This window comes from Mastacembelus armatus, chromosome 5, assembly GCF_900324485.2.
Source record: "Mastacembelus armatus chromosome 5, fMasArm1.2, whole genome shotgun sequence".
NCBI classification, from domain to species: Eukaryota; Metazoa; Chordata; class Actinopteri; order Synbranchiformes; family Mastacembelidae; genus Mastacembelus; species Mastacembelus armatus.
The window spans coordinates 18,966,290-19,249,323 of record NC_046637.1 but is presented as its reverse complement, the minus strand read 5'-3'; the positions used below and the strand labels follow the sequence as shown (position 1 = coordinate 19,249,323).

Here is a 283,034-nt window from a genome sequence, read left to right as displayed (position 1 = left end):
AAATAGGATTATTTGTCACAAAAAAAGCTTCATCATGCTAAACACAGATATTTCAAGAAACTTTGTGGCTGACTTTCGTTCTCATGGTATAACCTGGTACATGACTTTTATTAAAGTACATACAGAGTACATACACTAATAAAAATGATATCAGTTGCAAAGATCCTGGTTAAGCCAATTAAATGTATGATGGATTAGAGCGCTTATCCCCTAGTCATTAGTCCTGGAAGATAAAATCTGCAGTAATATGAGTTTCCATAGAGCTTATTGAAAGCTTTTCTATCTCAGCTCTTGATCTCTGTGTCATAAAGAAATTAATTTACTGTCAAATATTGCCATTTTGACTTATTTTTCAACTACAACTAAACATTCTCAGTTAAAAAAATTAACGATACATTCTGGACTGTGCAACCAAAGTGAATTTGAGTCAGCTCTGACGTGTTGCTCAAAGAGGAGAAATTGTCCTGCTAAGGCATTTGTCTAAAGAAGTTCACCAACTTACATCACTATACTCCTCCAAGACTTATTCCCACAAAGCTGCTGTACATTCTTCTTTGACTTTAAGCCGTCTGTTCTGCTGGTGCAAAATTTGGCCTTAAATATGTAAAGCAACTGGAAGAAGCAGAGCTTGACTCACAGCTTGTAGCTAATCCTTTATTCATGGAAATCTCCTGAGAATGGCAGGGCTTGAGGAGTGGTTTCTTTACCTTTGGTGAGCTGCGCGTGTCGCGTTGCTCTGAATCCACCTTTACTCATTACTATCAACATGTGACACCTCGTGTTGGACAATCCCGGGAAACTGCTTGGGTCACCTGATAAGCACAGGGTGATCTGCCATGAGCTAAAGCAAGAGTTCTTATTTTCTTCTAGATATGGCTTCATCCCCATCACACACACACACACACACACACTGCTAAGAAAAGTCAAATATGGAATGGATTGGTGTGGTGAGGTAGGCAAGATACTCTGTTTCTACATCCAGTTTGAGAATATAATTTGTTGTTCATATTGAAAGTAAGTCGGGGGTGTGGAGGAACTTGACAATATTTTCTGGTATTGCCGAGGTGTAGGCTGTGAGATATGTCAGAAAAGTGACAGTGTGTGGACCTGAGCTGAGCTCTAGAGTAGGGATAAAGTGCTGTGATGGACAGAAGATTGGCTGAGAATTAAAAACACCATGAGCCCTCTCCAAGCACCATGGGACAGCTGACAGGCAGCCTGTAGAGCTCTCCTCCCAAGTTCACAAGGAAAAGACTATATGTGAAAGACCACTGCCAAGGGCTTGGACTTGACAAACACTGCACTCATCATTTTCATTCTTCACTATGGTCTGTGGAGGCCACCATTTCTTTACACAACTTTTTTACTTCAAATTAATCCTAAATCCTAAGGCTGGGGACACACTAGACGATTTTATGCTCAGTTTCCCGCCTATGGTGATCATGGGGATATGGCCCAAGTCAAGACTTGTTGCAACCAAGCATCTGTCTAAAGAATCCTCAAGTGTGTTGTGTCATCATGATTATTTTACTGCTCCCGATTGAGTCAGAGCCTAGATCGTACATATCAAACATATTTGATGTTGATTCCTGGTTAGGGTAGGCTCCAACGGACAACCCACAATAGCAAGCAGCCCAAAAAGTGTCACCAACATGATGTTGTGTACTTTCACACTTTAAAACATGGTAGCAAATCAAAACAAAACCAATGTCAAAAGGACCACTGATAAAGAAGACATGCCTGATGAATTATACCAGTAACATGGGATAATTCACAACATAACATCATCACAATAGACAATTAAAAGACATGCATCATGAAGTTGCATTTGTAACAAAATCTAGGTGAAACTATAAAAGATTTCCCTGTGATAGGATCAGGTACCTATATGTGCCAGTGGTGAAATACAATACTTTTAACAGATTGAGAAATACAGTAGGGCTGTATGTTGGAACAAAAGTGAGGCATCATTTGTGCCTCTTGTCAGGTTTGACAGACAAGAGTTCATAACGATCAGTGGATTTCACCTTATCAAAAATTTCATCCAACAAAGGTTTTTTTCTAGCCTTGTGCCTCAAAACTTTCACACAGCACTTTACCAAAAAGGAATAATCTGTTTCACATATTTGCTTCCAACATAAAAGCTGATTATATGGCAAACTACATTTTAAGAATGATTGCACTGTTGCTTCACAGCAAGATGAGTTTTCTCCTCGTATTATGGTTTCCTCCCACAGTCCAAAAACATGTCTGTCAGGTTGATTGGTGACTCTAAATTGCCCATAGGAGTGAGTGTGAGTATCTGAGGTTGTTTGTCTCTATGTGGCCCTGTGATGGACTGGTGACCTGTCCAGGGTGTACCCCTGCCTTTCACCCAAAAAGAGCTGGGATAGGCTCCAGCAGATCCCTGTGACCCTAAATAGGAATAAGTGGGTATAGATAATGGATCAGTGGAGTTCTCCTATACTGTATGAACATATTGTATTGTTTTTAGTAGGCACATTGAAAAAAGGGAGTCAGCCTGAATCATTCATGTCATGGTGAAATAAATTATATATTTTTATTGGAGTGCTGTGCTGTATTTGATTTTAGATATTTTACTGGAGTGGTGAGAAATGGTGTTGGTGTGAGAAGAAACTTTAATGGATCGTCTATATGATTCCTCCTCTGTGCACCATGAATGTCTGCACCCAATGTTATTACAATCAATCAAATAATTATACAGATATTTCAGTCTCCACAATGCTAGCACCTAGCATGACTAAAAGAATTGAGTTTATTTGTAGAACATTTCGCTTTTGAAATATAAAGTATGTGTTAAAATCACTGGTTTTTATCAAAGAATATCGTTTTTACTTTGGTACTATGGCAGCTTGGTTCAGCAAGAATTCTCTTTTATGACACACAATGTGAAAACAACAATGGACAGAAAGTGGAATTGATGGCTTCACTGATTCTGGGGGAGAAGCCTCAATTCAAGTCAAAAATAAAGAGCAGACAAAAACCAGAATGTGTTCAAAACAAGCTACAATAATGTGACATCTTTTGGTAGTGTCATTCTTCACACAGGTCTTTTCAGCATAGCTGTCATATTGGTGTCAAGATATTGGTTCCATCCTAGAACAAATATGAAGAATACATCCAAAAAATCCAATACAGGCAACAATTCAGAGCTGAGTTTTAAGGTCTTTCTTGTCAATGTGTGTCTATTTTATGCATCTGAGTGCTGCTACTGAAGACACATTGCTACATGCTTTACTTTTGGATGTGTCTTTCTATGTCTAATCTGCTGCCATATAGTACAGCATGTCTTCACTGCACTGTATATGAAATTACAGGACATTCACCACTAAGTGTGTCAGTCTGCAATTATTGATTACTGTAAGGTTGAAACAGCAAGCAATCGTCTCATTAGTTCAACATAAAAATGCCCTTTTTAGCTAAAGCTAATTAAAGTTCTGCACTTGTAAGAGATTTCTCTGTTTATCTGACCTCTGTCACCCCAGTGGAGCAGAGCCACAATGCTTCCTCTGTCATTCAGTATAAAACAATAATGTATGCTTATCTGTTATACCCTGTCAAGCAGCTGCTAGCATTTCAGCCCATCAAGGCATGTATGCCATTAACCTTGGAAATCACCAGGGATCATGACATGGCTGTGCTGATTATTGCTTGGTAAATTATTGATCAGTGAAACATGAGTTGAAACCCATTGCATATTGCCTATATGCGAGTTTAGTTGTACTGAAGCATATATACCATGATGAGAATCAGCACCCTGGCACCATTTGGAAGAAACTTGCACATTGGACAAATTTATATATTATTAACTCAGTATTGGCTGCCAACTAGAAGTGATTCTGTCCAACTGTGTCCTCACTATTCTAGCAAAACACACAGTACAATAGATGCATATGTACAGTTCTAATCTTATGTTAGAAATGTGTAAATAGCATGATGCTATCTTCTGGGGAATCTTGGCTGACACAGATAAACATACAGCACATTTAATCTACTCTGTAAATAGGATCAAGATGTTGCTATGAAGATGCCATTGCCCTGCAATGTGACATGGCCAAAACAGGACTGGATGCACTATATATCGACAGCAGTACTAATGCTTGTGTGTAAAAGCAGACATTTCCTGCATGATTAATCAAATTGATAATTTATCAAGATTGATAGAAATGTATAGTAACATACTCTACAAGTCATTTACACAGCAGTTGACGAAAGCTACTTGGAGTCGCAAAAGGACACTAGGGCTGTGGAAAAAAATAAATCAATATTTAGATATTATTTTTTAAAACAATAAAATATCAATATTCCAGCCTCTAATATCAATACTCCCCCCAGCCATAAGTGCTTGCTCTAGCTACCCCAGCCAATGTGAAAGATGGAGGTAATCCTGGTACAATGCACGTCTTTGTCTTTTCACACCAGAAGTGAATAAGTGAAATGTTGAAGATTTTAGCAGCACCTTTGTCTTTAAAAGAAGATCTTCGGCAATACGTTGACTTTAAAGATGACATGGGCAAAAACAAATATCACTTGCCATGTTGCAATATAGCATATAGGCAACATGACTAACTTGGTGGGTTAGGCTGCGATTTTAAGCCCGATTTCATGCCCGATTTAACATTAACATAACATTACTACAATAGAGCCAACAATGAAAAGGCATGCGTCATGATGTCAGGTTTGATCCCACAAGTGTTTGTGAAACTTCGTGTCTGTAGAATGACCAGCTACAATCGGCAAGAGACTCCCGGTCTGGTTGAATCCTCTAGTGTGTTCAAAGATTATAATATTAAAAATTAGCGGAAACTGTCCTTATGTCTTCGGTCTCCCACCAAAGACACCATGCTGATAAGTTAGCAGTGCTGCCGCTACAGAACCTCTGGAGATGAGACAAATGCCACCTACAAACTTACATGTATCCCAGCTCCTGCACAGAAGATTACGGATTCTGTGGTGCATTTTTTATCTTTCCAAGATCTGAGCCCTTATGCTGTTGTTGAAAACGTAGGCTTTAGGCTAATGGTGAACACGATGGAAATGCGTTGTGTTATCCCAATGCACAGATAGAGATGAATAAGTACATGAACTTTATCCTTTGCAGAGAGCGTGTCAAGCAAAGCCTCTGCAGCCCACCTCTATCCACTCAGAGTGAGTCTTCCAGCCCCCCTCCAGACACTTCTCCACCAGCTCCTGGTACTTTGTGTGTTTTCTTTTGTTTTCTTTTTCCATTCGCTCCCACCTAGGCACTGGGAGTCCCAACATAATTAGTTGCATCAGAGGTGATGATTATGTTTGGTCGAGGTGATGTTCTGGCAATATGCTGAGGGAACTTCAGCTGCTTCCCCAGATTGGCATGCAGCTGCCAGTTGGAAGATGTGTGAAGTAGACCTGACTTTCTGCCGATGTTTGCCCAGGTGATCTTCTGCTGGGGGATACTCTGCCAATTTGTCTATGTCCCCTGCTGCCTGAGACCCACTGTCCTGTTCACACACTCTTCCTCCATGCATGCTCGGACCTCTTCCTGGATTAGCTGGTGTCTCTCCGTTCGCTGGGCCTTGCCCACTTGGGTCTTTAGGAAGTACCCCAAGCCTGCTCTCCCGGTTGCCAAAGTACCGACCATCTGCTTCCTCCACCTCCATTGCCTTTTCTTCCCTACACTTCCTTCCTAACGTAACCCAGGGCAAAGTCCACATTTAGTCAAGTATCCCTGTTCTCTCCCAGTCCTGAAATGCACTGTGGTAGTCTCGCGAGACTTGCTATGCAGTCACGTGATCATGTTTAACCAATCACGTGCTGTGCTGTGCATTTAGAAACTAGTCATGGCTGTTCCACATTTAGAAATGTGGAGAGTCTGTTTTTTGGAAATACTGCTACAGCTCTGTATCTCCAAAAAAACAGACACTTATGTTCGCACGTTATTGCACTAATATGCACTCTGGACTAAGTATATCATTATAAAACCTCAGATTCTACCTACCAGTACATATGGAGCTGTGTTGTGCCTCTGTAAGATGATATATTAATAGAATTATTGAGTCTGAATGCAAACCTTGATTGTTAGCATGCTAATGCTAGTGGCCCCACGGCAGGATTAGCATTTGGGTTGTTTTTCTAAGCTTCATCTAAGTTTATGTATTGGGTTGTTACGGCCCCTGAGGTGCCGTTTGACAATCTTCTGGTAAACCCTTGAAAGTTGGCTAGTGACGTACGACGTACGTCAGCTGAGACGCGCCATTCAATCACTGCACCCGGTATATAAAGACCGGAAAAGCTTTACTCAGGCGGTGAACTGGGATTTTATGTGAACAGTTCTCCCACTTCGAAACTCTCTGACTGTTTGTATAGCTTTACGCTTAGTTTTGTACTTACGTGTGTGTGCAAACGCCATTTGCACGTTTTGAGTACTTGTGTTAGTAATCGCTGTTTATTGTAAATAATGTCTTTTGTGTTTTGTTCTGTACTTCACTTATGGTAACGTGTTTTGAGGTGATACTTTCATTGTTTGTTTGCGAAATGGTGTTGTCAGTGTTTTCTCACTATTATTGATAGAATAAATGTCACAACAGAAAATTCATTACGTGAGCCGTACCATCTACCTTCATTCTTCCACCTTCCCTTATCCTTTAACTTTATGTGAAGTCTCATTCGGGCTGGGACGTAACATAAATGGGGGCTCGTCCGGGATAATTTAATTTTTCAAAAGACAATATATGGTCCCGACCGTAATTCATGCCCGATAGAAGGTATGTCCATACTCACATAATTTCTGTTGGTAACATTTCTTCTTTAGAATTAAGGTAAAAACAAAATGGAGACTACAGGCATTGTGAAGTGTTTTATCTCTGCACCCTCACTGAAAGTACTGGAGCAATGTAGGAAAGTTGATCTGGTCGAAATTGCCCGGCATTTTTGCATTCCCTTTCCAACACAATCCCGAAAACAAGAAATCAAGCAAATTGTAATTCAACAATTAAGCACACAGGGAATACTCTTAGGTGAGGTTAGTACACATAACATCACTGTTCATACAGAGGTGAGTAAATCAGCACCCGAAGGGGAGTTCCAGGCTGATGCAGTGATGGAAACTGGAGAAAAGGAAGAAGATGGCGCAGATCTGGTGAAGGGATTAAAAACCCCTGTCACGCTGCCTCGGTTTAAACCTCATACTTCCACTTCCTCTGATTCTGGTAGTTCACTGGAGAATGCCCGACTCAAGGTGCGTATAGCTCAACTCAAACTGGAGACGCAGAGACGGGAGAAAGAACACCAGGCTGAGCTAGACTTCCGACTGGAGGTCAAGAGGTTGGAAATAGAGGCTGAAACGGCTGTTCGAATCAGACAGCTCGAACTGGCATCACAACAGGACCCCCGGGGTAAGTCTGAAGCTGAAGTTTCACCCAGTGACATTCCCATTTCTCACAAATTTGACTTTGGCACGGCATTGAAATTAGTACCCATATTTTCAGAGAAGGATGTAGATTCTTATTTCATTGCGTTCGAACGCATTGCTACTACACTTAGTTGGCCGCTCGATACATGGCCGCTCCTACTCCAGTGCAGATTGCAGGGAAAGGCACAAGCAGCTCTTTCTTCACTCTCATTTTCGGACAGTCTGAAGTATAAAGCAGTTAAAAATGCTGTTCTTAAAGTGTACGAGTTAGTTCCAGAAGCGTATCGCCAAAAATTTAGAGGATTAAAAAGATCGAGTGCACAAACATATGTGGAGTTTGCTCGAGAGAAAAGCATTTCTTTCGATAAATGGTGTGCTGCTGTTCAAGCTAATGATGATATTTCTCTTCGAGAAATTGTATTGTTGGAAGAGTTTAAACGATGCTTGCCTGACTCGGTTGTCTCATATTTAAATGAGAAACAGACCTTGTCTTTGATGGCCGCTGCAACATTGGCTGATGAATATGAGTTAACACATAAATCAAAACCTATGTCTTATTCCTCAGGAAGTAGCCGTCCTCTTCCGGTTCCTAGGTCATCACTCACTGAACGTAATCGCCCCCCTAGAGACAATTCAAGTTGTTTCTATTGTCACAAGTCTGGACATCTCATCGCGCAGTGTCCGAGTCTTCAGAAAAAAGCACAAATGCAAAAATCTTCCCAGGTAACCGGAGCAGGTGTAGCGTGTGCTCATTTATCCTCAACCTCAGGTAAATTTTCGGTTTTCCCTTTACAAGTTCCTGAACCTGATAGCTCTTTCAAACCATTCATTTACGAGGCGACTGTGTCCCTCTCTGATGAAAATACTGATCGTGTTTCAGTTAAGATGCTTCGAGACACTGGTTGTTCCACATCTATGATTCTTGCTAACTCTTTACCATTTTCAGAAAATTCGTCTTGTGGATACTATAGTGTACTGCAAGGTATTGAGATGCAGTATTCGTCCAGACCCATGCACTACGTATATCTAAACTCCTCCTTGGCCACTGGAAGGTTTCCATTTGCAATATGCCCCGCACTTCCTGTAGAGGGTGTTGCTGTACTGTTAGGAAATGATATCGCTGGAGGTAAGGTAACTCCTACCTTAGAAATACTGGACACTCCTATTCTTTCGTCTACCCCGCCTTCTCCTACATTTCCTGTCTGTGCGTTGACTCGAGCTCAAGCTCTTGAGCAGGAAACAAAGGAGGTAGACTTGGCAGACACTGTCCTGCACCCAATTATGCAAAATGATGTTTTACCTGCCGATTGTGTCAATATTCACTCGAAGAAATTAGATAAATCTGTGCCAAGACAAATAGATACTCCAACTATTTTGTCGAAATTTAAATTTCCCATGACTCGTGAAGAGTTTATCAGTGCCCAAACAGCGGATACCACTCTTCAAGTATACTTTGATGCAGTTGTTACAGACGTAAGTAAGGTAACCGAACGTGTTTGTTATTACCTCGATCGTGGTCTATTAGTGCGTAGGTGGTCTTCTCCAGCTTCTTCCGGTAAAGGAGATGCTGAAGGTGTGCAGATAGTAGTGCCGACCAAATGCAGAATGCAGGTGTTAAAATTAGCACATGATGATAAATGGTCCGGACACCTAGGGATACGCAAGACATATCAGTTTATACTTAAGTATTTTTACTGGCCTCGTCTCAAAACTGACGTTGTAAATTACTGTAAAACCTGTCATGTTTGTCAGATAGCTGGTAAGCCAAATCAGGTGATTCCACCAGTACCTCTGAGTCCAATTTCCGTCGCCTGCGAACCGTTTGAACGCATAGTGATTGACTGTGTGGGACCACTACCAAAATCCAAAGGCGGATATCAGTATTTGTTAACGATAATTTGTGTTGCCACACGTTATCCCGAAGCTATCCCTCTGCGTCAGATAACAGCTCCCATTATTGTGAGAGCTCTCACTCACTTCTTTACCACATTTGGGTTACCAAACATCATACAAACAGATCAGGGGACGAATTTCACGTCCAAATTATTCAACCAGGTACTTCGTCTATTGGATGTTACACACTCCACCTCGAGTGCCTATCATCCAGAGTCACAGGGCGTATTAGAAAGATGGCATCAGACACTAAAAGGTATGCTGACAAAATATTGTTTACAAAACCAAGGTAACTGGCATGAGGGTTTACCTTTCGTTGTTTTCGCTGCTCGTGACGCTGTCCAAGAGTCCTTAGGATTTAGCCCCAATGAGCTTGTGTTTGGACACACGGTACGCAGTCCTTTAAGAGTCTTACAGGAGAGCTTACTCACTTCTCAAAAACCTCACGAAAGCTTGTTAGACTATGTCAACCGTTTTCAGCACCGACTTCGAGAAGCTCGCACTCTGGCGCAAAAGGAATTGGTTGCTGCTCAGGTAAAAATGAAACACAGATACGATAAGAAAGCACAGCCACGGCAATTCGCCGCAGGAGATCAGATATTGGCATTACTTCCGGTTTCGGGTAGTTCCTTGTCAGCACGTTTTTCAGGGCCCTATACCATTCTAAAACGGATTAACGACACTAATTACCTCATTGAAACCCCTAAACAGCGACGCAAAAGTCGAATTTGCCATATCAACCTCCTTAAACCTTACTACTCTAGTTCTGATTTGTGTTCACATCCCGTAGCCATCTGTGTTGCTCCTCAGCCTAACCTGTTAGCATCTCTCTCTTCCCAAATTCAGGTAGAAAGTCCTCAGCCCAGAGATATCCCATTCAGACCGCGTTTACCCAACTCTGAAGCCAAGCTTCAACTCCCTTCTAAACTCGCTCATCTAGGATTTGAACAAGCTACAGATATATTACAGCTTGTTGATAGGTTTCCTACCTTATTTGGTGATCATCCAACCCAGACCCATGTGATTAAACATGATATTCTGTTAAAAAACCCAACTCCGATTAAGCAACATCCGTACAGGTTAAATCCCACGAAACGGCTAATCATGAAAAAGGAAACTGATTACCTGTTAGAATTAGGTTTGGCTAAACCTAGTCAAAGTCCCTGGAGTTCTCCCTGTCTGGTTGAACTTAAACCAGACAAGTCACCTCGGTTCATTACTGACTTTCGTAAAGTTAACTCAATGACCATACCTGACTCGTATCCACTGCCACGTATGGAAGATTGTGTTGACAGTGTGGGACAGTCTAAATTTGTCACCAAATTAGATTTATTGAGAGGTTATTGGCAAGTACCTCTTACGGACCGCGCAGCTGAAATCTGTGCTTTTGTAACCCCTGACTATTTCTTACAGTATACTGTCATGCCATTCGGGTTATGCAACGCCCCCGCTACTTTTCAGCGTTTGATAGATACAGTCCTTAGAGATGTAGACCATTGCAAAGCTTATCTTGATGATCTCATTATCTATTCCAATTCATGGACACAGCACGTTCAAACTCTCACTACTGTATTTGGTAGGTTAGCTCAAGCCTCTCTTACTTTAAACTTAGCAAAATGTCAGTTTGGAGAAGGGACGGTTACTTACCTAGGTAAAACAGTAGGTCAAGGTCAAGTCAAACCAGTAGACTCAAAAATTCAGGTCATCCAGAAATTTCCTATTCCGTGCACTAGGCGTGCATTGAGACAATTCCTGGGTCTAGCAGGCTACTACAGATGCTTTTGTAAAAATTTCTCGTCTGTAGTAAAACCTTTGACGAGTTTACTTAGCCCCAAGACTGTATTTAAATGGTCGAATGAATGCAACGTTGCTTTTGAACGTGTCAAGTTTTTGTTGTGTCATGCTCCAGTCCTTTCAGCTCCAGATTACCAGAAACCATTTCAGCTGAGACGCGCCATTCACAGCGCTGTTGGCATTGGAGCCGTGTTATTACAGAAGGATGACCAAGGCCTCTGCCGTCCTATCTCCTTCTATTCGAAGAAGTTTACACAGGCACAATACAACTACTCAACGATTGAAAAAGAGACGCTCGCTCTTGTCCTCGCACTACAACATTTTGAAGTTTACCTCGGATCAAGCTCTGTTCCCATCGAAGTGTACACTGACCACAACCCATTGACTTTTCTTTCCCGTATGTACAATCACAACCAGCGATTAATGCGCTGGGCGTTGATAATCCAGGAATTCACGTTGAACATTCATCACAAGAAAGGAGCGGACAACATCATTGCTGATGCGTTGTCTCGGTCACCTATACCTTGACTTTCACTACTATTCAACCAGTGAATGAGTATGGATTTCCCCTGTTTATTTTATTTTTACAGGCGAAATTTTATGGGGGAGGGTGTTACGGCCCCTGAGGTGCCGTTTGACAATCTTCTGGTAAACCCTTGAAAGTTGGCTAGTGACGTACGACGTACGTCAGCTGAGACACGCCATTCAATCACTGCACCCGGTATATAAAGACCGGAAAAGCTTTACTCAGGCGGTGAACTGGGATTTTATGTGAACAGTTCTCCCACTTCGAAACTCTCTGACTGTTTGTGTAGCTTTACGCTTAGTTTTGTACTTACGTGTGTGTGCAAACGCCATTTGCACGTTTTGAGTACTTGTGTTAGTAATCGCTGTTTATTGTAAATAATGTCTTTTGTGTTTTGTTCTGTACTTCACTTATGGTAACGTGTTTTGAGGTGATACTTTCATTGTTTGTTTGCGAAATGGTGTTGTCAGTGTTTTCTCACTATTATTGATAGAATAAATGTCACAACAGAAAATTCATTACGTGAGCCGTACCATCTACCTTCATTCTTCCACCTTCCCTTATCCTTTAACTTTATGTGAAGTCTCATTCGGGCTGGGACGTAACATGGGTTTTTAAGCAGTGCAGTTGTCTAGCACTTATGTACTTTATGTACTTTTACACACTGTGCTGTACTAGTGCAATACTTTAAGCTGGATGTATACAGCTTCTATTGGTTAAATGAACTGTTTAATGTTGACATTGAATGAAATGATAATTGCTAATAGCTATAGCTAATTTTTGTACCATGTATGTACTATATGGTAACAACTATTTAGTTGTTTATTTTAAATATTTTGGTACACAGAGATTGAGCTAAGGCTAAATTAAGTTAGCTATCATTACAATGAAATCTTAGTAGTCCTGTTCATCTAAGATTCAAAGCATTTGTCATATGCACAGTAAGGAAAGCATGTTTCCCTGTACAATGAAATTCTTTCTTTGCTGTCCACTGTGAATGGCAAGTAAAAGTACAAGGTAAAAACTAGATAAATGCTAAGTATAGGCACTGTGAACAGAGTAGGCTATGTACAATTGTAGTGCAAGGTAAGTTTGCAATATTTGCTTATGTGCAAAATGACAGCAGTAACAATCTGAGGAGAACCATATGGTAACAATAAATTAACAACAGTAACAGATGTGCAAATTGAACCATAATGATAATCATAGCAGCAGTAACATTATTAAATGTGCATTGTTGAATCAATTCAGCCAGTCTGTCCACTGGCTAACTGTTTATAAGTCTGATGGCTAAGGGGAAGAAAGAGTACCCTAACCTGGAAGTCTTGCATTTCACACTCCTGTACCTGCAGCCTGAGGGTAGGAGTGTAAACAGTCATCACCCACATGGGATGGGTGGGGTCATTACAGCTGTAGAAGTTGCTGAGGATCTTGGATGACATGCCAAACTTCTTCAGCCTCTTCAGAAAGTACAGACGCTGCTGTGCCAGGTGAGGTCCTCACTGATATGTACCCCCCAGGTATTTGAAGCTGCTCACGCTCTCCACTTCAAGCTCTGCTCCCAGACAAACAGTGGCTGATGAGAGGATAACTCATGTAATACAGTTTTTTTTTTGTTTTTTTTTTGGACTTAAACTGATAAGAGACTGAACCAACGGCCAAGAGCCTGGAGATCCTTTGTAACTGTGAACAACCTAATCCTGCTAGTCTGGTAGGAGCCTTTTATTACCCCCACACCATCTCACCATGGAACTATGGATGTTCCCACCCCAATATATGGACTAAAACGGACTCTTCCCTGATGTGGATGGAAAACCATTGTGTCTGTAGTGATTCCAAATGGTACCATTGTTGAGTTGGGGAAATTTGTATTGACTTCCTGTTGTGACAAGGTTGTTTTGTTGCTAAACCAAAGAATTTTTAGTCATATGTGCACTTTAATCCAACTACTATGAGCAACTAACTATTACAGTTTCTGTGGTCCCCACCTCGAGTAGCTGAACCTAGCTTCTGCGATAAACCTAGCCATACTAGGCATAGTTATTAATAGCACATTAATAACAGCAGTTATGACTTATATTCTACACTGTTCTCACCTTGATGCCAAATAATGAAACACCTTCTAGTCCTGGCAGACCCTGTACTGAAGGGCCTCTCTTGTGCATGCCACCTTTTAACTCTAGCCAATGACTTTCCTTTCCAGGGCCTCCACTGTTGACATTTGGATTGAGTAAACCAGCAGGGGCCACAGAGCTTCCCTAGATTTTTTATTGGCTACTCTGTGATGGAGGGGATGACCATCCTAGATAAGGAGAAACAGAATATGTCAACCATATTCCCTCCTTTTCGGAACCATGGATCTCAGGCTTGGTGAGCTTAAAACTCGCCCTTGCCTGTGTGACAAGCTTCTTGAGGCCTTATATCCACCTCTCCCGTGGGACCAATGTTGTGGTGACAGTGATATCATCCATGGAAGCTCTTATCAGGGGCTGCCGCATATGAGATTTGGTTAGAGGGCCTCTATACACCTCTGCCATATCACGTTCAAGACCGTCCAGAGGTGTTGACGGAGCTGGGCACAGAGCTTGTTCACAATTTTGGGTATTCCACTGGTGCCTGGAGCAGAGGCTGATTGTGCCACTCTAACCTTCATGGTATAATTCGGCATGTGGGCTCTGTGGATGACTCCTGGCCAGGCTCCTCCTGCATCTCACTAGGCTCTGGGCCTGTGCGCTTAGTTGGGTTTCTCTCTCTCACAAAATCTGCAATGCTGACCCGTCCTGCCCCGGGTGCTGTCTTTATGTACTGTCAACTGTCTTTCAAGTAGTCACCAAATTCTTGGTTGTCACCTAGTGCTTTCGTAGGCATCACTGGCTAAGCCAGACTTCAATGTGCAAGATACAACATCTAGATGCACTAGGAAGCATCATCAGTGATGTTTATTTTATTTAATTTGCCAAAGCTGTAAGTATGAGCACTCACATAATATTCTGAGTTTAGCCACAACACTAAGGTAACTCTAAGACCACAAACTGATCTGGGATTGAAGCAGAACTAATTACAGCGTCAGAGAGAAGGGCAGTAATTTAGCGATACACATGAAAGTGGGAGGAAGGTGCAAATTTACTGACTCGAGTCATAAAAGCATGAAACATTCCGGTGGGAATATCCAGTCTAGCCTTCTTGAATATTTCAAGAAGAAAATATAAAATTATTATACAAAAAATATTAAAATTTTAAACTCTGAAAAGAGGGAAGCTACTCAGGCAAAGTACAGTATGTTATCTTCATATTTACATTAGTTATTTATGTAATCATATGAAGACAATTTCTGAGGTGAAATGCAAGAAATTTACAAGGTAAACAAACCTGTTTTAGATAACAATTAGCCTTTTGAGTGGGTGTGTCTGTGTAAAAGTTTTTTAATATTATATAAGTAGGTCAAACGTCCCCAGCCAGCTGCTGCCTATCTCCCTTCAAAGAAAACATAAGCCCAGTGCAATCATGACTTAGCTGTTGATGATTTTATCACCTGAGTGTGATTCCAGTATGGGATACTGGACACCCTTTTTGTTGTTTTTTGGAAAACAAACTACATTTTAGTTCAGTAACCAAAGACTTGAATAAAACTGACTGTAATCTTCTCTGCATGAGCTGAGGCTTAAATCACTTTGTTAGTGAATTTGAGTATACGAACACTGACATACACTTTATTTTCAAGATAGTGTAAGAATTATGCACTGAATTGCTAAAATTGGATAATCAAAATAGTTTGTCAGCTCAGTTACCAATATAATGTGATGTGCCTGTGTGCTATTAGATTATGTCAGTGGTACACAGCAAGTTGTATTTTCAGCACTATTTTTAAATTTTGAGTAATGGATGTTGAGTATTGCAATGGATGGAATTATGTATCGTTATTTCAGTATCAAATTGCATTATATCGAAGTGCATATCCTATCATGAGCCATGGTGTTCATCGTATTGTGATGTCCCTAACGATACCCAGCACTAACATACATAGAGTGATTAAAAAATATCATAAGCCTGATTTGAAGAAACAAAGTGGCCAATGTGGTGTGCTTCCAAACATGTCTAACAGACTCAGTAGTATCAGTTACACGGTGATGTGTAAAGTTTGTTAGCGCTAGCTAAAATTAGTGAACATAAGCTGGTCACATCAGACCAAGTCAGACTGTCAGCAAATCCTGTGTATTAAATTGAACTAATTATGGTGCCTAATTATGAATTCCCCTTTTTATTTCTAAAAAGAATGTTCTGTTCTTTTTTTCAAAAGCTACATTGTCCAGCATCAATAAATGCCTTTACAGGCAAAAAGAAACGGTCCCTGTTTTTTTTTTTTTTTTTCATAATTTGTGCTGTTTCCCATAGCAACAGTTAAAAAAGACACAGTGGAGATAAATTGCATCAATTTAAGGTTTTTTTTTTCCCCTGTATGTTTGCTGAAGCGTTTTATGGAAAAAAGTTGAAGAATGGGTCGATACCAGCACCACTGCATCTGGATTAAATCGCTGCTTTACGGTGTTAGTATGTCACTGTCTTAATTCAGGATTTGTATCCTCCCTAAAATAAAGCCAACAGTGCGTCTTTACACATTTAAATGGCCCATTCAGTTGGTCAGAAGATATTTTAGCTATATTGTATACAAAACCTGGTATACAGGTAAAGTAAAGTAGTACACATTTAAAGTTGCACTAGTCAATATAAACTGTATGTAATGTGAAAGGAGTCATGCATATTGATTAACCTACAGATATTTATTACCTATTTCTAATTAGCTCTATAGAATGATTAGAAATCTTCCTCTATGTTTTGTTTTTATGACTCAACTTTACAGTTCATTTTTACTAATTTCACCTCAGTGCTCTCATCAGTGTGGTTTCTGGCAGCTGTCACATGAAAAAGGAGCAGTGTTGCACTTAGCAGCTAAAGGTCCAGATACAATGACAGGAGTTAATGACCAAAACAAAACTAAAAGACTGAATATTTAAACACAGTTCCAAATGAATACTAATGTTATTTTCTATCTGCTGGATGTGCAAATGAGCAAATGTTTGCACGCTAGCCTTATCAACTTTATTAAAGCTATAATAATTCAAACATGTTCAGCTGAATTTGCTGTATGTGGATGTATGAAATGTTCAGTTCTCGCTGTGACAGGGCTACACTGATACCTACTCTGCACTCTTAGCAATCCGACTTTCATTCCATCATCTGTCAATAGAGAGTTTACCCTGCCTTAATCTTCCTATCCCAGCTTTAGCTGTATGTCTTTAATTACCAATCTGAGGATTGGCATTTGCACTCTCTGTGAAGCAGTTATCTTCAAAGATGCAATTACAGAGACAGCCGGGTGCTTTCTGTTTCAGAAACAACTAAGCTTGTTAGCTTTATCAGCAGACTATTTGTTAATGATGAAGAAAAAATAAACTATGAAATTTGTTCTTTTAGCCTACGTGAATGCAAGCTTTTCACATACCAAAACTTTTATATATAAATGAGATAAATGCAGTGCCTGTCTTTCTTAGTTTGAGTATTGTGTAGACATCTGGATGCTGTCAATGCTATCCAGTGCTAACTGGAAATACAAGGCCAACAACACTCTGTATGTTGCTTTCTCGCATGACTGGCTGTAAATCATCATTGACAACTATTGTGTACTCTGCATTTTTTGTTTGTTTGTTTTTTATCTGAGTTTAGAAACACAACTGTGGACAGCAAATTAACTGGGGAGGAAAAAAAAAATCCTGAGACAATGCAAAAATATTCAACAAGACTTGAAAGTACTAAAATCCACTATAGTTTACCACAGCTACAGAATATATTTGTAATGTTCACTATATTGCTCATGTCTAGGTGTGATCAAATGCTGCTTCTGTCCGTTTTTGCTAAACCATGTTTTGGTTTAGCTAATCATGCTAATCATGTTTTGAAATTAGGACTGGACTGGATGTTTGCAAGCAAAACACTTTATTCACCCAACGCAATTAAGCAAAACTCAGCTCAGGTATTTACACAGCAGGGAATTCAGAAACATGGGAGTAGGACTAAGGAACACATGAACCAGGAGATGAGCTGAGACTCGGGTTAATGTAACAAGAGACTCAGGATATGAACCAGGAAGAGCAGAACACAGGAACCAGAAAGAGACATAAGGAGACTCAGGAGAATGTGGTAACTTATGGAGAAACAGGAACCAGGAGATTCAGAACCGGGAGAGGTGAGTTGAATAATCAACCACTGTTGTAGTAGTAAGGTTGCAGTTATTGTCACAGGTAGGAGTGTCGAAGCAGTAAGCTAGCCGTATGATCCAGTAACTTGGTGAAGTGGAGAGCTGGTTTACACACCTCATCCACCTGATGCCTAATCAGCATCAGGTGCAGCTCATTAGCTAGTTGCCCCAGGAGAACACATACTTGGGAAGAGAGGGACCAAGGGGAGAGGAGAAACCAGGGAACTAGCAAACACCGGTGAAAGCCATCAGGGTAATGAACGTAAAGCTACATAGAACTAAAACACAGAAAATAACCAAAAAACCATGAGTCCCAAAAAGGAAGCCAGGACATGCATCCTGACAAAACCCTCTTTTCCCATCACTATCACCTTCTGGTGTTTGTAATGTCTAGGTTTATGATTTGTTAAAGGGGTGACCCTAACTGTGGTGGTGTTTGATATCTTGTTCTGCTTGTGATGTTAGAGATCATCTGCTCAATTAAGGCTAGTACGAACAGGTGTGCCTCATTAGGTGCTTCACGCAGAGAGTGACTAGGTGCTGTCAAGCTGTGGGAGGAAGGGTCATTTATTTTGCAGTAAATTACATTTTGTTAAATTTGATAATCTTTGGGGTTTATTTGCCCACTTGTTTGTAAGAGCAACTCAGAAATCAGAATAAATGCTTTTATTGTCATTGTGTATACTTTGCATGCTTCTAGGCTTTTGTTTCATTCATATTTTTACATTAAAAGTTCATTTTTTCCCACCCTGTAGTGTTTCCCCTATCCTACAAGACTATTCATGTACTTTGTAAAATCTGTTAAAAAAAAACAAAACATTATTTTTACCTGAGGTGTTTTGTTTCAATCAGAGAATAGTGACGGTGTCCTCAAATTGACCTTAAAATAGCAAAATGAAACAGGGCATTTGTGTGCAGGAAGCTTGTTTTGAAGGTAACCCCATTCCAAGCTCCCAAATGAAAAGTTGCACCAACCATATGGTGACCATAAACAAGTGACATATCTTCCTAATTCATCAGGGAGCATGTAGTGCTTATGAGCTGTGTTCATTAGCCCCAACTGAACTTTGAAGGTGAGAGGGAACAGTGTTGAAGACAGTGTAGCTGTGTACAAGGGGTGATTTGTGTGTTACAGTGTTGCAACCATGATTACCATGGAATTAAATAATTGTTTTTCTAATTATAGATGTTGTGAAACCACAGTTAAGGCCACAGTCTGTTACTGGCTCCTTTGAGAAAATTGAGTAATTGAGTGTAGTACACAATAGATTAATGATATGGTGTTTGCAACTTGGCAACTAGTACTTATTATTATTGGCAAAGGAGAATTGCTGCATATTGTGGGTAAGCACCAACATGATTTGATGAAATGATCCCAGTTTTCCCACTTTACTGCTAACTCTCTGAAGAAAAATGGGCCCATTTATGGCTGTTTCTCTGCTCACACTGTGGGTAAATTATCCAAAGAAAATTACATTGAGAGGAGATGATGTCCCAGAAGTGTGACCCCAATTAACATTGTCATCTCCCATGTCTGAATAGTGCTCAGCATTTGGTCACTGAAAATACCTCAAAAATTTGTTGTCTGCCCTGTCCTTCCTCCACTGGACTGTCTTGCTCTGTGGTTTTCTCTGTGACAGTCTTTGTGTCAGCACTTCATCAGCTGCTTGTTGCATTGATAATTCAAGGACCCAGTCCTTCTAGGTCAGCAGCGCTGGCATGCTTTAATTTTCTCTTTTAACTAGACTGTTTAAACAAGAGGTCTTTGTATTTAGATGGCTCGTGTACTGCTGAATAGGTTTCACAGGCGCTCGAAAATAACTGCTGCTCTTTCACCTCTATTGTCCCGAAGAAGTCTTATTTTGCATTCATCTCTGGCCTATTACTGCCTGTGAAAATCTGTTGAATACAGATTGATAAAACATATTTTTAAATTAGTACCTCACTAACCTTCATCAAACACATGCATAAACTTACTGTACACAGGTGCCAACAGCTAAAAGATATAATGTTTACACTCCTGGCTTTAAGACTTTCTTCTCCAAGAGCCTCTTTTTGGATTTGAGCTGCACATTTTAAAAAGCTGGCACAAGAATCATATCAGTGACTGGCATGTGAAATCTTCACATGCATAACCAAAATGCTAAAGAGAGACTGACTCGAAGCACAAAAAAGTGTGTGCACAGCTTGTGACTGCGTATCAGAGTGAATGGATTTCCACATATGCGTACCTGTGCAAGTATCAGGACTTTTACTAGATTCTAGCATAAAAGATTCATGAGTTTCTTTGTGGTTGATTGAGGATGGAAATGCAGCAAATCTTCCATAAGGCTTTGATTGACAGATGTTCCTCTGAGGCATCTGTCTCCTGAGAGTGACTGCTCAGTGGTCAGGAGAGCCCAGTAGCTCAACTTGATGATGATAGATGATGCCAATGCTACCAGCCTACCTTGTGGATCAAATGTAAAGAAATGTGACATTGAAAAATAGCTTGACAGAAAAGTTTCATTTGATCAAGCGTTCCTGAATTAGTCTCATCATCACTCTCCTGGGGAAAAGCACTAGAGTTGCTACATGACTGAGCTTCCTGACTTCACTGAAAATAGCAAATGGAGAAGTGAGATGCAAAATGCTGAAAATAACTGTTCATGACTTATTAACCAGAGGAGAGCATCCACAGGCTGTTAAAGAGAAACTCACATGCATTTACTCGTTCTTTCTAAAATTTTTCAAGAGTTCAGAGTCCTCTCGTTCATATTTTCCAGGCTTGGCGAAATAAATACTCTTCTCACTGAGATATTTGTAACACTAACACAGCTGAAGCCAACTTATTGGGTTACAGTTAAAAGCAGCTCAGACTTGACTATGTTTCTCCAGGCTATAGGAGAGCAGCCATCTGTGAGGGTAGTAAATGCTATTGAAGCATCACTGAGCAAATACATCCAAGTCAGGGTTATTTTATTCAAGGATACACAGTCCATGCTTCACTGACAATCCAACAGTATATGTGGAGGATCTGGGAAAAGCATAAAAAATAACAATGAAGTGGCCTGTATCCTAGCGGTTATGGTTGCTTGCTCAGAAATTATAGCGACTTGTATTTCTGTAGTATCCTAGTCTGCTACATTTCGGTTTCTATGTGATCTCTAAATGATGCCTGAAAAGTTTTTTTTTTAGTAAAACATACAAGGAATCAAAGTGCTCGATTCCAGTGTATTCCATTGATTAATAAAATGGCCCTCCGTTGTCTTGCGGCCCGTCTTGACCAAACTCAGAAGGCAATTGGCTGACTATTACTCACAGGTTGACTTTTTAGGTCAGCAGATCTTGCTCACCTGGGCTCCCAGGCTAGAAAAAACAGCCCATGCTTGGTTATTTCTTTCATCCTGCAGCTGGCATGCACACTGCATTGTCTTGTGTTTTTATTGTACACTGTACAACACTGTGATGGTAGCAAAAATCCATACATTACTTTTGGGTTTAACTTTTCTGATTTCTATACCCCATGGTGTATATGTCTTACCTTAGATTTAAATGTACTTTAGATGTGTGCGAAACAGACATTGATGGAACATGAATGTGAATGCAAATTGTTTTCAAGTGAAAATTGTCTTGTAGAATTTGTAGTCTGAGTGTGTATGTATGTCACTGTGTGCCTCCAGCAGTCAATGACTGTCATGACTCTGTCACTAAAAACAAGGGGCTTCAACACCAACACCCATACACACACACACATGCCCTTTTAGACTTTTTGTAACAAATCGTGAGGCAATGCATCTTCTTCAGTGTCATGTTCACCCACTGTTCATGTTGGTCAATCACCAACTTTAGTATGTATAAAAAAAAAACAATCTCTATGACAAATTGAAGCTGTAAAATTGAGAAACATTTCTTCCCTGCTAATTGAAGCCCTGTAGATTAATCACATTTCCCTAAATTTAATTCTGCTATGTGGCACTAACAAGAAAGGCTCTCACCAAAGAGTGACACATAAGTGTTTCTTCACATCCACCATTAGCAATGTATACGATGAAGTTTAGATCTGATCAGGATGAAGTTTACTTTTGATTTTTTTTTGTTTGTTTACTGGGCCACCTGAACTCCACTGTAAGCTCCTCATGCTGTTTTAATACGTATTTAGCTGATGACACACAGGTGAACAGCTCTCATGAGGTCATTCCACAGCATCATTATAGGTTTAATGTCTGAACTCTGACAAGGCCACTCCAAAAGGTGCATTTTTTTTTCCCTGAAACATTCTGTGGTGGATTTTCTTTGATGCTTAGGGTCATTGTCCTGCTGCATCACCCAACTTCTACTAAGCCTTTGTATCAGGCCCTGAGGCAGCGAAGCAAGCCTACATAATGCTGAGAATACTTCCCAAACATTTCATCTTTTGTTTCCTCTGTCCACAAAACATAGCTTCCTCCAAGTTTCAAGTTTCCTCCAGTGTGTTCTGCTATGGACATCCTGCCTGTTATCTAGAGATACATCTGATGGATGGTTTGGGATGCATCTCTCAGTTCTTGCCCACTCTTGCCCAGAAAGATGTAAACTCTAAGGAGAGAGAGGCCAGCAAAGCCCCCACAACCTACCTTGGTGGAGTGGCAGAGTGCTCACCATCCCGCTTTCCTTCAAAAGTCCCTGGTTCTTGACAAGCTTCCCTTCAGAAGCATTGTCCATGTGGCCTTCCTATAGCACAGTTAACTTTATCAGGGAAAGTTGTCTCAATGCCTCTGACAGGATAATAATATCTGGTCGAAATGATGTTACTGTGTACTGGAAACGTGATCTGCTTGCCCAGTCATTAGCTGCCAGTCTTGTGCAGTGGGGAATAGTCCTACGCTGTTAGTTAAGATGCTCTCCTGCCCTAATGCATGTTACCTACTTCCTAGTAGGGTGAAAGGCCCTGTTGTTTATGTTTGTGGAGACACTCTCGCAACTACCTTTAGTACCTAATGACACTACTGATAGTGACACTCCACTAGGACCTTCAGGCAGCTAGTTAGGATGTTCTCCAGTGTCACCCTCGCAGAACAAAGGGGGCAAAATGTTTATCAGACTTGCCCCACATCTCGAGGTTTGCCAGCTGGGTCAGATGTCATACACAGTTTAAATTGGGAATTGTATGTGCTGGGGCTCAGCTCCCCAGATGTCAATCCAAGTGAGTCTGTGTTCCATCATACTCTCCCATCTAATGCCCGCTGCTGCCTGGCATGCCTGTGCAACTTGTCAGAGACTTTACCTTTCCTCAGCACATGTGACCTGGACTTGATAGGCTTAAAGTCCATCCTCACCCAACTTATGTGCCTCTCCAGTCCTTGAGGTGTCTATCTGCTCCCTGGTACTAAGGTTGTGGTGACTGCAAGGTCATTCATGTACGTTCTGATAGGTGGGCTGTTGCATGCTGGACCTGGGCAGTGGGTCTCTGCACTCCACTTCTGCAGTTTCATGGCAAGGGCAGGGAGGATAATTGATAGTGATTCTCAATCTGAAGTTGGATGCATCCAGGATGCAATCCTCTGTCTTACTGGGTACATGTGGGTTAATGATTTATGTGCGTTAGCCAGGTCTAGCCATGTCGCAACCAAACCTCCTTTCACCTCTTGTGCCTCTATGATGAGCTTAGTGACTACTCCTGTGTGTTTGAGGCAGCCTGGCATCCCTGGAGTTCCTCCCTTTTGCACTAAGGTGTCACTGTACTTTCATCTTAGCAGGAATTCTGTTACCCAGTGGGACAAGATACTGAAGAAGATCTTACTTTCCACATTGAGCAGTGAGGTGAATCTAAATTATTCAGTGTGGAATTCCTCTCCTTGGAAATCCAAACACCTTCAGCAAACCTCCACTTCCCCCAGGACTTTCCAGAGAAGTTGGACTTACTCTGAAAAGCATTTGTAGACCTTATACAGCACTCTTCTTGGTCCAGGGGTTGAGCTGGTTCTAGTTGCATTCATCACCTCTCGTATCTCTTTCAGGCTCTGCTCCCTCATGTCAAAGTTGACCTCTGGGGCTCGTTGGTCAATAGGGGCCCTTCAGCTACTTTTACCTCAGTGGATCATGCAGAGTGCTGTGGGGAAATTGATTTACTTCCTCCTTGGCGCAAGTAAGGTGTCCAGTGCATCTGCTGCCAAGCAACTCCCTTTCTCCTCCACTTTCTTGTACTTCAATAGGGCCTGAAGCTCTTGTCTTACCTGGTGCATCTTTGCTTGTTTTCGGTTAATGATGTTAGTTAGTTAGTTAGTTAGTCATTTTATTCAGCCACGACACGCACAGTAACACAAGAAGCTAACAATACTGTATAGCAATGTCACACATACAAAAAAAATTGTGACTGAAAAGGCTCAAAAGCATAAAAATGCCTGCCTTCTTTCCTATCAATGTAAGCTACCCATTAGTATGAAAAGAGACTATATAACCAAAACATTCCCATTGTATCCCTAAAATAAAATATATAAATATATAAATATATAATAATGAATATAATAATAAATATATAAAAATGAATCACACATTTTCAACTCCACATTGGCATTATTACATTATTACAAACATCTCTGAATTCCTATTTACTTTCCTGTATTTAAAAACCTTTTGCACATTATCAGGAAGTGATTTTGCTCTAAACTATTATTTGCATGACTCTATAATATGCTAAATCTTTAAACTTCATTGCATGTGAATTTAAAATAGTGAATTAATATGATCATAATAACCTGCATAATTAAGGTGCCTTGCCAGTCTTCTGCTCCTCAAGGACAAAATCGCTCTGCTCCATAGCTCACAATGGTTGAGGACATGGCTTGCAAGTGGCTTCAGCATCCCCCTTCCATTGGTCTAATATTATTTGGGCAGCAGCATCCTCCTCAAAGTGCTGCCACCCTCTCTGCTTGCTGGCTGGGGGCCGGTTTACCCTCATCTTTTGGACTTCTCTGCCTGGCAGTACAGCTTCTGGTGCACAGAGGTGTTATATTTATTTATTTATTTATTTATTTTGGACAGCAGCAGCCTACTCTTTCTGCCAAGGACACCCTGCCTGTTAAGACTTATGTATGGGTCATGAACCGAGATGTTTGGCAGTTCCAGTTATGTCTTTAAGACTTAAGCTCATGGGTTCTTGTTTACCACACTGAGTATTCTTTGTTGTGCCTTTGGAGACATCTTGGCTGGGCACCCATTTCTAGGAGGAGTAGCCACTAAACTGTCTTCATTTGTATACAACTTGTCTAACTGTCGACTGATGGATGCCTAAACACTTTTTATCCCTTTTCAGCCTTATGCAGATCAACTACTGTTGGTTGTATGTCTACACACATCTCCTTTTTAGTGAGGCATGGTTCACATCAGCAGATACTTCTTATGAACAGCAAGTTTAAAGTATTTGAATGTCTCTTATCAAAGTTGTTCAACCCACACAGTTCCAGTGTGCAAACTGCTGAATCCAATTAGCTTTTGTTGAAGTAATTGGTATATGGGTTCACTTATTTTTTTCTCCTTTAATAGGTATGTTCAATAAAGACATAAGAAATTAGAATTCTTTGTGTGTTACCAGCTTTAAGCACATTGTGTCTATTATTGTGACTTAGATGAAGATTGGATCACATTTTATGGCAAATAAATGCAGAAATCCAAGTGATTCACAGACTTTTTCTTACCACTGTAGTTGGGGTGAATGAGGATTATCATGTCTTTATTAGATTTACTTTCAGTTTTTCATGATTAAACAACCAACACCGTTTGATATTGCCCATAGGTTTGTTTATTAGTGTGTTATTTGGATGTAAAACTTAAGTTAGGTTACCTTTACCTTCCATTATCATTTTCTTTCTGCAGTGTTAAATGCCTACACAATGAGCCTCATTTATTAAAGAATCCATAGAACAACTTTGAAATGTGTTTATAAGAACTGTCTGTGCAAACAAGATTTTTTTTTTTAATCAAAGTTTTACATGCACAACTTCACACAGTAAACAATGATAAATCGCTCTGCTTCTACATTATATCCATCTGCTGTTGTATGTGCCGACTCATTTACATACAGAAATGCTTCCAAAATGCCACAGCAACAACAGAAAGTTGTCTCAAGAGTTACTTTTTGATTAAGAAAAATAAATATAAGGAACTTCACAAGTGACAAGGTTAAAATACCTTAGCGTTTGGAAAAGTTTCTTTCAAGATTTAGATGAATAAAAACATAATAATAAAATGTTGATCTGTGGTGGGAAATTGACAGGCAGTGAGGAATCTGACAGAAACTACAATACATTGGATAAGATACCGGATATTGTCATGTTTTACGACGCGCTCCTCCGTACACAACGTAGCCTCTATCCACAAATTATTTGCCATTTGTGTGTCTTCATATGCCTTACCTGATGTGTTACACAGATTGTCATACTTCCTCACCGCCTCTGGTGGCTGTTCGTCAAAACTATGCATTGCTATGAGAACCGCCAGTTGAAAAAGCGGGAAGACATTTCCGCTTACCGCATTAACCACTCCCACTTCAAATTTCTGACCGCCCACACAATAGTTCTCGGACACCACCGGAGAAAAAAGTCCTGCCCAGACAATGTGTCAAGAACAAGCTGGAAGAACTCCCAAACCAGGGCTGCGAGAAAAAAATGTCTTTTTTTTTTCTCACAGCCCTGGGAGGGAGAACAGATTTCTCGCTTCTCGTGGAGTATGTATCAGGCTTTAGTGGCCTTAAAGTGTGAGGTTACAGTTCCATGGTGTGAATATTGTCAGACAACGTTAGCTGTCTTAGCTGTGCACTTGCCAAGTAATGAGCAAATGTAACTAACACACTTTATTATTATATTATTAGTTTAAGTGGAAATAAAATACCAAACCTTTTCGGTATTTTAAAACATTGTAAATATTATGCTACATTAACAAAATAAAAGAAAATTGTGTTTTATGTTTACATTACAGGTAGGATTTTTTTTTTAAAGGGAAAAAAAGAAAAACAGGTTCAGATGGGAAAGTGAGGTCAAAATGACACTACGTGACTGTATTACCTGTAACAACCCAGTATTCAATTAGAGTAATATAAACCTGTATTGTCCAATGTATGCTCTTTAAAGGATTATAGATTCTGTGATTGGATATTAAGTTTGATATTTGGTTGACATCACAGACAAGGGGAGAGGAGAGAGTGATGGAGCCAAGGGCAGAGAGTGGGGTTTAGTCATCAGATAGACCACTGGGCATAAGGCCCTATATAAATGCACATTCTCTTTGGGGGCTGAGCACCCCTAAAAGTCTCATCCTAGAATAGCCCCTGCATGTATGCATTTTTTTACTCGTATGTTTCTGACAGATCCTTGCCATCAGCAGAAAAAACAAGACCTTATAGAGACATTACTGGCATCATTTACTTAAAAAAAATGCTTGCCTTGTTTTCTAAATAAAAACAGAAATACAGGAACAATAAATCATAAATCTATTCGATCTATCTATTATTACATGGTTGACAGTAGAGTTGCGGTTCGTGTATCTAATTTAGGATTTGATTTCTCCATGATTATACCTGTCTACCACTGGGAATTTGCTGGTACACCTGGGCAGGAGGTGTTTTGAATATACACACATTTTCATGAAAATTAATTTATCAGACCTTTTGCAGCAACATAAATCTTTAAATCTTAAAAAAGTGTGATGACCCTCCACCTAGTTGATATTCATGTAGGGTATAGTATAATGTTTTGTAAAGGTGAGTCAGGAAGAACAAGAGAAAAAACTGGTTGCATAGATAGATCTAGGAATGGAAGTGTTGAAAACTTAAAAAAAAATTTACAATGCAAATTAGTCTTAACAAGATTCTCTGTGATGGCCACCTCTGTGCAGCATGTCCTTAGTTATGTTTCACACACTCACATGGTTAGTATTATTCATCTTACATAAAGTGAAACTGCAAATTAATAGGAAATGCATGCAACTGCCCTCATTGTGTCATTAAAACCCCACAGTCTGAGTCTTCCTCTGGCAATCTCCAGGGCATCTGTCTGTTTTATTGGAGCTTCTCTCTTTGCATTTCCACACAGGAAACTATCAGTTTGGTTTGTGAGTATCACAGCCTATTGTCAGACTTACAACCAGGGAGTCATCACGCCCCCGCACGCTCTCTGCCTGCTGCACGAGAGACGAATACTGGGCAGAGAAAGCAGGGGGTAATTTCTGAGATGTGACTCTCAGAAGAAATATACACATCAAATGCCACGGGATGTAGTGAGGCATTTTTATTCACCTTAACACCTCGCAGAAGGCTGTAGCTTGATGTTGCTGAGGCATGTGTTTCTTTGCCCAGTGATTGCATTAAGTGCTGTTGTGAGCCATGTTACCCTTTGCCTTTGAGGATGCATCTCTCATGGCAATATACGAGAGGTGGATGGAGGGGTGGTAGAACGGCTGTCTGAATGAAAGAACAGGCCAGAGAGGTTTATAAATAAAATTGACAGCAGGCACCTTACTGAACCATGACTTGAATGTTTAAAGGGTGGTGGTGTTGTGAGTGCTATGCTTTTGAATGAGAAATTTCCCTTACCAAAGTACACCATCTCCTCACTAGGTATAAATATGAAATGGGCTGGTTCCTTTGAAGGGCCACTTGGCAAAATTACGTGAATTTGTTGTAGTTTGTGTCAAAGGTGAGGGGCCCTGTGTGTATTTGCAGGCATAGTGGTTGAAAATATGCTGATTCTTATTATTAATTTCAAACCAGAACTTGACTTCAACAGAAAAGGTCTATGGAAGCTAGTGACTGCTGGGACTGATAAGAGCATGCATGGGAATCAAAGCATAATGAATCTTCCACCCTGGAGATACACCTAGTTTTCCTCAAGTGTTTTCAGCTTTCACTTTTAAGTTTGTCATGTAGTTTAGACATTTGACGTACAGTATGTAGCAGGGTCTCAGATAACTTTTTCAATCAGTACTTATTAAATCCTGTTTTCACCTTGAGACCTTGTTCTAAATGGTTGTGTGTGTTTCATTAAATGCAGAGTGAATCTGCTGCTGGGAAACATATCAACACAGGAATTAAATTTAGAATTTAGAAGACAAATCTGTCTCTTTCATCACCAACAATGCCTGAGGTCACCAGATTAGTGTAAGTAGGGACCATGTTAGAAGGAAATACAGTTTGAATTTATGGTGTTTTTTATTTTATTTTTTTTTAATTTGAACATTGGTTTTCCTGAAACAAATGAGAATGCAAGTAAATAAATGCAAAACCATTTTACCTACCCATAGTCATGAATACATACTTCAAAACGAGTTTTTGACCCAAAGGAAAAAGTTACTAATTATACATTTAATCATTAGTATGCTTACTTCAATATATACATGCATGTTTACCTGCTTACATTTACTGCCTTAAACTCATTATACCTTAAACACAAAAGTATGTTTCCTTTAATTTTGTTCCAGCATGCAGAGTGGGAAATAGCTGTAGAAAACTGGGTAGTGAAGAGATAGTAACATTTTAGTGAACCCCCGGGAGTTAATAGCGCTGCCCATTTCCCCACTGTTAAAGACACAGCAGTATTACTCATCCAGAGACCTACATGTCGCCTCTCTTCCTAGGACACAGAGGTCAAAGTAGTCCTCCTTTTTAAAATTTTCTATCCTTTTTTTTTTTCCCCGTCTTACCATCAAATGATTAGTAACATAGTGTGTCAGACTGCTTATTACACTGCCAGCCAGAGAGAGATACGCTCCAATAATTCCTCAGTAGGAAATTGTTGAATCTTGCGCATTCTAACCACCTCTGCTTTTCTTCTTAGTTTGCCTTTCTGTGTTCAAAAAAGGACACGCTAATTTGGAAATATGAGCTGAGTGCATCCACTTTGGGATTTTGCTTCAAGGCAATTGAAATGCTAAATATGGAGCTGCAACCTATGGTCATTTATTTGATTGACACAATACAGTGGCATACAAAGTGTACTCTTTCAACAAAAATGAAATTCCATCCATGTTTGTAAGTTTGAGAATATAGTTTTAGGGGATGTACGCAGCGGAAGCAAGCATTTTTGTTTAAGTCAATAACTTGCACAGCTGCAATGGCACCTTAGGGTAATATCACACCACCTGAAAAAATATAAGTGGATATTTATTGAATAGCTGTCACTAGCTCCTATTTCTATTCAAAGTATAATGGACAGAGCATTAAAACAACATCAAAATGACCCTGAAAGTACGTGACTGTCCAAAATGGACTGCTAATCAGGAGCGTGTACAAAACACTAGAGTCTTATTTACAACTTCTTGACGGATTTGATCTTAATGAACCTGAATGAAAACCTCAGTGACTGAAAACAATACAATTCTGAATGTGATTCACACAACATCATCTTCACAGAAAACTAATCTCTCTGGGGAGCTGATTAAGTGAAGAGTTGAGAGAAGAGTTGCTCACCTGGTTCTCACTTGGGGGACCACATACACTGGCCATAATGAATAGAGCTGGACGGAATATTTGAATGTCATCTCTACCTCCTGAGACATTTCCAATTTGGCAGTGTATAATAATAATGTCACGGAAGAGCCATGAACTTGGGGTGTGCTATCACAAGGAAGCCAGTGCAGCATTATTATAAATCTCTAGACCAAAAAGTAGTGAATGAGAAGATTCATTATTTTAATTTATTTTAATGCCAAGGAAGTCATATCAAATGCTGTAATTCAGGAAAATAAGCAACACTGTTTGTATTCACCTTAGTAGAGAGTCCTTTGAGCATATGAACCCTGATTTTAGAATTGTTAGAAACTCATATTTGCATTATATTCTAGGAAGAAGGCAGTGTGTGCACCTCAATGGCATCTTATTTGGGATGGTTCCTCTGGCAGGCAAGGGCTCATTGGCAGACAGGCAATTGTCAAATATATCATTATAAATCCTACTTTGAACCCTGACAAGTCCTCCATTATAGATTTCAGCTGCAGGGAAGAATGTGGCCCTGTCACCTGTGGCCAATCTGCTAGTAGCTCAGACACTCGACTTTTTAGTTCATGTCAGAGTGCCACATTGACCTGTTAATGGCTTTTCCACTTGTATACCAAATGTGTGAAGGCCCATTAACAACACGGCAACTTGCCAACTTTTTTTTTATTTTTTATTTTCCCACAATTAGATATGGCTGCATCTTGATGCCTGAAGATGTTATTGGGTTTAAAAGTGAAGTTGTAAAAACATATTATTAGGAGCTAAATGTAATTAAATGTGCTAGAGCACAGCAAACAGTGGACTTGGGGAGTGATATGGAGAAAGCTGTATGGGGATGAAGTTATCTTTTCACAGGCTAAAAAAGGTCCAGCATGTGACTGCCTGAGTCTCTTATTGCACATTTCTAGTCCAGACTGGATGGCAGGTCAAGACAGCATGATGTATAGCCTGGCTGTCTCAAAGAAAGTGCTAGGACCACAAGATTGTTATTGCACTAGTATTCTGCAAAAGTCAGAAAATAGATTTTGTGTGAATAATGTTACACATATATAACATATAATATGCATTATATTTTTCTGGTTGATTATTAAAGCTTAATTTTAAGGAAAATCACAGTGTACAGATTATGCTTTATTATTATTATTATGCTGTTTTGAAATAAATATCCCTGTAATGAAATAAGAAAGATTCAATAAGATTAAATTATTATTCATTCTTATTGAATTGGCATTAGTTATTCATTATTTCTTATGCCCAGACTGTGGATTTTCCCTTTGACTCTGCCCTTCACACCTCCCACCTGTTTTCCCTGTTGTGCAGTTCTGATTTACTTGCCCCCTTGGACATATTGTCTGCCTCGGACTATATATTGTAGACGTTTATTCCACATCACTTGCACTCGGCCTCTTGCCTCTAGTTTTTGGTTGCCTGCACTCAGTATGTTTTGTCTCTTCTTGCTCATTTAATTAACTGTTGAACAACACCTGCCTCCCTGTCTGCCTGGTGAACTTTGACATAATTTATGAAACTTGGACAAGATTTGATCTATCCACGTCTGAGATTTCTACCACTGACCCAATACAAAAGAGACAATTGGAATTTTGTTTGTGGTGCTCAAGGTGTTAAAAATCTGTCTTTGTAGAAAGTCTAACTGTTAGCCATATTCATCAAAAGAGAGAACTAGCAAGAACTAAAGCCTATTTCTGTTTTTCCTATTGTTTTTCTACTATATTTAATAAACCAGAAAGAATTACAATTTAGATGAATGAAAAGCTAAGTATTTGTTTTTTTTTTTTTTAATTTCAGAAAGTACCTGCCATTAAACTATGAGCAAGCACTTGTGTTCATTACTTTATCCTCTCATCATCACTCCATCTCTCCTCCACTCATTCAGCCCTTAGCGCCCATTAATAAACACTACATTTGTCCCTCATCCTTAAAGTATACTCAAGTAATGTACTTTATACTATTTTATCTTCACTAGATTTATGCACCAAATAATTTTAGTTCACTACTTTTAGGATTCAGATTAAGATTTTAAATAAATATATAAGCTAATATAAAATACAATGCATTATTAAAATTAAACCAGAGGTTCTCAAGCTTTTTGACTTGTGACCCCCTTAAAGCAATGTTCAGCTGGGGCCCTTTGTCACATTTCCAACACAGGAGCCATTAACAGTTCAGCATTAAACTGGCAGTAGTTGTTTATGTTTGAGTGCTTGATTTTTAGTTGTACTTCACGTCTTTTTTTTTTTTTTTAAGTGCTATTGGAACTTTCACTTAAATATAACAACTGAAGAGAAGAACAGAGCTGTCAACTGACCACCATCTGGTGGTGAGCTGGACTAGATAGCAGGGGACACTGCCGGACAAATCTGATTTGTCAGGCATATCATCAGTCATGTTGCGAGGGTGAGCTAGGAACATCTTGCTGAAGCTCTTGTTTGTGATGTCTTTAACTCCCATCGCCAAAGAATATCTAGTTTATCCTGGGTATCTGCTCCATTGTGGAAGCTGCTACTCAGATCTCTAATCAGCCGATCTTTGATTCCTGTCCTAGCAGCAAACAGAACATTTGCAGGTGAACACAAGTGGATGAAGGGGGCTGTCAGGCTGAAGAAGGTTTTCCAGGCATGATTGCCTTGGTGGTTTCCTGAAGCAGTGCATTAGTACAGGCAGGCCAGAAGGGCTGCATCTGCGGTGGTCATGTATGCAAAAAGCACAGGATTTGGAGTTTGCCTCAAAGAAGGTCCGGCAAACCATCAAATAACTCTGGAAGGAAAAGCAGTGCTTGGACTAGGCTAGGGTTAGCTCGGCAGAACTGTTGACTGACTGACCCTCTGCTCAGGCAAGGTAAGAAAAATTTTGAAGAACTCTTGGAGTTCTAAATAGAAATAAAATATCCTAAATAGGAGGATTTGAGTAAGGACTGTGAGGACAAATCAATATCATCTCTGGCAGAGATATCTGAGATAGTTCAGAAGCTCCACAGCTGCAAGGTGGCTGCTAATATACCTTCCCAGGTAAACCTTATGCCATGGTTTATGTTCATGATTTATGTTGGGAGGAGGAGGAAAACAATACTGCTTACATGATAAAATATGTGCTGAGCATAAGTTGTACTGGTGTAACTATGGCAAATACTGTGCAGGGAATTGCCAATAATACAGAGAACCACTACATTCAAGATATGCCATCCCATCGGATCCACCCCACAGACCATGCTGCTTCCTGTCAACACATTCAATATAAGATAAGAGTCTATCTCCACACAGCAGATACGCAGGTAATTTAGCATACAAATATAGAAGCAAAAGAAATTTCTTGTCTACTGGATCACTGAGGTGGAAAAATGTGGATTTGTGTCATAGATTTTAATGTGAATATATTGGGTACATTTCTTAAGATATCTTAAAAAGGAGTTCAAAGCATCCATTAGCAGGGCTTACATAGTGCAAACCCAGCACGACCTTAAGATCTCCATTCATTCAGCCCTGACTCATTGCTTTTAACATTACAATACGGAGGGAGCAATGCCATCCACAAGGCCAGTAAAACATGCCAGGCTAAATCTAACCCCTCTCTGGGTTTCACATCAACCATGCATGTTTCATTTGTACATGTACCCGTGTCCCTCAATTTAGCATCCTTCAAGTTGTTGCTCTAGCTTTCCAGCTCACAACTTTGCAGTTTTGGTTCACTCTCTTGTTTTCATATGTTTGCAGTAAAAAAAAAAAAAAGCTCTAATAAACCAACTGCACAGTACCTATCCAGCAGACAGTTTTGGTGACTAACATAAACAAGCATTACAGTAAAGAGCAAGATATTTTTCTAATGAGTCTATAGAACCCAAAAAATGACTTTACAGAAAAGAAATTTTCTGAGATTTGTCATATCACAAACCAGCTCATCTATAAGGTGGTAATAGCAAGGTATTTATTAAAGCTATCTTTAGGTGAACAGTAGGAGTTTGGATGTAATCCAGTATGGAGGTAACTAACTCACACATTACCCACAGAGACTTTGACTTCACCTTTTAATCTTCCTGTGAAGATTTGGACCTTAAAAAGTTATCAGGCAAATCAGCATAAAATCAGCACACAGCTTGAAAGTTACTATTAACAGCAACCAAGCCAAGACCTGCTGCTTACCCAGTGACAGAGACCAAATAGCACATGGCAAAGTAAGCTAAAGAACTGAAAATTATGGATTCTTATTTGTAGTTCAGTTTTAAATTTTATCTTTAAGACAGAGAATATTTGGATTTATTCAGTTAATTTGTTCAGATGTCAAAATGCTAAATCTGCAATTAAAATTGTAGTAACTTTAGACAAAAACTCTACAAAAGTCTCCCATCTATGAGACAAGTTTGGGTCAGGAAAATCCAGTCACTTGTGAGGAGCTCTCCTTCACTGAACCCTATCCAGATCCCAGTACTCTGACCCAGTCACTCATCATCTCTCAACTTCATACTGTGGCATTTCAAATGTGCAGCACAGTTCATCAGGACTTTGCTTATTTGGAACCCAATTCTACAACATATGAATAAACTTAACTTGATTCAATCATGGTATTTTTGTCAATTTAATGTTATAATTATAATTTGCAAATAAGCTGTTTTGCTATTGATTCGACTCACTGCTTCTCAGAGTAACAGTAGTTTCATTTGTTTTAAGTCTTTCATACATCACCAGAATAGATTCCAACTCTGTTACTTATTCATTTGCCACAGCCTAGTAAATGTATTCCTCTTTTTCTTTATGCCTTTGTTGTTGGTTGTAATTTTCTTTTTCGCATTTGTCACAAATGTGTGTAATCAAACTGAGCTTGTTTGTTCTTTCTTGTGCTTATATCTCAATCACTTGACCTAAAAAGATCTGCACATCAGACACAGAGATTATTAAGGAGAGTTGCTTCCATAAAATTGTAATTAAGAGTAATAACAGGCTAATCAGAATTCCAAGAGATCTGTCTTGTTTGGCCAGCAAGAAGGGTTATTCCTCTCTTGTTATACACACTCTAATGAGCTATTTCACTGGATGAATAACTCCACAAGTGAGTTATGTACTGTAATTACTCATAATTTCCCCTCAGAATCACAATACCATTTGAGCATTTACATTCTGTTTAGGATAACACAGACAAATGTTCAAACTGGTTCATGAACAATATGTAGCAAATCTCATGTTGCAATATACCCTTATTTTTTAAATCTCTTATATGATATGCGTTTAGATATTTCCACACCTTGTTCACACTGGGAAATGACAAGCACTGGTGGGGTTTGTTTTTAGACATAAAAAGGCTTGATTCTTCATCAATATTTTTTTTTTTTGTCACATAAACATGTTCTGCTTTTGTAGAGATCGAACATTAAAACATCCTATCACATTTGTATTGTCTTTTCATCTTGAATTTCTAGTACATTGCGTTTCTGTAATGAACTCTGGATTACATCCTTGTGTGTTGTTGTTGTGTGGGCCTTGTTGCCAATGCCATAAAGAATCATGTATCATTCTATCTACTGAACAAAGGTAAAACCACACAAACAAATCTTAAAAAAAAAAAAAAAAAAAACTTTTTTTTTTTTTTTTTTTAGTTGTTGTTAGCACTGGATTCATGAGTTCTGTGGATTTTGCTAAATAGTTTAGTGAGTAAGAACACAATGTGGAAATCTTTCTGTTCTTTCAGTCATTGTTACTCTGTCCCAATTTGATGCATGTGACTGTAATTGCTGAAGACTGACTTGTAGAAAACAACACATAAAAGACAACCTCTGCTGAAGATATGAGGCTGACCTGCAACCTTAGCTTCTTTTCTCATGTCTCCACCATACTTTTCACTTTTCATTGTGAATTGCCTAAAAAAAATCTGAATGTCTATAAAAATAACCTTTAAACAGGCACATTTCCTTGTCCTTGGAGCGTTCCTGGGGCAAGAAGCTCCTCTGAGAGGAAATTGTTGAAAATCTGTTTTACTTTACTTATGAGTTTTCAACAGTGACGTGTAGATGTTCATCTGTGACAGGCAAATATCTACTTTGTTGCCTAAAATGAAAATACATATCTAGTTAAGTTAAGATAATCATAAGCAGTCAGAATAGCACCTTAATGAATTCCTCCTTAAATTCTCTATATATAAAACAGGGACTTCTGTTGGAAATCTGCCCTTGGTGTACTCCACTTCTCACCCAATTCTTTTAACGTACATCTCTTCGATCTTTCACATATTGCTGCTTACTTGGATTATGGCATGCACAGAAAATGTCCCATGGTCTGGCAGAACAGATACACTCTTATTTTAAACACAAACTCGAGCATATTCTATTTTCCTTCATTTTACAAGTGTAACTACAGTCATTACATTGAAATGTAGGGGCTTCCAAAGCCTGGGCAACCTACAACTCATTACTGTGCCTGAATGCCTCCTGTGTGGACAAATGTGGAGCTCTGGAGGTGCTGCTGCTTTGCTAACACTATGGATACCACAACCTCTGTGCAGACAGTGTTCTAACTTGCAAAAAAAAAAACAAAAAAAAACTGTATTACATTGTGCTCACAGGATGTTGCTTGACATTAGCAGAGCAACTGGCCCACTCAAGTAATCATGAACCCCAGCTTGATGTCTCCTAAATTATCCTCACCTGAAAAACCACAGCATTGGTCATAGATGCTGACTTTATTATATTTCCTGGGGTGGTTGACATAGATGACCCTCTTCTCCCCAGCACAGACGGTGCGGTATGAAACATACAAGAGAACAGCACAGTTAAGAAATATAAGGCGGCAATACAGCGTTGCTATTCAGGGATACCACATTTGCTGATTCTGGTTGCAAAACACAGTTCAGATCATAATGTTACTGCCACAACAGATAAAAAAAAAAAAAACAAAAACAAAACACTACGGCACACTCTAAACTGTAATCCTAGGAAACCACTGGGAAAGCTTGTGCTACTCAATATTAATTTAAAACAAAATCACTAAAAACAGGGACTAAAGGAGGTGGCAGTGATACAAATATACAAACTATGGGTATAAATAACCTACCTCAGCCACTTTGTAGTGGTGATGGAGGTTCAATATGTTTTGGTGCTATAGATGAACTCTACCACGTACTGTTTCAAAGGTCTAGTTGTTATATGTTATACTAATTGCTACTTGGTTTTAAAGTTATTTTCCCCTACATAGAGCCATTTAGGTCAAATATTAGCTGTACACGTGGTGATGCAAAAAGTTACACAAATTCATGATACACTATTGTCAAAAGTTGTCAAAACCTACCGGGTCACAAGGAAAGTTTAATATATGATTGGACACAGCTCTAGCTAACAAGCTGTGCCCTAGTCTCTTGATATGGTCATCTCAGCCCTGGGTGTGTTGCCAAGCTACTGCGCAAAAACCTACATCACTCGCCTCTTGCTGCAGATTTGAGGTGCTGTGTGCTCAGACTGTGCCACTCTGCACTACCCATCATACAATAATTTTACAGAGAAGCCGGTTTAAAATCTGTCATCAGGCTTCATTGTGACTGGCTCAGCTGTGTCAGAGCAATGACAGCAGAAACATGACTGGCTATAACTGAATTTAATAATCACTACATTCTCTGATTTTCCACCTCAGCCAACTCTTTCACACTACTGCATTACTACTGAAGGCAGATGTGCTAGGGCCCTCAGTATAGCATCTTGGAGAAATGGAGACATTTATTCTAACATCTAGCTGTTGTGGTGGTTGGAGAATTTAGATTTCAATTTCTCTGGAATGCTTCTTATACATATACAAAAATAAATAAACAAATAAAAAATTACCCACTGACCCCTGCGGGTGGTCTTCTGCAGTATCTTACTTGTTCCTAAGACTGCATTCTTCTGGAGACAGGTCAGAGTGGGGATGTCACCCCCACACTCTGAGATTGGGTACCAAGCCCCAATAGTAACGTGCAAGCTGAACACAAGAGCAGCTGACCTGCGATCAAAGACCATGGCAAGAATGGATAACAAGAACCTCCGGTGCTGGTTACCAAGACCAATTGTAATTGCTTCCAGAAGTCTGCTAGGAGACAATCAATCCCTACAGCTACCATCACCAACAAGTTGATATAAAGTCCAGCAACAGTGATCTTTGTCAGGATCCGTGCCCTGCTCCCTGTTTTAAGACTCTAACTGTGTACCATAGACTTTGACTGTGTACCATAGTTAGTTCTCTGTAGCTTTATGTTCTCATTACCCTGATTGCTTTCACCTGTGTTGGTCCTTGTTCCCTGGTTTCTGCTCCCCTTTGTCTCTCTCCCTGTGTGTGTGTGTGTGTGTGTGTGTGTGTGTGTGTGTGTGTGTGTGTGTGTGTGTGTGTGTGTGTGTGTGTGTGTGTGTTCTCCTGGGCAACTAGATGATGAGCCCAACCTTATGCTCTTGAGGCATCAGGTGGATCAAGAATTTAAGCTGGTTCTCCAGTTCACCTAGTACTTGTACTGCTACAGTGGTGGATCAGTCATCTAGTCATCCCCATGTGTTCTTTGGGCTGCGCATGTTTCCTGATCAACGTGAGTCTCTTCTATTACCCCTCCTGGTATGTGAAATGGATGTTCCATGGGACCCACCCTGAATGGTTGATCGAAGGCAGGACAGTCCTAATCCTGAAGGATTTCCAGAAGGGAAGAGTCCCATCCAACTAAATGCCGCATACATTGATCACACAAATGGAATGCTTGAAACTGTATAACATCAACAGGACCCCAAGAGCCTTTATCAAGAACTCAGTGGGAATGTGAAAAACAACCCCAGAGGCCAGCTTCAAGCCAATCGCACAAGTCCCTATCAAGTGCGGTATCTACCAACGAGATGCACTGTATAAGCGTGAACTCCCTCAGCAAAATCATCACCAAGAGTGGTTACAAATACCAACTACGGAATGGAGCACCCAAGTGGCCAGCATAGTGTGTCATATATGGGCTGGAAATCTCAAGATAAAAGTGGGAAACGCCCCCAAAGGTGCTTAAGAACAACCAGGCAATGATCCTGTGGGACTTCCAGCCAGATACATACTGACAAACTGGTAATGGCTAACCAAGCAGACATATTAGTGGTAGACAAACAGCAGAACAAGGCCGCAGTGGTAGATGTAGCAATACCAAGGGATATATGTATGTATATTCAATTCAATTCAATTCAATTTTATTTGTATAGCGCCAAATCACAATACAAATCATCTCAAGGCACTTTACAAAAACTAAAACTAAAAACCCAACAATTCCCTTATGAGCAAGCACTTGGCGACAGTGGAGAGGAAAAAACTCCCTTTAACGGAAGAAAAAAACCTCCAGCAGAACCGGGCTCAGTTTGGGCGGCCATCTGCCTCGACCGGTTGGGGTGAGTGGATAGAGCAGAGAGAAAAGAACAGCAACAATAAACAACAAATAGACACTGCAAGGTGGTGGGGCCAGTAACTGCACATCAGCGATAAACAGCTCCAGGACCAGGGACACCTGCAGAAGGTACAGAGAGAACAGAGAGAGAGGGAGAGAGCACAAACTAGGGGAGAGAGAGTACTTATATTATAAGTACTGTATATATATATATATATATATATATATATATATATATATATACAGTATATATCCAACAAACCCCTGCACGGCATGTACCACCGACAGATACAAGAAGTGGCTGATATCGAAAAGTCCAACCAGTGGCTGGAAAAAGCTGAAAGACAGCACAGAGGCACTAATCGTAGCAGCACAAGAACAGGCCCTGAGCACAAGATCGATAGAGGCTGAGGTCTACCACACCAGGCAGGACCCCAGGTGCAGGCTGTGCAAAGATGCCCCTGAGACAATCCAGCACATAACAGCAGGTTGTAAGATGCTAGCAGGCAGAGCATACATGGAATGCCATAACCAAGTGGCCGGCATAGTGTACAGGAACATCTGTGCCGAGTATGGACTGGAGGTCCCAAGGTCAAAATGGGACACGCCTCCAAAGGTGAGGGAGAATGACCGAGCTAAGATCCTGTGGGACTTCCACATACAGACCGACAAACAGGTGATGGCTAACCAACCGGACATAGTAGTGGTGGACAAACAGCAGAAGAAGTGACAGCAACATCAGAAAGAAGGAACATGAGAAGCTGGAGAAATACCAAGGGCTTAAAGAAGAGCTAGAAAAGATGTGGAAGGTGAAGGCAACAGTGGTCCCCGTGGTAATCGGCACCCTCGGGGCTGTGACCCCCAAACTGGGAGAGTGGCTCCAACAGATCCCAGGAACAACATCAGAGATCTCAGTCCAGAAGAGTGCAGTGCTAGGAACAGCTAAGATACTGCGAAGAACCCTCAAACTCCCAGGCCTCTGGTAGAGGACCCGAGATTGAGGAAGACACACACACACCACCCATAGGGGTGAGAAGGGAAATTATCCCTTGGTATTGCTACATCTATTTCTGTGGCCTTGTAGTGCACTACAGTGCACCATATTGTCATATGTTCCTTTGCATGTTTACCTAAAACTAAAAACCATTTTGTTCTTCATTGTTTTTCATTAGTCAGTGAACAGAGAATCACATGGAGATGTTGTGTAAAGCTGTAAAAAGAGTGATGCAACATGCACCATTTGGGGGTATGTATAAAATAGGGTTAGAGTGAGGATATGTATGTGTGTGTGTGTGTATATATGGGGTAAAGCTTTGTTTAAAGTTAACCATTTCTAGATATAACACATTTTGTTTTTCACATAATGTAACTAATAATTTGCCATGTTATTTTAAAAGTAGTGCAGACCACAAATAACCACACGCAATTATTTTCCCAGCCAGGCCAGCTAGTTTTTTTCCTAATGCAAGCTGGCATCGCTTACAATTTTACACATTATATGTGGCCATAATGCTTTTGACCAGTGAAAGCCCTTGTAGAAAGCTAAGATCTCTGTTGGGATTAAGGAGTCTACATATAGAAGAACTATGGTGCTATAAATGTCTGTCAGACTGTTTAGAAACTCCCTCTTGGATCTTAAGATCATCACAGTTCACATTAAAATCCATAGTTAGACCATGTAAAGGTTAGCCAGGACAAAAAGGTCAGGTGCACATAATGTACTTGGATAATCTTTATATTAAAATTAAAGTTTCAGATTGTACTAGACTCTAATATAACATTCCCTCCTACACAAAGACAGTCTCAGTTAAAGAGCAGTGTCCTGTGTTATAGCTCTTGGCCAGAGAGGCATAAATCTTTGATTTGGAAGTTATTGAGTTGGAATTTCTTTATTATTGAGTGGTTTTGGGGCAGAATAACATTTTTCTTTCTTCTGATAGAGAAAAATTTTTGTCCTCTTAATGTTTTCTGCAGGACATTAAGTGCTGTCGACGTTTATCCCCTCACTCATTAATGACTGGAAATATAGTCTGACCATAAATATCTGCAGGTTCCACTCTCTAAACTACAGTAAGAGTGAAAAGTTTCATTGTAAACAGCGTGTCAGCAATTAACAGTAAAATATAATGGAGCACGTCAGTGGAGCACGTCTTACTTCATAGTTGCTTCAATGTGTTGATGCCAGTGAATTAAAAGTGACTGATGATAATATACAGTAGATGTACAGTAGGAACAATTTCTGTAATATGCTAATGTTGTAGTTAGTGGTTAGCTTTATATTGGTTAAGTAAGCAGAGACCACTTCAAACATTCCTAATTATGCAGCAATGTTTTTCTGGCCTTGACAATCCAAGCACTTAGGGGTGTGTTTTGTCTCCACTTCCTCTCTGTGTACATGGATTTCCATATTATGCACTTCAATGGGAAAAAAGATTGATTAGGATGTGGCAAGGGCACAAGTTAATTCCATTTGCTCTTTAGCAACAGTAATGCCTACAATAGACTACGGTAGACATTGGGTCTTGGTGTATGGATAATTTGTACTCTAAATTGTCTCTATGGAACATTCACTGGAGTGTGCTTAATGGACTATGATGATAGTCACTCATCATCCTCAGCAGACACTTGTGATATGTTTAAAATAGGGATCCAGTAATCTAGAGAGAGTCTGTGTCTCATGAGTAAGCATTTTGACACGATTAACAAAACACTGTTGCTATGTACAGTGCCGATACTGCACGGCTCATCTGGATTGTTCTACTATAATGTGCAAAAGTGAATTGTTTACACCCATCTCTTCCATCCTACAATTTTGTATTAAATCTTTATTATATAAAAACAGATGGCATAATATTCTTGTCCACAAACACTCTCTTCTTATATGATGGCAGGAACAGTAGCTTACCTTTGAAACAGAAGAAATAAATGTAGGCACCAGATGGGTGATGCACACATAAAGTGGGAAATGTATGCTGTGCTGCCATCTCTCTGTTGGCATCCTCTCTGTAGTGGTTGCATCTTTTGGACCAAATTTTAAGCCACACTGTATAATAGTTGTTTGAAACATTTCAGTTAAAATCACAAATGTCAACTTTATGGTGGTGCTAGAAGAAAGGTCGAAAGATCAATAAAATTCATCTTCTGGTAACCCTGAAGGACTGTCCAAAGTTTTGAACCAATTTGAAATGTCACTCAATAAATTAAAGAATTGACCTGCTGGTGGCGCTACAGCCAAAGTCTGATGAACTCATGAGAATCTTTCAAATGGAGATAATGACTGCCTGTTCCGATTTTGACCACAATTCATCCATCAGTTGTTGACATTTCAGTCTGGATCACAGTGGTGAACTGACCAAGCAAGTGATTGACATCGTAATAACCAGAACTATGACACTACAGTGTGGCTTTAGGCCCACTTTTGGAGGATTTTTTTTTTCTCCCCATGGTTTATGCTTTTATATTATCCCTCATTGAGTAACACTTTAAATAATTCAATGACTGGTTGTTTTTTAAAGGTTATAATGGTTTACATTTGGGGGCAATGTATTGTTGGAGGATCTCTGCAGTGTAGCTACAGTCGATATATCTGCTGTTCTTTTCATTGGCCAGTGTAAGGAGTGATGGAGCAAATAGGTGTATTGCTACTATATGCAAGAAGTAAAATATGTATATGGTGGTCAAAAACCAGCTCAAGCAGCTTCACAAAGACAGATTTATAACAGTGTTTCATGGGATTAGTCTAGTCTATAAAAATAAATATATAACAAAAAGGACAAATGTCTTAAATTATTATATTAAATTAATTAAATTAATTCTTAAATTTCTTATTTCCGTGTATACTGTCTTGGCTTTAGTTGTGAGTTTTTTTCTCATTTGATGACTGAGTATAGCACAGTTAAAAACAGATTTCTGTGCATGTAAATACACCCTGTGATTTGTTTTGGATGCTAATGCAGTGAAAAAGTATACTGTGTTGACCACTTGTTGAAGTGTCTGATTGGATGCAATCACAAACAGGCAAAACATGCACAGCTATAATATACTTGTTTTATCTCTCAAATATCTGATATACTATATTATTTCCTATGAATTAGCAAAGGTGCAAATCTAAAGTCTACATTACAAAAGTCTCTTCCTGTCTACATGTATAAATATAAAAGACCTGCACTATTTCATTAATAATAAATTTTATCTCTCTGAACAAAGCCAGGAAATGGTTCGTACATTTTTTGTAATGTGTTTCTGCACCACTCTATTCACAGTCTTGTGCAAGCTATTCGTGTTGAAAGGCTAAAGTTCTTAATGTAAAACTTTTTCTTCTAACTCATTTCCCATTAGACCCACAGAGATATAGCATGAACTTTCTCATTAACGTCTTCTTCCTAAAGGGGGTTTCTATTGCTCAGTCCTGCAGGGGTATATCTAGAACATTTTGAATGAAGGTGTGGGCAGGTATAGTGATCTACTGCCACATAAGCAATCTATTTAATAAACCTAAAAGAACCAAATGGCAGAGCAGGTATAAAGTCATACAAAACCTGGGGGTGGATGTCTCGTAATGGCCATCCATTTAGTCCATGTTTCATCAAGCTGGCTATTAGCCTGAAGCCAGTCTTGCAGGATGAGATTATAATTGTTGGCAGAACAAACCTTTCCTATTATTTTTGCTCTTCAGTGTGTTTTATGACATGTAATCACACTGTATCATACTTTCTGAATCTGACAGAACTACCTCTGACCTACTGCCTTGTACCTGCCAATATAGATAATAAACCCAGTGTTGGATGTAGTGACTGGTAGAATTTGAATATAGGATTAACAGCTCATATTTTCACACAGTCTCTCCTGCAAGTCATTCATAGTGGTTTACTCAGTTGTACACAAGATTTTCAGATGTGTTTTTCTGTAAAATATGTTTTATCTTCCACAAAGATAAACATAAAACGAAAGAAAATCCATCCATCCCTCCATTATCTATACCCACTTATTCCTAACTAGGGTCACAGGGATCTGCAGGAGCCTAAGAAAGAAAATCACTTTTCACAACTTAGTTGACTCAAAAATGCAAATACTTTTCAAAATAGATACCATTAAGTTATAAAATAAATAAAAAAAATATATACAAAAAATATTAATATAAATGTTTAAAGTAAAATCTGAATACGCTGAGTATGTACAATGTATGTCGAAAAAGATTACAATAATCAACTATAAACTATGTTGAGATGTAAAGCTTTGACCAGACAGTCACAACTCATGGTTGACATTTGATTAACCTTTGGAACTTCTACTGTTCTTGCGCCACAAAAAAAAAAATTGACATGGCTGAGAATGGTTATGGCTCTTTTTTTACCATTTGTGATTCCATTATCCATTTGACACTCTTCAGTCCAGTATACAAAGAGAACAAAAATCAATACACTTGAGGAGTTGTTGGGACGCCTTTATCTTTTGCGGTGGATGATTTGGCTGTGAATTATTCATTGGTAGAAAGCTATGGCCCGTTCTGGTGAGCACAGAGGATAGCTTTTTCTTATCACTCTTAATCTTAGAAGCTGCAGTAATGCAATTCCTAACATTTAGCACTTAATGGTGTGTCAGAGAGGGAACAAGATCTAAGACCATTAGGGCTGTTTTGTGCTGAGGTTCAAAACAGGCTTTTTTCCTCTTATCTCTAACACTGAGCTGACTAAAGAACCAGAAAGCCATGAAAAGGTGTGAGGAAAGTTATGCTTTGGGATATGATCAGTCTGTCAAATGGAGTAAATTCCTTTGTCCTTTTCCCTTTATTCTGTGAGTATGACATTGCACTCATGTCATCATGTAATTAAACTGAACTTTTTAACGTGTATGAAAGGGGGGTGGTGGCCTAGAGTCGCCTACCCACGTCCCATGAAAGCCATTGGGGGCTTGCTGGGGGAAACTGTGTCGTTCTTTACTGCTTTACTTTTTTCTTTAACTAAAATATTTAATGTACATCTTAGATACTTACATACATAAATTAGCATGTATATTGGGTCCTTATATTGGTTATTGATTACATTTGATTAGAATATTAGAATACATGTGCTGTTATATGCTGATATACTTTTGCAGTTTAATCATTTTCTTTCATCTTTACATTTTATAGTTGGTTTTGGCTGTGATATTTTATTCTGCTTATGACTGAATAGCAGAGTTTGCATATTCTCCCATGTCTGCATGCGTCTTATCCCAAATAGGAATAAGTTGGTACAGATAATGGATGAATGGATGGATGAATATAGTTGATGATAGATAAATGATTGCTAATTCCTCAAAGACTGCTGAGCATTTCCTATTGATTTGTTGCATGTAATTTATGTATTGATTCATTGTTACTATGATTAATTACTGCTCATAGATAATATGCTGTGGATGCATTTACATTTTATATTACCATTTTAAAGTTTCATGCTTATTTTTTTTATAACTAGTCAAATCTTTCCTTTAAATTGGTTGTTTTGCAAATTCATTTGTCATATCACTAATAAGTGATATGTATTTTAGTGAATGTAAGTCCATCCATCCATCCATCCCTTATCTATACCTGCTTATTCCTTAACCAGGGTCACTGGGATCTGCTGGAGCCTATCCCAGCTCTCTTTTGGGTGGAAGGCAGGGGTACACCCTGGACAGGTCACCAGTCCATCACATGGCCACATATAGACACACAAAGACAAACAACCACACACACTCACACTCACTCCTATGGGCAATTTAGAGTCACCAATCAACCTGACAAACATGTTTTTGGACTGTGGGAGGAAGCCGGAGTACCCGGAGTAAACCCACCCAAGCACAGGGAGAACATGCAAACTCCACACAGAAAGGCTAGGTTGTGAACCCAGGGCCTTCTTGCTGTGAGGCAATAGTGCTAACCACTCATCCACCATGCTGCCCCTGAATGTAAGTCTTTGTGTTTAAAACTTGTATGTCATGTTTAGGGTATGTTTCCCAATTGAACTCATGTCTGCTTTTGTTAACAGAAAAATACAGTATATTGAGAAATATTTGTTAATAGTGTTTGTTCCATATGGTGGCCCGGAGAACTAAACACACTGCAACTTCAGAAAGTACTTGCAAATAGACAAACCACAAATTAGATAACATAGATGCTATTTTTAGAAACAAGTGCTGCAAAAACAGAAAACACAACTAAATACAGAAACACACTGCAAATATGAAAGAAGACCTGAAAACATTACACACAATTATCAAAGTAGTTTTTGATGCACAAAGTTACTTGAGTCAGATCTTTGCAACAGGATTATTACTGTGTTGATGCAGTCAGTTTTCTTTTTATGAACTGTACTGCTTCTTAAATAAAATCCAAACAGTGAAAAGTAAATTCTGATTAAATTACTTTTCTTTTCAAGCTTAAAGAACTTGGCTGACTGAGCACCTTTACAAACTACTCAGCTCTGATTATTCTACCAGAAAATGTTTTCCTTCTGGAAGAACTCAACAGTTACAAGGACAATTCTGTAAGGAAACTCAGTTTATAATGTAGCAACACAAAAATACTTCCATTAGCATAAGATCTCAGAGCAGTACAGATCTGTAGCACAGCTGAGAGACCACAACTTTTAAATGTTGCAGGGGCCAGCACTTCTAAAAGTCTTCTCATTGCTCACTCCACAACACTGGTAGGAAGCCGTAAATTATGAACCATCTTTTTTTCTTTTAACTGATACTACTGGTCAGCAAGTGTCCCTGGTTTTTTTAAACATATTTTTAGATATACTATTAGGAAGGACTGTCTGCTGACTTTGTGCTGGATGAGAATATCTGTAACCACAGTAGCTGCAAACATAAAAGATGGCAACAAGACTCACTCTTCTTTAAAAACAAAAAAGGCAAACAAACACATATATGTAAATACCATTTGTATTGCATGGGAGTAAGGTCCTTTTCTCCCTTTTGCAATAACAGGCTCTGGGAGGTGAGGAGGTTCTTCCAGATGACTGGACAGCTACAGCTAAAGTGATCAGGGAGACAGGTAGGAGGGTACTTGGTGTCTCATCTGGAAAGAGGAAAGCAGATAAGGAGACTTGGTGGTGGAATGAGGAAGTTCAGGAGTGTGTTAAGAGGAAAAGGTTAGCTATTAAGAAGTGGGACACTGAGAGGACAGAAGAGAACAGACAGGAGTACAGGGAGATGCAGCATAAGGTGAAGGTAGAGGTGGCAATGGCCAAAAGAAAGGGTGTAAGGATTTGTATAATAGGTTGGACACTAAGGAGGGAGAGGTGGATTTGTACAGGTTGGCGAGGCAGAGAGACAGAGATGGGAAGGATGTGCAGCAGGTTAGGGTGATTAAGGACAGGGATGGAAATGTGTTGACTGGTGCCACAAGTGTGATGGAAAGATGGAAGGAATACTTTGAAGAGTTGATGAATGAGGAAAATGTCAGAGAGCACAGAGTAGAAGAGGTGACTGTTGTGGAGCAGGAAGTAGCAAAGATCAGTAAGGATGAAGTGAGGAATGGTGATGAAGAGGATGAAGAGTGGAAAGGCAGTTGGTCCTGACGACATACCTGTGGAGGTATGGAAGTGTTTAGGAGAGGTGGCAGTAGAGTTTTTGACTGGGCTACTTAACAAGATGTTGGAGAGTGAGAGGATGACTGAGGAATGGAGGAGAACTGTACTGGTGCCCATCTTTAAGAACAAGGGAGATGTGCAGAGTTGTGGAAACTACAGAGGAATAAAGCTGATGAGTCACACAATGAGGTTATGGGTAAAGAGTAGTAGAGGCTAGGCTGAGGTCAGAAGTGAGCATTTGTGAGCAGCAGTATGGTTTCATGCCAAGAAAGAGAACCACAGATGCAATATTTGCTTTGAGAATGCTGATGGAGAAGTACAGAGAAGGCCAGAAGGAGCTGCATTGTGTCTTTGTAGATTTGGAAAAAGCATATGACAGGGTGCTGACAGAGGAGCTGTGGTTTTGTATGAGAAAGTCTGGAGTGGCAGAGAACTATGTTCGAGTGGTGCAGGACATGTATGACAGCTGTAAGACAGTGGTGAGGTGTGCTGTAGGTGTGACAGAGGAGTTCAAGGTGGAGGTGGGACTGCACCAAGGATCGGCTTTGAGCCCCTTCTTGTTTGCTGTGGTGGCTGACAGATGAGGTTAGACAGGGATCTCCATGGACCATGATGTTTGCAGATGACATTGTCATCTGTCGTGAGAGCAGGGAGCAGGTGGAGAAAAATCTAGAGAAGTGGAGGTTTGCTCTGGAAAGGAGAGGAATGAAGGTTAGCAGCAGGAAAACAGAGTACATGTGTGTAAATGAGAGGGACTCAAGTAGAACGGTGAGGTTACAGGGAGTAGAGGTGAAGAAGGTGGAGGATTTTAAGTACCTAGGGTCAAAAAGACAAAAGAGTGTCAGCAAGAATGAAAGGAAAGGTGGACAAGACAATGGTGAGACCAGCAATGTTGTCTGGTTTAGAGACAGTGGCACTGAGAAAAAGACAGGAGGCAGAGCTGGAGGTAGCAGAGCTGAAGATGTTGAGGTTCTCTCTGGAAGTGACGAGGATGGATAGGATCAGGAATGAGTACACCAGAGGATACAGAGGATAGGGTTAAATGGAGGCAGAAAATTCGTTGTGGCAAACCCTGAAGGGAGCAGCCAAAAGGAAAAGAAGAAGATCATCATCACTCCCAAAATGAAAATATTAGCTCGCAAGCCACTGAAATTTGTTGCTTTCAGAGCTCCCTTCTTATACAAACAAAACTCTCTATACACTGGAATATTAATTCCCCCGTTACAGCCTTTCACATTTTCATCCGCCTCACAATGGAGGATAGTGCTAGAAGTGAGTGACTGGCTACAAAGACATTCCATTGTCAAAAAAAAAAAAAAAGACAGTGGGCTGTTGTTGCAGTACTCAACACAATGCTGTAACCTATTCCCTGAATTCAGCTGTTGGATTTCAGCTCTCATTAGCATAGCCTACTTGATTGCTTGATAGCTTAGCTTACTTAACCAATTGTGATGTAGTGCTGGTTGTTGTTTCACCTTTAACCAGCTACATAGAATGATTTATAATTTCTTGGGGTGAATGCATCTCTTACTTTGCAACATAACAACCCCGTCTCCTAAGACCTGTAGTTATTTACTGCTAAATATTTTTTGCCAAATGTGCCTTCTACAAAATTCAATTGCTGCAAGGATTACGTTCCCTGGCAGCATTTTTCTTCCATTTTTCTGCCACATATTTACCTCACCCTCAGGAACTGTGTGTCATTTACTGAGTTCTGTGTGCTTAGGTTAAGCAATGAACATGCTTTGGTTAAGCTGAATGCAAGATGGTTGGATTGGTTGGAGAAAGATGGTGGTTTTGGCTCAATATCATAAAAAATTAAACACATCCTATTCTGTGTCATGATTGACTTTTTTAATATTTAACGACGGCCACAATGTATCCTAACCTTAAAGCTACAGTAGGCTACTTTTTTTCCAATATCACTCTGTTCCAAAACATATCTTAACATGAGGAGGGTCTGTGAAAGGCTTCTGAACCAGACTCACTGAACAGCCTGGCAGCATTGCAGTGTAATGTACTATTTTAAAGTTTTTCAGTGAGCCTCGTGGGAGCTCACCGCTGTCAGTCAGTACGTAAACGCACTTCTGGTCTACTACTCCTTGCACATGGAGGCTTCAAGCTGGTATCAGATGTCACAGACTAGCAACCTCCTGATTCCTGTATTAACTAAGCGTGAACACAGTGAGAATGTAGGTGAAGCGATGGGTGGAGTGCAATGGATCAGGGAGGGACACGGGTGTTTTAACACAAACTTGTTTTACATATATTATCAGTAAATGTTTTGTTCACTGTAGCATCTTGTACATGAATGCAGGTTTTAGGAGACAAGATCTCAACATATTACAAAGTATTATAACATGTGTAATATCTTAAATTTTGTTTCTTGGCCCACCCCTACTTTGAAGATGATGTTGCTCCATGACTGTACCCATAGTAATTTAGGGCAACTCTGTAAACACGATTACTGCCAAGCCTTTTCGTACAGTCAACATTTTGCCAAAAGTTGTTCCCTTTTTCACAGGAGGGGTGTAATAAAAGATAACACCGTGTTTGGCAGATTATATTTCAGAATACATTAGCTATAAACCTCTGTAGTCACATCAGTTGTCACAATTCCTGTCATTTTCTCTCTCACCACCAGATGTCCACGGACTTCCTCGTGTTCCCGATTATCCGCTGTTTCCCATTCCCAAATCAGCCTCTGTCTCTTCTCTTCACTCCTCGTCAGGTTTGTCTCTCATCAGCTTTCTTAGTCACAGGTTTCCAGCATCCTGCATGTTTTTTTTTTTTTTTTTTTTTTGTGTCTGTTCTCAGTTCACTCACCAGTTGTAGATTTTCTGCCCGGCTTTGAATCTTCTGCTCAGAATATTGCACTTTTTGCCTACTCCCCTGGACTTCCATGTGTGGCTCACTTGTCTGCTCCCATGCCTATGCATGAGCCCTCCATATTTCCTGACTTTGCCTCCTGTTTTGTATCCCTCAACTCTGAATAAGCCTGTTAATATTTTTACAGGTACAAGTACAGGATCTCTGCATCTGCCAGTTTGTTCTGCATTCCACTGTCTTTGATACCAGTGTGCATATGCATGGGAATGATGAGTGATGAGAGGCATGTGACCTTGCCCGGTATTTTTTTTTTTTTCTCTTAGACATTATCAATGTCATGTTTGACTGTTCTCCTTGTGCCTGTGTGAGTTTTCTTCAGTAGCACTCTGGCTCCATACAGGTTGGGATTAGGCTAATCGGTGACTCTTCATTGCCCATAGGGCTCTGAATGTAAGTATTTATCTGTCTCTGTGTATTTGCCCTATGATGGACTGGGTGATCTAGGATTGACCAATGTCAGCTGGCATTAGCCCACGTGACCCTGGATACAGGAATAAGCAGTAGGTTATGAATTAGATTAATGGGTCAGAGCATATTCAAATAGGAAGGGCAATGTGGTGCGTTCGCAGACGCAGTGGTCAGTATCCACCAAAAGTGGTGCCAGGAATGACAACCAGTGAACCAGTGATTACTTAAGGTTTACTGATGCACATGTGGAACCTAACTGGTCCAGTCCCAAAGTATTGTTACTGTAGCACAAACTGCTGCAAAGTTTAATGCTGCTTGTGATAAACAGGTGTCAGAACACAGTTCATCATAGACTGGTCAGAGTGCCCATGCCGAAAGAACAGCAACATGAGCATCAGAACTGGACCATGGAGCAATGCAAGAAAGTGGCCTAGTCTGATAAATCACATGTGCACTGTTTACCTGGGGTAGAGATGGCAGCAGAAAGAATTATGGGAAGAACGCATGCTGGGAGGGTTAGTGTCATGCTTTGGGTCCTGGTGGTCATGTGGATATTACTTTGGCATCCTACCACCTAGCTAAACATTGTTTCAGACCAAGTACATTCCTCCATGCCAACTGTGTTCCCTGATGGCCATGGTTTCAGCAGCATAATGTGTCCTGCCACACTGCAAAAATTGGTGAACTGAGCGCTGATAACAAGCTGGCATGGAACTGGGGAACATAACAAAGTCCATGGTGTTGTCTTGGCCTCCAAAATTCCCCAGATATCAGTCCAAATGAGAGTCTGTGGGATGTGCTGGAAAAACAAGTCCAATCCCACCTCACAACTTAAGCAGCTTACGTCTTAGTTTCACATATCAAAGGACACCTGCAGAGGTCTTGTGGAGTTCAGAGCTGTTTTGGCAGCATGAGGGGGACCTACACAATATTAGGCAGCATGTTTTAATGTCGTGGCTGGCTATTATATGGTTTTAGAAGTAAAGCTGGATAAAACCCATACTTACTCTACATCTTTTTTGAACAATGCACGACTCATCCTGTGTACTACGTAGGACAGTTTCTAGGCATCATAATTTTTGGACAAGTATTAAAAATCTTATCAAATACCTATGGAAGATATCAATATAACAACTTCAAATAATGAAGCAATGAAGCTTTATCAAGCTCTTTTTCTGTGAATGAACTTGATTTCTTGACTCTTATTTGGGGTTTGTAGAGGTATGATGTAACTTCTAAATAACCCACCAGGGTCATTCTGTAAAGGACTGACAGGATTTGTAATATTCTGTTCTGATGGTATAACTTTTTCCTTTGTAATTTTTTTTTTTTTTTTTACTTTAGAGAATCTCTGCCGCTGTGTTTACAGTGAAAATAGCAGTCTGACTATAAAATAGCATTACATGGTGGTCTGCATTCATGGCTACGGGGACATCATAAAATGTCCAGCCAGTTCCTCTATTTGAAGCAGTGGAACCATTTGAGTCACACTGAGAAGATTATAGAAATATGGTCAGCTGTATTAATATGTCATGTAGTACATATTGCATATACTGTATTGGTGAAAACTTCAAGAGTGTATGAGTGAACTTACCTTGAGCTCAAGTCTAACTAGATCCCACATTATCATGTGTCCCCACTCTGCACATAGTACTCTCCACGTATCCATGTTAGCATGTCCTCTAGCAGCTCAGCGGGTCCAGATGACACCAGGGGAAGTGCTCAAAGGCTGCACCTGGAAACTGGAAAGGCGTAATGAGATGAGATGTGCTACAGTGAGCAGGGAAATGAAGAGCAGTGCCTCATTCATAGATGATGGGGTGGCACACCTTAAAACAGTACACCTTTCTCTCTGCCTCCTTACACTCTACCTCTATGATCTTTTCCTAGAAAGAAAGAAAAAGGTTTCTGTATTCTCTGGAGTGATTATAGGTGGCTCCATAGTCTTTGCTACTACTACCTTTGTCAACTATTTTTAGATTTATTCTTTATTCTGATTAGTTTTAGCCCAGATAAAGAACTAACATTTCAATCAAACTGCAGCAAACTGCTTTCAAATGAGATCTGATCCAAATGATGTTAGGCTCAAAAAAAAAAAAAAAGAAAAGAAAATAAGGCACATAGTGGCAGGTTATATAATTAATTATGCAGCTTTGCAGAGAGGGTGTCTGGGCTGATGCTATTTTACATCTATACATAAAACAGTATGAAGCAATGCAGTCTGGAACTACATTTGCAACTACATTATCAAATCCACTAGTCTACCCCTTTCAATATGAGTCACCAATTTCTATGATCTTAAATCTCTGTTTAACATAAACCATGTGTATCTAGAAAAACTGAAATCCCACAATTGCAGTTAAACCTACCCTTAAAATGTTCACTGTTGTGCAGACTATGTCAGGAAGGTTTAGGCCTTAGTGATAGTTAGTGTTAGAGTGTGTGTATAAATGAATGTGTAAAGAAAGTATTCGGTGCCTCTTTTAGCTGATCGTCTCCATAATGATTTGTGTTGTAATAACCATAGATGTCACAGACTACATTTAGTTGCATGGCCCCACGGACGTTAACAAAGACTTGACTATCAAATGTGGACGGCAATTAATTTGGCTTTACATTAGCATGGATTGCATGTTTAAAAATTAAAATTAGACATCTGAACTGGCTGGGCTACTTATATTTGTAATAGTGGTTGGCTAAATATGGATTTAAACGTCATTACTTTTAACGTCAGGTTACTTCAAGTTCTCTGTCAAGCACCTTGTCTTATATGTCTGTGAGTTTCTTATCAGCCGCAGGAGCCATAGGGCTTCTCTCCCACCAAAGCTACACACTCTAAACAGCATTGTATTGTATCTAATTAGTTGTTCATGATGTCAGTTTTGCCATGTTCTCCTCTCATCTTCGTTATGAAGGAAAAGGTTTTGTCACAGTTTTTGATGAAACTAATACTGGCATAATGTTATAATGCTGTCTTTTTTAAGCTATGTGCTCAAAGACTTTAATTTTAAAATCGTTTCCAGTTTTGCTTGAAAATAACTCAGGGAAATTACCAAGCATAAACACATCCTTTGCTAGTGTACTTTTTTTTTTTTTAAACTTCCATTTTCATTTTTATGTGACAGAGGTAATTAATCTTCTGCACTATGACCTGTGCAGCCTCTGTTTGAGTGCCTGTCTAATTGTTTGTCTGTAATATCCCTGCTTATGCTGCCACTGTTCATTAACAGTTAATCAACAATGATCTGGGGGAGCACAAGAGCTTAACAAGTAGTCATATCCACTCAGATGCGTTTTTAAACGAAGGCAGGTTATTTTTAAAGACAAAATGCTTTTTCATTTGGAAAAATACATGATGACAAGGCCAGTCATACATTGTACCATGTGATGTGTGTGGCTATTTTCTGTAGCCCGGATGACACTTGTGAAGAAGAAGCTCAGTTTAAGAGAATAAAGATAGCATATCAGTTATTTTCTTATATACAGTGCATTTTTAGTTTATGCAAAAGAATATTTCAGAAACCTTTCATGCTTGTTTTCCAACACCTTTCTGCAGTGTCTGCTTTACCCAGAGGCTTTTAGACTACTTAAAGTGCCATGTCTTCATTGACTTCATGTTTTCCTATTTTTGCAAAACAAGCTCCCTGTGTGGATCCTAAAGAGACATTCTAAAAGGGTGAATTTTTCAAGTAGTTTTCTTCTCCTGTAGCCTGCATCTATAACACTGCAGGTTAGCATCTATCTAATTAATGCACATGTATCACATGAAAATGAATACAGGAATTGTTAGATATTTTTGAATCCATGCATAGGTGAATACTTGTCAGATGTTAAAGAGGCTCATTACCACTCTCATAATTATAAGCTTGATGCTATACAGCTAGGTGACAGAATAAAGACTGGAAGTATAGGGAAAGTATTAACCCAGCTCTGTCCACAGGTTCACAAAAATCTACCTACCACTAACCTAGCTCAATTAATCAACGTCAACATAAATACAGAAAAATTAGAAGTTGTTGTTTTATGGGGAGTTACATGTTAATTTTAATTTTGATAGTGTGCAAGATGACGCCCCCCAAAATATTTTTAGACTTTGGTTTTCATATGAAAAAACATACAAGGTGAGCTTTAGAATTGTTAATATATTAATATTTTTATCTTTGGGCAATGTAGCAGCTGCAGGCTGCAGGCTGTAGCATAACATTTTGTGTACAGACATGAAAGTCTTAATCTGCAGGTTTATACTCCTTTATACTGAGTTTAAGGACATTATTTGGTTCACATCCTCATTGTTTTGCTCCCACATCACCATTTAGACCATTGTTTTCAGGGCAGCAAGCAACAGTTTTTTTTTTTTTTTTAGAGTGATTCAAACACGGGACTTTAAGTTGCTCATATGTGTTAATGTGGGTGTGAGTGTTTGTCTCTGTGTCAGCCCTGTTAGAGGGTGTACCCTGCTTTGCACTGGCCTGAGACTGTACTACGTGCACAGCTTTCCAGCCAGCAAAGGACTGCAAGATGTTGGCATTCAGCAGATTAAAAACATCAAGAAGTAACAATGGTAAGGTGTGACTGGGTCTGTTCGTTCTCATAACACACAAGCTTGGCACATTAGACTTAGCAGGTTTTTAAAAAAAATACAGGTTTTGCCAGTAGCTTTAAGATTGATAGACTACGTTATGTTAATGTCTGTCAAAAGGATCACAGAGTTCAAACTATGTTTCTAAGGGCATTTATTCACATACAATTGAAAGTATGCTCATACATCAGGGGGACAAACTGGGCTATGGCAATAACTTGAAAATAAAAACAAAAGAACACTTATTTCCTAGCTAAGCATTTATCATGATTGACGACTGAAATATATCCTCATTTCCAATGCTAATTTACCTTTATCGTTAAAGGGGGGCAATTGATAAATGTCATCACTCCAACCATCCATACTTTCACTGTCAGTGTGAGCCACTGCAGGTGGCCATTAAAAACACAACCCATAAATCAGCAGTCAGATTTGTCTGTATCCTGCTTTATATGTGCAAACGACCACATATTTGTGTTTGACCAAATATTTACAGCAAATCAAAGACCAGCACTAGACTCATTCACTGTATGGCAGTCTTCCCCTGTGTATAAGTACCTGACAGGGAAAAGCTTCTGCAGAGAAAAATGCCCAGTATTGGTCACAAGAGGGCATGTCACCCTATAAAACAAGCAAGTTGCTAATGACTTTTTCAGGAACTAATTTTCTGCTTTGTGGCTCAGCCCATAAAACAAGGTTATTCTCCTCCATCAAGGGATGAATAGAGATTTAACTGTCTTTTCTGTTTATTGTCTCACAGCAACATTTACACTTTGCTTATGCCACAAATTTAAGAGGGTCTCTGTTGTCTTTGTCACTTGTTTCCTATGTTTTTTTTCAATCTGTTAATAGCAAGGGGGAAATCACTGATCCATTATGCATGTTGCATGTTTTAACAAGAACTTATGTGTCCTAACATTTCACCTCTCTGGTCTTGCATATTCTGCAGCTTTTTTTAAATAGTCAAAACACAGGATGGCAGCAGGAGAAATCAATTTGACAGTGTGCTGAAATTAGCTTTAAAATGCTGATTATACAAGCCATCCCATGCAGTGTAATTCTCCCACCTACTGGCACTGCCATAACTCTGATCCAAACCCCAGGGGCTGGATACATGATGACTTGGATCTACCAGATGACAACATGATTTTAATATATGTGGAAGGATGAGGCTTTTGTTAAATGCACACAGCAGGGTTTCACAAATCATGCAACTGCATATGTGTAGACCACTCAATTAACACAATGTCCCCTGACAAGTCATCATAAAAAAGACAAAGAGGCTCAGATGATGTTGAATTTTTGCTAAACACTATTTAGAAAATCTCAACATAACGGCATTTTACAGATTTGAGTCGCAGTATAGCGTTACTGATGAATGACTGCAGCACTGTGACTTAATTATGACTGCACAGGAAATACTGTCCATCCCTAGTAATGACCCCGATGGCCATCGATAAAAAGGCCTGATAAAGGCAGACTTCCTGAGCATGGATGGATAAATACGGCCTGAGTAATGAGACCCGGGCTGCTGAGGATGACAGCTCTGCTCTATATCATATGCTGCTCTGTAGTTATGGGGTGGCAGTTGTTGGGGTGGGGAGGGGGATTTGAAACCTTAGTGTGAGCTCTTGTGTTCACAACAGACACAAGGGTTGTGTTCTCTAAGAGAAAAAAACTGAGATATCAAAGAAACAGTAATGAGGAATGTCATTTGCACTCATCTGTGCAACTCTGTACTGCATTCTCAAGTTAAACGCAGTTGCATCAGTCTTGCACATCCAGATTGCTAGGATGAATGTTGTGAATTTGGTGCACAGTGGCCCCAAATACACATTAAAATAACATCATCTGTGTTTAAAATTCAGTTCATCTTTCACACAGTGTGCCAATTAACACAATCCATTATGTGCTTTTTTTGTTCTTAGTCCAGGTAAAGCTAAAACGCACTCAATAAATTTGCCATTTACATTACAAAAAGAAAAAATCCATTCCTTGTGGAGAAAAAGAAATCTGTTCATTTCATGGTTCAGTGTCTTTACTGTCCTTTAACAAAAGACAGATCTTATAGAGGCTTAGCAGCGCTCTCATTAGCAGGTCAAGGATCTAAGTGGTCACAGTAGAGCCATGTTGCCATCCTTTTTGCAGCAAGAAAATGCTGTGAACTATTGTCTTACCTGCTCTTTTGCATGTCATGGCACGCATGTGAGAAAGGAGACGATATGAAGCAAATACTGAGTCAGACTCAAGTCTGCAATACTTGTGTTTTTAGCCCACTGACCAGTCAGAGTATCAGTGAATTTCATTCAGTTATTACTGACTCCAGCATTTCCACAGTTAACACTGCTGTCTTCACCACCTCTTTTTCCATTCTTTTGCAGGTCAGCTAGGAATATACTCCATACATTCTTACTAATAACCACATAGAAATTGATTTTTTAAAGGAGAGGAGCCTCATAAATCCCTCTAACAATAATTAAGGGTTATATCGGGATAATGGAAAAATGACGGATCAAAGGTTGAATTAATTGCAGACTTAAGCATGTAATTCAGGTCCTGAGAGTGAATACATTTCTTTAATTGTAGGAAACCCTGAGGTACACACAAACTGGTTGGCAGGAATATATATATATCAAAACATGAATAAATGTCATTTCAAATTCACATTTTGCGAAAGTGGCAATTTTTCACATAGTGTTATCTCTCTCAGGTATTCAGTTCATTTACAAAGTTCAAAAACACACAAAACACAGTAAGTCTCACATTTACTTATATTTACACTTGGTATGTACAATTTGTACATTGCTCATTTTCACAATCTGAGAACTTCCACTGTCAATTTTTACAATTTTAATGTTTGTAAATGACAATTATATTTTTTAAACTGATACAAATAATAATTCCTTATAACAAAACTATTAGTACATCTGTTTTCAGCTCACTATTTACTGGTGTAATGACTACAACAGATAACTTTATAAATTCTCATTCATAACAAACATATAGGCTATTGGCACTACAGTAAAAATAGTAATACCCAGAGTAATGCACATTCCAGGACAGCATTAGTGTGTCTGAGGAGACTGTTCAGTCACTAAATCAAAAACATGTATGCCTGAAACGAACAATCAATCAGTAAATAGCCTGGTCATTAGTGATGTATGTGAATATACAGTAATACTGATAAAACAGACAATAAAGAACAATTAACAATTGTAACAGCAATACATCTAAAAAGAAATGCAGAAGATACAAACATGAAAATAGCACATATTCGAAAGCATTATAGCTAAAATGTGTGAAAATGTCTTTTGAGTAAAAAACACAATTAATGGATGAACTGCTATAAAATTTGGTATGGATATCCTTGTCCCTGTCAGGAATGACGTTCAAAGTGAAATTTGGCTTGAAGTCTCCCCTCAGTTCTTTCCTCTAAAATTCTTTCCTTTAGTGTTCATTTCTTAGTCAAACCAACTTTTTACAAATCTGTTAATCATTTTGTTATCATGGACAGTGATGCCACTAATCCAGTATAGGTTTTGACCAATCCAACTTGGATGTTTAATACGAACTTTGAAAATTAGTGTTTTTTTAAGCTGTTAAAGTATAATTTCCACATTTTGGGAAACACATTTATTTACATTTTTGCATGTCTTAGCATATTATAAAGGATGGAAACAAACAGGAATGATAAGCTCTGTCTAAAGGTAACAAATGCTACCACCACCTCTTTAATTTGTTATATATCATTTGTTTAACCCATACAAAACCTTAAAAACAATTTCAATTTCTGTTTTTACAGTATATAAATACTGAAGACATAAACAATAATATTTCCAATTTAACTTCTAAGAAGGTATATGAGCAGATAAACTCCTAGGTCTTAGAAATTGAAATAGAAATTCAAAAGAATTGAATTTAAACTCTTTATCAGGGGCTCAGTCACTGCAGGAATACAGTGAACTTCCCGTGGATTTTTGTAGGACATCTGAAGATTTTTTAAATTATTCATTATAGTCTGTGGCTGACGTTGCAGTGGCCAGTCAGCCAGCAACATCACTTTTTACAACTTTAATAAATTATAAAATGCAGACGCAGTTTTTGAAAGCCTGAACTCTAAACAAAAAGCGGTGTGGCGCAAACTCAGGGAGCCATAAATATATTTATTACAAGCCTAATAAATGAATGCAGTGAAATCATTATAAATACACTTTCCTTGGGGAATAAATTATAGCAGACTGAGAAAACTTCCCCACAAAGTCACACCTCTCAAATAAGCATGGAACTGCCAAATGGGGTTTAGGTGTTGTTTATTGCTTCTTCACTGTGTGTGTGCATTTATATTGTGGTGTGTGGTCGGTTCTGTGCCACAGCTTGGGACCAGTTTTGGATTTTACTGAAAATTGGACAGTGTATCTAATTTGGGCCACAATAGCTATCTGCGTTATTTGAAACTGCAACTGCATTGACCTTCAGCTAAAATATTTTATATATCCTAATGGAGGCTATGGTTTTAAGGGCTGTGAAGTTGCTGGGGAATAGTATGCAAATCAATGAAGTGTTACCCCAAAACAAACATTGAGGAAATAAGAAATAAAAATAATTTTGTGCACAGCTGAAGTTGCATTTTGAAACACTGGATTCCTGTGGAAGTTGTGATTCAGCAAACACTGATGAAAACAACTGCTGCGCGGTGGTCAGAGTTTCAGAATGAACTCCTGTTGAGGCAGGAAGGCTGCAGCGTAAGAATGATGTATCCAATCTGCTGATTATCATCTTTTAAAGATTCTGACATATTTTAAGCTGAACGTCAGTGAGACTTTACCAACACTTATACACACTGATAAACTGAACTAGCTCTGACAACCTGTATGATTATGTAAATTGTGTGTGGTTCAGCTTTCACACACATGCACACACTTGCACCTTTAAGACAGTCTGTGTACTGTGGCCTTAAATCAGTGAATACTGGTGGATTTACAGATGTTAGTAGAATCAGTTTATTGATTAAGGTAGAGGTACAGGGAGGTTATGTGCCCGTTTGACCTCCTGCCTCTGCATCCCATGTCAATATCAGTGGCGATTATTGATCCTTTCAGGCAATCCGGCTTAACTGAAGAGAGTTAATCTTATTGAATGGTCAGAGAAAAAGATGAATGATGATGAGGTGATTTAATCCACGAGGGAGAGAAACAGGTGATTAGCCGGTGGCGGTGGTGAGAAAACCACACTTATTGCATGTACTGTATATGTTCACTAGAATTTAAAGACTGGCAGGTAAGTTTGGACAATTTTACACAGTTTTGTGTCTCAATGTAGGCCTACTCCAAAATAAAAGCAGAGAACAAATAAACAATTTGACATAAAGAGATCATAGAATCATTTTAATTAAAATGTATTCTAAATCTGTGACTCATGAAGCACATGCTCATAACTTTACCCCTGAAGTACTGCCAATTTCTATTCTAAAATCTATAAATGATTCCTGTCAGCTTCTTCCAGTTTCCTAGTGTCTTTTGATTGTGTGGGACACTGTCCTCACTGACATCTTGGCTTTCTTTGCAATTTCTCTAAAGGAAAGACTTAAACTTTTAGGGGTTATGATCGTCTGTCTGTCTTCCTTTGTTAGTTGTCTTTTTTTGCCATTGTGACAGCAATATACTACTTGCTGCAGAACAGTAATGTCCAAATACTGCTTAATGGGTGTAGTAGCACAATCTTTTCCAACACAACTTTTTTACAGACAGACGATAATCATCAAAAGGTAGGATGCCTGTAGGGATTGTTAACATCAATTTTCAAGTGTTAATTTACTTCCGTGGCTGCAGAACAGTTCTAAGTTGGTAACCTAGTTCTACTTCCCTGAAAAACACTTTTTTGTATAACTCTGAAATAATTTTTTCTGTTTTGCAAAAAACATTTTTTCACCTTTGGCAGTGTACTGCTTACCTTTGTACCATTTAAGTTTGAATAAAAACTTGGAAACATGGGGGTGTTCTAAAACTTTTGACCAGTAGTGTAAATATAGGGACTGTAACTGTAAGACTGAGGTAAAAACATTATCAGTTGACTAAATTAGGTTTCAAAATTGTGAAAAAGTAAGCAGTACTCTGTGCTCTCCAATGGGGACATGTCAGATGAAGGCGCTGAAAGCCACTCTTGCCACCAGAATTTTAAAATGAGTGTTCAAATGTCTCCTAAACCTATGAAAAACATTTAGCTGTTTTTTGTTTGTTGTTGTTTGAGGCATGGAGAGAGTGAGAAGAGAGATGGTATTTATTTTAGTAGTAATAGTAATTCATCATCCTGTATGGAATAAGTCTGTTTAATTTTTAGTCAGCCTGTTTAAGAGACAGTATCGCTGATATTAAATGTAAAGTCTGTTTCCTGTGCTGATAGTTGCATCTAATATTTGTCGGTCTGAGGGTGATATGAGTTTTGTTTTGTCACTTGGAGTCAGGGCCTTTAGTCAACATTACAACTGTGTTGCTCTGAATTGTCCATGTTATCAATGTGCTGTTTATAAAATGTGTATGGCCGATAGTCTGTAGAGAGAGAGAGGAACAGCTTTGGCTACTTAGTGTTTCAGCTTTTTTCACAAAAACACACTCGTGGGAGTATTTTTGGATCTAAACTGATTAGTTTACTGCTTATTGTGGTGTTTATTTTAAAGAGTTGGTGGCCTTAATTTAAAGTTCAACCTTATATTGTATAAATACAGTATATATTCGTTTACAGTAGCTTTTATATACGGTACATCTGTTGGACTCAAGATATCTGTCAATATGTCTGTCTGATCTGACAGTTATCTACCTGCTGTAAATGCTGATGAAATGTTTATCTGACATAATGACAGTCAGACGTGTCAGTCAGACATTCAGTCCAGTCAGACGTTCACTTATGCTAATCGGACACACTGTGTTTTTCAGATGCTACAAATACTGGAGGTCTAGTTTAAAAATATTATGTTCATAAGCTTAAAGTACTTATATAAATGATAAAATAAAGTGGATAGTAAGGCACAGCTTGCCTTGTTTAGAAACAAATGACTGATTTTGCTTTACACAAATACATTTAAAATATTTTGTTTTATGAAGTATTAGACACTATATGTATATTTTACATCCTAAAATATATTTATAATTATAGCAACGCAGTACTCTCTCAAAGGGAATCTGACGCATGCAAATAGTTCTCATCAGTCCTGTGGGTAGCCTCAATGTTTTCTCAAAAATTCAAGCATGGAAAAGTGCACTCCTGAATCCTAAGTGATGTGAGCACAGAAATTGTTCGTAAAAAATGCAGACTAGTTATGGTGTTGTAAGACAATAGATAAACCTTTTTTTTTCTTTTGTTTCTAGGACTTTTTAACTGATACACATTGGGTTAAAAGCCTGTGTCATTGATAAGATTATGTCCTACATACATCATATCTGTGAGGGTGTTTGTTGTTGGCTGTGACCTAGAAAAAGAAGTGAATAACTGCTCATTTTAGAATTGCAATAGATTGACAGAAAGTGAGAGAATACTGCAACTATACCTCTGTGGAGAACTGTTTTTAAAGCAGATTACTTTTTTTCTAAACCCCAATTTTATTTTCATGATAGCAGGACTTTGATAATAATGGGTATAATTGTGAAACTTTGTGTGTAGTGAGATGAATCCTGAAAGTGTTTTTTTTTTTTTGAAGAAACAGAAACACATGCTAATTATATAAAATACAAAACCAACCTTGGATCACCTGGAAGACAATGAACCCTTGTATTTTTGGAACACTGACTTTATTTAATAATTGTTTGTGATGCCACCAACCCCACTGCAGTATACAAAGTGCAAAATCACCTAGTTTTTGCCTTCAAATTATTTTTTCCTTGTGACCTTATTAAAACCCAATATGCATTGAATATAAATTATAAGAAGTATTGTAGTTGCAAGCCTTTTATTACTCTTATTATTATGCTTTTATTTTGCTTGCACAATTGAAGCTGACACAATATGGAAATTATCATAAAGCATTGTTGGTACAGCAAATAATGGAATGCAGAGTTTTTATATAATATGGACTATGCAGGAACATATACAGTATGTACATGTTTCTATTTGGCAAAGTATAATCTCAGACAAACAAATATGTAGGTTGCTATCATAGCTAATGACATTAAATATGCTCCTGGTTGTCATAATGAGGGAAATAAAGGAACTACTATTACTATATTCCTATAAGTGTTGGGACTGCGGTAATCTTTTGCTCATGGCCTAATGAAGGCATACAAAACAATGACGTTTCACAGTATTGTAAATTAATGTTTCAAAGTGTAATTACACCAAGTTCTGGCAACTTAGTGTGACTGGCATGACTGGCCTACCAAACAAGCTTACCATTCACAGGCCTAGAGACCCAGAAGGTCAGGGTCTTCCTGTGCCAGAGACTACATACTCTTGTGATTTTGTCTATGCGAAGCATATCAGTGTCAACAGTCACTGACTTTTTTTACTTTTCACCTTATTTTCTAAAAACTCCACAGTATCTTTAGTGTAGGTATTCCAGTGGGCAACCTGCACCCAAGCCTTATTCAAATAAACATGTTGTCATGGAAATACAACCCCTAAACCTTAGGTTTTCTTTGAAATTACCATCAGTACTTTCATTTTTATTTATTTTGAAGTTATTTTCAGTTATAGTCCTGCCATTGAAACTCTCCCTTCTGTTGTATTCTGTGATCATGTGTGCTCTTTGACACATATTGGACGTAAATGGCATAAATGTGGGTAGTGCAGTGGTTAGTTCTGTTGCCTCACAGCAAGAAGGTTCTGGTTTTTAACAGCTTTCACTTTTCTCTGTGGAGTTTGCATATTCCCCCCCTGACTGTGTGGATTTTCTCCAGATACACTGGCTTCCGCCCACAGTCTAAACACATTCACGTTAGGTCACACGGTGACTTTAGATTGTATTAAGTGTGAGTGTAAATCTTTGTCTGTTTCTGTGTGTCATACGGGCGATCTGTCCTGTGTGTACCCTGCTTCTTATTCAGTGTCAGCTGGGATTGGCACCAGCCCTCCTGCGACTCTTAATAAGATAAGCAGTATAGATGATGAATGGATGGCACAAATGTGTGTCCCCCTAGAACAAACAAAAGCAAAACAAACAAACAAAAAAAAAAACAATGCAGAAAGGCCATTTTAGTGCTATCAGCAAATCTGACAAAGAGTTGATTTAGCCCAAGTCTGATCACAAGGCGCAAAGGTACAGCCTTTATTTTCTCAAAAAAAAAAAAAAAAGACCAGGATTAGGACTGTAATCAAAGGGACGAAGAATCTGTTTTACTTTGGGTGTACTATTACTGCTACTTATTATTTTCCACACAAAAATTAATTATTTAAAAACAGAGTCACAATTTGCCTTGTTGGTCGTGATAATTCCACCTGCAGCTCCTGATGTATGACCTTCTTACATCTAGACCAGCAGAAAGTTGGTGCCAAGTTCCAACCGGTTTTCCTGGTCCAGAGCCAGTTTTGGTTCAAAATTAGACACTGCCTCCAAACCCACCGCAGAACTGCCTTGATGGAAAAGGAGCATTAGTGACCACACAGAGACAGCAACTGATCTCAGAGATGCTAAGTTATTTCAAAGAAACCCCAAATGTTCACAAAAATGCACATAACATTCACATAAAAAACATAAAAACACAAAATGTTCTTAGAGACACTAAATGATCCCAGCGAGGCCTTAAACAGAGACGCAAACAGATCCCCAAAAGGAATAAAACAATTCCACAGAGACATAAAACAGTCCCACAGCGATATAAAACAGTCCCAAAGAGACAAAACTGTCCTGGAGACAAATCAATTCCAAATACACTAAACAATATCAAAACAGAGCCAGCCGGATGCACAAGCAAACTTAGGGGTCTCCAGAGGGCCCCCGAGAGCACTTGAAATGTCCCACAAGAGTGCTTGTTCATTCACAGAACTGTAACACTTTAATTGTATTTTGATACGAGTGCAGCCTTTCAGAGTACCATTAGGATCATTAGGACAGAGGGGAAAAGGCTAGGCTAAAGGTATGTTTGCATAACTAATTAGTTTTTTGACATTAGTGAAAATACACAGAGTAGGCAGGAAAAGGTGCTGTTCAAACCTTTATAATTTTACAAATATTGGCTGTTGGTTAGCTTGGTTGCATGTTGCTAGAAAAAAAAAGTCTGTTTTATGTCCACCTGCAGCACAAAGGCTGAATCGACGCGTTAGCAGAAGTCTTAGCAGGAGCAACTGAGGTGAGTAGAGAGAAGCGTTAGAGGAAGCTCCTTAATTCACTGCCAAAACTCAAATGAACATTCTGCAAACACACTGCCACTGTAAATGCTAGGGTGATTATTTGTGTCCCAGTATTACAGATAAACTTTATCAGTATTTCATGGATGAAAGCATAACACACTGAACAACTTCTTTAAGCTCTTTGATGCCCATCATAACCACAGGACAACAGAAAATCAATCTCTCAAAAGCCCTTATTAAATTACCTAAACTAAAGTGTTGTACAAAATAAGTCTTCACAAAAATAAATCTCATCACATTATTATAAACATTCACAGGCTGGATAAATGCCTCAAACAAGCCTTCAGTTCAGTCCAGGTATGTGCAGCTTAATATATATATTAATATATACGGCCACCTCCTCAGTTGATGAAAATACAGCAGGTAAGTTTTTAACAAAGAGTAATTTCCCCAGGTCAGTATATTTATAAACAATGACTTTTATGACATTTTGTCCTGTCAACATTTAACATGATCATCTTTTTTTTTTTTTTAACCTTAGATTAAACCTTCTCTGCTGGCAGTTTCTTGAACCTGTATCCTTTTAAAAAAAAAAAAAACAGAAGCAATTAAAGTGGTTAACTTGTTTGCAGTAAATGTATTGTGTGGTGGTTGATTTTGTTACTTCAGGACACTGTACCTCATACACATCTCAACAGGAAAGCTTAGATGTGATTTATATTGATTTTCTGCCACTCCTCTTATATCTGGATGAACACTATTGAATTATTACCTGTGTTTTAGTGGATAGGTGACATGGTATGTACACAGGCATGTATGTGACATGTTGTACTGATAACCAGTTTGTGTGTGCACGTGTGCTTTTCCAAACCTACAAACCTCAGAGACACAAAATGATTTCAAAGAGTCAATACATGATCCCGAATTATCTAGAGAAACTGCCTTCATGGGCCCTGGGGGGATATTTCAGTTGCAGTAGCATGAGTGGACACTGGGAAAATTTTGCTGAAGCATTTAATGGCGACATTTAGGAACGGCAGTGTCTCACAGGTCATCTGTGGGTGTCTGGAACCCAAAACAGCACTAATGTGCGCTTTTCTGCAGCAGATTCTGTCCCGTCTCCAAACAGTTTCTTTAAGAAGTAATTCTTGTAAAATGAGGAAAAGTCACAAGGTGGCTACTGATGATAAAATGGAGAAAAATAAGGGATTTAGCTTTCTCCACTAAGATTACATAAAGTACAGGAAAGGCCAGAATACATAACTGAACGGCTAAGACTACTCCTCTAATGCACAAACCTACCTCCACCACTGACAGCCTGGTCAGGTTTGGGTTGAGTTATGGTGGAGGCTAATGAAACCTTCAACTGCTAGTCGGAAGTAGAGGGCACCTGTAGGTGGGGGCGACGGGGCGCTGGTGCAAAGGACTCTGACTAAGGAAAAGGGTGATAATTTTTGATGTTTTGCATACTAGCCTATTAATGCTAGTATTGTAGGCCTTCTAACTATTAGTTATGTAGTGATATGACAGTGTTGTTTTTGTGGTTAGGTTAGTGGTTCGAGTGTGTGTTTGTGTTCTCTAATTAGTTCAGTGGCACCCTAAGTGAGGGGGGCTGCTGTGGGAGAGACATCCCCGTGTTACCGGTGTCAGGTTCTTGGTTCTAAGTTGCTATTTTGTCGTGTGCGACATAAATAAACAAGTGCACGGGGTCGTGCGGTGTATTGGGCACGTGCGTTCATAAGGAAAACCAGGCAACAGTTAATTGTTCTCGTTCCCCGCAGCTACACTGTAGCATTCAGCGTTAGCTAGCTGTATCAGTTTACCCGGCCTGCCCGTCGTTTTTGAACTTGTCTTCACGCCCAAGCAGCCGCTTCTGTTTATGAAATCACTTCAGTCAGTTTATTAGGACTTTATGCAACCAAGAATGGATTTGCACAACTCCCCGCGTTTATAATTTATAATTGAAGCTGTTAAGGGGGGGGGGGCGGGTACCGTAATAACAGCCTACAACCACACATAGGTTCTTTTGTTTTACGGTGTTACTGAAACCTGTCACTTGTTGTTTACCACAAGCTCAATTTTATTTGAACCATCAACATCCCAGCATCAGCAGGAGGCGAGGAAGGAGTAGTTAAGAGGAGGGCGTCTGTTCCGCATGGATGGCCGGAGCGGTGAGGAGGCTGGTGGGTTTGAAGGTGAGGTGAGGTGGGGTGGGAGTGGATGGACTGAAGAAGAAGACCTCGCTCTCCCTTTTCTTCTTCCTTTCTTCTTCCCTCTGTCTCTCTATCTCGGCCGCGTATGTTTGCGTCCCGCTCAGCTCCAGCACGGCTCCGGGAGAGAGAGAGAGAGAGAGAGAGAGAGAGAGGGGTGGGGAGTGACGCATCGCAGTGAGTGAGGGCACACTGGGGCTTCACTTTCCAATATGCAACCTGCGAGACGCCTCGCCGCCAGCTACTTGTACTACTGACACTAAGAGAGAGAGAGAGAGAGAGAGAGACGGAGAGGCTGGGATGGACGTACAGTAGTGGCGCTGCCGCCGCACAGAACTGCACAGCGCCCGCTCGTGAATGAATGCGCGCTACACAAAGAAAGAGCAGCGTCTTTGCGCACAAGTCAGACGGATCTATTTGACCGGGAGCGTCGCCGCGACTCGACAGTGATGTCTGTGTGCACAATTTTGTTTAGTGACAAAATACGGATTAACCTGAGGCTGTGAATTCCTCGGAGGTATCCCCGCAGTGAGGACAGGTAAGATTTATTATTATTAATAACCTTAATAACACTCTATTATTTTTAGTTCAATAGCCTAACTTCAGCGCATTCAGTGTTGGATCTCTCTCAGTTTAGCTCAGTTGTAGCGGCAGTTCAAAAACAAATAAAGCCCTGCCTTCATCGTAACTTTTCACAGATTACATTCAAACCTGTACTAGGGGGCTGTTTGCAGCCGGGATTTGCCTTCTCAGAATTTCACCCTCTGCTGATCTCATTTGCCTGTGTCTACTTTGTTGTGGGACTATCATGGTGGAGGCAAAGTAATCTGCGAGTGTGCGAGAGCGTGTCTCTCATCAGTGCAGATGTTTAGTAATCCTCTGGCGGTGACCCTGCCTAGTATAATCCCTGTGGATTTCGCTGATTATGCAGTCGCCTCCGTCGCCGCCGCATCTGCTGCTGACCACCTACCGCGGGCCACAGCAATCCGTCTAGTCCTGGGTACCGCTGGATTAATGCAGAACAACCAGTCTTGAATGGCGGAAGATACACCCACCTGTATTTAGGATTAGAAAGTAACTCTAAAGTGATTGAAATGTAAGTTGTGTTGGTTAGTTGGTTACCCTGTGATGCTCAGAAGTGGAGCTCTCATAACGTCACTGTGTCATGGTGTTAACCGGTTCATCTGTCAGGCACTATATATAAGCTGTCCACTGGTTGCCTGTGGAGGGCCTGGAGTCTAATGGCCAGCAAATGCCATATAAGCCTACTTTAATATGTTTAATAGATATGAGCATCTGTGCAGCTTCAGCACATCGGACGTGCCAACTTTCTGCTCTAATCTGCTGTAACACTCAGACAATAACTGGATGTGATTCCTGTAGAATTTTGAACCTCTGTAAGCATAAAAGTACACCTGACATGCACAGTCATGGCAAATGTGTCATTGTGCTGAAAACAGCAGCCAGAGCAGACCATGTGCTGCAAATGAGCACCTACCTCATGGTGTACGTACACTGGTCACTCAGCGTTTCAATCTGTAGGTGAGCAACAGCTAGAACAGCAACAGTGTGTGTGTCTGTGTGTGTTGCATAGACTTGACTTGACCGTAGATGAACTTTATTCAAAAGGTTAGCTGAGGCCAAAAAAAGAGATATTTCCCCAAAAGCATGGAACAACAGAGCAGAGAGTCTTCTGGGATCTAAGCATAAATATTTAAGTTTTCTAAAAATGGCTGAATTGAAGTCTGGGGAGTTGAGAACAGACCGTGGAGCTAATTTAACCAGCAAGTGACCTAAAACCTCCAAACTAAGATAAACAATCAAGGTACAAAAAAAAAAAAAAAAGGATTAATTAACCTGTTGACTTTAGGCCATGCTACATAAATATTAATGATAATTGTTCTTTGTTTGACCAGCGTCTTAATATTGTCCGGTGCCTGTGTGATGTGCCCCGGCTGCCCAGACACGGCTTATAGGTAAACAGCCATTTTATTGGTTGGCGACATCACCTGCACACCAACAAGCCTGCCAGAAGGGCTGGAGCACTGAAGTGGCATTAAAAATACCCTTGTACAGGTGCATTTAGAGGCGAGGCATAAAAATTTCATCACATAGTTTCTGGAGGAAGTATAGAAGGAATATGTCATCAAGGGCATTTTTATTTAATGTCTTTCCAGGAAAGCTAGCTCAAACAACAGACGAGAGTGTGTTTTTCTTGTGAAGTGTGTGTGTGATATGATGGACAACATTCAATTTCCTTCTTGTCAGAGACAGTAAGAAGTGCTTGTTACACTTTTACTCCTTACATTGACTTGTTTGTCACACAATATCCTACATGTGCTGATGTTACAGGCACTTTACATTTGTCAATATAGTCTCACTGTTTAAACTGTAGAGACATGCAAGGAGTTGGGGAGAGAGGGTGAAATAAGATTAGCTGCTTCATCCACCACCTTGCTTTCACTTTTTTACACCTCTTTGCCAAGATGTTGCATCTTTACAGGTGTATTTTTACAGATGAGTATAACTGCTGTTGAAGTAACATGACTCAGTGATCTGTACAGTAGTATTTCCTAACCTTTCTGCTCGTGACCTGACTGTTTCACTCTACATCTCTGCTGTATCTACCTGTGACCTTTTGCCATAGTGCACGTATCTCAACCTGTGAAGTTTAAGTTCACTTCCTTTTATATCATACTATCTGATCCAACAGATCTCAATAGGTGAAACATACACAATAGAGATGAAATGATGTCTTTTAACTGAGTAATCAATTGAGAAAGAATATGAAGGTGGCTATTAATTTTTCACATTTTTTTAAAGCATGAAGCCAAAAACTTACTGTCTTGTCTAAAACTCAAATACATTCTGTTTCCTACATTGTATAAGGAAGAAAAGTAGCATAGTGTTATGGTTGAAAAGTTGGAACATTAAATAATTCATTTAATTTAGTTATTTAATCTGTTATTTGAATTGTCACTCATTGTTGAGGGAATTGTAATCAACATTTTTCCACTTTTTTCTGACATAAAATGGAATTGCTGGGGAGAAATAAATCTGCAGATTAAAACAATAGGAAGTACAAAAAATGATAATTTTCTGTAGCAAAATGTCCATATTCCCTACTCTTGTCATTTGTGACCCATAGTATTCATCTCATGACCAGCTCTTGGGGCCTCAATGCCAAGGTTAGAAACCACTGCTCTATCCATCATCCTTGTTTGACCTCGTATGTCTCTTGCGTGTGCTCTAATAGAAAATATAATATCAGAGGTGGATGCATTTTTGCGGCCACTTTGCTGATCAGGTTAAAATCAGTCTTTACAGGCATACACAGTAACAAGCAGCAAATAAAAATAAATGCCTACTGTCAGTTGTGTAGCACTGCTGCTTTTTTGCTTCACTCTGCTGGATCTTCAAAGTAAACAGCGCTGTGAGATTTTCCACGGCACCATAATGGATGAGGAAGCTGCATGCCCCTGATACTACTTTACCAGAGTGCGGTGAGGTTTTATGTATGCCATGCGTTATATCCGGAATATCTAATAGAGTTGTTTGACAAGCTGAGCAGCGGTGAAGGATTTTTGGCTGCCAAGCAGGATACTGGAAAATAAATTTTTTTTTGTTTTCTTTTTTACAAAAACATATGATAGCTGTGATCAAGCCATATTCCAGGAGTGTCAGCATGCCACTGAGCAGAACCAGAAAAGATGAATTTTAATTTCAATATATAAGAAGTGATTGTTGCTTATGCAGCCCTGCATGGTAGGGCAATAAAAATATTGTACAGACCACACTGCATTTACCACTTGATACAGTTTTGTACATTTTGGTTTCCTTTTCAGGAATTACATCTGATAGAAAAAAAAAAAAAAAAAACAATTATGGGAAAAAAAAAACACCTCTTCAAAAGGCACCATCTCCAAATGAGTTGCCTTCAGTTTGATGTTTGTTTGCAAAGCACAGACCAGATTTCATTGAAACAAATCTTTTATCCGCGTGGTACTGCATACAAAATCTTCCAGCCGCTACTTCACTTCTAAGAGGATGAAGAATTGTTGTCTAATTCAGTAAAGCAAGGTCATGAATAAATGCAATCTAGACGAAAACGCATCCCTTCTTCACCATCAAAAACGTCTGTGTGCACACTGCTGTGAATTGGGAGCCTACAACTGTCAGGAATAAGTACACTTGACTGTAATATAGCAGATCTCCTCGGTGTTACTGACTGCTCCCATCTCGCTGTTCATTTTTAATATTTAGATTGAAGAAAAAGATCCAAGATCACTCAATAAAACAGCTCCATTTCCTGCTCTATTTATGTAGTCTCATTGGTTCTGTAAATGCCCTATTTGTAATCCAATCATATTAGGATAATTTCCCAGCTTTAGCAGTGCTTCATGATGCTGTGTCACTTCCAGGCCTATGGTATCGAGGCAGTGTGCTCCTTTGGGGTAAGTCTTCATAGACTGCCTAAGCCCACAGCGTTTCCTAACTCAAACACTGTTGCACGATGCCTCTCCTTGGGAATGGCTTTAATTGAGTGCTTAATAAACGCAGAGCCACACAGCAACCAACTACATGGGGCTGTCTGAGTGCTGGGACTGCTGCATTATTAAATGCATTTACAGTATATAAGGTCTTTATTCCAAGCAGTGTTAGGAGGAAGCCGGGTTCAGGATTCTTTTTGATAGTACACCTCACTCGAATGTGGATTTGCTTTTAATGAGGAGCACATTTTCAGGTCTATTGTGCAGCACTGGGTGTGGCTGCAGTGCGAGAGCCATCTCCCTCATTCAGTAACATATACGCACTTGATAACGCTGTGCTTTCCACATTGATATTTTTTTGCGTGTGTGTGTGAATCAAGATTAAAGGCCTGAAAGAGGCAGCCGGATCGACTCAAATGAATCTTATAATCAGACCCTAAATACTATGTTGCTTTCTATTGATGTCTGTCGATAAAATACAAGCAGCCTCGCACTTTATGCCCAATTCTGTCATGATATGTAGGGTAGAATTGTACTGACAAATACAGGCTGGGTTATCTTTAACAGCATTCTTCTTAAACATGTTTTTCTTCACTTTCCTTAAAAATTGTGCTGAGAAAATCAAAAGAAGGTCATGAAGTTATTTGAGCTGATATACCTTGTGAAAGATTGTATGTTTATGCAGCATTATACCTTCATTAACATGCAAGCTTCCTAACAAACACACATGACTTCACATCAAAAAGAACTTTCTTCTAAAACTACAAAATAATCTTAAGGAGCGTAGAGATGCATTAAAATGGGTTTATGAACTCAGAACTGGAGCATCAGACTAAACAGAGCATCTTGAGTATCTGAAAAGCAGAAGAAGATTATTTTGAGTGGAAAGAGCAAATTGGGACGAGATGGAAGTTAAGGCAAAGTAACAATGTCAGGTTATCCTCCATAGTTCTGATAGTTTTAAGTTGTTTATGCTGGGTCATTTTACATGTTTATATACAAGAGAAAGCTGGTGACAATGACATTAGTTTCTAGTTATATTAGATAATAGTATTTTCACCGGTAGCTTCTTGTCAAAATCTATTGCAATACCATAATAATCTAAAACCAGTACACTGGCAGTAGCTACTTCTCATGATAGTTTCTAACTGCACAAAAGGTTATTCTGTGTTTTTTACTGTACGGAAGAATATAATGTTCTAATACAACAAGTAAGTAAGTTTTAATGGCCAATTACACAGTGTCTATCTGCTTCGGGTTAATTGCTATATGCAACTCTACCAACAGCAATCACATTTAGACAGAAACATTATACCACTAAGATCATGTGTTTCTTTCATAGAATAATGAGGACATTTGGCAAATGTATACATCTGGTAAGATGAAAATGACATGTCAGTTCGATATTCACCGACAGCATGTTTCATTTAACACCCACAGAAAGTTGAACTTGAAGCACAAGTTACTTTAACATTTAATCAAAATGAGCATCTTTCTCCAACCTAAGTTTTTTATTTTTTTGTTACCTAATCTTCCACCATCCACCCGTTCTCCCTCGCTGCAACTTCTGTGCAGTACATATTCGTAATTTTTACAAGACAGGGCTTGGACAAAAATGTCAAGATCACTGTACAACAGAAGGAAAGTTTGATTTTATATGATCAAAAAAAATTGTTTGGATAAAGTCATACAATGCAACAATGATAAAAATAATATATCCAAAATCACATATTAGCGTTACAAATTACATACAGGAATGTAAATTATATTTATCTCACTGAAAGTCACTAAAGCCTACCAGATTAGTTAGTTGATAGAAAAACAAAGTAAAAATATTATGTGCTTTTAATTTCAAGGCAAATTTTACTGTTTTTCTTCAATCTATGTAATAGTAAACTGTATAACAGGTATTTAACAGTTGGTACCTGCTGTTGTAGGTGTGCCAGCACAGTACATGCTTGTATGTGTTGTAGTCTATCAGATGGTAGTAACAAACAACCTTATGTTGGAGAACTGTTCCTTAGGCAAAACAGGAAATTTGAAGATGCCACAACGTGCTCTGAAAAATAGTATTAATAAATAGCATTAATAGCATAAATAGCAAAATAGCATTTTATTACAATTCTTAGTGTATTTTATTTTTTTAATGTTTGATAGACAAAACATTGCAATTGTTTGGCCTAGTTACCACAGTCTAGTCAGTCTAATTTATATACCACACAGCCGTGGAAGACCCAAAGCTTTAGACATGAACAACAAGTTTCAGTGTATCATTTGTGTCATCCAAGGTATCTCTTGCTGAAAACCCACTTTTTAAAACTAATCCAAAAATAAATGAAACCCTGAGCATGCTTACTCTACTGTTTTTCAGAAATTCCCCTTTTCAGACACACACACACACACACACGAATACAACTCAAACCTGTAAGCTGCAGTCTGGAGGGTGTTGCTCAAGGACACCTTCATAGTATCAAGAGTCTCTGGAGTATACACTGTTTATATGTATATTTTGACATTTATCTAATGTTTTTTTTTTTTAAATTAAATTAACCAGCACAAGTATAATGAGGCTCTTTCATCCACCTTCACAACGTTGCCTGTTAAATGAATTCCCTAGTGAAAAACAGATTTTGAATATGAATTTGGTAATATGTAGATTAGCTGATGGACATGTGATACAGTGGCTAGGTGGGTATTTTTTAATTGTTAAATAACATAAGAAAAAAAAAAAAGATGTGCCATCTCCAGTCATTATCATCATTTGCATTTTATTGTTGACTGAAGTTAGATTTTTGTTTTTGTACCTTGTGAAAAAAAAAAACTTCCCTAATGAGCATTTTCACATTTAGGAAAACAGTCTATTCATGTACAAGTAGTGAAATAAGTTAAATAAGAGAGAACTGCAGATGATGGATGCAAGTGCAGGTATTCAAAATCTCATCTGTTTCTCAAATGAAATAATTAGGCGTTACGGAAAGGCTTGCTTAGCAGACCATTTCAGATTTCTGTGGCTCAGATAAATGAGATTCTGTAGTCATTGTATCATACTGCAATTAGCTGGTTCATCTATTTAAACCAATGACAATAAGAAAAAAAGAACAAAGTAATGCCTATTTGAAATGCAGATCCATTCAACTCCAACATTTTTTTAATTTGTGCAAGGCAATGAAATGTTGAAAGCTGAGTCCATAGTTAGGGGTGAATCAAATCCACTGTCTCTGACCTTTATGTGATAGTTACATCATCAGCATTTGGAAATATCTTATTTACAGAAACAGAAGAGACAGGTATAACTCAAATATATGCTGGCCAGTTTCTATGAAGATAAATCATTGCCAATTAGTGTTACTGGGGTTCCACCATTTTTAGTCATATTTCTTTTTTCACCACAAATTATTATTTAGTTTAATTTCAGTTGTTGTGGAGTCAGTTTCATTTTTTTCAAAGAAAACTCATTTTATTTTTATTTTAGTTTATCAATATATTTTAGTTTTTTATTATATTTTCTCTATTCACAGCAGAAATGGCAGACTGTTCTTCAAATAATTCTATTATCTATCAAGCCCACCTCAGAAGCTTTTACCATACAGTACAAATCATAACATAAAATAGAATTTACTTCAAACACGGGGATCTATTTATTTTGAGAACTGCAATGGAGAACACAAAGAACATGTTGTGTAAGCATACAAGAGTACATATCTGATCTCAAAGCTGTGTGTCAAACAAATACAAAGAAACAGACTTTTAAAATATCCATCCTTAATAGTAACAACTAAACCAGAAAACATTTACCACTCATTTTCTTAAATGTCTCTATAAATCAATATGACTAGATACACACCTTCATATAGACAAAATGTTTTTCTTGATTTTTGAGGAACATCTGGTCTTCGAGTGATGTGGTGGCTCCTTTGTTCATGCCTGATGATTACTGCCCACACACTGGACATATTTGTTTTAATGGTTGGTAATTAGGGGCACACACTAGGTCAGTTGATAAGTTAACCAATTCTCTCTAAACAACCAGACTGATGACTCACATTTTTTTACCTCTGCCATGTATTTTCTTTTTTAGTTTCAGAGTCTGTACTTTCATCTGAGGTGTGGTCATGTCCCATGGTCATGCATGCCTCTAAACAAGATACAAGAAACTTGTAACACTGGTAAACAGTGCATCAACTACCTTGCAGTAGTTGACCTAATGCTGTAATGTACTCTGCTGACATGTGGATCACATATGACTGCTGAATACTTGAGTGGCTCTGTTCCATTTAAAGTTGCACTACGACGACTGCCGGATCCATCAAACAGGCCACTGCTTGCGTTGGATTAAACCCAGTGAACTGTTTGTTCAGCACACTGGTAAATGTGTAGCACAAAGACTTCAACATTACTTGTTACAGTTCTTTGCCTGGTCCACCAAATTGAAGGAGAGCTTCAAGGTTTAGCTGAGATGGCTCCACCACTGAGAAGGACTGTCAGTTTGTCTGGTCTGTATGAAATGTTAATGGCTCCAGCAGTTTCAACAGTAGCCCAAGCTTCACTCGGTCGCTGCTGACCAGGGTTTCTGGGCTCAGCTTCTCAAGAGTCTCATTCACTTCCCTTTTGATGTCTAGTGGCCTTTTTGTGATTTAATAGAAGCTATTCCATCATATACTGCAATCTTTGAGTGTATTATAACACTCTGTAACACGCAACTCCTTGCTTTTGGGATCGCACCTTCAACACTGTGGTACTTCGTGGTACTATGTATGGTAAGTTTGAGTAGCCTATGTAGGTCTGACATGTCATCCAATGAAATGTACACACACAGTAACCAAGAAGGCATAAGCAGAAGGGTACATTGTGATGTCATTGCTTAATAGTGCACTGTGATGCACAAATTCTATTTTGAAAGTTTTTTTTTTTTCCTCCTTGTCATTTCTATTTAGTTTTAGTTAGTTTTGAAACAAGGCATGAATGTAGCAGGGTGATACAATTTGGAAAAGTCACTCTCCAATTCTGAACTGATGTGCCACCCACATCAGCAGTGCTGCGGATACACAGCAGAAAGCTGTTTCAAAGGGCTGCCATATTCTGGCTCTGCCATCACCAAGCTGTACATAGAGCTCAACATAACAACATGAAGTGTAAAATTAAGCCTTGTTTCTGTGGCATATGTAAATTATTTCACAACAAAGGTGTTGATGTCCCTGAATGATTAGCCGTACTGCAATGAGACCTATTACAGAGTTCATCTACAGCTGGGCTCATCAACTGTAACTGTATGGAAATGACACTGAAAAGCAATTAAATCCAATCTTTGCCTAAAGGTACATCAAGAACAACTACAGATGTTATAAAAAAGTTTAGGCATTTCTTGTGATTACTAAAACATTGTCAAAAAGAAATAAAAAAAGGAAAGAAAAGGTGAAAACAGAGTGAAAAGCATTTTAATGTAGGCTTACCATGCTTTTACATGTACCCTGGTTGTCTTTTATTGATTATGTCACTGCTTTTAATGGACTGTATTAATGATGTCCACCTGCCAAGCCATGACTGATCAAAAAACTAAATAGCACCAAATGGAGAAGATCTATAAAACAAATTATTGGAAACATCCAAATACCAGTGAAACACACACACACACACACACACACACACACACACACACACACACACACACACACACACACACACTATACTTGTTTATTCCTATTTAGGGTTCACAGGGATCTGCTGCAGCCTTATTGATAATGAATTTTAAAATGTAAAATGTCACCTGTGACAGTTAGGACTACGTGAGTGTTGGTGTAATTGCACTGATGAACTGATGTAGTTACTGACTGCTGCTATGATTAGGAATCAGAGAGGACGGTGCTTGTTGCTTACGTTGTTAACTCACTGGGTTGTGACAGTTAAGCAATGCAAAATATTAGCAACCATGCAGCAGATGTTGAAATGGTTAGCCTCAGTAAATTTAGTAATTTGGTGGAATAATTGTTGAAACAGCATGAAAAGAAGGTTTGGTTTAATGACAGAAGTTATTTATGCTACTTCCTTTGGTTGATGGGCTTGCATTTGCTTTTTGATAATTAAATTTACTGTACACACACACACACACACACACACATATAAATGTACACAGTATATGTAAGTTTTAAATGCACACAAACCTAGTTTGAGGTACTCGGTTTGCAGGTCAACATTTAACAGCATGCAGGCACAGATTTGTAAGAGCAGGTATATACTTATACATATATAAGATATACTTCCATAGAAGAGTGCCTGGAGTAGAATTTTAGATTTCTTCTAGCTATTTGAGGTTAGGTGGAACCAATAAATATAATAACCAGATATTATCTTTGAACATGAAGCACTCCTTGAAAAAAAAAAAAAAAAGTATTCTGAGTTTTCTCAACACAATCAAGACACCATGGTGAAACAAAGTGCAAATCTTTTATTTCCAGCTTGCATATATCTGTTTCAACTTCTGAACATGGATATGGAAAAACAAAACATGCAACATATCCAAAAACCTTGACAATGTGTTTATGTTTTGTTATTGCTTTTTTGTCACGCTCCAAAACTACTACTCCAAACTAGGAATGCCTTTTTTGTCAGTGGGAATAGTTGGTCCACATTTGTGTACAACAGGTGTCAGTTACACAGAATTAAGTATTACGGTGCAGACAACCAGAGATGTGATGTCCACATATGTGGATGTCAGGTCGTAGGAGGTTAAAATGTCTGGGGCAGAGCTTACCACAAATGAGGAGACTGTTGGATGTGATGGATCCACAGAGAAACATTTATATGTGTATATTGAGGGGTATTCAGAGATGAACAGCTGATGACTGCAAAAGACAGAAGAGGGGTGGCAAAAGGTTTTGGTGGGGTTCCATAAGCAGGCGGTATACGTGAGTCTGTATACACAGTAAAAATACAATTCTACTTTTATGGAACAAAAGATTCATGAATATTTTTATAATATATTTGTTCTTACATTATATTTATAAACATTCCCAGACATTCCTGATCTTAGACAAAAGGAACAAAACCAGTGTGGGGGATGATCTGGGATAGGTGAGTATAAAAAAGGGTATCATGATCACATGTGAAAGTTGTACTCCATGCAGAGACCATAACAACACCAACGAACTTTGAATGTGTACTGACTCGCATTTGTACATAAAGATTTTCCTCTGAAGACAGGTCCTTATACAACTAATGTTCTGTTTCACTTAAAGATAAGATCATCTTTATCAAAAATTCTGCATTCTGCTTTTTTTTTTTTTTTTTGTACCATTGTTAGATTAACATATTTCAGTCTTCTTGACTGTTGGCCAGAGAAAACAATATGTGAGTTCAACAGCATTATTTCTGATGGTGATATGTCATTATTTATATAATGGCACAGTCTGGAAAAAATAAGTTGAATTAATAACCATACAAATAGCTGATAGTCTAGGACTGTTGTAAATTACATCTCTCTGTTAGGCTTCCATGGTTTTCTCAAATACACTAGCATTTGATAAGATATAAGATAAGATCAACTTTTTTCAGTCAGGGAACGTCAGGTAGTCTTGTAGTTAATTAGTAAGTCAGTAGTGGCAGTTGTCAGTAGTCAGTTGTCATTTGTCCTTGGCTAAGGTGTTGTAGAGCCTGATGGCAGTGGGGATGAAGGATCTCTTGTATTGTTCAGTCCAGCAGCGCAAGGAGGAGAATCATCCACTGCAACTGCTTCTCTGGTCCATAAGGATGTTAGGGAGGGGATGGTCAGTGCATTCCAGGATGGCCTCTACCTTTTTCTGTGTGCATGTCTCCACCAAAGCCTCCAGTGTGTCCAGCTTCATTCCAGTCACTGAACCAGCTTTTTGCACCGGTTTGTCCAGCTGCCTTACATCCTTCTGCTTTATGCTGCCTCCCCAGCAGACTGCAGCATAAAGCAGCACACTTGCTGCCATAGTTTGGTAAAACGTGCAGCATCTTGTGCAGCGCATGACGCTAAATAGGTATAATTCAAAATAGGGCAGAACTATTTGGGAAAATATGTAATGTTTTTTTAGACATATTGCAATTTAAGGTGAGATTTTTTTTCCACTTTCTGCATTATTCACTGAAAAAAAGCTATACTCTAAATTGCAGCAGGCAGACAAACCCAAAATCCTCACATGCACTAGTGGTTCTGAGGGTTACTGGTGTTAATATACTTTGTACTGAATTGTATTTCTTCATTTTTCACTTTTCTTTCTATAACTGGTTATTTAGCTACTAGAGAGTGTGAGATTAGAATTCAGACTGGTCAGTGCATCAGTGACTACAGAACAGGCCTATTTTATTTTCTTCTGTCATTGATAAAATTCTGTAGCTCAGTGTTCGTCACACACATTGAGTGTTCTGATGAAACGAGCAGAAAACAAAGCTATACAACATCACCCTGTTAAATAAACTCAGACTAATTTCCTTCTGACTTTGGCTTATGCTATAGGCTAAAACCTGCCTTGTGTTTATAGTACACTCACTTGGCACTGTGATCCTGAATCTCTTGTCTGTATTATTACTACTGTTACATGGACGGAACTATTTGAAACATTTACTATTTTATACTTATTTTCTCTGCTGTGCCTTTATTTTTATTTTGTTGTTCATGTGAAGTTAATCAAGAACAGTCACTGCTGCCTCAGTGTTTAACAGCGTTAATGATATGAATGATAACAGGGTGCTCTGATGTCACAGCTTTTCTAAACTGGTTTAGATTTTGTTTTAGCATCACAATATGTTCAATCATGGACCATATATTTAAGCATTAAAAATGAGAAACTGCATCCCATATTGATCCATTACGGGACCACAGTGTTTGATTTTTTGTAATGGACAATCTTGAATTATAAAGGACAATGCTGGAAGAAATTTGTGGTGTTCCCTCAGTTTTGCTACCTTATCCAGGCATGTTCAGCATCTTCCTGCTCTGCAACCTGTAGTCTTAAACCAAGAGGACCCATGTACCATATTGTTTTGCTTTGACACTAATGTTAGCGTTGTTTCTGATTCATTGGGGTTTGTTTTTGTTTTTGTTTACTTCTGTGGCTATTCCAGTGTGGCTAGCAGCACCGAAGTGAAACTTACTTGTGTATCTCTCTTATTCTATTTGCTCATTTATTCTGCCGGATCCTCATGAATCCTGTGGAGTTTTCTGTTCAGATTGTTTCCAATCTGTCAAGTTTAAAACAAGGTTTTAATGGCAGTTTAAATTGCAGCTTCTGCAATTTGAGAATTGTGTACTGTTAAAATTGCGATTTTGATTTCAAAACGATTCATTGTTCAGCTTGCTTGTTTGCTACTGTGTTATTGAGTCTGGGCCAATTTCACTTGAAGGAGCTTACGTTTTTTATTCTGTGAAGCCATGGTGTGATTGTCAGCAAACATAAAGCAGTCAATGCTTGCCACAACATGCGAGTCATAAAAGTGGCAACATCCTCTTCTGAGTGGTAGATGCTCCTCTTTTAAAGCTGAACTGTCCCTTCGATCACCTCTGGTTCTGTTTGGCTCTCTGCCCTTGTATCATTGAACAGGAGACGATGGATCTCTTAGGACCAGCGCAGTACATTAACCAAACATGTTATCTCTTCCCAAGCTAATTTAATTCAAGGTGCGATTCTGCTCGTCTTGCACAAAGACATCAGTTTCCTCTTGGAATAAGCTTTTGTAACCTATCTATCTTGGGTTACTCTGCAACACCAAATTTAAATGTGACAATGCACTAGTTTTTAGGAGAATGAAGCAGTCGTGCCCTTGTGCAGTCATTAATAAATTGTAGATAATATAGTTGATTATTTTCTTGACTTTTTGAGCTATGCTTGTCCTATTATTTGCAAGATAAATGCAAAAAAAAGTCATTATAAAAAAAATGAACTAATTTTGTTTTTCCATTTTTTTATACCAGTTAGTTGATATTGTTCTGAAGGTAGGCATATACCTTATAGCTTATCACAGCAAACCTCTACAGAATAAGCAGTATAGATGATTGATGGACATACATTACCTGTATCAGTATGTTTCTGATCAGGGTTACATCTGCAGTCATAAGAATGCATCCAACAAAATAACCTTGCAACTACTGTGTGTTTACAAAGAAAGTCCAGAGTGTATTCGATGAGTTATTGCACTCATTTTGCACATGAACATTTTAATTAAGCTGTGAACTGCATGATGGGTAAAAATCTATCAATCTTTCAATTTTATAGTAATTTGTTGCTGACTGAATGCATTGATTATCTCCTCCTCTTGTGCCTCAAAGCATCATTAGTCATTTGCCTTTAACAAAGGCAGGAGCAGTATATTACTGTATGATATCTGATGCTTGAGTGGTACTGAGCCCTATTGCAAATTAGGGAATTATGGTAGGGAATATCAGCATTACAAAAAGTGAATGGTATCTCTGAATTATAATTGCTTTTTAAATTGGAAAGAATGTATTAAAGATAACTAGTCATTTTGTGATCCTTTTTAATCACTGTATGTATTCTGTGCCATGAGAGAAGTATGAATTCAATTACTTATGGGTCAAAGTTTCACTACAATTAGTTTTTATTTATTTATTTCGTAATGTCCTTTTTGCTCTGAGTAAATAAACAAAAAGAGGAACATTTCTTCGTGTGTCATAACATTGCAAGTACTAGTATGTAAGCCTCTAAACCTAGCCAGTGTCTTTGGCACAGCTAGATATGCCCTTTGTAGCCAGAACATTTCTCAACTTCCATTTTCCTGGTATCAAGTAACTAAATAGATTAAAGCAGCAATAGGCAAGAACAAGTGAGGCGCTCAGTAGTGTGTTATCTTTAGCTGCTGGGTTGCTTTATCAGGGTGAGTTGAGAATGTTGGAGGGATCCAAAGCAAGACTCTGATACTATAAAAACAGACCTTAACAAACCGGACAAGCAGTTGTAACCAAGAGTAACTCCAGCTCTATCGGTACATACTGTGCCCTCTAACAATGAAAACACCAAGACCCTGTCACTTTTCCAACTGTGAAATAACATGACCCATAAATAAGAAAAGAACAATGTTATTGGTGCCCTTGAACTTACCAGAATAGGATCTGCAGGGTGGCAACAAGTGTTGATGTCAGGTTAGTCAGTCCTTTTCAAATCCACCTTTATGACCAAGCTTTATAACTTTAAGTAAGCAAAATAATTTAAAGTCTGTGTTTTGTTGCTGGTTTTATAACACTGATGTCAAAACCTGCATTAATCATTTGTTTGGCCAGTTGAGGGCTGCATAGCAATCTATAAAAACCTTGATATTGGTAGTGTCTTAGTAGACAGTTGCAGTTTTACATATTTTGTCAGTGGACAAAAAGACATGTCCACCAGTTCTTTCAGTTCTGTTTTAGACTCCACTTAAAAAAAAACATCTTTAAAAATATCAGGCATTTTAGTTACCAGATTCTCCACTACATTAGTATTTCTAATTTTGTCTGTCTCCTTGTTTTGTGTGGAGTGGGTAGCTTGACTGAGAACAGAAACTTCTTCCTAGTGGAAAGCAGGTTGATTCGGTGAATAAAGATAGTAAATTTGCAGGCTGTAAAACCAAAACATTGAGCTGAAATGTGCTTAAAGGCTTACAGATCATTTTTCATATTACACAGATTTGTTTCCATTGTTGATATAAAAGTATCGATTAAAGCTGCTTTAACTTGTCAATAATTAATTATGAAACAGGCCTATAGAGTCATGGCCTTTCTTCGGAACTGGAGTTATGTTATTACATTCACAACTTGCATTTTGTCTGTCTCCAGGTTTTTCTGGAAGTGTATACACTTAAAATTTTGAGATGTGCAGATCATTGTGTGGATTATTACTACACTAAAAGTTTTGTACTAATTTCATCTATCATATTACACTGAAAACAGCACAGTGTGTTTTAATAAGAAGCAGTTTAATATGCATGAAACTGCTGTCTAACAGCAAGACACTGCCTTGCACCACTGACGTACTCAAGGCAGATTCTGACAACCTATTCTATGATGTATGGAAATAAAAGGTCTCTTTTCTGTAGGTGGAGGCAGGAGACAGACCTGAAAGGTAGAAAATCCTAGATTAATGAGAATGTGGCTCACTCAAACAGTTTCAGGTTTCTCAGTGGTTTTGTCTCGCTTTAACTTGCTATGCTTTCAAAGTTTGTGTCAACCATACCATCCATCCATTATCTATACCCGCTTATTCCTATTTAGGGTCATTGGGATCTGCTGGAGCCTATCCCAGCTGTCAAACATACCTCAGCTTTAAATATATTTCACCCAGGAGACCTTAGATTAGTGCTGCTTGTTTCCTAGAGGAGTTCTACAAAAGATAGATTTCATTTCTGGTTGTATTGCCTTTGTTCTTACATCTGTACTGTTTTTTCCAGAGGCAGCTTCTGACATTTCCAGCAACTCTCAACTTCTGTATTCCTCCCACCTAGTTGCTTCCCGTCACTGCACCCTGTTTACACCCTGTTTGACTCAACAACCCCTTTAAACCAAATATATATTGAATTAGGTCCAAACTTAGAAAATTAAAATAACCCTGCATGGTGTTTGAAGAATGATTCCCCATAATGTTTATACATCATGCTCCCATATACAACTTAAGGACGTATACACCTGCTATAAGCACAAATGTACAGGATGTGTGATAAAGCACATGGGCAGCTGGCTGCAATGGGTCTTAAAAATGATAACAATTAAAAAAAAAAAAAAGCAATAGTAAAAGAAGACAGATAAGATCATAAAAGAAGTGGATGCCCACAACTTGTGGTACACAAAGACTAGTGTTTTATGAGGCAGAAACTGCACTCATCTACAGCCTTAAAACCCCTTTACTACTGTGAAAGTGGCACGTTTGACACCAAAATTACTTTTGTTTTTGTGGTAGCTTATTCCCACAGCATTCAATCTGACTTCATCAATTTGTAAAACCTCTTTCCCATTCCTTTGAAGGAGTCAGTCCAGTGACACAGTGGGGATGCCAACACAGAGAAAAAGTTAAACTTGGTTCATCAGTTTAAAAAATAATATGAATATGCTCTTCAAAACCTTTGATCTTGCCTCACAATCTGCTGATCCTTCAGTATTAAACGCAATCCACTTGACTCTAAATCTAAAATTGCAGTCCAGACGAAACTAGTAACGAGTGTATCATGAGTTTCCATGTCCTGCATACCAAATAACCGTGAAGTGTTTTTCCTGTTTACAGAAAAAAAAAAAAACGATGTAAATGCTATGTAATGTAAAAATCTAGTTGGGGGAAAAAATAATATATTAACATTTTAGTTGTATTTGTTTGTGTATCATCATGATCCTCCTGCAATGTTTACACAGATTATACAAATAGGTCATGTTGTTTACTTTCTGTGAAAGTTCCTGTATCTTTTTCAATTACGCTCTGTGATGCAAGTTTGCCACATAGTTTGCATCTAATGTCATGTCCATCATTGTTTTCAAGAATCCAAAAATTTATGAAGTGATTTGTTGAATAATGCAAAGCACAAAATCAAAACATATTCATCATAAAAGAAAATATCACAACAGTGGATGTGGGTAATTAAACTTTCCCTTCAGTTTACACAAAGTGTAATTTTTGACCTTTTTTTTTTAGATGAACACAGACACATAGTTCAATTATCTGCTCATTTCATTCATACAGACACTAGGGATGATCATAGTTTTTTGAGGTCAACTAATCCAACCAATTTTAAGTCGATGATCTGATTAGTCATAACAGTATCACAAAAATTAAGTCATTTCTTTTTGTCGCTGTGTTTAGTCTTTTTGCTGCTGAAGCTCAACATTTTTATAGTGATGTAAATAAATCCTCATCACCCAAGCAGAATTGTGCAAGGCTTCATCCCCCATAGTGAGCACTCTACCTCGTTTTAATAAGATGATTTAGTAAAATGACACCACTCTTCACTTTGTTTGATATACCGATAAAGCCAACAGATGTTATTAAATAAAGGAAACCCAATATAACCAGCAGGAGGTTTAAAATATCCAAAACTCTTCAGTTTATGGAGTTTTTGTGTAACTTAATCAGTTTTTAAAGCAGGCCACTAAAAATCCAAATGAACTTCTAGTGTCTTCTTTTGTTCTCAGGATGGTATCCACCTTATCAAGATAATGAATGTTTCAAAAACGTACTGTGGTTAACAAAAGGATGTTCACAGTGTATCTTTATGACAAAAAAAAGTTATAAAGATTTTTCACAAGTATTTGACAGACCTTTTTGTTTTTACACCTCAGCCTCATTTATGCCTTCAATTTATTCCTGTCACTGAGGTTTGAGACACGGAGAAATGCTACCTTCCTGACACGTAACAAACTTTTGAGTTTTAATTCTCACTCCAGGGAGAAATTGTCGGATTTGAAAGAAACGCGCACGACTATTGTGAAATTCTTCTAGATGTTTCAGGGGTTTTCATTTCTTGGCTTTGCACTTTTATGAGCAAAAAGCTATGAGAAGTTTGAAAGCAAAGCCACTCCTCTTAGTGACTTAAAAGCATTTTTCCCTGGAGTTTTTGGTAATATGGAAAGGAACATATATGAGAGTTTGTGTTCATGTGAACACCATCTAGCTGACACTGAAATATTCTTTTTTTCCCCTGTGGAAACAAGAATATGTTGCATTGTGCATTTGATTAGTAAAATATTTGTAAATAATTTAAATGGTGGTCGATTATCTCATAAACTCACAGGTTTAAGTTTATTTTATCGAATGCCTTACACAGTTACTGTTATCCCAGTGCTCTTTGCTGTAAACTCCTGCTGTCATTTTGTGTTCTGTATCAGAAATGAGCATGCTGAGCAGAAAAGACGGTCTGAATTTCAAAGGTGCTGCTAATGAGAACCTTGCTGCCATACTCATCTCAGTTGTTTCCTTTTCTACAGATTGGGAAACCAGACAAGTGCAAATCAGATTCCATACATTTGTGATTGGATGTGAGACTACTTTGACCCTACAAAATTGAAGATGATGTTGCTATGGAAACTGCTGGTGCTGCAGTCACTTATGGGGTGCCTTGCAGGTAAAGTATCTTATTAAGAACTTTTGACGCATGCCAAAGCTGCCTTTGTGAAGTCTAAGTCCTTATTCATATGTATTTGGGGCAGGTGACAGCATGAAAGGTGTAGTTTCAAAAGAAGCAACCTCAAGCAAACACACTTTGCCCAGTTGAATGTGGAAACCATTCGACAGGAAAGTTTAAAGTCATTGTGTGCTTCTAATCCCAGGCAATATTACAGTTTGGCTTTGCTCTAATGTTGTATCTGGCACTCAAGAAAGGTTAGTGCAATCATTCTGAATATGAATGAATGGGGGTTTACAGCATTAAAGTGGGGGTGAAAATGTTCCCGTTAACTTGGTTGTAAACAAGTGGAAAGCTATGATGTAACCTTAGTATTCAGTAAGGGCCATGTAAAGTTGTAGAATAGCAACAGAATATAGCATTTCCAATGTCTTTTATGGTAAATTTGGATAAAGGATACTTACAAAAATTTTATTGTTTATATTCCAAACTGTAAGTTTGTGTAAGATGTGTAAGATATGAAGACATGAAGCTCCTTCAGATTTGTTTCATTTAATTTTCACCAGGTATTTTGGGGTTACATGGATGCATTTCAGACTTGGTCTAGAATTTTAGTTTTAGTAATCAAGCAGTGCTTCGCTGAAAAAAAAGAAAAAAAAAAGTATTACTATAGCTCTCTGAATATTGTAGTTACAGCAATGATTTTTGAAAAAAAAAGCTGTACAAGTAACATTTTGGTTAATTTCTCAAATTGATATATAAACGAGGCAATGAGTTAATAGGAAATCCTTGCTGGGTTCTTTCAAATGTCTATCATTCATTTACTGTGCCGTAAAGTTAAGTTATTGCTTCATTATACTGTGGTGCCCATTTTCAGCTAGAGGCTCTGTGGCATTGATCACATTTTGATGGAGGACTTTAATTTGTCTCCCTTACAAATGAGAGAGGTCACCAGTGAGCATCAGCTGAATCACTCAGACTGTTTAATCAACACGTATTATTCGAATCAAGATGAAGAAAAGGCTCTATTGATGAGGTCTGTGTTCTGGTGAAACACTCCTCATTACTCATCACACATTAGGTCTGTTGTGAACCCCTCACCCTCTTTTGCACATCACATTATCAGATTTGTTCAATGGAACCTTGAGCTATATTGCATTGCCCTCACAGTTTCGTCTTTGCGTGTCACTGCTTATGTTATGTTAGGTTTGACAAGCACGATCTCACGATCTCTCAGCAGACGGGTGGTAATAATTGACAAACCTGCTAAGGTGTAGCTGAATCCTCATGGCGATGATATGTCACAGAGCTCAGTTCTGGTATAGAGAAATGCCTCAAGGATGCAAACATAACTTGAAATGAATGGACTGCCCTCGCTGTCCTGCTGTTACTGCCAACTGTTGTTCCTCTTTAAACCAGCATCAACCTCTCCAGTCACTAATGGACTCACTGCTTTTAATGTTTAATAAGCATTGATCTGTGTATTATGGGAAATATTGGTTGTAGAAGTTTGATTGTGGTTGAAACGCATTGGCCACAGTTAAGGTAGGGTTGTGGTTGTACTCCAACTATGGCCTCAGGCAAGAAAACTCAATGCACTACCATCTTATCTACCACCCTGATATGTGTGTGTGTTTATATAATATATACATAGATCTTTCTAGTTAATCAGACAGCTTTAATGCAAGAGCAAAAACAGGGTATGCAAAATTACATCACTTAAAAAGCAGGGTTAATGAGGATGCATTTCCTACATTTTTAAACTCCAGAGTGAAAGCAGTGTGCGCAGAGGGACCCACTGAGAATGTCCATGAACCACAGCCGTGAAAGGGATGCCCTTAGACTAAAACTGGTTTATCCTTGCAAAATTCGCTAGACCTCGATATCACTAATGTGTTTTCAGCTGAAGTAGAGATGAAAATCATGAAGCATTTTTTTTAGATCTTTAAGGCTGAGCACAGGATTACTGTACTAACCCTCATGCTTATCTGTTTAATTTGCTTTACAATGGATGATATATCCCTGATATGGATAAGAGAGGTGACTGAAAATTGACTATAGGAATTACACTATGCAGACCAAAAAAGCTTGGCTATGGAGTGCAGGAATGGAGAAAGAAGTAAAGGAAATCTCCTGTAGGCCTGGGGAAAGGGAACTGTACAGATGTTTATTTGGGATTTAGTTTCACTCCTAAGCCTGGGGAGTTATAAGTTGATTAGTTTTTTTTTTAAGCACAAATGAATAAAAAGCTTGATAATAACACATGTACCAGTTGAAAATAAAAATCCAATTACATTTTTAAATTAGTCACCTTCTTGTTCGCTAGCTGACTCGACTGCTGGTCTGCAATAATGGGCAACAAAGTGATGACAGGGGCATTGGTTTATTTCTGACAAATGAAACAATGCTGTATGAAGAGTTTTAATGATCCCTCTTTTTGTCGGTTCTCACATTATGCCATTTTTTTTTTTTTTGCCCATGATGACACATTACGCACTATCCTTATTGAAACCTTTCAGGGCTTTCCAAACAAATATTGTTTCTTCTAAAGAAACCTGGAATGCACGTCTCAAAATATGACAGAGCTGAGTGAAGGCCTAGATTTTAGAGACAAACAAGTTTATTGTGGTCTTTTATTGGAATTTGCTGTCAAAAAAGAAAGAGACAGATTACGACCAGCCTTAACCTTGTAAAGTTGGTGGCACTGATTGCTGACGATATGTTCCACTTTGGTTATATTAACACTCTGAGCCTGGTTTTGTTGGGTTTTAAATTAGCTGTCACTGTAGGTTTTCTAGGCTCAGTTTGTCTGGCCATAGGAACAGAGCAAGATATTTTTAAAACCTGAAATATTTGATGATAAACTTCAAAGATGCCCACCAACTGACCAAACCTTTTCTTTTCTTATCCAAACATTACTTATTAATTCCATGATGCTGATGTGCGGTATGTCTGCCAAAGCCCTCCTGAAGAGTAAAGTTGGTGGGTGGAAGGCTTTGCTGATAGGGGGGTGATTTAGTGTATGTACATGTTGTAGGTTATTTTGCTTACTTTGTTTTCCTGTGTGCTCAGTGAATCACTCCTCCCTGTTAGAGGTTGATTGCTGTAGCATCACTCTCCCTCCCACACTCCTGGTTTCCCATGCATCCAGAATCTTAATTCCCTGCTTGTTGCCCCAGCTTATTCTACCATGATGATAGTGGCAAGCACCCTTTACTTCTGTTCACGCTCTTTTGCACATTTTTCACCAAGCTGCTTTTTTTGTGTCTGATTTTTGGGTCACAACCATTTGATTTTCTTCGCCATGAGAATTGCTGTAGAGCAGATTAAAGGGGCAGTCTTTTCAGGCAGGCTCAATATTTTATACAGGCACACACACACACACACACACACACACAAATACACAAATACATATATACCCTTTCACATGTTGGACACAAACACTTGTTTGTGAGTGACAGAGGCTGGTTTCCAGACTTTTTCTTTTTTAATGAGTACACTGTCATAAAATACAAATATGTGCTTGATGCATGAAAAATGAACAGTATGTTTTCTCACCACAAAAGGATTCAGAGAAAGAAATACAACCTGGAGCAGGAAATAATTTCACAGACAAACAGCAGCGGAAAGTGGGCATTGTGTTAAGGGCTGTTTCTCTGGCTTTCTTCAAAAATACCAAGGTGTGAGTGAAAATTTGATATTTTTTCTGAAAGTTTCTCTCTTCTATTACAACTACTACAACCTTACTTGAAAGAAAGTTTGGCATGTTGGGAAATATGCCGCTTTCTTGCCAAGAGGTAGATAAGAAGACTGAGACTTTATTATGAAACTAGAGCCACTAGGTAATTACCTAAGCATGTTGATGGTATTAGTACCTGTAGTGGAATTTATTTAGAAATATCAATTAGATTTGCAGCCTTTTTAATTTCTTTGTTTCTTTTTAACTAAAGGGAGACATTAGAGAAATTCCTGATATTTCTAACACAGAGGCTATCCGAAACATTTTTTTATATATAAAGTATATTGTGAGAGTATATAAATTCCTGTTTATGTGGAAATTCAACAAAGAGGATATGTTGTAAATTTTAATAAAGTGTAGAGATGCTGCTAGGCAGATTTTTAAACTTTAGACAGTCATGCTACCTGTTCAGAGTCACCATCTGGTGCCATACTTGGCGTACAGATAAGAGAACAGTCTAGGCGGCACGTTTGGACAATTTATAAGAGTGAGTGGGTGTAGTTAGATTTGTGATCGTGATTGAGGAATGTATCCACAGACTGTGATCTGCATTTTAGGGACTGTGGCCATTTTTCTACATTTTGAGAAAGGAAAACAAAAATTCCTCAGCAGCTAACAAGACACTGTTGGAGCTGTTCATAGCTTTTCAATATTTCGGAGGTATGTGTAGACAACAACCTGTTGTAAATTGTTTCGGTTGGCTGGTGCACTAATGCACTGTCAGGGCTTTCTTTCCAGCTAAAAGCATGCATGATATGTCTAATCAGCAATACAGGACTCATGTGTTGACATTTTGTGTGCCCTTGCACTTTGACTGACCCTGTTCACCATTCGCAATAGATTTTCTCCTACTTGAAATAAAAGTTATTTCAGAAGCTGGATTTTTGGCACTTTCACATAGACCCACAAGTATATTCTGCAACTCTGGTATTCTGTCTACCGTAGGTGTAAACCGTGAAGTTTTTGTTATGAAGCATATTCACAGACCATGACCTCCAAATAGACAAATCCACCCAAAAAGTCATCCTTTCTACATGAAGTTAAAGTATGAGCTACTCTCATTTGACATTTTTATGCATTGTCTATTACATTCATTATTCACCACTATACAGCGTGTGTGATGATATACACTGAAAACAATGCAAAGTTCTACTTTCTATGACCTTTTTCAATGAAAAACAAAACATGTTGATGAAGCAATTAAGTTGTTTTTGTCTTTTTTGTGATCTGAACAGAAAAAGAAACAAAACATCATCACCTGAGGTCTCATCATTAAGTGAACAGCTACATTCTGTTTCTCTGCCTCTGTCAAAAGTCCTTCTCATGCCTGCAGTTTATACAAAATGTAGCAGCTTGAAAGACAAGATTGTATCGCCCCAATTTTTAGCTTTTGCCATTAGGGCATCAAGACTTTGAAGGAGCCGCCTGAGGAGATTAGCACTGATGATTCAGTGTTGTCTTAAATCAAGCTTCCAAACTCACATTTATATGCTGCCTTTATATAATGTGCTTTGTTTATTGTCCTTGACTTATTTTTTGTTTCTCTTTATCTTTCAGTATTTTTTCTGCCACATTTACATTTATTCTCTATTGTTTGTAACTGTTCTTTCCTTGCTGTTTTTAACTTTAAATATTCATCCATCCATCCATTTTCTATCCTGCTTATTCCTTAACCAGGGTCATGGGGATCTGCTGGAGCCTATCCCAGCTCTCTTTGGGTGAAAGGCAGGGGTACACCCTGGACAGGTCACCAGTCCATTACAGGGCCACACAAAGACAAACAACCTCACACACTCACACTCACTCCTATGGGCAATTTAGAGTCACCAATCAACCTGACATACATGTTTTTGGATTGTGGGAAGAAACTGGAGTACCCAGAGAGAACCCATGCAAACACAGGGAGAACATACAAACTCCACACAGAAAGGCCTTTGCTCGGTTATGAACCGGGGACCTTCTTGCTGTGAGGCAACAGTGCTAACCACTAAACCACCATGCTGCCCACCTTTAAATAATTCTTTTGAAATATTTTAAATACTCAGTGACATTTCCCTCAAATTGTAATTACATTGTAGAGCCAAATAAACATAACCTTGTGAGTTTGACTTGAGAGAAGCATACAACACAACTCTAACTCCTCTAAATTCAAAATTGAAGACATCACAAACTACATCTCACAGCAAAAACCTAAAAAGTTGAACTTGATAATCAGTTCGTTGAACAAGCTGCTTCACCGTTCTTTCCCTGCACTTTACACATACAAAGAAACCCATTTCTATGAACTGAATGTACAGTAATGTCAAATATGAAGACTATTATTTGCAAGATAAATCAATTTGGATGGCCAAATGTGACATTGCATTACTCTCTTCATGCAAACCTAACCTGTCCCTTTGGAACACAATGTTTTGACATTTACATTAGCTCTACTACATAGGTCACTAACAGGTGGACCGCGGTCCGGGTGCGGACCCAGAAGCCGCCCCATATGGACCCGGACCTACAGCCAAAACAGAAGATTGTGATTTAAAACCTAACAGGGCGCGTTTATTTCCACCGGCGCAGCTTTTTTAGACTTTACCGTACCAATTGCATGCGAGTTGAGCCATCCCACGTGATACCACTCAGCCAATCAAGTCTGTGCACCCCAGGCGGTAAACATTATGACTCTACAGTGTAAACAGCGCTAGAGACAAGTTACACATGAAAAGACGGTACAAAGAAAGAGAGCGATACATGTAGAAAACAAAGGGAGAGAAACTGTAAAGTGAGATGGAGAAAGAGAGAGAACTTAGTTAATGAGAGAACATTATACATATCTACAGCCATACATATATGTTCAGTTGTATGTTACATGACAATAAATATTGTCAGAAAGTTTTTGAATTGTACTGAATTCATTTGCTTTGACAGTCAGGTATTGATTACATGCAGATGTTGATAAAACTACTAGGCTACTTAAATACATATCACACAACTAGTTAGACATTATGATCTTCCGGACCTTTGCTTCAAGCAATTTTCTCCAACTGGACCTCTTTAAATTTTAGTTGAATACCCCTGCTCTACTATTTCTCAGTTTTTTAAATTTTCTCTTGTAGCTGACAATAAAGCTTCTACCATCTCTGTTCAGCTCGCTGCTTGTTTATAAATATGAGAGCACAACTCAAGCAAAATGAAATACACAATTAAAAAATGATTTTCAATAAATGCATTGCAAAATGATAAAGGATGTGCTTTGCTCCAGTTTATCTGTACTGCTTCTATCTATCAAGAGTACTGGGGGGCTGAAGCCAATCCCAGCTGACATTGGGCATGAGGTGCAGTACACCCTGGACAGATCACCAGTCTAATCCAGGGCTGACACATACAGACAGGCATTCACATCAAATCACCCTAAGCTGCATGTCTTTGGACTGCAGGAGTACTCAGAGAAAACCTACGCAGACACAGGGAAAATATGGAAACTCCACACAAAAAAAAATCCCTGTGGTTGACTGGGATTTGAACCTGGACACTTTTTTGCTGTTGCTTTCTTTGCCATTGGATATCATATATCAACAGCCAAAACTAAACACATGCACAAATACACACTCACTTCATACTGTAGTTGCAAGCACTGCACATTTCTTTAAAGGGTAAACGTTTATTTTATTTAAGAATAAAGCGAATGAGCTTGATGTTATTCAGACTAAAGAACTTAAATGGCCAGAATCAATCATGTAACAGATAATTTGCCATAGGTGTGTGCTGCTTAACAAGTCACTAACAAATAGAGCAATTAAGCAGAACATATCTACATTAGTTATAATGACTAACAATGATCATAATAATGATTCAAAATGACAGCCTCCTTAATATTGATATGTTAAGATAAATCATTCCAGCTTACTGCTGATATGATCATGGTAATATAGAAATGCTTCTTCTGCATTATTACATTATTAAATATATATGTGAATTTTAATGTATTCATTTGAATATTAATTAAAGAGCACCATATAGGAATCACAGAAAATTGTTTAGCTCTTTCTCTGAGCCTTGTTCACCTCAGCTTTGTTTGCCAAGCACATTCGCTTGTTTTTGGCACTATATGATTTCCACTTATATTCAGATTTTCTCCTGGGAACTGCCCAGTGTGTTCAAATGTGCATGTGAGCAGCTCTACTACTTTGCTCAAGTGTAGTTGCTTAGGTAAGTGTGTGTTTCTTAATGTGTGCACGGATTGAATCAGATTATAAGCATCCGCTGTAGTAAGAGTATCCGCCGAAATACACCTCTGATCTGCGATAGTCAGTGTACCACAGGCAATTTTTTATAGAGCCCACGAAGACCATTATTGCTGAGGTACCGCTAAATAAACATTAAACTGTATTATGCAAGTCCAGTCATCCACAGAGAAAAAAATATCAGATAAAAAAAAATATATAAGCTGATGACTGAGACTATATTTATTCTCAGTGGGAAATTCACATGCAGCAGCACATGAGACAGCTTGAGAATAAGGAAACAGAAAAATAGCTATGTAAAGAAAATACAGATGCAGGGAAATTAATCCAATTAGATAAATTACATTAAAAACAGAACAGTACATGTGTTACAGTACATTAGACAGGGACTATTCATAATAATATGACATTAGTGCCAATGTTTAGGCAGTAGGAGGTACAGAGATGAGAAGCAGTATTTCTTTTTCTGCCATCAAATTTAACTGTTTTAAATTTATTTAAATAGATACATAGATTGACTAAACTTTAAACATCTAAGGTCTAATGAAAAGTGAATGCTGACAAGCAGTGTGAGAAAAACATTGACTCAAACTGTTCAGAAGCATTTTACTGGTAGTTCATTATTGTACTGAACCAAAGTACTGGTAAGTCAGGGAGAATGGAAAAAAGTTGGCAATGGGTTCTTATTTATAAAAAGACTAATAATCTGAATAGAATCAACTTTTATGTGAGCATACAGATATTTTCATTTATGTTACATACAGGTTGTTTCACTTAGTATGGTGAGATATTATTAGCTTTGTGTAACTATGGGTGGTTCCTAAATTGTGTTTTAATTCATACAGATTCCTGTGGATAAACAGGACCATCATCAAGGAGTAAAACTGTGCTTAATGATTTCATAATTTTTGTCTAATAATGTTCTTTCCAAATTAAGCGCATGACAAGATATCTACAATTTTTGTTTTAAACTATTCAATTCAATTCAATTTATTTGTATAGCGCCAAATCACAATACAAATCATCTCAAGGCACTTTACAAAAACTAAAACTAAAAACCCAACAATTCCCTTATGAGCAAGCACTTGGCGACAGTGGAGAGGAAAAAACTCCCTTTAACGGAAGAAAAAAACCTCCAGCAGAACCGGGCTCAGTTTGGGCAGCCATCTGCCTCGACCGGTTGGGGTGAGTGGATAGAGCAGAGAGAAAAGAACAGCAACAATAAACAACAAATAGACACTGCAAGTTGGTGGGGCCAGTAACTGCACATCAGCGATAAACAGCTCCAGGACCAGGGACACCTGCAGAAGGTACAGAGAGAGAGAGAGAGAGAGAGAGAGGGAGGGAGAGAGCACAAACTAGGGGAGAGAGAGAGCACAAGGTTAGTAACATTCAATGGTGGAATATATATGAGGTGGGAGAGAAGGGGGGGGGGGGTTAGGGTAGGGGAGCTCAGTGCACCGATGGTCCTCGGGCAGTCTAGGCCTATAGCAGCATAACTAACTAAGGGATGGTTCAGGGTTGCCTGAAGCCAGCCCTAACTATATGCTTTGTCAAAGAGGAAGGTTTTAAGTCTAGCCTTAAAAGTACAGAGAGTGTCTGCCTCCTGAACCCAGGCTGAGAGCTGGTTCCACAGGAGAGGAGCTTGATAGCTAAAGGCTCTGCCTCCCATTCTGCTTTTGAGAACTCTGGGAACCACAAGTAGGCCTGCACTCTGAGAGCGAAGTGGTCTATTGGGATAATATGGTACTATGAGGTCTTTAAGGTATGAAGGAGCTTGATTATGAAGGGATTTGTATGTGAGAAGAAGGATTTTAAATTCTATTCTATATTTTACAGGGAGCCAATGAAGAGAAGCCAATATAGGAGAAATATGATCTCTCTTGCTAGTTCCTGTCAGGACTCTGGCTGCGGCATTCTGGATTAATTGGAGGCTTTTTATTAAGATATTAGGACATCCAGATAGTAATGAGTTACAGTAATCTAGCCTTGAGGAAACAAATGCATGGACTAGTTTTTCTGCATCATTTTGAGACAGGATGTTCCTAATTTTGGAAATGTTGCGCAGGTGAAAGAATGCAGTTCTAGAAATTTGTTTTATGTGTGAGTTAAAGGACATGTCCTGGTCAAAAATAACTCCAAGGTTTTTTACAGTAGTGCTGGAGGCCAGGGCTATGCCATCTAGAGTAGCTATAATTTTAGAAAAGTTATTTCTGAGATTTTTAGGCCCAAATATAATGACTTCTGTTTTCTCCGAGTTTAAAAGTAAAAAGTTACTGGTCATCCAAGCCTTTATGTCAGTTAGACAGGCTTGAAGTCTGGTTAACTGGTTTGTGTTAACAGGTTTAATAGATTGATATAACTGAGTGTCATCCGCATAGCAGTGGTAATTAATAGAGTGCTTCCTAATGATATATCCTAAAGGAAGCATGTACAGGGTGAACAGAATCGGTCCTAGCACGGAGCCTTGTGGAACTCCATAACTAACTTTTGTTCGTGTGGAAGGTTCATCATGGACATGAACAAACTGGATTCTGTCCGATAAATAGGATTGGAACCACTTTAACGCTGTTCCTCTGATACCAATCACATGCTCCATTCTCTGTAATAAGATGTTGTGGTCAATGGTGTCGAATGCTGCACTAAGGTCTAGGAGGACAAGTATCGAAACAAGTCCATTATCTGAGGCTAAGAAAAGATCGTTGGTAACTTTCAACAGTGCTGTTTCTGTACTATGATGTGCTCTAAATCCTGATTGGAAATCTTCAAATAGTTCATTCCTGTGTAAGTGGTCTGATAGCTGCTTAGCAACAGCTTTTTCTAGGATTTTAGAAATAAATGGCAGGTTGGATATTGGTCTATAATTAGCCAAGACTCCTGGATCAAGACTAGGCTTTTTGAGTAAAGGTTTGATTACTGCAGTCTTAAAGGCCTGTGGTACGTAGCCTGATACTAGAGATAAATTTACCAAGTCCAATAAAGATGAGTTCATTAATGGCAGGGTGCCTTTAAGCAGTCTAGTCGGGATGGGGTCCAAGAGACACGTTGATGATTTCGATGAAGCAACTACTGATGTAAATTCAGAGAGATCTATAGGAGAGAAGCAGTCTAAACATAACTGAGGTCCTACAGATGATTCAAGAGCTACTGTAGTAAAAGATTCATTTATTGCAGGTATAGGAAGCATCTGCTGAATTTTATCTCTAATAGTTGTGATTTTATTTGTAAAGAAACTCATAAATTCATCACTGCTGAGAGCTAAGGGAACACTGGGCTCAACGGAGCTGTGACTTTTTGTCAGCCTGGCTACAGTGCTGAAAAGAAACCTGGGATTGTTCTTATTTTCCTCTATTAGTAATGAATAGTATGCAGTTCTGGCTTTACGGAGAGCTTTTTTATATGTTAGTAGACTGTTTTTCCAGGCTAGAAAAATTTCCTCTAAGTTTGTGGAACGCCACTTCCTTTCCAGCCTTCGTGATGCCTGCTTTAAGGTAGGAACATGTAAATTATACCATGGGGCTAGTCTTCTCTGAATCACTAACTTCTTTTTCAGAGGGGCTACAGAATCAAGCGTTTCACGCAGTGAGGTTACAGCGCTGTCAACAACATGATCAATTTGGTAGGGAGTAGGATTAAGGCAGCTGCCCTCCACTATGTTTATACTTGGCATAGATGCAAATAAAGATGGAATCATTTTCTTAAATTTATTAACAGCGTTGTCGGATAAACATCTGCTGTAGTGGAATTTTCTTCCAGACGCTGCATGATCCATCATTTTAAATTCGAAAGTTATTAAAGAATGATCTGACAAAACAGGATTTGGGGGAAAAATTATTAGATGTTCAATTTCGATGCCATAGGTCAGAACAAGATCAAGGGTGTGATTAAAACAGTGGGTGGGTTTATTAACGTTTTGAATGAAACCAATTGAATCTAATATAGAATTAAATGCAATGCTGAGGCTGTTATTTTCAACATCTACATGAATGTTAAAATCTCCCACTATAATGACTTTATCTGATCTAAGCACTAAATCAGACAGGAAGTCAGGGAATTCAGTTAAAAACTCTGAGTAAGGAACAGGTGGACGGTACAAAATGACAAGTAGAACTGGTTTTTGTGTTTTCCAGTTTGTATGTGAGAGACTAAGTTTGAGGCTCTCAAATGAGTTATAATTGTTCTGAGGATGAAAGTTTAATAATAAGTTTGACTGGAAGATTGCAGCTACTCCTCCACCTCGACCTGTGCTTCGAGGAACATGATAATTTTTATGACTGAGGGGGGTTGATTCATTCAGACTGACATATTCATCCTGCTGTAACCAGGTTTCAGTAAGATAAAGTAGGTCAATTTGGTGATCAGTTATCAAATCATTTACTAACAGAGATTTAGAAGAAAGGGACCTAATATTTAATAATCCACATTTGACAGTTCTGTTTTTCTGTTCAATAAGAGGAGTGGTCTTAATTTCTATTAAGTTTTTATGAATAACTCCTCTTCTGTTAACTTCTGATTTGTTTGATTTATATGTTCGAGGGGCAGACACAGTCTCTATGTGGTTTGAAGGGGGCGGCGGCTCTAAGGAAACTGCAGAGAAGCGTTTTAGATTGAGTCTCTGCATCCCGGTCCCCACCCTGGATTGTCAGGCTTTAGGTCGGCTAAGAAACTCGGCCAAATTCCTTGAGATGAGAGCTGCACCATTCAAAGTGGGATGGATGCCATCTCTCGCTATCAGACCGGGTTTTCCCCAGAAAGTGGCCCAATTGTCTATGAAGCCCACATCGTTTGCTGGACACCACCTAGACAGCCAGCGACGGAACGATGACATGCGGCTAAACATGTCATCGCTGGTCAGATTGGGGAGGGGCCCAGTGAAAACTACGGAGTCCGACATTAATTTATTAATTTAGCAAAGTTACACACCGACTCAACATTAATTTTAGTGACCTCCGATTGGCGTAATCGGGTGTCATTGCTGCCGACGGGAATAACAATTTTCCCATATTTACGATTAGCCTACAGAACTACATCATTATCCTGTGTCATTCACTTTGCTTTTACAGAACCAGTGAGTTTGAAATGGACCTTTGCTGTTAAAAACATATTCCATATATCAGTGTCCTGACAACACAAAATGAATATTCCCAGCCCAGTGAACTACTTATGTGCTGTGACAGAACTATATATTCTAATAGTTAGAAGGAAGCATGAAAGATTTGTGCAGGTTTTCTTCATTCTCGTCACCTTGAACTCTTTTATGAAGTCTTTTATGTCCTTGCATGCTTGCCCAGACGTTCGACGGGCCCAGAGCAGCACGGAGAAAATACAATTTCTTCAAGGTTCATGTGTCGTGCTGTATCTGTTCCACTTGCAGAGCCTTGTGTATTATCTTGAACAATCACAGAGGACACTATCTCTAATTTACACCACATACAGGCTCAGAGAAAAAAAACATTTACACATGATATTTGATCCCCCTCTACGGAAGATGTATTTTGCTTTGCTTTTGAGGGCTGGTTGTTATATGAGTGTTGATGAAAACTGCATTTTACAAAGTGGACTCAGGTACTTCTTGTATAGTTTTTGTTATTTATGCTCAGACATGCTCTGGAAATTTATATACTGTTTCTTGCAATTGAACTAGAGATTTTGTTTTTCTTCTTTTCTTCTTTAAACTGTCACTTGACAACAGAACTGCTCCTTGACAGACCAAAGCAGCTCTGCTGTGAATATTAGCGGCAGAGTAGGAGCAGGGAGATGAGTAGAGAGCTGATATCCTCTTATTTGTAACCCTTGCCTGTCAGTTCAGACACAATTTGGATTAGTGCATATGTTTATTTTTAGATGATATTGTGACAAAGACCATGCAGTAAAACAGATCACAGTAAAACACACACATATGCTAATTAACTGAAATTAACATTGGATAGGTGGTGCAGTAGCCCACCACTCTAGACCTTGATCAGAATTCCATGGGCCCATAGCAAAATAAGTTTTCAGTTTACTACCTTTTTATAAATTAGGAATTACTCTTCGAAATAGTGTCTCTGACTGAAAACCTTTTAGAAGAGAAAATATAATCAGCATTAATCAGCATAGAAATTTCTCTCATACAATCAGCATGTAATCATCATGATCAAGATTGATATCGTTTCCCTTGTCATTAGTATACAACCACTTTCAAACATCATTTTCACCACCTTTACAAACACAATTAAGGATGGAAGTTTTCATGGAACCAAACATATAGCCTGATTTGATACAATTTTGTGAGTATTTGTAAGTTGTTGATGTTCGATGTTTTAAATCAATGTGGCTATTTATATTTGTGAGTTTATAAAAGTCTGACTGAGTGGTATGTCAACCTCAAAACAGAAATAGTATTGATAGATTGTTCTTGGTAGTCAGCTCCTGGAACCACCCCACGGAGCAACAGACCTGAGAACTACAGGTCTTTAGGGCCTTTTTTCCATTCGCATTCATAGCGCCACTAGGAACGTTGAAATAATGCAGTGATGGTTGCTACAGTGGCATTACTTCTCAACAACATTCAACAACAACGGTAGCAAGATTTTTCACATTTCTCTTTGATCCATCAAGATCTGAAATTTCTCTGTTGACTAGGCAGCCTGAACTTCAGCACTGGTCAGTTTGTGTGAGTTTTATTCCATGAGGAAAAGCTGTCGCATACGCTACTAAAATTATCTTTTCAAAATGCCAGTTGCTGGTGCTGCATTGGCTTAAGTTACTGTTTGATGTATCATCTTAAATGTGGATCACTTGTGTGTTGTACTTTAAAAGTATCTGTTCTGAAGTAGGAGCTAAAAAAGTCCCTGAAAACACAGTATTAAGAAATATTATAGTTCTCAGTTCCTGCCATTCCTACACAAATAAGGGAAAATGTTCACCAATGCTTCTAATAAAAATGAAATATTTCCTCTGGCCTGGAAGTGCCTACTGTTTCAAAATTACCTCAAAAAAATCACTGAATCGAGGTTATTTTACTAAGCTGAATATTACAGTTAACTGAATTGTGGTCTTTAAACACATCAGGCTAGTAATCACCTGATTCTTCACATTTTTCATGTCCCCTACCTGCCAACTATGTTTTAGTATTTCACAACATTTTCAGAAGTGCGGCCAATGCAAAGATTTATCTAAAATGCTCAGCGAGCAGCAGCTCTAGTCAGTGGCTGTTGGAGCAGTAATGCTGAGACAGACACATAGCTGGAGGAACTGTGCAGCCATTTAGCCATGTGTCACCCCAAGACTGGATTCACTGAGTGAGTCACAGCCTGCCCTGAGCAGGACACAGTATGCTCTTGACCACTGTGAGCTGACTGTCATCTCAAATAGGAAAATAGGACAAACTGCATGGCAAGGAAGAATGTGGATGCTGACATTCAAAAACAGGATTATAACAACATTTCTATTATCACTCTTGTATTAGATGAACAACAATTTGGTTCATGTGCTTGCGTTTCTAAACTGAAAAAAGATCAGCAGAACCTTCTTATCCTGAAAATTATTTAGAAAAATCACATCTCTTTATATTTCTGAATATATTTTCAATTCAGGAAAAAATATATTTTGGGGCAGTTTAAATTTATAATGTAAGAGGCACAACCACTCAAACAATACACTACATAGTAGAATGCCACTGTGCAGATGTAATATAATTATACAGTTTTTCACCATGAGTTTGTGCAATTATAAAACAGGCTATCCAAGACTATCCAGTACAATATGCAAGTAGTACAATTCAGTACATTTATGTTTACACAGTAGAACCATCTCTGTTCTTTCTTCACATGCATTCATACATGCATCCTTAAAGACGTAGCATTCCTCGGCCTTGCTTGGTGTGATCTTGCATGCAACCTCATATTAATAACAGGGCTATATTTAGATTGCAGACATCCTTGCAAAAGGACAAACTGCTCTAGCATGGTAAAACATTTTCACATGCACGATACATGATCTTTGTCATGATGACTAATGACTCTTACTTATTAAAGCAGAAATACATTATGACTGTGTAACAGTAATAGCAGAAACTAATAAAAATGTATAATTAATTTACATTATTCATATGAAGCAAAAAAACTTCCAGAATTCAATAACACACTTTTTTTTTTTTTTATGTACTGACATTGGGAAAAGGTTCAGGACTCTCAGGTCAAGCGAACATTTATGCATTATTCATTAACCAAACCCATTAAATCATGCAATGAGGTTTTCTAGCAGATTTCTGTTGGTACTAATGGATAGATATCTATACAGCGTGTTTTTGGAACAGACAGACAGATGACTTGCAGGCCTAATTATGACATTTCATTAAAGAGATCTCTGTGGAGGTATTACGGCAATTTTCATTCAAGCATGCAGTGACAACGGTGCTCCATTTGGCAGCAAGTAAATTATGAAGCGACAAGATAAACTCCAGGGCTGAATTGTTGCACAGCGCCACGATTCCCAATGATAACTGTTTGATGTGATATCAAACCTACAGGTTCAGCAACAGGCAGCAGCTTTCTGTTTTCACAGGTAAAGCGTTATGAGCAAGAGGGGGATCATTACCTGTACTTCAAAACAACCTTTGAAAGTAATGAAGTTAGATGGCACTACTTACTCCAGTACATTAAGTTATTGATGACAACAGATGGTACTCTTTAGCATATCAAAGAGTCCCTCCTCTGTCAGTATGCTCAGTTGTTATTTGTGTTTGTATTGGCTATGAAATTTGTGTAGAATTTACATTTTCTCAGTGCAATCAGTTAATGGCAAACCCAGCCTCAAGTAAACAAAGAGAAGAGCAGCCTTTTATCACAGTGGGCATTAATGGAGAGCACAGATATAGTCAGTGCCATTAACAAAGGTTAGGTGGTGCATGCCGGATCACTAACATGTCTTATTGTGACACTTGTCTTTTTTAGTTGCACTTGTGAAAAGACCTAAACAAACATTATTTGCTTGTTAATCAAATCCTCAATGACAAAAAAAATAATTAAAATATAAAATAAATGAATGTAACAAGTGCTGTTTAACTTTCAATGCAATGCCTTGAAATTGTACAGGATTATTTTATTGAACTGCCATTTCAGCTTTTTGAGACACACACGCAGGAATTTAATGAAAGCACTCCTGCCATTTCTCTAAACTGGCTAATAGTGAATCAGCTTTGGCACCGTGGCTTGTTTCCTCAGTCAGTGATCTAGTATTATAATCCCCTCTTAATGAAAGAGTTACTAACTGTGTTCTTGCTACCAGGACTGGCCCACGGAAAGGGATAAATACATCAGCAGCTTTGTACTGCTACAGAAGGTGTTGGCTAGTGTATTGAAATAACAGCTATGACTGACAATATAATAAACTCTATACCTTTATAGCTACTTTATGTTAAGTACACTTAATGCAATCTAAGAGCGTTCCCATAAACCTTTACAAAGCTTACAATGTTCAGCTTTGTTTCTGAGGTGATTCTAAGGTCCAATTTGCATACAGGAGTTTGGCCATAATATTACTAACTCTTTTGAGTATAATGCAATCCAGTGTAAAACCATGACAAACTGCAAAAATAAAGTTATTTTTGAATTTACACCAGTGGATCTGAACACATATTTCATAAAAGCAAAATTAATGGCAGAACAAATGTATCTGACTGCATTAGATTAATAAAGCGGCTGCTCAGTGGATGTTTTTATGAGATATTACTACACAAATAAAACACACCTACATACACCTGACATACAACAAATTAAGATTTTTACTTAACAGCAGTTAGGGAAATATGGCTCCACTGGGAATAGAGCACAGTTCCATGTTGCTGACTGACTGAGTGAAGCTGACTCATTGTTAGTCCACTGTTGGCAGGATTAGCGAAGGTATCAGCCACACAGTCATCTCAGGAAGGACAGTGAGATATAAGGGATCTTCACTACAAATCCCATATACTTTGAAGTCCTGCCAAACTCTTTACAAGGAACACTACAGCGTTTGTACATTTCTGAGTCTGTCTTTTTTAACTATTTGTTCTGTTGCTAGTTTCCTTATCTGCAGGCTTTTATATAAAAATGTAAAAAATTTAATATAGGTGATCCATCACAGTAGATATAATGTCAGCTTTTATTTATGAGATCATTGTTGTGTGGTAATGCTGTGAAGACTTCCCAAGTCATTCTGCATTTACAACTGCACCACCAGACAATCATAATTTAACCATAACACCAACAGAAGCTGACAAGATGCTCACTGTGATGGATGACATATCTCAGGCAAAGCAAGAATCCACAAATTAGGTTTAAAAATGTAGTGAGATAAATGTAGTGAAAATTACTGTGTGGAAGATGGGAGGAAAATTTTAATATGAAATACTACAGCATCTTCAAGCAAACTGAATTTAGAATTATGGATAATTGAATAATCACATTCATATACATCCTTCATAATCTAACATTCCAAAATAAACACGAGAAATAAGTGCATTTCAAATAAAATCAACTGGTAATAACCCTCTTTTAAACATTTAGTCTGACTGTGAGGAAGGTGCTCAGTGATAAATATGTTCTCTTCAATCAGTTCTGTGGTTTAATACTGTTGACTAACTAAAGGACGGAGAGCATCTGTCATAGCAGCAATGCTCCTGGATGCTGCCGCAATAACTGCCAACCAGGGTGATGCACTTCAAATGTGCCTCTATAATCATGCCCACTGCCCATGAAGGGCATTCCTTAGGTTGACGTGCATGTCATATGGCCTCGTATGTCAAGGTCTCTTCTAGTAGCGCTGCCCTGAGCTCTTCAGGCCATTTTACAGTGACAGGATGAACAGTGACCTCTGTCATTCGACTGGGTGAGAAGCCTGAGGCGGGCCTGCCCGTGCCATGCCAGCTGAACCGTGCTGCTAGGCAGACTCTGTGGCCTTTTGCCCCTGGGTATGTGTCCGTGCACACCTCCAGAGCAGCCCAGCTGTCCCCACTTCATTATGTGCTGATTAGGAGTAGATTACTCAGTGAGGTGGGTTTGATCATCTAATCTGCAACACTGCTTAAGGACGCAACTGCATTTTGTTGAAAATTGGTGACATTTTAGCAAATTTGTACCTTGTAACATGACCTTAGAACTTCACCATTTAAACTGTTTGTCTCACAGTGGTTTTTTTTGTCATTTTAAACACTGCCCTCTAGCCTATTAAAACATTAATTAGTGTTGAGATCTGCTAGATGACAGTGTTGGTCAGAGCTTAGCTGTAGCCCACAAAACTGAAGAGTATGTCTGGCTAACCTGGAGCAGGCATCTCTAGGTGCACTCACCTGCTCTTCCTCGGGAGGAGCAATTATGTCAGGATGAAGGAGGGGGGCATCCCCAGATGGCCTCTAAGCCAAGCCCTTGCTAATTGCTATTGTTAGGGATTCAGAGTAGGTTCAAGAGAAAGCTCTTTCCTCTTCTTTCTTCTCTGTCCATACATTTTGTTTTGCTTTGTTTTGCTTTGTCAACTCTTGCCTTTTGATATGCATATCAATACATGTATTATTCATGGCGTTTTGGAGTAAAATCAGTCAAGATCACCTTCCTGTTGTCTGTAGGCACACAAAATGTTTGCCATGAGCAAGTGTGAATAGGATTGCCATTTCAAAGCTAATTTTATGACACTGCCTCTCTCTCAAGCAACCAAAAGAAATGAATGATTTATGTGACTGTCACTGAGGGTGCAGAACAACTAAGGATGTACAGCCAGACTTATTCTTTCAGTTTTCTGACAGCTTGTAGGTTTTTTTTTTTTTTTAATGAGACAGTGCTGCTAAATGAACAGTGATGATGAGGCTGGGTGGAACAGGAGCTCTTACCACCCATATCCTGAAGGACACATGTCCAATACCTGTTTCACCAGCGATGAAACTCCATGTTAAACTTAGAGCTAAAGATGTGAAATTTACTTTGAATCTTCTTTCATTCAGTCAGTCATGTTAGTGCTCATTAAATCTCAGGATCAAGCTGTGGTAGAAGCTGTATCTGTGAAACCAGTGCATGTCTATTACTCTGACTATTACAGTGCATTATGCAAGCCAATTTAAAGTTTCCCTGATTGTCTGGTTATCAGATAGGCCACTAGCTGCTATCTGATTAAACACATACTTCTGCTACATGCAGGCCTTGACCACTAATGGAACTCTATAGGCAGGGTAACTCATTAAGAGGCTCTTCCTCTGGCCATAAAATGAGTATTCAGAGAAGAAGGCACACATACTATTCAGTGAACCTCATCAGTGCTTGGCAGAAAATTAAAATTTGTCTTTTGAGGTGACAAATGGGGGAAAAAAAAAATCAACAACAAACACCAGCAAAACAGCATATGTTCACATGGCTTGAATAAAACCTCTAGGATTTAAAACACTAATCTGTGATTAGCAACTGAAGAAATAGTTTGACTTATGTATGTATAGCAACAAGGTTCATACAGGGAGACAATCTGGGTGGTTGGGGGTTCAAAAACACACTGGCACGAAAATTAGAAAAGAAAATGTGAGTTTTAACAGTTTACAGGAGCATATTACATATTGTAAATAGTGGCCTCTGATCACAGAAGACATCACAATATGTCATTCTGTTGGGCAGTTACTTATGTTGAATTTTGGCATTTATTTTGGAATGCTTCTTGTGGAGTAGAGGACTCTTCTTTGTTGTTATGTGCCAGGCACTATGTAGGTGTTACATCATACAGGCTAAGGCTTGTATACTCATTTATCCCTTCACTTGGGAATTTAGTCAGCCTAGTGAGGACTGAGACTTGTCTGAGTGGAAAAACATCAGCCCAATTACACTGTTTAAATGCATCATAATTAAATGGCAATGCAATATAAGAATGGAATTTATTTCTGTCTGAACAAACCTTTTCATGAGCCATATGTTGGTGCAGAGTCTACCTGTAAGGTTGATTGGCTCACTGTTTGCTCTGCAGACTGTGCAGTAAGGCTTTGAAATGACCACATTAGAGTGCCACGCTGTTCACTAACCATGCACAATAAATTTACAGCATTCCTAATAGTGTTGGCTGAAGAGGACTGGTGGTGGGCCAAACAAACCAAAAGTCTGTTTAGAAGCAGTCACTTGTTTTGTTCCAAAGCATGGTGATTACAGCAATTATACCGGAAAATATGAGTCAGTTTCTTTATTTTTTCTTTTATATTTCATTCTCTTGCAAGAATACTAGGCATTCATTTTTTTTTTCTGTGCTAAATCCATATTTCTGAAACTAAAAAAAGTGCAAATCAAATTTTATAAATGAAATCTTGATGTTCTTTATTCTTAGTCAAACCACTGGGACCACAGCTGCCAAACCAAACAATGTTTCTATTCAAATCCACTGACCACAGTTTTTGGGACACTTATTCTGCCACAGTTATGTAACCTAACCATAGTGAACAATAAAAACATCCAGCCAGCTGTTTCACATTTCACAAGTGAACTCTAACATGAAGGTTCTGAAATGTTTTTTTCCTTCCTCAGAATACTTTGCACCTAATCTCTGTGGGTGTTCTATTGTAGCCTCAAAATGGAGAAACCTTTCCAAACAGGTCAGAGTCAGAGCATGAAAACAGGTCAGGACAGCCAAATCGGAACCACTTTCGGGATGTTAATCTTTTCCTTTATGGCCATCTTAAGAGAGAGAGACGATAGACTTTCCAAAATTATCTCTCTTCCAGCTCTTAGACGATCAGTGGTGATACCTTCTGAATAGCTGTTTGATTGTGGCATTGTTGGATGACATTAAAACCTGCCAGCCCTTAGTGGATTAGTTTCAAAGAGCCGGTACACAAGGCTAAAGCAGTGAGCGATGGAGTGGAGCTCAATAATTGTGGAGGGAGAGAGATTGGAGAGAAATAATTGTGCCACAGATTGTTTTGCAGTGGATCATGGCAATGATGCTGCATTTTAACCAGCCAACATAGTGTGAGTGTTCTTTTGTAAGAGCTTTGGAAATATCCTGAAGTCATCTCATAGACAGGTGCACAGGAAAGTTAAGTCATGGTTCTCCACACTGCCAGCAGAGTTTATTAGCAATGCAACATTTCACTGTGAAACAACACATCTTTGTACCATATTTATACCATATTTTACCATATTTTATACCATTTATTTATATATATATATATACAGTATATATATATGTACAAAATAGTGGAAACAGTTTCAGGAAATATTGATAGGAATATAGTAAGTAATAACAGATGATCAAAATACCAGTATTAAAAAAAAAACAGAACAAAAACAAACAGGCATTCGTGATCAAAATATTAAGCAAGTACAACTTTTATACAAAATATGCATAAAGATATATGCATATCCCCTTGAAAAGAGAAAAATAACATAATTGAAAATAGGGAATCGACCAATAAGACATCATAGCATCTTATTAAATAGCAATTCATCATTCAGCTCTGTAGCGGAATGTGTTTGTAAAGTCTATTATCCATTATCTATACCTGCTTTTTCCTCACATCCATGGGCTATTTAGAGTCAATAATCAACCCAATATACATGTTTTTGGACTGTGGGAGGAAACCAGAGTACCTGGAGAAAACCCACACAGGGAAAACGTGCAAACTCCACACAGAAAGGCCCTTGCTGGGTTTCAAACCAGGAACCTTTTTACTGTAAGGCAACAGAAACAAAACCACTGTGCTGCCCTAAGTGTAGATCAAATATATATAATTTTTAAACAAGTAGTTAAAAGACATCAGTTCCTCAATGACAATGCAAAATGCGGCTCTAAAGATGTTTTTATGGATTATTAATGTGGAAATTTGTTTCAGAAGTTTGAGTGTTGGTTTCCCTTTTGGTTAATTGTTACAGCCTTGGGCTTCAGTATAAATGTGTTGTTTCACATTCTCATAATGCATTTCTATATTAATTTCCTTTTAGTTCTCAAATTCAGTTTACAATATGTTCGCAGCTGATAAATACTGATGCACGCTCATCATACTCTAATTATACTATTTCATTTTAACTGTTTAGGGGTTGTGACAATTCTTTCTGCTCATAATTAAAGAGGCAGTCCACTTCAAGTGCACGCTGCACAATTGAGTTGAACCAGGTTTGACATAATCCATCAAAACACCAAAGAACTTTTAGTATTCTTAATTAAACTTTGATAACTTATGCCCTTGTCCTATTTATATAAGGCCTGACCATACATATGCATAGCAAAACTGATGTTATTTCACCTACAGGAATAATTTTAACTACAACACAGCTGGAACAAATTTCCTTTGCAGTTTTTCTTTTTTTTCTTAAATCTACCCAAATGCTGGCTGTGATATTGTATTCGTGAACAAACCGTAAAGGAGCATTTATTTCATAAGCCTTGGCTCAGGTCGAGATGAAATGGTACCTAATCTGACAGTGAAATGTTTAAGAAAATATGTCAGTAAAGAAGTAGAGTGCAAAAAAATAGCACAAAAGGCCTATGATCTGAAGATGAATAGCACCCTGTACATGTTTAAACTACCAAAATAAATGCAGAAGTTGACTATAATACATTCAAATCCTGAGTGCCATGGGGTAGAAGTGAAGACTGTAAAGATCAAAGCTATTTCTAATGTCTGTACATATTTTTCATCCAATTTAAGATTTCAAAATCTTTGAGTTTCAGCATAATGTAGGCAACAGCCAGTTTCCAGAGCACTAAGGGTATTCCCTGTGGCAGTAACATGGCACTTTGGGCGGACGTATTTCTCCCAAAGATTTCCATACAGATGAATCAGGTTGTAACAGTGAGAAGAGAAACAGCCTGCCGCAGGTGTGCGAGGTCCATGGGGAAGCATGATACAGGCACTCGGGTGCCTGTATCATGCTTAGACAAACACAGGGTTAGGATTTTCATGGTAACCTACTTGTGCTGTGCTCAGCGCAGCTCCACTGCAGGAGGACCATACTAAACGTCCTCATCTGAACTGAATGAGAGTATAATTAACACGGGCTTCTCTACTCTATGTATCACACACATACCACAATTAGGCTCTGAACAGATAATGCATTCTGAACACACACACACAAATTGCAACCAAATTTTTGCAGTGCTTTTTTGTCACTTCTCAGTCAGTCAAATTAAAACAGAGATATCCCACACTGCTACAGTCAGCTGAACTATCCGTCTTTGCATTGGTGAGCTCTGACATCCATCCAGGATAAATGTCCTTAAATCCACTGAGATATATGTAGGAAAAGGTGCTTCTTGTCTCATAATCGTCAGATTTAAACTTCTACAGTGTCACACTAATCCCCATGATTGTTGCCAGCACGTAGCGAACAGCAACAGCTCATTCAATGAGAATTCAACGAAGCATCACTTTTCATGATGCAGACCAATGCTGTCACTTCTCACAGCATATCATGTGTTTTTTAAAGTCTAGTATTAAGATCTGGTTAGGCTTAGTCACTGAACCATCATGGTTAGGTTTTGGCAAACATTGCGGTTTGAATTAAAGTAACTAATTTTTTATGGTTAGTAGCGCTTCAGTTGAGTGAGTGAAGTGTTGTAACAGTAGTAAGATCTTGGTTTACGTGAGGTTTGTGGTCGTGGTTTAAACAAAATCGGCGTCAGTGAGGAAACAGAAGTATGAACATTCATGTGTGGAAGCTTGTTGAACCAACATTCCAACCTGACCTCCACCCCACACTACCTGACATCCTCTTTTCCTTCCATTACAGTTCTTATGGTCACTTGAAGTCTTTGCCATTTGTCAGCATGAACAAATGTTGTTCTTGGACGTGTTCGTGAAACAGCTAATGTTCTTGGTAGTAAAGCCTCATAGATGGATATTGGCAAACTGTAGTTTGGAACCAGATCAGAGGAGTATTCGCAAGACTAATTTTTGTCAATAGCTTTTTATAGACAAGAACTAATTTCCTCTTTTCATCTTTACCTCATCCCATTGCACACAACTCCATTTTTCCTGGTTTTAAAAAAAAAAAAAAAAAAAGTCATGCATTACTGCTTATTTTTTTCACTCTTAAAACACTGGATTTGTTTCCATCATAACCATTAGCAGTACAGTTTTTTTTTTATTGTATTAGGTGGGGTTGGCTATAAAACATACTTTATGATTCATTTAATTTAGCTACATGGCTCCATTAGTATGTCATTTGATTTCTGTCAACTTCCAGTCTACAGTGTAAGTCACACCCATTTCCAATTTAAATCCCAGTACAGATATTCTTCAGAACTAAACAGATGCAGATAGTAGGTTTGCAATACAGTGTGTGCAGCCAGTATATCTACTACTGTTTTTTTTTTTTTTTCATGATGAATTATATGCCAAAAGAAAAAGTGTGTATAATGACTGTGCAAAGACTGGATAAAGATAAATGTGCCTCATAATCGAAAACCGCATGTGTAAAAAGATATATACTGTATTTGTTAATGTTTAGCCCATGATTTATTTGATTTGGCATATAACCACAATAAACTTGCTGTCCATTTCTGTGCAGATTATTTCAAAGATATTTTTGCAGCAGTCCGACTGAATACAGCTCTGATGATTTATGAGTAATACAGATATTAATTTTTCCTGAATCTAGAACTGATGGTCATTTTATCATATCATACAAAGCAGCATTTTTTATTCTGACATGTCAGGATTATTGGAGCCACTGTAGCCTATTGGAAGCATTTTTTTCATTATTTGCATTTATCAATTTATTTTGTACCTCAGTCCCCAATGCTACTGCTCTGTAGTGAGTGATTTTACCTAATACAGGGAAACATTATAAACAGGCCATATTCTCTGCCATTTTCCAGTTTTTGTATAAGGTTAAAATATTATTGTAGTTCCAGCTGATAGTGAATATGCAACAAGGTCATTAGTATTGTTGTCATGAAATGCATGTGTTCATTGTCTGTTGGTAAATTGCCTGTTGTCAACTTATTTAAGTCAAATAATTTATCAACTTAGAGCAGACATGCTGGACTCTTTTAGCCAAAATATTAAACATTTATTTGCCAGATAAGACTGGTTTTGTCCTTGGAAGACCGGAGTAGCCTAATTACTAATGGATAATCAGGAAACAACCAACACAAGGCACAATAATTGTTACTGTGTTATTTTAAATCTACTTTTGGAGGGATTTTAATGACTGAAAGGCATTTCAGGACAGAACTAGCAGCTTTGTCGTCTTTCCACACAGAGCAGTTTAGTCTCAATGCAACATATAAACTGAAGAGGTTTGTCTAAACTTACAAATGCAGTGTGTTTATTTGTTTTCTGCCAGTCATGCTGTATGTAATGATGAAAACTGTGACAGCCTGAATGGCTGAGTTTACATATACATAGATTTCATTCTTTAGTTTTTTTTTTTCCCAGAAACATTGTGTGATATTATCCTTTCAGATAATATCACTTTCCGCCCTGCTGCAGATTGCATGTTTGTCAGAGGTGATACATTTAAATGCTCTGTTCAGTTTTGCATAAAAATGATTATGCAATGCTGAAATTAGCATGAGGTTTGAATGCTACTTGGGGATAGGAAGCATACTCTGATGCTGTGAAAATGTGAGGTCAATAGGAGGACATTTTCTTGAATTAGATTGCCTATTGAGTAGTTCTTTGAATTATACACTGCCCTGTGCATGGCATCCTATACAGCTATGAATAAATCTATCACTACTACTCCCAACACAATGCATGAAGATTTCTGTTGTTTAAATGTTTTTGTAGGTTGAAGTCAAAATAAATAGTTGAGAAATTATTGAGGCAGCATCTCCCACTGTGACTGTGACCAATACTTTTAATGTGTAGCCTATGACATAAAAATACAAAAGGACTTTGTTTCAACAACTTCCACTGGTGATTAAGGAAGTGAATGGTCAGAACTATGTAATTTAAACGCAGTCTGTGGGTTTTAGTTCAATGTCACTATTTGAAATCCTGCAGGATTTAAGGGAAGTGCACCTTTCTTTCTTTATTTTTTTTTTACAAAACTGTGGGCCTGCTGAAACACTTGCATGCTACATAAGATGTAACTAGGCTCTGCTCTGTACATCTTGTACTCCATTTAAATGCAAGGTTCTGTAAACATTTGCCCAGTACTACCCAAACTCCTCCTCTTCTAGCTGACTTCCAGATCAAGACAGGCTTTATGAAGCCATATTCTGCACTACTTTGACAAGTGTTGGGAAGGGGGGAAAAAAAGACTTCCTGATAATATATTAATGTCTTCATCTTGCTCTGACTTTTATGCTTTCAGAACATGACTCAGCTGTACTCTGCAGCCTTTGTGAATGCTCAAGACCTCATTTCCAACAGTTTAGTATAAACAGCAGTCATCTCTGATCTTCCGCTGTAGTTTGAGACCATTTCACTGTTATTTTTGAAACATACACTGTCTTTATTGCAGTATAGAAATAGCTTTAAGGAAAGATGTTGAAGGATGGATGTACAATATGGGTTCACACCATCAATGTCTGTGGCGTAGGTTTTAGTTTGCAGTTCATGTGGTCATTTCAGCTGTTGATAGCAGCAGTGCAGCAGTAGATGGATCAGTCATACATGATCATGCCCTGCTGTATTTCCCTCACAATAGAGGAACAGTCACGTTATACTAATGAACATTATGTACAACCACTCACGTGTATTGAACCCCACATATCCAGTAAATTCAAGCATGTGTTTCTTGTTTTGGGTGGAGTTGACCATTGTTCAACTGAATGATCGGATGTGAATGGTCAGCCAATAGAAACACTGCTGCGCTATTTGGAATTTAACACTTTCACATAACTCCAGGCCGTAACATTGCTGCTCTTTTACACTGCACTTTGTGATTGTTTTGACCAGAATTTACTTTTTACCCCCATGAGAACCATGATGTCACTGCCTTTTTGAGTCTGCCTGCAGGGGCAAATTCATCAGACAGAAATGTGACGTGATGTGTTTGTAACTTCTCTGAGTTTACATTTTTTTCATTCTCTTCACAGAGAGCAATGGTGTGCTTACAATAGGCATGTATTTATGTAGCCGGTTTTACCTTCAGGTAACCCATTTCTCACCTTGCCTCATTACTAAACAATAGACAACTTATTTACAGTCTTTTATTCCCTGTGCCAAGGAGTGAGAATCATCATTAATGCAGCGGCTTTGCAGTGGTAGATATGTGCTGCTGAAAAGGAGATTACTTCTTCTACTTCCTTTATGTTGTCGTCACTTTGAACAATGTTCAACTTCATCAGAAACATGATAACAAAACAAAAGCAGCCAATCACCGTTTTTGCAATCCACATATGACTATAATGGAAACTACTGTATATAAAAGCCACCCCATCAAGATGTTTGGAGTAAAATAAAAACAAATAAAAGCTCCCTCCTGCGGAGTCTCGGGTGGTCTAGCCTTAGCTTGCTCCCCTCCCACTCGTTTTAGTGCTACTACTTTTTCATGCAGCAGTTTAGTGACAACTGACTCGACCAACAGCACTACCCGATGGTTATCTTGACGAACCAACTTCTGTTATTCACATTAATGATAGCGAATAGAAATGCACACTGATTAAAATTGTCTTTTGCTGATTTTTCTCAGGATTAAGATTGTTAAGGTTGTTAAGATTATATTACATATGTATACAAGCTCATTTTGTTGTCAGACTGTTATGCTATTTTGTCTAAATATCTGACACATCTGCATTATTGTTCTGGTCTTGTTACACTGCTCCAAGTATATATATATGTATATGTATATATATTTTTAAAAAAAAGACTTATTTTTCTGCTCTACAGTTTGATATTTTTTAACAGGAATGGGACCAAAAATTTACAGAAAAACATGCCTTGTAAAGATTTTTTTTTTTTCGCAGTTTATATTCCTTCTTCTGCTTCTGTTATCAGATACATACTTTCTTCAACTTAAAAGCATAAGAACATTTTAAGCTGTGACAAAGAAATGAGAGTGATTAAAACTGTTATTTTCCTTGTCTTCTAAGCTTCACTGATACCAGGCACAACAAACACGCCGCATTAATGGCTTCCTTAATGGAAACACTGAGACTTCTGTTGTGTCATTTACAACAAAGAGCTTGAACCACATGATACCAACTGATTACGCCTCAGCATGGACACACAATCCAACCATCCCTGGCCAAATAAATAAATAAGTGAACAAATAAAAGCAGGTTGACAGAAGTAAATGAAGGTATTTTCCAGCCAATTGTTCAAGATAAGTCAGGTTCCATATCCTATTACCACACAAATGGCTGTTGAAGACACGTCTCAAGTCAAATCATTCTTCTCCATGCCATGGTGTGGTGACAGGGGGTTCAAATTTATATGTTTTGCCTGCTTGTGGTTCTGCCCTTCGAAACACTTAAAACACTATTAGCCTGTTTCTGCCATTGGCTGATTGGCTTTTTCACAAATAGGCCTGTGTCTAAGTTTATACTCAGTGTTGTTTTTGCTTGTCTTCCTTTCAGAAAGCAGTGTCCTGCAGAGTCCTGTTTTCACTAAGCAGCCTGGCAGCATCGTGTACCCTGTGGAGACCCAGGAGAAGAACAGGGAGGTGGTGTTCAGCTGTGAAGCCCAGGGAAGCCCACCTCCCATCTACCGGTGAGTGTGTGTCTGCAGTGTTTTATCTCATACCCTCTGCTGCTTTCTTTTATACTGCTCACAGTTTTAGACAGCCTATCATTGACAAATGTCTCTATCTAGTCTTAATAATCCTTCTTTGCACGTTGACATCTCTGAGTACCAATAAGAGGGATGTGTTTAAAATTGTCAGTGCCCAGATATCCTGCAACAAAATGCACTCAACTGATGTGTTAAAAAGCACATCTCTTCTTCTCAGCCTTAACCCTGAAAAACAGCTATGCCTTGTGTCTTAACATAGGTGCCATATTGTGCACATATTGGTAAAATCAGTGCAATGTAATGGATACATCTGGTGATGGTCTGTATTTTCCTTATTGTCAACAAATTTAATAAAATATAAAAACCAACGAGTTGATCCTTCTGGTAAGTATTGTATCTGCTGCATGGAGTATCATATCCCACTGTCCATAAAGTATTGTCAACACTGAGCCACCCTGGGTGACATGCTCCTTCATTGCATGCTCTAAATGTTTATTATTCCACAGCTGAAAATAGTCCACAACAACTGCAGTATTTGCCTCTGTTTATAGTAAATAACATTTGCTAATATAGAAAATAACAGCAACCTAACAAGAACTGTTTTTAGACTTACTTGTTGGGTGGAAACAAGTGGGATTGTGGCTGAAAGTCATAATCTCATAAGTAATCCATGTGATTGTTACCAGTTCATCCATGGTTACAGAATTGGCTGTGCAGGTTGACTTTTTGTGATGCAAATTCACTAGAAAGTAAGAAAACTATAGTATAGAAAAACCATTTGGATCATGTTTAGAAAATATGACAGTCACTGACACTAAAATGCAATTATTATTATTAAATGCAATTAAGTACGCTGTTTAAAATATGGTATGAACCATCATGATCAGACTCGAGACATATTCATCACAAAGAGAAACAAACACAGACATGTTATGCCAAAAGCTATGACAAAATACATTGTCAGTTTTGACAGTAGGAATGAAATGTTCCATCATGTCATCTCTGGAGGACTGACATTGTTCTGAAAGCATTTAGTAATTGTAGCTAGAATAGCTAAAAGGCTTGTGAATAAGGTCCATGATCTTCAAGGGTGTTTAACCAGTGTGATTCAGAGCCATATGGTAAAAATCCAGAAGAATTACAAACCACAATGAAGATCTGTAAAATGGAGAGCACATATTCTCTTTTGATCTCAGTTTAACACTCTACTGTGCACCCTCAACCCAGTCTAGCTTCTAAACTTTTCTAATATGACAAAGCCTGAAGCTGCTGCACTGACAGTGAGCTACAGTAGACGATTTTTGTGGCCTCAAATGTATTTGGAGCTTTTACTTCCTAATGTCCTCAAGTTCATTGTAGTGTTATACAAAGCAGAGAAACTGTGCAATTACTATAATATTGAGTTAGGTTAATTCATTGTGAATAAAAGTGATCCATGATTTATCTTCTGATGCTGCAAAGAGAGCCTTAGCTCTGTTGTATCATAACTTAAACAAAGACTTAGTTCATTATTGCAAATCAACTGTAGTCTAGTTCTACTTTCTGCCAGGTTTATCCTGCAACCCTCTGATAGAAATGTGTCCTTCCTATTTGTAACACAGGAATGTATGTTCAGGTCATCACGCAGCTCAAACATCTTTTTTCTGCTGCAGAGTTCAAAGAGCAGCTGTTTTCCGCTCTTTTATTTCCTCCTCGGATGGTTCATTAGTCTATTGAAAGGGTGTTGTGTTTTGTTGCAGTATCTCTGGCACGTAAAAAGTTCAGATCAATTATGTTTGCTCACTGAAATTGCTGGGGTGAGATTTGGAAGGATTGGTACATTTAATAGTTGGGGTTGAGCCAGCTTAGAGGATGACCTAATCAGCTGGTTTCTGTCAAGGTCGCTGCAGGGTCCTGTCAGAGCAGCTGCCGCCTCCTAAAGACGTGTTCCAATGGGAAGACAACAGCTAAATCATGTTCAAAGTTTGTTAATTGCACTTCACACAGCAGTAAACTGTGACTGTTTGCACTGCAGTGTTTACATGAAATGCCTGGAGTGAAGATACAGTATGTGCTCTGTACTGTCTGCGTGAAACCTAAATGATGGAAATCAAGGATTTTATTTGGATGTTAAATTGGAGAAAATAGGTTTTTGCTATAAAAAAAATCAATTCAGGCACTCAAATGGTTGGCTAAAATTCCTTTAATAGAAATGGTATAGTAAAAAAAAAATACACCTATGTGCATCAGTACCATTGACTTCTTTAGAGTGACTACATTTACATTGTTACGAGTTACCTTTTGGAATCAGAAGTATGTATAGTAACTCTAATTATAATCATATATGCTAATCAATGTTAGCTCCACCTTTACTAGCTGCAACATTAAATTGACACAATAATGCATCAATAAATATGTTCCAATAATATATATATCTATCTATATATATATAGATATATATATACATATATACAGTAATGTGAGATGTGTCTGAATATTACTTTTGCTTCTTCAAGTATATTTGGCGGCTAATACTTAACTTAATACTTACTGTATTACAGTAAATGTTGAATACAGTCTTGTACTAGAGTAATAAATTCACTGTGGTATTTATTCTTTTACTTAAGTAAAGGATCTCAGTACTTCTTTCACAACAAACATAAATACCCAAAACATATCATATCACAATCACAGAACATCACATAAAGCATATTTACAAGTGTTCTGTGTTTTGTCCCATCATAATTACTTTTTTGTACTTTTGTTTTTTTGTTTTTTTTTTTTTTTTTGATAGTGCACTTTGCATACAGTAAATATCAAAATAAAACAGAAATTAATATATTAACAATACCTATTGCAAGGTGCAGTAATATCAAGTAGTGTTTTTAAAACATTAAAGCGCCAGGCTTCGAAACAGGAACAGACCGCCCACATTCACAGCCTCATAAGCCAGATGGTGTGGTAGTATGCCACTGTGTACACGGCCTGTTGTTAGATGATTGCATAAAGCATGTGCCTAACAAATGGAACTGCTGTTGTGGCCTGTTTGCCAGCATAATTCATTGCAAATATATTTATTAAATAATCAACTTTACTCGTGTTTGATGTAATCTTTTGCCATCCATACTGCTCACGGAGGGGGATATGTGCTGAAATGATCTGAGGATTCAAAGTTGCCTTCATGCTGCTTTCTATTGTTGTTCCGGCATTGGTCTCAATTTATCTTGTGTTAAAATGTGCCTGAGTTTCACAGACATTAGAATATCTGTCACTTAGTGGCTTTAAAGTTGTTATCTAATTGGTTTAAAGTACAAGAGCTGTCATAGGGCATTGAAAATCACAAAAGAATGCTGGCAGCTTTGGGTGGGCAATTATCTTTACCACACACACATGCACAATATGGGAAATTTAAGGGTTTTCAGTATCCTCATCCAACTAGGTTACTTCTTTATCCTTTTCAGCATGGGACATGATTACTCACTCAGATACATCAAAACATTTTGCAGGCTCAATTAGCTATCCAGTGTGATGTTGAGAAAGACGCAGATAAAGCAATGAATCAATGACTGTCAGAAAAAACCTTTTGGTTTTCAAGCCCTCTTCTGATTAAACCATCTCAGTACGGAGGCAATGCAGTCACTCCGATCCAATTACGACTATGAAAAGGCTACTTTCATATTTGATGGAATCGTTTTTCAGAAACCGAGGAAGCAACTATCTAAGTCTGATAATAAATTGCAGAGTGCCATTTTCAGCTCTTGCCCTCTGCTTCTTCATCCAAGTCAAAGGTGTTACATGTCTTTGAAATATTTATGTTGATTTTTGTTTGTTTCACTTCAGCTGCAAGCAAATCGCTGCTGTAGCCCTGTGAGACTGTGAGACACCCCCCCCCCCAGGCTTATCTCTGTTGTGTGTTGTAATAAGGCTCTGGAGAATGTGCAGAATGTGCAGTTACTTACAGCTGAACTAAAGAAGGGCCATGAAAGACCACTGTGCTACACATTTTGGCTGATAAAACAGAGAAAAATGTAGAGGCCTTTTCTGAGTGTTATAGTCCTGGCCCACAAATATTCAGCTGTTTGTCAGCGATGGGAAAGCAACATTTTCTGACACCTTTTTTTGTGTAATCAGCTCCTGTTATGTATTATATGATGATCATGTGGCCACACACTGAGCATAGTGGATTTTGTGCATCAAAGTAAGAAAGCGCGTCTGTTCTCTATTCTGTTCTGTTTTCTCAAAAAGCTTCTTTTGATGCTGCAATGGCACCAAATTGGCACAGCGAGGAGAGTTAAGATAGCAATGCACAGAACAGCTTTGCAAAAACTTCTCTCTACTGTTGAAAAGGACTTCATGAAAGTTCCTTTTCTCACATCAAAGCTATATTTTTTTTTTTCCAAGTGAAACAATATAGTGTTTTCCCAGCTAAACCCAAAATCATTCAGAGAAATTTTTTTTTAATTATTGCAGGAGGAAATTTTGAACTTCTGCTTAAAGAAATAATCAGCCGCTAAATCACCTTAGGCCCTAATCAAATTTGTCTATTTTCCAGCTTGTTTATCTGTGCAGAACCTTTTATTGCTTTGATGGTTATACATCATTGATTACAAATAACTGAGCTCTTTCATGCCCTGGCTGACGGTAAGTTAAGGCTTAAAAGTATTTGTCTGAAATGCCTGTTTCCTCCCACCTGTGTTTCCTAATAAGGCGCATTTGTGTTGAGAGATTGTAGTGTCTGTTTGCATTTTAAGTGAGTTATACCCTTCGTTGATCACCCCTAACACCAATAATAATCATGTGGATGTGTCTAGAATGCTCAAGTGTGAAGACAAAGTTGCAGGCTTTTGTTTTAATTATTGTACCATAATGATTAAGCTGAACTTTTATGCAGTTTGACTTGGGTCTGTAAAGATGGATAGCCTGCAATGTTATCTGTTCTCAGGGAGCCAAGTCCTTGGCACCACAGTGGTTCACTGTTGCTTAGATTAACACTAAGCTGGAGGGCATGATTTCTGGACCCTCTCCGCCTTTTATTTCTTTCCTGTTGAAGAACAATCAAATGTACAAGTCACATTCTTCTTCTTGTACTGTGGAGTGCTTTCATTGCCCCAGTCTTTACTGCACATTGTTAATTTACATGTTAATTTTTCTTCATTTATTTATTTATTTATTTATTTATTTTTTTTTTAGGTGGAAACTGAATGGCACAGAAATCAATCTCAGATCTGGAGCTCACTACAGCCTTTCTGGAGGCAATCTCCGAATCAGCCATCTGAACAAAGACCAAGATGCTGGAACGTATCAGTGCCTCGCCTCTAACTCTTTTGGGACCATTGTCAGCCGAGAGGCCAGTTTAACCTTTGCATGTGAGTATTTTTTTTTTTTTTTTCAGTCTGTCTCTCTGGGCAAACTTTTGTTGTTTCTGAGCTTCCACTGAAAAAGAGATGCAGCATAAAACGACACATGAATCACACTTTAGGATAACGTCATAAGTTCTGCTTGATAATATAACATGATCAATGTGAAAACATCTCTCTGAGGCGCTATTAGCTGTCCTGTATTTCAAATATAAACCTACACAAAACTCCAAGTGAAATAAGACACAAAGCAAAGCTTCTCTATAGTAAATAATACAACTGCTATGAGTGACGCTCTTTACTATTAAGAGAACCAGTGGTAGAAGGATATAATGAGACTCTATCAAATGATATTAAAACAAAGTGACGGCTCGAAAAGCAATGCAGTATTAATCCTACATATTAGGAATATTGATCCTTTTAAATTGTTTGTAGGAGGTCAACATAAGGTGGTACTACATTACTTTCCACCACTGCAAAGAAGAAAGGAATGCTAAACCAAAAATGGTCAAATATGCATAGTTAGCACTAAATGTTATGAGGATAATTTTTTTTTTTTTTTCATTGAATCTTGTGATTTCTGTCATGACCATACATTGTTTGACAGAACTTGAGGAGTCTGACAGACTCTGGATTACATATTCCTGAAGTAAGAGGAGGTCAATAAGTGCCTACAGTTATCGAACAAGCATAAATGATGACGTCAATAGCAAGTGAGTGATCGCCTGCTCAGATTAGATTCTGAGGTTTAGAGTTTGGGGACAACACTACCAATATGTCTCCTTTCATTTGTTTGACTCCCTGGACCAGTGGGAAGTCAAGCCACAATCTGATTCTGCTGGAGGATTTCCGCTATGATGAGAAGACAGTTTCATCAATTATTGGCTCTGACCTTACCAGCTTTCAGTTGTTGTCATGGAGTCAGGGTATGCATGTATGACTGAGTGTCATCTATCTTCTTTATTACTTGTGGTATAGCTTAATTAACTCCACAGCATGATTGAATGGTGAAGGTTCAAGCGAATAATTTAAAGGCCAAGTGGTGTTACTGAAGAGTGTCATGTAATTCTTTATAGAAATTTAAGCGAACTGAAGCAGAGGATTTCCTTCCTCTTGCAGGGAAGCAGGCAGTAGATATTCTGCTCTGGTCACACAGTCAAATGTAAGCCATGCACACTTTAGGTGTAAGTGGCCCAGTATCCAGTAAAGTTCATGAGACATAATTTTCACTGATTTTGACACAAGACAGAATTCTCACACTTCTAATAAGCCCAGTGGTAGTTGGTAAATGTCAGCACCAAAAATGTGAGTAATCTTTGGAACTAATGTGCTGTCCTGCTATACCTGAAAGGTCAAAAATCAAGTGTTTTAAAGCTGGTGTGAGCTTTGATTTGAATTTCACATTGTGAGCCTTATTAGTACATGTAATTGTTGTATTTCCTGTCAGGTCTAGTGGGACATAATGATGGGAAAGAGCATTTAAGAATGTATATAATTGAGGGATAGAAAGTGCTTGGAGAAATTAGATTTGACTGAAACAGGTATTTTAACCAACATTTTGTCTCATTGGGGTGCAGCCTCCCGGGGCTATCGCTAGGGGTCAAAATGATTGCCAGAATTACTCCACGCCCCACTGGGCCCAAACAACCCAGGGGGATAACTAAAAACTACTGCTTGAACTGAGCTAAAAACACCAGGTGGGGAAAACAAGCACACACATACTAGAGAGCCAGACATTAATAAAAGCAACCCATATCAGCGGGCCCTGTGCCTGTGCCCCAAAAGCAAGTGGCACGCAGCGCACTTAGTGCAATAGCTGAATAAAGAAAAGATCCTGTCCAAACCTCCACTTATATATGGAATTTACAGATGGTCCAGACGGGCAGAGGGGGAGGCCACATCAGGTGGACAATTTTCTCTTCAGTGCACTAGCGTGAGGACTGGGATAGGACCTATAATGACAGCACAGAGGCTGCACCCCAATAAAACAGAACTGTATACACAGTTCATATATGATCTGTATAGATTTACATCTTCAGGAATATCCAGTGAGCTTGGGACTGAGAGTCATACTCTTTTTTAATTTGCAGACAAATTAATATATTGACAATAAGAAAGCTACATATAACCAGACCAATCCCTAATCAACAGGGTAACTGTTTACTTGTAAGGTTGACTGTTCGGCAGTTTTATCCTGGCTATAATGATAGTTTCAGTGACAAAGGACTAAAAAACTTAAAAAAACACAACAATGACTTTGTGCATGAATGGGAAATCATTCCTTAATAATAGAACCAGGTACTGTGAGCTCTTTTGTTAATCTGGTACATCTTTTTCCTACCTGACCAGCTACCTGACCAAAGGGCAAATGGTTCATCTGAAGCAGAACAGACAGCCATGATCTGTAGTTGTCTGTGTTTGTGTTTTTGTTCAAACTAGCTGAGGGATTTTCTGTGTGCTTCAATACTGCACATCTAACCCCTAAGTCTACCCAGGACAAACCAAATAAAATATACAGACGGGGAGCTATAGTGAGCTATCGTATACAGATTCAGTTTTTTGGTATATTACAGCTGATGTGATGCTTTTAGGTATCCAGATAAGGAGCCTTAATCTTAGGCTGCCAGACATGCAGGTTTAAGTTGTGCAATCATAACTCTGCACGCACACGCAGAAACACAAAAAGTGATTTTAAAAGGCTTTTTGTGTCACAGCACGGCGATTAAGGAGACTATTGCTCCTACCAGTGGTGGCTCTTCTAGCTATTTTTTTTCTGCATGCTCCAGTATGATTCAAGTCAAGTATCTTAAAGATGAACCCCCATGACTCTAATGTTTAGAACTACATAACCAGCCAGCAGTATTAGAAATCAAACACAGATGCGCAGAGTTCTGTTTCTAGAGTTGGCATGAGACCAGGTCTCTTTTTAAGGGTTAGGTCATATGAGGGCAGGATTGTGGTAAATTGCTGCTGTAGTAATATTTTTCAAATAGATTCATTTACTTAAGAAAATGCAATTGAACTGAATACATAGGTATTTTCAAAATGACATGACAGCTTCAACACCCGGTAATGAAACATTATGAGAGACATTTAGATGCAGCGACAGATGAAAAGTTTTCTATGAGCTGACATCAGAGATTAAATGGCACATTGCTCATTTGCAGCACAAATCAAGGCTGATTGTCATTTAGATTAGATCGATTTTTATTTTTGTTTGTAAAAAAGAAGCACAGCTCTGTCATGTTAGCCATACTTAAAGGCACAGTAAGCAATATTTGGATACGAACAATGGATCAGATAAATACTGTATGTGTGGTGTCAGGTGTTGCTCGTGGTGACAGAACTAAGTGAAGTGATATGAATTCTGCAGTTCTTGTCATCGGATTTCTCTTTTTAACTCAATGGTTTCAGATTCAGCAGCATGTTGGCTGAGTGGTTAGCACTGTTGCCTCACAGCAAGAAGGTCATGGGTTCGCAACCGGCCTTTCTGTGTGGAGTTTGCATGTTCTCCCTGTGCTTGTGTGGGTTTACTCTGATTTCCTCCCACAGTCCAAAAACATGCATGTTAGGTTGATTGGTGACTCTAAATTGCCCAAAGGAAACAGCAAAATTTGTGACTATTTGGTGAGCACAATGAGACTGTAGCATCTAAAGAACTAGATACATTTCTCTGGTACAAAGGTGGAGACCAAGACTGAGCTAGAAGACAAGTGAATGTTTATTGTGTGTTCTTCAGGTGGCCCAAAACACAACTAGGTCTACTCATTATTTTTGCAGTGCTTCCAGTCACATTTCATTACAGAAGGAGTTTGCTTAGTACACACTGTGACACTACACTGCTGATGATGCTTAATGTTTAAGCATAAGCAGCAATATGGATAGAAATTCACAGTTAAAAAGCATGGTAGGTTTCACTTAGTGGTGTCAGAAACACCACTGTGTTTATCAGTAACCCTGTGTTTTGTGGAAGTGCTCTTTAGCAACTGAATGCCTAAATTCAAAATCAGTTGCATTGAAAAACACTTCCAAACCTCTGCCCGTTGTGTCTGTGTGAGTACAATAACTGTCCTGTTTTCCAGTGCTGATGCCAATGTGCACATTTTGTACACTTTTGCTCGGTCAATTAGGACAATGTGCCTCAGCTACTTCTCTTGTCAGTTGATAGCAAGTCTCTTTCTGTGATCTTGTACTGTAGCTGTCACAGTGGACAAATATCTGAACCGATACAGAAATAATGTGATAGAATATAAGGAGTTTTTTTTTTTTTTTTTTAGTTCTGTGGTATATTTTTCAGATAAAATCTGTCAAGTGCAAGAAGTGAAGTATTTGAACATTACTTACTGCTTGCTTGTCATAGTTCATTGTTCTGACTCTTTATGAAGGTCAACTGGTAATTCATTTTGAACTTCCACTGAAAAAGAGATGCAAAATTGAAAATGAAAACCTGATGAGTTTTTAGGTTGTTGTTCAGTCTGAACATGCTCTGCCTTCTGATTTAGTCATTTAGCGCTGAGTGTAAGGGATTTCTACCTTTTCTTTAATTAAACAGGTATCAGTTGTCTTAATCTTGCTCCTGGTGAGTAATCTTCCTTAAGCACTTTATTGGTATTGCTGTATTGTCACATCACGACAGTGGTGTTTCATGTCAGACCTGGGTCTTAACTTCAAACATATATTTTAACAAACTTTTAATAAAAAGTTCTATTTTGTTTTTTGTTTTTTGGGGGTTTTTTTTCTACAACTCTTGACTTAAATAGCAAAACCCATAGGGTAAATGTATAATGTGATTTGCTTCTTAAACTTGCATGTACCGTATTTTCCGGACTATAAGTCGCATTGAATAAAACATATATAAACTGCTTCGGTGTAATAGTTGCATTTCTAATTATACTACTTATAGTGTAAATTAGCCTACGAAGAATGTAGGCTAGGCATAACAACAAGCAGAAGTGCATTACCAAATTCCTTCATCTGTGTCAGGTAACATTAAACAAGTGCACGAATGCATTCTAACACTAGTGACAACTCCACAAAATCACTGTAAATATACACATACAAGTTGCTTTGTTATATAAGTTGCACTACACGCCAGAACAATGAAACTTCATTCTTCTGCACAGTGATGTTCTTCTGTTAACATTTCTTAGCCGACATTGCTCTTTGACACCTTCAAGGTCATTCTTGGATTTTGGCAGGAGTCCAAGTGCTTCAGCATTCTTCTCCATGTCGCTAACTTTTGATGGATTATGGTACTCCTCACAAGGGTTGTGGCTGTCTACCTCCTGAGGCAAGGATAACTGATGGGCAATGGGTGCTCCCACTCAATACTCGCTACCCTTGATTAGTATGTCTATTGATTCTATATCAGTGATTATGTAAAAGATGTGCACCCATAATTCAAACTGATGAACAGGTTGTATATTCAATATTGAAAGAGTGCCAGGGTTGTGTATTGGGTGACACAGAGGAGTGCTCTCTTTTGAAAGCAGTGACGTTTCCAAGTTTCCATGACATCAGAACATGACCAGAGATGTCAAGGAAGACCAGCTCTAAAGAAGACAATTCTCGAAAGCAGAGTTTGCCTCAAAACATATCCTGTAGGTGGGAGTTTATATTCTGTTACTTATACAGTGTCTCATCAGTGTCAGACAAGCTCATATTTTGTTAACCATATAGGGGTGAAAATTCCAGATGTCACTAGAGTAGGTTTTAAAGCCTTGAGGGGAAACATGAATACCTAATTTAAATGCAAATAAATCCTCAAGACTCCTCTCAGCTGTTGTGATAATGTGGACTGAGGATATTGACTTAGTTAATGAGGTGTAAATAGCTATTGGGTGTTCTCTGGCTTTTACTTTTTATCTGCAGTACAGAATCAAAATATCACTCTTAAGGGCCTATTATAAGGTGGTATACTTTACTATTTACCACTTTCTGAGACAGATAACCATCCACTTCAGAAATAAATGAGAACTGTGCTTTGGTGAAAATACCAATGACTTTATAAAGTCTGAGTAACATATTAACATAAACAGAACTCCTTCAGAGTCAATTGTATGATACAGATAATTATTTATACCTCTTACACTGAACATATTTAACCTTTAATTTAATAAGTTTTATTGTACTTGCCTATAAGAAGTGACTGAAAGTCCCCCAGCTGTTTAAACCAGACCATAATTGTTCTCTAACGTTTGTTTGCATCACTCCATGTTTATTAGTGTAACTACGTTGATGAGGTTCCAATGTGCCTGCAGATTTACAACATTATTACCGATTAGCATATGGAACTAGGATGACCAGTTTCTTCTGTGGCTGATGAGGCCTGAGTAAATTTCTCTGATGATTTCATTAATGTTACCTGGGCAAAAGATTGCATTTAAAAATGGTGGTAATGAAAGAAGTGTGCATTTTCTAGGCAAGAAGGGCCATGATTTAATAGTTTACTTTAAAGATAATACCACCAGGAATGCATTTTGAGAAAGAAGAAATAGTTTGGTTTTATATCAGAGGCCATAACACCTGCAAACAGCCAAGATGAAAGGAATAGTAATTCTATTCTGAGTAGCCGTAGAGTCTCAAAACCCCTTAGGATTCATTCAATGAATATGTGCATTTCTGCCTATATTTTAGTGTGCATTTTAAGCCTTCAGAGCTCCTGCATGTCTATGGTGTCACTGTAAAGACATTATTCTGGAGTTTATGTATGTGCAGTATGAAATATGTGGAATGGTTAATATGGATCATTTTAGGTCAGTCCAACAGCACAGCACACTGAGTTCTGAAGGGTTCAATAAGCTTTGGACACTGATATAAATCAATACCTTAAATGCTTGAGTTCTTTATGTTGAAAAATGAATAGATCTTATTTGTTTTGTTTTTATATATGTGGTCTCATGGTTGTCGAAATCACGTTCTTAAATTTGATGCATTGTCACTTGAAGCATATGCTCTGTAATCTGAATTTAAGCATTTATCTGTGGTACAAAATGAAACGTTCAAGAGCAGCAAGAATTACATTTAGTTGCCAGATTATCAAATACATCTAAAAAAGAGATTTCTCCTTCATAAAGGCTGTAATGTTGAATTTAGTTGAAAGAGGAAAGAAAGAGGCATTAATTCAACCTTATGGCTATTTTGGCAGCTGTTGATTGCAGTACTATGAAACTTTATTGCATTATACTGAAATGTTTTCCAATATTTTGTCCACCCAATTTCAATAAAGATGGAGAAAATTTGCAAACCAACCCTCAAACATAAACTCCAAACGACGATAAAATTGAGCACATCTCCTAAGCTGCTTCATTAAAAACATCATCTTCATGCATTAACATGTGACTCCGTTCACTAACAAACTGTTAACAGAGATGATCCACACACACACCACCCATCATCCACATGAAGCTGTTGCCGGTTGTGATGTATCATGTCACAGGTGGACAGGTTTGTTGAAGTATGATAAGTTGTGGTGGCATTTGGAGAGGTTATATATCTGGGATGTGATCATCAGCCTAATCTGGATCGTTGTTTGTAATGCCAACGCAGGTTTGCATTAATTGATGCTAATGAATGTAGATGTGACCATTAATCATTGTTAGCTGCTTCCCTTTTGAAAATCACACTGAAGCAGAAAAAGATTTACATTCACTTGTTTCTTTATGTAACAGATGCAATGGATGTGAGACTTAAGATATCAGTTGAAGGCAAATGGTTTGCTTACATGCTTTCTTTTGAATTCAAGCTAACATGAACACAGCTGTGTGCGCTCAGAAGCACATGATCTGGTCAGGCCCCCCTCCCACAGCCAAAGGTATTGGCTGCACCATATTGTAAATTATGCTTCTTGCCACTCTACTCGAGTTTCTTTCACAACAATGCTTCTTTTGCTCTTTTTTTGGCTATTGAGAGTGGGTGGATGGAGAGAGAGGAGGGGTGTGGGAGTGTTAGATTCTACCACCATTGCAGCATGCTTTCAGCACAGGCAAGGCCATGTCTGTGGTTGTGGACAGGGACAATCAGTGGCTTTAGTGAAGTAGAGATCACCACTTCACAAATCATATCAGCTTTGATCTCTCAGCCAAAAATAATGCCAAAAAGACTTTTTTGGAATAAATTCAGAAGCTTAGATGTCTCTTGCTCTCGTCCACTTTGTTCTTGTATTTTGGGGAGGCTTGGGTGCTTTTATCTAACCTTCTATCACGCATTCAGATGAAAGTAAGTGATGTGGCTTCTCAAAAAAAAGGTTCTATAGCCATTTTACAGCAGCCAGATTGCTTTGTCAAAAACTCAAAACCCTGGAGTTTGTCCATTAGTTTGTGCTATATTTGATGAAAAAATGTCTTCATATGTGTAGGTTTTTTTATTGTACGCCTTTGTAAGGACAAAGAAGCAACTCGTAGACAAAATATTTTAGAGCAGATATTTCTGTCACAAGCTTTCATCAGGGGTCTCCGATGAGCACCACCAGCCAGAGAAAAGGTCCAGTGACAACAGGGAAGTCAATTAGCCTTGCTACATTAATCACATTTGAGTGACAGTTAAGAGATTACCAGATAGCCAATGTTACTTAAAAAGCCACTGAAAAGTAGTAATTGGTAAAATACGATGAGCTATAAAAATAAACCACCTAATTTAAGCAAAGAGGCCAAACTGAATTATACTCACATCATAAACCTCAGAAGAAGCATTTTAAATTCAACTCTTCAGACATCTTTGTGCTGTTTTTTTTTTTTTTTTTTTTTTTTTTTTTTATTTAAGCACTTTTATGACTTGGTCACCACCACCCCATCATTGTTGGACAACTTTTTCAAAGCCCAGGAAATATGATTTGGGGGGACAGTGATATGCAGGGTAAAAATGAATGTAGACAGCAAATTTGACTGATCTTGTATAAGATTATCTATGGGCTCAGATGCTCAATTATTCTGGTGCGGAGATGACGTGTTGTTTTTCCAGTAAAGAACAGGAACAAACAAGTACATAAATCAAATGAGTGGATTTATATTTTATGAACAGTATTTTCCCACTTTTTTCCCACTTTGGTGTGTGAATAATTCATGCTTGAGATGCTGGACATAAGAAAATGATATTCTACAGGTTGAATCATTTACTGTAGTGAAGGTAGGGAGGACATTTTACGGGCACATAATTATCTCTTCTTCAGTTTGGAGCCTTTGAAATACAAATGGTGGATGTTTAGGAATACCCTGATAGCCCCTAGCACTGATGTTTTTTTCATAGAACACAGGGAATCATAAATGATGGTTTATTATTACCACCATTCAATAGTGAATAAATGACCCTAATGTTCTCATTGGCAGTGATGGAAAAAGTACTTTGATCCTTTATTTAAAGCAGCTACAATCAATATTTCACAGTAACAGTGTGAAACCTATGTGACAGCATAAAAGAGTTCCTCATCTGACTGAACCTAATTGAAAATAAGTGACATATCAAGTGAACTTGTTAGCAAAAAGTTGCTTATTTACACATCCAGCAAAATGACCAGTGATGTTGGTGCCGTGTTTGTGTGCACCTGATCCCCTATCAACTTTAGCTCTGTTTTTAGTCTTTACCAACTCCTGAGGAAAATATCTGTCTTGTCACAAGCTAGTCTGTAGCTCCCTGTTAGAGGTCAGAGCATGCTGAGGAGCCATCACCTTGAGGGGTGTTTTGTTAGATAACCCAAAAGGATGTTTATGCTTCTTAACAAATGGTGGGTTCAACACCTGAGGGTCTAAATTGATGGGATTTTACTGCATGACAAATGGTTAGAAGCAACAACCAAAGGATGAGATTTTATGGAAACCTATGTGCAAATGGTGTTTCTAAAACTCCTTCTTCTTAAATTAAGATGATCCACCATGCTGAGTTTTTTCCTTCGATTTTTTTAAGGCTTAGTCGTAAATCTCAGTAAATCTCACCTCAAAAATGTACCTAAAAAGCTACATACAACCACTGGTAAGTAGTGGGTGTAGGCCTGCTTGCTGTAACTATACCACAGATTTTTTTTAGTGGGTCTCAAATGGTGGACACTACCGGGGGCTGTAGAGACGTAGCAGGATAGTTGAATATACATGATGCCTGCAGGATCACTAAACCAACATGAGTGCTTTCACACTTTCAGTGCTGTCAGGTTTCAGCTTTCAGACAAAATGAAATACAAAAGATAGTGGCCATATGTTTGACAGGTAAGAAAAGAAAAACTGTTGATGCTTACAGTATCAAGCAAACACGTCAGTCAAAATTGAAATCCGGATAATATTGTGTCTTTCCTGTTCTTGGGTTTACTGTCAGTTGAAGAGAAAAGCCTTGTGTCTCTTATTTCTAAAATGTTTCTTCACTAAAATAACATGCAGGACTTCAGACTTTGTTTTTGGCTAATTTCCCTACGATTGTTAATGATTGAGAAAATTCATGTCTACCTTAACCTTTTCAGTTTATGTTAAAAAGGTTGGAGTTCTTCAATGTCACACACCTGTGCTCCTTCCACCCAAACTCAGACAGTCCTTAGCCAAACCCAATGTTGCACAGTGACTCAGATTCTACTGCAGCCGATTGGTGACTGCAGCACAAATACTACCGGTTATTATCACCTCCTGGGGGTTCACACTCCATAGGCACAGCTAGCTGCTCTGCCACCCGGCCAGGGCATAGGCAGCATGAACCTCACTCTCATTTTGTTCCACTTTCTCAACTGTGGATTCATACAAGTGTGTTTTGACAACTCACTTTTAAATGTGAAGTCTCCTCAGCTTGTATACACTTGGAAGCCGTGAGCTGAGGTGCAAACAGGACAGAGGCACAGAGAAGAAAACAAATGAAAAGTTGTGCTACAGGGTTTTCTAGGAATACAAAAAACACTGGTGCAGTAGGAAAAGTAGGTTGATATTGTCGATGTACAATTTTAAATCAATAATTATAGACTTGATCAAAGATTTTTTTGTTTTGTTTTTTTTAATTTAGGACACTATCAGATTTTTTTTTCCAAATAATATTATGGTGAGCTATGTGATTGGCTGAAATAAATATCTTTATATATTTATCTGATGAATTTTTACATCCTCGAAGTTGATGCATCCAACTAACTCTAAAGTACAAAATCAATCTTTAGAAAAATATTAGGAATTGCTTTTTAATGGGGGTTAAGAGTCTCAAATAGCTATTAGTTAAACTATGTTCAGTTGTTATGAAGAGATTTATGTTTAAAAGAAATAATTAAAGGTTGCTTCTTAATTCACTTGTCCTGCAGCCAATATGACATATATTAACCGACCTTATAGTACTCTTCATAAATCAGTGAGCCCAGTAATTTTACATTTAGATTAGTAGGAGCTGAACTAATCAGTAATCTCATCTAAAAGTGGATTGGTTGCAGTTTTGCACCGAGCAGACCACTTGTGTCTGCACCACTGCTTATACTGACTGAAGAGTATGCTGCATATTATAAAGCAAGGTTAATTAAGGTTAATTAATCCAATTTTACAACATGTATGGTTGGGTTTGAGAACCTATATCTCCTGTCTTATTATATGTATATGTATATGTATTCTTTTATCTGAAACCCATTTATAATTAAACATGCTGTGCTCAAAGCATGCAGCATCCTAAATGTACAAACTAAATGCAGCAAACAGAAAAAGTTAGATATCCATTCATTACAACTAAATAAGTGAAAGAATTTTATGTTTTGTGCTATTTAGTTTTAAAATGTCTCCATATATTTCTTTCAAATATCTGCACAGGATTTTTAAAAAATTGCTTAAGAGTTGTTCTCAGATTGAAGTAGTAACATTTATCTCTTTTCACGAGTGCAAACATGAAGCCTCCATTTGCGTGAATTGCATTTATAGGTCTCTTCCAGGATATAAAACATTAGAGCAATGAGTTGATGAGCAGTGGTTATGACCTGCTATTGTTTCCATAAGTTGTCAAATGAAAATGAATTAGGTTTAACACTACGTTTGGTGTCAAAACCAAACCAGGAATAGCTTTGTAATGTTCAGTGCTGGTGGGTGTGATAAATGAAAGTTAACCTGATTACCAATGCCACTATTAAAATCCTTCATGTGTGACCTGCCACAGCAAAATTCTCTAGCTGCATATTGCTTTTTGGCTCATATTAATGTGTGTGTGTTACTATTGATTTAAATTCTTTTATGCATTTAGCTCATGCAAGACTTTCATTCATTTGCAACATAGAATTACCAGTGCAAGGTAGCCTACAGGAAACAGTAAAAAAAAAAAAGATTCTTTTCACTTTCTTCCATGCTCATGTGTATTTGCTAAAGTATGTAATTATTTAGCAGGTTTCTGTAGTATGTCTATCCAGCACCCAGTCAATCAGCATGCTCAGCAGCATTGTATCAGTAGTGGAGACCTTCAGGTTTCTGGGATCCACACTCTCCCAGGACCTGAGGTGGACATCCAGCACCAGCACCATCATCAATAAGGCACAGTAGAAGATGTTCTTCCTGTGTCAGCTCAGGAAGTTCAACCTGCCCCAGGAGCTGATGGCACAGTTTTACAGGGGAATCACTAAGTCTGTTCCGTGCTCATCCATCACTGTGTGGTTTGGTTCAGCAACCAGTCACAACAGGACTAGACGCCAACAGACAGTTCCAGCTGCAGAAATAATCATCATTGCCAACCTGCCCTCCTTCAAAGATCTGTACACCTCACAGGTTGAGAGGAGTGCTGAGCAGATCCCCCCCTTCCTTTGTATAAAATGTAACTTTTTTTCTCAATTATATACATATTGCCTGACCTTTTTGTGACAACCTTGGAGTCAAATTCCTCGTGTGTCAAACACACTGTACTTGACAATAAATCTGATAAATATTCCCACAACAACATTCTCCTTTATTTTTTTGAATCCTATCCTAAAACCCTGAGGCTGCTGTCTTAACAAGTTTAAAAAAAAAAAAAAAAAAAAAAAAATCATCTTCACCTTTTTCATTTTCACCAAAAACCTGAAATTGAAGTGTTTTGAAATGTATTTATTTTTTCTCTGCATTTTCTTATTAAACAGACACTTTTTAATTTTTTTTTTTACATTAAAAACTGCAAAATCCTTATGGGTAACATTAAAATAACAGGCATGCTGGTCGGGACAGCCGAGCATCTTTTTTTTTTAAATTTCTTTCTGCATTTATTCACTTTTAGCAGTGCTTCTTTGTTAAGTAGTTATTGCTGTATTTTTCCAGCAAAAGTCCCCATTGAGGTGCTTTAATTCTATACTTTCTGATACATGTGTCAGCATCACAATGTCTCTTGAATCTATACATAGACTTATACAGGAGAGTGATTTGGCCTGCAGCAAAGCTAAAGGCTGTTTAACACCCCAAACATGTTGCTACAGAAGGTGCAGCCACTGTTCAGAATATATATATTTTTTTTTCACTAATGTTTGGTACACTATCACAGATACAGATAGGTTAATGGTGTTGTTGCATTTGTATATAATTTGTTTATGAGGGCAGTGCAGTGGTTCAATGGTTTGAACCTTGGCTTCTTGGAGTTTACAAGTGCTTGTGTTTGTCAGGGTTAAGTCCCAGTTTCTTCCCACAGACCAAATAAATATAGGGCAGGGACCTCCTGACAGTGAGAGTGGGTGGTGTGTTTCAGTGTTAGCTCTATAATAAAACTGGCAGCCTGTTGTGTTTCCCTGCCTGCTGCTGCACATGGAACCATTAGGCTCCACAGACTTTGAGCATGAACAGAAATAAGAAGCACAGAAGCATATATTATCTATCTATCTATCTATCTATCTATCTATCTATCTATCTATCTATCTATCTATCTATCTATCTATCTATCTATCTATCTATCTATCTATCTATCTATCTATCTATCTATCCACATATATATAATTAAAAGATTAACAAGAACATACTCATGACAAATGTGTCAGATTCTCAACTTTGGAAAAATTATACTAACTGACCTTTTTTTTTTTTCAGACTTGGAGAACTTCAAGACTCACAGGAGAAGCTCTGTATCAGTACGTGAAGGTCAAGGAGTGGTTCTTCTGTGTGGCCCTCCATCTCATTCTGGAGGTAAAACAACACATTCTCCTTTTTAATGACTGCCAAACAAACAGGTCTTAGTGTTTGGTTGGTCTATTTCTACTTAAGATCAGTTTGTTAGAATGTAAGCTTTGACTTGGTAATCAACACTTTATATCTCCTGCTATCAGGGACTGAAAGATCTCCAAGTGGTTCTTGCATTTCATTGCTTCTTTGTAATTAGTCTTGGTTAGACAATGGGAGGTGTGATAATAACAATTATTGTTATTAATAATAATCAAATTAATCAAAATGGACAATAGTGAAATGAATACAGTACAAATAGATTACCTTGTGAATAAATCAACAGTAGTATTAAATACTAATCAACAGTCATAAAAAATGTGACAGTTTTTACATAAAGTTTTATAGTACTAAAATATTATACAATAACAGAGTTTATTTATTAAATAAATAAATAGGACAGTAGTTAGTTTAGACAGATGGCTATGCTAGTATTACTTATATAAATGTAATAATAACAAGACCATTAATATTAGTAATGTACTGGCTGAATGTATTTCTACAGGTTGGTAGAGGTGTGTGGAAATGTGTGTGGCCTCCAGTCATGGTGTGTGGTTTAAATGCCAATGGCATATTCTGTAAGAATCCAGTGATTGATATGTATGATTTTTTTTTCTACAATTTTATTGAAATGACAGTGCTGAAAATGTGGTGGGAATCTACTGCATAAGATACAGTAGTAGAGAGTTTTTTGCTGCACTGCTGTCCTGAAGGAATGAACTGGTTGACAAGCCTAAGTGGCGTGGAAATAAGTATCAGTGCTACCCAATGATATGTATTATGAACAGAAGTCAGTGTGTCATTTAAGCCCATTTTAAACATTTTACTTTGTATAATGTGAATTCTGTGAATAGTTTATACTGTATAAGTTATGAATTTGTGTTGCCATTGTGTTGTCATAGACAATATACAGTATCATTGCAGATTTCAGTCCAGAAGTCAGAAGGGGTGGAGATCTAAATTATCATGATTCATTTCAATGTCAGCTGAATGAAACTCTTCCATAGCCCAGTTTATTCATCATTGTTTGTTCTTTAGCCAAGAGTAAACAACACCCTGGATAGATTATAATTAAATAATACAAAATTACAAATGATATGCTAATTAGATAGTTAGATTAGAAATAAATACTAATTTCATCTGTTCTAAATATGAGGTTTGAGCCAGGCTTAGGTTGGCTAAGCAAAAAAATATATGCCTACCACCACCAGTCAAGCTCATATGATGTTTTATTGCAAAATATGTGCATAAACTCAATTTTAAAAATGGGCAATTGTGCTTGGGCTATTTCTGCCTCCAGTCAGACTTTAGCCTTATCTAGGATAAGTATCTCCTTCCTTGAGCTTTAGAATATAGGATATAGACATGGGGAGAGGTTTGATCTGTATTACCTAAAACGTCACACTATTCTTACAAAGGTAATTTTGTGCAAACAGGGCACTTTTTTTTTTTTTTGCTACACAATCCACAGATATTCCAAGAACATGTGGCATGAATTGGATAGGCCATTTGGCTCATATTAAGCTAAATTTCTGTTTTAAATATTCATTTTCCAGCAAAGACTTTCATATTTTCTGTCTAATTGTTGCAGATGTGTCCTTTAATACAATAGTTTCTTCTCTGCTTTTACTGGAACTGCCAAATGCAGCATCTGTTTGGATTACATCCTCCCAGCTGACAGCCACCTAACAGATACCTCTGATTTATGCACTGGTCTACTGTGATAAAAATATGCTTGCACGCATGGAATTGTTTGGAGCTTGTATGCTTTTGGGGTTTTACCTGGTGAAAGCTTGGCAAGCCCAGTGGCAATCTGGAATTTCAGATTTATTTGCAAGAAGTTCAGCTGACATGTCTGTATTAGGTTGTCCTCTGTACTCTGAACAGTTCTTTTCATATCTGCCAATTTGTGCTGAAGTAATCTAATTAAGGTTTGGTTTTTAGGACCAGCAGGGAAATAATTCCAAGTTGTCAGGCATCTTCAGGAACATGAAAAGCCCCCTCAAGACACTTGTCTCCTCACTAATATACACTGCTAGTACAACCTGTCAATTAGAAGTCCATTTCAGTGAGTTACATCTCTCAGTTGAAATAGAAGCCGCTATCACCATGTCATTCAGCTGGATGCACTAACTAGTCACTTGGTACTTATTGTGTTCCTTCTTGTATTAAACAGATGCAGCAATCACAGTGTGTGTTAATGGGTAGTCAGTTTCTGGAATGCAGTTGCCATTGCCCCACAGCCCTGACATGTTAAAATAGTGCTTCTGAAATATGTTCCAGCATGTTTAACACCATGTTATAGACCAGGCCCTTTAATGAGAATCACCATAAAGCATTTACCTGTCAATACATACTGGACTATGGTATATGTCAGTACACTGTAATGTATCCAGTTACATCAGACATTATTCAGAGTAGGATATAAAACAACAGACAAATCAAGATTCAACAGGCTTTCCTGCACAGCCTGGCCAGACTGTTGGCACTAAACACACACACACAAATACGTGTTCAGCCAAGCTGCTGGTCAGAGCATCTGGCAACAATGAAAAGCAATCAGTCAGCAAGCAAAGAGGTAAGTGTTTTGCCAGTACTGGTTTTCTTTGTTGACCTGATATGCTGCTTCCTTCAATCTAAAATGCCACTTGATTCCGCCGGTAGCAAGGAATACAAGCAGTAATCTGGCAGTGTAATTTGTTTCCTCTACGTGATGCTGAGAACAGTGTGATTGCTTCAAAGAAGTAGGATAGACCAGAAACCTCTGTCATTATTTAGCAAATTGTTTGATTTTTAGATTTAATTTTGATTTTTATCAGCTTGGAAAGTAAATGAATGGCATAAATTGTAATGAATGCAAATTTGTCTGACTAAACTGAATTAGGATTGATGAGTGCGTACCCTGTGACAGTACCCAGTGATTTGGGTATTTGTTATTTGTGGATGTAGGTTACAGCTTATAACTAGAAATATGTTATTGGTTCTGGGCATTGTACATTTGGTGCTTGTTTCCATATTCTTTTGTTTGTATTATTGTATTATTTCAGTGGACAGTTTCAGAAATTTCAGGAGTATTATTCTTGTGGTCTTGTGCTAGTTTTAATTATTTATGGACTGTGCCATTAATTGCCAATTGCCAACACACACAGTGTAGTTGACTTGGACTTAACCCTAATCTACACCGTCTTGTGTGGCTCCAAATACCCAACTGAACATCTAATTTATTAATTTTGCTGCTCAATCTATTCCCTAATAAATGCACTTAATACTGATGTCTGCCTTAAGTGTGCTCTAAACCACAATCCCCCACTGGTGTACGTAATTACTGAGCATTTTTAAATTTGTACTGTAACTATGCAGGTTTGCCCTGTTTTTACATGCCTTGTCAGAACATATGGGCTTGAAGGCACAGACAGCTCTTATTTATGAGATTTGTTAAGTGTATCTGCACCCTATTCTTTAACTATTTATACAATACATTTTTAATACATTTTGGTGGCAGTTTTTTTTTTAATATGACTACTGTCTGTATGTGTATTTTTAATGCTATAAAAATTTATTTTTTATGATTTTTTTTTTTTTTTCCTTTCTCTGGCTGCTCCCATTAGGGGTCACCACAGTGGATCAATTGATCCTCATGATTGATTTGGCACAAGTTTTATGCCAGATGCCCTTCCTGATGCAACCCTCTCATTTATTCGGGCTTGGGACTGATACTAAGATCATACTGGCTTGTGCAATCTCAGTCTCACAGGACGGTATGACCACTTAAAAGTATATTTTTAAATTTTCTGCTTTATAACTGGCTTTACTTTGTTACACTAAGGTATGAAAATCAGTAAAGAGGTTCTTAAAAATTTTTTAATCGTAAATTCATTATATGGTAAAGGTCAAGTCAGCCTTAATTTTTATAACATTATCATTCAGGTGTTGACTTTTCAAATCTATCTGCACTCTAACTACTTTATATTTCCAAAATAAGACTGTTGTGATAGCGTGTGGTTGATTTTGTTAATTAATGCTTTATGTTCATGTTGTAATAAAATACAGATGAGATGCTTGGAGTAGAATAGATCACATTTCTAAAACATAGCTACAACTATACTACTATTTTTTTTTGACTATTAGTAAGTGGTTCAAACATTCTGTATAGTCCTTTAACTGTAAACACATTTAATGAATTTCACAGCTTAAAACATGAGCTTTATGATTATAAGACTAAACTGGACAGTAGTAGAAGGTTGTGGTACCTCAGTGCAAAGACTTTTTCATGCTGTACTACAGTTCTCAATCTCAGTTGTGTTGTCTGTTTGATCTGTTGGAAGATATGCAGTGGCATGTGCTTTTGCTTAAAGATGACTAATCGGGAAAAGGCCAACTATAACACCATAATATGAGAGAAAGAGCCCAGGATGTGAGGCTATAAAAAAATTTGCAGCGGGCTAAAAGGGAATGTGAAGTGATTCATATTCATCAAATGTTTTTTAATTCAGAGGGCTATTTATTCTAGAAATAGAATTATTATTAATAATAATAATATAAATATCTATCTATATATATATATATATATATATATCTATATATATATATATATAGATATATATATACAACTCTGGCTCATGAATTATAAAGTGGATATATCTATATATCCACTTTATAATTCATGAGCCAGAGATATATAAAAGGTATAAATAGGTATATATAAGGTATAAAACCTGAAATCCCCCAAGACCTGAGCAGGTGTAGGAGGGGCTGCAGAGGTTTTTCAGCAACTCTTCAACCTCTCTCTGAGGCTCAAAAAGGTACCTAAGTTATGGAAAATGTCCTGTATTGTCCCATTACCAAAAAGAGGCCGTCCCAGGAACCCTTAGTGACTTCAGACCAGTAGTGCTAACATCACTTGTCATGAAAGAGATTGGTCCTGCAACACCTGAAGTCTCAAGTGTCTGAATTTCTGGACCACTTGCAGTTTTCATATCAGGAACACATCGGAGTGGAAGATGCCATTATCTTCTTAATGCACAGAGCATACGCCCATCTGGAGAGGCAGGGCAATACTGTGAGAGTCATGTCCTTTGACTTTTCAAGTGCTTTCAACACTATTCAGCCCCACCTGCTAAGTGCAAAGATGCAGAATATGGAAGTTCCCACAGACATGGTGGAGTGGATCAAAGACTACCTCACTGGGCGGCCACAGTTTATTCGCTGAGATGGCATATCTGATGTGGTGATGAGCAGCACCGGTGCACCCCAAGGAACTGTACTGGCACCATTCCTGTTTACACTCTACACTTCAGACTTCCCCTACAACTCAGGAACCTGTCACCTCCAGAAGTTCTCTGATGACTCTTCAATCATTGGATGCATCAATAATGATAACAATAAGGAGTACAGACACTTGATAAAAAGCTTTGTTGATTGGTGTAACAACTGTCTAAAGCTCAATATCAAGAAAACTAGAGAACTGGTGGTGGACTAACAGGAGGAGCAGGAAGACCCCAATCCCTGTCTCCATCCTTGGAGAGGAAGTAGAGATTGTTGACTCCTACAAATACCCTGGAGTCCACATTAACAACAAACTGGACCGGTCAAACAATACAGATGCACTCTTCAAGAAGGACAGAGCAGACTATTCTTCCTCAGGAGACTTTGTTCCTTTGGCATGTGCAACAAGCTACTGAAGATGTTCTATCAGTCTGTAGTAGCGAGTGCACTGTTCTTTGCAGTTGTGTGCTGGGGAAGTGGCATCAAGGCTGGTGAGGCCAACAGACTAAACAAGTTAATCAGGAAGGCAAAATCTGTTGTTGGACTGGAACTCAACAGTCTGGAGGCTGTGGCAGAGAGCAGGACAATCCTGCCCACCCACTTCATGAGGAATTGTGGCGAATGAGAAGTTCATTCAGCCACAGACTAATTCCTCCTAAAGCCAAGAATGAGAGATTCAGGAAGTCTTTTGTGTCCACAGCCATAAGACTCCATAATTCCACAAAATAAACAAAGCAAACACACGCACACACCACATACACGCGCCTGCACTCACACACACACATACACACACACACAAACCCACAAAAATAATTACTTTATTACTTTTCTACATGGGTATGGGCCATTACAAAGCTTCTATTTGAGGGCCAATTTCCCTGCTTTTGAATAGAGAGGACAGTGTGATGTTGCATCAGACTGCTTTGAAGAAGTAGTAGACCATACTCTAGTAACCTTGTGGCAAATATCCTAAATACCTAACTATATATGAGAAAATTCAACATGAAAAAGGTGATGCTACATATTCAGTGCTCCATTGCATGCTTAGGGTTCGAGAAAATCTTTCATATATTTAGTTATTGCAGTTGTATTTCATAGTATTGCTTTGGCATTGGAGAGCTGAATCTCAGTGTGGTCTCAGCAGCCTGGCAACCAATAACAACGCAATGATGACTGTCAGGCCATCTAAGCCATCTTCCTTCTACCATGAGAAGCTCATTGCATTTTAATCAAATTCTGCATGTGGGTGGTACATTGAATGAAAACCTCTGCATATCCTTATTCTGTACCATATGCTTACAGACCCCCCAATAGCAGTGGGATCCCTGTTGTGTGCCCAAGACTCTGATGGGGTTCCACCTGCTTTAGGGGGACTCTCAGAGGACACAATCTGCAGGGCAGGCAGCTTTCTTGCCCCTTGTATGCAGCATGAGCTTATTCATACACAAAGACAAAAAAAGTGCATAGGTAAATGAGATGGTAATGGATGGATGGAGAATCATTTCTAGGGAATATGGAGATATGAGTGTGTGAGTGTAGAAGAAAGAGAAAAGCTATCTGCTGTACAACCAAAGACTACCAAAGACCATCATATGCTGTGTCAATATTGAGTGGACATTTATTAGGTTAGTCTATATCTGTTGCTGTGCTGTATCAACAATGTAACAATATGCATTAATAAGAGAGATATCAAAATAATTAACCAAACAAGTTGGTGCATCATTCAGACTGGTAACAAATTATAGGAAAAACTAGCAAATCACCAACACTTTTATAGAGGTGAACTGATGTGAGTGTCACTATAGTATATAAGGTACAGTAGTATACAAAAATGTCATAAATTCACTGTTGGATATCTATAAAAGTGCATATTTACCACCTATTCTACGGAGTTGTGGGATACACCCGGGATGCATCACTAGTCTATCACAGATGTGTTTCACTTTACTACAGAGTGATAACAGGAATATTATACAGGGCTGGAAAAGACAAAGCTATGCTTGTTGAGTTCTTCTAAATGCATATTACATTTTTATGGAGTCTTGCTGAATAAAATACACTCCTCTTCCCACCTTCATGAAATATATTAAATCATAATCAATACAAACTCTAATGTTTAGGCTTGCCCATTTTTATGCACATAGAATTAGAACTGGGTAATTAGGCTATCTGATGAAATTAGTTAAATGAACAAATTTCTTATATTAGGAAGTGTTTCTTGTCAGATTTCCGAGTAGCTGTAGGCAAATATATTTCCATTCAAGTATAACTAGATTTATGATTACAACCTCCTGTGCACATACCACCATTGATCTTTTTACAGTCCATACAGCTATGAAACTTGCAGCCATAGTATTGGTGTTACTCCCCTCCAGATCAGCTTCAGTGCTTCTTGCTAGAAAATTCCAAATCTATAAAGGGAGGATGAATAACATTCATTTGTTTCTTTGTTTTCCTTGCTTCCAATGTTTCAGTCTGCAATCTCAGTGGTAGATGTCACTAAATCTCACATTTGATAAATTGTACTTTTAATATTCCTCTGCCTGAATAAAAGCTGCTTTAGAAAACAAGTTTGCACATAATTATGACACAAAAATATGGTCTCTTGAATAAACTTATTGTCCTGTTAGCCATGACCTAGCTTGTAGTTAGCAACATAGTTAATTAGGAAAATAGATGTGTCCTGCCAAAGCTCCCCAGCTACAGATGTGCTAACTATTATACTGAGCTCCTCATTTAAAAAATCAGTAGAGACCATTTTATCTTTTTATTGTCATCTGCTTTTTTCTATCCCTGAACATAATGAGAAATGTGAAAACAAGAAGGGGAAAAAAAGTCAGTCAATACAATCAATAATCATTTTCAAAACAGGAACAAGGAAACATTAATTTTTTTGTGGCCAGCTGCCTACCAGCAGTATTTATATGACTGTTTCAATATCCTGGTGACTTTTAGTGTCAAATGCAAAATGAAAGTCTGACCATGAGATGAAGGTAACATAGTTTGTTTACAAGTTCTAATCTGTCCATATACCACGAGGGTGGACATATTTATCCACTGATATTTTCTGATGACACTGTACATGCCTCATATTTAGTAGGTCCTTTTTTTTTTTTCCATCAGGGATTATTTGGCTCTTAATCTGATTAGCAGATGACACATTTCACAATCTCCATGAGTAATCTCCTTTCACAATCCCACATTCAGTCAATTTCCAACCTCTTCATCTGTTTGGGGAATTCAGTTTTCTGAAATAATATCACATGTCACTGTCACACCATCCGTGCAGAGCTCACAGAGCCTTTTCTTCGAACCATTACATTTTTGACATAATAATGTAGCAGTTACCTTACAGTGAAGAGAACTGTCAGTGACAAGCAGCCAACACATGACAGCAGCATGAAATGGGATATGCTGTATTTTTTGAGAATGATACTTGCACTTGATTGGACTTTCTAATCACGTATGAAAAGGTCATGGAGGAGTCTTATGCGTAGTGTGAACACATTTCCCAGAGGATGTGTGAGTGACATGCTTCCTAAAGCTGTTTTTAAGCTTCTTAAAGTTTACAGCACACATACTGTAGTTGTTGTTATTGTTGCACTTGAAGTGTGCGTGTGTCTGTGTGTGGGGTGCGAAGGACAAGAAGAGAAGCAGAGTCAAATAATGCAGAGAATGGGTTCACATGTGTCCGTATCCGTGTACGTGTAAATAACTTCATTCAGATGTTCCTGTTACTCTGTCTTTATGGACAGTGGTGTGTAAGCGCCTGCATCCTCTCTGCTGGGCTGCAGTCCCACGTCATGTCCTCAGGCTCCCCGGTGCTGCTACATAAACACAAATCCCTCGGTGCCTGTGGGGACTTCATCCCAAAAGAAATGTGCTGTCACCTGCTGTGCAAGGGGAAAATAACAATTGTCGAAAACATGACAGCTCTTTCCGCAGCACCGAGCTTGCTTAGCAGAGCACTGGACTGCAGTTTCAGCTTGAATCCATAACCTTATAACTGGCTAGCTTTTATATTGCTCTGTCTACTGGTGCAGAGAGTTCAGCTCAATTAGTTCACTACTGACAGACTCTGTGAACTTTGCATGGAACCAAGCAAAATTCCTTAAATTATAAATGTTTAATATGTTACCCAAAAACTAAACCAATAAAGTTGTTAGTACTTTCAGGTTAAACATATAATTTAACATTTACATTGTAATAAAACAGTCATAATCCAGGGTGTGAGTGTGTTGCAAACACCTGACATCAGGTAAATCTTGCACTGAAAAAATCTTTCAGTGTATGAGTGTCCACATTTCTGAGAGACAGAGAGGCAGACAGACATTGGTATATTTTAAAGTTGCAACTAATGATTATGGGTTTAACTCTGGTCAGGTTTTGTGGGCAGTGTGGGTGCTAGGTTTTGACAATAAAGAAGAATGTGGAGAATAAATACATGGTGTATATTTTGTTTTTAAGGCTAAATTGATGGGGTTTTCTTTTAAAAGTGAATGAGACTGCAGCTCTTATGTTTATTGTATATTTATACATATATGTTTTCTCAGGATGAAAGGAGGATTGTCTTGACCTGCAGCATTAGTGTAGCTTTAACAGTGCAACCAGCTACCTCAGGGCCATTGAGTGCAGGACCATTGAGGATTGATGTTGTCCCATGCATCCCAGTGCGCTCAGTTTTACCTGTTGAAAGAATGATGCAAGCCAGAGGCTGGGCTAAAGCTGCCTTCTATAGTATGTTGCAATCTTGTTTCTCTCCTTCAGGGGACAGAACATAGTCATAACATTTTGATTTCTCAGAGGCACATGTCTCTGTTGAGTTCCTTGAGAACTATTTTAAAGTAAGTTGCAGTTGGTACCAGTCACTGAAGATTAAAAGACCAGTGATTCACTCAAAGTCATCGATTTTGACTTGTTCTGTTTGTTTGTTTGTTTGTTTGTGATGATCATAGATAGTTTTTACATACACATGCTTTTGATAATTCCGCACATAACCTAAATGTGATTACACCTATTTTTACTCTTTACTCTCTCTATATATACTCTATAGTGATTTTTTTCCCTTGTTTTTGAGAGGTTGCAGGATTTCAATATCCTCTCATATTAATTCTACCTTATTATGTTTGCTTCAAAAATGTACTCAGGAATTTTATTTTCATTTTATGTATTTCATTTTCATTAAAACCAAATGCACCCACATGACAGTACAGGCGTCATGATTTATCCTTGACTGACAACACAAACTATCACCTACCACGCATATAAGGGAGAAATATTAATGCCAGGAAGACAGAGTCCAAGAAAGTAATGAAAACAGATATGTAAGCAAGAAGCAAACCAGACCAGTCACGCTGTATAAGTCAGAAACATAGAGGATATGTGTGTCACACCGTTTTTGCTACTCACTCGCACTCGCTGATCTGTAGCACATACACACATATTTACAGGCACATATACACATACAGAGAGTCACTGATGCACCTGTGAGTGTTATCCTTTATTCATTCAATAGTGGGCAAGAAAAGCAAAGCAGTGACTTGTGCTAGAGGAAATATGGAATTTCTAAAAATCTCTCTTCCCCCTCACCAAATACACGAACACGGTTACAGTATGTTCAGAGTGAAATTATGACCTACTTCAATTCAGTGGCCATAAAATCCCTCTGATGACAAAAATCTTTCGTACAATGTAAACCTCCTACAGTAAAATGTAGAATTTCCCTTTAGGTTTTGGTATTTTTCAACAATTTAAGTTATATTTTGTAATTCCAACAGTCTATTATCATTTTATATTTTTTTTTACAGATTAAATTAAATGCCAGTAGAGAACAGATAATGGCAAACATGAGTGCAGGTTTGGTCATCAGTCCAAACATTGACTGTGGGGAAAAAAAACAAAAAAAACCCACCTTTTGTATAATCTTGAGACACAGCATTAAATGTCAAATTGGTCTTGGTGAGTGGGATGCAGCTGGCAAAATATGGTAAGAGAAAATTCAATATTGTATTGTTTACATTAATCAATAGCTTTAAATAAACAACACTCAGTCACAATATATATGCATTCAAAAACTGCAATAGGTAGGGTTTCACTCCACCAGAATAGATACTGTTTTCTGATGTCTCTTGTTGTGCCCATTGTCATAGAGACTCTACCTGCTCATACAACCAGCAGCCGAGACAGGGAGAGGAGGCTGAGCACAGAGCAGGCATGACACGCCCTGCCAGTCCAGATCGCAGCACAAAGGCAGAGCAGGGTGCTTCCTCCATGCTGCACCCACACACTCACTCTCCAGCTGACAGGCCAATGTCAGACCATGCCAGAAGTATATGATAATTACTATCTGCAGAGTCCAAGGAAGAGGGAATGGATTAACACAACCTGGTTATGACACTAGTCATATTTTTTTTTATACTAAGCCACCTCAAAAATATTTGTTTCTCCCAAATGTGCAGTCCAGTTTCCCTCCGGTCTGTCACTGTGGATCAGAGGCAGTAAGAAGAGCTGAGAGCCTGTCAGTTTCTGTCTTTCTCAAAGCCAGCCACATTAATGGGCTGCCAGTGTGACACAGCCCCACTCTCTGTACCACATGATTATTGTGTTTAGTCGTGGACCTAATGCTGCTGACCTCTATTTTCTAATGGGGAGAGACCTTTAAGGGGCACTCAAGACTAAAATCACTTGTGTGTGTCTCCTCTTAGAGTGGATTTCTTTAGTGCGTGTATGGGTGTGTGTGTGTGTGTGTGTGTGTGTGTGTGTGTGTGCAAGTCCCTGTTTGTGCTCCCACTGGAGGCTTTGAGAGCAAGGAGCATGTGCATCCTGTCCGGTCCTGTAAAGGAAACAATGGAATAGAGGAATCTTGAAGCCTGGAGCAAATATGGGAGTACTGCGCTCAGTAACACAATGTGAGATGACAGTAGTTTAAATGAGGAGGGTTTTCAGTGCTTCTATTTCTGTTTGTTTGTTTCTGTGCAAAGAGGAAGCCTTTCAAAGATGCTTTCCTAAATCAGTGAATGTGTAGATTCTAATAGGACTAAATTGTGACTTTGTTCTCTTTGTTCACCTTGAGCCTTTTCTCCTATGGGGTCTGTGGCTATGCTGTTTAGCTCATTAGCACTCCTCTCCATGACTTTGGAAGTATTTAAGAATACGTAGTTGTACCAGATCATTGTGTTTTACCCTTTTTGGCACTTCTCAGCAACCCGTCAAACAGTATTACTGACACTGTGTAATCAGAGAATTGTGCAGCCGTGGAATGGACAGGTGTGCACCATTTTGTTGTTAAATTGTGTATTTTGCAGTATGCCTCCATTCCATGCTTTCTAATTGGGTGATAAAAATGCATATTGTAGTCACAGTGTGCTTTTACATGTATTATTAACATCAAGTGAGGCATCTGATGCTGATAATTTATTGCCACGCCAGATCATCCTGATGTTACAGTAAAACTGCAGATGTACTTTTTTATTGACAGATGGCTGCTTTGCTGACAAAAATATTTTTTTGTTCTTGCTGTTTTTCCTTGTCACAAATTTTATTCAGATTCAAATGAATATGTATTGCTTTAAGCAGTGGGACAGACACCCCTTAGGGACAGAGTGAGTGGCTGGCTTTGCTTTGAGGCTGCAGCAGGAGGATGAGAAACAGGTCAGGGCCTGTGTTGTGTAGAAATTAATCACATTACAGAAAAAAAAAACATGCTGGTTTTTCAACTGCTGGCTGACGTCACTCACTCACAAGGGCTGTCCTTTGACGCAGTCGCATTCGCTTACTACCACTGCTCCACATTACGATGAGTTTGTTTACTTCTGCTGCGCTTTGTCTACCTCAAATTAAATGATGCAGTACACATGGTCTTCTTTTTCACTGACTTTGAAAACCATCCATCCATCCATCATCTACACCTGCTTATTCCTTAACCAGGGTCACTGGGATCTGCTGGAGCCTATCCCAGCTCTCTTTCGGGTGGAAGGCAGGGGTACACCCTGGACAGGATCACCAGTCCATCACAGGACCACATATAGACACACAAAGACAAACAACCACACACACACTCACACTCACACTCACACTCACACTCACACTCACTCCTATGGGCAATTTAGAGTCACCAATCAACCTGACATACATGTTCTTGGACTGTGGGAGGAAACCGGAGTACCCGGAGTAAACCCACCCAAGCACAGGGAGAACATGCAAACTCCACACAGAAAGGCCAGGTTGCGAACCCAGGGCCTTCTTGCTGTGAGGCAACAGTGCTAACCACTCAGCCACCATGCTGCCCACTTTGAAAACCATTTCAATAAATTAAGCTGAAATCTACAGACTCCACTTGAACTGATTTGAGTTATAGCATTTATCCAGCATACATTCACAAATGGATGTCTTTCATTGCCAAGGCATTGCAGTGTGCACAGGGTATATGGCAATATTGAGTTGAAGGACAAATGTACTTACTGGTAATAAAATGAAAAACTGCATACTAAATTTAAAGGTATCTAAAGGTTGAGTCATGGCAACTGGACTTTCAGTTTTTTAAGTCTAAACGTTTCACCACCCATCCAAGTGACTTCATCAGACTGATGAAGCCACTTAAAAAACTGAAAGTCCAGTTGCCATGACTCAACCCTTAGATAACTTCCCCTGGACGACTGAGAATCTTCCCAGACATATTTCAGCACATTTTGGGAGAAGAACCCTGAAGTTGGTGTGGGAATATGAAAAGACAGCCAGGTAAATTTAAAGGTGTATCCCACTAATTTGACACATAATTTATCTGCGTGTGAGGAGTACCATGCCGCCTGTGAAAACATTTGCATACAGACTGTGGCTCTGGAGGAACTTTCTAGTCAAGGAAAATAACCCAGAGGTTGTCAGCTTGGTTATTTTTATGTGTTACAAAATGTTGTGTTTTGAAAAATGGAGGTTCAGGAAGGGTCTAGCAAAAGATGCTATCTAGTTGCATTATGGCAGCTGTAGGATGCTGTATTTCTAGGAACTAAAAGTGAGGATATCACTGCCTTTCTGTTTGTCTTTTAAACCCCCATGTATGTATTTAGTGTTAATTGTTTTGTCAATTAAACAAAGTATAAAGCTGCCTGGAACCCAAAATACAAGAACATCTCTCAACATGATACATAACATCATATATATTAACAAAGTATATAAATAGTAATTAGGCTCCAGCAGATCTCCGTGACCGTAGTTAGGAATAAGCGGGTATAGATAATGGATGGCTATAATCAGTGATCAATATAAATTAATTCATTATATTTAGAGGTGAACAGACAAATATATGGTTTTAAAATAGGGATTACATGTTTAAAGTATACTCTCCAAATTTTCTACATGTTCTCACTGTAGAAAAACATTTCACCTGACAAAGGACACTGTCAGCACTGTAAACTCTGTGGGTGTGGCTCCATTCATAGGTGTCCCAAATTAGGATATCTTTTCCTTCTCGGTCTTTAATAAATGATAATAAACCTACTTTGAGATTATGGATTTTTTGTTTTGCATGCTCGATTGCTGCATTATCACAAATCAGTATGAGTGTCATCTTGGCTGTACGAGGAGATGGGCCTGCATGTCTTGTTCAGCCTTTGAATATTTAGTGAGGCCTGTCCTTTGAAGCTACTCCAGGGTTTCCTTATGTGAGTGAAGATGCTTTATTCATTGTGACTTCTGCAAAGTGATCTTTAACCTTGAGGGAAACCACAAAGAACTCACCTGGGACTTCCGCAGACCTCTCTCCAGTAGATAGCATTTTGGAAATAAGAATAATTTTTAAAGAGAAAACAGAAAGTAGCAGAAATGGGCTTTACAAATGCTTCATCATAAAGATGATTGCATATTTTCAGCTTTGACAGTACCTAATTACCTTTGCCACGTTGTTTTTTTTTTTTCCGATTTAGTCTAAAAAAACTCAAATTGTGTTCTTGAACTCGTGCAACGGCTGCTGTTACCATGGCAGTGATTGTAATGCTGTCTCGTGGGGGCACTGGATTTCTCCTACCATTTGTCTTGGAGATGTTCTGTTTTCATACCAGGGAGCATTGTGTAACCCATAAAATCTACACCCTGGATGATTTTGTGAAGACCATTTGGCCAGCTGTTTGAAACATCTCATTATATTTCTGCTCTCTGTGGTATTCCGCAGCTCATGTTGTGCCATGTGGGCATATGGGTTTTAAACATAGAGGGAGAGCAGGTGCAGCCATAGTCCAAAAGCACTGGAGAGGAAACAAATACAAACAACATGTTTCATCCTGCCTTGAAGTCTCCCTTGTCCCCATGGACCTCTGCTGTGCCATCGTTCTGTGTTCCACGCTATAGACACAACAGCCAAAGCCTAAGCTCAACCCCTGAATGCTGCTGATTGGTACAGTACCTGTTCCCTTTTAGCCTCCAGGAGTATGGGATCATGCTGTGATAAATGGCCAAGCTGCTAGGGGAAGCGAAGGGAAGGGTTCCTCTAGACTGTTTTGTTTAATTGCTAGTCCACTAACAAGTGGTAGGGTTTGATTAAGCTCAGTAGGAAAATAGCATGCCTGTTAGTTAGGCTGGCTGCAAAACTCCAGAGCTGTAGATTACATCACCACATTTAGATCTGATGATAAACGAGCCTGACCTACAGGGGACTGTTAATGATATACTGTGTCTAATTCACGTGCCTACTGAATGATACACTGAGGCATAAATTATGAAAAATTATATCTGACATACAGCATTTATCTCACTTTTCACATGTGTAGCACATACTGCTCTAGAATTTTAAAATGCAATATTCATTTCTTGTAGGCCTCCAAGTGGTAAAATGAGGTTATGTCCTTTTTAAATGCTGTAGCCATACAACTGAATTTCTAATTTTTCTGTGAAGTGCACTGAAGAGATGATATATGTGGTTGAGTTAGGGTACTAGTACTGATGAACTTGACAATGCTTTCATGAAAGAAAGGGGGACATTTGTTTCAATTTAAACTGTGTCACTTGTAATTGGATTAGCGACCAGGTTACTGGAGCCCGATAATTTTTTGATTTCATCTATTTTAACGCCAATAATTTATTATTATATAGTAATTACATAATTATTATTATTTTACTTCACTGGCATTTATTCTTGTCAAGGCCATTGATTTTTGTAAAACTATTTACTTTCTTTAAAGTGTCTCATAATGTCAAACTCAAAGCCTAATGAACCAGATAACTGCATAAAACTAGTCTTCTATCTTGATCAGTTTCTCACCAAAACTGTTAAAGTGGCTGAGCATTAAAATGTGCTCCATTAGCCTTAATTTCACACCTATCCTGAAGCCATTCATAAAGCTGAAGAGAGCAAACACCCCTGATATCAGTACATTTCGGAACTGTCCATCACCCTGCATTCCTGTCGTCATTCATGTCTAGACAACTGGATCTTAAGATCTAAACATGTTTTTGCTCATTTGGAAACATTAGAAGACAGCGATGCACTAGGGAAAGACTAGCATTCAAACTCCAATCCAATTTTAGCAGTCTTACATATACTTTCCAAAATATCACTCCATTTCCTGTTTATGATAAGTCACACCTTTGGTTGGTTTTTCTAAGACTATGAATTATTCAAATCATTACTAATGTACATTGTATAATTTTCTAATATAACCAAAATCACTAATGGAGGTCTGTACACATAGTCACACTGAAAATCAGCGTGGATGGCCCCCATGTGCATGTGCAGTCCTGACAATGTCTGGGCTGCTCCTGATACCAGCTGATGCTGTCCTGAAGGATCTCTTCACAGACCTGGATTAAGGCATCAGTGAGCTCCTGGACAGTCTAGTGTTTGTGTTACCTGGTGGTGTCAGATGAATGGAGTCATAATGTCCCATAGGTGCTCAATAGGTCAGGGGAATGTGAAGTCCTGGCACCAGGGCCCACTGCACCAACTTATGATCATGCAGTACCTCACAGCATTCAGGGCACCATTTGCTATGACACGGAGTTCTGTATGGCCCTCCAATGACATGCACTGACCCACCATCAAACCAGTCATGCTCAATGATGTAACAGCCAACATGATGTTTACCATGGCATCTCCAGACTCTTTCACACCTGTCACATGTGCTCAGTGTGAAGCTGCTCTCATTTATGAAGAGAAAAAGGTGCCAATGGCTGACCTCCCAATTCTGGTGTTCTCTGGTGGTGCATGGTGCTGGGCTGTGAACACAGTTTATATTAGAGAATGTCAGGGCCTTGTGCCACCCTCATGGTGTCTATTTTGGATAATTATGTCAGAGTCATGCACACCAGTAACATGCTGGAGGTCATTTGTAGGGCTCTCCTGGTGCTCCTCATGTTCCTCCTTGCACAATGTAGCAGACACAGTCCTACTGCTGGGTTGTTGCCCTTCTACAGCCCTGTCCAGCTAACAACAAGGACACTAGCAAAACGCAAAACTTCAGAAGCATCTATCAAGAAGGATATGGCTGTATTGTTTTTGTCTCTCCTTTGTACTTCTTGCCACTTTTGCACCAAAGCAGGTTAAACTGATTCAGAATCACTGGTGTTTCCTAAATTGACAGAATGATATACCTGAAATTTAACTGACTAGGTGTAATGCTGTGATAAGTGTTCTCTGAAGTTTTTTGAGCAGTTTGTTTTTGATCATGCCTATGATTATAACATTAGGACAAAAACAGCAGTAGTTTGCCTGGACAAACACTGGGGTTCAGTGACTGACCATGTAGCTCATTCTCACTTCTTTCTGGCTGCTAATTGGTTCCCTGAAAGTGCTGCTGAACTCCCCCTCACACTGATTGCACGTCAGTCCAGGAGCCACAGCCACATCAGGTCACATTCACTGAGGAACAGTAGTGACGCTCCTCATAGAAAAAGAATTAACATCTGCTAGTCACTTTAAAAAAATGGTCTTAAAAAGTGGTCTTAAAACTTAACTAATTAGCAAGAAAGTTGCCAAGTTAGAAACACTTTTAGAAGCTGTTTGTTATCTGTTTGTTATCAATTAGTTCTTATTTATTTTTTATTGGTTTTGGGTTTTTTTTTTTTTTTACAGTGTTAAGTACTTAGAATTTTATGTACTCTACCTTATTGTAGTGGTGTTACAGTGCTACAGGTGTGGGAGGTTTCTCTTCTGTTGACTGGTTGGCTGTCTGGGGAACTGTAATTGCCCATGACAACACAAACTCCACTGTCTTCCAAAACACTTGCTATATGCAGACCTTATCGACATAAAAAATGACGATATGAAGTAATTTCACATAATTGCATTTGTTTGTATCCACTCACAGAGCTTGCCATCAGTGCTCAGCTTAACATGATATAACATTTTCACTGGCATCAAGAGGTCTAGTACATACCATACATCAGGAAAATCTCAGTTCACTTCATGCTGTTTAATGACCACTCAAAAAAAGTATTTTGGTTTCATGTAAGAATTCTCTTTCTCTTGTTTATCCACAGACCTGACATTTTCCTGGATTTTTAATGAATATCCGACGTTTGTGAAGCAGGACACTCGTCGTTTCATCTCGCAGGAAACAGGAAACTTGTACATTGCCAAAGTGGAGCCCTCAGATGTTGGCAATTACACCTGTGTGGTGACCAACACTGTAACAAAGACCAGAGTGCAGGGCCCACCCACGCCACTAGTGCTCCGCAGTGATGGTGAGTGCTGCTTTTTAATACTGCTCTTAATTTATGACCACATCAGATGATGTAAGACCGCTAGCTAGTTATCTGTGGCCTTTGTTCAGATTTACTGAGCTGTTTTGTCATAAAATATACTAAATACTTTTGGTGTCATTGCCCTGTTACTTTATGTAATCAACATTATCAAATCCATGGAATTATGTAAATGCAAGAGAACTGTCTTTCGGATGTTGTTTTCTTCTGTTTGTCTGTATCTTTTCATTAGTAGTAAAAACATGCAGCCCCTTGATTCTGTGCTGGGATCTCTTGGGATAATTTAATACAGCAGTGCTAAAAAAAATTGTATCAGTCCTGGTCATGATAAACAAAAAGCCAAGCTTGTTTCATTGGTATCTGTTTTAAGGAATACAAATGAAATGCAAAGGTTAATTATCTTTTTCTTCACTAATTTCAGCTTGTCCTTTAACATATGAATCCTATGCTTTAGGTTGGCCTTATCAAGGCACTCTGGAGGAAAGGTCATTGTCAGCCAATAATCTAATTGTGGGTTTCGGTCCCAGAGGCTTGTTTCTTTCCATATATAGCCCAGTGAAATAAAAGAAATATAAATTTTATTAGAAAAATCTTTTCTGACATTTATGTTGGTTTTGAAATCCCATTAATTATAGTTGATCAGATACCAAAATCCTAAAAGTGGACATTGTCACAGCAGCTTTTGTTTGACCTATGAATTATTAGTAACACTATTTAAACATTCCTGCATTTATAAGACATACACTGTATAGACATAAACAATAATGTAGCTGTTTTTAGTAATTTTTTGTTAATTGCTAACAAAAAAATACTTGCATAAACTATACAAGGAAGTATTACAGGTGATTTAATACTAGCCTTTACATATTTTTTAGACTTCCTATGTTATGTAATTATTCGCAATCACATTTGCAATCACATTTCAAGTGTTATGAATATTTTTAAGTCATGAGGACATACAGTATATGATTACAGTCCTAATGAATACTGCACGTCTGAGGTGATACCAATATTAGCATTTGAAAATCTGCTAGCAGTCTATCAGCACATATGTTACTGTACGTAAGCATCGACACAGTGCACACATATCAGCACATATCAAGTGGTCAATAATAACTTGGTAGCAAATGGACTTAGAAGCAAATGTACCCATATTGGTATTAGTGTTATTGTTAATACTAGCTGTGGGAGCAATTAAGAGATGATCCAAATCAATCAGGGAATATATTAAGTTTTAATATTTATAATGTTTTAAATCTGTATCGACTGAAATAAAGCTGATGACATGCCGACCCTTCTGTACTTTTAGTCTGCTGCTGTGGTTCTCAACCTGGATGACTCTGCTTCCTTCTCTCCTGCAGAGGGATGAGTTGTTTACAGACATATAGAGCAAACTTTGAAGGGTACTTGTTAAGTAAAGCTTACTCGGTATCTGACTCAGTATTGACGTAATGTTAAAGGACCTGGATCAAAATCATGGTCCAATTAACTGTAACAGGACATCCCTAGCATTAACAATGCTTTTCCTACCCGTGTACATGATGATTCAATTGTTGGCATAGGAAGTGATAGAAAATATAATATAAACATTGTGCTTATATTTTTAAATGCAATTGTGTAGCTCTGCTGGAGTCTCAGCTTACAGCTTTAGAGATCACTGGCAGACTGAGTAATAAAATAAAAAGAATGGATAAGGCAGTTTTGAAGGGAATTAGCTGACATACTTCAAATTCTGGCCTACATTCTGACATACGTACAGAAACCACTTGACGAAATGTTCTCTATCCTTCCATCCATTATAAATCCCACTTATCCTATTGGGGTGGGAGCCTATCCCAGCTGATACTGGGTGAGAGGCAGAGGACACCCTGAACAGATTGCCAGTCTATCACAAGGCTAACACATAGAGACAGACAACCAGTCAAACACTATGGGCAGTTTAGAGTCACCAATCAACCTAACATGCATGTGGTTGGAGTCTGGGACAAAGCCAAAAAGAAAGACACTGTCTTCAGCTTGAACCTAGAACCTTCTTGCTGTGTGGCCTCAGCACTACCCACTGCCCCACCATGCTGCCCTGACTAAATATTCTATGGATACCAAATGTACTTTAAAGTAATAGTTGCCACTTGGGTTGTCCATGTGCTTTTATCATTTAATATTAATAACAGTTTAAAATTGAATTAAGAATGAAGGGCATATTTTCTGAAAAAAAAATAAAAAATTCTCAAAGAGAGAGGGTTGTAAAAAAAAGCAGCCGTATTTTCTTTAAGCTATTCCAGAGCACATTCCTTCCCTGCCTCTGCTTCCTTTCCTTTTTTCATTATACCATTATTTCACTGTGGCAGTGGGACCAACAGCAGACATCAGTCCTCTCTCTCAGTCGTGGGGGCTCAGGTAAAGAGGAGCAGGCGGGCACATTAAACAGGTGTCCCCTACAAAAGGTTATGGTATGAGACAATTACCTGTCCACTTCCACATGTCTGCTTTAACATGGGTGATAGTGCTGTGGTTACATTCCAGTATGAGGCAGTTGTGATAAGGATCTGAATTAGCTTTCACAGTCACTCAGGGAGCCATCCAGATAACACATGCCTCACCAAATCAACGAGATGAAATTGGCCTGTTTCCTCCATCTCTAGAGCTATTTGTGCAACACATCCCTGAATTACAGCAATGGGGATAAACCTATTGTTATACTTGTGGATGAGAGAGGCTTGAAATACCACATTGTGCTGAGAATCAGTGCAGCCCAAAGATATTAATGTACACCCAATAACAATTTCATTGACATAATTGACCTTAGTGTCAGTTAAGAAGAACAAAATGCATAGACACTTTTCCCAGTGAAGTTTTGACAGTCATGATTTATAAATAAATCTCTCCCAAAGCTAGGACAACAGAGAGCCCACATTCCTGTTGTCGCCTTTATCCAGAGATTTTTAGCATGCATGGCAGCAATAGTATAATCCACCAGAGCTGCTTCACCAACAGTGAATGGGATGCTTTGTAGACACAGCAGCAGTACCCAGGGGGATTTTATGGGCCCATTTTCTGATTCATAGCTGTTAGCACTACAACAACATGAAACTCATCTGGATGTAAAAGCTCAAATCATCTATTAATTCTCAGACTTGTGTTTTGCATTCAGCATCAGCGTTTTGCCTGTCCACTGGAGAACTCTAGTTTGGTTTTCTTTTTCCCCCTGTTTTTTTCTTTGGGAGCGCATTCTGTGACAGCTCTGTGAGAACAGAGCATGTTTCTGCTGTTCAGATCGCACAGCGATGGAGGTTGAAAACATTTCAGCTTATGGTAAACAGAGTACTGGACTTGAAAAGGTTTTCAGTAGTTGTGCAGCAACAGTGTTTTGTATTTAGCTTTTTGCCAAAATCAGAAATGCAACTTTTTTTTTTTTTTTGCCCTAACACTCATTTGCATTTCTCTTTCAGGTGTGATGGGTGAATATGAGCCAAAGATTGAAGTTCAGTTTCCAGAAGTTGTTCATGTTGCCAAAGGATCCACTGTAAAGCTGGAATGCTTCGCTCTGGGGAAGTAAGCCCACTCTTAGTCAGGCTCAGCATGCTCTCTAGCATGTAAAAGAAAAATATTGCTAGAAAAGTGCTAGTATATTCTTTTCATGTGTTTCACTACTTTGCTGCAGCCTTCATGTTTCCCAAGCTGGGTTGCGCAGATAAGAAATTAGATGGTACAGGTTGTGGTGTACAAACCTTCAGTTAAAATATCAGCTTATATAACCTGAACTAAATAAGTACATTGCCAACAGTTAGAATGCTAAAAAACCATATGCTATGGAGCATGGGGTAATTTTTGCAGCTTTACAGGCACCAGAGATTAAGGCCTCTTAAGTGTACGTGTTGGTACACCTTTAATTTTCAAAGTATGTTTACACATATAAGCAATTTGAATCTTGTTTCCACTGTACAATGAGTATATCCAGATAAACAACAGAGTAGTAACCCTTATGGTGTAAAACATCAAAATTTGATCAATAAGATAAATGTTTAACTTTTCAGCCTGCTCTAGCAGAAAATATTAAATATTAAATTTCAATGAAATAACAGAATGTTAGGTGAAATTTGCAACATTAAACTCAAATATTCAAAGAACTCTTTGGTGATGTTAGTTTTTATTTGTCTGCTCATCAAATGTATTTTAGCTTTCCTGCTGATTTTCATTAATTATTAGATTTGGCCTTTTTTATCATTTAAAAAAATCTACACCTCAAATTCATTTTTCCATTTTATCAACGATTGTTCCCATATAAATAAACAAATATTGTACAAACATTTAACATCTCTTTGTCTAGTCAGTGCAGACCTTTAAATGCCATTTTATAGATCGAGATCTGCAATCGCTACAGCTCATGTCTATTAAGTGTTCACAAAACCTGAAAGCTTTGACTTGATATATAACTTGTTATATTTCTCACTTCCCACAGCCCTGTTCCATCAATAAACTGGAGAAGAATGGATGGTGTACCCTTCCCAAGGAAAGTAGACATGAGGAAAGCTAGCGACGTCCTGGAAATCCCATATTTCCAGCAGGAGGATGCTGGCACATACGAGTGTGTGGCTGAGAACTCCAGGGGAATGAACACAGTGAAAGGAAAGCTCTCATTCTATGGTAGGTGATCCTGTCGTGCATGAATATTTGACCAGCTTACGCCACATCTGTCAGATCTGCTCAGACTGGTAGGAAGACACAACTGTTCTTACAAAGCAGTCAGAGGCAATCATCAGAGGCTCGAGTGACCTACTGTACATGTGGAGGGAGGCTCATTTTAACAGAAAATCAAAATGATTAAAGCCTGTCTGCCATGAGGCCTCTAATATTTTGATCCAGATTAAAGGAGTGATGCGGATGAGGCTGAGCCCTTGGTTATGACCTTGTTGGTGAGCCTTGTTTTAGGTTCCACCAGATGCCATCATGATTGACATCCAACTTGACTTGAGATCAGAGCTATTAAATGTACTATACATAGACCAGTGGAACATATGGCAGGGACATAATCTACACTGAAGCATGTGGATCGATGGGAAGGCATTTGGTAGATTCACTCTTTGTTGCTGATAGACCCGTGGTTGGAGTCACGCCTTTACCACAAGTCACAATAACTACTGACAGGAATGTGCATAATGACAAGTGCAGTGCACAGTGCAGACCTGAGTGTTTTTATACATCTAGTTTACCATGAAGAACCTTATTTTACATGAAATATTTGACATTTTTGTCAAAACAACACTAGTAAACACTCTTTGTATTTATATTTACATTACATTTATATATGTAATATTGCAGATTATCACTATTTTTGTAAACAGCACTTTACAATACAAGTTAGATATTTTTGTAATTCAACATTTTTAAAATCTTAGTTAGATAGTTGTCACTGATCTTTAAGGTGAAGTCACACTTTTTCATATATGTATATATATATATATATATATATATGGCATTAAAATGGAATTAGTTCTGGAAAATATTTTGGCAAGGCAAATTTATTTGTACAACATAAAAACACATTAGGACAAGTAATAGAAAAACAGGACAATATAAAAAGACATAAATAGGATTTATGTGTGTCTTTTGTGAGAACAACAGTCTCTAAATTCTGTACCACATAGTAATCCTTAGAAGGCTCTGAGTATTCTCTCATAAATCAGTGCACAAAAGAAAACTGAGGATTAATTCACAGCTGGACAAAAAAATTCAAACTAAATGTGGATGGTGGTTAAGCAGTTCCTGGAACACTAAGTCATGTTCCTGGGAAAACATTTGGACAGATGTAATTGTTGAACTTTAATTAGTGGCGGATGCAGTTCAATATTTCTGACTTATCACCACTAGACTGAGGCTAAAGTTATGAATCCTATAAGTCTGTCTCTCTAAATAAAGTTGGCAAACTTCTCTGACCTTACCCATTTGGCATCAAATATATTTTATGATAAACATTAATGAGATGTTTATAAATGAATGTCATGTCATTGCTTGGAGGTATTTTAATGATATTTTGACCAGGATATTCGTTTTCTGTTCAGGTTTCCTGGGCTGTTAACTTGTGCTTTAACCCATCTATGGATTTTTCTCCCACCTCCAGAGCCCTGTGTTTTCTTCCCTCTGATATTCTCCCCTTCAGGCCATGCTGTCAGCTGTTATAAATAACTCATTTGTGGCATTAAACAATTTACTATGATTTACAATAACCCTGGAAGCTCTTAGCCTCATTCACTGTAACAGCCCAGGACCACGCTGTGATCTAGTGATGCTTGATTTTTCCTTTTGAGCTGCTGGCCCTTTCTCATTTTTGAGGTGTTTTGTCAGCCTGTCTCCCTCTGTCTCTCCTGCTGTCTGCAGCCAGGTGATAAAAATCAGTAATCTTATTTTGAACTCTGTTTGAATTAAGCCTTTGAGACATTCGTCAGCAGCATAAGCCAATGGGGGAATCGATAAGGGTATCTCTTGTACATCCAAACTACAGTGGAAAGAGAGCTGGGCTTTGTGTTAGACAGGGAGAAATGAAGGTGTTACTTTATTGTGGCATTATGGTCCTTGTTAAAACATTCTTGTGCTATTAATGTCAATGTTAATGTACCAGGATGCAAAAAAGTAGATTTTTCTCTCTTGAATCCCTCTGATTCAGTAGACATGTGTTTCTGGTTTCTTGGATATGAATTAGCTGTATTTTAAATTTATAATAATGTTTTTAAATTGTTTCACTTCATCACTTCATCTTGGCTTGATGTAGTTTAAAAAATGTATTCATAAATTTGTAAATGTATTAAATGAAACTGGAATTAATTAACTGCACTTCTGAGGCTTTAGAATCACATTTGTGGTTTTAAGCTTGGGGTGAAATTAGATTCATTATATCTTAATGCAATAGCAAATGTTCTTTTTAGTCTGGGTGCTTTTAGCCACCATACTTCTTCCTATTAGCCATAATTCTGTATTTGAGGTATTTTCTAGCTAAATGAAAAGACAAGGGGTTTTTTATTAGACTTCCATCTCTTAAAGAAAGGTTTAAAAAAGAATTTACCCTGTGTGCTCATGTTGCCATCACTCAGAGGGAGAGTAAATGCAAAGCTGTGACAGGTTAGTTTCCTTGTCGTATTCTCATTTATGTTTCTGTGGATTTACTGCTGCATTATCTCATAGTGATTTCACTGATAAGGCAAATTCCCGTCTTTTCTCTGCTTTAGCCACTTGACGTTTGGCCTGATTGTATGTGTGCTTGGCCTGCTGCAGGCAGAGATGGGCTGCCTGCTTTCATTTGGTGAGCGCTGACTGAGAGTCGATGTGTTCACAGCGGGTGAGGGATAGAGTGAGGTACCGTGACAGTGAGGAGGAAAACACAACAACAATGCGATCAGGTGCAGTGGGTGGGGTAGTTTAGCCCGGCTCTGATGGAGGACTGCAGTAGCATAAAAGGATGTGACGCTAAATGACTGGTGATGCTGGAGTCTCACAGAGTAACACATACAGATACACACCACACAATTTAAGTGAAGCTACTGATTACATAGCTGATCATAAAGCTTGCATTGATTAAAACAATGTTAATTTCCTTGCATTTTATAGAGAATAGATTTTTTTGGGATTGAATGTGTCTTTCCTGTAGCAGGATAACAGGAAAAAAAAATCATTTTACAACAGCAGCTTTCATTCAAAGGAAATTGTAACCCATTTACTATTTGCACAGATGGCAACAGCACAGCCTCCATACAAGTGAAATGTTAATAACCTCAGCCAACCTTGTGTAACAGCCTCTGCTGCCAAAGGGATGTTGGAGACCTATAGTATAACACATGATCCACAAACACAAATCTTTCTTTGATACTGGAATTTTGATGTCTGCGCAGGACTCTAACATAAATCCACAATACCACACAAATATCCCCCGCTGGTCTCTACATCCACCTCTTTTATCAGTCTTCTCGCTATGTTTCTGAACACCCACATACACGCACACACTCGCTCCCACACTACATGCCGAAGTTGTAACGCACAGAGATAGTGTGCAAATACATTTGCAGTTATTGAATATTTTGCTCTGTTATCCAGCTTTGCTCAAATATTCTACTACTATATAGGAAAAGCCAATTAAAGCAGGATTTGTACTGTTATCCACAAGGGTCAATCCTTCAGAGTGGCACTGGCCTTATGTGATATAGGATGATAGGGGCTTGACATACACATCATCAAGAATCTACAGAGCACATAGAGAGAGTTTTACCTGATTTAGGTTTATGTATGAGTGAATGTAGCTTTTCAAGCTACACTGTTAACTTGCCTTTGCTTCCTTACACGAAAGCAGTACTGTCTATTTTTATCATTTACATTTCCATCATTTACTAAGGTTGCATTGAATGAAGGGTTTTTATGGCATCGGTAGCCACATAATACATATTGATCTGGTTGTCATCTCTTGTGTTTCTTGTACACTGGGAAACTGAAAGAAACCATGAAAGGAGAACTTCAGTGATAGTTCAGCTCAAACTAAAGTGGGATCCAAAGTCCTCTTACTAAAAGTCCAAATAAAGGACCAAAAGCTGCCCCAGTCCTACGTAACTGACTGGTGCTTTCATACATGGAGTAACAGCCAAGTTGTACATCAGTAGTCTATATTTTAATTACCATCAATTACTCTAATAAACACAATTAATCCCTCACAAGCTACTGTAAGAATCAACTATTTACTTACACAGTACTACATACTAACACAGTATGTCCCAAACCTTGACCTGCACTGTTGGAGTATCTTTTATATTAAGAATATTATAAATAAAGCCACATATTTTTAAACCTGAAAAATATGCATTTGTTCCACACTGGGTGGTTGCCTGCAGCCTTCCGCTTAAGCTGTAGAAACCTCCAGCAGTGAAACAGCAGTTAAATAGACTGAATGGATAAATCCAAGTATGTAAAGCACTTGTTGCATATAACTGCTGTCAACATATGGTGACTGAAGCTCAAATAAATATAGATATAAAAAAATAATATATAAACATTTTTCCCAACTCCACTCTTTTTTCTGGCAGCTGTGCAGTCTGACAGAAATGTTTAATGATGTGACTGGATAAAGGATTTTAACTATGGAAATAATGTGAATTATGCCCTTGCTACTTTTCCAGTTCCTTACAGCCATATTCCTTTGTCTATATCAAAAATGGTTCAGTTCACATTGATATTTTCATTGTTTTCAGCCCCTCCTCAGCTTACTGACAAACCCCAAGATGTCCAGAAACTCATTGATGACTCGCTGGTGTGGGAGTGTAAAGCCACAGGGAAGCCGAAGCCTTCTTACAGGTGGATGAAAAATGGAGAGAACCTGGAGTCCACAGAGGTGAGATCTGCCGGCATATCTTTAGGATTGAAGATAAAGTTCTGCTTCCAAGGACAGACATATGACAGCAGCTTTGGCACAGATGTTTCTCAAAGACTTGCTGCTGCTGAATAAAACTGCGAGCAACCATGTAGTGCATTTCCAAAGCTTTAGCGTGCTGCTTGTTCAAGCCTTACTGAGTAATTACCATGCCTTATTGTCTTCGTCATTACAGCTCAGTATCGCCTGCACTGCAATACACGGTGTTATTCAATTTTGTGCAACAGCATTTATTTCAAAGAAATTAGACTGTGCCGGCTTTGCTGTGCGTAAAGAGTAACCTGTAAACAAGGCAAGTATTTCATGCTAGTCTGGAAGTCACAGTGATGTAAGAGCTACCCTAATCTTCTGGTAAATCTCTCTTCGCTGAGTGCAGTTATTAATCCTGTGCCACCTAAGAAGAAAAAGTAAGATACTCTATATAACAACGGAACATTCTACTTTCATTGTAGCTCCTTGCGCCCTCAGAATTTCTAATTATGGTTACTATGATTATAGACGAGTCTGTTCTAACTTCAAATCTCCTACTTGTAAATATAACTTCTACATATAACTGTTATTGGCATTTACAAAAATATGTTTCAATATTCCTTCATCATATTTGATCCTTTACCCAGGTTGTTTGGAAAAGATTGATTGGGCACACGGGCACAGCTTTGCACCTGATAAATAAACAGGCATTATGTTAATTTGCTTCATTATGCAAAACACACCAGAGGATATCGATCAGTACTTGAGTGTTATACATGTCGCTGGAGTGAACCCCAGTCTGTTGTTATGTTCTTACAGGCAACACTCTGCACAGCAAACCTTCTTTCTGATGAAAAACACTCATTTGGCTTGCTATCAGGGAAAAATAATCAACAATCTGTTTAGCCAGTGGCTAACATTTTTATCAGAACCTTTTATAAGGTAACATTCTGGTGTGTTGGGGTTGAAAACAAGACAACCCATCTGTTTTCTGAGTGAAAAAAAAAAAAAAATCAGGTTTTTGTTTGTCTTATTAGGTAGGGTCTTAAAATACAAAAATTCTGGAGGCATTATATGTATGACATGACTGTATTTTCTTTTCTTAATGAAACCTTGCTCCTTCTCCCTTTTCATTTCATTATGAGCAGAATAAATTCAAATCAATACAGGACCTGCTTTAAAAATATCGTCCAAAATAGGCAAAACTACTAGCAGACCTCACCTGACTCAACCATCTGGATTCTAGCACTGGAAGTATGATTAAAGGTTACAATGAAAGTGTTGATTTTTGTGCATAATAAATGGATATATTCAAAACGCATGGGTGAATGGATTAATCAGCAAAGGTGTTGCATTGTTTGAAATGCCACCATTAACAGTAGTGGCTTAATGAGTGGAAGGGGGAAATGTCAATTATGTAAGCTGCAGTGGGGAGAGGATGCACCAGCAGTTATTTATTACAGTGAATCAGTTGAGACCTTTCTGATTGTATAGCTCACTGCAACATATTTCTGCTAAAAGTTTTCAGTTTTAACTAATGAAAAAGTCACTATTCAAAAATACCAAAATATAAGTTATGGAACATATCAGTTTTTAGAAAAATGAATTATGGATTATAGCAGGTTTCCAGAGGCTTCTGATGTACCATATATAGTAGAGTATATGCACATTCAATTTTTCACTGTCTAACTATTTAAGACCCCAACTATTTCTAGTGTTTCACTGTATTAATAATACCTCTCTAACTGCTATGGTTCTTTGTTGGGCAGACCAGTATGGTCCAGATGCCAGATCCAGCCCTTAATTAAAGATTCTGAGGTACTTTCCTCAGTAATGCTTTGTTCTCGTGTCCTATATCAAAATAGCAAAGATTAATTGGAATGCTTCTTATCTTGTGTCTGTTTTCATCTTGAGAACTCCACTCACTTCTTCTTTAGTGACAATGACTGCAGGATTTTGTGACTGTGCAGTCAAAGGGAAACTCCATGGTGAAACAGGATTTAGTCCATTTAGAGGCGTATGGGACCACGATACAGATGGTTTAGAGTAGTGTACTTGAACTGAGATTATTCTTGTTAGGCCTCTAATGTCAAAGCCTTTGAGTTTCAGGAATTAATGATGTCACTAGATCAGTCCACTACATCCCAATTATGAAACGGGACATATTTCCGGCTTCCCCAGTTTATTCAAACTTAAGTGGAGCACACAGGCTAAGCTTTTATTATTTCCACTACAAAGCTATTGCTGAGTTTAGCTCATGTCTGCTTATAGTTCTTTCTTACTCAGGCAAGTTAATAAAGTATCTGTGAATAAACTTAGCAGACTTCTTTCACATTTCTACTACAACGAATACTAATATTTACTTGTTAAATCCTGTTGCAAAATGTGTATTTCATTATTTCATTCACTTCAGTGTATTAAAAAAGGAAATTAAAACATTATTTCCCACCTTTCCCTTCAACCCAAATAAATTGATTGATCATGTTATATTATAAAATCTGGCTTGTTTAAATTTCTTCTTACAAAGGCTTCTAGTAATTATTAATTCTGGAGAATGTTGCTGGAGACAGCAATCAAACCCAGGAAGTGCTCTTTTCAAAACCATAAAAGGCATTCCTTCATGCCATTCATTCTTTATCATGTTTTTGCAGTTTTATATCAAACGAATTAGCTCAGTGTTGTTGGCAAATGACACTGCCAATCATTTTCATTCAGCATACGGCGTACAGATGGTCCCTCCAGGTCCCTGCATGAAAAACCGCTGATTTGAAGGGAACGTCATGCTTAATTAATAGCAGCCGTAAACAGGAGTGCTTTCCATGCACAGACTGATATACGCCACCATTTGCCTCCCTTGCCAGAAGGGATATTTGCCCCTGCATTATGGAAATTCAGGCACAACCTGCTCAAACACAGGATTAGTTTGTGATCTTTTAGTGAGGACAGTCTCTCTTTTTCATGTGACAGTGCCTTAATCCTCTGTGACTGGAGTTCAGACCGCTCAGACACCCCTATGGAAATGGCCTCTAATGACATTATGGGTGAGCTTGAGGAAAACACAAGAGATGAAGGGCACAGGGAGGCAGAACATGACACAGCTGCATAGAGATGTATGAAAACTGTTCAAGGATGAAATACTTTAGTGAAGGAGTTGAGTGAAAACTCAAGTTCAGAGAGATAAATATATACAGTATTGAGAATTAAATGTGCAACTGATGCAAGAATCCTACTGAGGTTTTAGTTCATCAGGCCCAGCCAACCTTAAATAGATCTTAATTTGATGGCTCAGTGATGAGCAACATTTCCTGCGCAGGCAGGCAAAAATGGTAGTCCAAACAGATGAAGACAAGGTACAGCGTGACCATGTACACCACACTTAGTATGTATAAGGGCATTGCTATCAGAAAAGCAATTTTCACAATGCAGTATACCTCAGATGTTACGATATTCCTTCACCTCTTATCCCCTCCTCTCGCTAAAGGGGAAACAGGCCCTGTGGTGCAGTCAGAGATATAAATAGGGCATGGTTTTATTTCACTCTCATAAACATGCAGATTGATTAGGGTCATTTTCTGCTAGCCTGCCTCCATCCACCCAAGCCTTTCCCTCCATTAGTGATGAAAACCTAGATTTATTGCCACGTCTGTCACTTCTGCACCATAATTCACTGGCCTGCTGGCTGGCTGTTTTTATGTAGATGAGAACTGGGAATAAGGCATATTAAAGACATGTGTCTCTGTGTCCATAGGAGCGCATACAGGTTGCCAATGGGGTATTGTCAATCAGTCGCCTGACCCTGTCCGACACAGGAATGTACCAGTGTGTGGCTGGAAATAAGCATGGAGAGGTCTACTCCAATGCAGAACTCCGTGTTATAGGTATGCACTTTGGCTTGGTGTGTGTATGCATTTGTGTATCTGCATGCATGCAGTATATGTGTTGACTTAGAGATGTGCAAGAAAACATCTGTGTATTTGTTTTCAAGTTTACTCCTGTCTTCTTCCTCTTCTCAGTGCCTCCAGATGACCTCTGGTCTCTCTCTTATTGGTCACTAATTGAAAAGCATTAATTATAGGACTAATATGTCTGACTGACATTGATGTATGTCAGAGCTGCTCTGTTCACTAGCCTTACCCATCTGCCCTGCCAAGCCTGTCACTCTTCACTCTGTGCTGGCAGCAGTTCTCATTCGCTTTTCATTCTCCAACATGTCTCATTCTGATCATGTTGCTGATTGGAATCAGGCTCAATACGGCAGAGTCTATTGGTCAAACTCAAAGTGGAAAATCAAAAAAAATAAAATAAAAAGAAAGTCAGGGAGAGTATTGGACAGCTTTTGAAAAGGGCACACATTTTTAATGTGATTTATTGCCAGGGAACATTATTATGTTAGAATGATCACACAGTGAAAATTTGAAGTACAAATCATTTTTCTCTCTGCTGTGAAAATGTGACAAAGAATCACATGTAATCTCTCTGAGAATATTAATAAGGTGGCATTGACCTCTACAACACCAAAACATTACTTTTGAGCTTTAATGTTAACATATCTGATTACTAATTAATAAAGTGCAAAGAACGTAATCTGGTGTCTTTGAATTATCCATGCCAGCAATGCAACCTTTTTATGAACATTTTGATAAGTCGTGAAAAACTTTGTTAAATGTTAAATTATGTTAAAAAAAATTGTTTTAAATTTATTATAAAATATCAGAAATGATTTGGAGTAAGTGTGATTCTACAACTACTGACGTTAATATGCTGCTCTTTTCTTAGCTGTTGCCCCAGATTTCTCTCACAATCAACTGAGAAGCCAGACACTGGTGAAGGTAGGGGGAGATGTGCTCATTGAGTGCAAGCCCAAGATGTCTCCTTGGGGTGTGATCGCTTGGCGGAAGGGCAGTGAACCACTCCGTGAAAGTAGCAGGTAACATAACATTCACACGTTTTGTTCAGCTTTCATCCCACTGTGATGACTTGTCCCTGCCTGCGTTCTCATTATTTTTTAGTTTCCTGCAACACATACTTGTTGTTACAACTTAGTTATACCTATACATAAATATAATTTCCAGCAGACACTGTTCGTTAAACAGGTATCAAAGAGGTGTACATGTGGATTAATATGGACAGATGTTAAACGCCACACTCTCTTTCCAGCATCTTGGTCACATCTAAATATATAACAATCTGTATAAGTCATATCTAATGTGATGTTGCCCCCAGCTGGTTGCAGTACTGGACAAGATGCACATTCAGTGCATTGCTCATACTCAGAGCATCAGTGATTTGAACGCTTTAACAAAGGGTGACTTCTTTTCTCTCAAAGCATGGGCATCAACAGGCATATTACAGATGAGGCTGGAGGAATAGTTGTTGTAATGTCTTCTGTGGCCATGGATGCTGCTTTTCAAAGAGCATCTTCGATGATAGCATCAGGGATTGGTGACACTATCAATTAGCTTAACTTGGTTTAAGGCTTAAAAGTTTCAACAGTGTCACAGGCCTCTTCTTCTATTTGAAAGAAGAGGCCTGAAAAAGTTCAAATTGCATTATGGGGAATGTAAGATATACTGCTTTTTGACTTTAACAAATATTAGAGACTAACTAAAAGTCAGAATAATTTGGCCTCTGCTTCCACAATTTTAAATAAGTAGGTTTTAAATGGAAATTATACTTTTTATACAAATATCTCAAACAAATTAATTTCAAATATCATGTTAGTTACAGCAACATATAATTTAGAAGCAATAACAGTTTGGACTGATCACAGACATGGCCCAACCTAAAGGTTGGATTTTTTTTTCACTACTGAAGAATAAGTGTTCAGGGTAGCCACTGTTTTGTTGCTTTGTAATAATTGTCACCAAGAATACTGAAGTTAATTCTTGACTTCAGCAATCCACAGAGGATGAATCTGTAATGAGATGTAGGCTTTTGTATGAATGCACATTCCTCACACGGCTAGAGAATTGAGAGTTGTTAAAAATTCACTGTATCAAGGTATACCAAAGGCTGCAGTTGCGCCAGCTTTGTTTATTACTATAAATCTATGGGGATATTTTGATGCAGTCCTTAAGTGTGAGAACATATAAGAGAAAAAGCAGAATGAAGACTGAATGTTGGTTAAATGGGGTTTTCCCTATTTTATCTCCAGTTCTTTGGTAATGCCCAAACAGACTGGCTGCTCAGTAAATCTAAAGTGCTAATCAAGTACTTTTCACCTCACTAGGGACAACAAAGGCTCCTGAAATCAAATTATTCTACTTCAGACATGTTTCCAAGCTTCTGAAGAACACAGGGTGATCTTAGCATCCTGCTGCATTTGTCCCTTAGATGTAAAGTGTGCTACATGTGAAGTTTTGCCACTGTATTAGTGTGTGTGTGTGTGTGTGTGTGTGTGTGTGTGTGTGTGTGTGTGTGTGTGTGTGTGTGTGCGCGCGCGTGTACACATCTTTCTATAATTGTGTGGACACGTGTGTCTGTGTGTGTCAGAATGAAGTGTGAAGTCTGGCCCAGTAGCCTCATTGCTGACAGGGGTCATCCATTGGGTGTCACCACTCTAGCATGACTCCGGTCTGACAGGAGGGCTGTGTGCACAGCATCTTGCCAGGCTTTGCATATATACAAAGTAGTGTTGTTGCTTGTCAAACAAAGTGGCGGGGAATTTGCATAGTTGTTTCGCTGTTGGTGCCCTTCACTTACCCTGTGCCACTTACATTGCGCATTTCAACCTCTCAGTGCCCAGACCAATTTGATTCTGTTGTTTTGAAGTCATAGTTTAGATTGATTTCACATTTGTCTTTGGTGTGACATGAACTGGATGTTCATGTGAAGTGATAAATGAAATACCAGCACTTGTACCAGTGTTTAATAGATACTTTGTGATCCTTTGTTTTCTTGAAATTCTGTCACTGCATGCACTTGTCTTTCAGTGTTCCCACTTATTCCTAACTATAAATCACATGACCAACTGCTGTGATAAATAATGAATGATTCAATATTTAAATCATTGAAGCTAAAGTAATAAATTAATCCTAAATAATTAAAAAATTGAATTTCTTTTTGTTGCGGCTGCAGCTGATAGATCGATAGATATAATAGTTGTAATTCTTTAACATTGTCTTTATCCTGGTAATTTTAAAAGTCTGTCAGAAAAATACGCTTTAATGTTTTTAGTCACATTAGCTAAATTATATTTGTCTCAGACCACATGTGCTCCTGCTCCAAAATTAGGAAAAAAGACATACAGATTTGAAACTGAAAATTCAACAGTCCCAGCTGCATTACATTAAAAAAACATTGTTTTTCCATGATGCTGGACTTGTATTGCCAGCTGGGAAGTGGAGTAACTCTTTACAGAGCTTGAAAACACATGCCAGAGCCTCCAAATGTGCTTATTACAGCTCCCCCATACTCTCTTCCTGTTATCTCCCTTTTATCTCATGCGCGACACATGCACATACACCAGAGTTGTATGCCACACAATACAAATATTAACCATCTGTGTGGTAATCATTGGGACCGTTGTCTTTTAAACGACTGCCCTATAATAGCTGTCTGCCTCTAGGTTGACTACTGTATTTAGTCTTATCCTGTTGTTTGTTTGAAAAAACCTTAAGACTTTGGTGAAAGCATGCCGCCGATGCAATTGAGTGAGTGTAAATGATGAAACAAATGACATCCTCTTTTCACACATCAGCTGTGTGATAAGCACAAGCGCTACATGTCTTGCTTGTTAATTTTAATTTCTGGTTTTGTGTATGTATGTAAGATAGAAGAATGGTTTTGTTGTATGTCATTATAGTCAGTGCGTACATGTCTGAGCAGGTCTGACTTGGTTATGCACCTGTACAGAAAGGTGTGAATTCATAAAAGGTATCTGTGAACCCCTTTTGCTGAAGATTAATTGCCTTAATTGCAGTAGCACTCCACTGTGGCTTTGGCAGAAAGGGAACTAGTGTCACCAGCTGGGTAATCCATCTTCATAGCAGCAGTCCTCCTTTTTTTCTGCAGGAGACCAGTGGAGGGAGGGGATGTCTTATCTACCCCAGACAACCCTTCAGGGACGAGGTTTAGATGACATCAGCTGGAACAAAGCAGCTGAGAGCGCAGACCAGAGCAGGTCTTGCTGATGAGCATGTAAGCAGGCCGTGTCAGCCATAGAGAACAGCCTAAAACACACGCCATTTCAATATGTCACTGGCAGGAAGAAACCAAGTTTGTTAGGCTCCTCACACCAGACACACTCAATCAAGTAGCCTGTCATGATTCACCGCAAGATGCGCTGACATACCCGTGTTGTTCCCTCCTGCATTAAGCACCATCTTTTAAAGACCTTGGGTATTTATCTCTACCAGCTTTGGCAGTCATGCAAATATTTGTGCTGGCTCTTTCAATCCTTTGAAGAAGGTGTTTATCTCTGGAGGGAGGCATTAAAGTGCTTTGGGTGTGGCAGGGACAAATCCCCTCACTTTTTGTGTTCAGGGGCTCTGATGCACCAGCATGTTTTCTGAACTGCACAGATGATACATAGTGGCTTGTAGTGGTATTGGTGCATAGTTTATTACAAATGAAAAGTGTATAAATCTGTATATAAGTGGTCTGCCTTTCTCTTCTTCCCAAGGAGCTGATGGACAGTCAAAATGCCTCAGGTATTCATGGCAATTGCTTTTAATAAGCAGAGTCAAAAAGGTTATACATCTGAAATAGGTTTGAGATATGGCAATACATTATGCTTTATGCTAAATTTTATTTTCTGTGCTGTCTGATTTTTTTTTTCTGAGTTATATCTCCAAAAGGTTGTCGGTTGCTAGATTCTTAAGGAAATAGAATTCAGTCTTTTATTTGTGTTTGAGACGGATGAGAGACGGTGTACATCCTGGACAGATCAAAGGGCTGGCACATAGAGCCAGACACACACTCACACCGACAGACTAATCTGAATTACTAATTAACCTAAACCCAACCTGCGTATCTTTGGACTGTGAGAGGAGGACGGAGTACCCAGAGAAAACCCAGACAGGCTCCTTGAGAACATGCAAACTCCACACAGAGAGGCCCCGGGGTCAAATGGGATTCAAACCCAGAACCTTCTTGTTGTGAGGCAACAGTACTAACCAGCACTCAGCCATGTCTCACGCCGTTGACATACAATATATCAGAAAGTTAAAATGTGCCTTGATTTATTTACATAAATGTTAAAAGCTTCAATTAAATGAAAATAATTGGCAAATTTACTAGTTAATGACATTTACTAAAGGATTTGAGATTCAGTAATAAATTATAAACATTCTTCAAGTTCTGCATAGAGCCAGCTAATGATGATAGCATTTGTGACATTCATAAACTCAATTTAGGAGTCCAGGACTGCAGTAATTATATTCTCTTTTATGTTTAAAAGCTTTCTCTGTTTGTCTAAAATAATGGCATATCAGTAATACACTGAGGTGTCCCTGCTGCCAGCCTGTGAAACAGTCTGCACTGTGACTTGAATGGGAGAAGAAATATGTATATGATATATCTATAGGGCCTGAAGTAGTGCTAAAAGTTCTTTAAGGTGCCATAATGTTTTTTTTTTCTTTATTCTACATACATGAGCTATCACTGCTTTTTAATATTTTTTAACATCTAACATTACTGATTTCAAGCCTGTTAGGTATTTCCCATTTTCCCAATATGTTATGTTATATAAGTGTTTTCACCTATAGACTAATTTTAAAATAGCTGCCAAAATTAACACGGTCATGGCCCACGTTAGTGGATTCTACCAACTGCAGATATAACTTTAAACCATTGAATTGGTATCTTCCAGCTTCTGATTGGCTTGACATACCTGATCCAGGTAATCGGAAATGGGTAGGGTAGGGATAGTTAGAGAACAACCAGGAAAGTGGCCCTCGAGGAAGCTGCAAACTTGCCTGCCTTACACCCTTGTGTAACACAAGCACCCTTGTGTAAGGAAGGGGTGGGCTGGACAAATATTATTATCACTGAGAAGTGGCTATATTTTTGACAGAGTGTAGATTTCTATGGAAATTAAGAAGAGGTTACAGTCATTAGAAGTCAGGATTTAAAACAATTGTAAAAGTAAATGAATTATGCTAACATGTCTTTGGCTATGGATCGCATGTAACAGAATAGGTTTCTTTTGACTCTTAGTTTGACAATGATATAATTTTACCATGTTGTATAAAGTAAACCTGACTAATATTTCTTGTTTTTGTCACTTTTCAGTGTGCTAATAATGTCTTGGTTTTTTTTTTTTTTGCTAAAATAATCTGAATTATGAGAAAGTATGAGCCCAAATCTACGTCGAACCTGATACTGATGACCTTCTATTTTTTAGCAGTTGGTTTTGGAAAAAAGACTTTCTGAAGTTACAGAACACTTTCAGAAAGTTTTTCTGAAAGACTATTTAACATAGTCCTTATCCTTGAAGCCCTTTTACAGACTGCACTTGGAAGGAAGCCTGAGTAAATGATTTAGTCTCTGGCTTGCTTCTGTACTAAAATTATTTCAACTTGTTTTCACTCAGTAGAAATTAATTTCCTATGAAACCATAAATGGCTTATAGGACTGGACACAGGTCTAAAAGATGGTGTGCAGTCACTTGAATGAAAACTGTTCCCCTGGTGCATGAGCCAAAATAGTTTTCAGGATTTACTTTTGTGGTATGGAGCCCATGGCACATACAGTATGTAATAGTGTTTCCTTAGCAGAGCTCATACACCTTACACTGAGGTGATATCACAAAAAGAAAACTTATTTTTCTAGGCTCTTGGAAAGTTTTACTAATATAAAACCTATGAATCAAAAATTCATATCAGAAAGAGCACGGTGGATTTGTAGTTAGCACTGTTGCCTCACAGCAAGAAGGTTCCTGGTTCGAAACCTGGCAGGGACCTTTCTGTGTGGAGTTCTCCCGGTGTTTACGTGGGTTTACTCCAGGTACTCCGGTTTTCTTTCACACTTCAAAAACATGTATGTCAGGTTGATTGGTGATTCTAAATTGCCCGTAGGAGTGAGTTTGTGTGTGTGTGATTGTCTCTATGTGGCCCTGTAATGGACTGGTGACCTGTCCAGGGTGTACCCCTGCCTTTCACCCAAAGAGAGCTGGGATAGGCTCCAGCAGATCCCTGTGACCCTAAATAGCAGTATGGAGTATGGATGATGGATGGGTGAATATTAGAAAGAGTCATATTTGATCTTATTTACAGTGTGAGGTGTCCTGTCTACAGTTTTACAAATGTCTCTTAAATCATTGGATCTAAAATTCTTTTAGTGAATCAGGGTGGGGTTATTTGTTGCAATATTGTGGTTGGTGCATCGTTTTTCCTTTTTTCCTTTTTCCTTTTGAATGTCTATGAAGTAGAAACACAGCCTTAAAACCAATTTATACAGTCCTTTCCCTTTGAAGAGTTCAGATTAGGTAAAAATGTCTGCGGGTTTATTCTTCATGATGCAGTGATTCAGTGTTTAACATCTTCAATTTGCACTTATCCTTGTCATGAGGAAACCATGGCAAACTCACAAAGTCGTGACATCCAAGCTAGTTGACACACTAATGGGCCAGTGGTTTCAAAGTCTGCAACGTTTACTATGAGAAATCAAATGCTGCTGAGAAATACAGTAGGTCAGAGTGTCAGCCCCTGCTTCCTCCCATTTTTCTTATTTACCACTCATTCCAAATTGAGCTCTGATATACAGTCTGAGGCCTTTTTACTTTTGACACACAGACTGAAGAGTGGATGTGCAACATGGATCAGTAAGCATCAGAAATTACTATTACAGGATGATGTGACTCATTTTGAGCCTTCAGCAGTTTTGACATCTTCTGCTGTTTGTGTTTACAGCTTTAAGTGGTATCTGTCTGAACTGTAGGTGCAAGCTTAACACTACAAGATTTAAAATGAGAAGACACAGGATGGTTTCTGTATGTGGCCTGATTAATCCATCAGCCTGTAGAGAGAGCAACACTTGCTCTAACTGAATTGGCCAAGTTTGTATCTCCAGCCATGACACACTGGTACACTGTCCCTATTGCATATTATCTATCCCGCCTACATTGGCAGAGCAAATAAGTATGGCTGTCATGTAAATGAAGAGATGTCTCACAGAGTGATCACCATTTATAGGCCCATCTGCTCTGCCAGACGCACTCCAGAAAGAATCAGTGTCAGGAGAACACCAAAACTGCAGAAGAGCCAAACTTTGCGTTAATTTACTTATCACACATTGTCCTGTCGTTCCATGATGCCTTTTATTCTGTTTCAATGAGATTTTAATAATGTCATAAAATGTCTCAGGGCTTAATTTTATGAAGATTGAAATTAATAAGCTCTGTATGGGAACAGGTGTATTAATAAAGGTGGTGATTAAATGATCTGTGTGAATGGACAGCCCAGCACTAGCGGTGCTATTTTGGTCTCCTCATTCTTAAACTGCATGCTGCTGTACTTATTAAAAACATTGTTTATCGTGTTTAAATGTCACTTCGTATTTTTTCTCATCAGATATCTAATTTCCTCATTTGCCTCTAATTGAACATCTGCTTATGAAGTGGTGCTCTGACTCTATGGAGGTTAGCAGTATGAGTGAGCAGTGCCAGACCGGAATACTCAAAGCTTTCAGTATCTGCATAGAAGGAGTTATTTCATTTTGCCTTGAGGAGAGGATTAGTATCTGACAAGGTTGCAGTGCATACCAGACTGGTAGTTTTCATTTGTCTTCACCTACACCTCTCCACCCCTAAAAAAAAAAAAAGCGTCACGTGAAGGAGTGCAGCCCCATTTGCCTGACAATGGGAGCAAACCGAGGATTAGTGCTCTGCTGATCCTGGCAGCTGAAGACAACATCCGGCACTGTTCAGAGGTGCCTGCTAGCACAAATATCCGCACAGGAGTTTAAATGTTTTATTTATCCAAATATTCCCCAGGGTCACAGTTGCTCAGGAGGTGGAAATAAACATCAGGGAAAAGAGTCAATAAGGTCAGGCCAGCTTGATTAGTAATCAAAGGAATAATAGAGCATTTTAATGACAAAAAGGATGTTTCTATTATTCATTCCTAACCATGGCATTTGTGATGTTTGAAGGTCAGCAGGGCCAAACTAAGAAAGCTATAGGCAATATGACTAATTTGAACATTAAAGGGCAGCTACTGCAGGCTAACTAGATGACTTAATTTAGATTCATAATATTTTATTACAGTGAGTGGCAATATTCCAAGGATTCCCAAGGATTCTGTCTTCCCTCTTTTCATAAAGCATGTTCAGGCCTTGGCCATTGGCTACCCAAAAAGTTACTACAGAAGAATATGAGTCAGTACTTTGATATAGTCAGGGGAAGATGGAAGAAGAATAGACGAATGCCAGTTTGTTCACAAAATTCAGTTGATGAATCATTAATCATTTTATATTATATATAACATGGGCAGCATGGTGGGGCAATGGTTAGTGTCTCCTCACAGTTTGAAGGTTATGGTTTTGAGTCCCCAACCAACTGGGGGCTTTTTTGTGTGGAGTTTGCATGTTTCTCCAAAGTCTATGTGTTTAGTACTTCTGCTTCTTCCCACAATCCACAGACATGCAGGTTTGGTTGACTGACTCAATTGTCTGTAAGTGTGAATGTGAGTGTCTGCCTCTGTGTGTCAACCCTGTAATAGACTGGTGATCTGTCCAGGGTGTACCCCCGCCCCTCGCCCAGTGTCAGCTGAGATTGTGTTGAGTCACAAACCCTATCAAACCCTCTCTGCCACAGTACACTGATTTGTCCAACTTGTACCTGATCAGTCTCAACTGGTCTAACTGTCACAAGGGCTGTCCCAGGAAAGGAAGACCAAGAGCTAACACTGCTGCAGGGGTAAATTTTATTCGAATTTGTCTTTGTTAGACTTAGAGAGGGTGAACGGACCCAATTGTGTGGTTCCCATTGTGAAGCGTGGAGAGAGGTGTGATGGTGTAAGGGTGCTTTGCTGGTAAGTGAAAATTTAGGGCACACTTAACCAGCATGGCTACCACAGTGTTTTGCAGAAACATGTCATGCCAATTGATTTGCACATAGTGTGACCATCATTTGTTTTCCAGCAGGACAATGACATCAAACATACCTTTAACTTGTGAAAATATAACAATATAAATATAAAATTTATGACAATATAAATTTAAAATTCACACATACATATATACTGTATATATATATATATATATATATATATTCTGGGTTGTACAACATGACTTTGTTGACTACAAAATTACATATATATATATATATATATTCTGTGTTGTACAACATGACTTTGTTGACTACAAAATTACATATTCATTCTGTCAATATTAATTTGAATTACTATATCAATTTCAATGATAATATACAATGTTGAAAACAATAAAAAATAAAGAAAAAAACATTGAAAGAGAAGGTGTGTCCCAAAATTTGACTGCGAGTGTATGTCTGCACTATCAGAGACTGACCCAGGAAGATATAGTTCTTTGGCTCTGCCTATTGAGGTTTTCTCCGAACCACTTGTTCTCATAAATTTGTTCTAAGAACTATTCTCAGAACCACTGACAATTATTGACTTTGTAATAAATGACCACCCCTCCATCCTGTGTGCATATGCACAGTAAAAAGAGATAGGTGAGTCAGGCACAGAGCAGCCTTAGTTAAGTCTATACTGAAATTTTTCAGTGTAACACTTTAACATGCCTCTGACCTGTATTTGCCTTCCGGTCAGAGAGTCAAGGACTGATGGACCGACTGTACACTGGTCTTTCCTTGTCAGGCATGATCATGGGCATTAATTGATTTTGTTGCTCTACTTAGCAACCACCAAAATTATTAACAAATAAGTTCACCTTCCAGCTATGATGACAGTCTATCAATCAGAACTGTACATCTGCTTAATTATCAGTTTCGCCTTTGCTGAGAGGGGGGAGAAGTGTTGTGAAACATGTTTCTGTGAAAATCTGGTGCTGACTGAGTAAACTCAAATAAATCTCATACCAGAGATAAAGTGAATTCTGAGATGTTTGTTGAGATTAGGTCAGAACCCGTCTGCATCCCATGTACTGCTTGTCGGGATTATTTTTTTATCTAGAAGACTGGCTGATATCATTTTTCAAAGCGAGTTTCCGCCAACACAGCATGAGTAATCCATCTTGGTTCCTCTGATAATTTCCTGTGGAACATGTGTGTGCTCTTTATTCCTGAAGGGATACCTCAGCACACAAGAGGAGATGGATATCTCGGGAAAGGGAATAAACCAAGAGAGCAATTTGTGATTAAAGGAATCCTCTGGAAGTACATGCACAAACTCCTCTGCACCCCAGACTGATAAACTCCCTCTCCGCACAACGCAATTACCAACTCAATCACACAATGCAGGCGGGAATTCAGACATTCTCAATCAGCCTGCTTTATTAAGACACCCTACCTATAAAAATGCACATTTTACTCAACACATATTCTGAGACGGTTTATTTGCATTCAGGTCTTTCGACAGCAGACTGTGTGTGTCAGACAAGGAAAAAAGGGTGTTTTGCCCAATTATCATCACTGATAACATTAGTTTCATGCTCAGGGACATGTGATCTTAATCCCTTTTTTTTGTCAGCAGGCACTAAACTGTGTTGTATGTGTAATTCTAATTTATGCATTATGAAGACTAAGCCTTTTGTTGTTATTTAAAAAATAAATTCAGCGACCAATTACTGGTATGCAGAATCCAGTATTCAGAAAATCTAATAGACTGTACCAAGGACTGATTTATAATGCCGTAGTGTAGAATTCAAGCTGTATGTATCAAAAAAAGGGAAGAAAAAAAACAAAATTCATTCTAGCTGAACTTGCCATTTCCATGCTTACATTATGTTAATACACAGTGGAGCAGTAGTAGTAGTGTGCATTTCCCAGAGTATGAGATTAATACTTGCGTCACAGCCCAGTAACCCTGTCCCCTGGCCGTGTTTTTATAAAGCAACAGTATTGCCAAAGAAGCTTTAATGCTAGCTGGTGCCCTGGATACAAGTGTCAATACACGGTGAAGCAAAAGAAAAGTCATTTCAAGTATTGCCTGCAACTTACTCCACTGTTAATGTAGCTGAATTTTAAAAATTAAAAAAAAAAACAAGACACATTAGAGTATGTGCGGTTGAATGTTGAAACTTGGAGAATGAGCTCTTATTTTGTGTCACTCAACTCAATCATTTGTTCTGTCTTAAAGCAAGAGCTCCCTTCAACAGTGGTCACAAAGGCACTTTGTAACATATTGTTGTTGAACTTTGATAGATGCCTTTAAAAGATCCCTGTCAGACAGGTATTTTCTACATGATTGATGGTAATTGTCTGCAAGGTACAGTGCTTTCTTACAGCTCAGAGATTAGTAGGGTAAACTGTAATCGAGCTGCCTAATAACATCCAACACTAAGGGAGTGATTTATTCTCCTTTTGGCTACCAGGCATTTTTAAAGTAATCAGGCTGAGCACGGACTCACTGGCACACATTTAAAGCACAACCCCTATTTTATTTTTATTTTTTTTAAACCTATGCCCTAGCCTATTTCTTCAGATGTTTTTCTTGTACAGGTGCACAGCTCTGCAAGTCTGTCTTGTAGAGTTATAGATATTCCAAATGTCAAACCTTAGAGTATCTAAACCACGTTACTTGTATCCGTTACACACATTTCTAATGTCAGCGTGTTTACCGTGTTCACCATGGTTGTTCAGCATGTTAACTTACTAATATTTGTTAATTAGAACTAAATAAAAACAACATCCAAAGATAATGGGATTATCATTAGTATCTTAGGCGAACTGCACCCTTAGATGAGAAGTGAAATGTTACGTCATCATGTGGTGAACATGAATAACAGTCAATGACAGAGTTTAGCTTTTTGGTGGTGCTGCAGAAATGTAGAATATTTTAATCTGGACCAAAGTGACAAAGTGTCCAACGCACTCAAAAATAGAAATGAAAGGGAAACAAAGGTTTATTTATTGTTAGAGTTAAGTTGTTATATGACCAGCTATGCTTTCTTTATACAGTAGTTTGATATGCATATTGTTTTTACAAGGGGTTTGGTTTGGTTGACTCTGACAATGCATTCAAATTTAATCCATCCCAGCTTTACATTTCAAATCAGCTCAGAGTTAATAATCTCTAATCATAGGTCCATTCTCTGATCATTTCTGCAGCTAATGATCCATGTGACAAGGTGAGAGTCACTGGTACAGGTCTGAGTACAACAAAAATCAATATCAATTACACCTATATTGGAGAATTGTCAAAAGTAAATGCCCATGTGTCCCTATTTTTCCAACGTCAGCCAATCGCTCCGTTGACTGAAAGGATGAAAAAGAGCATACCAGCTTTTTGTCTCCAATTGACCGTTAACCTTGATGTGGACAACGTCACAAAAAAATAGAAGGCTTATTTGTTTAGTGATGATGTTGCATAAAGCAGACATCTAACAAGTTGGACCACAGCTGTATTGCATTCGGCAGGTTTTAGCATCCTGGTTCTGTGCTGCACAGCTGGGCTTGATTTATGCTGCTGACAAGGCCATTTCTCTCCAGCACAGCACACTGTGGGGAACCTTAGGAGAGATAGCCATTCAATTTGTCTCAGACAGCCCCTCCCCCCTATGTTACTTCAGGGTTTTTAAAGCAGTCAAGAGCATACATCAGCACCTGAAGTTAGGTCCCACCCCTTGTCCCAGCTCAGAGGATATGGTGACCTCGCCTCTTTCTCTTGCATACTCACCACATTGCAGCCTTTTGCCTTCAGCACCGTTAGCAACACTAACATTTTGATACAATTATGATTAGAAACATCACCTGCAGGTAGGTCGATGATGGTCAGTGCTGGTCGGAAATAGTAACACACACACCCCACCTTATCTCTGAGCTTACTGGAAAACACAGTATCAAACACATGCCCTGCGGCACTTTTTTCACACTTTCTTTTTTCTATTTAGTTAACTGGTATTTGGAAACGAATGTTTGCTGCAGTGGTGAGTTGAGCAAACTGTGTGTGCACTGAGGCAGTAATCTTTGTGTATAGAAGGCCTTAGCTGAGGCTAATTATTTGGTGAAATCACTGCAGGCTTGTGAAGATCTCTCTTCCTGTGGTCTCATGGCTGAGTAATTCCACTGATGGAATCTTAACCCCTATTTTCACAAGCCAGCTTTATTTACGCTGTTAATTAAGTAGAGATGCATACAGGCCTCCACCCTGCAGACATTCTACCAATCAGCCATGGCATTTCAGAGTCACTAAGTATTCATGAACGGTCCTGTTTAGAACTCTCAAATCAGAATCCGATCTGTGATTACACATATCGTTTGCATGTTGAATTTTTATGTGTACTGCTATTCTTCACCCACATTAGCGAGTCAGTGTATTTACTGTATGTAGAAAGCGAGCTAACATGATTTGAGTAGTTAAGCAAGAGGCTCCTGCTGCTTCCATTAGAAACACACTCTACATTCCAGGGCCACACTTGTTTCAAAGCTGCTGCTCTCAATGCACCATTTTTGTGCCTTTTTCTGTGACTCATTATTTGGATTGTGACAGTTTTCTCACACAGTGTAGAATTTATAAAGCCGATCAAAGACAAAATATGTCTGAATCAAACATCAGAACAAGGCTTTCAAGTGTTTTTTTTTTTTTTTTTTTTTTTTTTGATTGTGAGAAAGCTTACAAAAAGGCAACGTCTGCATCTGTTAACAACGTCTCAAAGAGAGTGTAAGGAAATAACAAAAACAGGCTTTTACTTTGGACCGGGCACTTTCCTGCGATTTCCACTTCACAGTGCCCATGATAGCTGCTCTGTGACTGATGTTATTTGTCTCTTTCATCTTGTCACAGAGCAGGGAGGATCAACACTGTAAAGCCCCTGTCCTCTGAGGCTTGATCTTGCCCAAATTACACACCTGTGTTTTTTAGGATTACGCAAGTGCATTTGGCCATCTCACCATGTTCAAGATAATTGCCTCCTTTTAGGAGATTTATTGCCATGTCCATTAAACCTGTGTGAGGCAGCGATGAAAGGAGTGGCACTTGTGTTCATCTCACCTGTGAATTATTGATACCTGCCCCTCCGCTGGCTTCTCTCAGGATGGAGGTGGGATACGTCTCCTCACATAATGGGCACAGAAGGAAAGACTGGAGCAAAACCAAAATGTGTTAATAGCCTCAATCTCCTGTTAACCACTGCTGTGCCTCAGTAAACTGCCACTATATTTGACTTCATCTGCTGTTCCATTAACTGCAGACTAAAATGATGAACACTTCTGCAAACAGCCAGCCTGCTGCTCTTTCTGTAATGTCAATCAAAGGAAAGTGCCTCCTTGGTCCTCATATAAAGCTACAAGGAAGGAAGACGATACAGTGAATAGCCAAAAACAGCCTTAGCGCCATGGGAGGGCTACTGAGAATTTAACTCTGTATAGGTGCCAGTGTGTTCACATGCAACACCGCTCGGCACAGAGCCCCCTCTTACAAGATGTATTGTGTACAATCATGTGATAGCTGTTTTGTCCCTGAGGATAAGGGGATTGTGGATATACAGAACATGGTGCACAAATGCAGGTATTTAGTTTTGTTGACGTATTGCTGTGAGTTTTGAATTGGGTCAGAGCTTGTTCTAGTTAAAATAATATGTTTTCCCATTTGGTTTCACTCTCACTGACTGCGCTAGTTAATTGATAGATGCATATGTGGTGAAAAGCTCATTGTAATGCAGAGCTATTACCTCTAGTTTGCATTGTCCTTTAGATAATGTGACTCATCAGATTAGCTTTGCCATACACCCAGAGCACCAACAACATAACGTAATTAATGTATAGCAATTGTTTCAGTTGTGCTTACACTGTGTTATGGGCAGTTGTAGAACTGTGGTACCATTTAATGGTCCATTTTCCTAAAATTTATCAGCCTCCAGCTTTGATGTCATTAACTGTGGGCCATCCCACACAGCGATATGCCCCTCATGAAACTGATGGTCGTTGTCGGCTACTTTGCATTCAGCACTTTTCTCTCAGCCTGATATAAGGCAAGTCTCCACTCAGCAGTACCATGTGGTTTTAGAAGCAGATTCTCTTACACTAACTGTCTCTGCAGTCTCTTATCGCATGCAAAACTTGAAAAAGACCCAATGTAGACAGTGAAGCTGGAGGGGGGGATATTACACTGTCACACTGTATCAAGGACATTCCACAACTACACGCAGGTAAATGCATATATATATATATATATATATATATATATATATATATATATATATATATATATATACACATATATATATATATATATATATATATAGAATACTTATATATATTCTATATATATATATATATATATATATAGAATACTTATATATATTCTATATATATATAGAATACTTATATATTTAACTGTATAAATGTGATAAATGTGTAAATATATATATATATATATATATATATTTTATATATATAGAATACTTATATATTTAACTGTATATATGTGTGTATATATATATATATATATATATATATATGTATATATATATATATGTATATATACTTCAACACAATAAAGTAGGAAATAAGCCAAGATATATTGCATCTTAAACACTTATTCTGATTTTTTTACCGAGCTACCTTCATTGGGCATTTCACAGAGCAAATTACAGTCTGAATATAATTACATACAACCATGCCCCTTAGAGAAATCAGTCAATCATACAGACTAAGCAATCAAGAATACAAGGAACAACATGAGAACGGTTTGAGGAAATTCAAAAGTCCTAAAAGATAAAATTTAAATATCTTAACGTAATATCCCTTGTGATATGGTCTCAATAAAAACAATGGAGCTCTGTTCCTTACTACGAAAACAAACAGGTAAATGAAACCAAAAAAATTCTGCATATATCTGGAATAGCCATATGTGCCTATGTATATGTATGCACATTAAAAAATGTAATTAGAGAAAATGATCTTTTCCCTTTAGTTATTCCCTGGTTTGCTTAAAGCTCTCTGTTCCATCTAACAGTGGAGGAATCTTTATGCTCTGACTCCTTTGACTCATTGTTGAACTCATTTATAGGTGAAGAGAGCAATTTACCAGCGACACATCACTTTTCCTCCATCACAATCAAGCTGGTGCCATTTCATATTTACAGTTTGCAGATTCAGCAGAGAATTTGAGATGATTAAAATTCAGTGTGCTTTGATGAGTTGGTCCACCCTTGATTTCCCACCGTACCTTCCTTTCAAGGGCATGATTTCCATTTTTGCTTGTTATTTAGAAAATGTCAAGTTTTTGTTAAGGCCTTTTGACCTTTTATGAAGCACTTGTGGCCATTGTATAAAGGGCATGAAGCCGCTGTTGTCCTAGACAATCTTGAAGCCATGTGCTGAATTAATCACCCCTGAAAATACAACAATCTTTCTCATTGTTGTCTTCAGTGCTTAATTAGATACACTGAGACATGCTGTTCTGCATTAGCCACTGTCTTTTCTGCTACTGTGCATCAGCCCCATATATTTAAAGATTTACAGCATATGTGTAGTGTGCATGTATGCAGTTGAAACTGATACACCACCAATATAAAATTATTTGCTTTTTTTCAACCCCAGGGTCTCCATTCTGGACAACGGTAACCTTCGGATATGGAACGTAACCAAGTCCGATGCAGGCCTCTACACCTGTGTGGCACGAAACCAGTTTGGTGTGGCAAGCAGCACAGGAACCGTCACAGTTAAAGGTATTTCCTTTTTCTCCTTTTTTACATTTCATTACTGTCTTTTGCACCTCAGTCGGCAGAGACCCTGACAAATAAACTACTGGACACATTTTTCAAATGCATGTTTTTTTCATTCTGACAGCATGTGGAATTGCTTGATATTTTATTCTGCGCCTTGAAAAACTAACCTGAAGTATTCAATTTCATAAATAAAAAATGACCAGCACAGAGAAGGAGGACACAGATTTTTGAAGCATCCAGCAGCCTCGCTCTCTCCGTCGTTTGATAAGTCATGAGGAGCAGGGATGTGCTATCATTACAAGAGAGACAGAGACGCTTCTGTTGCTGTGTCTGTTTGCAGAGGTGTTGAAAACATTCAGCTCTCTGCCTCAGTGCCTTCGGTACTGTCAAAGGATATGCTGTGTGAAAAAGACCTGGTGTTGTTAGATCATCAAGGTTGGAGATTGCATTCTGCACTGGTGCTGTGACTTATTATATTTCATTAAAATTGAATGTGAGCTGGGTATAAAGTGCTGTGTACAGAGTGGCTTTATTCTGTGCACACTGCTGTTTTTCTGTCCTCTTTCCTCAGGGGATAGTGTTCTCACCTCCTTAAGTTCCTGGAGGATTTGCTGACATATTCAGTGAACTGTCCCCTCACTCTGACCTGCTTTTTACAGAGGTTGCACTGTTCATTTGTGTTATTGTTATTTGTCCTTCCTTGACCCTCCTTGTTGACTGGCTTGTGTAGCATTAGAGAATTATTGATCTTGACTATATAGGCCTTAGGGAGAAAAGTTCATGCCTAATATTTCAAATGGTTTGGGTAAAGATTTACATGTATATTTCAACAGATTATTAGAATCTTTGCATCAAATCCTGTAGCTGCCACTGCATTTCTTCAGTGTCAATATAAGCAGCATATAAACCCTACAAGACTATGCTCTGAAAATTCGGTCAGAATCTTTATTCATTAGAATATAGTTCAGTGTAACCACATCTGGTCACTAATCATTAAAAACATTTCAGTTGTAATGGAATCAATAACAGAGCTTAAAGAGTAACTGACGAAGCGGTGCCAAAATATTTCCAATTCACTTGATGGTACAGTGAGAAACGATGTATGTTTTTCACCAGCCTGACATTAAATCATTCTTTCATAATGCCTAAAAGACAGATCTTCTCATTTTTCCTCTGTAGTTTATGACTTTTGCTCAAAGGTTCAGTCCATTTAGTTTTTTTTCTACAAGTTAGCAATCTATAAAATCTTTTGAAATGCCATTTCAACACAGCAGCAGTCTGCTAAAATATCATTTGGAATATTATTTTTCTCCAATTTTCCAAGACGTTCCTATAGAAACATGTATTAATTGACTTTTTTTTAGCCCCTACAGGCTAACATTCTACTGAATACTTTGAAAAACATCAATTCATCTAATTTTACTGTGGGTAGAGAAAGAGGAATATCCTCCTGTACTGTTTCTATACAGTAATTCCCTTTTTACCAGAACACATATATTGAAATTAAAAAAAAAAAAAAAAAAACTACAGACCACCTCTGTCTTCTGTGAATCGCTATCAAGGCATGTTTCCTTTTTCTGTTGAATTATAAAAGACAGATTTCATTTATTATGAATGCTTGAAAGTCAGCAGCAGTCAAGGATGTGGAGAGAGCTTAGAGTGCACCTTGCTGCTGCTTTATGCTGATGCCTCACTCTCCCTCCCATTGACAACTCTGGCTTTCTACAGAAATAATCAGTAACCTTTGCATAATTGAAGTGAAGAAATTAACAATGTAAAATGTCAGTGTATTTGTATTTTACATACGTATTAATTGCTGTGAAATTTTAAGCACAGCGCCTGACATTGAGGCATAATGAAACGCTACACTCTGCCAGTTACACTGTACACTTTCCTTTTACCCTCCCTCGTATCACACACTGTGAAATGAAAATGCCCCAGCCAATCAGAGTGGTTGGTGGTGCAGGGTGCGGGGGGTGGGTTAAACCTCCTGCTCTCACTGAAGGTTCAGTTTGATGGCTTATATGTGATTTTCCAATCAAGCTGCAGGGAAACACACCTACATGTCTTCTCAACATAAATATATGGCGCCATTATCCACTTATTATTCTTGTGAAAGGGAATATGGGTTTTATTTGACACCCTTTTGCACTCGCTTCCCTTCCATCATCATATATTAAAGCTTTATTTTGCTGCTGTTGTACAAATGTTCCTGTATATGATCTTGTGCCTTTTTGTCACAATCAATATTGTTTGGAAAATGAGATGGGGTAATTTACATGCACCATTTTATTGAGGATTGGAAACCTGTTTAGCAGGAAGAAATTTATGTTGTGGGAGCAGCCCTTACAGGAGATGACAGTAGTTTATTCAAATTGACTTTGGTGTTATGAATGCTGAAAAATACCTGTCAAAAAGCATTCGGCATCTCCTACTGTGAATAAGCCACCAAGCAAACAGTGGAGGAGCAGTCACAACAGATGAGCTCTGTTAATGTCCCCATTATTCCAACACTGGGGGGATATTAGCAGATTAATTGCATTTGATTATAGATCTGCTCCCTGAATTTTGATCACACTGGGGATAAGCTGTTGCATTTAGGGTTGCTTTCAATCATTACAGATGGTCAGTAAACTCAAAACTTCTGAGATCATACTGTGTTCACTTCTGTTAACCTCCGTAAACCCTAAAGGCAGTTTATCATCCAGCACTGTTTGGAATAAAAAAAAAAAAACCAAACATGTTTCATTAACATATAACATGTCCACTGTGTTTCCACTTGTATTTAAGACATATGGCATGTTTTAGCCATATTAGTCTACAAGCATGCTGCAGCGAGATGACACTGTCGTTAATCCCCTACTTTGGTCCAGAATAACTCTGTTGGACATGACAGTTTGCTCAGACCATAATGAAGCTGAATTGTTATATCGTGGTGATTCCTAAACTTTTTATCCAGTGCCAGCGAGTCAAGAGTTTGTCCAATACTACTTAAATTTTGTCCAGTACTAATGTTGTTCATTAAAACTAATGACATTCCCATCAGCCTCAGCTGTACTTTTTGTTGAGCGCTAATTAGAAAATTGCATGCCAAGGCCCCTTTAGACTGTTTGATGTTGGGCTGTTTGCAATTGAATCTGACAGTTGCAAAAAAAACCCAGAAACTGAAATGATAGTGTGAAATGAGAAATAAGGTTGTGGACAAAGACGATAACCTTGCAAAGCTGTACCAGCGAAAGTAGTGTCTCCAAACATAAAAGCAGTGCAGGTGGTTGATTCAAGCTGTTGACGTACCTCTGGTCTCATACATCAATCTGATTTGCCTGCTACAGATATTTTTTTTTTTTTTTTTTTTTTTGTTCATCACACTACAAGATGGATTTAATAAAATCGTAGTCTTTGTTGCACAGTCTGATGGAACATTAAGACGGTGTATGTGTTTAACACTATACATGCTAAAAATCAGCATGTTAACTTGCAGGTATTAGCATTTAGGTCAGTGCCACCTGTCTGATGTGATTGGTTCGCATCAGACAGACGTTCATTGAGACTCAGACTTGTCAAATAAGAAGAATTCTCTGGGATCACATGACACTTGAACTCAATCTAAATGGATGGCATTGATCAGTGGTTTTGACTGTTTTTGGTATTTGGGCTGTAAGACAGAAGATAAATCATCCGATCAGTTTACTTGCTCTCTTACACACCAAAGTGGTGGGGTTGGGAGGCATGTAAGTCTGTGAGTTGCTTTACCAAGCGTACATTTCTGTCTATGTTGAAAACCGGCAACTATGTGAAATAAATGTGATGTGAGATTCCTGACAGATATATAGAAAAATAATGAGCAGCCATCTGTCACTGATCACCAGCAGGTTGCTGCAGATGTGCCACTGCACAGCATATGAATACAGTACTGAAAGCATCTTATATGTATCTGTTGCACAATATAAGTGAATCTCCCCTCAACTGAAGTTTCCCCTTGAGTGACCTTTGATTTGTCCTTTGGAAAATATGTGGCATTCAGAAAATGCATAGGAGAAGTTTCTGATGTGCTGATAAAAGCTTTTGTATTGGTTTATTAAATCAGAAAAGTAAAAGTGGGCTAAAATGTGAACCATTGCTTTATGTAACAGTCACCAGATTTTTGATCCAAACTGACCTGTGAAATCACACTGAGGATTAATGGGCTTTTTCAGCATTGTGGAATAAAATGCAGAAGGTTACAGCAATTTACCTTCAAATACACAGTATGAACCTTGGCTCAGTCTGCACCATCAGAATTTGGAGATCTTTTCAGAAAAGGCTTTTTGAGCTGCCTGTGAAAAACCATTTCCCTTACAAGTTTGTGTTTGTCTTGAACCTTCATGCCTCTAGATAATCTGTGCAGGTCTCCGTAGGAAGGACTTACAGGGTGAGGGTGAGGCTTTCTACATTTGTTTTCAATATACCCAGATCAGGTGACCCATGACTCTTACATGCCCTCCTCTATGCATTATTCAAGCTCCCATCATTCACCTTTTGTGAAAATCTATAAAGCGTATATATACACTAAAGGAGACTACACACTTCCACAGCATAGCTCTAGACCATTAAGCAAGGAGGGATTCTCCACCGGGGGTAGGAGAGAGGAGTGTGAGCATTATTCATGATGGCTGCTGTTTGTGGGAAGACTGGCAAAACTGGCCAGGTGAGGCATGTCTGTTCGCCCCTGAGAGGAGCAGGGAGTCATTTGGTAACTTGTTCTGTTTTCCAGTCAACCACATGTTACTGTTACACAGTGTCTCTAAGTGCTCCCACTGTGAGCCCGTGTCAGTAAGTCATCTGTTTTTTTTCTACATTATGTGTCCTGGGTCCTACATTTCCATCAGTTCTTTTGCCATAACAGGGCAAGTAGTGCTGTGATTGTTGTTGTTGTTTAACAGTAGTGGTCCAACTGGATGTTGTTCATCATCTTCTCCAGCATAAATAAATGAAATCTTCAAACCTTAGAGTTAAAAACATCCATCAGACAGTATGTTGCGTTTTATTTAACATTCAAACACCACCTGGTTTAAATACATACTTCATGAAGACTCTTCTCACAACAAATATGAAATGGGTGTTTTAAAACTAGAAGTACCTGTGTTTTCGTATCATCTTTAAATAAAGTAGTCATTGTGAAATTATTGTGTATACATTGCACTTTGTAACATATGGAGGGGTATGTGTCTAGTATATATGCAAATGTTAGAGCCTAACTCAGTCGCAACTTTTAGCAATACTGTATTTTTAAGCATTTTAAGACATTTCTCCTAAATTACAAGCCAGTCTGGTTTTCCATTTCAGTTTAGTTTATTTGCTTACCAAACTGTCCTACCTCAGAGAAGGAATCACACCCTGAACACTTGCCCTTACAAAAAGTTACAGAATACTTTGGTTTGACATGTTTAATTAATTTGCGGTAATTAATTTTTTTTTTTTTTTTATGTTAAACACTGTGACATGTAACAGCAGGTCAGTGCAGAGAGAAAGCTTTTGCAGCATTCGCCATCTTAAGTACAAATGGAAATTGCCATTCAGGCAGGCACAGTTTTGACCCACCTCAGCAGTAATTCCTGAGGTGCCACCCAGTCTGCCTCCGTATGTTAACACGCTCTCCATCTTCTCTCTGACTGACCCCGCTAAGTGAGCGGGTTACTGTCCTCTCCTTTACAGTGGAAGTAGGTAACAAGGCATTATACAAGATAGAAATCAATCAAATTATGCTTAAGTGCCCAGTGTGTGGTTGTGTAACCAACCTTGGTTATCCATATAATCTGTCACAAATGATGACAGAGGAGGGTAATAAGGGAGCATATTCCCACCATCACTGTCACAGTGAATCCCTCAGGCAGCAAGAGAGCAGGCAGCATGCACCACAATGAGAGGAGCTCATGTTAGACAAGAGGTAAATATACCATTCCTGCCGGGGAAATAAGAAAGGCGGTTAATGTTTATAGTTTGTTCCCATGTTGCACAGATAGAGGAGTAAAAGACTGTGGGTCTATGTAAGTATTTCGCATTAGGTCCTTCCAGAGCTTTTTGTTTTCTGCTACTTTCTTCTCCTCATGTCATTTAGAGTAACTGTCTTACCATGAAAACCCCTGGAAAACAGTCCTGACACTTTTTTTTTTCCCTTCAAGGATTGTGTTTCTCTCCTCTTTAAATTTTTTAGCTTTTCCATTTCCTTCCTGCATTTGTTGTACAAAGTGCAGCTGGCCTTTAGAATCAGAGCAGACTGAGCAGACACAGACCCTTGAACACCTTCTGTATGTTATTACGACATTTTTACTGCACCACCATCACTCACCATTTAGCCCCAGCAATAAGCACTGGGCCTCTCAGACAGACGTTCATTGTGTATATGACAAAATCTAGCAGCTGATGGCATTCTGGCTTGATATCAGAAAACGACTAGATAAATCACATTCAGACCATGTGATGGTTGTGTGTGTATATGTGTGTCAGGGAGGGATGGAGGGGGCCAATACAATAAAGGTATCAAATTCACTCTGGATGAAGACTGCACTGCCGGCACTTTCTACATGAATCTATGTCTGTCCAGGGATCATTTGCCATGGTTAATTTAGTCCATGTGCTCAGAGTAGTAATTTCAACCAAGTAATCACAGCACCCCCAAGAGGGAGACAGGTGTTTCACACTCTGTGAACAAAGCCTCTCCCTCTCATCTTCCCTCTCTCATGTCTTTCTACCTTCCTTCTCCACTGCTCACACACAAGTGCAGATTAGTGATGTTTGCCTTATTCCCATGTGATGCCACTGTATCAGCCTTGAACAGAGAGTAGTGAAGACTGGAAGAAATGTTCACTGCTGTTTACTGTTTTCCTACTGGTGCATTTTGTGAATTTCAGGCCGACTGCAAAGAGGTCCAGGCTGAAGGTTGAACTGACAGTGACACATAGAGGTTTTTCTGAATGCAGGAGAGACATGTCTTCAAGTCCCCACAGACCGAGCTCCGGCCAAAACTAATACCAGTTATTGTAGCCATGTGTCCTAGTTTGCTGTGTGCTCTGTCCCATATATCCTTCTATTAACTGAGTCTGACATATCCATAAGGATGATGGAAGGGTTTGCCTTTTTGCAAAGCCATATTCCGTACTGAATTGTAATGTCTGGAAAAGAGGAGCAGAACAATGTGTTTGATCAAACGTGCACGGATGTGAATGTGTGTTTCAGAGCCAACTATCATCACAACCCAGCCATCCACGCTGGACGTCACTGTGGGCGAGAGTGTGGTCCTGCCCTGTCAAGTGAGCCATGACCCATCGCTGGAGCTCAAGTTCACCTGGTTCTTCAATGAACAGCTCATCCATTTTGGGAGCCATGGTGGATTCTTTGAAAAAGTAGGAGGTGTAAGTCTATAATCCTACAAGGTTTCTCACCACCAGCAAGGAAATCATGCCTCAGATTTTTAAACATCTTGGATCTTCATGCAGCAGAGTGTTAAATATTGTGCTGCCAAGTCGTTATTACTTGAACAGCAGATTTTCACTATTTAGAAAATTCAAATAGAATTAGCATTTAGAGGTAAATTTTCACTTCTTATTGCATTTATATAGCTTTATTAATACCACCACACTGAGAAGACATCTGTCAGATATAGGAGAGACATGTCCCTCGCTGTTAGAAAAGGCAGCAAGTAGAAATGATAACCAGGAAGACTCTAAGCTAGTGAGAAATGACCTGCAAGTGTCTCAAACCATCCATGGTATAAAAAAAAAATCAAATGAAACAAAATTTTGCATATCTGAAATTAGGAGCACAGAAGAGCACAGATCTGTTTAAGCTTAAAACCGGCACTTTTTTAAAAATTGGTCTCTATGCAAAGTTGTCCACAGTAAAAGGTTATCTTATACAGTATACTTATACATTATATACAACAAAAAAAACTGTGGTTTTTAGAAGAATGGTAATTTTATGTCATTTTGCTCTTAAAGCTGCTAGGTAAATGACTTAGGTTTAATTTTGAACCTTCAGACATTGTACTGAATAAAGGTCAAGAGGTGACTGATGATTCAGTGGTCGATCAATATTTTACTTTTAGCAGAGTCAAAAATAAATTCAGCTGCAGTGCAGAGGGAATGTTTGTATCAAGTGCAGTATATTATTTATGTCCAGAAAATTGCTGCCTGTGATTTATTTTAAACTGAAATTTACATACACACCCTTCAACAAGTCCCAGTCAGCCATGGTATGGTTTAAAAGGTTTGCAGTTGACATTTGAAACAGTGATACACAGGCTTCCTTTTGCTTCCTTAAGAAACTGGAGGTGAAAAAAAAAACATACAGGACAGTGTCTTTCCTTTTTCTTTTATGATTTAAGTGATTCTTGTACCTGGAATTACAGGCTCCTCTAAATTGCTGTACATTACACTTACACTGATTAAGCTACCAGCACAGCACAGAATTATTACTGCCATGTCCAATTTATTACAGAACCTGCTCCGCTCTACTCTGATGAAATGGCCATGTGGGAGTGGGAATTGCAATTAAAGATGGAATAAAAGGCTCTCTTAAAGAACTAACTATTAGACTAAGGTATTAGGCAGCTGCTTATATAAATCAAAATCAAGGTATTTGAGCAAGTACATTTCTGTAATTACAATGATAAAAGCAATGGAACAGGCATATGAAGGAATAGGCCGCAGGAGGTAACACAGATTTATTTTTCAAGATATACACGATAAAAGCTTTCTGTTTGTCTGCTTTTGGTCATGTGACGTTAGAAAGTCAGTTTTTCAATTACAGCCTCAGGTTAGCCATGTTGCTTATTGAACTCTGTGTGCATGTGTGTGTGCATGGTTGCATGTGTTGAATGACAGCAGCATTCAGCAGGAGACATTATGGTTCGAAACATCCAGCTGAGGCATGCAGGGAAATACACATGCGCCGTGCAAACAAAGGTGGACAGCATTTCCATTGCTGTTGACTTGGTTGTTAGAGGTAAGCCATCAAAACTCAGTAGTTTCACTTTGAATGAATGTGTTTCAGTTTAAAATGACTAGTGAGCAGTCAGTGAAGATTACTAATAGTGGCTAAATTCTTTTCAAATATTCATCGGCGGCGGAAGAATATGGGTGTTTGTTAGTGATTAATGTTTACAGTGGCTGGTTATGCCTCAGTGATGAAGAAATAAAGACATCGAATGAAAAAGGGAGCAAATAGGAAATTGTCTCTTCAGTGTTAAAGGCAATTTACTGTCTAATTAGACCAAATATCTCCCAAAGGTTTCACAGTGAACTGACTGCACTACTGTAGCCGCAGGTACTAATACCACCATGACTCTCTCTGCCATCTTTCCATCTCTTCCTGATTTACATCCCCTCCCCCTCTCTCCTCTTCCTCCTTCCTTCGTCTGTCTCCCTTATCTTTTTCTCCTCCTCCTGCCTGGCTGTGCCATCTATCAGGTCCCCCAGCGCCCCCCACCAGCATCCATGTAGAAGAAATGACTGATACCACGGGTTCTCTGTCCTGGAGGCCTGGTCCTGATAATCACAGTCCAATTACAGCATACACCATCCAGGCCAGGACACCCTTTTCCCTAGGGTGGCAGGCTGTCACCACAGGTAAACTCTCTCCAACCAGCCATGGCTTCCTCCACTAACAGGGGGGGAGGGGACACTTTACTCTGCTGCACCTGTGAGAATACTGGAGATGTAATTTTTACCCCAGCACCAAATGGTATGCAACTGTAGAGTGACCATTGACCGCCATTTTATCGGACTCCTGGGAATCCTGAAACATGGATCCTGCCCTGATGATGAAGCTTGTTGCCAGGGTTGTAATTTCATAGTGTAGTTAAGTGATAGCACCAGTGTAATTTTTCCCCACATCCTCTTTAATGGAGCCCTTAGAATTCATGAATGATTGGTATAATGTGTTGTTTCTGCTGTTCTGTATACCTTGCTCTATTGATATTTTTGTGTATTAAGGGTATTTTGATTTAAGATAATTTTACTGGTCTTATTGATTTACCACAGCAGGATCATGTATTTAAAAAAAAAACATTATGACCTTGCACATACAGAATCCGTCCCTTTGAAGAAGAAATAGGATGTTTGTTTTTTTTTTTTTCATTTTTATTTGAATTAGATCAGTTTGTCTCTGTTTTTTACTTTAACATATAGTGAATATATCATCATATATTTTAAATTAGCATTTTAATTGGCAATTTAATTTATAAAAATATTATAAATTTGGTAAGTTGATAATATGTTTATCTACATGTTATTTTTCAGTATTGTGTTTTTGTCTATGCATTATGTGTCCTTGAGAGGGATTACACTTGTCTTGTGTACCTGCAGTGGAGTCCTACTAGGCCTGTCAGCCTGGAGGACATTCTGTTGCTTGTGCTAAACACACACACATACACACAGAGAAAAACACACACCAAGTTTCTTGATACTGAAGTGGGCATTGTGTGTTTTATGCCAGTTCCTGAGGTGGTGGGGGGCCATCGGCTGACAGCTACAGTAATAGACCTGAGCCCTTGGGTGGAGTATGAGTTTCGAGTCCTGGCAAGCAACACCATTGGGACCGGAGAGCCCAGCAAGCCATCTAAACAAGCAAGGACAAAGGGAACCTGTATGTACTGCATGCATACAAAACAAAACTTTCCTTATGACTTCTTCAAAACATCTGTCATGTTTATTTGTTCTTTTATTTGAAGACAAACGATTGACATAATTTTTTCATTTTATTTTATTTTATTTTATAGAAATATTTTTTAGGAATTATCTTTCATAGCAGCAGAGTTTTGTAATACTATTACTATTACTAACCACTACTTACTTTGTGCAGCAATGCGGTACTATGTTCAGAAGCAATGGTGTGATACTAGAACCTCTACCGATGCAGTAAATAAAGCGTTTTCTACAGCAGATGGTCCAAAAGAGAATAGAAAGAGAATAGGGAGAGTCCAGTGGCATATTCGATGAACCGAAATTAATGCTAATGAGAGACAGTGAGAGAATGGTACAAAGAAACAAAAGCTAGAGCTGCAACCCTGAGCTTCAGTAAAAACATGATTTTCATGATGTATTTTTCGTATGTTCCATAACATATAGTACATTACATACCATAATGTATCATATTTTCATTTAGTATGAGATATTTTTCATATGATATTTTTCTGACATACTATATATTCCATAACATCCTATATTAAGGTGTTTATTTAACAGCATAGCATGGTGTATTTTTTATAATTTACTATACTAAGCCACATTTTTTATTGCAACCTATGAAATATTTTTCATAACATACTATACTGTAAAATATATTTCATGCCTGAGATATTTTTCATACTACACTATGAATTTTTTTTCATTAAATACTAAATACTATGACATTTATTTTATGGCTGACAATTTTTTCATGACATACTCTACTAAGCCATATTTGTCATGACATACCAGACTAAAACATAGTTTTTCAGACATGACATACTATGGCATATACAGTTGCAAGGAAAAGGTACTTTTTGCAATTTACTGTTTTTCTGCATAAATTCTTCATGTGATCTTCAATGTGATCTGATCTACACCGAAGTCCCAAATATCAACAAACACAATATTTCTATTCAGTCATGATCATGTCTTTACCCAATACACTAATTGAATACACACTGTGGTCATTTTTATATGACATACTATAACATGATCTTTCAAGATATACTAGTCACTACTGACACATCTAGCTGACAGAAACAGTAATGTTAGGTTTTCAGCTGTAAGAATTATAGGTACTGTAGCTGTTGGTAGGTAGATATTCTTATTCCTTCACTTTTTTCCTCACTTTCCACTCTATATACATTGTTTATACACATACATGTATTGTCAATCTAATTGTTGACAATAGAGCATATTTTCCCAAAACATATAACAAGATATTGATATTAGGTGCCATAAATTCTAAATACACATTTGGTGTTGGGTTTCAGGCCACAATACATTTTAATTCTATTCAACCTGAACCTCAAACACAAAAACAGCTCTAAAAACAGAAAGCAATAATCTAATAATCTACCCAGAATATGTTACCGCCTATGTATGTCTTGTACTTTTCTTATCTTTTAGTATAAAAGCATCTCAGGCTAGCCTCAACTGTAAATATGACTCAGCTGTGAGAAGTTTACTGATATATCTGAGGATATATGGATGTTGAAGTTCAAATAAGTCAAAAATTTACTTCTATCAGCCATTTGGGAGTAGCGACATGGATGATTACATGTGCTTTTTCAACTCCATCACAGAAGTCACATAACTAAGATAATCTATCTTCTCCCTTGCAGCTCCAAAGGTCACACCAGCCAATGTGAGTGGAGGCGGTGGCAGTCGTTCTGAATTAGTTATCACATGGGAGGTAAGCAAGCTTGCTCAGGCCCTCCTCATCCATGGAGGAGGGAGCCAGTCATTATTATTCTTTGTGGATCTGGGCCTCTGTTTCATTAATAACAGCTGAACTACTTAATGTATGGCATTTAATTTTTAAAAACAAAGGCAGTAACTGCTGCTGTCACCCTGGGGGGAGACAAAAAAATGCTTTTGAGGTTTCCACAAGATAATTAAGCTCAATGACTTCTTCGAAGTCCCAGCTTTTTTTTTCTTATTGTTTTTTGTTTCTTTCTTGCTTTTTTCTTTTCTTTTTTCCATTTTTCTTTTTTTCTTTTAAGCCTACAAAGCTCTTCCATATCAATTCAGCTCCAACAGCCTATACTTATTCAGACTGTTCAAATCATCAGGCTGATATTTCAATATGCAGGACTTTAATTAAAGTCTAACTTCTAACAAAGCGGTTATTTTGCCCCAGCCCTGAAAAATTCTGAGCCATTTTCCTTTTGGCATAAAAGCAGAAATAGAGTGTCACATTTTTGATTTTGACTTGTGCTTAAACAAAAAGGGGAACCATACAAAAGATGTTTCTGTTTGCAGAGTAGCTAGTTTACTTATACTTGTAAAAAGTAAAAACATTAAATAAACAGTACAACATGCAGAAGAAAAAAAAAAAAACAATACTATATATATACTAGAAACAAAATTTGCATGATATGTATATTTGTAAATAGAATTGGACACACCCAATATCCAGATGTGAATTCCTGAAGTTGTCTCAAACATCTGTTAAATTGATTGAATTGAATTGTGATATCTAGCAAAATATTATGTATTGAAAACATTCAAAAAAAATCTAAAAACATAACCAAAGGTTATCCATTATAAAATATTAGGGACTCACAAAAGGCTTTATGATTCTCTGGGATGATGAGTGTCCACATTGGCCAGGAGTTAAGATAGACAGTCTGATCATCAGTTCATTCTATAAAGAAGCAATAACTTGCCTTTATAACAGTGTGTATCTTTTAGTGGACAGGAATGAAGAGGGTCTGTTTATCTACTGGAATGAAATGTGAAACTACAAATGTATGAGGCATGTTATTATTCTGGACAACAGCTAGGTTTATGGCATCATGCTGAGTGCATTGTACTGTGTAATGGATGTGTCCAGTAATAGTTCTTGTTTGTACAGCATGTTACATTTGAGGAAAGGTATTGCCCAAAAAAAAATGAAAGCCATGTCTTTGGTCTTGGTCTGTTTAGTCTCAAGCCATCAAATAGTCAACTCGTCAGCTACAAAGCTTATGTATTTACAAAGTGATGGAGAGTAATAAGTAGCATGGAACATTGGTTTTATGCTCGGACCTGGATTGAAGTTAAGTGTTTTTTTTTTTTTTAGTTTGCAAGTAGTTAAACTGTTTTTCTTCTGCAGCCTGTTCCAGAGGAGCTGCAGAATGGACCGGGGTTTGGTTACGTTGTAGCTTTTCGCCCCCACGGCGCCACAGGCTGGATGCAGGCTGCCGTACCATCCGCTGAAGCATCCAGATACATCTTTAAGAATGAGAGCATCCAGCCTTTCTCTCCTTTCCATGTGAAAGTTGGAGTTTACAACAATTTCGGGGAAGGGCCATTTGGACCTGTTACCACTATCTACTCTGCGGAGGAAGGTGTGTATGATCTCATGCCGCACACATCATCATCATCATCAGCTGGTATTAATCCATGTCTGTTCAGGATGTGAGCAGTGGAAGCAGTGATCTTGCAGCCAGAGTACTTTTATCAGCACTTGCACATGTCTTCCCCACACTTCCCTTCCTCTGTTGTTTGGGTGAAAGAATTGGCTTTGAAATTGTTTTTATGTTCCCACTTTGATGGGTCATCAAAGCTCAGTGTTACATCTAAAATAATTTTGAGTCCTTATACACTAACCACAGAGCCTGGCCGAGCGCCCACCAGGGTCCGTGCCAAAAGCCTCTCTGCATCCGAGGTTGAAGTTTTGTGGAAAGCTCTGCCCTGGAATGCCAGCAAGAAAAGAGTTCTGGGCTATGAGGTGAGATACAATGAAATATCTTATTTGCTACTTCCTTTGGATGTAACTTTGCTTTTGTGTGCACATGTGCAGGCACATGGCAACTGATGCTCTTGAATCTTATTCTTTTCTATTATTGATGAGTGTTTCAGGCTCATGCACCTTGAGCATAGGAGATAATAGCTTGCTGCATGCATAATAGTCCAGCCTGGTCCCATGCCTCTTGGTTTAGTTGTGTTTCTCTTGTTGCTTACCTAAGTACTGTAACCACCCTGATTAGCGTACTGATGCAATACTCTAAGGAATAGAGCATTTAGCTTCTAATCCACACAACAAAGCAGTTTCAGACAGTGGCTTTGCGCTCACTTAGTTCTTGGCATTTTAATTCCTGCTCATTATTGACGTCCAAGATGTGAACAAAGGAGATGTTTTCATCTTCAGATTGCATAAAGTGCCTGAATTATAAATTGTTGACCACTCAAAGTCAACAGAGGAGCAGAGGCAGAGCAAACCATTTCTGTGAGGAAAGACAAATTATATTTGTGCTGTCAAGCGTGCCAGCTATTTCAGCCCTGACAAGTGGGGTGACAAAGAAAATCTGTTATCAGTGGAAGTTGATGGGAGAGGATTTTTGAGGATTCTGATTTTTTTTTTCCTTTGGTTTCTTTTGCATATTTGACCTCACTCTTTACCATATAACTTAAATCATGACATGTCTGATAAGCACAACTGGGGCACATAGCTCACAATGAGCAAATGGCCTATAGGGTGCCATGCTGCTAAAGCTTGTTTTCAGACCAGTTCCCATTGCCGATCCAGTTCAGTTCACATTTGCCTGTTTCCAGTTTGCACTTCACTGACAGGGTGTAACAAAAAGCTTTTAAGGTGTCCTTCATGTTTTCTGCATCACATCTGTGGTTCTGCCCTGTTGCTTTTCAAGCTGAGGTACTGGAGTAGAAGTGAAAAGGAAGACACAGCCAGCTTGCAAAGGACTGTGGGAAATCAAACGTCTACTATCATCCACGGATTGAGAGGTAGCACCACATATTATATCACAGTGAGGGCATACAACACTGCTGGAACAGGGCCTCCCAGCACCACTGTCAACGTTACAACCAAAAAACCACGTAAGTATCACAATAATATTATTTGATTATAACTACAGGTCACTCTCTTCCACTGTTCAGCTTCTGCTTTCGATGAATAATGTTCTTTTGTCCTCTTAGCACCCAGTCAACCACCAGTTAAAGTGATGTGGAACACATCAAACTCCAAAATTATACTTAACTGGGAGCAGGTCAAGGCGCTGGAGAATGAGTCTGAGATCACGGGTTACAAAGTAAGCACCCAGCTGCACGTTTTTTTCAAAAATCGGGTTCATTGCCATGGCTTCTGTGTCTAACCCTGGAATCGTCCTCAGGTACTGTACAAGAATCGCCACAGCCGCCCCAACATCATAGAAACCAACACCACATCTGTGGAGCTCGCCCTGCCCACTGATGAGGATTATATTATCCAGATAAAGCCATTCGGAGAAGGAGGCGAGGGCAGCAGCAGCAGGCAGATCACCATCCCTAGGATACCAGGTCAGTGGAGAGCTAGTTAGTGCTTCCCTCGCGGATGAGCTGAATAATCCATACACCTCCTGCTGTCTTTCCAGAACAGATTAGGTGTTAACATCTCTAAAGGAACAGAGACAGGGTGGAGAAAATAATGCAAGAGTTTCATGAAAAGTTGTATTTTCTTTAAAGTCTTTCAATGCCTCATTCAGCTGCTCAAGCAACAGCTCTTACACATTTTGAGAAAAGAAGTGGCGACTGATTAAACTAGTGAAATGCCAAAAAAAAAAGTTTCTGCACCCTAACAGCCTCCTTCTTTTCAATGCCTTTTCAGGCCCCAATGCAGTCGGCTCAGCATCCAAGGTTTCCACTCTATCTGCCCTCAGTACAATAGCACTGTCTTTCACAGCGCGGACATCTTTATGACAAACAGCTCCCAGCAGACGTTACATCTGATGTGGAAACAGCTCTACAGTGAAACACAAACACAGCCCACTCTGGTGTATCTACACCCCATTCATTTAGATTTTAGAGGCAGAAGAAAGACGCTGACAAAAAAAAAAACAAAAAAAAAAAGAAAAAAAATTAAAAATGCCCCATTGAGATGAAAGGGAAGGAGTCCCCTTCAGCACCCACGTAAAGGAGATTGACCGATGTCGTGACTATGTTGTTACCAAAGCAGCTTTCATAAGAAAAAAAATAAGAAAAACGTCTTATATGCATTTTTTTTGTATGACATGTCGGGCTTTTGTAGATTTTGTTTTCTGAATCAATTTCAAGGCAGTCTGGGCTTACTGGGGTGAGAATAATAAAGTGCATGACAAATGACATAATCAAATTTGCTAGTCTGAAGGTTAAGAATGTGATCTGACAGCCCATATTTGAGGCTCTAAAATATAATCAGACTTATGACTTTGGTTGTAAATTACCAGAGTGATGACCTGTTAATTGCTACTAGTCTATTTCTGCAATATTAAAAAAAAATAAGGACTGAATTGACATGTTTGGTGTTTGTCAATAATGGTCATTGCACCAAGAATGTGCACAGCGAACTGGCAAAATCATGTCTCAAGATGACACATGCTAACGCTTAACCAATATCTAGTAAAATGTTAATGTTGTCAAAGTTATCCAGCTAAAGTTGGTTCAAAAAGGATTAGAATACATTTCTGTCATGTACTTGCAGAAAATGAAAGATAAAAATCTTAAGTTTGGGTTTTCCTCCTATATGAGGTCATGATAATGTTAACTGGCACAACAAAAAGACAGGTTTTGATTTTTTTATTTTTTTTTTATTTTGTTAATATACTCCCATACCATCTGTACATTAAAAGTGTTTTGTTGTAATCCTCTCCCCTGTCCATACTCCACTGCAATTCATGGGGGACACAATCTACAAGTTTTGTGTTTGCTGAGTCACAAGAGAAAGATAAGTCCTGGTTATTGCAAGTAGGTTTATTGCTAAGATGGTACATAAACAACACATCTATTCTTTACTACCATAACAAACGTACCCAATAGCTAAAGAATGCTGAAGCCTTGTCTTAGCATAAGGAGGATATTTCATGTGCATTGCCTCCCTTCCCAATTACGTCACCATGTGTATGGACAAGCAGGAAGATTACAGCCAACAATAACTATTCATTAACATAGTGGATGATAACACATTAGCATGCAAAGCTTTGGTGCCAGTTGTCTTGGGGTAATTTGAACTCCTCAATATATATGAAGTCCTTAGTTACTGACCTTGTAAGCAGAAACAGCACCATGCTGAACATTTTCCCTGGGTTCCCCTACCATGGCCACTGAACTGCACTGGTGACCAGACCCTCGTGGCTGTCTAATGCTCCTCATTCTTTCAGTTTTAGCCCTGTGTCTAGAGCTATTCTTTGCCTTCCGTGTGCCTCATCATATGTTCAAAATCCTCAGGTCCTTAAAGAGCCTTAACTTATCATATGTATATCAGAAACATTAGAAACATAGAACTATGAAGCAGCTGCAGTGATGTTTACATGCTGCTGTGTTGATAGAAAATGTGTGTGATCAGGATCAGAGGGGTGGGGGCCAGCATCCTTGAAGTGATGTGAACGTTACTGAGGTTAGTTTGAAAGGCATTCTGCTGTTTCGCATGGGATATTGGCAATACACGAGGCCTGGTGCATTTTTCTAGGTGTGTATTCTTAATAAAAGACGATGCTGCTGATCTTTTCCTTTTCCCATAGTCTCCTGATGCCATGTGGGACTGCTGTGCTACGGAGGTACGGTGCAGTCTGTATGTAGCTTGTAATCCAGTTAAGTAGTTTGTAGTACTTTGAAGGGGAGTGTACTGTAGGCTACTGGGTCTTGCTCAGAATCATGCATCAAGAAATGTGTAATATACTGTTTTGTAAACTCCAAATCATTTATATGAAAGAACCTTTCTAAAGAGATGATTTACTTGGTTTTTATGTAATAACTCTGTTTCATACTGTAGCTAGCTGTTGCTCAGCATGACTGTACGTTGTCCTCTCTCTCTTCTGTCCATCTGCAAAACCGACTGAATGGCTTTAGGAACATGCAAGTTTCATTCATCTTGGTTTGTGTATACTGTATGTGTACCACTATCAGCCCCATGTCTATGCTTGTGTCTCAGCCAGTCCCTCTAAAATGTACTGGGTCTACTGTCCATATACGCTCTACATGAGGGTTTCCTCAGTTGCTGTTTGTTGTTTCTACTGTGTTAATAAAGATTATTGATTTATAGAACAATGTATTGTTCTGTTGGCCCATCCCTCAATATATATAGACCTATGTGAGCGCTGACATATTGGAATATTCTCCCTCTGAGCACAAACATTACATTCTCTGGACATTTTATTAGGTACATCTATACAATCTAATGCAGTTCAATAAAACCTATATGCCATGCTAATATGGCACAAATTTTAACTGAAAAGTTTGCAAAAGAAAAGAGAAATTAATGCATGTTCCTTTCCACTACTCAATACAAAGTCTAGGAACTAGTTCATCAAGGTAAAGAAGCTGGCGGCACTACTTTTCCTGATGGGTGCTATTAAATCATTGCTACTTTTCATCTTTTCAAGTGACATTTAAGTCAAATGCTTCATGTCTATTGTGATTAATTCACCAAGTCTGTTTCCATTGCACATCAATTTTACTGATAGAAACTTAACAAAGCATAAAAGCTTTAATGATTTTACATGTTTACCTATTAACTAACCAATGAGTGAATTTTAAAAGGCATTTCAGCATACAATCAAACATGGCAACATACCTAAAGCCTGGCTGAGAGCAGTAGTAAAGGGATCTAGATAACTAGTTTCCCTTTATTAAAAATGCACCAGTGATGTGTTAAGAAAAGAGTGTTTAGAGTAAAAGTGGCAGAAGCTAAGACATCCTTACCTTTAGCCCCAAGTATGGTACTAGCTCCAGTACTTGGTCCCATCCATGCCAAAATCTCAATAAATCTTCCATACCTGGAAAATACAATTAAAGTTCCCAGTTTGTGAGACAGGCTAGTTTAGCCCAGTGTGAGATAAACCTGGTGATAGTGTCACGTCAAACAGAAACGTCATACAGCTATTTTCAAAGGCAACTACTACTACTACTACTACTACTACTACTAAGTGTGGAACAAAGCCAAAGCAGCAAATCTATTTTTTGTTGATTTTTTGGTTAGACTTTTTATATAATGACACATAAATGCTAAAATACATGACATTTCCTCTAAAACAGACTGCATTTTAAAATTTTGAGGTACATTTGAGCTTGATTTTTTTTAAAAAATACACTAGGTGGCAGCAAAAGCACATGAACGACTTCAGCCTACACCCAGTAATGTGTATTGAATTTGGCCACAAGATGGCAATACAAAACAACTTAATTTTCCTGTTGTTTCACCACAATAACTGTGCTGATATTACATTTCATGTAATGAAATATTAATATGTGAAAATGTTTACGCCATTATAAAAAACATTTCACTTACTCATTATCAGTAAACATCCCTCTCCCCTCTTTTCAAAATCAGAGACACTGCTTGAATCATACTGACACATTTATTTATGCATGTATTGTTTCCATTTAGACTGAATGCAAATACAGCAAATACACACCACCAAGCACTAGGGGAATGTAGAGCAATAGGCAGTGGAGAACTGAAGGTGGAGGCTAAAGAGCAAGGGGAAAGCTCATATCCATAATCGGTGCTATGCTGCTTTTCTGTCAATGGGGCCAATAAATGCTTTCTTCTCATTCAAAATGAACAGTCCAGATACAGATAGAGACTTCTTTTTCACTGCACTCAGTGACACATTCTTTACAAAGCTAGTAATTCATAGACAGCTCCTCCTCACCTTGGGCTGAGAGGTCATTTCTGCACCAACCTCATGGTGGTGAACAGCACTTTCAGCTGAATACTGTGGCTCCCATAACCACGACTCCAAACATAAGGCACCCATTTATGCAACATTTCTATTGCTCTGCTTTCTGCTGGATTTTACTCGCCGCCTCATCCCGATAACCCCAAAACAAATCCCCTTTTCCTCTCAATTTCTACATGTTTACAGGCTAATACACAGAAGTATGGATATTAAGGTATAAATACAGGCCCCTCCATCCTTCAACTCACCACCCGGCCCATGGTACAGTAGTAATTTCTCTGATACCTACAGTTTCCATCAGTAGTGTGTCCAATAATACAGCAAAGATAGCTCAATGTTCCCAACACTTTATGCGTGACATCTCTACAAGCAAGTGCCTTCACAACAGTCCAGTGTCATATGACAACATAAAATAAGGAAGGTCAAAACATAATATACAAATTATCATTTAGGGAATCTCCTTGCTTCCACAGACACATTAACAGCAGGTCGACAGCTTTATGTCAGGGAATGGGAGGCTTATTTGACAAGGGCGACAAAGCCATGGTCACAAGTGCTGGAAAGCTTCTTGAATATCACTAACTCTGTTTTATAGGTTTTGGTTATGCTTCGGTACACATGAGAGTTCACAGTTTTCTCCCTGTAGAGGACAGATAAGAATAATGGCTGCTTATTGCAAATCTCAAAAGCAGTGCGCTTCACTGCTCCGGTTAACAGTAGCACAAAGTCAACGATGACAGCAACACAGCTAACATGGGTCAGGCTCAATCAGGGATTCCTATGGATAATAGGTGATGCATAGTATCATATTAAAGGTCATCCAGGATATACGTTACTGTAGGTGACAGCTAAAAGGTTCTGGGGGATAATTATCTATGCCACACTATGAGTCCTGGCTTTGTCTGAAAGGGTAACAGGGAGGAAAAGCACAGGCCTCACATTCACCACTCTTATAAATACAGTTACAAACTCATACAGTATAACTTAATGAGTTAATCCAACAGAAAACAAGAAAGTACCTATGTTAATATGGTGGTTTTGTACTTTTCAGGCAGTGTTTGTGAACATGCACATTGAGTAAAATCATCTTTTATCATAGATTGATGACGTTCCAATATAAAGCTGCTACAGTCAATATTTTTGTTTTATAAATAAATCAAGTTACTAAATGCACAGTCTTGTTTAAATGTTACATTATGTAATTTCACAGGCTACTAGTGACAATTATGGGATCATGCCAAACTACTTCTAATGTTAAACTACTGTTTAGCGGAGAGATGTCAAGTCGGCAAACTAACTCAGTGCTGCTTGTTATACTGCACTATTTACTTCAGGTTTGCTAATAGTAGCCTACATTACCCACAAACGCTATGGGTCATACATGACAAAGTAGACTGTAGCAGAAATTTTAAATCTTTGAGCGTATTGAAATGAGCAATGGTGGGATTTGTACTGCTTATGGATTTAATTTCTCATTTATTAGAGAAGGAATTAGTGATTTCTTTTTTAAAAAGTTACATATTGTCACTTTAAAGCTGCAATAAATAATCTATCTATATTAACAATGGGTCGAATGATTACTTAGCAATGTGAAAGTAGAGAAGTGTCACCCATATCTGTGGTTTCCCTTGACTAAGCACTAAGCCCTTGACAGAGAATATTTAAAAGATAAGGTTCGGTCCCTTTCTTTATTGATAGTATTTTCAATAATCCCCATACTGAGTTCAATTTATTTTAACAATTAATAGTTAGTGACACAAATAACAACATTGATAGTGAGTTTGTTTTGTTGATACTGCACATATGGCACTGGTTACTAGGGAAACTTCCATAGCCCTGAATAGGAAATTGAAATTTCTGGTCATATCATGCAGCCCTAGTAGTAATATTGCAAATGGCATTATCCTTTAAAGAGTGACATCAGCATGTTCACAACTGAAGACTGAAATGTCCAAAAACACAATAATATATAAGCTCTGTTTCATGATGGAAGTCAGTAAACTCAAGTAAGAAAAAAGTAAAAACATATCACATTTCTGAAACTTAAAATATTATTTATATTAGAATTTCTCTAAAAATCTGTGCCCAAAACATGCGACCAGCATCTTTATGTTGATGGTGAGCTGACACCAAAATTAAAACAGTTACAGTGAAGAGGGGAAAATGAGACGAAGACAGTGATGTTCGTATGTCGGAGACTGGGACCAAAGCAACGTTCCAGCTGTCCACTGAACTGTCCTTATATTCTTCAGTAGAGTCTGTCAACATTAGCATGTGTCCACTACGCAATTGTTTTTACCAGTTTCTCCACAGGTGCTCAGTCCCATCAACTCAGTTTCTTATAGATTTTAAATGTGGACATATCTGTGAATTTATTTTTCTTAAATTCCCTCCATATTTTCTTATTGAATCATGCAGAGTATAATCATCTGATATTATACATATTTCATAACCAAGCAAACACTGGACATAAATTAGATCCTCTATAGATAAAAATGTAAAAAGACAGTTGTTGATTATAGTGAAGGTGTCACAGCCAGGAGGTGGCAACAACAAGCAAAAAGGCTACCTCTTGCCACTTGGCACCAACCTCCCTACCCCACCCCACCCCCACCAGCATCGTCCACATACTGTCACTCAACCATCCTCTGCTCATTTATATACTTGTCATTAGTGTCAGTAGTAGAGTGAAGATATTTGTGACTTTAAAACAGAAAAATTTTTGAGGGAAAGGTATTGGAACTGAAAGGCAGTTAAAACTAATTGATTCGAATGATCGTCAGGGTCCAACTGAGTTAAAATGCTTCTAATATGCAAGTAAAATTTCAGAAAAAATTACACTAAAAGAGGTGAATTTAAATGGTAAGACATAAAACTGAGTTTCTCTTTCAGTCTTGCATCATTGCACTTGAATAAACCAAGTGGTAAATCATCTAATAGAAGACATTTCCTGTTCCATAAGGAGGCGGAGAGCTGGGATAGGCTGGGACAGGACGGGAGGGCAGGTCAGGTCAGAGGCCAAGTCACAGTTTCTTTGTCTAAAGGGACGGGAGTGGAGGTCTACTGCTTCATAGAACACATTCTGTTCTCGTGTCAGTGTGTACACAGTGGGGTAGAAAGTCCTCTTGTCCAGGTGGTGGCATACTGCAGAGCGGGGCAGGAGACACACAGCTGGAGAATCCTCTCCTGCCCCCTATCTTAGGAGCCACCATGACCAATCAGGACTGCAATGAGACAGTAACACACATGGACATTTATGAGACAATGGGACAATCTCTGTGGTCGTTTGTGGTTGTTTTCATCAATGTAATAATTTTTGTTGCTATTGTAGTTTCAATAATTTTGCTTGATGGTCTTGTTCCATGTGTAGTCTTTTCGTTTCTCTCTGTGGTTGTTTTGCACCTATACAGTATGTAAGCATTTTTTGTGTCTTTCTTCTCATTTTGCCTTGTAGTGGTTGTTTTGCATCTCTTTGTGCTGACTCTGTGTCTCTTTGTGGTAGTTTGGGATCGCCTTGTAGTCATTTGGCCTCGCTTTGTAGTCATCTTATTTTCCAGCAAGAACAGAACAGAGGCTCTGTGCCTGGTCAGGGCCTGTACACAGAGCTTAGTAATCATGTGACCAATGACCATGAGCATAGTTGTGTACCTGTGTTTTCTGTTGCATCTCCTCAGTGGGAGACTCTGTTTCCCTGATAACCACCGCTTTTGTTACCAGCATGTCGGGGTGCTGCTGCTTGGCCTCTTGGATTGCCATGGCAAGGGCCTGGGGACATGAAACACAAAGGGTATGCGTCATAAACCTCACCTGCTAGATTCACGACAACTTTCTGAACACACAGTGTTAAGCGTTACAGTATTTCTCCAGTTCTCCTTACCTGATGTTGGTCGACATCATCATCTCCTGTGATTATAATCCTTTTCTCGATTCTGGTTTCTGAGTAGCCTCCTTTCACAGTCTGCAGTGGACATGCAGAAAGAAAGAGTTTATGGTTGACAAAAGTGGTAATTAAAGGTGTAATTGTTTTTATCCTTATAGCAAAAAACTCACCAATCATCTACATTTCTTTGTCTTCAGAAATATCAGGTTCATCCTTTGTGAACCGCATAATTTTTTATTAAAAACAATTGTTGTTTACACCAACAAATATAAAAACTTCTATTACTAAACTATTGGAGCCCTACTTCTGGTGTGGCAATAAAATATTACATTAAAAAAAATCAATTTGCCTTATTATTCATAACCTAATTAAAACAAACAATGATTGGCCTCTATTGATTTTGTTTTGCCGTCTACTCCAGCATAACAACACTTATTTTTACCCTTTATTAGTGTCACGTGACAAAGTGGGACAAACTAAGCAAAAAGACAATTACTGGAATGGTATAAAAAAATAAGCATAGAAAATGTAAGGAAAATAGTAGTGAGAAGAGTAGGATGAAATAAAAAGAGGGGGAGGTAAAAAAGGAGAGATAAAGACGGGAGGAAAAAACAGAAGAAGGGCACTAAAATCTAGTCCAGGGCAACCCACACCAAATCTTTTCTACAGAGGACTGCTTTTAGATCATCACAAAAGAAGTCTGTCCATCAAAAGTAAAAGGTCATATGATTTCATGTTACTATCACCATTACTGTTATTTTTTTCCCCTTCATTTTTCTACCAACCAGGGGTTCAGACATACAATAGTAAAAGTGTATGTTAGGATAGAGTGGTGGTGGGCTAACTTTAAGCTCTCATCATTAAACTGTAACCAAGGAAACAGATAAAGTGTTACCTTAGTAACTTGAGTTGTGGTTGCTGAGGTGACGCTCTCAGCGGTAATGGTCAGTGGGGACACAATGGAATCTCTCCCTTGGGTGCCACCTTTTACCTGCAGCACATTCATTAAACAAGAGTCATACACACACACACACACACACTGCAGACACACACTCATACACACTATGTACCAGTGTGTCAGCTAGTGGGTTTAAAGGTCTGTTTCATGTTTACATTAATGTGTCAAGTTTTATGACCCACAGTAAAGCAAGGTGAAACTTATTACAATAGCAAAAATAATTAGTGTGGGGTTTCAGGTTCTTACTGAATGTCAACTGTAAACTCACAGCCATGGTCGGAGCAATTGGGGTATTTAAAATGATTGAAGACTGGCTGTTTAATAAATGCTGCAATATATGTCCTTAGGATACAACACAAACAGCTTTTTAATATGGGCTCCTCTGATAAAAATGTGAATCTCTCCTATTGAGAAGAAAATAGACATAACAACGCCATCTGCTCATCATCCCACTGTTCGAATTCAAATTGTTTTGTATAACTGAGTCATTATCATGACATCACATAGCAGTATTGTGACAGTACAGTCCAATGGATGTTTGGTTCCTGCACACAATGCATTTATACACTATTGCTCTCTAACACCATTCACTTGAACAATTGTTCAGAAGGATATCCAGTCAAGATCAAGGCTCAAAAAGGAGACAGAGACATTGCAATGGCTGGAGATCCTTAATGTGCCACAAAACACATGCATTATGCTGTCACACTGATGTATTTCCTCTATAAAGATACTTACAGGGGAGCCATTTTCTTTAAGAGCAGCCTCTTGTGAGCTAGTGACTCCACAGTTCTGAAGGACAGAGAGAGAGCATCTTGAGACTTGTATACTGACTATAATAATTTTATAATGCATACAGCTCCAATAAAAACATCAATCAGGTGATCATATAAAGATACATCACTTTGGGGGACTCGGAGAAAGAAAAGAAGAGCAAAAGAAGAAGAAAAACATGTTTTTTGTTTAAAAGACTATTTCTAAAGCTTTGATTCCTCTGAGGAGCACAGGGGCCTCAATAGTTGTAAAGAAGAAGTTTGGAACCACTAGGACTCTTTCTAGATTTGGCTGTCCAGCCAAACAGAGCAACCTATTAAGAAGATCAGACATAATAGAGAGATGTGATACTGAGCAGTAACTGCTACCAAAGGTGCTTCTACAAAGTACTGAATTCATTGTCTTGATATTTTTGTCAATGAGAGAACAAACTTTTATAAAGTATGTTTTCACTTTGTCTTTGTGGGTTTTTCAATAATGATTAGTTGGTGAAAGGGGAAGTTTTATGCATTTCAAATGAAATTTAAAACACAATAAAGTATGCATTAAATGAACCTGAACCCTTAGTGAAACCCTTGTACTTATACTGTTAGGAAGCACAACAGACATTATATGTCTCCCTCTGCTGGACGAACAATGTCAGTGCTGGAGATCTTTGCCTTCCTGTAGATGACATCATCCACCATTTACTGCATATATGCACCTACACTAGTGTAGATTTTGCTGACATCTTTGAGAACTGAAGTCAGTAATAATGTTGCAGCTCAAATGCAGCTTCTCTACATCTCAGCTTGAATTCATCCACACCATTAGCTGAATGGCTAAAGAGCCCGGTAATGACTAAATTTTTTAATATGCACCTCTGGGACAGCCAGCCAGCACTCAAATCTTTTCCTCGGGAGATGAATGGGATTCGCACCTGCTTTCATCATCCTCATTAATACACTGTCAATACTAATCATTCCATAATGATACTGTTATGTCATCTGTATCTGGGGAATATGGCCGTCATGCTTTCTCCTCTGATCAAGACTAACTGATAGAGCTCTGCAACAATATTACATCCTTCATTGCAATTCTGCTTGTTAGGTGAATGATGAAAAATGGAAATGATGAAATCAGTGTTAAAGGTTTTACCAAAACTTTAACTTCAAAACAGTATAAATGTATAAAATAGGACATAAAAGGAGCAAAAACACCCAAAGTGCATTAAAGGTCCAACACCTGTAAATACATGTAATTAATTTTAATAAATAAAATAATAATTCAGTACTAAAGTACAAATTAAAGAAATTAGTAAACTTTTTGAAGAGTTATCAATAACACTTATATCTTTGGATATATGAAGCTACAGCCAGCAGTTGGATAGCTTAGCATAAAATGTGAAAACAGTAAATAAATGTCAATGTGATATGTGAATTTACAACATATTGTGCATGACAGTATAGTAAGGTTTTTGTCCACATTGCTTATGTTTTGTTCCATTTGTTTTACCTGTGGTGAGACATTCATAATATTAGGGTGGACCTCTGATCCATTCGTATGTGCCTCCGTCTGAGTATCAGCTCTCTTCAGCATATGGGCCACGCTCACAGCACTGGGGTCTTTTTTTGCCACAGGAGGCTGTGTGAAACACAGACGGTACATTAAGTCAAACAGCATCAAGCAGTTTCTTCACAGCAAGACTCCTGAAGACCTTGGAAAAAAGGCACATTCCAGACGAGCAGTGTACTGTTCAGAACCAAGCATTTTAAAATGGTTAAGTTAAAGGAATAAACACTTAAATACAATTTTTATTGGATTGTTCAACAGTGGCATGGGAAATCAAAGAAACAACTGACAAAATGGGTGAAGATTTCATAAATGAAGGTATCAACAAAACAAATAAGGCATGTATAGTATTTATGTTTAAAATTAAATAAAAAATGTAACACAAAATGTAACAAAACTCAAACAATGGTAAATGGTCCAATGAAAACAGAAAAATAAACAAAAAACAGCAGTTATGGAACTAAGTCCAGCTAAGCAGCATGATTCCAGTGGATGTAGATGATGATGAAAAATGAACACATTCATCTGTCTACCTCTACCTCCTCAGGAAGCTTCTCCTCCATGGGAGACTTGTCCCGCGAGCCCATTAAACGAGCAGAGTAAAACCTAGAGGTCTCTTCAAAGTCCTCCCGGCCCACCTCTGGCTGCCGCTCCCTCTCTCCCAGCTCTGACATGCCTCTAGACAAGTCCTCCATGCCAGAGTGAAGATCTGTGATGATAGTAAAGTCGACCTCGGCCTCAAGGCTGGATGTGGAGCTAACCGTCATACTGGAGCACTTGCGTTCAATGCCTAGATGGGTTTCCCTCATGCAGGCCATGGTGTCCCGCTCTTGCTCCTCATCTGGGGTTCCACTAAGCTGGGGCCTCCTGTCACCAAGCTCCTTCTGGGGCAGGCACAGACACAGTGATGGCCACACTACAGTTACATAACTGTAGTCGAATATTTGAGGAAGATGACATGAAATTGGGGAGTGTCATCCTTATGTCTGAAAGTGCTGTGTATGGTGGGATTCATTGAGAATCTAAAATTGTACATGCAATACAGTACAGTATACAGGATAGTAAATAAAAAAAATCACAAGACATGCAATCATGTTAGAAATGAAAACTTGAAGGCCTGTGTAGGAAATTACAACAGTGGCTCCTAACGTGGTGGGTCACAAGATAAATAAAAAGAAAGAAAAGGAAAATGTAAATGAGATAGTGTGCTATGAAGGCAAAATGCTGTATATATGACCCCTAGGAAAGCAACAATATCCTTATAAAAGAAGCTGACAGAACACAGGTTGTTTGTGGACATCTGTTTCTTTGAGAATTCACTGAAATGTAATGAATTTTAGTAGAAATTTAGTGCAGTTTGTCCATTATTAGGTTTCATGGAATTCCCATGAAATTTTTTTCTTGGGAAAAACACCTTAAGTAAAAGGTTCTTCAACTACTCAGTTACTCTGTTACTCAGTTTGCCAGCCTTTTTTCTCACCTCAAGTGCTTCCCTAGGGACTGTGCTGTGTGCCTTTATAGGGAACAGGCCCCTAAACACATTCAATTAAAACAAACAGAAAAGTAACATATGCAACCTGCAGTGAGGGGTCGGAAGTAAAATAGCTATGTTTAAAGCTGGGAACCACTGAATTACATTTATAGTAAAGCTCCTGTGCAACGGACTTAAAATGACACCACTCATATTAATTACAAGCCCACTTGTAAATTTGATCACAGGTTCTGTTCTCAGCCCACACATACAATTCCATTTCTAATCATTGTAAATAGGTGAGGGCAAATAAGAAACCAGTACAAAGCAACACACTATGTCCTTCATAGCTTTTGGATATTTTTAAAATACTTTAACTATTATAATTCTCTATATTGTGCACCAGGAGAAACTGGTGAAGTAGGTTAGGAGGCATGCAGTTTAGCAATGAGGGATGGATATAAAAACAGATGATGGGTGGAGCATATGAAGTTGGATTTAAATACAAAGGAATAACCTTGAAATCAGCAAATGGCTCTTCATAAATGGCAGGAGTAGAGACAGGCTCCTGCAGGGGGAAGCAGAGAAAAGAGCACAGAGAGCATCTGGACGTTAGGACAAGCTGAAGTGGCACAGATAGAAACAGCAGAACTTGACTGGGGCCTGAAAATATTAGCTCAGTGTGTTCTGAGCACAAATATTTCTATCCAAACCTAAAATGGGATTCTGGTGTATTGCGAAGCAAAAGTCCAAATCCAGGGAAAACCAAAAAGAAAATCACTAACGCTGATTTTTTTTTTTTTTTTTTTTTTGTACATCTACATAGCTCAAACCCAAGTTTAGATGAGAAATTCAGCCAGGCCCAATCTAAGCCCACTGGGTTTGCTCAGATCCAGTCAGGTCCAAACGGATACAGGCACAACTTTCAAGTAAGATAGCAAGCAACAATGCAAATAGAGGACAGAAAAGAGGTGAGCTTACTACAACAAAAAGATCTAAAGCCAGGTTTGTTAGAATCAGCAGAGCTAAGATAAGATAATCATGCAGTTTATATAATGAGCAGGTTTTCAGCGCAGCAGCAGCCACTCATTAACCAACTGTGAAAGTGTTGCAATACTACACACCTTCAATTTCAACAAGGGGAAGATCCTAATGTTTTCAAATAATGTTGTTAAATTTAGGAACCTAAGTGCATTTCAAAGCCTGTCAAAATGCCCACATGGTTTGGAGGAGTGCCTGATATTTTTCCACACTCCCCGAGTTCAATCAGATCTCGATATGATTGTCACTCGCCAGTGAGGTACGCTTGTGTACGTTTGCACACTGAGAGCTGTGCAACACCTCTTCTCATGCCTGTTTAATCCAATATATGCAAGAGCTTGACTCAGATGAAAAGGTGGGAAATGATGAAAGCTGTCATGTCTATTCACTTCAAATTCCTTTCATTCCAGTGTCAAATGCGTGCAAGCCCTTAATGATACCAACAGTGAAATGAAAGCAGCAAATCTGACTGTGTCAGGCACTGAGCTGTGGTGTGTGGCTGCTCACTGCCGGCTGGGGTTTCACAGTTGGAGGAACCACTGTGTTTGTAACACCACCAGCTTCCTATCCAGGTGGGGTTTGAGGACAATAATGCATCTGATTTATGATACATTCTCACCAACCTGAGGGATGAAGTGGTATTTTGTAAATTGTGTTGCTGTAAGCTCATCAGTTTTGTGTAGTTTTTCAATCATTTGTGTGCAAACCAATTCCATACTTCATTTATCTCTAATTTTGGGAGATAATAGCTGTCTGTAACAAAGTAATGGATGACAGTACATTTCACCATTTCTTCCTCAAATGAGTCATTTAATTTGTAACATTAGCATGCAATAAATCATTTGTTTTGTTTTCCCAGTTTAAAAGTAACATGGAGATGCGTGAAAATCATCAGAGTAATGATAATATGTGAGGTTTTTTTTTTTTTTTTGAACCCTCTGACAGAGAAGAACGTGAGCTGGGAGGACAGTCGAAGCTCAAAAGTTAGAAAAGGCGAAGACACACCAACAAGCAAAACATGAACTATTGATTTTTGTATTTTTTAAACTTTTCACAGCCAGTGCTGAGCTGTACAGATTTGCTAGAGAGTGGTGCATGTTGAGGACAATGGGAGGGGAGAAATTGGTTTTCCACATGGAAAAATGTTAAACTTTTTGATTGAGTTTTGCCACAAGACGGAGCAAAAGTACCGCTCCGCCTGTTCTTCATACAGGCACAAACAGGTAAGATGGATGAGGGTTTCAAGTCACTGAAAACGCAGAAAAAAAGAAAAATGGTGTGCAAGTCTGTCTGAAGCTCATGCGATGTTTTTTTTTTTTTTTTTTTCCAATGACTGAATAGCAGATGCCAAGCAGAGTTACCGAGTGTCTCTTCTTGGCTGCGTCCAGGCTCGGCTCCCTGCCGACACTTCGGCTGTTCCTCAGTATCAGGCCGGATTCCCTGGCCTTCTGTGTTTTTATTGGAGGGGCTGGAGGAGCCATTTTGGGAAGTGCTGACATCTTTGAACCAAACAACTGACTGTCTGTAGGTCCTCTACCAAACTGATAGCTATCATCAGGGTGTTCTGTTTTAGTGATGCCCTCCAGATCTGCTGTGAATGCTGGATGAAAGGTGGAGACATCAGTCCAGTGGAGTTCTGAGGATCCCTCTGGAGAGCCGACCGACCAGCGGTACTCTCTTCTCATGACCCGAGTCAGCTCATCCTGTCCTGTCCTGTCCCTTTCATCCTTAGATGCGACGCTCTTGGACCGCTCTGGCTTGAGGGGAACAATCCTTGTGATTTCCGACTGGCAGCTGCTGCTTGACAGTCGGTGCAGTGATGTCCTCTGACCTCTGTCTCCCATGAAACCCTCAACATCCTCACCTCCAGAACTACTAATCTTCCTCTCATGCATCCTGACCTGTCGCAGTTTCACCTCAGCTAGCTCTTTGTTGTCAATAAGGCTCTTTCCTCGCATCTTCTTCACACACTCCACTTTGACACCTGCTAATGAAGTATCATGTTCTAGCTTTCCGGGTCCATTCACTGAGCCTAAGTCAATATCCGTAGTCCCAGTCTGACCCACTTTTGTCTTTACCTGCTCTGTTTCTTGAATGTAGACTTCCCTGCTTTCTCCTATTGATAAATCGTCTTGTTTGCTGTCTTTATTAACCCTGACAGATTGTTGCCTTCCAGATCCCTGATCATCTTTCATCGTCAACACTGGAGATGCTTCACAATGATTTCCTGTTTTAGGCTTTTTTTCTGGACTGTTGTCCGAGTCTGAGGCTTCATTTTCTTCTTCAGAAGAGCCGCTGCCTCCTTTCTTATAGATGAGTTCTGCAGGCATTCCCAGGTTTAAGCTCTGGGGTCTCCTCTTCTTTCTTGGTTTAGAAGCTGTGCGTTCCTTTATCTGGCGCGAGCCTGGAGCCACATCACTGTTTGCCTCAGGGTTTGAGGCTTGAGAGGGTTTACTCTGAGATTTGTCTCGAAATGAGTCTTCATTTTCAGATAACTGACTCACAAAATGACATTTGCTAGCTGGCCGAGGCTCAGAGCATACATCTGCCTCTCTGGACGACTGAAAATCATCAATATGGCTTGTCATTTCTTTTCTGTCATACCCTGTTACCTCTTTATGTATCATCTTGGTAATGTCTACTCCTGTCTCCAGCTCCCTTTTCTCCCATGAGGAATCAGATGAGAGATATTTCTTTTCTTCTGCCTTCCAGTCATTGTCTTGTTGATAAGTTTCTTGTTTTTCAATCAATACCCACTCCTCAGAGCCCTACATGTTGGTATAGATTAAACACAGTTAGACATGCCAAGCACAGCTGCTGCACATAATGACATCTCATTTGAATCACGGGAAAGGGAACAAAAATGTAGAACTGGTACATAGTGGATTTTTGGGAAACATGCATTTGCATCTAGAGAGTAATTTCCTGAACAACGGACATATAAATAGGAAGTACATTCACCAAAGCAAAATGGCTATAGATAGTCAACAGTATCATGAAAGAGGAAAAGTGAGAGATGTGCAACCTCAGGTGAAGTCACCAGAGTCTTCTGGACGAAACCCTCAACAGACAGGCTGTTAACAGGGTCCTTTCCCACTGCTCGGCCCAGCAACTGGCCAACACGAAGCAGAGGAGAGAGTTTAAAAGAGAGGGAAGAACAGTCAGTAGAGCTCATACTAAGAGCGAGAGACTTAATTACTAAGGTGCACAATTTTGCAAACCTAAGAAATTGGGAAAAGCAGATAGAAAATCAGTGCGAACAGGACTTAACTGAGTCACTCTGTAGAAACATTTTAATGAACTTCAAACTGAAAGCATGGATTCCCATGTACCTGACAGCCACCAAATCCACATATTCAAATCAGCATTTGCAATGCAAATATTTTTTTTTTTTTCTGAAACTACATCAAAGAGCTGAGTTTGACAGAATTACCAAGAAACAGTCAAGAGAACGGAGAGTTTCCCAGCCGTGACCGTCACTGAAACAGAATAACTCCCCCTCCTCACTCTCGACTCCTTGGAATAAGAGAGCGTGTAGGTTACATGTTCTGCTGCAGACTATTTGACAATCTATAGGGATGATCTGACTGAGCAAAACAGCACATATGAGACTGTATGAAAACCCCTTAAACCAAAGGTAAAAAGGAATTATCTAATCTTAAGACCACCAACAGTATCTTCAATAACCTAATCACCAAAATGTGATCAAAACTAGGGAGCTTTGGTGATCTTGCATAAAGAAAACTGTGTCACCGTTAGTCAATCAAAAAAAAAAAAGAAGATAACTAATTATTTCTCAAGTGCCTCACATTGAGTAAATCTCAAAAATATCTCAACACTAATCTCATCAAGATGCTTCCCTCTGTGCTACTTGTCAGTCAGCTTTCAAGTACCTCTGAGACATTGTCAGAATTATTATGCTGTACCAGAGAGAGGCAGAATGCACTTCATTATCTTCACATATTAAAATCAACTGCAGGTTTTTTATAAAATATCTTTGCACAGGAGATACCAGTTTGAACCGCCTGCAGGAAAGACATTAAATAACCATAACTACTTCATGTGGGTCATATCAGCGCAGCATACCTTCAGGCTTGGATTATTTAAAAACAACAATAAGAGCAAACAAAAAAACTTGCAAAACAAGTGTCTCCGTGCCCAAAAATATGGCCTGTTTTGCCTCAAGTCAAGCAGCAAAAAGAGGAATTCAATGTGACAACAGCCAGCAATACCAATGCCCTTTAATGGAATGTCAAGCATTGGAGGTTGCTAGATTTGAGCTGTTGACCATAGAAGATCTTAAAGCCCAAAGACGAACACCCACCCCTCCAACCTCAGCCCACACTCACAGCCTTCTTTTCTGGTGTGCCAGTTGGGGAGGTCGCTGACAGCCGCTTCTCGCGGTTCATAAGCTTGCTGTTGGGCTCCCTCAGGGCTCTCTTCAGTTCGTTGATGCTGGCCTGGTGCTTCAGCAAGACATCCTTAGACTTATCCAGAAACTGATGGACAAGGGGTGGAAGAAGACAAAAAAAGATGAAAAGAGAATACTCTAATACTGTACTCTGTAGGCCATGGAGAACAATTGTTCAGTTTGTTTTTAAGATGCAGAAATACACACGACAGTCAAGGCACTGACTGCAGACAAATGAAGACATGAAGATGCTGCTAAACTAGCTATGTATGGCTAGCTAATTAGAGGTAAATACTGTAGTTTTTCTTTAACTATCTGACAACCATAGTTACTTTACACATTCATGCAACAATACTTGCTATATATATATATATATATATACATAGAAATATCGTGGCATGAATATATATATATATATATATATATATATCAGAATATTACATAAGAATCCTATGAGTTGTATTTTCTTTCTTCAAACATGTGGAGACATTTCACTTCAAACCTTTCACATGGTTTCATCTCAGAATAGTGGCACAGGAAGGGACAATTTATCACAGAAAAGCAAAGATTATTGACAAGTCCAAAAAATTTACAAAAAAATTAATTGTCCCCTTGGTTAACAAGCGCTGAATGACCATACTGTAAACAAAAGCAGTTAAAACTAGTACACCACAATGCAACTTAAGAATGCATGCATCAGCATTAACTAATTATGTAATATAATATATGTAAGGTGTAAAGACCAGTACAGTTGACTTAGAAGACTTTTTAGTTTTTTTACTCCAGAAGGGTCTTATTTATTTTTATATGTCATATAGTTTTATGCCACTCCTGTCTTCAGGCTTTATCAGTCTTGATTTTTATGGTGCTTTTTTCCAATAACTACTTCTGTAATCCTGTTTTACAGGCACATCCTTGTGTCCATAAAACTAAAGAGAATACAAAATCAGAATGTCTGGGTAAAATGTCAACATTAAAATAAATGCCTGAACTCAGATGAGCAAACATTCTTCACTATCTTGGTTGGCCACAAAACCTCAAATATGATGAACACTGATGTTCAGTTGTGTTTTACAACAGTACTTCAAGGCTGTGTGAATGCCAATAAAGGTGATGGAGAGAGCCAACAAAAGCAGATCAATTCAGACCCACACAGAATATAATCTTTCTGGAGTACAAATACTTTTGTTTTTGATATTTTAAATATATTCTGCTCTCAGTATTTCTGTACTGTTACGTAGACATGATTCTGAATGAGAAATTTTATCTTTTTACATTTTTGAATCTCTATTTTAATTAAGCAAATGATCTGAGTATTTATACCAACACTGGACAGAGCAGAATATTCAAAAGCAAGAAACATGCATGGATGCCTGCTATGCACTTAAGGAGAAGTGCTCGATTCTATCTATAACATTCTGGAAATCTCTTCACAGCTGCCATACGTTTCAAAACAAATATTTCTTCATCCAAGGCAGTGGATGCAGGTAAATCTCAATTTGTGGAAAACACCCCAGAGAGTAGGGTCGCAGAGGATCAGTGGCACACACAACAGAAAGCACGAGGGCCAAAAACAGGAACTTGTACCTCCTGTTTGTGCCGAGGTGTAGCCTCCTGGTCCAACTGAGAGAGCTGAGTTGGGGCAGGAGAATGAGGAGGGGCAAGAGGGGTCAGAGGTAAAGAGTGCAGGGTCAGAAAGTGCAGGAGCAAGGTCAGATGCAGAGACAGGATGGTAGAAGGAAATTCAGTTAGGCCGACAGCCAAACAAACAGACTGGAAGGCTAGATTGGGCCAGTTGCTACCATGCCAAGACAAATGTGGAATTAAAGAAAAAAAAAACATCCCAGAAAACATTTTGGAATTTATTATAATTCATATAATTAGCAAAATAAAAGCTGATGTTTTATGGTTAACATAGCTACAAACTGCAAACCAGGACAGAGGCATATTTCTTATTATATGTATAGTGGTTCAAACTGGTTTCTAGGCTTTTTTAGAAAGTCATATTGTGTACTGTAAATTCAGTGTTTCATTGGAATACCGTCCCCATTGTATTACTGTCTGTCAAATGTTTGCTGGGATGCTTAACTATGACAAATAAGCCCTGACACAACCTTTGCAGCATCACTTGTTTATGTGGTGCAATGCAGCATAGTTGTTTATAACTGTATTGACTGCCACAATTAGACGGACGGATACAGTGGAAGACAGGCAGAGAGAGTAAGAGACAATTAGATATAAGTGATGGATGGATTAAGACAGAAACCCAATCACCAGACACCAAATACCTCCTGTTTACTGTCAACTGGTGCCCCAACCTCCTCCTTATCGCCAGCAAGAGTTAAAAAAAGAAAAAGCATGTTAGCAACAGAGAGCTAGGCTGGAGTTTGCATCTCTAAGCTTAATGAGAAAGGGTTAAAAACTGTAAAGCTGTTAGCAGGATTTATGAGCAGTGCAGTAAAGCATATAAGCCTGAGTGAATAGGAATGAAAGGAGGAGAGTTAGTAAAGCTAAATCCACCAAACCCATCACAGCATTATGTCACTGCTGGATAAGCCTCAATTGGCCTGAGAAGCTTGCACTGCACCTATTTACATCAATACCCCTGCAGTCCTGGATTTTCTTGCACCAAGATAGAGATGGCTTCAATTTGGCTAAACCACTATTGTGCAATTTTTACATAAAGCCAATTTTAAAACAACAGAATTTCACAAAAAGTCACAGAATTCATTAATACCATGATCTCCTTCTTTCTGCTCGGAGTGATGTTGCCATCGTGATCTGGGTCCTGCTCTGTCTCCTGATCCTGCCTTTGGGTCTTGTCCTCCTCGTCCTGCTCCAAACTGGGCTCCAGCTCTGTTTCCTGTTCGTCCACTGAGGGGCTGTGGAGTTGGCGCTGTTCACTGCTGCTGCGGTGGGAGAGGCCATCATGGTTCTCACACATGGCTGAGACTGGTCGTGAGAACTCTAAAGGTTCAATTATTACAAGAGACAAGCCCAAGGAGGTCAGTAGGTTTTAAAGGTAACAATTTGACAATTTCGGAAACAGGCTTATTTGCTCTTGATACCACACTCAGTTTGAGTCTAGCTTATCATAAATACTAGAGGCAGGAGTCGAGATAGCCTTGCTCTTTCAAAGGTAAAAGCCAAAATGTGAAAACCTCAGGGACCATTTCTTCAATGGCAGCAGTGGCTTCTTGCACCTGGCTAAGAAATAGTCCAGCACATAATCCCCACCCATAAAATCACAATTTATCAGTTTTACACTTCAGGTTTTGTACAGATAAAACCAATGACATATAACATGTAAATGAGGTGCTGGTAGGTGAATTTATTACCTTTGGCCATAGCCAAACTAGAGTACTAGAGTATCTCTTTCCCCCTTCTTCCAGTATTTATGCAATGCTAAACTAACAATCTCCTGGTTGCATTTAACTCTCTACAGGACAGTAAAAAGAATAATTCCTCTTTTTTAGGTCTGTCTCAACTCAAGTGTGCAACCAAAGAGAAGTTTAAAAATATTCAGTTTTCAGATGGATATCTTTAGGTATAGTTTATGGCTCTCACCTCCATCCAAGCTCCTGGACAGCAGGTACCTCTTGCTGGTGGAACGCTCAAAGTGTGGAGCAGGCCTGTCTATCAGAGCACTGGCTTGTCTAGTTTGGGCCTGTGTCCTTCCACTGTATCGAAACTTTGAGCCCATAACCAAGAAACCTTTAGGAGGAGGCTCTGGAGACACCAACCTGTGGAAACAAAACCGTCATCCATAACCATGTTACCAAAAGCAGCTAGACAAAAACAGCAGGATGAGTCCTGACACTAGTTTGGATTGTGTTATACTGAAGGGAGATTTTATTCTCATTTTTGAGTATCCACTTTGTGCATTTTGGATCTGCTCTCAGAGGAAGTCATCACATAAGAGGCATCTTTTGCCAGCTGTTTCTTTAACACATAATATGCATTTAAGAGTACCCCTGTGGTTCAGAGCAGGCATCTTTAGCAGTTAAAGAATGCATATTCATTTCTGTCTTGACACCTTCAGGTGAAAGCTGAAAACTTATTATAAAAACAGCATAAAGACCTACAAACATGAGTGCCTTTTGTATGCTTGCTACACAGTGTGTATAGTGTAATCATTTAGTCTTTGTATGTGTGAAATGTTTCCTCATACCACCTACACACTCCCAAGGCTGAAGCAGTATAAAGATCACAAGTTAAGCTACAGTGGTTGTGAGAAACTGCAGAGAGGCTAGTGTATGTTTAATAGAGCACACACAGTGAACAGTGTGGTTGTGTCTTATAAAGCTGTACAGATGGAAGTTTTGTTTGCCTTGGACAGTCACATAACATGGAATCTACCAACCGTTAGATCAGATTGATCCTTACCGGAAGAAGGTATGATGCTCTATGCAGACCTTCCATAGCCTCTTGGCAGCTCTGTGGTTGGGAAGCTTAAACCCGATTGTACTTTCAAACTGTTCATACTGGAGGGGAGGAAAAGAAGAAAATGTGTAGGAGGGGAGTCAGTGTTTAGAACATGGATTTTGCTGACAGGACATACAAGAGCAAAGCAGAGGTAGGGTAATATCCAGTGTTAAGATACTGGGAGCAAATGGGAAAACTACAGTATTTCATGGCTCTATATTTACACTCTTCATTCCTCTCTTCTGGCTGGGGCTGCAGCTGCAGCAGTTCTGTTAAAGGGACTCTTTATTTGGCTCAGTCACAGACTCACTGTGCAGCTCTGTCATTTGACTGGGTCTCGCCCAGACAGTCTGTCACACTGAGACTCAGCATAGAGGATAAGCGGTAGCACTGCACAGCACAATGACGAGGGTCATAATATAGACCCTGACCGTGCAGAGGAGAAAACTGGAGGGATAAGGTAAAGGATTTTATAGCCTTCCATTCAGCAAAAATGACCATGCATTCATTTCAGCTTAAAAAAGTAAGAACTGAAAAGTATACACAGATACAGATGCGAAGATCAATTCAACTTTCATATCTGTAACTAAATATGCAGCTGGATCTAGGACTGCAAACAGGGCAACAGAGAACCTGGGTTTGTCCAAAAGTAACAAAATCCACTTACTAGCACCTCTAAAGCTCAGTGTAATGATCTTTATTCTATTTCAAATGTTTATATCTATATCAAAAGCATATAAACAAGTTTATTAACAAGTAGGTAAAGTGGGAAAATTTCTTGACGGCTTGCACTGAATCTCTGGAGTCATCCCTGTGAGGTTGCCCGGGAAACCAGAGGAGACTCCAGGAATTTCTGCACTTCCAGTTTTTGTGCTAAGCTAAGCTAATGTGCTTCTGGCTATACATTTATTTTCTATACAAATATGAGAATAATAGGAATTTTTGCAGCTAACTCTTGGCAAGAAAACTAACAAAATCAAAGCCACAGAGGCCAAGATATCCTGACTTAGTTCCCAGTCAGCGTCAAGCTCTGAAAACACTGATCCTACATTTCTCATACTGCAACTCAATCAGTTATCTTCATTAGGTCATTTAGTCTCCTTCAAATCTACAGAATAAGCAACCTTATTTTTGCTAAGCATCACTATCATTACTAAATGAAGTTTACCATTTGATCCTTATTTTCCGTCAGCATGCGGCATACCTCTCCAGGTCGTATCTTGATGTAAAAGTTGCTTCTCTTGTATGATATTTTAAGGATCTTTGGCCAGGCAAAGCGGTTGATCCTCAGCCTATCACGGTAAATCAGCAGGCCGTTGGCACAGACGCCCAGCATTATGTCAATCCCTTCAGAATCCTGCAGTTAGCAAAGAATAGAACAGAGACAGAATTTGTTTATAAGCCACAATGTACACGTCTTTGAAACCTACTTACTTAAGCTTTAAAATAACTTTAGAAACAACCAACCCTAGCATGATGCAGGTCCACCCCATACATGGACAATTTCTTCGCATTCTCCAAGAAGTTCATTTCAGCCTCTGCTGGAGTCATCCCCCTGTGGGCAGCATAACACTCAAACTGTAACCAACACCAACAGGCTTTTTTTAAATAACAAATCCATAACCTGTCACAGTGGGAGCAGGCTTATCTGGGTAATATGTTTCATATATTCATTTCTAGTTTTTTATCCCCCCAAAGCATTATGTGCGTGCTTTTGCCAAAAAGCGATGCCAAATCAGAGCGTGGTGAAGACGTTGTAACTGAGAATGTCTTGCACTGGCAAGACTTGCACTGTGTACATCTCACTGACAGATGGTGCGGTAATGTGACTGCATCTACAAGCCATATGCATGTTGGAATATTTCGACACAACAAAAAAACTCATCAACCCAACATCACAGGAGATTTGTACATAGATGAAAGTTTGATTTAAACAACAGTGTGTTTTGTACTTGTAGTTTCGATGGAGCTCCATCACCCTCTCCTCCAATTCTCGATTCTGATTGGGGGCAAAGCGGAAATCACTGACGTAGTCGGTGCCATGGTCGTCCTGGTCATAGTCTCCCAGCTCAGCTTGAACAGTGTACGATCCCAGGAGGGCATGAGTGACGAACGAGCATGGCAGCCGACCTGACAGCATGTCATCTCTCAGCTGCAGACACAGGTAGTATCTGCCAGATGAGACAAAAGGGAAGGAAAGAAGGGTGTTGGCAGTCAAACAAGTCTGAGCCAAGGCAAGCTCCAACAAGTATTCAGAATACTTCCATGGTAGTTTGCAGCATTCCAGGCCTAATCCTCAAGAGAGAGGGATTTGGGTTGCTCTGACACCAGGACAAATATGCTATGTAAATTGTTACAATATGTTTATAAAGCACTCATCTTTGGGGAAATGAAAAAAGTAAATAATCTGTGGAACTGACATGTGTAAGCAATTTTTCCTTTGATTTACTCTGAATAGCAACTGACAGACTAACCAGGGATGTTGCAGTTGTTGATATGTAGCAGTGTGTGTATGCTTAGGGTGTATTCTACCTGGTAATGTCCTCAGTTAGCTGGGAAGGGTCTGGAGGGTAAAACTTGACAGCAAAGGCAAAGTGCCACGGGCAGTCTGAGGAAAGATCACAATAAGAGCTGGAAGGTTAAAGAATATGATCAATTAGAAGTTAATGAATTTGAAATTGAATGAAATTGTATCTAACAGGTATACAGCAATACTAACAAATCTAATTTCTGACTTTACTAATTGAATTTTAAAATATTTATCATCTCAGCTATTTGGAAAAGACTCTTACTGCGCATCTGCTTCTTGATCTCCTTGGAGGGGTCCAACCAGTTCTGAAAGACAGAAGGCAGAATTCACACAGGGCACACTGAAAACATGGCTACAGCACATCCCGGTGTCACATTTGCTCTAATTGCCATGAGTGTTCCTAATGAGAGCCTCTCCATATGGTTAAATAAAGAAACTGAGCCCTTGCCTGCTGAGTTGTTCAAACGTGCAAAGAGCAGATTTAATTCAAGCATCTGTTTCTTCATTGTGTTTCAGATTCACTGGCAGCCAATTACCTATCTGGTCTCATCACATCCGATCATGCAGTGAACCGCCTCTCCAACAGGGGCTCCATTTCTGAGTTAGCTAGAGCATTTCAACTGTGGTGCAGTGCACAGTGACTCACTTGTAACAGCAGCTGTAAATTATGTTTAGAGAGGCACAGCACTACGCATACTGGTGATTCAGGTTTTAGAAATTGTTTTATCCTACTAAAACAGTTTTCACAGTTTGTAGCAGTATACATTTCATAAGGAACTTGAAAAAAAAAAAAAAAAAGAGTACAATGCATTACAATTACTTCTGTCCCATTTCTGGTGCCCTGCTCAAAAGAGGCCCCCCCAAAACCTTGTGCTCCACACAGGCACAAATACATAAACAGGTGTTTGCCACACGCAACACAGTTCTGTGATTCCTGAGGTGGGAAGAGCTGACAGTGATCTTCACTGAGTAATACACAGCAGCTGCATATTAACACTGACAGTCTGTTTGGCAGCTGGTATCATGTCATAGGAATCGGGGAAAAAAAAAAAAAAAAAAGGTGGATAAAGTACAATGCGATCCTGTGGCCATGTCAAACAAACTGCAAGCAGCCTGACCACCCGAGCTGAGCCTTCACACGGAACAATAATTATAGAAACACGCACAAATACATATACTCTTCCAGTGTTTAATCAGGCTGCTAAAGAGTCTAATGAGCCACAGGCATTTATCGTCCCCCTGAATCTATTTTATACCAGCCAAGGCCAAAGAGCACTCAATTAGTAAGGCACACTCAGCTTCATTGCTTTTCTCTGCAGAAAAGCTGAAAGAACTTGATCATTGATTGTTCAAGGTTTCATTCTTGCTTTTGCATCCTCAGTTCATAAAGCAATCAAACAGAATAAATGTTCTCCCAAAGAGTGAAGATTAAATTCTCATTCCCCCAACTGAAACAGAAAGAGCATCTGAAATGACATTTCGATTCTCAGGCCTGTTTGGTCTACCAATCAGCGATAACCCCAAACAGCAGGCTCAGTCTGCACTCTGATAAGCCTGTCTTTGAGAAGCCTGACATATTGACCTAAGCTGTAGCTTTACCTACACTCAGAGGAAAATATTATTAACTTCAACTGTCTGCCTCTCTAACACCCCAGTTAATCTGTCCATATTGGCTCAGATCAAGCTCAATTCCAATCCTCAGCATTCACGCACACATCAAATCGCAACATGTGAGATGACAAAGAGTGCATAAGTTAACGATGGCGACAAGGAATATCCTGTAGATGTTAAACAGGACTTGGTTTTGTCATCTTTCCTATCTTCAAAAGGCAGACGGTTCCTCTGTAGCCTGTTGTGCAACCATATACCTACCCTGAAGGAGGTTCACATCAATCAAACCCAAAACTCAAAAATAAACACTGATGTGAGCTGACAGCAAGGACTCCCAGTTCAATGTCATATATTTAATTATGTAATAATGAGCATATAAGAAATTAAAGACTAAAGAGAAAAATACTAAACCTTCTTTTTGCAATGTGAAAATTCAGTATTCCAAATGTATATGTGTGTGTGTGTGTGTGTGTGTGCGTGCGTGCGTGCGTGCGTGTGTGCGTGCGTGCGTGTGTGTGTGTGTGTGTACATTTATTAGGAGCAAAAATAATTAAAGCCCAGAGGACAGAAAAAAACACTATGACATTTTTGGAATAATTTGATCAAAACTTAAAAAACAAGTATTCTCCACTCTAGCCAAACAGACCTCTTTAAAAACATGTGCAGAGCTCTCAATAGCTATAATAAATGACTGAAGTGAGATCAAAGTGAGATCTGTGGATTTCCCAGTGTAATGAGGACATTGTGGCAGCAGGGTGGCTTAATGTTTAGCACTGTTGGCTCATAGAAAGAAGTTTCCTTTCTGTGTGGAGTTTGCATGTTCTCCACATGCTTGAGGTGGTTCTCTCCAGGTACTGCGGTTTCCTTCCGCAGTCCAAAAACATATATGTCAGATGAATTGATGATTCTAAATTGCCCATAGGAGTGAGTGTGAGTGTGTGATTGTTCCTCTCTATGTGGCCCTGTGATGGACTGGTGACCTATCCAGGGTGTACCCCTGCCTTTCACCCAAAGAGAGCTGGGATAGGCTCCAGCAGATCCCTGGGACCCTAAATAGGAATAAGTGGGTATAGATAATGGATGGGTGGATGGATGATGGATGATGACATTGTTGCTTTACGGACAGGTTGCTGTTAAAGGATTCATAGATTATGTTAAAATGTTACAGGAATCACAGAAAATGATGACCCCCACTATGGATTTCAGCCCACAGCTTGTTTTCTGTGCTAGGACCGATTCGCTTCACCTTATACATGCTTCCCTTAGGCAATGTTATTAGGAAGCACTGTATTAATTACCATTGCCATAATTACCATCATACTATGCAGATGACACTCAGCTGTATCTATTTATGAAATTAGTTAGCCAGACTTCAAGCATGTCTAAAGGTCATGTCCAGTAACTTTCTACTTTTAAATTCAAAGAAAACAGAAGTTATTGTATTTGGGCCTAAAATCATCAGAAATAGCTTTGCATTTGTTCCTTCAAGGCAGCTAGGGGAATTCGCAACATGCACTCCTGTCCTCTCCTGTCCTCTCCTGTCCTCTCCTGTCCTCTCCTGTCCTCTCTTGTCCTCTCTTGTCCTCTCCTGTCCTCTCTTGTCCTCTCCTGTCCTCTCCTGTCCTCTCTTGTCCTCTCTTGTCCTCTCTTGTCCTGTCCTGTCCTGTCACATGTATATGCCACCACTGACTAACCATTAACTTTGTGCCATAAAAGCTCTGCTTGTGGTTAATATTTTTATAACTTACTTTCCTATATGTATCTTCCAGAGAGTTGTTGAAGCATTTTTCATCTTTTCTTCTACTGCACAAGCTTTTCAATAGTCTCTTGCCCTGAACGAAGACTGAGCATGGAAATTTCCATTTTCTATTCATCTTTGAATGATGTACACTCCTGGGAGAGCCAACCCAGTCGACAAGTGAGAGGAATACAAATTGGTCTGTGAGCAACGTGTTTATGCACTGAAACGTCGCACAAAATGATTGTGGTATGCAATTCACTGACCTTCTGGGTGTCTGTGTCGGCAAAGGTCAGACCATAGTAGTCCTTTTCCAGCAAGTTGAGGTGCTCACACACCAGATCCATCAGGGCCTGTCCTTTGGAGTGTTTCTGCAAAGACAAATGTATGTTACATGGCAGTGGTAAAAAGTCAAAAGAAAGCTAAAGAAAGATTCTTTACTATATATCTCACATGTTATATATAAGTCAAAGGTCAATTTTAGAGAGCAATATTTGGTTCACCTATACCAGATACCTGTTAGACAGGTGTGCTGTCAAGATTGTTTTTCCTGTTCTCTGGTTCTGTACACAGTGAAACAGCTCAGCCATTTGGTTTTGGGTCACAATGTGCATCAAACACCTGACAGTGAAAATTGCTGGGGCAGATTAGTCTTTGTATGGTTGGCAGAGATTTCTCTGCTATTGACAGAGAAAGGTGAGTATTTCAGGAGCATTTCCTTTCACATTTAAGGGATAAGTTCATGTTTTTACATTCAAGACTAAGAAAGTGAATTTTCTACAAATACGCATTTTTGCTCACAGTACTGGAAAAACCTTAAACCATATGTGGCAGAGATCAGTAGATACTAGTATATAGCCTGAGTGCAAGCAATACACCAAAACAGAAGGAAACAATCAATAGTGGATGATATTTAGGCATTAACAAGTTAATATTGGTCTATATATTTTTATTCAATTTTAATATAACATCTGTGGGAAGCGTAATACTCTGCAAAAAATACCAAAACTTAAATAACCTTTATGGATTGGATTGTGTACTGCCTGTCACAATCCATTGAAAACAATAGTTTTTCACCATTATTGGTCAGTTGTGCCATCAAAGTTGATATTTTCAAAATTGATCAGTGAGCTTTGAGGTAAATCAGCACACTATCTGGCTCGAAATGACAGTGCTGATGTTTAATGGGTAAAATTGATCATTTCACCATCTTAGAGTGTTAGCATGCTATCATTAGCTTCTTCATAATAAACAACAGAGCTAACACAGTAAGGAATATCCGCTGATACTGGACAAACTGAAACTTTTGATCTGATGACTGCACTGAAATTATTATCTGAACCACATTTTGTCCCAGTCCATCTCAGAGATGAAGATATTCTGATAAATAAGTGAAAACTATGAAATGGTTGTGGCAGTACAGGAAAAGTTAGGGAAATACCAAAGACATTAGGAATTATCCCTCTAGGGACCATGAATCAAATTTCATGTTACCTCATCGAGTAAATGATATTTCAGTCTGGACCAAATTGGTCCAATGATATGGTGGTTATATCACATTCCTCCCAACTTGAAGGCCATAGGTTCAAAAACTGGTGGTCAGAATCTATGCAGGTTTTGTCTGTGAGGAATTTTAATATCTAAAAACACATTATTATATTCTCACACACAGCACCTCTTCCCCAGGAGTCTACTTTGTGAGGTGACATGAAATGAAGCAAGCAGTTGTCAAGGAAACCGATGCAGTATTATATGCCTTTGCTACCTTTTTTTTTTTTTTTTAATTTTAACTCAAGGCCAAGACTTGAAATAAATTTCACCTTAGTCTTATAACAAGTGAATGGATGGTAGAACAACACTTTAGAAGTTCTGAGCATCCATGTTGTCAGTTAGAAGGTCCCCAATGGCAGCTATCTATGACATCAGTGGTAGTCAGAAAAATAAAATAAACAGAGCAGCATGTGGGATCAATAGAAGGTATTTGGCCTCTTTATTCCATTTGCACTTCATTTTGTCAACTTAGCATGTGATATAGCTATTCGATACTTAATACACTTACATTTTTAAATGGAAGTTGAATCATTGTATTTTCATTAAATTGTCATTAAATTGAAATGCAAACCCTGAGTTCTCTAATCAAGGTGGGTCCACACCTGCATGATGATGTACCCCCATGCTGCCTCTGATTGGCTGATCCCATCATTAGCTGGGTTGATTTAGCTTGGGGTTAGAATATATTCTTAGCTTTCATTTCAAATTTATTCAAACTGAAATGGGTATTGAATTGACATTCTGCATACTGAAGGAAAAAAAAAAAAGAATATAAAAAATAAGTGTAAAAAGACAACTAATCAGATACATCTACCAAAAATAGCAGTGTTCTATACAGCTGTCTACCCAGATTACACCCATCTGAGTAGAGGGAAGGCTGTGTGACAGAAATGGGTAAGGGTGTGGTGCCTTGCTCAGGGACCATAGAGAGACTAAGCCATGCAGCCATGACAAGACTTAATTAACCCATGAATGCACCTCCTACAGGGACAAGACTCCTAAAGTGTGGCCTGCCTTCTTACAACACTGTTATTACCAACTACTGGACGCATGAGGGAGGTTTGGTTATGGCAGGCAGGTTCCACCCTAGCAATTACAGACAGGAAGCAGAAGCAAGCACGTCCATGACCTGAGAGATCTGATGCTCTCAAACCAGAATTTAAGAAAATACTGGTTGAGGCTGTTTTGTACTGTACATCCTTCTCAGGTAATATATGGCAGTTCTGTGAGGATGGGCAAATAGCCTGAAAGAGTACTTAAGAAACAAAAGCTTTCATAACGATAATACAAACTATTGTTGTGGTATGGAAAAGGCCTTCAGCTATTTTAGAATGGATTCACAGAGCGGAGAAAAAAGTTGGTGCAAGCATAGACTACGTGATAGTCATACTTCACACACATGTGCACATAAAAAACACATTCCCAACAACACACACAAAGTTTTACGCACTTGTGCATAACTATCCTTTGGGGGGTGCCTCATAATAACATTGTTCTTCTATTTTCTCCATGGCTGCACCTACTTTGCAACCATGTATTAACCATGGAGTTTATAACACCTTAGGAATGGTCTGTGCTGTGGGCTTCCTGTGACTTATCAAGTAGGGTTCAGTATCATTTGAAGATTTTTGTTAATTATGGCAAAATGATATATTACCCATCTGCTCAATGATTCAGTGTTAAAGGGTTACTATATAGTTTTCTCAGAGTGACTACTGGACCTATGAAAACAGCTGTATAATGTGTTCTGAGAAAATGAAGTTGATGTCATCATGTTATCTCCACTTTTACTTGAGGTTCCAAAATTCTAACAGACAGTTAATGTTAGGAATTTCATAGTTAAATAGATGAGTCAATGGTGGCCCTAAGAAAAATAACTATAGTATTACTATACAAAAAGTTCCAAAATGTCACCAAATATTAACAAATCAAAGTCACAGATAAAAATGAAAAGGTGTTATGAATTTTTCTTGTACTTGCAGCCACAGAAAAGCTATGACAAACACTGGTGTGTCACAGAGAGGAGCCAGATCAGAATATGTTAACAGAGGGTTTTCTGAAAGGCACTGGTCTATGTTGTCATTTAGGACTTTTAACGTTCAGCACATGATATTTTGTGGATACATTTCCATTGGAACTCTAAAAGTACTGAAAGCTCAGCACCCGGACCTGCCCATCAGCATGTATACTACAGTATCTCTCTAGCCCATTCTGCATCAGACAAAGGCCTTGCTGAATAAATACAGACAAGGTACTGGACTGCAAAATAGGCTGGGTGCCACCTATTGGCACAGACAGACCTCATCTCATAAACAAAGGTGCCAGACAGACACATCATGTACTGGATTTGGGTGTGTGAGGTGATTTGAAAGTTTAGCCTGAACCTTGAAATGTTACTACACAGTCATCTCCATAGTGACTTATTTCACCACTATCCTGCAAAAGATATATTAGAAGAAATAGACAGACCTATTCCACTAGAGGTGTTTACTGCTTTTAGCCAAATTCCAAAACCTCAAACCTCTTCCACACATTCATCTAAGGTACTGGACTTCCGTGTTACGTATCACTTCTGTTTAATTTCCAAGCATGTAAGAAATGTCCTATTTCACACTGCTGGAGTAATGACAACAGATATCTTGGATGGAGGGAAGACTTTCATACTGTACTATTTTTGGAGCCACTGTGTGCATTACTGAATGTGTAACATTTCTTTGGCTTTCACCCCCCTGGTGAGCTCTCAGCATGGCACCCCCTTTTATTCTCTTTGGCTCTTTTATCCAATCTGTGCAGCACTATACAACACATACAACTGCTCACAGAGAAAGACAACAACAAAAGGAAAAAAAGAACTTCTTTTCAAGGATCTGCTCAAAGCACATTAAGGCTAATTCCAGAAAATGTGTTACTGAAAATTGTTTATGCATTTTGCATACCTCAATTTCTCCCTCGAATTCAGAAGAGTCCAGTAGGGTCACTTTGAAGGGGGTGGTTTTATGTCGTTTGGAGCTTTTCTGGGGAGATTTGAGGTTTTTGTTTGGGGATGTCTTTTCAGACATTTCGTCTGTGTCTTTGTTTTCATCCAAATGCTTGGAGTTCTGTTCCTGTGCAAATATAAAAAACAAAGAAAGTCAAATGTTGATATTTGAATGGATAACCCAGTTTTAATAGGTATTGAATTTTACACACTGTGTGCAAGACTGCTAATTCAAATACTAAAAAAAAAAAAAACATACAGTAAACTGTGTAACTCCTGTAAACTATATGACAACTATTATTAGACTAATAAGTTAATTAAACCAAAAAAAAAGAGATCAGAAATAAAAACCCATAACAACAGGACTGAGTGATGCAACCCCCTGTACATCAGAGATGTACTATGCATCAAAGGCTCTCGAGACTCTGGAACAAAGACTTAATGACTGTACTTCAGATGAGGCAAAACTATTGTTATATCAAGAAGTACTATAAATTAATAAATCCAGAAAAAAAAAAAAAAAATCAAAGTGTCTTCATTATCTGCAAGATCTAAAGGCCTGAAGCAGGCAATATGAACAAATGAACCCCTTTTTTTTTCACTGTAAACTAAAATGGGTTACACAAAACACACAGTTCTTACATAAAAATTGCTGTTTTAATTATTTACATAGAAAAACTGCTAACTGAACCAAAATCTAATATCAGCTAGTATGACAGATTTAGACTGATGAGTAAAAAATATCACATATATGGCTGACATATATGACCAGACACTTGATAAAATGCTGTTTTGTAATAATGTAAAGTATGTGAGAAATGTATTTCCAAAACTAATGTAATATAATATACTCTTCAACATATTATGGTAACATTTAGGGCAAAGTGACTAAATACCAGTGGTTAGGTTTACATATTAACTTGCATAAATATTATTAATTCCAAAACAGACACATATCTCCTTGTATAAATATACAATTGAAATCCCCTAAACTGCTATTTTTATGTTTAACAGTACAACCCAGTTTAGTAAAGAACTAGTTTGAATATAGTTTGTAGTTACCTAGAACTAAGAAAGTATGGGCACAAAAACTTTGTAATGGTTTTTCAAAAAGATGGTGCAACCCAGTCCCAACGGTGGAACTTCAGGCAACCAATTCAGCTCCAAAGTAGGCACTAAAAGCAAACATTTCCTGTAATACTGTACACAACCATGGAGAAGTCTGTGGCTTTACCAGTAATCCATTAGTGCAATTAGGCTTCTTCTGACCGTGGGTTTATGAAGGACAAATGCATCCAAGACTGAAAGGTCCAGACACCAAACCCAGTCATTTGCAATAAAACTATTTGCAGGACGCATGAACCAAAAAGATTTCCTGACTCCCAGGATTGAAATCTGCATGGATTAAAAGACTGATAAGTGGCCTGGCTTACAGCTAGAGGTGACTTGCCAAAGGTTGTACAGACAATGTATCATTGTAGTCTATGGGAAAAATATTTTCTGGCAAACAGTCTACTGACAGGAACTGGTTGAATTGCTAAGCAGCGATGACATATCTAGTACTTCTTATACAGAACTAGTTCTGACCTGTTTGGCCATCTTGCTGTCTGAGGCCGAGTCCTGCATGTCTGCTGCTGCCCCCTGCTGTTTGGGAGGACTCGTATCTTGCGCTCTTCACCGCCAACTCAGGACCTGCCTCTGTCACTTCAGTAAAGTAACACCAACCTGAAAAGAGACAGAAACAAAGCAAATATATTTTAACAATGTCTCAACAAGCTTGATACAAAACAATTTCCACAAACCTAATTCACCTTCTTCTTAAGGGCATTGACTTTAATTACAAAATTTCTCAGAGCCAGATAATAATCATCTATTTAAGCAATACAAGCTTCGACACCAGAATGACCATTACAAAAAAAAAAAAAAATTACTGAATCAGGCCATGAGCACCACTGTTGATGCACTGCAGAACTAGCTGAATAGTATTATGCATCATCAGTCTTTGAGTTATTCTGTAAACAAAGTTTTTTTTTTCACTTCTGCTTCTACTAAATTAGTCTCTGCACTTTCCAGGAAATCAGTTGATACCTGTTGCCTTCAGTTGCAGGTGGTAGGTGTGGGTGGCTCGAACAATAACAACAGCTGAAGTGAGTGCAGCCAGTTTAGTCAGTTTAGAGAGGTGTGTGCTGTAAGCGTGTCCAAACAAAGGCTCACTAAAATATAATAAAAATCTGTCACAGAAATTGTATTGGAATTTTTCATACACACATCTGAACTAAAGAGAAGAAATCTTAAAGTGATTTATTCACAATCAAACATCAACAGGTCAACATGGTGGGGAATATGTATAAAAAGTAAAAATACTCATTATGCATAATGACCAGTTTCAGAATAATGTATATTATATGAGCTGGAAACTAAAGGCAACAAAATCCACTTACCAGCACCTCTACACCTCTCTAATTCACACATTGTATTAGTTTGTTTAATCCATACAAAAACAAAAGTTGTATAAATGACAAGTGGCAGTTTCACAGGGTTTATGTGCCAGATTATTTCTAGACAGGGGAGTCTTGAGTGTTAACTACTGTTCTTCATAGACATGTGCAGCTTCATATTTAATCTACTTTACATTGTAATGTCAGTGTCATGTATAGCATGAAGCACGTACAAACTCCAAACATCTCACTCCACAGAAAACTGTTTTGCATACAAGAAAGTCACAGATCCTTATGTCAACTTTTGAGAATGAAGGCTAAAAAAGGACATATTTCTGTTTATATTTATATATATAATGATGATGTTCTTCCATAAAATTATCTACAATGCTGAAGATTTATTGCCCTTGCATAATAATGAGACTTTTTATGTTTTTGTATCAGATTCTTCTTTGTAGAACTCAAACTGTCCAACATCAGAGAAGTTTATTTTACACTTTAAATTTCTGTGTAAAAATTTATTTTCAGAGAAGCCTCCTTTCGGCACTGCAACTATATATTTAATGTCTAATAAGTACATGAGTGTTAAGTATTTTTACATGCACGAAACAAAAATAAAACATGTTCAACAATGTTCAACACATCATACAGGAATGTCAGTGTTTTATAAAAACACTTATTTTTTATATGACCCTGGGGGTCTCTCTGCAGCAAATCACATCAAGATAATACACCTGGGGGCTGTAGATTATCATTGCTCTTGATTAAGGCAGGAACACAATCAGTTCACACTGGTTCAGAGGAGACACAATTGTCCTCCCACTCCCAACCAGTGAAGGTCTTGACTTACTGCACGTGCTTAAAGGAGTGTGACCCCACACCCACCCACCCACCCGCACACCTCCTCTACTGTGCTTTTGCAAACACCCCATTACTTACAATGAGAGTGATTTGACTGAAATGAATTCCTCTCCTTGGGGACAAAAGTGAAGCATGAAGTGTTGTGTCCACTCAGGGACCCATTTTTCCCCTCAATGTCTGATCTAGCTGGGTGCTGAGCTATAAGTTGCTAAATCAATTTTCTCTCACTGGATGAATTGTGGAAATGACTGCCAAGTAAACTCCCTGATTGGAGAGGAGAAACTCCATTGGGTATCGTGCTCTGATGGCAAGGGAAGCAAACACTCTGCGCCACTATGTCATTCTGTTATTGCGTTCTCCTACCGGTCCGAATCAGTCAAGCTGAAAATAACAAGCGTCTCCCCTGGTGCATTACAGGTGCACACTTTCTCATTCTGTTCAAGTCAAACAGAAGCTGATGTCACCCCTCACTTAATGTCCATCTGGACTACATAACACAATGCATTCATCTACAGTCATCTGTGTGAATATACTTGCATCACTTGTGCTCACAGCAACAAATTATCTGAAAACAGCTCTAGCCTAACTGTTTCTGTTCCCCACTGTGGACATTTTTCACTTCTATGCTGAACACATTAACAAGCGCACGTCCAACCATCACACATTTTCTAACCATGCCCAAATCAATAGTTACTTTCGCTTTGTACAATACATGATTGCCAATAATGAAAAATCCCTTTGAGGGCACATGTACACACATCCATGAGCATACACAAGTTTGAGAATACAAATCACATAATCCAAAACTGGTGTGTGGTACATGTAGTCTCTTATTGAGACATCTTCTCATGAAATCAGATTAATTGCCAAATTAACACAAATTGATGTCATAGAGCGAGGCAGTGGAGCCCTGCAAATGCATTAATTTCCTGTAACAGATCATTACCCCCAATCGCCTTTGTCAGCCCAGCAACCCAGACCTCTCTGCAGAGGAGAAGAAAGCACCTTAAAGTGCAGAACACACGGTGTGTTTCCTTTGTTGTTCACACTGTGAGCTTCACTGACAATGTCTGTCTTTGATATCTCCCATCAGTAATAATAATTCATCACAGAGAAAGCACATTGTTTCCTTGGAGAGTTATGAAATGCTACTCCTTCCTAACAAGCACAATGTTTCCCTTGTTCCTTCTGCCTCTTTATTTCTCTTCTTTCTCATCAGAGCTAAGCTTTAATCTAAGTACGGCAAGCAGAGGAAAGAATGAGAGAGAGAGGACGCATGTCTGTGGAAGAGTACTGGCTCAGCTCCGAGATGCAGTTGCCATGGTAACAGCATGGAGTACTTTTTTTTTCACACCCGGTTGTCTCTCTCCTCAGAGGACTGACAGAGAAACAGAAGGACAAGTCACACACGGAGGGAAGATGAGAGGCCACAAGATGAGATCGTCAGAAAGACAGCGGGATCAAGGATAAACAACAAGGGGGAGGAAATAAGTTGATGTGACATCACGACATAAAATGTCAAGTAGCCTTCCCTCTGGTTAGCTGTGGAGAAGCTGCAAATAGAAATTAATAGGGAGGTTAAGGCAGAGATGTGGGCTGCTGTTGCTAACCTTGCTTTACTTTTCACTTGCAAACATAACCTGCTCTATATCTGACCCCTGACAGTGCACTGTCATCTCTATTTGGCCACTAACTCTATTCCCATTGTACCATCTATGCCCTTGCCCTGTGGTCCTAATCACATTTTTAAATTGCTATCTACTGAGTCCACAGTGCAGTCAAGTAGTCACATAGGTCATACATCTTGATAATAAGCTGTCATTAACAATTCTTTTTGTCCCTGACCAGAAATTCCAATTTTGAACTTTGTGTTGCTACATATATTCATATCCAATACCACTTCACTTCCTTCATCTGCCTGTTCTTTGCTGGTGGAGAGCTACAGTATGACATGCAGGGAACTCAGCTAAAGTGAAATCTGACTATGATTTCTGAGGTTTCAGTGCACTCACACACTAACCACAGTGGTAAGTTGAAAGAAAATTGAACTGGAGAAGAGCTGTGTGACTGCTAGTCGCTTGCTGCAGCCAGTGACCTCTGCACAGCAGCTGTCATCATATTTATACTAAAATCAGCGGTGGCAGTGTGGCAGCCACTCACTGTTTAAAAGCACCTTGAGATTTTACAGCCACACAACCAGCTCTGTGAGGCAGTATTTCTGCTTAGAACCAACATCAGCATCACTAACATATTCACTGCTACATTAATATGTTGATGCTTATCACAGACACCATCTTAGTGTGCTAGCGTGCTCCACGCTAATTTGGACAAAACATAAAGTATAGCCATGGCTGAGTCCTCCTTGTAGCCATTAAAAATAATAGGGTCATTAAAGTCACTACTAATTATTATGAGTGGACATGATTATCTGTATTGGCTTTTGTGGAAATCCAAACAATAGCACTTGAAATATTTTACTGAAAATTACAAATATCAACTTAATGGACATGCTACAGGAGAAATCAGAAAATAGAAATTTTACAAACAATTCCACCAGCAGCTCCTCCCAGTTGTAACTCTATAGTAGCAGCCTCATGTATATTTTAAGCATTTGTTTCTAAAAATGTAACAGCAGAGCTTTCTGCTGCTGGACTAGGCATGAAAGAAAATTGTCAACAACTCTGGGTCTTCCTTCTTCTGTCTGCCATGTTTTGGCCCCACTGATCCACTGTGATATGCTGGTGAGAGTTCATAGAGTCAGAAGAAGGGTGGGAGTCTGAAGGACACTGTTCTCATTCACTAACAGCAAACACAGCCTGTCATGCACACTGACTAGTGTAACACTGAGGGAAGTCACTCAGGCATCACCCACAGCACTATTTTTAACAAAGTACTGTGTATTAAGAGCCGTAGTGCGTTTTCCACTTTAGTGGTATTCTCCTTAGATGATGTGATGTGATGTAGCCCTCTCATGTCACCCTCATTATTTTGGCATGTTTCCTGAGTGAGCTTCTACAAATGGATGAGACATGGGAGGAAAGGCTGAGGCACATAATCATGTAATTTTTGAAGCTTCACAAGCCTGCAATATGCCTGGAATCACCCCAACAACAAAAAAAAAAAAAACACTATATAATAACAAATGCTTGCCTTCTGTTCAGCAGACTAGATATCTGAAAGCAAAACAGCACAAAGTTTGGCATTTTGCTGAATTAAAGGTGCCCGCTCTCAGATTAATATCAACACCCACCAGAGCAGAGAGCAAAATTACCAAGAACCAGCAGCAAACTGGATGACCCCATTCTGTCAGTGTATCTAATGGAAGCTGACCTTTCTCATGCTGTGCTGAAGACCACTGGTGCACACATGAGGAGGGACGCCCCACCACTGACGAATCTGTCTCTGAAACTGCCAGACGTCGTGCACCGCAGGAATTACAAATGCAAAGTTTTTTTCCCCTCTTCCTGTCGTTACTCCCTCTCAGCAGATACTGTGATAAATAAGCAAAAGCGCCATACAGTAGCTAAAAGCAGCTGGGAAACGAGGACATGGGTGTGGGATCACGTGGGCGGTTTTGAACAGGCATCATCCTGAACCTCGGGGGCAGGGAGACACATGGTGGCAAGACAAAGCTTGCTGGCTTGTAAGCTCACAGTCAAAAGTTGAGCTACATTCTAATGAGAATTACTCTGACACACAAATCTCTGAGACTTAAAGGCATTACCCTTCAAATAACTAGTTTTGAGATATTCCATTTTGTCTCAGGCATGTTCAGGCTACAGTTGTCAAAGTCTTCCAGCCATTTCTGTTTTTTCTCATCGCCCACTTCTGAACGTCTGCATAATTCTTGTTTTATGGCAAGAACTCAAATACTTTTCACCAAATAGTAATAATTTGATAGACATTTTGTACTAATAATGAAAACACAGAGACTGTTCCATTTTATCCCATCATTGTCAGGCAGCACGCTGCAAATAAATTACATATAAATCTTGAGTGTAACACTCAGATGTGAGCATATGTGCCTCGTGTTTTGTCAAAAAAGCGTCGTCATTCTCAGAGGCCAGTGTGTAATTGTCTCCGTGTGAAGCCTTCACTCTGCCACAGATAATGAAAGACTGTCACATTGGTTGCACTTCCCAAACCAGATTCTCCAGCACTATAATCTCTGTTCAGCTATTTCCTGTATCTTTGAACCACAATTACAGCTGGGGTTTCTCTTTGGTTTTTGCTACAGCGCTGATGACAAAAAACAACAAACAGGTCAGGCAGTTTGGATAATGCTGTTTCAGTCATTGTAGCATTCAGATGAAACTGTACGCACAAGCTTTTTTTTGAGTATAGTGTAGCAGGGTTAAAGGTAACTGGATCACAACAAATGGTAAGCATTATTAAATTGTCATCAGTATTCCCATAACTTATTACTCTAGGCTCTAGGTCAGCAAGGAGAATAATAAATTGTGGGAAATTAAAAGTCCACTTTACCACTTTTAAGAAAACATACAGTTCAATCTTAAAACACAAGTTGCTGTTTGTTCCATTTAGACGAAGACTAGTTCAATCATGCTACAGCTGAAGTCATGCTGTCAATAAATATCTCGACAGTTTCAGACCGGACACGTCTGATGACCAAACGGGCTTTAAGTTTTGCCTCAGCATGGCAAATATTTAGGCTCACCCTTATTTTGTAAGTTTGAAGAGCTACACAAACACACACATCCTCACACACACCGTACTCTCTTTACCTTGGATTTCACGCCCTGCAGTTGGTCTATATTTACTTTTTGTTGTTATGTACAAAATTCATATTTATTCAAATGCTTCTTTTTTATTTATTTTTTTTTCTCTTTTTTTTTTTGACTAGGATGTGTTTACAAGACTTTAGCTTTTTTAGCTGTTTACTGTGACTTGTAATTATGTTTTTTTATGCAGAAATAAATCTACTGGCTTCCAATCAATTGAAAACAAACAATGATTGTAGGAGTATTTGTAGACAACAGCCGCAATTTAAGCCCCTTTCAGACATGCACCTTGATGTGATGCCAATTTGACAAGTTGTGCTCATGGAGATTCATTTTTATATAAAAGTCCCAACAACAATCTTCCCAGGACATAATAAAATTTCTGTAACTACATAAATACTGATACACCAATCATAAATAACTAAATTTCTATTTATTCTTAACCTTGTGCTCCCATAGTTTTTATTTTAAAGCTGAGTTAACATATGAGCCACATGAGCATTCATTTGGCAACTAACTCTAACTAACCTGTTTTGCTTCATTCTGTGTATCCTGGCACAGAATATCTGTTTTTTTAGCTGCACTATGACCGCCAACTACTCACTAACTTTATCTGTCTGTGTGTTTACCCTAAAAGCAGCTACCTGCTGCAACTGGGAAAGAAATGGTAATGAGGGTGATGAGAGTAAACCAAAACAGTTAAGTTGCAGGGCACAAAAGCAAAACAATGAGCTGCTCCACTGGGCTAAGTTGAATAATTACAATTATAGAATAATCATTCTGTGTGGGTTTTTCATTAAGAGAGACCCCTTTCACATTACACATAATCATATGAATTGAATAATTGCAGCTTTAATGTGATACTATCAAATTTAATCTTATGCCATAAGAGAAACAAAAACACTGTATGTACTTTATATATTCAGAACACCTTTTAACAAACACATGAAGCCAGCTATATTACATATTCTATTGTCTGAAAAAAGACTATCTACTTTTCGTAACATTAACAAAGTTGGTGAAACCAGCTTGGGAGAATTATACATTTTTATCTCAGCAACAGATTGTACAAAGTCATTCAATTAATACACTGTTTGGGGACATCTTAGACTATATTATATAGAATTTGCATCTCTCTACTCCATAATGACAATGAGATAAATATGTAGATCTGTTTTGAAATCCATTCCTTCCAACTAGCAATCTGCAAGTCCGGCCTCATGACCCTGTTGTAAAGACCTGACACAATACCTGCTTTGTTTTCCACAGTGTTAGCCTGGCTGGCGCAAGGCTCGGATTAGTTTTCCTTTCTTGTGGAAATCCGATATGCACACAGGCTCTGTTTAAAATGTATTTTCTATTTTGGACAGTTTCTAATGACATGGTGTGTGTTGTCTCACGATGTGTAACAGGAAAATGTAACAGGCTGATCTTCTGTGATGTGTTTCTTCATGCATTTTTAATGTATTCAAAGCTGATCGATGTTTCCACGACTGCTTAACTAAAAAATATTGCTTTTCTACAGTAAATAGTTTAGTGTTGTGTCAGCCCTAGACAAGAAAGTGACAATGAAACTGTGTGTCAAATGCATATGCATAATATTATGCTAATGGTCATGCTCAGCTGCATTTGGCAAGTACATGCCCTTGTAACAGTGTTCCTCAGAAAGAGCAGTCCTCTGTGAGAACACAGCCATAGGCCTCACTTATATTTTGTAGGAAGGACACAACTAACTGCCTCCTAATTCTGGGCTGCCATTTATACACACAGCAGTCACCTGGAAGGTGGTTTTTCCAATTTCCTTTCACCCTTAGAAGTCATGGGGAACGCCATAAATCAACACAAAAATGGTAGGTGTCAGGAACACTCATAGCAGGACTCATCTCTTCACAGGCCTTGAGTTATAGTCACAGTCTTGCCTTATTTATCTTAGGTAATCAGGATGGATCAGATGGCAATACATAGGAGATACTCTTGGGGTTCCCAAGAGCAAAAATTCATTTAAAAAGGTACAATTGAATTTGGAACCAGGGCAGGCCTAATATGTCAAAACTACACTGTAGTGCAACCTACAGATAAGTCAAATGACTTTCACAGATAAGTTAGGAGAAAAGAAGTGTATTTAATGTTGACCTTTCCAAAGTAAATGAATCACTGTGGGAAGCAGTGATTCATAGTTCAAAAACAATTTATCTCACCTATGCTGCATTAAAGGAAAAATAAAAGCTGCTATTTTCATCTTCAGAGCATACAGCATTTCTATAAACCTTAATGACAGCAGGTTTAAAACCAAACAACACTGCAACGTGCTTCAATGAGAACAATTCAGAAGACTCGAGAGGTTTGCTGGACACGTGCTATTTCGGCAGCAATGGGGCTCCTGCTAGTTCCCAGTGGCAGCTAGCTAGAGCATCACTCAGACTCTGTGGGCTAATGGACTGCTTAAGTGAGAGGAGGCAGAGAGACTGTGAGCCTGTGCATTAGCATGGCTGACATGATGCAGGTGCAGACCGTCTCCACACAAAGAGGCAGAGGATGGAGTGCATGAGTCAGTGTACGAGTGTTTGTTTGCTTCTTTATGTTCCTTCCCCTACTTCTTCACACACAAATGCCTAAGCTTTTCCATCATCCAAGGAAATCTGCACACACTCCAAAAATATTTTGGGTATGGGCCAATTCACATTCCCCATGCCAGGATGGAGAGACTGAAGCTGTGGCATGGCTCTTTCACAAGCATGCAAAATACCACAGTGCAATGACTGTGTAAGGTGAGGACACACAGTGAAGTGGATAGCAAGAGGTGGCATGTGTGGTGTCTCTGTAATAAATTGCCAGATTGATCCACAACCAAGAGAATATTTCACACAAAGCACTATGGCAACACAGCCAGCAGCATCACCCAGTGTCCCTGTCATGGCCCATTTGACGCTCGTTCCCTGGTGCCCATGGAAGAAGGTGGCACAAGGCCACACCATATGGTATTCTATGTGGCAGGCTGCAGCACTCTGCAGGAGAGCTAGGCTGTGAAAGCAAGGATCCTGTCCATTGGACTAATTAATGTCTCTGTGATCTGGGAGGTTACCCTAAAAACTGACCCTGTACCACACTGTAGTTTTGCCAGCCCACTCTAACATGTAAAAAGGCATCCCACTTTACATGTAGGCATGTTTTAAGTCGTACCATTTAATCTCTCTTTTGCCTTCTCTTTGCTTTTTGTTTCTTCCTCGATGCCCTGTGTGATCTGATATGCCTGGAATAATAAGCAGTTAGCGTGTTATCTGCTAACAGCTCCATTACAGCTGCAGACAAAGCTGCATAGATCTCAGCAGGTGCAACCACAGAGCAGTGCTCTGTAATAACAGTGGAGGCCATCACAGTGACATGTAATTATCATGTGCTGAGCATTGAGACTAGCTTTAAAAAAAAACATCACGACGTCACATCCTAAAATTAACTCCAGCTCGTTTAGCATTTATATTAATGTTGCACTGATAAGGTGTTCACTGTTTGGTGGGTAGGGCCTCTCTGTTGTCAGCTGGTCATATTGGATGTCACCTTCCCATACGCATGCACACAAAAACGGTAATATGAAACAATGTAATAAAACCTAGAGGCAATTAAGGTGCTAGTTGTTTATGTATTTAATTTGCAGAGAGCCAACCCTACAGAGGGTTTTGGGGGTTTACTTGAGGCAATATGTCACACAGGGCTTCATATCGCTGCTTTATATTTCTGAATAAAAATTAGATTCATCTGAAAATGTAAATGTATATGTAAGCAGTACAGATGGGCTACTTTTCCTGGCACAGATGTGAAACATTCTGTATTCTTATTTTTTTTACAGAAATCTAAATGTCAGCACACAGAGACTGAGCGTCACAGATGTGACTAGGGAGCTGCACTAAATCAGTTAACAAGAAATGAATGACAGAAACTAAACGACTAAGAAATCAGCAAAAACAACAACAAATGACAACACAATACCTAAAAATGCATAAAAGCAAATAAACAGGGAGTTGTGGTATGTGTTCAATAAAAATAACCTTGCATGTGGTGTTCAGTAAACTATGAAGTCACTGCAGGCTATGAGTGCACTTAAGACACTTTCAGCTTGTAGTGGGATACATTTACCTTTGCTGAGGCATCAGCTGTATCATCATGTCTACCCTCCAACTGCTCCCCTGTGAGCTCGCTCTACTAGCTGTCAATATTATACCATTAATATATTTTTCTTAATTAATTTTTTATTTCTAACCCTTAAATTTTCATGAAATCAATTTTTAGCACTATTTATGGTTGGTATTATGCATTACCAATTCAGTATCTACTTGATATACAGCAGTATAGTACATGTAATCAGTAGCGGTGGAGTTCAAATTGCTTCCTAAAAACACAGGGTTTATAGTAAAATGATGCAGCATGTAATCCAGAATTCCTAATTGTTTACTGTTTATTCTTCTACAGCTGTATAAGACTTGAATTAAGTTACTGCTCATGCAGTTGCTTCACATTTAAAGCATCCAACTGGCCAAACATAGAGTAACACAATGTGTTTGTCATAAATCAGACTGTGGTACACCTATGATTTACCAAAGAATATACACTCTAGATCATAAATATTTGGACAGTTGACAGGAAGACATGTACAAGTACACTGTCAGTCAAAGGTTTGGACAAACTTTCTTTTTCAATTCAATGGAAAGGTGTGTGCAAGTTTTTCACTGGTACTGTACATGTTTACTTGTCAATGATCAAGAGAAGACTTCATAAAACAAAGAGGTCAGGTTGCAATTCACAGTAACATACAAAAGATCTGTGGGCTGATGAAATAAAATCCAACCAGCTATCAGAATTCTCAGATTCAGGCAAATGCACCAAACATCATTGGACTCCATTTCATCATTCAGCAGGACAAAGATAACATACGGCCAATGCAACCAAAAAAGCTCTTCAGGGTGAAGAATATGTTGTATGAATATATCTTATCCTCTTGATGCCTTAAGCAACTTTTTATTCAGCACCAGCTCACTATTGCCAACACTGCAAACGCCACTAAAAGAAGAAGCAGCTGCTCAACATGAAAGGATGCTATCATCAACAGCTTTCTGCTAAATAGGTCACTGAGGATCATTCAGAAAAGCAGCAGAATCCAGACTCTAGTCAAACTTTACCCACTACATTATGCTTCCATACATCTGAAGTCACACATGATGTGTGACTTTGTGCGTGTTTCATTGTACCTGTGTCTGTATGACTCTGTAAGAGGGTGAGTGTTTGTTTGCTCTCTGTGGTATGAGATTTTCCACAGCGCACACTTTTCTGCAATCGATCTGTCGGCCTCAAAGTGTCCTCTGCTGCTTGTCCTTAAAAAGCAACACAGAGTGGGCTCTGGGCAGCCTGCAGCCCTGATCAACATCTGTGGCACAATCTGCCAGCAGGGGCAGATCATTTATGCCACAAGGTCACACAGAAACACAACGAAGTCAAACAACCATGGACAGTTCGACACAGAATATCTCATGCTTTCCTTCTTTCTGATTAAGATGTTAAATAATCTGTCTAAATGAATTTTATATAAAGTTTTTTTTTATTTATTAATAATCATATCTCTAAACTTAAAGACATATGCATAGAAAGAATCTGAATACATTATTTCAATACAAACAATAGGGTTTTGGCATTAGTTGCTAATCCTGCTTTAAAGCTGCAAGTATCATTTCCAAAATTAATTCATAATGTAGTTTCTTTGACTAATTGATTCAAATGCCAAAAAGAATCACAAAAGACAGGAAACACTGACAATCCTCATTTTTGAGCAGCAGTCAAGCAGCAACTTCTTTGCTCAAAGAATGACTTAAACAATTAATCGATTAGCAACATTGTCATTCAGTTCATTTTCTGGTGCTGCGGGGAAGGAGCAGATGTGGTTCTGTTGTGTTTCATGGCTGACTAAACTGCACATTTTGGGATTTTCTCAGCATCGCCTCTGAGGTGCAAAACAATGGGCATTGTATAGAGTGGTAGCCAGGAGACTGGCTCATTAACATGCTTCCTCTGATCTCTTTTTGCTCCACCACTGAAAAACTAAATGGAAGAAGAGATTGATTCTGAAACACCTTATTTTCTTTTACAAATATACTGTCTGGTTATAGCATAAAAAGACTGAGGCTGTTGAATGCAAAGAAAGTCTGCTATTGCTGCACTCAGCCTTCGACTGAACTGATGCATTTTAATCAAGATGAGAAAGCTCAAGTCTTACTTAGCTGCAAGTGCCAGAATAAAGGCTCTATTAAAGTCTAAAATACTCTTAGTCTCTGGGTAATCTCATTATAACTGACTTATTTACAAGACAAACTGAGAAAGTCTTTTTGTCTTAAGCATTCAGTGTGTTCAAGGAGGATTTTTAAGAAGGCTTCTTAGAACAAGAGTGTCTGCTTGCAGATTCTCAAGGAAATCAACCCCTCACAGGTTTTAGCTTGCACATTAAAGTGGTATTCATCAAGACTGTGTAAAATGTGTGCAGCACAAGAGACGCGTGGCTCAATAGAGGGATCAGAGAAGAGAAAAGGCATAACAATGTTGTGTTATCACTCCTCCCTGTCACATACAAGTGCCTGCAGTTTCTAGATGTAAGATATTCACATCTAAGCTTTAGTCACTGCGCTGATTTCAGGTTCAACCCCACTGCAACAATATCTCTAGTCACATGTAGGTGAAATTTCTTTTTTTTAACTACAAGAAAAGCTCATGGATTCAAATCAGTCATATATGATGAAAACAGTCCAGATCATAGATAAAAGCCAGCATTTGAAAGAGTTGGTTTCTTCAGAATGATTTAAAAAAAAAAATAAAAAAAAAATCTGTAAAATAAAAATAAAAAAAAAAAAAAAAACACTGCACTCTAGGGAGTGTTGTTTTAAGTGTTGGAAACAGACAATCTGTGCAAAAGTTGGAGTAAGAATAAAATATTTCTTCATGCTTAGTTACTTTTCAGTCTAACCCTTAAAAAAGCAGCAGCATTTTGACATTTTGGTTTAATATTGTTCTAGTGGGTAAATATGCTTTCTAGTTTGACATGAACAAAAGCTGAACTGAACTGAACAGCAGAATGAATGAAGTGTAACACTATGGCTGGCACTTGAGGTTGATTTTGTTCGGCTTTAAACCTGAGGAATCATTGGTTCCACAAATAAAATATAAAACTGTCATTACTGCAGAGATCCTGAGTGAGACAGGCATCCTTGGGCAAGCCGTGGGACCTTTACTAAGAGAAGTGGTTCTGCCTTTATTGACTCCTAGGCTCTGGAGTGTTGAGACGTTCACACAGCGAATGCTACATCTTGACAAGTTAAGACAGAACAGGCAGAATTGCCCCAAACTCACATCCCAATCCCTCTATGAATTCAGAGCAGCCTTAAATCTGTTTCACGCATTCACAGCCAAGACAGGCCTACCTGCCAAAGAGCCAGTCAGCCTTTTCCTCTTCTTTTTGTTTAATTCATACTATATTTCACTCTGCCATTGCCATGTGTTATTATACATATGAAGAAATGAACTTGACAGTCTCAGGAGCAGCTAAACGACATAGATAGAGGGAGAAATAATGCATAATAATGGGTAGACACAGTTGTTAAGTTACTCCATAATTTGACTGGAGTTCACACTTGGACACACTTGGAAATAACACACATACACAAAAAGCAGGCCTACACACTAACTGACATCACCTTGTTGCTACAGATTACACGCAGGCAAACACACACCTCAGCTACTGCATTGTGTTCATACAGTATGAAGGCACAAATGCTCATCGAATCTCTGTTATCCTCCCACTAAGGGCATGCCAAGAGCCACTGCGGCACAGCAAACTTATTGCATCAACCCATTTGTGTGAGTGTGTAAGCATGGATGTGTGTGTTACGAGGGTGCATGGAGGTGTGCACTTCTTGTCAAACAGCCCTGCCTTCCTTCCTGATGTACTCTGCATTGATTGGCAATCCTGTATGAGAGCCAGTAATAAAACAAACAAAGCATATAAAAACTGTCAGACTGGGCAGGTAAACACAGTGAGGATAAAGCAGGTTAAAACATTTCACACAAATAAAATAAAATCGTGTCATACAATGGGATAAGGCTTAACAATCTGGGGCTGATGTCTTTTTCTTCCTAGAAGCTGACTGGTGGATCATATCATGCAAATGGACTTGGACTTGACCAAACTGGCTTCATTCTAATATTAGCTAGGTCAGCTAAATTTCGCTATTAGGTATTATAAACAAGCAATGTTCAACTGAGCAAATGATTGCATGACAGACTTGTGGATCATTTCAGCATTACTCATTAACCCCAGCTACAGTACAACACTCTGGAAAAATGAGAGCTGGTGAGAACAATCAATAACACGTGACACATAGTAAAGTTTTCGATAAAGCCTCAGATCTGACCAGTAACTTTCAACATTTCCTTTAGTACATTTTTAGATGACTGAAATCAAGAAAATAAGACCATAATAATTGCAGAAATTGTGTGGGTTTTCTTTGGATGCTCAGGCTTCCTCTCACAGTCCAAACACATATAGGTTAGAATTGTTAGTGATTCTGTGTGCAGATGTGTTTTTCTGTCTCTGTGCATCAGCCCTGAAATTGAGTAGTAATGAACTTGTCAACTACTCACCTGAATTTTCTACAGCAGGTCTGATAAATATAATTCAGACTAAGACATTTTAGATGTTTTACAAGCTGTCTGAAAATAACGGGATGCAATCAGATAACACTATGCAACTAGAGGAAGCCTCACTCATCTGCCGGTCTTCACAGTTCAATTTCTTTCTTTGCAAACATCAAGAGTAAACAATTTTTAACTGGTACAGACACAATCACACAGACAGCATATTAGCCAGACAACAGCCAGAGTTTCATTTTGTTCTTTAGCTGACTCATAGTATTAACATTGATTAGCTACAGCTAAAGCCACAGAAATCATTACAACTGGTGAAATTGCTGGTTGCTAAACAAATATTTCACTTTATCAGGTTGTTCAGACATTTTCAGTAACGTACAGATCAAATTATTTGTTGTTCTTGCTTCAAACTGCAGTTTTGAAGCAAAACAAGGAATAGTTTAACCTTACTGTAAGATATTACCGTAATGCTTAAGAAGGCTATGATCTATATTTTATGTCAGTTGATGAAACATGTTGTGATGTCACATGACAATGTGAAAGGTCTTACTCATAGTGTTGAACCTACAGGCAGGTGAACCTCAACTTTATAAAGTTTTAGAGTGAGTTTCAGTTCATCAGTTCATTGTTTTGGCAGTCCACAATTTTATTGTTTTGGGTCATTCTCACTGTTCTCATACTATTCTCTTTGGCCATAATGGGTAGCTGCTTTTGGGAAAAAAAAAAAAAAAAACTAATAAACACACTGTCCATTACGTGCTCAGACACAGTTAGAGACTAGCTGGTGAACACAGTGGAACATTTAACAGCTGAAGAGCCAAATATTACTCTTAAGAGCCAGATATTGCCCTCAGGAGTTGGGAGAGACTAAGAGCAGAGCTATGGGAAACTGAAAATTGGACTTTGCCAGACTTCTAATGCATGATAATGTTGTTCTGTAATTGTTGAATGTGTAAACAGGCAATTGTTTGCTCAGTTCACATTACCAACTTAAAATGGGTTGAAAGTTGTGTGTACCAAAAAAAAGTCTATTTAAGTTTCTCAAGTGAGGCAATGTAAAGACTGTTCATCTTACACTAGGTGCCAGCGATAACATCAAACACAAAAATGGCAAACCTAATATTTGAAATTCTGGAGAGTCAATGACAAGTCAATACTCAACCTTTTTTAACACTTGGCCCAAGTTTTATGCAAATCAATGCAAATTTTTTCTCGTAGATGTACATCTTTAAAAATTTGACGCATACTTTCCCCACGCACACACGTTTCTGCTATAGTTTTCTAGTATAAAATCTAAAACACACAAGAGCTGGGCTGTTGCCCACTCAAACCAAAAATCAGACTCTATTCCATTATGTTGACCTGCAGGTCAGTGTTAGGTGGGCACACTGTCATTAATCCTGCCACTGGCTAAAATCTAGGCCTGACAATGTGAGCTGAGCCTGAGCCAGTGTGTGTTTGTGTGGCTCGGTTTGTCACCGATCAATAGCAGAAAGCATTATACATAATCTGCTGTTTAATATGCTTGTCCTGAGCCTGAGGTATAATTGGAACCTTTGGTAAAAACCTGCCAGTTATAAAATCTATCAATCTGTGCTGAACAAGGGCTGACCTGAGTGCATGAATAATTGAGAAGGAGAGGAAGGTCTGAGAGCCGCAAGCACACTACCCATAATTCCTCTCGATCACCAAACCCTGTAAATTATCTACAAGAATACTCTGCACCACAAGAAGCTACTTATCATGTTGTTGCGACTTGTTGATGTTCAAGTCCCTCATGTGTACGGTGATGTTCTACATTCATTCTGATGTCTGCCTGTGTTTATTAAGAGCGATCAGAGGCTATTCAGATCAGCAGCTTCTTTGCTGGTTATGATTCCCCTCCTTATTCCCGTGTGCACCCTTTTGCATAATGCATTCATCCTGCTTAAGACATTAAGAGCCACACTGTGACACCTCTAAGGAATGCTACAAGGAGAAATGCAAGTAATTTAGTTAGAGAGGGTTCTTTTTAGAGTTTGTCTACCAAAACTTTGCCTTGAACTAAAACTGATAGTAAAATGAGGTCTCTGACTGTTTTTATGACTCCAACCAGGAACCCAGTCAAAAAAAAAAAAAAAAGTTTTTCTCACTTTGTATTAACACATTAAATCTGCAGATATAAATGCTAGCATGTTAATAAGTTAATAAATGATCAAATCTGCAGTTAATAAATGTATTAATACTAAAATATTTTAATACAGGGCCATATCAAGGACTGAACAAGACAGGAGATTCTTCATCCCCACTGACATCAGGCTCTACAACACCTTAGCCAATGGCAGATGACAACTTACTACTCTTACTACTGACTTACTAATTAACTACAAGGCTATGTGAATTTCCCTTTGGGGATGAATAAAGTTTATCTTTTCAGCAAATTTCTATAGGTTATCTGCATGTAATTATACAGTAAATGTTAAATGTTTCAAGGGTAAGGGTTTTGTATAATACTGCACCCAGTCTGGAGCTGTAAATTTTAAATAAATTGTTTTAAAAATTGGCTATTGTTCAAATGGCCTGCAGCACTTTTTCAGAAGGTCAGAGTCCAAATGCCCATTTGGAAGATTCTCCATGATGAACTACAGACTCAAAGCTTCCTGCCTGAACAAAAGCTATTCTCAATAATAATCTAATAATTAGTCAATTATTTATAATCCAATTAAAAAAAAAACAACAACAACCATTGATTTATCAAAGGTTTATAAAGCGTTTCATTGTTTGCCAGCAATCACTGAAACTGGTACCAGTTGGATGCTGCTTTTTTTTTATTTTGCCAGCAATCACTGACATGTGCAAGAAGCAGAAAGATGGTAGACAGAACTATATTCTTTGCATTATTCACATTGCAGTGTGTCTTTTAGGTAAGATGGATTGCTGTGGAATCACTGCTATGGGTGCCGAAAGCAGTAGCACATGTATGTTTGCACACAAGGAGATAACCCTGTACCACAGAGAAACAGAATAATTTATTTGAAAAAAAAAGGAACATGTGTGTATGAGTAAGAACAAGCCTGCATTATGTTACATGAAGAGACTTACTTGTCTGCATTTGATAGATGCTGCCTTTGAAAGCCAGCTCATGAATTTCATTTCATTCACTGCACTGTGGGGGGGGGGGGGGGGGGTAGACTGGACTTTTATTTTGAAGTGTTTCCTGTTCTCTGCTCCTTGCCTAGGTGTCTTTTGTTGTCAGCGTCAGATTGGTTACACCAGTGTTTAATTAGTATCCCTCTGTTTCTGTATGCTGTATACCTCAGTTGGCCGGCTTTTCAGTTGCTGGTTCGTTATGTTATGCAGTATATGTTCGTGCTCAAGGACCTGCCTCACTGTTCCCTCATCAGGCTCACTGCTTTTCAGATTATTGTTTGGATTTTGTTTTTTTTTTTGTTTGTTCGTTTCTGTTGGACTCTGCACCCCTCCAGCATCTTGCACTCCTCACCACTGATGTCCAGTAGTGTTGTGTTTTAGTTTCCCCTGCACATGCTTCCCCTTGCTGTCTAATAAACTCACCTCACTGATCTGCTGTACCTTGCCTCTCTGTGTCTAGACTGGATTTGAGTACAATGCCTAGCTCAAAGCATGACAGGCATTGTCATTCAGTGGATGTTTTCCACACAAATAACCTTAAAAAAGACATATTGCATATACAATGTTTAGGACATTTATGATTATATTCATCCACATGTTGAAATTCATCCAACAAAGTAGAATGAAAGTAAAGTGTATTGCTTGGTGCAGTTCACTTGCATGTTCACTCAATCCATGACTTTGTATTCATGCTCATCACTCATGTTATCAGTTCCATTAACACAGAAGCAGAAGGCAGAACACAGGTGAACATTAGCTGGACAGTTAAGAGAAAGTAGATGCCATACAGCAGCAAGCCAAAACAAAAACAGCTTTCAGTTCTCTGCTTCTTCCTCTCCTGAGGTAACTGGCAGTGTGCCGCCTTGAAATAAGAGAGGCTGAATGTGCTGACCCAGCACTCTGTAGGTAAATGGCTATCTGTCCTGTCAGCCTTGTCTGTGGAGGAGATTGAATGCTCTCTTTTGCAAGCACACACACTTATGTAGAGACACAATAGTCAGTATTGTGACTTGGAGTATTTGCTATGGATTATTGACACTGACTGAAAGAAATGTAAATAAAATCCTCTAAGTGGGCATTATCTGAATTATACTTTTGCTGGTCTTTTCTATATTTGCCACAATGATGAAAAATACTCAAAGTTGCATTATTTTTCACACACAGCACAACCGTGTGGAAATTACACTGGTCACAGCTCATAATAAATCGTCAGTCTAATCCTCACACTATCAAGCCATTTCTTCATAATTTACAAATGTGTTGCTATTACAATAGCTTGTATTACTGATCAGAGAATTGTGATGTGAATGCTTTCAAACCTGCTGAAAGGTAGAACGTGCAGGGAAGCCTGCCTCAAATGAATTTAAAGGTCTTCCAATTCTTGAAAAACAACTTAAGTGTCCCTTATTTTTAATAACAAATGATGGTCTAAATGCTGTTTCAAACAATTTGCAAGTAAGACAGGAGTGGGAATCTGCAGTCAGGCCTTTTAGTAGATATTCAAGTACTACTTTGAAAGTGAAAAACTCAAAGCAATATCGACCGCTAACAAATAGTACTCTGCAACCTTAAGCTTCATTTTAAAATCACGTCCTACAGGCTGAGCATGTATATGTGAAGACTGGAATAGTTAAACGAGATATCAGTCAGCATCTGGACAGAGGAACATAATACTGAGCACCTGAACAGAGGCAAGGAGCTGAGAACATAAAATCAATAACTGTTCAGCAAATGTTGTGCTAAAATCCAGGTCAAACCGTTAAAAACGGTAGCAAAGCACAGAACAATTTCATTCATGCAGCCAGTAATGACTGACAATCACAAGGTGTCTGCAGGTAACAAGTTAAAATATAAGACTTTTTAAGACCCTTTTAATACCCATTTAAATGAAATTGAAGATCGAAATTAAAATAAAATGAAGGCTACCAAAAGCGATCATGAACATTATTTCTGTCATAAATGTCAATGTTACAAAGTCAGAATATTACCTATCAACAGACAATGACCTACTAAAAAACCCAAGACTTGCACTTCATTTTGAAATTTGACACCAAACGTTCGTGTTGACAATGAAATGAAAATGCAATCGACTGGGGGGCGCTGTTTTCATTGAATTGTCACTTTGCACACTGAATTGTCAAATAGCAAAATGCAAGGGGTCTAAAAGGGTCTAAAAAAAATTTCCACAGCTGAAGAGCAAAGTTAACCTCTGACTGTAGATTTCCTTTTTCTCGTCCTCTCTGTGCTCTTCTAAAAAACACGTCCAATGGCTAAGTGAACATGCGCCTGGAAGAGACATTAACGGAAGTCTTGCGTGCACTTCATATGACAGACTGCATGCTGCACTCACTACACTTGCTGCATAGACAAGGGGCTACACCACAAGTGCAGCATGTGTGTGGTGTGTAATGTGTTATGTGCATAATTAACGTGGCAGAAACACAGTGTCAACTGACACAGTGCATACTGGAAGTAATTCTAAATACATTCAAGAGTGAGGCCATCTAAATTTAAGACAATTTAATACTTTTAGGACCTTTTATTAGTAAAAGTTTATTTAGGATATTTTAAGGACCCGCAGACACCCTGAATCAACTGAAATAGAGGAAAGGTTAAATTTCCCCTGGGCAACAGGTTAATATCACCTTTTGCTATATTTATTTCTGCACTCACTTGATACAAATGTCAACACCCTGAATGTTTAAGCCAATGCAGAGGAATATTAAAGCAACAAACTCCCCTGACTGCACTGAAATCAAGTGAAAAATCAACATATTTTCCACATTAATTTTAGTCCTCAGTGTTTATAATGCATGTCTTGTCAATATTTTTCTATCATTAGGAAGACATTAAAGCTAAGCCACTAACATTTTAATGTTGATTGATGTTAAACAGCACATATCAGTTTGTTTACCCAGAGGACATGGGTAATAATTTTGGTGAGTTTGTCAGTATAAGTGATTCCCTTTCACATTATGCAGAGTCTTTGGAGCCATTGTTTATACAGAAATATTGAGTGGTGCAGCTTTAATTTAATTGTTTGACAGGCTATTGCATTCAGGTATGCTGATTACTGTTTGCACACTCTGGCCCAGCTCCACCAAGCCTTATTCTCTAGTCTGGCTTTCTGGATCCAGTGTATCCCACCAGTAAGTTAAATGTGAAATCTTACATCAATTAAAGCAGTATTTCCTTGTTCTATGAATGTATCATCAAAAAACTAGCTCTTCGGGGTGTGGCATTTCTGGTGACATTAGAGACAATAACAGTAAAAAAATGAACTTGCAGGCATGTTGGTTCAATGGTTAGCTCTTAGTCGGCTCTGGGACATAATCTCACAAACTCAACGTCACGTATGTTTGACGTTAAAATTGCCAAATTGCTGATACCATTGCTACTGACCGACTGGCAAAAGCTGAATTCTGATCCCAAGAACTTACAGCAGGATGGGTCAAATGCAGAGGACAAACTCACCTACAGGGGTCAAAATGTATGCTGACTTTTTCAAAATGAAAAATGACATTAGCTACCAGCCTTCAGCTCAGTCTGACCTTAATAAAAAGCTCTGACATAAAAGATGGCACCTCTAACAATTTGATGCAGTTTTAGAGTTTGACTAAAAGCTTACACACCCACAGCTGTTGAAGAGGTATTATAAGAACCTTGAGAAGATGGTTAAAGTGAGATTCTATCAAATAAGTGTGAAGGATGACTCAGTGGCAGCTGCGATTGATGCAACAGGATAAAAAGCCTCACTATGACTTTGACATTGATCTCTACTTCCTACTCTTGACTTCTGCTGAAGTCTGTTCAGCTGGGTAAACAAACGAGATGGCTAATAACCTGTCGCCGTGTTTAATCAATGATCCCTCCAATTCTGGCCAAGATACCCATCAATAAGAGAATCATGGAAGGTTGGAGGACTGACTTGAAGTGCAATGTTGCCCGGAGAGTGTGTGAAGTGGAAAGATGGGAGGGAGGGAGGAATACTGAAGAAAGAAAAAGTGGCTGGGTATATTAAGTGCAACTTGCATTCTCCCCCTATCAAACAGTGTGGCAAGATTATATATATACACAGTATATACACACACAGTATATATATATTTATTCACAGTCTACCAGGGTCTGTCACAAAGAAAATCGGAGATTACATATCACCAGGCGATGTATTTTAAGTATAAAGATGTTGAATTAGATGCATTTCAAGAATTTTTCATCCTGCGTGATTGAAAAATAGCAAATTAATATAAACGCAAATCTCTTGATTCATGCGTTTATTACTGTGGATCTGACAGTCAATATAATTGCTGCTATGTGAAAACTTTAGACTCTATCTCAAACATTTTCTGTTTCACAGTTGAATTATTTACAGAATAGGAAAGCTGGCATGCTCCATTACCTGCACGTAGATTTCCAAAAATGAATTTAAAATCAATTATTTATTCTTTAATTTGCATGGTCTGGAAATGCAGCAGTTTAACTTCTCCAAAAACTAAAAGAAAAACAATTTAGGGGAACACTAATCTGTGACAGCCAGACACACATACACACACACGTACACACACACACACACACATTTGTTTTCATTCCTCATGGGGACTCCACATTGACTTACACTTATTTCCTGGAGACTTTCCCTAACCTGAAACAATCAGCAGTCTAAAATTCAATGAGGGCCAAGACCCCATAATGTCACTGTGAAATCACACACACACGCACAGGCACACACACACACGCACACACAAACACACACCAACTTTCGGCAGAGCTTCTGAAGCAAGAAATTTACAGATATAATTATATGAATCAGATGGATGACTCCTTAATTCTGCACTGAACACAGCTCAAAGGCTAAAACAGAACAAATGGGCACTAACAGAAAACTGCATTTCCCTCTATTACCAGTCATGTGAATGATAACATTTAATGTTCTCAAATAATGTACTCTACATATCTAGACATAAAATATTAATAGAAAGTCAACAAAGCTACCCTGGACAGGAGTTGTTGAAAAATGGATAATCAACCCAAACCATGAAATATGAAAAATCTGAGAGTATAATAAGCATGGGTTATGAATGTGGGCATGATGAGCAATCAAAAAGAAACAAATGATCTACATGAGCCAACTCACAGAGGTGGTTCCCCTGCTGAGCTCCATTCACCTTCCGTATTTCAAATGAAAACCGTCCACGGTCCTGTGACCACATTGAGGCTGCACCAATCCCAGTGAAATGTCACATAGCCCATCTACATCAGGCCAGAGTCATTTCATTATATGTTTGTTCACCAAATTTACATGATGCTACGTATAGCAGTTATAATTATCAGCCAAAGGCAACAGAAAAGCATTGATACAAAGTTTGTTGGCTCCTTTGAAGGCTGCAATTTGTTTTCTACTGAACGGAAAAATTCACAGTTATTTTGGACAAAAATCCTGAAGAATTTAATAGGATATTACAAATTTATGACAGAAGAAGGTTGGGCAACTATAGTGACTATAGAGGTTCAGTCAGTGCAAGGGGATAATGTAATGTCAAGAGGCTGGCCAATACCAAGTGGAGCAATAGATAGTTTCCTGGATGGAAGAGAGCTAGCTGTTTACCGGACATGAGAATGGACTATAGTTGCAGGGATGCACCCCCAGCAACCTTGAACACCATTGCCAGTGAATCTAAAGACTAAAACCCACAACAGCACTTGTGAGTAGGATATGGGAAGGATTGTGGGGGTCAAAGCACACAATTTGAGAGGATTTGTGGTTGAAGTAAATGTTCTATTAGTAGTTAGCCTATTTGGAGTCCACAGTCCAGTCTGCCAATAGAACATGTAAACATGAATTAGAGTTACATAAATACTGATTCTTAAAATCTATCTTTGTGTTTTCACACAGTATCATAATTTTTTTCAGACACAGAGAAGCTAAATATGAACCATTTCAACTAAGGATTTTAATAATATTAAAAAGTTGGGCAGAGTGTTGAGGGATTAGGTGACAAAGCAACAGAGAGAGATGAATGGTGATGGCCTTGCCCTGCTCCACCCCTCCTTCTACATTTTTTATTGTGCTCATGGCGTATAGCTCGTAGTGAAATGTCAAATGTCTCATAGAGTCAGCATTCGAGTTATTTAATTTGCTTTATTTGTTTACTCGTTTGAAAATTCTAATGGCCGCATGCAGCCCGTCTTGGCTGAGACTATGCAGAGGCGGATGAAAGAGCATCTGTTTAAAGCCTGCAGATTACTGATAAAGTCCACATTTTGCTAGAATAAACAGTCGCCCATTTAGAGCCACAATGAACGTTCAGTAAATACATCTGTCAATTTCATCAGGTGGTCTAGAAATTTAAATGAAAACACATTCATGGCTCGAAGTGCTGTGCAACCTGTTTATTTGTGCATTTGTACATTTAGGTCAATATGCACATTCACTTTTGAGAATTAGAAGACAAGATCAGTACCACTCTCAAAACTGTCTGATAAAACAGCATCCCCTTACCTTAGCATAGCATTAAGACTGCCAACAAGGGATTAACAGCAAGCATTGGCTGTTAAAAAAAAAATCCCATTATAAGCACCGCCAAAGTTTTATAATCCATATATCTTGTCATACCTTAACAGCCAGCAATACAATATAACAATATCATATAATATTTAGAAGGTTCTTTTCCATTTTACAGCATTTCTAAATAAAACAAATGTATGGAAACACACATAATACAAGCTAAATAAGAGTATTTGGCAAAATATCTAACTATTTCTTCAACCTCTAGTGGTCCAGGAAGACACCAAGGCTGCCCTTCACTGATCAGTACTAAGTTTGGGGAGCTCTCTCCCACAGAATTATGGTTGGCTGCTTGTGAAACAACAGTATAGCTACAGGTCAGCAAGGCCTTGGAAATAATCAGTGAAATTCATAGACAGCCACATGCTAAAATAAGGGCAGTGTCAACACACTGTGAGTAATGGTCAGCAACTATGAGTCAGGTGTAGAGGCAGAGTTGAGTATGGGCTCAGACTAAACAGTAATCAGCCACTGACTGATTCATCCCTAAAACTAACCAAACGCAACAAAGAAACATTGGCACAGAGTGCTTTTGTTAAGTGTGAAAAAAGCAGTTAATTGGAAACTACCAAATTAAACTAAACACTTGATTTAGGATTGTCACTACACTGTCCTAATCAAGTTCCAAGGACCCATCCATCCATCCATCCTTTTTCTATACCCACTTATTCCTTTAGCTCCAAGGACCCATTCTTTGAAAATTCTGCCCTGTGGTGTTTTTCCATTTTTGGACTAAATTTAACACATGATTTATTTTCTTTGTGTCCAATTAAAAGGACCAAGTGTGGCGATACGCTGGTAAAAACACTACTGGCTGCTACCAAGAAAAAAAAACAAAACAAAAACATCATAGCCCTGTTATGTTGTGACGGTGCATTTCACTCCCACTATCTGTTACACAACATGTGCAAATGCAAACCACTTTGTAAGGGAAACAGTGGGAGCTTCCCACTCTGTTCAGAGAAATAAATGCAGAGTCGGTAACTCTGAGGCTTTAATGTTCACAGGGTCCACATTTCCCCAGAGAAATTATTTCTTTTTACAATGATCTTTTCCTATCTTTGAAGTATATGTATATCCTAACCCTAAAAATATTGATTTACCTTGTTTGAAAAAAAAAGCACAAATCAACTCAGTCCAAAGTCGTAAGAAAGCATTTAGTATGAACATCATACTGTGAATCTTATTTTGGTTCTCTCTTCATGTAGAAATCAACAATGAGCTGAAAGGGTGGCATCATTTCCATTCAAATCATCAAATCTGAATCATCACAAATGGCACAAAGTGCTGTTATATTTTAATGGGACTTTTTTCCATTTCTAAAATAATAGTGTTTCTTAATATAGTCCTGAAATGTTCTTAAGGACAAAATTACTTTCATCAAATTGGCGCTGTGGGTGTAAAAGCTTCTGCTGCTTATTTCCCAGTGTAATGCAGGTGTTAAAGCAGAGTTCAGAATTAAACTAGATTCTTGTTATTTTGCCCTCCTAAAAATGGTCATTACACCAATAGCATTTTAAAATGCCAGTCCACCATGGGTGCACTGAGCCCCATATACCATTATCCATATACCAGTACCCCTATCCAACAAATCCAAGTCCAAGATTACTTTCATTATCAATAAATCATTCACTCTGTAAACGGAGAAAATGGTGAAAAATATCCATGTCCAGAACATTATTACATTTTGTCATAACTTCAGTTATCAGAATACTTGCAGATTGCTGTTTTGACAACTGACTAATGAATTTATTGACATATTGTTGCAGCCCTATTCCTGGTAGTTCTGGCAATCAAGTTGGTGGTGAGGACAAGTGTTATAGTCATTGATGGTCACTAACTAATACCAGCATCATCTAGCTTCTCAGTCTTATTCACCTGCAGTATAAAACCTTGGACTTTTTAGTATTCCACTGAGCTCTTAAACAGACCAAGCTCATGTGTGTCTTTCAGGGTTTTTTTTTTTTTTACTTTAAGCAAACTATTACATTTGACCAGTCCAGTAGATGTGGGAGTTTACTTTCTGCCCACATCTGAACAGACCACTGACCAGGTCAGCAGAGAACCACAGGCAGATCAGAAGAGACTGAAACAGGCACTTCACCCACAGCACACAGAGAAGAAGAGAGAAAGCGGGCATACATCCAGTCCCCAGCTCAACTCAGCTGTTTGTACAGAGCCATTCAGTCTCCTTATTAGGATCAGTGCTGGGGCTGAAAGGAAGCTACAGGGGCTCTCAGTGTTATTGGTGTCAGTGTCAGAGGATTTGTAAAGATGCTGAACAAGGAGCTCAGTGCTGTTTACTTAAGTATAGACAGGGACAGGCTCATAAAGGCCGAAGCTAAAAAGCATGTCAATACCACTCAACAACAATTTAGTCTTGTCTTTTAAACTTATCTGTAAGGAATCAGTCACTTGCCAGATACTACTACTATGTGTCTATGTGGACTGAAAAATGCCAGCTGAAAACCAACACCAAGGATCTTAATCTGTGCACTGGAGTGTTTGGCAGTGCTTCGTGTTGTTGGTGTAAAAGTGTCTGGTGAGATTGCAGCACGAACGTTGCTACCAGAGGCACATCAATCATGGCATGAATTATAAAGGAGCCTCTCATTACCGCTGCCAACATAAAAATGAAAGCAAAAAAAAAAAAAAAAAAAAAAAATCAATGCATGATACAGCATCCATAAATGATCAGTACATGTAGAGTAAAACATTTAATGCCAGCTGGCATAAAAGCTGCCAAGATTGTAGGACAAACAGCGGTTTAAAAAAAAAAAAAAAAAAAAAAAAAAAAAAAAACAATAAACAGCTAACTATCACAGAAAGAGCTGCTGATGTCAAAATAATGGGTGGTTTCCGTTACTTACAATTCTTTGAGTGCAGGTGGAGGAGAGAAGTGAGAGTGTTGTGAGGAGAGCAATAACAACACAAACGCTTGAGTGATCAAAAACCAAGGCACAGCAGTTTCAGGCAGGAGTGGACCACCCAACAATACAACAGTACATTTCCTCTACAAACCACTGCTGCTTGTCAAATAAAATGCCTGGGATTTGTAGTAAACTGCATTGTGGGTTTACTATTGACACGTTCCCAACAAGACCACATAATGTTGCTGCACCAAAATCAGTGTATTATTTCACAGAGAAAGCTGCTGCAGAGGAGAGTACCTGCTCTGATTATAAATCAACAGCCTTACTAATGAGGTGAGACGACACTTATTGGCATACTGAGGAACAAAGCAGTAAAGAGGAACACCAGAGCATGTAGCTGATTCAGCTATGATGGATATACTGTATAAGCAGCAGTAGAAAATTACAATCAGCTTGTAGAGAACTAGAAGAGGAACTAGTTCTCATGAATTAAAAGGTTTAGATCAAACAATTTACAGGAGTGGATTATTTTCTATTTTTGATGCATTTTTCAGTGTCGCGGTGCAGAGACTGGTTTGTATGTTGCTTGAGAAGCTGTCAATCATAGTGAACATCATGTGCTTTTTTTTTTTATTAAATCTGAGCTAAGAGCAAGACAACATATTCAATTCAACTACACAACTGAAGAGAAATAATAGATATGTCAGCTAATTGTACAGCATGACATTATTCACTGATTTGATCTACTAATGTACATTATTTTACAAAACATCATGTTACACTGCATATCCTGTATATATTACGCCACTATTGAAGTAATCAGTCTATTTTCAGGATCTGAAAATTGGAGCAATAAAAATAAAGAAGAACCAACAAAGTATTTACTATAAAAATATAATTAGTATATTATGTTTGGATTTGTATTTTGTTCCTATGTTTATCTTAATTTCCATGTTTTATGTAATTTGGCCACTCTAACCCTGGGAATTATAAAGTACTGCAAATGTAAACTTGTATGTAAAAAAAAAAAAAAAAAAAAAAAAAATCACTCTTTTCGTCTGATGACTCTCAGGTCTGTACAACACGTGAACGCACCAAAGAATTTTCATGGGATTGCTCTGCCTCCCACAGTAATTGACTCCTACTAATTCAAGATACTGTATTTCCCTTTTTCCCAGTCGCACATGTGAATAAAAATCTAAGAGCAGACTAGGAAATGGAGGAACACCCTACTAACCCATACCTATGTTCAGTCCAGTCCAAAATATAGTATGCAAGAAAAATGGTCAGCAAAAAATATGAACACACAGTATAGCCCCTTTCGAGTAAATGGGGATAATTGTGCAGAAACCTGGCCTAAAGTTGCAATTTTTGATTGAATGTTCATTTGGCTTAGCCTTGGAAAAAGAATTGGTCAAAATAAATCTCTCCACAAGACCATTTAGGAGCTGTTTTGAAACAACTACATCTGCTGAGGAAGATTATGTCACACACTCAAAAGCTTCCGAATAGCAACAGATTTATGGAAAAATACAGCAAAACTACACCACATATAACAAATCTGGAGGGTACTGCAGAAATTGAAAACTAAAAGTAGTTCAACCCTGACTGTAGGGAAACACAGATAATTTAAACTCGAAGTTAGTTATCCCAGTAACTTAGTCCGTGAAACTAACTTGCTCACTGGCAGGTTTTCTTCAAGAAACTATGAGTTTCCGTGGCTCCTCCCTCCTGTCGAATCTTCAGAAGCTGTAAGACAGGCTATTTAATTTCCACATTCGTCATGTCAAACAGCTTTTTAAAGTGCATTCATTTTCGGTAGAAGCAGATAAAAAAAAAATTCAAGTCAGAGTAGCTAATAATTTATTTTTACTGACGTGATTGTTTTTATGATCAATCAGCCAGTGTAAGAACAGCAATCTCTCCTTGCATGTACAATGTGGATTTATCCTCAGTTCAGAATAAAATCTATAGACTGCACAGTCCTTTATTGCACAGGCACACTGCGGTTAGTCCTATTGGAACAACTGTCATTTTGTTAATCATATCACCTCCTTTCAAGCCTCAAGACATGATGGATTATTAGAGCCACATGGGAAGTTTTTTTGTTCATTTTTGCTGAATAAATTGGAAATGTCAAGAATAAAAGGTGAAACGTCCAGATTAAACACAAAATATAGCTTAACGCCAGGGAGGATTGTAATGATTTGTAGGTGGAACGTAGCCTGTGTTAAAAAACTGCGTTGTGCTTGCAATGAAAGCCACTTTGTGTTGAAAAAAATTTTAATTTCTTTAATGTGGCCAACATTCTTAAAACAAATGAGGTTATATTAATGAGCCTATACAGCATGCCTATGTCTTGCCTGTTTGTACCATGTTCTTATATTTCATTTTGAGCTGCTGTGAGGTTCATCATATCACATCAGTTATTTATCTGTAGCCTACTGTTAAAAGAAACAAACTCTGGTAAGTGTTAAATAAAAGGACTAGGCATAAAGTAACTGTGTTTTTAAAACTTCATTCTAGCAACAATTTTCTCCCACGCCAGTTTCCTCGCCTTTGCCACTGCAGCTGTTGCTTTTCATTAGAAAATTGTTCATGTTTTATATAAGAACACATAAGAATTTCTGATTCCATTTGTTTGAAAAATGTAGACTAAAGATTAAATTTCTCCATTGCCATGGTGAATTGTTGTATCTGAGCTAAACTGATGTTTTTTTTATAGTTCTTCTGCACATGGTTAACTCCGACTTAATCAACTCAGTTGTTTGAACTAAATTTGACCAGCTGCTCTGGAACCAAAAAGTCAGAGTTTCCCATAACAGGATTAATCAACTTAGAGCTCAGAGTTGAGTTCAGTTTGTTAAACCAGCTTTCTGGAACACACACCTGAAGATATTGTTATGTCACAGTTGATCAAATTTATGGTGTTATGGGGGAAAGAATTAATGTGTGCACAATACTGACTATGCTGTGTCCTGTGATCCAGATTGCCAGTATGCATGGACAGCACAGTTGATGGCTGGAGACACAGCAAGAAGCAAACTTTTGCACACCAAAATGCATGAACCACACACTAAACACACGAGTATCACGTGCACCCTTAAATTAAACCTGAGAACTGTAAATAAACACACAGAGTGTGAGTGTACAGAGTGTGGGGCAATGACTGCAGCTCTGCCTGGATCTGCCTTCCAACCTGTCCGACCAGTTTAGAAGTCACACGACAGGCCCAAAGGGACTGGGAGTAGTCTGTAAGTCTATGCATTCACAGACCACTGCAACAAACACAGCCAGCATGACCCTCATCACTGAAAATCAGGGAATCATGGGGTCCTATCGACCAAGCAGACAGTCAGTCACAGCCTGCACACAAACTACACCCACCTGCTTCACTGCACATTTGGTGCACAGTCATCTGTCAGTCTAACTAGCAGTGAAATATAATGAAGAGGTCAGAACTACACCACAGCAGCCACAATTTTTAATCACAGATCAGTTACCATGGGATCTTTGTCCTAAAAAGCCCATTGCAGCTTCACTATACCAGTACCGTGCAGTTTCATTACAAAATGATGTGCAACTCACCTCTGGAGTTTACCCAGGTTTAATTAGCACGTTATTCATAATATGTTTATTGATACTTTTCGTTGCACTCTTTTAATCTGTTTTTGAGGTCTTGTTTTATGTATTCATAAATAGTCTGCATTACGATCAACCTTACTCCAGACTATTGTCCTCAGTTTAGCTTTCTACAGTGAGTAAGGCTCAGGCAATCACACACTATAATCATCTCAAAAATGGACACAGATCAACACACATTCTAATCGTCACAGAAATGGACACAGATCAACATACACTCTAATCATCACAGAAATGGACACACATCAACAACACATTTAGCCTTCCTCCACAAGTGTTGAACGCAGAGAAACCGATGAGAGAAAACAATGGTAGCTGTTGGTAGAGGTTAAAATCGCTGAAAAAAAGATTAGAAACCATTTTTTTGCACAATATTACTATTATTGCGCAATACAATTACCACGTTATTGTTGGGATGCAAAAATTGAGGTGCATTATGGGTGTTGTTGCACCAGATCAGAGCCAGATGACAACACGATAAGTCTCATCCTTGAAGGCAAGGAAGGTAGTACTAAGGAGCAATGGAGATGAGTGTAGGTATGCAAAGGAAGGGAAAAGAGGAAAAATGGAGAACCTGCTGACTCACAGGCTGAGGCGAGTTGAGCTGCTGCTACTCAGGGTAAAGCTCCCCGCCTCCCTTTCAGAAGGACACAGTGATGCTTTCCACCACTGTATGACTGAAGGTGGGAAATAGAATGGTGAAATAAAACTGCCTCCTGGCATGAAATAGCTCCTCTTTCTCTCTTCTCACATCCCAGTGCAGACAGAATGATGCAATCTGAGGAAGGCAATAAATCGCCCCAAAGCTGTGTGAGTAAAAACCAAAGCTAAAAATAAAAGCTCTGATCAGACAGACAGCAACAGGATTGTGACTGGTTTGAGAAGAGACCCTCAGTAGAAGGAATGAAGACCAAATAACTGTGCACATTGTTTCTGGCAGCCCCAGGACACACTACTAAAGATCACACAGTGAAGCAATATGATGTTCAGGTCTGCACCCCAGCAAGGTTTTGACAAGGCCACCATAATTGCAGCATCTTGATGAGGCTTTATTCAGTTCACATAAAACACAAACGCACACAGCCACTATGTGTTGTTGGATTCGGCTGGGGTACTACTATGTTTTCTTCTTTTGGTTATTCTAAGCACAGCTGATAAAAGAACACATACTACAAAATAAAATAGGTCCTTGTTAATATTGGATAAATAAATACAAAGCCCAAGTGCACTGTACCTTTCTAAATATAGCTTTATCAGCCAATCAGTAGCACAGTACTGCTCATCAGTTATCAGGTATCAGTTACATGGTGTGTAAACAGTGTTTCATTTGTGTATGGAAACTTGTATTGTATGTATATAATATTAATTTCAACACAAAGCTATGTATAAATGGTTCACCAGGTGCTCCCTGACGACACCGCTGAACATGCTTCTGTACTCGGGCAGAGACTAGACTAACTCAAGTTTTAGACAACTTTAGTTTTAGTGCAAAGATTTGGTTTAACCAGAGTCCATAAACAGACACTGTACACTTGCCACGAAAGTAGTACTCAGCTGTGAAAATAGCTGTATAATATTAATATTTTCTGTGAGACTGTGGAAGTGTTTTTTTAAAGTCTTGGATGATGAGTCACAAGTTTTACTTTCTGAAGAGGCTTCAGATTTGGGGACGCTGAGGTTAAGAGATGAGAGCATGGAATTGAAAACAGGCTGAAAAGACTAAAGAGGACAGTCGGCATGCCATCAATTGTGACACATTTAAATGTTACTGAATGTCATCTTTCACATTAAATGAAACACATACAGCTTTTGTCTACGGTATAACATCTGGAGCATTCAATTGTTCTTTCCTATGAATTCCCTAGTGTCTGGGTACACAATCTGAAAGCTGCGCAGGAAATCCAGACTCTGCCATTATCACTAAGAATACGTACATTGAGAGGAAACTGCTGAATGCAAGCACAACACATGAGAAACATCAGACATCTGTAAAATAAAGGGTGCTGATACAGTGGCAAGTATTTGAATCATAACTCAGGGTCAGGTCCCTGTAAGTGTAGAAATACAAATACGTATGTATGTGTGTTTCTTTGTATGCATGTGAGGGGTCACTGGAGTTCAGCAGGCAGGAAGAAACGTGACCACACTCACAAAGCTACAAAAACATGGCAGGTCAACAAACATTCAGCTGGGCCAAGAGCAATGACAGCCAAGTGCAGGAAACACACACACAGACATGAACACACATACTACCTGTCACATACCTTGTAATCATCAGTGGCAACATCACATTAGCTCCATACAATTATGTAGCCTGTCTGTGCCAACAGTACTGTATACACAATCAACTATGACTAAAATCTGAAAATATTATTCCATTGTGTGACAGTTTCACACAGAACCTACTAACCGCTCACTTTTTCCAGCAGCGAGGTCAATAAGAAATGGCTGAGTTAACCTGCAAGTGTGAGGTATGATTGCCTTCGATGAGACACAGAGGAGAGGAGGGCTGTCTTAGCCTCACTGGATGCCTCATACGTGCTCATTTGAATTGCAAATGGTGTTAGGCAGCATGCTGGACTGTGAAATCCCAGCAGCACCCTCAGGCATCTGAGCTCATGCACAAACACTGACATGTACACACCAGTAGCTGGACTTCATGTACATATACACTACAGTAGAAAGAAAGCACCACACAGAATCTTTGCGTTTGGTTCACTTCAGTGCGTCTGAACTCTGTATGATCACAAATTCACGTTGAAACACTAACAGGGAAGAAACTGGTGCTGGTGCTGAGATGAGGTAATGGCTCCATGACAGTTCGGGGGAGAAGAGGCATCAGGTGATACTCACGGGTGGGGGGGTCTGGCTGAATGCTGACTCGGCAAGGCTGATACAGCAGACACAGGAATGTTTCCAACATTAACAACATGCATGCTGTTTGACAGCAGGTCTGCCAGCCTGAGCAAGACAGCGTGTGCGGCCTGGATGAAGAGTGTGACATGAGTGTCACATGCCCACCTGCACGGCAGCAAGGAGCAGGCAGAATGCTGCAGAGGCAACAGAGCCAAAGCTAGAACTTGACAAACCAATACAGGAATAAAAATAACACAACTAACCTCTTACAAGTCAGTTAAAAGATATATCTTCATAGGCTACGACTCTCCTGATCATCAGTTTGCAGTGGGTGATTGCAACACCACAGTCCACAGTGGACAGTCCTAACAAAGCATTATACAGTCAACCTGTGCATCCTTCTTCATTGCTGAACATAATTCCACAAACCCTGAAAAAGCCAGGGGGCCACAGGTGAGTGCAGTGCAGTTTCATGTGGACCTGCCTGAGCACGCAGGCAAAACCAGCCAAAGCCCTGATTCACTACTGTAGCCTGTGTAAAGCTAATGTCTGATTTTGGCTGCCTGATTTAACAATGAGCAAGAAAATAACTACAAGTGAAGAAGTGAAGTGTTTTCCACTTAATTTTAAAAGCACAACTCAACTACTTTGTGTAGGCAAACTAGAGGTGCGCATGAGAGGGCGTGACACACTGGAAGTCCTCTGTGTTTATGTGCCTCTGTCAATGTGGCTGTTGCATAATTAGCGGAGGGTGTGTTGCAGAACACTCATGACAGCCAACAGCAGATACAGTTTGCTCTGACAGGCTGAGACAAGAACTGAAACAAACAGATGATCTTTCAGGTCAAACACAAACTTTGAAGGGCCGGGAAAAATAAAAATAAATAAATAAATAATAAAAATGTCCGGGCCTTGCCCTGTGTGGGAACATCCAGCATGAAGTGGCTGCACTGGAGAGGTTTGACTGTTTGGATGTCAACGCTGACCGGCCCGAAACGACGCTACAACTTGCTTCTTGCTTCATTCCCATAATATTACTCACCGCCCGGTAGAGGACGGCAGGCAAGCGGGGGAAAGTCCATGCTCGTTATAAAATGAGCGTCTGTTGCAGCTTGAAGATATAACCTGCTCACTGCAGCAACTGAAAACACGGAGAGAGTGTAACAAAAGCACCGCGATCTCTGCCGAAATGGCAAGTACAACACCACACGCAGCCTTCACGGTAAGAGATCTTTGGAAACGTTAAAGCCCAACATTCAACACATCATTTCCCACAACCAACGCTATGCTTAAAAGCATATGAGCAAACTGAGAGGTCGGAACGTGAATATTTGAAACATACCCTCCTGTCAGACGGACATCCAGGGGAGGACCATGGATGGTGCGCACCGGGGGAGGTCAATCCTGCTCCTGCCGCCGCTCCGTGTTTATTACCCGGTTTGAGCGAGAGGGAGTGTGTCGGTGTTTTGCCGGTGAAAAGCCTAACGAGAGGAAGAGGAGGAGGAGGAGGAGGAGGAGAGAGAAAGAGGGAGGGGACACTGTCAGATGCGGGGAGGCAGAGAAAGGCGCATAAGCATAGGCTGTACACACGCATACAGTGTTCAGGAGGAATGCGTAAAGCCAAACAACGCGTTTGTTATTCGCGCAGAAATGTGCCCCTCTCTCAACAAGTACTCAGATCTGAATAAACATGCGGAACAATACCAACAAGGTGACATAATGTCTTACTGTTTCCATCAGCTGCATTCATGCACGGCTCAGTGATTTTGGCAATAATAAACCAGATAGATAGATAGATAGATAGATAGATAGATAGATAGATAGATAGATAGATAGATAGATAGATAGATAGATAGATAGATAGATAGATAGGCCAAGCAAGTTGCGGTGTTTTCATTTTTAGGCAGATTCCCTCTCCTGCTTTTAATAAAATATTTAAAGCCCCAGCAACTACATCAGAGGAGTTGCTGTTATTTCTTACAGTGTCGTCAGGATGGCACAATCCCTTTGATTTCATCACTTGGGGCACCGCTAATAACATACAGACCCAACTCCCTCACCTTTGCATACAGAGATGATGGGATTTATTAGCACAGAGGGCAGCGCGCCCTCGGCCACCTGCTGTGGTAAACAGAAATAAAGGGAAGCTGCCCATTAAAAGCAGTAATTTGCAGGAATCACTTTCCCATTGTGCCTGCTAAATTAACGAGATATTATGCTGCTTTGAAAGACTTTGATTTAATTAACCACTGATGAGGGAGTGCTGTTGTTGATTTGATTAATCACTGTCAGCCCTTTAATAAAAGCTTGGTTCAGATGCTGCAATGTGTTCAGGAAGATAGTATAAACATAATAGCAATACTAAGCTTTTGTCCATAACACAGAAGGTCACTACAAGCTTAGTAACCAGACATTGTAAGCACTATGTAGGACAAACTTATTTCATCTAATATCAAATAACTCCAGTACCAAGGCTGGATAAACAACCAAACTAAGGGTGACTGCTCCAAAGCACCAAAATTCAATTCAAGTCTGATTCTTCCACAGTCCCCTGTGAGTTAAGTGGTTTGTACTAGTCTGATTGAAAATAAAAGTACTCCGCCAATTTGGCATGGTACGCTACTGTTATAAGACCGTTGGACTCATGGTGGACAGTTTTGTGAACAGAATTCAAAATTGATGCAGCAGAACCAGAGCTTTCCTGTTGCTATTAATACCCAATGCATTCTTGTTACCTGTCCAAACCTGCCACCTTACCCACAATGCAATTCTTCCACAAACATTGATTGGACATGCTGGTGTGTTATGCAAATACACTATGGCAGTATTGAAACGTGCTGCCATTTTTTTTCCCAGTGGCCACAAAACAAAATAAAATTAATTAATTAATTAATTAATAACAATCCCCCTAGGCCTTGTTAAAATTTTCAGTTAGTGGAAACGTAATATTTGTAAAGCCTGAATGAAATGAATGAAAATGTTTTGCCAACATACTGGAGACATAAGAATACATTTTTCTAAATAATTCACAATAGCAACTTATGTTTACACAGTACCTTGTTTCCTCTCCCCCAGGTTGCCAAAAGTCCCCCCGCCCCCCAATTCCGTTATTCATTACCTGCCCACTTGCTGTTGTGAGCTTTGGTTTCTGTTTCCTGTTGGACTCTTATTTTGGTTATTTCCTGTTTCTTTCTGTATTGGTCCCAGGTAGCTTTATGCTTATTAGTTATATTACTTTTACCTGTGTTTGATTAGTTCTGTTTTCCCCATCGATATAGCCTATACTCCCTCTTTTGCTTTGTTCTGTGTCAGCGCATTGCAGTTTGCACAACGTACAGCCGGTTTAACGTTTGTAGAGTAATGTCCGAGGAGTTTGTTTAGTTTAGTATTTGGTTTAGTCCGGAACGCCGAGTGGCGTAATTGTCTGCCTGCCTGCCCGCCGACTGGCGGGGATTTTCCCTGTGTTTTTTTTTTTTTTGCGCCTGAGCCCTGGACGATCCAGGTGAAATAAACCTTGTTTATGTCCTGCACTTGGGTCCTACCTCTCCTCCTTCATCAACATCGCACCACCATTTCATAACAACTTGCATGATTTATTTGCTCTACTGTGATTGGCTGGGAGTGAAATGAGTCATCAACTCCAGCTAATCACACTAGGTGATAATGTATGTTTAGAACTGTCATATCAGCTACCAGAGAACAGAGGAGACCAACCATGAAATAATAAAATGTCAGACTCTTAAATACTCAGCGATTATAAAAATGGACCAAATATTATCTCTTTAAGGTTAAAATTCTCTTTAGGCTTAAACTAAACAAATGTTTCATGTAGGTCTGGTCGCAGATACATGTAGATGCAGTCCCAGTAAAAGCCACCATGTGCCAGGTTGATAAATACAATTGCCTTTTTCATACTTACAACATAATGTGCTCCCCGTGGTGTTGAAATAGTCACGGTTTGGTATGATTCAGAAACAAAATCAAGAGTTCAGAGCCCGATTTTGTTTAAAATAAACATTTCCTTAAGATTACAAGATCTTCATAGTTATGGTTACAATAATAAACACAAGGTTAAGGTTGTCTAATACAGACACCTCGTACAATTCTTTCACTTTTCTGGTGTTATATTTTGTACTTTTTGGATTTTGGTCCATTCATCTTGACGTACCAACATCAGATCAGTCTGTAACGGTGCCCCGCTTGGATTCTATTCATAATGGCTTTAGAGTCAGAGGTACAGTACAGGATTAGCCTTTAAAGAGGAACTTAGCTCACTTAAAATCTTGTTTTGTTGACCTCCAGTTGTTTAACCTGTTGCTTAACTCGCTTGCTTTAACTTCTCACTGGTGGATGTAGTTACAGGTTACAGTAGTTACAGGTGCAACTCAGCATACTTCTGACTCGCTAACCACACGCATCAGTGTTGCTGGATGTCAGAAGTCAGAGGTGAAAAAGGGTTGAAACCTAAGATAACATTAAAATAGTATTTTTCAACCTGCTATTAAGCAGCATGCTACAAAAAAGACCTCAGTGAGACAGTAAAACACCACTGAAAACCAAAGACATGAAATTCTTTTTCTGCATTCAACAGTAGGAAGACACCACCGCTAATATTCAGTTTAAATTATACTGCATTATAACACCCACTTGGTACCACAGTGGACGCACTGCAGACAACAAAAGCAGCTGAAACAACACAAATCCTGGTTACACATCATCTGTGGTATTATTACACCATTAATCCATCTCCCTCAGCACAGCTCCAGGCCAACTTGATGTTTTCCAAAATTAGAGCTGACACATAATCTATAGGAGATTCCCCTCAACAGGCTTTTAGAAATCTACTTGCATCTGCTAGTAGCTGCAGGTTACTAATCAAAGACCGCATGAATACTTGATGTGAATCAATATTGCTGTGTCCAGTGTGTGTCTGGATTACGCCCACGTCTTAGAGAAAGGTTTAGTTTGCATGATGCGTAGTAAATTAACTCTTAATTGTATATATACATTATATACATTACTTTGAATCAATCTAAAGGACTGTGCTCTGATCACTAAAAACAAAAGTTAAATGATTTGGTCAAGTTTATTTGAAAGTAATAAAAACATAGCAGATCCCCGTGACCCTGGTTAAGGAATAAGCGGGTATAGAAAATGGATGGTTGGATGGATGGATAGATTTAGAATCCTCTTTTTACCATGTTCTATATATTTACAATCCTAGCTAGGTAGTAGGCCAGGTAGGTAGCATTAGCAGTCTTGTTAAGCTGAGGCTTCAAAGCTAAAGAGGTTTAGTTATTACTGTACCTTGTGTATTTACAGCACCCACTAGATAATTGATTCATTTAAGGTTTAACACTTTGCAATTTTACACACCTTTGGAAGTCATTGAAGCCAACCTGGGATCTTTATTAAATGATTTTACCACCTCAGTCCTTCCTGTTTGCAAATGAAGCCTACAATATATTAAAAACAGAATAAAGTAAACACTGATTGGCTTTTAATTTTTTTATGTTTTGTGTAATTTTTTATGTTCATGAAGTCATCACTTTTCATTCTCATTAAAAGAACATGGTAATAGCATTTTATGAAATGTCTACACAGGCTAAAAAAAATCAAATGTGGGTCCTTCTAACAGTGCACTTTCAACTGAGCCACCATGAATTTTCAAAATAGTGTTATCTCTACAGAATAATAACTGCACTTAAACAATAGTTTAGCTATTTTTTATACAAAATACCCAATAAAGACCTGTGTTTTGCAAAGCACCTGTAATAATACCGCTATTTCTATTCTTCTTCTTGTTACCATTTAGCATTAGTCCTTCTGTTTATGTAAAAAAACTCACAGCCCAAGCAATTTTCCTCCCTGTGTGACAAAGTCTGGCACGAAATGATAAAGTGGACCCATCCAAGTGATTTACAGTGTTTTTGAAAAGACTCAGAGGAGAGCTGCAAAATTCTAGCTCTTCCTTGTCTGATCCTTTTTCACCGCCATCCCCACCTGCTATCTGCTGGCTAGAACATGGCTATTTTTCTCGTTTCATTTGTTCCACCACCACATGACCTTTTCTGTGGCTGTGGAAGGTACTGTGGCTAAAACGCAATCGTAAAAGGTTCATTTCAAGTGGAATCCTTGTGAGACAAAAATGATGGAAAAACAAAAAAGGTATTAATGACTGACAGTGTTTTTAATTTGCAAGTGTTAGTGGTGTATGTTTTTATGCTTGCACATGTTTCAAATATCCAGCAAAAGAAGGTGGTGCTCATACTTTAACAAAAGGACTGATGAAATAACATTAAACTCCCTGAGATTTTTGGCTCTTCAAAAAAACTGTCCTCTGTAATTCATAAAAAATAAAAAAAATGACATTCAAGACATTTTTAAAACAAACCTAGAATGTTCTAAATGTCAGTGCAATTTTTAGGAAATTGTAACCACTGGATCAGTGGAACTTTCACCTTTGTTCAATGAACCAGACAAATATGGGATGTTCAAATGTTGAGTTCTTATTTATTTTAGGAGCGAAACTGTCTGCATTTTTCACAGCTGCACAGGAAACACTCACATCTGGTCATCACAACAACAGGTCACTGAAACTGATGCCAACAACATGTTCACTCTCCAGGGACACACTGAGGACCCGAAAAAGAACATTCATAAAAATGTCAAAAACTTCAAATTTATCACAGATAGATGACAGTTAGATAATAACTGAGAAATCATAAACATCATATAAAATGTCTATGCATGAAATTGATGTATAATCTACACAGATTAAGAACACTCAAAGTTAAAATAGGTAAAATAAATTCCTTAGAGGTCCTGGCCATGCCAAACCATGACAACAACAAAGACTGGTGTGTCCCTGCTACATTTCAGGCTGCAAGTTGTGACTTGAAGATTTAATTTAATAGAGGCTGAAGGTATCACTTCATCGGGTAAGCTGTACCAAAGTTTGTATACATACAGAAACTGTGGCTCTAAAATAGTCATATCTCTAAATTGTGACTATATCTAACCCCTTGTATCCTTAAAAACCTGTAAATACTATAGCCTGGATAATAAGAAATGTATACACAGCATTACTGGATATTACAATGTTCTATACGATTCTATTCTTTTATTATAATCAAAGTTATTACACATCATCTTAGCTGATACACTTTACCATTCAACATTTCTTGACTAAGCATCTTTTATGTCAAAGCCTCATTGTGAATGCACAAAAACAAATTGTCAGATTACACTAAAAGAATCAACTGCAGATTTCATATAATTTGCATAATGTATTAATAAGAGTAAGGGCCCTAAGACTGAGCATTGTGGAACACCACATTTACATTAGTGTTGTGCCATTAGTATGTACACAATGAATATGATTACTTATACAACTGGCCACTATGCAATCACACCCAATAATCTCCAGTTTGTTGTATAACATCCAAGAAGAACTGCATTCTTTAACAGTTTAATATAAACTCAACTATGTCCATTTAATACATACTGTATGTATTTGAACCATATTGTTTATTATATTTGACATTTAATTGTAAAGTTGAAGTTATTTAAGTAAACCTAAAATGAAACATCAATACAAATCTCTAAAGTCATGCAGTCTAGCTTTGATCATGTGAAACAAACTATACTTTAGATTGTAGTCATGCATTTTATTTCATGCATTTAAGTTTTTATGTGTATATTATGCTGACAATCTTTCATGTTCAGCCATATGCACTTGAGAAAACGGTTGTACTTTTGTGTGGAGAAAATAGGTCTGATGATTCATTTTTGGCAAAAACCTTAAATGCAACTCTGAAAACATACATAATAACATCTGCACACACACACTCGCATACACTATGAAATGAATAATAGTTGACTTTCTCTGAACTGAGTGTCCCTCCAAGTGCCTCTTTTCTCTTTTTGCTCCCACGGAGCTGGACTCATATCAAGAACAGTGTTATGTATATACATATATAGGGAAATATATATATATACCTATATATATACTGTATATATATATATAGATAGATATATATATAAATTTCCCTTCTCACCCCTATGGGTGGTGTGTGTGTGTGTCTTCCTCAATCTTAGGTCCTCTACCAGAGGCCTGGGAGTTTGAGGGTTCTTCGCAGTATCTTAGCTGTTCCTAGCACTGCACTCTTCTGGACTGAGAGCTCTGATGTTGTTCCTGGGATCTGTTGGAGCCACTCTCCCAGTTTGGGGGTCACAGCCCCGAGGGTGCTGATTACCACAGGGACCACTATTGCTTTTCTAGTTCTTCTTTCAGCCCTTGGTATTTCTCAAGCTTCTCATGTTCCTTCTTTCTGATGTTGCTATCACTTGGGATTGCTACATCTACCACTATGGCCTTCTTCTGCTGTTTGTCCACCACTACTATGTTCGGTTGGTTAGCCATCACCTGTTTGTTGGTCTGTATCTGGAAGTCCCACAGGATCTTAGCTCTGTCATTCTCCACCACCTTTGGAGGTGTGTCCCATTTTGACCTTGGGACCTCCAGCCCATACTTGGCACAGATATTCCTGTACACTATGTGCACCACTTGGTTATGGCGTTCCATGTATGCCCTGCCTGCTAGCATCTTACAACCTGCTGTTATGTGCTGGATTGTCTCAGGGGCATCTTTGCACAGCCTGCACCTGAGGTCCTGCCTGGTGTGGTAGACCCCAGCCTCTATCGATCTTGTGCTCAGGGCCTGTTCTTTTGCTGCTACGATTAATGCCTCTGTACTGTCTTTCAATCCAGCTTTTTCCAGCCACTGGTTGGACTTTTCGATATCATCCACTTCTTGTATCTGTCGATGGTACATACCGTGCAGGGGTTTGTCCTGCCATGATGGTTCTTGCTCCTCTTCCTCTGCATCGTGCTTCTGTTGCCTGAGATATTCACGTATTTCATCGCTTGGGGCCATCTTCCAAATGTACTCATGGATCTTTGCTGTTTCATTTTGGATGGTGGCTCTGACGCTCACCAGTGCTCAGCCTCCTTCCTTCCTCCTAGTGTACAGTCTCAGGATGCTGGATTTGGGGTGAAGTCTTCGATGCATTGTGAGGAGCTTCCTTGTCTTGACATCAGTGGCTTCTATGTCCTCTTTTGGCCAGCTTATTATGCCAGCAGGGCATCTGATCACCGGCAGTGCGTAGGTGTTGATGGCTTGGACCTTGTTCTTCCCATTTAGCTGACTTCTTAGGACTTGCCTTACTCTCTGTAGGTATTTGGCTGTGGTGGCTTTCCTTGCGGCTTCTTCTTAGTTCCCATTTGCCTGTGGGATTCTAAGGTGCTTGTAGCTTCCCACAGCATCCGCTATGCTGCATTTTGAAAGTTCAACTCCTTCAGTCCTGACAACCTTCCCCTACGAATGACATTCCAATGTCGTTGCTGTATATCCTGGTGGTATGGATTAGTGAGTCGATGTCTCGCTCATTCCTAGTGTACAGCTTGATGTCATCCATGTACAGGAGGTGGCTGATGGTTGCTCAATTTCGTAGTCGGTATCCAAAGCCAGTCTTAGTGATGATCTGGCTGAAGGGGTTCAGGCCTATGCAGAACAGCAGCAAGGACAGAGCATCTCCTTGGTAGATGCCGCACTTGATGGAGACTTAATAATAATAATAATACTTTTTATTTATAAGGCGCTTTAAGAACAGCAAGAGCTGACACAAAGTGCCGTACACCAAAACAAAGAATTTACATATATATATATATATATATACATACATATATACACACTTACACACACATACATGAATAAGAATTTTAAGAGTAAGTTAAAAGTTTTTAAAAAAAAAAAAATAAAAACAATAAAAACAGTCCATGATCATTCCATCACGCCGGTCGAAAGGCTTGAGTATACAAATAGGTTTTAAGTTGTACTTTGAACATAGCTAATGTAGGGGCTTGTCTTATGTTCAAAGGCAAATTGTTCCACAGCCTTGGGGCAGCAACAGAGAAAGATCTATCTCCACGGAGCTTCCTCCTCGTTTTTGGTACCTCAAGAAGCTGGAGGTCGGCTGATCTAAGGGAGCGGCTAGGAGTATAAGGGTGAAGGAGTTCAGTAAGATAAGGAGGGGCAAGACCATTTAAAGATTTAAAAACAAATAATAAAACCTTAAAATGAACCCTAAAAGACACTGGCAGCCAGTGGAGTGCAGCCAGGATTGGTGTGATGTGCTTGTATTTTCGCGTTCCAGTTAAAAGACGCGCCGCCGCATTTTGGACCAGCTGGAGACGTAAAAGGGATGCCTGACTGACCCCAAGATACAGAGCATTACAGTAATCAAGGCGTGATGTAACAAAGGCATGAATTACTAGCTCAAAGTGCTGCTTTGACACTAGAGGTCGTAGTTTTGCCAAACGCCTTAAGTGAAAAAAACCGGATTTTACCACTGCACCGATTTGCTTATCGAATTTAAGATCCCTATCCATTTTGAAACCTAAATTAGTGACCAGTGGTGTAAGATATGATGTCAAGGGACCTAGATTAACACCGGAAGATACACTAGAGGCACTAGAGCCAACCAACATTACTTCTGTCTTTGCCTCATTAAAATGAAGAAAATTTAACGCCATCCAGGCTTTAATGTCATCAAGACATGCGAGCAAACGTGCAATTGAGAAACCCTCCTTTTTCTTCAATGGAAAATAGACCTGGGTATCGTCTGCATAAAAATGGAATGATATGCCATGTTGTCTAAAGATGTGCAATTGCAATTGGCTTGAGGTTGGCCACTA

The 283,034-nt window shown here is 38.7% G+C and overlaps 3 protein-coding genes across 7 annotated transcripts; 1 reads left to right on the top strand and 2 right to left on the bottom strand.

Annotated features, from left to right (window-relative positions):
- The first annotated feature begins 68,828 nt into the window (after positions 1–68,828).
- Positions 68,829–204,661, top strand: cntn4 (contactin 4). Of its 2 annotated transcripts, none has more exons than XM_026307360.2 (23): positions 68,829–69,145; positions 88,009–88,145; positions 117,570–117,702; positions 122,893–123,068; positions 137,024–137,119; positions 155,882–156,085; positions 159,553–159,655; positions 160,563–160,747; positions 165,328–165,467; positions 169,225–169,354; positions 170,253–170,403; positions 187,102–187,229; positions 194,445–194,620; positions 196,094–196,211; positions 196,676–196,834; positions 197,703–197,852; positions 199,561–199,631; positions 201,036–201,270; positions 201,538–201,653; positions 202,573–202,759; positions 202,859–202,971; positions 203,053–203,218; positions 203,526–204,661. In XM_026307360.2, exons 2-23 carry the CDS (start codon positions 88,091–88,093, stop codon positions 203,615–203,617), a joined length of 3,084 nt encoding a protein of 1,027 aa, XP_026163145.1. In that variant the 5' UTR covers positions 68,829–69,145; positions 88,009–88,090; the 3' UTR covers positions 203,618–204,661. The 2 variants fall into 2 exon arrangements, with proteins under 2 accessions (XP_026163145.1, XP_026163144.1); XM_026307359.2 differs by having other exon boundaries at positions 196,091–196,211.
- A 2,569-nt stretch (positions 204,662–207,230) lies between these two features.
- On the bottom strand, positions 207,231–273,896 carry LOC113130120 (band 4.1-like protein 1). Of its 4 annotated transcripts, none has more exons than XM_026306453.1 (21): positions 273,619–273,896; positions 238,079–238,216; positions 236,451–236,618; positions 232,230–232,334; positions 228,877–228,919; positions 228,617–228,692; positions 228,037–228,255; positions 227,552–227,639; positions 227,253–227,441; positions 226,046–226,143; positions 225,227–225,402; positions 224,397–224,626; positions 221,598–221,747; positions 220,274–220,360; positions 219,861–220,016; positions 214,680–214,808; positions 213,150–213,203; positions 212,349–212,444; positions 211,451–211,531; positions 211,222–211,338; positions 207,231–210,797 (listed from the first exon to the last, which is right to left on the bottom strand). In XM_026306453.1, exons 2-21 carry the CDS (start codon positions 238,115–238,117, stop codon positions 210,792–210,794), a joined length of 2,307 nt encoding a protein of 768 aa, XP_026162238.1. In that variant the 5' UTR covers positions 238,118–238,216; positions 273,619–273,896; the 3' UTR covers positions 207,231–210,791. The 4 variants fall into 4 exon arrangements, with proteins under 4 accessions (XP_026162238.1, XP_026162239.1, XP_026162240.1 ...); XM_026306454.1 differs by having other exon boundaries at positions 227,289–227,441; XM_026306455.1 differs by lacking the exon at positions 219,861–220,016.
- Positions 215,524–219,849, bottom strand: LOC113130121 (uncharacterized). Its single transcript, XM_026306457.1, has 2 exons — positions 218,610–219,849; positions 215,524–216,775 (listed from the first exon to the last, which is right to left on the bottom strand). The coding sequence occupies exons 1-2, from the start codon at positions 219,834–219,836 to the stop codon at positions 216,581–216,583; spliced, it is 1,422 nt and encodes a 473-aa protein (XP_026162242.1). The 5' UTR covers positions 219,837–219,849; the 3' UTR covers positions 215,524–216,580.
- Positions 273,897–283,034: the final 9,138 nt, after the last annotated feature.

Coding starts and splice junctions, on each gene's coding strand:
- cntn4 (XM_026307359.2), top strand. CDS start 88,091: ATGATGTTGCTATGGAAACTGCTGGTGCTGCAGTCACTTATGGGGTGC. Junction 159,656..160,562: donor GAATGCTTCGCTCTGGGGAA/GTAAGCCCACTC, acceptor CACTTCCCACAG/CCCTGTTCCATCAATAAACT. Junction 196,835..197,702: donor GTGGCAGGCTGTCACCACAG/GTAAACTCTCTC, acceptor GTTTTATGCCAG/TTCCTGAGGTGGTGGGGGGC.
- LOC113130121 (XM_026306457.1), bottom strand. CDS start 219,836: ATGACAAGCCATATTGATGATTTTCAGTCGTCCAGAGAGGCAGATGTA. Junction 216,776..218,609: donor CAGCCAAGAAGAGACACTCG/GTAACTCTGCTT, acceptor TTCCCCCTGCAG/GAGCCTGTCTCTACTCCTGC.
- LOC113130120 (XM_026306453.1), bottom strand. CDS start 238,117: ATGCAGGACTCGGCCTCAGACAGCAAGATGGCCAAACAG. Junction 213,204..214,679: donor TTATGAATGTCTCACCACAG/GTAAAACAAATG, acceptor TCTGTCCTTCAG/AACTGTGGAGTCACTAGCTC. Junction 212,445..213,149: donor TTAAAGAAAATGGCTCCCCT/GTAAGTATCTTT, acceptor AATGTGCTGCAG/GTAAAAGGTGGCACCCAAGG.